Raw genomic sequence first — 243613 nt, 5'->3', positions numbered from 1 at the left:
CCTGGTGCGAATGGAAACTATGGAGCCTATATGGAGAAACAGGAGGGTCTAAATCGGTCATTGGGCTTGAGGTGGTGTATGGTGGGCTTTTCTGTACATTGGCACAATGAAAAGTAAGCAAAGGAGAGGAGTGCTGTGTTGTAGAATAGTATTCAGTATGACTTTACACACATACAATCACACACACAGACACACTGCCCCTCCCACCCCCTGACGAGGGCCCTCTTTAAAAATTCATTCAGTCAATAATGACCCTTCGCCCTCCCAGCCTCTCCTAGGAACTAGCATAGCTACCTCCTCCCACACAGCCTCTCTCATTCTCCTTCTCTCCATCCCTCGCTTTCTGAGCCACACATAACTCACAAACACACACACTCTTAACTCTGTCATAAGCCCATGCACACACAATCCTCCTCGTCCTCACAACCTTAAAGCCAGGGAATCCGCGCAACACTTTTGACGGTGCTGTGGCATCACCATTAGTTATGCTAGCACGACAGGCTAAAGCGCTACACTTGGTTCACAGTACCTGCATGCAGCAGTTACATATTTCATGATTAACTGTAGTGGTATTTTCTAGTCGGATGGATTTTCAAGTAGTTTCCCTTCAAACGACGGAAGTAAAGAGTCACCTTGTGACTTTGTCAGTGGCTCAACAAATTAGCAATGCTATCTGGTGGCAGGGCCAGCACAGATAAGCGTCATGGTGCTCAGACGATGGGACTTTGATCCAGTCAGCCATGTTGTCTGCTCTCCTCTGAGATAGCTCCCATTTATCTGATTACTCAAACCGCTGGATCACACATCTTGTACCAGAGAAAAACATTCAAATATATATTTTAGGAGTATTGGAGAGGCCCCAAGACCTGGTTGAAAAACAACAAATTGGATATAGCTGAAATCTGGGCTGAAAGCCAAGCTTCCCTTCATTGCAGTGTGTCACTGAGTTATTTTGTGTTCCTGCCATGTCTCAACTTCATTTGGTGGTTATGCAGACTAAAACTACTTATCTGGCTTTCTCATTCAAATCGGATGATAAAATGGACTTTTAATTGACTTAGCAAAGAATACACTCATGTGTACACACAGTAGAAACTAAATATTTACCTTTATGCCTTTAACATATTTAAAAGATCAGTCTGCTGATATTTTTTATGTATACTAAGTACTGTTTGTGTATCTGCCTGATATAGCATGTCATAGAGCTCAATTATTGTCCCAAAACTATTTAAAACACATTAATGGACTAAGCACTGAGCACAGCAAGATTAGTCACCTTATTATAGTTAACATCTTATGATATGGCTATAATATTCTTTCTTCTTTTTCTATGGTGTCTGACTTTTTTGCTGTGATAACGATGGATTAGCTGAATATATTTGATTATTCATATCTGTTCATTTATGTGCTCCTGGAACCTTGACAACATTTTTCACTTTTAATTTTTCTATATTTAAAAATCTGATTCTAATTATAAAAAGTTTTCTGGGAAGACCTTTGTTTTACTTAAGACCTAAACGGTAGATAATGCTACATTTACTACAGGATTACTATTAAGGCATTAAATAATAATAATAATAATAATAATAATAATACTGACACTACTACTACTACTACTACTAACAATAATAATAATAATAATAATAATAATAGATTACATTTATATAGCGCTTTATTTTGATACCCAAAGTGCTTCACATTGAAGGGGGGAAACTCACCTCAATCACCACCACTGTGTAGCACCCACCTGGGTGATGCACGGCAGCCATTTTGCACCAGAACACTCACCACACATCAGCTTGAGGTAGAGTTGGAGGGAATCATTGAGCCAGTTACACTGGGGGATGATTAGGTGGCCAGATGGAGAGAACCAGGTTGGGAATTTTTGCCAGCACACTGGGGAAAGCACTACTCTTTGTGATAAGTGCCATGGGATCTTGAATGACCACAGTGAGTCAGGACCTCAGTTTAACGTCTCATCCGAAGGACGGTATCTCCTACAGCACAGTGTCACCATCGCTGCACTGGGGCATTTGGATTTTTATGAGGCCCAGAGGGAAGACTGCCCCCTAATGGCCCACTGACATCACTTACAGTAGCAACAAAGTTTTCCCAGGAGATCTCCCATCCAAGTACTAACCAAGCACACACCTGCTTAGCTTCAATTATTCAGCAGAAACAGGGTACATGTTGGTATGGCTGCTGAAACAACCACATTTTCTACAGACTTTTAAATAGTAAACATTTTAAATATATATTCAAAATATTTCTCTATTTCTAAAACCTTACAGTCCATCCCCATTTGCCTTGACACAAAGCCTTCTACAAGTCCTGGATCCACACTAAGCCAACAAGCATATGGGAATGATGACCTAAAACACTGCATTCACCTTTGACTGCACCTGTGTCTGTTCCCATTACCACCCATTACCATCGTTCACATTTCCAAGAGGAGGTCCCTGGTGGCACCCTGTTCCCCATGTGCTCAGCAGGGCACCGCTCCTCCTCTCCATCCCTCCTGCCCTCCATTCATCCATCATGAGTAGGCTGCTAAATGGAGCAGAGCGCCTCGCCTCTGACCCCTTTCAATGAGCCATGGGGTCTTCCAGGGGTGCAACGCTCCCATGGTCCCGAGGGGAGCGATTTGGAGCGACCCGTTCGCATCAGTAATGTCCCAGAGCATTCAGGGTGCATTAAGCCTCTGGACATCCCCTCCATTTAGACCTCTCTTTCTCTCTCTCACTTTCCCTCTGCTTGTAGACATCCTTTTCTCTCTGTATTCATCTATTCTCTTCCTACACATTGGTTCACATGATAAGGTGGGCCTAAGCAGAGAAAATACATCAGGTAAAAATGAATTAAAACTTAAAACTTGTCATCCAAACCATTTATTTTTGTTTGTGTAAGCCAGAAGAAATTGCTTTAAAGATGTAATTGATGTCTTAAATTAATTTATAATAACCAAAAACATATGACATCTAAAAAGAGAAAGCAGAAGGATATGAAGGTTAATTAAACAGTTCACTGACATGGCATTCATTAAAACCAATTCTATTTCAAACTTTGTTGGTTTATTTATGTGTGATCCATGTACAATCTCAATATCTGCAATATCAAAGCAAAAAAGACCATACGGATTTAAATCTTATAACAAACTGAATACTTACCTGTAAAGTTTAATCAATACTAATTACATCACTGAATTTACAGACTTGGGATATTTCACTTTGAAAACCATCTAACAGTGTCACCTCCTAGTGCAATTTCAACAGTTTGATTTTAAGGTTGTTTTTTTATATTTAGTAGATATAATGTTTATTTTGGTCATAATCTTAGTTATGCTAACATTCGCTAATTAGTGCTAAAGACAAAGTACAGCTGAGGCTGATGGAAATGTCATTAGTTTTGTAGGTACAGTATTTGGTCAGAGAGCAAAGTATCGGACAAATTGAAAGTTTGACCTATGATGGCATTATATGAGGTGTTCACAGAAGTTGTTACAATTGGAGAGAGATATGAATGTTTGAATCAAATTTTGTGCCAGTAAATCTTGTAGATATTGACATAGTTCACTGGATAAGATAACTTTGACCTGCTGGTGGCACTAGATGTAAAGTCAGGGAAGACCAAAGCATTCATCCTCTGGGCACCATGGATATCTGTACCAAATTTCATGTCAATCCATACAATAGTTGTTTCACTCAAAACCACATATGTCAACATCATGGTGGTGCTAAAGGAAAATTCAGGGGCAAAGGAGTCAGTAGGTCTCAACCTCTGGGGACCATGCACGCCTGTAAAAAAAAAAGTCCATCCAGTAGTTGTGGAGACATTTCAGTCTGGACCAAAATGGTGGACATTCCATAGAGCCACACAACAAGCATGGCTAATAAAAACCAAACCACATAAAATTCAGAGATAAATGGTTTTCAAAGTAAAATATTTCACTGCAATAGATTCTGTGGTATTTAGATATTTGACAGTTAGGTATTCAGTTGCTTATACTGTACATATCAAATGATTTAGGCCTTTCTTTGCTTCCATACTGCAACACCATTTAAAAAGAGCACCCGATCTTAACATTTATATTTTATATTTCTGTTAGCCTATCTTGATGTTGACTTTGTCTATCTCCACCATCAGTAGACTGTAAAATCTCAGTCTTTACAGCATATCGTTCCATTACCCCTGAACCATCCCCTCGTCGCTGCTTACCCTCCCTTAAATACTCCACTCACCCTGTCTACCACCTGTCCATCCCATCAACACGTCCTCCTCCTTTACCATTCCTCCTGCCACCCATCCATCCGCTTGTCTTGATCTATCCATCAGTGCATTTATTCCTCCCTCTATGCCTTTAGCACTTCCGCACTCCCCCATCCATTATTCCATCCCTCCCTTCCTATTTCCCTCAGTCTATTCAACTCCTCCATCCATCTATGCTATCCTCCTTCCATCCCTCATTCCACCCATCCATCCTTTCCTCTTGTCGCTTTCTTCCTGGCTCCCTGAGAGGTCATTTCTGTCCAGCGGTGACAGAAATATGACAGTCAAAGCCCTCCAACCCTGACATTAAATCACTCAGGTCAGGGGAGAGGGAGAGTCAGACTCTGTGTATGGTCCAAATGGCTGAGAACTGATTCTACCATTAATTAAAGGAATCATTCCACATTTTGTAGAATACACTTATTTCTTTTTTTCTTGAGGGGGAGATGAGAAAATAGATCTGTGTCTTAATCACAGAAGGAAACAGTTAGCCTAGCTCTGTCCAAAGTGATAAAATCCACCTACCAACACCTGTAAAGCTCACTCACTTTTTTCAGTAATGATTAGTGTAAAGAATTACAATATGAAATTCAGTTATTACATTACAGTTAATAATCTCAATAAAGCTCTGTTACTTTGACATTTTGAGGTCAGTTAGTTTCCTGTCTTACCAGGAGTTTGATGGACAGCTGACGGGGCTGATGCCGGGGCTAGCTGTTGATGTTAAACCATAATGTCTTATTTTCTGCATCAACAAGTATATAAATACAGAGTTGTTTAAAGGCACATTGATGGAGATTAGTTGAGTAACAAAAGTAATGTAATGAGTAATGTAACAAATTACTTTTGCTATTGAGTGATTAGTGATTACTTTGATTCATAAGTAATAAGAAATTCCATTTTTCAAGTAACTTGTCTAGCACTGCTAATTAACACTTTGTATCTTGTTTAATTCGTACACAAACAGAAATGTAAAACCAACTGTTTGTGGATGTAGAGGGAGTTGTCTGGTGTAACTATTTCTTGGCAAACAGTTGGGCTATGTGCAACTTCTTGTCACAGTGAAGTTGCCAGGTTTACCATTGTGCCTGTACAGGGTCCTAGACCAAAACCTTTTCACACCAACCATGTCTGGCAACCCACGCTCGAGCTAAAGGAGATCCACTAAGTGCTGGGTAGATGGATAAACTCTTATTCACCATGAAATAGCTCCAGCACAAGACCTCAAATTGTTTTTTTACCTTTTCGTTTGTGTACACGTTAAAACAAACAAGATAAAACGTATAATGTTGAGAGCTTTAGAGGTGTTGGGTTTTTTTTTTTTTTTTTTAAATCTGGACACAGCCAGGCCAGCTGTTTCCATGTTTCTAGTCTTTATGCAAATCTAGACTAACCACAACTTGACTCCAGCTCCGTACTGAACACACAAATATGAGATTGTTTTCTCATCTAACTCACTGAAAAATAGCAAAAAAAGGTAAATGTTGATTCCTTTAAGTCTTTCATATATTTAAGATTGATTTCCATTACTTGATGGAGCAATTTTTTCTATTTATTCTATTTCTACTCTATCTTCTATTTCTATTCTATCTTTCTATTTATTTTTTTTATTTTGTCTTTTTCTAAAAGCTTGATTCAGCTGGCTGCTGTACTGTCCACAAATGATTTTTGTCAATTTTCCCATCACTCATCTGTGGATTCATGTATTTGTTACAGTCATCTGAAAAGCACACTGGCAAATATTAACATATCACACATACATACCAATCCACAGATAAAAATGCCTTGTGTCTCGCGGGTTTCGTAAAAATAATTCCCTCTGAAGAACAATCAGACCCACCCAAACACAATTATTTGACAAGCACACAATCAAGCCGTTTTAGATGCAGCACCTGGATTCTTCGCTGAATCCCTTGATGCATGGAGCAGTGAGAGAGCAAAACAAAGAGTCTGCGTCGTCAGCCTGCAATTGAATCCTCCATTGTAATCCCCTAGTTTTTAATCAAGGCATATAATTACTGCCTATAATAAAGCATTAGCACTCATACCCTAAATTATGATTGCACAGAGAAATTGTGATTATTTCCCTTTTCTGGATCTAACCCTTTCACTGCCAGGTTCAATGTAGCTACTTAAAGCTCTCAGTGACGGCATGATATCAGCCCTCAAGTTGGGTCATTCTGTACCTTGTTCCACAGGTGTCCAAGACAGTTCTTAACAAATGTACCTCTGCAGAACCTCACAGAGTGAGAATACTGCCGGATGAATGTGGCAATCAGTGCTTGGTAGGTACGAAAGAGTCATAGAGGCTGATTGCACGGTGGGAGCTGCAGAGCAGAGCTCCTCAGACTCTCTCCATGCTAGGAATAACAAGCTCCATCGCACACAGTGTGAAACAACAGACTGCTAATTGGAATCAGCACGCCTCTCCCTGAGCTTATTCTAATATCTGCTGGCTGCCTGGTTCATGCTATAGGTAAGGAATGGGGGTGTACTGTTGCAGCTGTTGTCCGTGTATGATGCAGATCTCTTCAGCAGTGTATTTATTAATGATGCATTGTGCTGGAATGCCCATCATGAAAGTAACAAGGAGAGTCTATCTAACCAATTGTGCAACATACTGAATTTGACCTCAGTATGCCTCAGCACCTACACCTCTGCAGTATTCACTGCAATTATTTACACTGTAGTTAATTCAAATGTAGCTCCATGGATACCAACAAGTCCTCCAAATGAATCTACAAAATACTCTGTTGGTCAATGCACTCCTGAACAACACATAAAAGCTTTTTTCTGATCTGATGCCCTTATCAGCAGTATGACATTATTTATCTGTGCCCTCAATAACCATTACAAATTACTGTTGAAAAATAATTTGTGGTTAAGGTTGGGTTGGTTTGGTTTGGTTTACACGCAATAAAACACTAATGTTATGATTAGGGAAACATGCTGGTTTGGGTTAAAATGACTTTCTTAAGGTTAGGGGATCTGCATCATCATGGTCACAATCACAACCATGTGGTTAAGGCACATATTGCCAAAAATATTTACACTTAGTCAAATTAGCACAAACTGACATATTGTAAACTTGGGGCTTTTGGGGCCCGTGGAGGTCTGGGGTCCCAGGGCAGTCTGCTTTGCCTTGTGGTGATCCAGCCACGTCTGTCACCTGACATAATTTTTATATTGGATGGTTCTTCAGAACCGCTCAAAGACAATGTTTTGGTAATGTTATTGCTGATATTTTTAGAATTATTTATTCTTACAGTATCTGCACATGGAAAATATATTATGGTTAATTTTAGGGACAAATGGTGATTATGGCAAATAAACTATGGCTAAAGTGTGAGGGGAGACTGTCCTCCCAAGGAAAATGACAGGATCAGTCATTTCATGACATGTCCCCAAAAAAACATATATTTACTGTATGTCCAAGTGACAGAATCCCTCTAGCAGCTGCAGTAATTATGATGGGAGCAAAGAAGGAAATCACATGACGTTATTATATAGTAACAAAGTCCGCATAGGGAGGAGGGTGGAGTGGATGGATGGGTCAACAAAACATTGGACTTTCTTCCCCTTTCCCTTTTAAAGGTGTTTTTTTAGGAAGTTTTTCCTTATTCAAATCAATGGTCTAAGGCCAGAGGATGTTGTATTGCTGTACAGACTGTAAAGCTCCCTGAGGCAAATCTGTGATTTATGATATTGGGCCATACAAATAAAATTGACTTGACTTGACTTGAATTTAATACAAGAGGTCACTAATCGTGTCCCATTTCTAATCACAAGTGAATATTAAAAAGAAAAACATGACCATGATCGTCCCCTGACCTGAACCACAGGGTTATTATTGTAACCATGGCAACGGAGGTCTCCTTCACACCAGGCTGAAAAGCAGTGTTTTACTGCCCTTTCTGATTGAAAGTTTCAAGCCTGTTTCACCTCTGACCACATCCAGCGTCACTGATGGGTGTGGTCAGAAATATGCTGTGTTGCACCTGTAACTACAATTCACAGTGATGTCACAGTGTCCTGAGGTACACCTGTACATCACTGCAGCAAGATGGGAAGTTAAGACAAGATTTTCTGTGGGTGTTAATTTGCTCTTTAAGGAAGTAGTCATTTTAACCCCAATAACAATGTTTCCCTAACCTTTTAACCCAAACCAAAATCTTTTCCTAAACCTAACCAAATCTTTTTTGTGCCTAAATCTAACCAAACATTAAGCATAGCATTGTTATATCATAAAATGCTGGAGTGTTTTAACGATTTCTGACTTCACTACTGTGGCTCTCATCTCCAAGCCCATTCATCCCTACTGAAGACATAGATCTGCTCACAGATATACAGTATAATTTCATTTTCTATACATTACTAAAACAGGTGTTAAAAGTACATTTGTTGGGCACTGATTTGAGCTGCAGATAATGCACATTTAATGTGCTAAATTATGCACTAAAGTATTTCATTTTCAGACAACAGTTAATCTCTTAAAATGTATCAGGTTTTGTCTACACAGACAATACTTGTTAGTAGTATCAAAGCATTGTTTGTTTTGGTCTTTTCATGGGATTTGTTGACAATAAGACATACATACATACATACATACAGAGTATCCCCAGAGTTACCCTTTAAAATTAGGGAAAGATTGTGGCTGCGATTGGGGTAAAAAACAAACAAACAAAAAAAACATTCTCTATACCCTAACTTTATGCTTAATAAATGGTGGCATGATGCTTTCTGCATTGGTACTAGAAGTTGGCATTGGACATGAACTTTCCAATATGATCATAATTCCTAGGCCTGACTGACTGTAGTAAAATTTCTCATTGATTATAGAATGACAGTTAGCCTTGCGGTCAAGGAATCTAATTTATTATGGTTGAGCAGGACCTTCAGCATAATCGTACAGATTCACCTTCCAGCATGGCACTCTGCTAGTCTGGTATAGTTTGTTGAATGAAGATTCCTATTATACATTCTTCTTCCATGTGCTCCAATTCAAGGGTTAACAGCATACAGCGGCGGTTAACATTTCATAGATATGCTATTCAGAGCCTACACTGAGCTTGATTTGCATGTTCAACACGGCAGCACTGAGAACGCAGTGTTCCTGCACTGCAAACACAAAGACTAATGTATTCTCTCTTAACTCATGCACACAGCCCACCACAAACTCACAACGGGGCACCACTTACATACTATTAACATGCAAGTGCAAGTTCATAGATTCATAGAGTATATATATATATTTACACGTATGATTGCACACACACACACACACACACACACACACACACACACAAAACACGCTGTGAATGTACAGATGTGTAAGCAGGCACATATCATACACTCACCTACACACACACAGTATATTGACTGACACCTCATGTTGTAGTTGCACAGGTTTCAATGATTTGGGAAGACTTTGCCTTGATGTGACTTGGAGTTGGACCTTGTCGAGTTATGTAACTTTACAGCTGGGAATACCACAGGCTTTCTTGGGATTCCAGAAATGTCTTCCAGCAATCAAATGTACATCGACAAGTCTGCACAAACACATATGTACAGCATTTATAGATAAACACAGATGTCCTCGTTATGCATGCACACCCGCCATCAACATCCGCTCAGCCACAAGATTCTCTTCCTGTCACAAAATCATATCTTCTGTAGGTGTGCGGGGAAATAAATAATGCAAAGCTGAATTGAGAAACAAAGGAATCAGGTGACAGTGTTGTTTGTAATACAGTATATCATATCACCAAAGAATTTCAATGACTGGCCGGTGGAGAGGGACATGTGAGATAGTGCGTGTCTTGCTTAAATTGTGTCTCACTGCTACATGCAGTGGATGAGGATGATAAATTACCCGATTTGACAATGGTGGGTGTAACCGCTATCATCCATATCTCAATAGCTTAACAAGGGTTATCATGTGCCGTTGTGGTGGGAATGATTGTAGGGGTGGGGGGTGGTGCTGTGTGCGTTTTGTGAGTTCATATCTGTATTTATGAGCGTGCGCGCGTGTGTGCTGTGAATTCTATTTGTTTTTGCACGTGCTGAAGTGTGTGTGAAATGTTTGTCGTGGGGTGCATTTGCATGTGCATGTGCGAATCACACTCCAGCTGCCAATGCAGAGGACGACAGATCAAAGCAGCGATGTGAGAGTGTGCGTGGAGTAGAGTGGTGACTGTAGCCCCCCTAACAAGCCATTACAATCCTATTGATTCCTCATTAAAGCCCCCGGCTAAAAATACAGCCTGATGTTGCCGTTAAGGGAGAAGAAACTGTACGTGTGTCATCCACTTGAGGAGTGAAGACGTGAACTCTGCACGTGTTGAGGCGCACGCCTACACAGCTAAATATACAAAAATACACGCGCACACACATACCTGCAGGCACACACCACAAACATGTTCACAACTGCTGCACTTTGCCGTCAACACACACAAACACACACACACACACATACAGACACGCACACAGTCCACCCTTTTGTATGATGTGTGACTGAGCGCATGTATCCCTCCTTGTTTTTTTCCCTCCCTCCCCCCCTCACCCCTTTTTAATTAAAGCATGCAGTAAGTGTGAAATTAACTCTCTCCTACACCAGGCCTGACAGCTCTGAGTGGGAGGAGGGAGAATCAGACGCCTTTGTCTCTGCACGTAATTAGAGAGATGGAGAGAACGAGAAGGGAAGAGGGAGAAAGAAAGAAGACCAGCCATTCCACCACAATGAGATACTAGCAGTGAGACGGAAAGATAAAAGAAAGGCAGGCCAGAGAGAAAGAGATGAGGAGAGGAGGGGAGGAGGGCTTGGAAGATGATAAAGTGGAGGGAAGAAGATAAAGCAAGATGGAGAGGGGGATCAAGGGAAGGAGAGATTTGGGGAGAGAGAAGGGGTTGGGTATGGATGGGGAGAGGAAGAAGGGAATAAATGGAAGAGATGGGGACAGTGGAGAAAGAAAGAAAGAAAGAAAGAAAGAAAGAAAGAAAGAAAGAAAGAAAGAAAGAAAGAAAGAAAGACAGGTGTGGGGGTATGTGGAGGGGTGCTGTAGTCATTACCACCTGTGAAAAAAACGTTCATCCTCTAATGCCTGGGGATAATTTGACGATCCGCCGCCGCACTGCCTTGTTCTGCAGTGAGAGTGAGAGCCATGCAGGAGAAAACCACAGAGCAAGAGAAGAACAGAGAGCAAGAGAGAGGGAGAGGTAGCAAGAGTAGCGGCAGGCTTGATAGATGGTACAATTTGGAAAAGGAGAGAGGCAGGGAGTCTTATGAGTTTAAGAATTGATGAAGACAAAATGGGCCCGGGTAGCAGGGGTAATAACTTGTGGGGCTTCATGCAGCTCCTTATGGGCCGTGTCCTGGCTCGGCCCGCCTCTGATGGACGGTTTCCCCATCTTCCTCCGTCCGGCTACACCTCCCCTCTGCAGCTGAAATGAGAAAGAGGAGGAGCATCATGCTAGTTTGAGGGGAGAAATGGCTGGCTGCGGGTACGGAGAAATGCAGTATCATGCACGCCCACCATCACCGATTTGTCTTCATGATTTGAGCTTAAACTTGGGTGCTGTTACTTCTGAACTTCTTCTAAACTGGTGTCATGTACTTCCAACATAGAGCTATAAACCAAGAGCTGAGACGCAAACACATATAATAAAAATGAAGAATAGTGAATGTGCTTTATTAGATCATGGAGATAATTATGTTCAAATAATTGGTGAGAAATTGTGGTCATTGGTAATCAATTTTACTGTAAGTGCTATTTTTCAAAGCATGAGACAACAACAACAACAAAAAAAAAGAAGTCCTCCAGTAAATCTGTTTACCGTCCAGTAAACGATGTGAAGTAACGTTTCTCTGTTTGTTTGCAAGAACTTAAAGAGCAACTAAACAGCAGCTGAAAATCTTGTTTTTGCTGACCTACAGTGGTTTAACTTATTGCAGTGATATAAAGAGTGCTGCAGGGTGTGGTCAGTACACTGTGACACTAGTGTTGGGTGTGCTTACAGGTCCAGCTGACAAATGATTGTACTACATTTATCACATTACTGCGGAGAATATGAATTGAAATATGAAAGACACAGTACTCGTATCATAAGCTTGTAAGCTTAAACAGTTTAAACCAAACAGTATGTCTGTGAAGTATGTGAAGTTGTTATGTATCACAACCACAAACACTTATTGTATGACATTAAAATATGACTAATAAATAATCATATCAAGTGTTCAACATGCTGAAAGGGACCGTTCTTTACAGTGACTACTTTCACTTTTGATAGTTAAAGCTGCTGCAATTTTTTTTTTTATTAACAATGGATCACATGACTACTTGTATGTGAAAGGTGGGGCTGCCTCAGCTCTATAGAGCCTTTTAGTATCTTTTAGCTCATTGTGTTGGTTATGATATTAATTTGATGAACCATACAATCTTCTCATCACTCCACACAGATCTGGAGATTTAATCTTCCAGCATTTTTCATCTTTTGAGTGGAAGCTTGAGTGACATTTAAGTCACATGCTTTATGTACGTCATGGTTTATTCATGATTTAGTCTGTTTCCATTGCACTTGTCACATTTTCTTTTAATCAATACACTAACTTTTTTCCAATATTTCAAGCTATTTTTTTCCCCAAATTTCCTGTGTTTCCACACACTTTTTTATGCACAAAGCTGGATACAGCTTGTACTTCCAGAATTTAAATAAAAGTTTCAGTGTGAGATATTTAATTTGAGTGTTTAATAAAGGATAGCACTAGGAAGTAGTGCGGATTGATAATCATTCAGCAATTACTGACCATGTCTGTCAGACATGCCTAATCCACAGACTGTACAAAGCCTTTGTGCTCTTCAGTGCAGTGTGCGCATCTTTCAATATCTCGTTACTGCGTAGGCTTTTATGAGGGAGGCAACATGTATCAAGACCTTGATGAGACCAATTGAGAGACACAATTCTGAGAGTAAGGCACCAATCAGCAGGATATTCCTCACATTTGTTCACACATTTCTATACGTGCAAACTCATACTCATCCACACACAGTATTCAGATATTAATGTTCCAGGCAAACAGGATCATTGAGGTTATTGCAGAGCCCCCATTGTTCACTGAGCCAACTAGATTCTCAGTGCAGGACTTGGTTCAGGTGTTGTGACTGTAACAGTGGTGTGTAAAGACTACCCGACAGATACAGAATAGGTCATGCAGTAACATGATTATTATAATCTAGACAGAAGACAGACACACCTTGTATTTAGTTGACACACACACACACACACACATACTGTCAGAAAGTATTTTGCCAATCACTCTCTGGGTAGACTGCAAGTTGGAAGCGTGAAGGACAAAAGTGGGAGGAATGGGTGTCATACAGTGGCAGAGAGAGAAACAGAGAGGGAAAGAGAAGATGTCAACAGTAATCCCAAGTGGATATCTCACCCCTGAGGGCATCCTGCCCTGCGGCTAGAGACAGAGAGAGAGAGAGAGAAAAGGACCCTCGCACTGCTGAGTAACCCTCCACCAACCAGCAGCTCTACTTTTCAACACAATATCCGCTACCTAAAGGTGGGAGCAGACCTTAAGATTAGCGGATCCAACAAAGTCTAGACACCACACACATGAAAACTGTTGCCACCAACACACAGATTTCTTGACTGAATCTATACAATAAAGTCAATACACTGAATGACAGACTGTGATTAAAGTCGTGTTGCTAGACAACCCCCAGAATTATTATGTGTTTTTGCACCAAAACAGAAATGAGCATCCATAAAAAAAGCTAATTTTGTTGTAAGTAAAGAAAAGAGAGTTGGAGAACTAAAGCCAGGTAGACACTGGACACATAAACCACATTTTAATAACAAATTGGTTTCCCTAATTTTGGAATCGGGCATAATGTCTGCCAGATCGGTTGCTGTGATTATTATAAAACAAAATCAATAACACTTAAATTAAATGTCTGAACAATCAACGATCTGCCTTCTTTGATTTCTGGCAAGACAGATATTTTGGTCGGCTGTCTTAAAGTTTGAGCAGTTCAAAGGTCCAATTTCCCACAACTGCTGTCAAAAGATCCGTTATCAACTGCAGAGAGCTTCCTTTAAAAGTTTATTCCTCTTATTTGAACAAACCTCATTGGAACTGTCACTGCTCAAAATTGACCCTTACACTCAGCGTTAGCACCCACGTCACACAACTTAAAAATGAGGTGAAGTTCAGGTGATCTGTGGCTCTGCACAAACTGGATTGTAAAATAATTCTCACTCACAACACACTCTTTTACCTCTTGCTCACCTTTTTGGACATTAAATGGACTCAAGTCTTTAAACTGAATTGGTTTGAAATATCTTTTTTTGTGTACATCTAGAAAAAGATTTAAATGGCATTAATTCACCACTCATTCCTGCTGATAGCTTCCTGTTAAAGAGCTGGTACTGTTGAAAACATGAAAAATGACCTTGGGGGTGGATCGGGGTGATGGTGGACCCTCCTGTGCTGTGAAATTATTCAATTCTATTCTCCTCTATCTTATTAAGTTATTTGAAATTTTGAAATTGGCAGCTCAAGAGTGGGCAGTGTTGAGGCTGAACTCGTTACTACGTCACACCCAACAGTCACATCAAATAAGCAGGAAGCTTTAGCACGAGGCCACCAGCACCCAGCGCTACACTGAATGCATAGATAACTTCTGTAGTGGGAGTTTGCATTTCAGCCAGATGACAAGCACAGCAGGACACTGGAGGTGTGCTAAAGCTAAGCTAGCGACCTCCAGCTACTTTGTTAGGAAGCTTAGACACGATCTTACTGTTCTGAAACATTCCCTTTGAAATCTCAACTATGCAACAGCAGCTTCTTCCCTTCATTCAGGATCAGACTCCGGTTCACAAACCACTACGTCTCCAGCAGAAAGCATTACTACAGATAAAGATGTGGTGTAAGGGAACTAGCATTATTCATGAGGTCATATTCCAATTGGCTGGGGGTGAAGGTGGGGGCCACACCTCAAGCCAATCAGAGTAGGTGGTCATTAATAATGCAAATTTTATGTAAATAGCTTCTGAAACAGCCTGCTGGAGGACAGAGGGGACTCTAGGCTGTAAGGAAAGATGGATTTAGAGCAGTGATTCTCAAAGTGGGGTCCTGGGACCCCTGTGGTGCTTGAGGGGGTTCCAGGGGTCCCCAGCAAAAAGGGGAATAATTAATTTTCACCATAATTCCATCCATAAGTAACACAGAATGTATGACTATTTTGATCATGACTTTGATACACTTTCTGTAATAAAACATCTAAAAGAAAAAAAATAAAGATGGGGTATGCTGGGACAAAATCTTATCAGATGGGGGTCTGTGATCTAATTTGTGTCAGTTAAGGGTCTTTGACATGAAAAAGTTTGAGAACCACAGATTTAGAGATATTGTAAACAACTTTTGGTGAATACAATGTGACAGATATGTTTAAAATAGACTCAGTATTTATAAAGACTTGTCAAAAAAGGCCATAATACCAGATCTTTGATGTTAGCTCACCCTTTTTATATTTGTCAGCCTGCTGCTCTGCATGTTTTGTTTGTCTTATTGTAAAGATCTTTGATGCTTTGATGCAGTGCCTAACATTCAGGAGCATATGATGAATGATTATGCTGATGCACAGAGGTTAAAGAATAAAACTGCATTAAAATAGAATGTAATACATTTTTCCATTCATACATCTTTCACATTTTGATTAATTTTTTTTTAAATGAAATTTGTTTTCGACGTTTACTATTGATTCATTTTTTAATGAAGGCTTGTTTTAAAAAATACTTTTTGTCATAGTTTTCATCTACAAAATGAACACTGTCGACAGTCCTGATCCCAGCTGTAAGAAAACATTGTAAATAACTAAATATAGGCAGCAACTTGAGAAGGCAGAGTATTAGAATCATTAAACACCACACACTTAATGTGTGGCCTAGACTGGAAAACACTCTGTCCAACCTGGTCTTATCAGTCATGACACTCAAATCATATTTATAGTCAGCTTAAGTACCAGTGTAGTAGTAAGTGCTACTTTGAATGTGGATCAATGTGTACAAAAACATTATTTTCACCAGCATCTGCAGAAAAGAGCAAACCATGCCATTCATATATTACAATGGTCCTCAACTATCGAGCAAAAATACGACAACAACTTATTTGCATGGAAATCATTTTGAACGTATGCAATTAAAAGCATTTAAGAACAGTTTCCATGAAACATTTTGTGTCTGCAGTTTATTTATTGATAAAGTTTGAGCCTATTATTTAAGCATCTGTCAGTGTTTTACACTAATGGGACTGCTGACAAACAAGAGTCATAAAGTGTTTTATGATGGAAACTGAGTAACAAAAGTCTCTAAATGATCTTCAACAAGGAGAAAAACAGAAATATTGAATCATTTACTACACAATGAATTCTGGCCAATTTGTCGATCAGCTCCAAATCAGCCACTTAAACTGTCTGAAGTGTGAAAGGAGGACTGTCAAAGTGTTGAGAGGAAAATCAACTGGTGACTTGGCTACACTCTCTGTCATTGATCCTGGTGTCTGTCTGTCCAGCCCCACACCGCTCTCTCTGTCATGTTTACAACATCCCAGCTTTCGGCGTCAACATTCTCCCAGCCCTGCCAATAGACGCCTGTCCAAGCCGTCCATCAAAACGCCCTTCTGGCCCCGCCCCTTTTCCCCTCCATTAGCTGCATACAAACCCCTGGCGGCTCCGTGGGACCAGACAGCCCGCCACGGCCCCTGGCTCCGGCTATCGATTGGTTCTTACGGTAATGGGCGTCTGTCTCCCTATTGTCTAATTGGCTAAGTGATGGGATTGATCCTCAGATTGTTCGCTAAGTTCATTTGCTGCGGCCACTGTCGAGACCAGCAAGTGGACTGCATCGCATGTTCAGAGCTGCTGGAAGCTGTGCAAGACATTCAGCGTAATGGCTCTGTAATTGATCAACTGCAAGCGATGGTGGGTGTGGCTGGATGCATTAGTGCTGGAGGATGTTAAGAGAATGTTGATTAAGGCTCATTTTGGCCATCATTATGTGATAATCGATCGAGGTGCATGTGTTCTATACGGGCCTGATGTGTTCTTTTTGGAAACAAACCTTTTATCTGACATCTTGTCTGCAGAAACGCTGATCTCCAGTCAGTTTTCTTTCCATCTGTCAAGTTGTAATGAAAGACGCTGTGGAGGAGGGCTGGGTAATGATCCCAGATCAGCTCTCTTATGCTGAGAGGGTTGAAAAAAGTAGCCATATATCTGCAAGAAAACATCAGACCTCCTAAATGAATAAAGATCAATGTAAGTCATTCAATATCTTGCACCCACAGGGAATTTTATCCAACTATACATTTCAACTCCATCAAGGAAAAATCTATTTATAGTCGAGCGTAAACAGGTAATTTCTCTTCTCAGTTACAAGCACACCTTCCAAGCTCTTTCTTAACTTTTTAAGTATTTATACAAATATTTAAGTGATACATCGGTGTACAAACAGCATTTTTCTTAATCTCAAGCCAAAACAGTGAGAACGGGCTGCCAACGGCCTGCAGCCTTCGAGTCCTGTCCCAGAAGTAATAACACATACTTAATTCCATATCTGAGTCTCACCTTGCTACTCCCACACTTCTCTTATTGTTTCTCTCTCCACTTAGTGGGCACGGAGAGAGTGAGGTAGACAGATAGTAAGACAGAGAGGGAGAGAGAGGGTTAGAAACACACAAACGTGAGCATCAATCTGCACCGCTGCCAGTATCCTCGGCACAACACACGCCATTGATTAACACAGGATTAACACCTCCCTGCACACACACACACACACACATATATGCATAGAGAATCAACACCCATCATCACACACGTACACTTGCCGGCAGCTTGTACAGCCCTCCACTGCCACCACTATGTGTTATCTTCCTCCCATATGTGTACCTCAGGGCCCTTCCCAGTCCCTGTAATAGACTGTCTCGCTCAGTGCCACAGAGTCTCTGTGCTGTGCTGGAGGGACTGGGGGGGCAGTGTGTGTGTGTGTGTGTGTGGAGGGGGTCAAGGCCACTTTTTTCCATGCCTGTCTGTCACTCTCCCATAAAACAATTAAATCCGAAATCCTACCCCACCCCACCCCACCCTACCCGACCCTACCCTACCGCAGTGGCCCGCAGTGGCTGCGACACACACACTCTGGCGGATTCATGTATGTGTTTTCGCTTATGTGTTTGTGCTTGTGAATATGCATGACGCCGTTTCCAATCTACACCAGCCATTGTGTGTTTGCTTGCGCCCGCACTCTCCACCATTAGCTTTCCCCTCCATCAGCCTCATTATGAGTCATGACTCAAAGACGTGATGTGAAACTCTCTCTGAATAAGCTTCATTCATATTCAAGTGAACGCCGCACATCTACAGTATGATCCCTCTCTGTCAAAAGCACGCAGATGGCAGCCACCTCGAAAAGAGTTCAACGCCCCTGACCACGTTAACCTGCTGGTCTCCTGTGTAGACGACAGCCGGGACGCTCAACAACAGACAGGCAACAACGCCGTGCCTATCAGTCGCATCTGAAATGTTAAGCCCGGAGGTTGAAGATTTCCATGCAGGGGAGGAGAGAGGGAGTGAAGAACACAGGGAAAGAGGGAGTGTGGCGGTAAAGGGAAAGAGAGATAGGAGAGGGATGGACCAGGAGATTGTGAAAGGAGGGAGGGAGAAAGAGAGGAATAAGCCAAAAGAGGAGACACAGTGATACACAGTGATATGTCGTCACAGAGGGAAAAAGGTTAATCCATTTAACGTGCTGCATATGATCCCATAAGCTGTGGAGCGATGATGCTATCTCCAGAATACTGCATATACCCTTTAGGCGATGTTGTTTATACCGCACACAATTACCCTCTCGAATGCACCGGCAAAGTCACGAGAGGCCTTCGACTGTCTCTACTCGTAATGAGTCGCATATTGACAATGTGTAGGCCACTGCTGAGGTCAGCACGTACAAGCAAGATCATGAGATCAGGACAATTAGACAATTGAATTAAAAGCCCCGCAATGCCCATTGTTTAGACTGCAATGAGTCCCATGATACTGACAAATAGCCACAGCATGGAATAAAAGGATGGTACAGTTAGAATACATATAATTTACCATGACAAGGAGGGATGATGAGTGTTAATGGTGACCTGCAGGGTGTTCTAGTGTGTGTGTTAGCTTGGTAAGAGGAGTTCATGACCATGAATGTGTGCGCTTGCTAGCCAGGACTCCAATTACAGACAGCAACAGGAGTAGCAGCGGTATCTATAGGTCATTACTGTGATACGGACCGTGGCTGGTTGCTATGTATTTAATGGACACCAGGGTGTTTGGACCATTAGGCTGCTTCTCTACAGCCATCTGGTCATCTGAAGAAACTCCTGTAACATCCGAACATAGCACATCATTATGGCCTTGGCTGGACTGAGCATGTGTGTGTGTGTGTGAGAGTGTGAGTGAGAGTGTGGAAGTGTGTGCTTTGAGAAACGGAGGTTAGCGCCCGGTCGATGATAGAATCTGCAAATGGACGCCACCTTTTGCAGCGGGAGGACAAGTCATTTTAGCAGCCTAATGGAATTTTACGGCATGGGAATACAGTGTATAGAAGGAGATATCATCTCATGCAATAGGAAGAGCTGTGCACTGTGGTGAATTCTGGTATTTCTATTTATTCCCTTATAGTGGAAGACAAAACTTATTTCCAGTTGAGGTTAACAGAGATGAGATTGCCAATACCTCACACACAGCCCAAGGGAAGACTTAACGTGGTCTTCACTCTCTCTAAAAGCAAAGGACCACCCAGGTTGCCATGTATGGAACACATTGACATAAAGATAAATTTCAATACTGTTTACAGCTCAGCATGCACTTCAGTATGGACGCCTGCCTAATTTATGGCCGCCTTTCGCTTCCAAGTCTGCCTTTTAATAAGCGAAGCTCCGAGTCGTAAATAACTAGGAGATTCTCTAAATCATTAGCCATTAGACGCTTTTCGTGTGTTGTTAACAAAAGGTTTGCCAGGTGAGGTTTATGTGTGTTTATTGGCCCTGTGAATTTTTAAGGAGGGCTTTAGAGAAAGTGCTGTAGATCAATAGCTTTTCTATATACAGGTTTGGCACTAAATCATTTCACATTTGGAGTCAGGTTACTACTTTCTGACAGTGTCGATGATGGAGGTTACAAGCAACAATATGGCTGCCAAAATAAAAACCTACCCCTACAGCCAAACACCATTATCAGAAAGGAAGGAAATATCACTTTGTTGTGATGAAAAGATGTGACTGACATGGAACTGGAATTTGGCATAGCAAAGAAACTTTTTTGGTACAGACTGAAACATGTCTGTAAACTGGCAGTGAATAATTGCTTCTTCTCTTCATCTAGTCTTTCATCAGACCATTCACTTGAATGAGAAAGTAAATGGTAAATGGACTGTACTTGTATAGCGCCTTTCTAGTCTTCCGACCACTCAAAGTGCTTTTTACACTACAAATCACTACAAATCACATTCACCCATTCACACACATTCATACGCTGAATGGGTATCATGCAAGGTCCCAACCTGCCCATCAGAGGAAGCTAACCATTCACACACATTCATACACTGATGGCACAGCCATCAGGAGCAATTTGGGGTTAAGTGTCTTGCCCAAGGACACATCGGCATGTGGACTGGAGAAGCCGGGAATCGAACCGCCGATCTTCCGATTAGTGGACGACCCGCTCTACCTCCTGAGCCACAACCGCCCCAGTGTGTTCAAACTATTGACTGGTACTGAATGTATTTATTTAGTTCTTGTCCAGCTGCTTGTGTTTAGACATTTAGAGAAAATCTGGTTTATTACAACAGAAAACTATGGACCCGTCTTATGAGCCATCACTTCTTTATCCTTTTAAAAGTCATCATGAAGAGATGACTAGTAACACTCTTCGTTTTTATATTTTTATGAATTAATCCAAATTTCATTTCTTTTATTCCATGCTTTTATCAATTCACATTTTGGTACTCATAATTATGTCTGTGTTTTTATTTGGTTATAATTCTCAGTCTCTGTAATGCCCTTTTGTCAGTATTTGTTGTCGATAAATAAATTGACTTGACTATTACAACTTGGGTCTTACTCTTGTTGCTCGGGTTATGATAATATTGTACTCATTACTAAAATAATGAGCTCTCTTAATGCAGCAACATCACTAAATAAAAGGTTGAATGGGGCATCAAGGACAAGCAGTCAGACAAACATACAGGTTGTAAACAAGCCAACAATTTTACCAGATTACCTACAGCTTTAATTGGAGGTTAAACCAAAAGTGAGCGCACCTGTGGTGCCACTAAAATCTCTCATCCTCTAAGCCACGAAAACAAAAGCAAAGTTGTAATAAACCATTTTTTTTTGCCACTTGGGAAGTTCAGAAACTTCTGTTAAGTAAAGAAAAGGTTTTGTGGAGAAACATGTTCATATTTCTTAAAGTGAAATATTGATAAAAGGTTTGGTATCGATACTGAAAATCACAAACCATTGACATTACCCTACATGTGGGGAATTGTTGGGTCTCTGTAAATTAAAGAGTACGGTCTAGACCTGCTCTATGTGAAAAGTGCCCTGAGATGACTTTTGTTGTGATTTGGTGCTATATAAATAAAACTGAATTGAAATGTGGGTAATCTGGTGGTTTGTGATTAGATGTGGAAATTTGGAATCCCTGCTGATTCAAACGGCTTCATTCAGTTCAGTTCAAATACATATAGTCACTGACTATCCAGTCCATTCACTATCTTTATGCTAAGCTGTCACATCACTATTCAAATGCACTTCAGTATGTACATCAGTAAGCAGTGGTATCATCATGGCATTCAGTCTGTTGCTGGTTCAAACTGCTACATTCATTTCATTACCAAACTAGGCCTGTTTATAGGGTTAATAACTCAGCAGCCAACTGCAGTATATGCAACAGATTTATCACTTCATGATTGTTTATGTGGCCACTTAGTCTTTTGATAACGGCTGAGCTGCTAAAAGATTAGAGATATTATTATTATTAGATTTATTCGTATGCGTACTTAACATTTCTATGACACTTTCAGAGCACACAGTGCAGACCAGTTGTCTGACATGGTTGCCAAAAACACAACACTTTAGTCGCACAACAAAAGGCTCTGTCCGCTGAAGTGTGCAAACCGCAGCACCACTTCAGGTGGCCAAGTGCTGATCCCAGGCTCGGTCCCTGAAGAGGACGAGGAAGCATAAGTCCTTATCTCCTTAGCAGCAAGCTGCTTTAGACAGGCTTCTGAAGAGGAGAAACAGGCTTTTGAGAAGCTGTGCGTACAAAATATTCAGCCACAGATAAAGAGGGGAGGAGGAGAGATTTCCCTGTCCTCCCATTCCCTCTGTCGCTTCTTATCCACAAGGCTGCAGGAGATGCAGGGTTGGAGCAGAAGGCATGTGCAATAAGCTGTGAGAAACACGACCGTCGCCATCCATTGCCTAATTGCTGCGGTACCAGCCTGATGACACACTTTGCATAGGAAAGACAGCAAATGGCTGAATGAGATTTTATTCCAATTTGTCTCCTCTGTGGCTGCGTCTATCAGCAGTGTAATGAAAGATATGTGTACACTGCAATCCTTACTGCAGCTACACAAAAGTACACCTGACCTCCATTTTGGGTCCATTTGCATCTGGTTGACACGTTTCACATAGAAACAATGCTTCATGCTTTCTCCCCACAGAGACTAGTTTTTAGCGCTAACCTACTCAGCCCTTTGCACTTCCAATTTCCAGTATTAACCAGATTTGAATAATCATTCTATTAAGCTGTCAGGTCCCAAAATCCCTGTGCTTGTTTGGGAGGGAAAGATATTTCCAGACCTGTAAACAAAAAAAATCTGATTTAGCTTTTTCCTATTTAAATATGGTCCAATCATAATGAAGACCTCTATCTGTGGTTGGGAAACCGAAATTGGCAAGCATGAATACGGTGCTGCTTTTTCATTTTAGCACTGCTATGAAATCCAGGAATATGTAGGCTTAATGCTGCATTGAATGCACACAGAGTAGCTGTGACTAAATTTAACATGGTTGCTGAAATGGAGTCGGAGAGGATTTTTTTCTTTTTCTGTTTTTTTCTCTCATTAAATTTATCATCAATAAACTAACAAACAAACAAGAAGCAAATATTACACCAATTCTTGATTAGTCACATTTGTACACATAAGAGAGAAGATTTAATATGCATGTAGAGAAAAGGAAATACAAATAAGTAAATAAATAATAAAACTATAATTAATCAGACATCTGAGACAAAATATGAAAATAGAAGACTAATATTTTTTATTATTTAAAAATATATAGTTATAATAAAACCTAAGATTTTGATGATATAAAGATAGATAAATAAAGAAAGTAAAAAAACGATGATCAGCAACCACAACTCTGCTCAACTAGACTGTAACTTTGTGTGGAGGTAGATGTGGTTTACAGCTTTTCAGCATAGGTTAAAAAAAAAAGGTTGCCAAGTCTTGTCAAATTTTGAGGAAGAGCGTTTCAATGTACATCATATCATACAGTGTCATGTAGTGAATCATATTTTGTAAATGATTTAATCCACAAAGAGTGGGTGAGGAGCTAGGTACCCTCCACTTCAACGCTATGAGTCTTGTGGCCCCAAAATCACAAATGCTAAGTCATAAGAAGGTTTGAAATTCCCTCTGTAGAGTGGAGGATGCTAAACAATGCCTTAATGGCTGCAAAAATACCACAAATTGAGCAATGACAGACAGGACCAGAGCAGTCACAGGTTATGTGTATTTCTGAGTAAATTTTTGTCAAGCCTGACTTTGGATCTGGTGCTGAATTTTACATGGCACAAATTTCATATCTTTCCACTTCAGTGAAAACATCTTAATCTTCCTCCAACAAAAATGTAATCCCTAACAAAGAAGTTTGATTGAATTACCTCATTGAGATGAAATATTAAACTCTTAAAGGGTGAAGGGAGTAAAACAGTGAAGGTTTGGTTTGGCAATTTAGGGTTTGGATCACAGGCAAAACTTTGTACCTGTGGGAATTGGGGGGGAAAAAAACAAGTGCTAGAAAGATGTGGAAGTGGAAGAGGGACAGATTATTTGTAGAGTGGGATAGACAAAGGAAGAGGCACAAAATTAAAATGTTTCTTGAAATCACTTCCAAATTTTTTATAAAGCATTGTACTGGTATTATGAACATGGCCTTGGATATGGTGTTTGAGAAGGGAGTGCAATGTAGCAGTCATGAGGTTGGGAGGCACAAAGGGTTTTTTAACTGCAACCATTCTGGAGGAGGCTGTAAAATAGTAGGACAGATCCAACACTGTAACGCATGCTAGCTGCCCAGAAGTAAGACTGACTGTTCAGTAATGCCATGCCACCAGGGAGGAATTGGGTATGAATTAAGAATGGTTATGTATTCTATACTATTATTTATTCATATGGAGCTGAATACAGTCGCCATTCAAGCAGCCTCCACTAAAAAACTAATGACTAAAGCCTATAAAAAATATATATACTGGTCGATATTTACAACCACATTTTTGACTCAAGCTTGATCCAAACTAGTTGGGATGAAACAGCTGTTTGTTATTAGCGGAGAAAGCGACAAAAGTAAGAGTTTTCAGATAAATGTCATTTTAAAAGATATTGTTACAGACCAAAACTATTTTTCATTGTGATCAACAACTCATCTGTGTGTTCTATCAATACCAGTTGCTATTTAGTACAAATGTGGAACAACTTCAATATAATTTGACTTTGAACAGAAGTTGTTTCTTTCAACCCTGTTAATCGGGAAGACAGTAACACATGGGTGGGTCAAAAGTAATGCAACGGTATGAACCCGAATCGTTTATTCTTGTTTCTATTAAAAATGCCTGACAATGTCCTTGTTAATATGTAATTGCAAACATATTATGTCCTTTATCATAATAAAATTTTGATTTTTTTTTTTCAGACCTATGTAGATCAGCCCATTAACAAATTGCATTTCCTTAAATTCCTGCTTCGAACTGCGATAGTTTGATGTATCCATGCAATTTTTTGTGGTTTTGGTAAGTGTTGTAACGTTGCTGACATATCAGACTTCTATGGGCTCAGAGAAAATCGCTGTTACTTTCTTCCCATGTTACTTTCGACCCGGTTCTCCCCTACTCTTATGTACTAGCCTTGTTATGAAACTCAGCAGTCCAGAAGTTGTGTGGGCTGGCGAGGGTAGCAAAACTTGTCCGAGTCATCCATCATTGCCAGGGAGACTACCCACCTCTGGTGGCACAGCTGTTTGGGCAGTGACACCAGCGTGCCAGCCGTGGCCCCTACATCTGCTGCTGGGTTGCTGTTGACAGGGTCATTTGTGGCTTTGTGGAATACAACAGCCAGCGTAGTGCCGTCTGCAGCAGATGGACTGAGAGACACAAAACACAGGGTCAGAGGGCTGGAAGTGAAATTTTGGGTGGAAATGAGTTAGAGATTGAAGTTGATTTGATATCAGCCTGCTGCTCTACTTATCTGGAAGAGAAGGGAATGGCCAGCAGACGAGAAAATGAAATGTAAACTGGGCATTATTGGGTTGATTTTCTTACTGTAAGTTATTGAAAGGAATGTTAACTTTGCTGATTCAATGCCCCAAATGTGGAGGAAGTTTGAGTTGATGGAGAATACATTCTAATTGAGTGAAGCTGGCAGATCAGGTTTTGTCTTTCTGTATCCAATATAAATTCAGTAAACATAGGACTTTGACAGAAAATCTTGGTGCCTCAAAGTGTGAACAAGTTTTCATTCTTTTTAATGAAGAGCAACTTCTCGGTTTGTTTGTCAGATGATACTGAAACCTGCCAAAAACCTGCCATTGCCTTGGACTCTTCATGATGCACGAGTCAAAGTGAACAGAATTAAGATGATGATTAAATGTCATAATCTATTGTTTGAATTAATAAACTAACAGCTTTTTCCAGAGCTTTCAACCACATTTCACGGTCTTCAACAGGAAATGGAGTTTGTTAAGTTACCATGGAGATGGCTCCATTGTCGTTGCATGTCTCAGGTGTGCAACTTCGGTCAGGTGATAACAGGTGGTCATATATAGAGGATGGGGAGATAATAACTTGTCTCTGTTCAAGGATGCCATCTCCATGACAACTCCACAAACTCAGCTGTCCTCGGTGGACCAATGTTCAGACTATTTTGTCACACAAGGTCAAGACAGCCTGTCCTCAAAAGAAAAACAACAGTATAGGTCAAATATTCAGCTGGCAAAAATGACCTATAGTTATGTTTGAGAGACAGACGCCATCTAGTGGCCATAATAATTATGACACAGTTCAGATGACGTCTGTATAAGGTGACATATTTCCATATTCGGGTGAGGCGGGTTGGGTGGATGGCGAAATAGTTAGATGGCAAAAAGTGGACTTAGCTGCAGGAGACCACTATTCGCTTCCTGTTTCCAAATTGCCTAATTGCCTAATTTTTAGGAAGTAGTACCTTTAACCTACACAGAGTTTCAAGTAGGGCTATCCTTATAATAACTGAAAAAACCAGAGGGTTCATTAGTTAAATTTGGCAGGGCAGCAGACATCTCAAATGTCTATGGAGGTGCAACCAAGACAAACAAGTAAACAAGTGGATCACAAAGGCCCTGGTACATTCATACACTCAACTAGGATCAAATAAATTAGTCAGATCAAATAAATTTAAAAAGATATTAATCATGTTCTGGTTTTACATCTCCCAAATGTTTAAGAGGTAGAAATCTGAGTAAAAAATGCAAAACTGTAATCCAGCTACATCTTTTATACAGTAGGATATATTCTGCTATAACCTCTTCATTTATCGTACTGATGTTACTTTCTGTGATTAGTTCACGTCACTAGATTCACTAGTTTTCTTTATGAAACAACATTAGTGCTAGCAGGTAACTAACTTTTCGTTGCTACTCTGTTTACTAGCTTCGAGCTTAGCTTAGTTTAGCAGTTAGCTTTGTGCATTTGCAGTCAAAGGACCCTTGTTGACATGATGGTGTGTGATAACTGGTGCAGTTGCAGACAGGATGTCTCTTCTAGAGAAACGTGTCCGTGAGTTAGAGCAGCTTCTTTTGGCTAACGTTACTTTAGACGAGACGGGCTCTACAGATAGTTGTAGCCTTGCTAGTGAAAGCGCTAGTGTAGCCTCGTCGGCTGCGGTAGGAAATGAGTGTGTATTTTGGCGTGCAAGCCAAAAACTACAGACTGACTGGCTGCTGTCATGTTTATTTCTGCTGTGTGACAGGCTGTTAGATATATCCATATCAAGTAAAAAACGTCCAAACTTTATCATTATTAAACATTTTTTTTATATTAACATTTCATTGCAATCCTGTATCGAGATCATTTTATCACCCAGCCCTAGTTTCAATTGATCATTTTAAGCAAAACCATAATTTTTCCCTAACCTTAACCAAGTGTTTTTTTAACCAGACTTTAACCACAGCATTGTCACATCATAAAACATCATTATTGTTTAACAGTGATTTGTAACGGTTTTGGAAAGCATCGATAGAGGCGCCATATTAGAAAAAGCTCCTATGGGTCATTCTGGAGTGCATGATACAATCAACCTATGTGGTTGTATAATCATGAGGATGTATTGGGTCAAGAATGAACTTCAAACCCACAGTGTATGGCAAAAACCTTACAAATAAAAGGATGAAGTTGATGTTTGATAAAAAAAAAAAAAAAAAAAAAAAGTTATCTTATTAACTCATCTCAAGGTTTTTACAGAGCTTTCAGCCATGTCTCATGGCCATCGCCTGTGAATGGAGCTTGCTCAGGTGTCATGCAGATGGTTTAGTTGTTATCATGTAATGTCCGTAATCCAAACACATCACACAGGCACTGTGAAAGTAAAAGCGCAGCCATAAAAACATGTTTCACTCAGTATAACCATGAAATATAATGAAGCACTGCAACAGGCACATACAAAACACATGTATTGTTATACTTTGTGGAAAACTGGACACGAACAAAAGATTAATACCAACACATATTTGACTTTACAAGCATATTCTTGAATGGAAAGGCCTTGTGCTACACTAGAAAACACCACAGACAATAGATATGTTTTCATCCTTGTGTCAATTCATATTAAAGTCATCTTTTTTAAAAAAGAGGATGTGAAATCTGTATTTTTTTTTCTTTCTATCACTTGGATTGAGTTGCAGACTTCCTTAAAATCAAAACCACATTTACAAAAGGAGCCATTACACTTGAGTAATCAATATAAAAGTCTCAGTTAAATGAAAAAAGATTGTATCTAGTTGAAATCTTCCGTTTCTATTCATTTTTTCCACAACAGTCACATCTTCTAAATTCATATAAATGCAACTGCTGGCTGATGTCAGAATTCCAAACCTACAAGACAACAATGAATAAAGGAGGGTTCTCTAGTCAGCGTGATAAAGCGGTCAAGGTGAAGAAAAAAAGAAAAGAGATGCTGTAAACACTTCGAGGAGGAGGAGGGAGGATGAAGTCATTTTGGAGTTCAAACCCACAAACAAGCCTGAAGAGCTGATGGGAGGGATGCATGCTGCTGCTCCTCTCCTCAGCTGCTCCACCCCAGCAAGCTTCTCCTCTCACCTCCCCTGCTGAGGAGTCAGCTTTCATGTTCTTTTCAAAGTCTCAGGTAGTATTACCCAGGGCAACCTTGACAGAGCCCGGGGCAAAGGCAGCACTCGGCTCTGTACCTGCTCAAAACACACACACACACACACACACACACACATACATACACACAGACACACACACACACACACAGAAACACACACAGGAGAGTGTGCGGTAGGTACGCTCACTGCAGCGCATGCACACACACACACACAATTGTTCGAGCACACACCAGCAGCCTGCATCGATGTTCCCTCTTCCTACCCACCCACGCTCTGCCTGCGCGCACACACACACACACACACACACACACACGCACACACACACCCTTTGATTGTCTCCACGCCGTCGCTGTCATTAAGACTCATTAAGGGGGATGGTTTTATTGAAGGCGGTCGTGTTGAGGCATCCGCTGAATTATTCATATGCGCCTTCCATTGCACACACTGTCTCTCTCTCTCTCTCTCTCACACACACACATACACACACACACACATACACGTAGCACACATCGTTGAAATGCAGGAAGCTGGAGCAGACGAGAGAGAGAGAGGGAGAGAGAGAGATGCAGCCTATATAGGTCACTTCCTCCTCCACCCGCATCGCTCAGAAAGTGGAACTGGAGGGAGGGAGGGATGGAGACAGAGAGCGAGGCTTATTATAGCAGGCAGGCAGGCAGACACACACACACACACACACACACACACACACACACAGAAACACAGAGGCCCCAGCAGATAAAGGAGCGTACACCTCAGAGAGTAGATTGTCACAGCTATGAATGAAGCTCAGAGTGGCTTTTGCTAGAAGGTAATACTAATTCATTGTTGAGAGACCTAAAGAGGAAGTCAGTGTTATGTGTGTGTGTGTGTGTGTGAGTGTGTGTGTGTGCATATGTGGTCTGTCATAAGCTACTTTTGGGGACAAATTTTAGACTTAGGACCAGTTAATTGGGGACAGCTTGTCCAATTGAGGACAAAAGCCGTGTCCCCAATTGGGAAAAAGCTGATTTTTGGGTCAGTGGTTAAGGTTAGGGTTAGGGTAAGTCTCCAGGAAATGAATGTAAGTCTATGTAACATCCCAAAAATGACCATGGTCTGATATATGTGTATGTGTGTGGGCTCAAAGGCCATTATCAACAGATCTAAAGGAATTGATCAGATGCCCACCACGAGCCCTCCCGTGATGAACATATGGCAAACAGTATGCACAGAAATGGATACACATTTACATTTACTTTGATCATATATTCCATCAAATATTCATTATATACAATCAGGGTTAAATATGCGCAGTCACGTGAGTCCTATAGAAAGCAAAGGAGAATGTTAAGTGCTGTGGGTAAATGCACACTGGAGGCTAAAATAATTAGACTGTTATGTTAATAAAGGATATTTCAGAATTATTACAAATGGGCTCTCCTTTTTTTTCTAGTTTTTGGCTGTTATCAGTTATGATAACAATGTAATCATTCAGTTTTTTGTGTAGATCCGGCAGCGTGGCAACATGGAGGTGGTGGAGAGTGCAGCGCCGCCTACTCAAAACAAACCTCAAACTTCACACACATCGAAACACATTATTAAACTTCATCAAAAAGATATATTTAGATAATGAAGATGTCGATACCAGCGCGCGCCGGCGGGAAAAGCATCACCAGAAGTATTTTTTTAGCTGTTATCCAGCAGTGGTTTGCATCGTCCAAGGTATTTTAGTGATCGCACAAGTGTCTACTGTCTGTCTGAGATGAGAACATCTGATCCCAGGGCAAAGCAAACGGTTAAACCCAGATTTTCAGAAACAGACAAACAAACTTGGCCCCACTGTGTCCACTGTGGAATTACTGGATTTAAAAGATGCAAACCGCTGCCAGATAACTAGGTTAAAAAGATAAGGGTAGTATTTCCTCCGTAAGATTTACACTGAGTATAACCTGTGTGAATGAGTCACATGAGTGCACAGAGAGCCGAATCTCCAGAAGGAGATGATGAGATGGACATATTGTTAGTTACCATTGTTACCTCAACAGGTGCTAAGATTTCAAGCTCTCTTAACAAGCAAACCACTTCATCTTCAGTGTTTTCAGGGGTGAAAACAGCATTTACTTACTTTCAAAATAGATGAATTCTGTACCTTGACACCACTGGACATTTAGTTTTCAAGTGGTTTAGATCATCTGGCTACATTCTTGTTGAATGACTGCTTTTGTTGTCATGTTGAGCTTTGTTGAAGCGATGACACGGTGCTCCCAGATTTCAGCAGTTACTACAATATTATCAGGCAGTAGTCTGATGATTGCATGTTGCTTTTCATTCTGCTTTCTGTTGATATTCCCGTCTTTTTCTTCTCTCATTCTGCAATTCAAGCTGTCCTGTCACCTCTTATCCGTCGGTATCCCACTGCTCACCTGGCCGGTAGCCCGTCCAATCATTTCATGCAGGCCGAATGAAATGATTGGACGGACTTATTACAGGCCTGCACCACAAAAATGCTTCTAAAACACATGACCTACCCTAGCCTTAAATGAAAGGTCGAGATCTTTGAGTCAAGCGCTGTGATGAGAGCTCTGGAAGGCCACTGTCTGAATAGCGAGGCCTTCACTGGCTTTCAGAGCGGAGAAACCAGCGCCACTATTCCTGCTCGCTTGACAGGCAAACACAGCGAGGTGACAAGTGTGTGTGTGTGTGTGTGTGTGTGTGTGTGTGTGTATTCTTGGACTCGCAGGGGCAATATCACAGCAAAGGTTCACTGCTTCTCCTTGTCACCTGGGTTCCTCTGTCCTCACCTGATGTCTTGTCAGTGACCCAAATGTCAAGTGCATCTGTGCCTGAGTGTGTGTGTGTGTGTGTGTGTGTGTGTGTGTGTGTGTGCGTGTGTGGTCAACTGGGCAGAGGAGAAGACAGATCTGGGTCAGGCAGTTCCCATGAGTGTGTCCAGGCGCTCCGCGGCGGATGACATGTCTGATGTGAGCGAGTGAGAAAGGAGGAGAGGGAGAAAGAGGGAGAGAGCGTGAGTGTGCAGCCAGACAGTGGAACAGCCAGGGGTCAGAGGAGGACATGTGACATGATCACGCACACACACTCCTGTAGCCTGGTAGCTAATCCGCATGCATCAGTACATCAATGCAATAGTAAAAACTGATAGGTCTCATCAGAAAGTGGCACAGCGAAATTCATTAGAGCGTCCTCATGAAAGGTGATGCTGGGAGCTCAGTGATGTAGTCACGACTAGTGAGTCGACGTTGGCTGTTGTTGGTTGTGACTAGTTTTGTTCGTGGCAAAATGGATATGAGGAAGCTTTAACAGCATTGTTTCGCATTTGACGGAGCTAGGGATGCACGATGTTGGATCTTTTGCCGATATTTCCAACTCACTGTGGCCGATTGCCGATACCGATATATGAACATATTTCTTTCCAGCTGGCTGAGGAGACTATTATGCATGCAAGCATAGATTGTACTGATGATCAAGAAAGACAATATATGAAGGAAGAACTTAGGAAGACTGGAGTTCAGAGGCTCAGCATTAAAACTTTAATGAACCTGCCAAGTGGGAGGAGCAGTAGAGTTTTCTTTGAGTTTATTAGACAGACAGGATTAATGTGCAAGATTTAACCTCTGGTCCAAACTGTACAGATTGTAAAACCCCTTGAGGCAAATTTGTAATTTGTGATATTGGGCTATACAAATAAAATTTCACTTGACCACTTCCTAGTTAAAAATGTATTGAAAGAACACCGAAACCACAGAGACAATCGAGATGTGATAACACTGTTGCTGACAGGTCGCTACTGAGCTGTTGCCTTATAATGTGTGATGTGTTTACTGTAGGTTTAGAGGCAGCGCCAAACGTCACAGCCTCATGAACAGGAAGCAATCACTTACCAATGTACGTACTGAATTGTATATGAACGGCGATGCACTTGCTTAGCTTAGAAAGAAAAATGTATCTACTACATAGCTGTGGACTATGAATCTTTGAACAGAACTGAACGAATAATTCAAATCAGCAACGTGACTTGTAATATCCACGTCTAATCTGACTTTCCAAAGGAAATTACTCAGTATTTATAGTGCTTTACTGTTAAAAATGATGGCTGGAAAACACAAAATCATAAATGCAGACCAGAAAACAAGGCTTAATCTTGGTGTGGCCTTCTTCAAGATGGATAGGTTTTAGGATGGACGGATAGACCTGAGTGCCTAACTCCAAAGTTGCTTGTTTTTTTGTAAAACGCCACAACATGCCACATTTTTAACTGACAGAGTACATTTATTTCATTAATCAAAGTGTCAGTGCAGTCCAAAAGCTGTGATACATTGATTCTTTTTAAAGCAGGAGAAGAACCTTTGGCCAAAATCACTTAGTGTTCCTTTAAGCAAACATTAATTAGTCACTTTCCTCACCAGCTTGCAGCAACAACAGAATCATTTGGAAAGTGCTGAGCAAATGAGAGCAAAATGAAAGATTAAAAAAAAAAAAAAAAAGCAGTTTTCTGAATCGGCTCTGACTGAACTTGGATAGGAATGATCCCTTGCTGAGAGCCCTTTTCACCACATAATAATGAATGACACACCAGGTTCTAGAAATAATACTCAGCAATCAACTCAAACCACCTAAGTTTTGAAAATCCATCATTAATGCACCATGGGCTGAGCGTTCATGGAGCTCTGAGCTGTGCGGCTGTGGCTAAATTGGTTTTAATGGATTTCATGGGGTGCCGTTCGTGGGCCGTTTGATTGACAAAGAGGTTTGAGAGTTGCCACAGCCCCCTGCTCCTGTTCTGTCCCTGAGCTATGCACCACTGATCAAACACATACAAACTGTCACTCTGTATTGCCAGAACGTCGGTGACGGACTCACCAGTCACTTCAATCATTAGTCAATCAGCCTCACATCCAAGAGCTGGAGTCACAAACTGAAGCAGGAGGATGACGCTGAATGCATTTTCAGTTGAGTAAAGGTAAAAAGGAAAAAGTCCTTGGATTGTATGATTGCACTTCAATAAATCAAATGTTTTTGGAGATAGTGAATTACTGCCTAAATGACTCAAAAGACAGAGCCCTAGTTATATTTTCATAGCAACAAAAATACAAATAAATCAATTACTTTCTCCATCTTTTATAGTCTCTGCTCAACATGAAAATAAGAACAGCCTTTATTGACAGGTATGTACAAGCAGCTCCATCCAAATTCCCCCTGTCCAACGCACAAACTACTACCGCACTCCAATGTACGACCTTCGACCTGTGATGTCCTTCAACGGCAATTGGCTCTCAATCTCCATGGAGACGCCACGAGGGCATGGGAGTGGATGTCCGCGCTGGACATGAGAAATGAGCACAATTACAGCTTTTGAGAGGTAATTATATGTGCGTTGTGGTGGCAAGGGCCCATAAATAATGCTGGATCCACCCCGTGTGCTTGTTCGGTAATTGAAGAACAATGAGGTGGGAGCAGGGAGCTGGGCACATGCCGCATCATGATAGCACCTGGTCCATTGTGGTCCCATTCACCCCGGAAGAAAGGAAGGTCGGCCAGCCAGACAAAGCTGAATGATATCAAGCACCAAGGCTACAAACTCTGCCAATGAGTATCTCTAATAGCATGGTTGGGGGGGGGGATGGGTGGAAAGAGCTTGTCAGCCTTTTTGTGAGGCTTTTGTAAAGACATTTAATAAGGTATAGAAATCTGTGAGCGCTAATACGTGTACTAACAAAGTCCCCGAGAGATTTAAAGCATTGGAACACCCATAGCATGGAGAGAACATATGCAAATCAATCAGAGGTTTTAAAAAAAAAAACCCCAACATATTGGACTGAGAGGGTTTCCTGCAAAACATACCCTTAATACAGACCCTTCCTGTAATTTCACCGATGGCTTAATAGTCTCTGTTTGCCCCTTCCCAAAGCAGTTTATCTTCTGCAGAAGCGATAGGATGGTAAATAAGTAGCTTACGGCACACAGGAGCTTTTCCCCCCCGACTACAGGGTGGTTGTCAGTGTTAAGTAGCTATCCTTGCACGCTCCGAGCTAACATCAAAAGTGATGGGAGCGTGTTTCATCGGGGCTTCCACCGATACGGAGCTAAGAGTCTGAGAAATTCACTAACAAAGAGCACACTGTGGCTCGGGTGCAAGTAGGTTAACATTTAACAGATATTTTGCCAGGCCTGTTCCCTTGTACAGTAAATCCTTGCACATTTCACATGGTTTGTTTATTTTTAGTCCTCCTCGGGCTCTGTGCACTGTAAATCTTGTCTCTGGATACTTATTTCATAACAGTGGGTGGAATAGCAGTCTTCTGGCCTATGTTGGCAACTTTCTGCCTTACAAGAGTGTTCTTGAGCAAGTCCTGAATCCCTTCCAGCTCAGGATTCATATTGTTAAGTAAGAGGTGTTTTGGAAACACATGCACTAAAGAACACAAACATAAATGCTGGATCTGCGTGATTCTGTAGGTCATTAAGCTCACCGTCAACTCCCTCGAGGACTGTAAACACTTGGCCAGGCTTCTCTCTTCTTCCACACACACACACACACACAATCTTCAACATACCTTTCTTGGTCATGCTGTTCTTCCCTCCCATGGGCTCCTGCGACAGACCTCTGAAGTCCCCCTTCTCCTGCTATCAGTCACTCTTTCTTTTCTTTTCCTTTCTCTCTCCTCTTCCCGCGGAGAGCGACGTGTTTGTGCATAATCTTCATTTCAAGGGGTCATATAAATTCTCCTCCATGCAAATGAGTCAAACTCTCCGAGGTAATAATCACCTGAAACCCCCGCTCACACACACAAACACACAAACACCCCAGGTGGCTCCATATTGCATCGCCGACATGAATAAATAATTAAATGAAATCTAATTTCTTTTATTTCATTTCCACAGCAGCTGAATCCAATTCCGCCTCCACCCTTTGAGGACGACACCCGTGTGACCCTCAGGTACGATTACCGCCATTCAAGATGTTACACAAACACTTGTGTGCTGCATTTCCTGTGTAAGACATGCGTCTGATGTGTGGTGATAGAGTAAAAAAATGAAGTAATATGTGAAACTGCTGGAAGCTTCAATGGCATTTATGGAGACAACTGAAAAAATAAATAAGTATAGACAATCCTGCCCACACATTTCTGAAATGATGAATTTTATTATACATCATGTTTCTATGGTGTTATCTTCATAAATTTCACTTTAGTCTGAAACAGGAGATGCGAATGGCTCCAGAATTTTTCCACATAGCACATCCAGGTAGTGAAAAGCATATGTCCCTCTCTTTGCTCAGGAAAACAACATCCTATTTCTCAGCTACATAAATATTTCAGTCATTTTCTTCCAGTTTCATGTGAGTGCCTTCCCAGACGAATTCACTAACTCCCGTGAGGCTGCCGGCAGCCGCAACAACACTGTCATCTCTTGTTCCAGGTCAAGAGGTTCATGACCTGAGGAAGCCCGGGAGGCTAGCACATATAGCTAGCCCTGGTCACATGACCTGCAGGTGACGCCATGCTGGATTTCTGGTGACGCAGCAGCACTTTGTTGCTATAGATCCCAGAGAGAAAGCTGAGGATGCTTCAAGATGGGAGGAGAGATGTGATGCCTGCAATGACTAACCCTTGACCATAATCACACAGACTGGCGTCAGAGTAGGGGGGTCATTACACGAAAAAACTAAAGTGCTAAAAGAATTATTATTCTGTATATTACAAATTATATCAAACATGATTCTGTCCTTTTATTTTTAAAGTTGTACTAATCAAAATTTATATATTAAAGTCCAAATGAAATCACATTCACTCATCCCATTTAGCAGTTGAAAATCATATGAACCTGTTTTTAAATTAATTTTTATTACAATTGTAAATTATTAAAAGGAAGAATAAAAGGTCTTTGGGGAGATATTAAATTTTTTTTGTCTCAGCCGGCTGGAGGGATGTGTCGGTGTCTGTGTTTGATTGACAGCAGCTGGCAGACTGAGCCTCACAGGGGAATGAAGGACAAAGTAAATAAACTTGCTCTGTAGCTTACAAACCATGGAGACAATGTGTTGTTAGCAGTGTCATTGAAGCGTAAGAACCACACCAGCATCTAACCGGACTCAAGTGACATCTGCAGGTACTGTTTAACATGCTGCAGCTGAGCAGCTAATTTGCTATGTAGCCTGTAAACTGACGTTAATGTTGCACTTTTCCTCATCGAATGCTTGTTGGTTCACTTGTTCAACAAGCTAAGGTGCAGGACAAGACGTGTATTTATATTTGTGAGTTAGATAGAAGGAGTTTGCTAACACATCCACCATTCAACTTCTTCAAGTTCATGATGATGTTGTGTTATGCTGCCCCCAAGTGACTGAAAACATCAGTAATTGCTCCTCCAAGGGATGTAGGCTAATAACAATTTCTGAAAAATTTTCATAATAGAACAATCTGATTTTTGGGGGGAGATTACAAACATGCAGCTAGTATTTGCACATTTTAACAGTCAATGCAGATACATACATTATGACTATGTGGTTAGATAGAAGGCTAGCATGAATTCTATTGCAAAATGGAAAATGCAAAAGTTAAATAGGGATCTGAAATATCTGATTTATTACAGAAACTTGAATTTCAGTAGGGGTTGAGAACTTTTTTTATTTAAAAAAGAGAATAAATGTGAAAATCTATTAATGTATGAACATGCAGAAATGTGATGTGGTTTTGCCACAACATATTAAACCAAAAGATAGAGGGGGTGGATGACGACGAGCATCTGCAAATATTGTGAGCTTAATGAGGTGGAAAATGACATTTATTCATTCTTTACCATCATGTATATATATCATGATTTACAACACATATATTATAAATAATAAAAAGTTATAGTTCCAGATTCAGATAGTTTTTAATAATGCTTTTGTGATCTTATACATAATAACTATTATTATTTAATATTTATTTCTAAAGCTTGGTACATGCTGACTAAAATAATGAAAATAAAACATATTAAATAATTATATGTTAAGTGGATTAAAAACCATATATTAGTTATTTATGTGTTATTAATGTGTGATTAACTGGTGTATATATATATATATATGTAGGATTTGTTCTGATTATGTTTGCTTGCGTATACAGTATGTAAATCTGCGTGTATGCATTCATTTATATATGTGGACTATGTATATGTTTAAACTTGCATGAAGCTAATATGTTTTGCTGCTGTAAGATGTTGATGTTTAATGTTTCCTCACACACTAAAGTCACCATCATGTATTATTATTGGCCAGGAAAATGCTGTAGCCTGTTTATGCATCAAAAACAATGTAGAGGTGAATGCTGGGTACTTACAATGTCATCAATAACATGTCTCAAAATCTCAGCATCGACTATCGATGCATCATACTTAGTGTAATTTGTCCTGGGAAAGCTATTCAGGAATACTAAAGAGGTGCCCTCATTGATTCCAATGCAAATACTCAGATGTTAGTAGAAGCTGGATTGACTGATCAGTAGTGGGATATTCTACACAAGATGGGGAAACATCTATCAGATTTTTTTAGTTAATCACTTGTCTGTTAATATGTCTTTCTATACAATGCACATAAATACACTAACACACACTGAAACACATCCTTTTAACCCTCACATTTCTTAAAACACTGGTTCCCTAGAGACACTAGAATCGTGACAATGAGTGTTACATGTGTGTACGTCTGCACGTGTCCGTCTGTGACAAGCATCGCAAGTTTCCAGATGGGCGAAATTCAACGATTACCTTTTCCGCGCTCACCATTCCTCTGTATTTCCACCCTGATCCCTCCTCTCAATAATTGACTGCAGGGTAACAAGGGCTCTATGTGTGTGTGCGGCTCTTTGTGTGTGTGTGTGTGTGTGTGAGCAGCTTCTCTGATTAGACAGCCGAATGTACTCTGTATTCAGCCATGGCACTGCCTGCCCCGACTGGCATGGCTAATGAAGTGCCTGCGCCCCTCCCCTGGCACTTCCGTGTGTGTGAATGTGTGATCCATAGAGTCAAGCTGCAATTAAAAGGCCTGTCAATGGTGTCTGACATAACAGAGGCTCGGACTGTCACTATCGACCAGCCTCAACGCACACTGTACAGAGCCAGAGAGAGAGAGGGGGGGGGGGGAAGCGTGGGCATGGGTGGGTGGGGGGGGGGGTGGGGACGAGAGAGGACAGAGGGAAGAGTGAGGGATGTGGATATGTGGGATATTTAAGATTATATAAAAATGAATCACAAAGGACACACAAAAAACGACCGTGCCCCGCTCTGAACACCCCAACCAGTGATGTAACAGCAGGGGTTTTCTGCCAGTGGCTCAGATGTGATGAGATGTATGTTTGCATTGTTTCTTGGTTTAAAAGCTAGCTTAGTTAGCTTTGGTAGGTAAGACTGTATTGAAGAGCAGCACTTCACACAATTTGTTGATTAATCAATCAGTTGATCAGCAGAAAAAAATTGATGACTGATTAATAATTCTAGTAAACTATCAAGCAAAGATACTAAAGATTCACTGGTTGCAGCCTCTTTGCTGTTTTTATCATTGGAAGAATATGTTTGTTTGCTTTTTGGACCAAACCAACTGGATGACAGAATCTTGAGCTCTGGGAAATTGTGATATAGGCTCTTTTTTTTTTTTTTTTTTTTTTCAATTTTCCAACATTTTCTTGTCTTTCTTGTCTGAGTATGTGTGATGTCAAAGAGGTCACTCGTTGTTTCAAACCCGCAGAGAATTAGAAGCACACACACATGTCCAACGCTCATCCAGGAATCATCTTTTTACTTTAATTTCCATAAGCAGCACAGATGTTTTGTTTACAGTGATCAGTGAAACATATGTACTATATTTACATTACACACACACACACACAGACATTCTTTGCCTTTTGCGAGCATCACATGTAGTTTGTCTTTTACATTGGACTTACCAGAGTATAATGGAATGTCTAATGGTTGTAGTACTGTAGTAGCAAAGAATGTGTACAGGTTTGTCTCTCTCTCACACACACACACACACACTCAGATCTGACCTGTCCCTCCCCACCCTCTCAGAGCAGGATGCGGTATTTGAGGGCGCGGGGGACCCTGTTGATGACGAGGCGGCCGTCGTAGCTGAGCGAGGCGAAGAGCCACGGGTCGGCCGACGACCACTCTGCCGCGTACACGCTGTCTTCATGCTCCTCGTAGGTGGACACCACGCTGTCCTTTAGGGGCTCCTTACCCCTGGACAACACACAAACACACACACACACACACACACACACACACAAACACACACACACACACACACACACAACAGCAGTGAGGTGAGCTGAATACATCGCAGACACAAAATCTATGCGGTGCGTCAACATGTGGTCTGGTCACAGAGATAAAAATGTGAACAATCCAATGCACGATGTGGATTTATATAATTCAATCATTCTGCAGATCAATCAGGTATCTCATGACAACCAATGGATGGATGATCTGGAGATGTTAGATAACACACAAGGAATGGCACAGTAGCTGCTGTCTTATTGTTTTCACTATACAGCCAATGTGCCATAAATAAATAATCAGATCAAGGATATGTTGGATTTTTTCAAAGTCAGCTAGAAAGTCCAACCGGACCATCAGTACAACAGGAAGTAGGAAGTGGACGATTGGTGTCATGTCATAATAAAAATATTTTGGCTTTATTTATTCAAAAGAGACCTATTTTAACTTTTAAATAAATAAAAATTAAAATAAAAGTTTAATTATGGTATACTTGTGATATTAACAATGTAACAATTATAATGTAACAGACCCACAAACAACTCATTTCCTCCAAAATGTATTATTATCGGGGGCTTTGCTGCTCATCTCATGAATACTATTTCAAGTTTCATGAGCATCAGGTGTCTGCTATTGGCTCATAAAGGCAGAGACACCTGCAAACAGAAGGACAAGGATAACCTCCATGTAGTTTTGGTGTTGCTGTCCAGTAACATCAAGCATTATGTTAACAAAAATGGTCTGCTAAATTAAAAAAAAATTACACTTCAACTAACTTGCAACATATATGATTTCATGTACTTTTGTCTATCTAGGACTGCAACTCATCATTATTTTCATTATTGATTGATTGATTGATTGATTGATCTCTTTATCTATCAATAAATATCAGTAAATCGTCATAAAGTTCATAAGTTCATCAGGTCCCAGATGACGTCTTCGGTTGTATCGTTTTGACTGACCAACAGTCCAAATAGATTCACTTTATTATCATAGAAGAACTTCATTCATTCATATTTGAGAAGCTGGAACCAATGAATTTTTGCCATTTTTGCATGAAAAATGACTTAAACGAATAATAAATTATGAAAATTCTTCCAAATTAATTTTCTGTCGATTGACTAATTGATCCAGCAACTAATTGTTGCATTTCTAATCGCATAATTACTGCATCACTTTTAAGCTAATTATAATAGTAGTGTAAATAAAATGCTAGAATAGACTAAAAATAAGAGAATTACATTTTTGTAATTAAATTAAATAAAATAAATGTACTAATTATTATTTCTTACACCTAGGCAACAAACTCATACAGACTGTGTATGAGTTTGTTTCCTCTGTGTGCAAACACATCTGATTTTCTTTTTATTCGTATTTTCCTTGTCCTCTCCTTTTGTTGTTGTTTTGTTTTGTTGTTGTGAAGCACTTTGGTTTCCGTGTGTTGTGTTTCAAGTGTGAGTTGAGTAATGTGAAAAACATGTAAAAAAAAAAAAAAATTCTTGATTCTTTTGATTTCTCTCCACATGCCCTCACACACACAAACACAACACCTCTAATGGTTTATCTCACTGGTGTTGTGGACAACGCACACACACACACACATTTTGTTTATTCAGTATTTTTCTCTGCATTCATACACAAACAGCAGCCTCCACAGTGCTGAAACATTTCTCCCACTGCTACAACAATGTGACAATCTCAAATAAAATTTTTAGAATTATGATCCAGCATTATTGCCACCCCAAATTCCTCCCAAACCCACTGCAGTAAGTACTCCTGAGGGGAAACCCTGACATACATATTTGGATTTATTTTACACATTAACTGTTTCACACAGACAGTAACTGCTCCCCCTTGGCTGCAGCCTAAAATAAAAACACTCTTAAGTGCTCTGCTCGTATAGATTCATTGGGGAAGAAAAGAACAAGAGGGTGTGTGTGTGAGAGCACTTGACAGATGCTAAAACGTGCCGGACTCTGCTTTGGTTAGCCTGAAGGATTACAAGCTCTTTAGGGATCAGGTCATTGGACAGTTTAACTGCTAAGAGACTGTATCACACACCACAATTAGGGGAAACGTTTTCAGCAGCCTTTCATTGAAAATATACTCTCAGTTCATTAAATACATCTAGCTACAATTCATACGGTCTCATAAATGCTACCTTGATGAATTTTCAAAGTTCAGTTTTGTGTTTTATAGAGGTAGTGATCCAGCTTTATGCTGGTTTTGGAGGTTGTAGTTTGTGGTGAATTGTATTGTGTTATACTGAGGGTGTTTCTAGTATTTTGTCCACCACATTTACATCAATGAGGGCTTATGAAGGTTTAATGTTCTGTTTTTGGTGTTAATTCAACTTTATAGTCATTTTTGAAGGGTGTTGAATTATAGTGTGCTATACTGATACCTTCATTGATATAAATGAGGTGGACAAAATATTGGAAACACTCCTCAGTATAACATAAGTCAATTCAAAAACCTCCAAAAATGACCAGAAGGTTGAATTAACACTTACATAAAACATTATAACCTTCATAAACCAGGAGATCCACTGATGTAATGAACACACACTGTATAATCAAACCACTCCTGATGATGGTTTATATGTAAAGATTTTTTTGGGGGGTAACCTTCCTCTTACTGTATATAATCTTCACAGTGGTGAGATTTATTGCAGAGCCGTGTATTATTTGACATTTGATATACAGGTGTATACTGTATAATTTATACACAGTAGTATACATGCAGAATGATGTGTTTGCAGAGCTTGTTGTTCACATTCATCTGCTGAAGAGAGAAAGTTTCTCTGTGCTCACATTAAATCTTGAAGCCTCCGGTGCACAAACACTGAGAATAGTGTTCACACACAGTGAAGTAGGAGACATCTGGTGTCCAGCAGGAAAACTTTTAAAATCAACAATATTTGTATTTTTCTATATTCAGGATTTTTCAGTGACACAGAAGGAGGAAATGTCATATTAAGAAACCAGGTAACTGAACTGTTTTTTATGGAAAAACCATGTCAGACAAAAAAATATCCAAAGCAGTGGTGCAGTGTTTTTATTAGTCATAAACATGTCTGGATGGAATATTTAATGATTGGTAGAGATTATATCTTAAAACTTAAAATGGAAAAATGTGAATTTAATTGAGATAAATTTATATCAGTAGAATAGTAGATCCTTCATGTCACTGAACACTGTGTATGCTGAGGCAGCCCTGAAGTGAAGGCTGAATGAATAATGAATAAAGACATGTATAATTTCGATACCTACACACAGGTGACAAAGGCAAAAAAAAACCCTGAATAAATGTGAAGAAAAGTTAAAGTGGAGAACTATAACGAATCCAGATGCTTCCATACAGGGCAAAGGGCTTGACTGAACGGTAGGATGACTATGAAAACGACATGAATCATACGCTACGGCCGTCACATTTGCCAGATCTCAACCTTATTGAACACATTTACAATAGGAGATGTTGGAACGGAGTTGAAAAAAAGGCCAAACATATGAAAAAAACAAAACAACACAAAAAAATATTCCTCTCCAGAACAAAAAAAAAAAAGCCTCCGCTGCTGTGATATCTCAAAAATAATCATTGTCATTTAAAAAAAAAAAAAGCAAGCATATAAAGTTAGAAAACAGTCTAAGCGGTGGAGGGTCTCTGCATGTAGTGTCCAGGCGGTGTGGAGTGGACACGTACTGTACGCACAAGAGGGGTCAATAACTATAGTGGAAGGGTTAAAACTAAAGCTGAGTGCTGGTGATTAGGAAGAAGAGTTGATAATTGTGGATGAGAGTCCATCATTGAGTCTAAGAGCAGGTAGTTATGGACAAGAGGGGGAATAGGAGCATAATGGATAGAGGACAGTGGCAGATTTGGAAAGCAGTGAATGGTAACCATTACAGATGATATCCCTGCAATTTGAAAATCAACTCTAAACGCTATACGGGAGAAAACTCCTGAAGTGTTTTGACAGTAACATATTTTTAATGTTTTACCTCTTCCACTTTTATCATTCTGAGTGTCAAAGAATATCAAAGTGAAGGTTCAGGCAGTCAGCTTTAATCTCAGGAGGACTAATATCAAACCAACAGTTCATCATATACAGTGTGTGTTTGTGCACGCTTTACTATCTCATGGTTGGTTTCATTAGGATCCTTGTGGCACTCCAGAAAGGTTTATTAAAAAAAAAACAAAAAAAAAACATCAGATATGATGTGATGAAAGCTGACTGTCTGTGGTTTAAAACTGTGTTATGATTCCACATCCCAATTATTAATCATTTCCTAACACTTTGAAAATGATTAAGGTCACTGGTAGATCAGGAGGTATGGGAGATGTTCAATGCAGCGAATCTCAGACATGAATGAAAGAATGAAAGCTGGTCCCTGTTAATGTTTAATAGCAGGAGGCAGTGAGGGATGGTTTATACATGGTTGTAAACATCAATAACTGGCAGTGGAGCTGATGATTTACCACTCAATTCCAAATGATTTGCCTCTGGTCTAGTCAGTATTTGTGAAAATGGACAACTCTCTTGAAGCAAAGTGCCCCCCCCAAAAAATAACAAAGACATCTGTGAGCTTCTGAAGGGTCACAGTGAAGTAAGATTATTCTCTGTCTTTACACTGTTGCATGAATTTTGGTTGACTGCCAGGACATTTACTCTGAACTTTACTCCAGTACCAGCACCAGGCCATCATGTCAAAATTTCACTCAACAGAAAATAAACAGTTTTGATAACTGTTTCATTATTTAAGTCACTTTTCAAAGAAAAATGCCAAGTATCTGTGGTTTCCAGTGTTTCATGTGTGATAATTTGCTGTTTTTCTCAGATTTATATGATTTGGGTTTAGGACTTTTGGTCAGTCAAAACAAGACATTTGAAGACATCATCTTGGGCTCCAGGAAACTGTCTATTTATCACTGTGTTTTGGTATTAAACACTTAATTGAAATAGAAAACATTGACAGATTAATTGATAACGAATATAATAATTGATTGTAGCCTTAAATATATCACATAAAGTTGAATCAGACTCAGCAGATTCATGCTTCCAAGGGGATGAACCCTTTTCATTTTAATGATGTCATGAATTTCCAGCAGCAGCTTCCTCAAGAAGAGACATTTCTGCTTTTAGGAACAACAAATAGTCAGCATGTTGTTTGTTTTTGTCCAACAAATGTTGGGTGGAATCTCAGGGCCTTTAGTTTAATATAGTTAATATAGACAGACATTATTGTGACTTGTCATAATAGTGAAAGCACACTAATAACATTAACGATGGCTCTGTTCTATTCAAGTGTCCCAGTAGACAGAACAGTGTGACAGAGAGCCAGCGTAAACAATACCAGCACCAATAAATAATTCTATTATTTATACCTGTGATTCTCCAGTCATGTCTTCTGTTAAAAGGCCTCTTCTCTTTATTACAAATAACTCTAAAAATAAAAAGTGTGCTAATAACAATCATTCTTTTTTCAGGTGAAATGTTATGGAACATTATTTGAGCTGTTTGCACTGCAGTATAGGAGAGGTTTTACGAGTGACAAGAAATCTCTCATTACAATAAAATTCTCTAACCGCAGTAAATTCAAATGTTCCTCATTTTACCTAAATGAAAACTTAAAATTATTAAAATTTTATTTATGTAGTTATGGCCACAACCAACGGAACAAATGAAGCAACAAAAATAAAACCCAAGTTGTATTAAACTCTAGTTTTTCTTTTCTTTCTGGCTTAAACCAAACTATCCTCAGATAAAGCAACTGCTACTGACGTGTATTTCTTTCTCTAACTAGCCTGAGTTGCTCTTACTTGTCGTCCTGGTGGTTGTCCTCGCCCTCGCTCAGCTCCTCGTCGTCCACCAAGTGTCCAAATGGCTCTGAGGAGATGGACACCATATTGGAGAGGATGAGGCGGCTGTCACTGCTGGCTGTCAACACCAGCTGGTCGTGGCTGTGGTTGTAGCGGACGCTCCATACCCTGGGACGAAACACATGCATTACCAGACTGGAAATCAGAACTTAACAAAGCAGCAATGTGTTGGAAGTACATGTTACATTCATTCATGGACGTATGGAAGAGTGTGGAGCCATGTATGTAACCTCACTGTTCTCAACAAAGCTCCAACCAGCAGTAACCAAGCACTGAGTACAGTGATACTACAGTACTACAGTGGGTGTCTAAAACACACACACACACACACACACACACACACACACACACACACACACACACACACACACACACACACACACACACACACACACACACAGGCGTGCAGAGAAACTGCCTGTCTCTATCTCTCTTTCACACACTCGTGCCCACACAAATCATGCAGAAAATGCTGCGTTCTCACAGTGGGATTCACAGCAAAATATGCCTATCTGGGTGTGTATTCAGATGCCAATAATGGGGATTTGGTACCTTGCAGTCTATATTTGGGCTTAGTTCACATGAGTTGATGATCATTATCATAAATTCCCTGATCCTGGTTTTATTCGTTGCTTCGTTTCACTTCTTTTTCTATCTCTTACAAATCCAATTCTTTCGCACCTTTCCTCCATCAGTTCTCGTCCCTCTCATTCTATTACTCCCGATTGTCAACACCGTCTCCCTCTCTTGCTCTTTTTCATCCTATTTCTCCCTCTCTTTTTTTGTTTGTCTATGTGCGTCTCTCTCTCTCTCTCTCTCTCTCTCTCTCTGAGCCTGGGGCACAGCTCAGAGTGCGGTCCCAGTTCCCTCACAGGGAGGGATTGAGGGATAACCGAGGCTGTTGACAGAAAATCAGCCTCGGCCACGCCATTCCCCGCGCTCCCCTAATCTGCTTCCCTACTAAAAAATAGTCCCTAATACCCCCAGCAGCCCTGAGGCCATATCCTGGCTGCGCTCCGAAAAAATGAGCATGCACGACACACACACACACACACACACACACACACACACACACACACACACACACACACACACACACACACACACACACACACACACACACACACACACACACACACACACACACACACACACACACACACACACACACACACACGCGTCACACTAAGTGTACACACAGACATATGCATATGCATTATAGAGACGCTTGAACACACAATTACGTGTAGTCACATAGAGATAAAAAGAAAGCCCTTGCAAAAACACAGACTAGATGGTGGCACATGAGCACACACACGCATGACACACACATGCACACACATATACACACACACACACACACCTATCTCCTATCAGAAGAGATCCCATCTGCAGCTATCTACAGTTATGGATATGTTTGCCAAGTCTATCTTTCTTTTGGAGATAACGCCTGTGAGTGTGTGTATTGTGTGTGTGTGTGTGTTTTGTGCACATGCACAAAGGCACACGTGTGTTGCACATGCCCGTGTATGCGCCTTTGTGTGTGTGTCTGCCTTTATCAGGTGAGGATTGGTGTGCTGCAGCAGTAGCCCAGTTTGGCTCGCAGACACACTGATCATCTATTCAGCTCACACAGGAGAGTGCGTCTCCCATGCACATACACACACACACTCCTACACACACACACCTACACACCTACACACCTACACACACACACACACACACCTACACACCTACACACACACACACAGCTTCTGCAGTACACTGTGTTCAGCTCTTAGCAGTGCCTGAAGCTTCACAGAGCAGAACAGAACCTGGAGCAGGACTGGAGTGTGTTGGAGCCACAGTGGTTAAATCCTCACTGACAAAACGAGTAGCAGCCTGTTTAATTTGTAATTAGTGTATTACTACCTTTTATTGCACCAGGAGTAGTTAGGGCATTTCATTAGTTAGGAGATAAAGTCATTAATAAAACCAGAAACCAATCAACAGTGGAGCCGAGGAGTTATCATCATGTTTATCATTATTGTTAGTGCATTTTCCTGAATAAAGTCTACCTGAATTATGCTCTAATGCTGTGTAAGAGGGTTTTTTTGCCTATTATGCAGATACAATTAAGATATGCACAGGAAATCCTTTTCCCCACATTAAAATGTTACATTTAATGACATGATGAATGGCATTTTCACCTGGTTTTGCATTATTTATTGTGAATAGCCTTTTCAGTAACAACATTTAAAGATAAAATGTTATGCTCTCAACAACAAGTGCACAAAGTTTGAGAACATCAGCGAGGAACTTTGGGATTTGGAGCACTATTTGGCACTACAGCACAATCCTGGAGTGTCTCTTGAAACAAACAAACAAAAACAAAATATTGACTTCCTGATAAATTTATATCAAATCCCTAACATCCAGTATCTCCACTTCATCATCATCATCATCATGTAAGACTTTAACCTCTTCCTCTCTCATGTCTGTAGTTTTAATAGTTGCTGCATATTTTCAGCATATTTTCTCACGTAGGTAGTTTTATTTGCTCAGATTTTGGGATACAAGTCTCTGAGATTTCTGCCTCCACACAAAGCAGGTGAATAGAATGAAATCATCTCTAACTATGAGTATTTGGCCATAACATTTCATTATAATGGCAGTGATGGTGGTGCCCCCAAAAACATAATCATGTAATGTGTTACTTAACGCTATAAAAACTATATGACAGTGGTAAATATCAGTCTAAATGGATTTCTATGGTTACAGATTCCCTCCAGACATGTTTGAAGATATTTAAAAATATTCTGCTTTGAATGATAATTTGTGTCTGATGTGGTTTTGGTTTATGGTTTCCACAAAAAAAGTTCAAGTTAAATTCCTTAAAATTACATCTCGTCCTTGTCCCTTATTGAAAGCCGTCTCTTTCATTGTATTGTAATTACCAAGAATTTGATTTCAATTACTGGGCAACAATTATTGGTATCCTCTTAATGTTCCTTCAAATGTAAGTATGTCCATATCCCTCATCATGGGGTCATTGTAGAATTAAAAAAAAAAAAAAAGGTCAAATGAAATTCCATCACCATTGTATAAGTTTGATGGCAGAAATGGATGTTTCAAAACGTGGGAAAATAGAACAAAAAAATATCTGCACTGCAAGACACCGCATGAGGTAAATGAGAATATATATGCGTTTTCAAAACTTGGATGAACCAGCCCACTCAAATGAGGATTAAACTTCCTGGAAAATCTGTAAAACAGTGCTGTTTCAAAGGTGATCTCATGCTGCACACACAGTTCAACCACTAAGGTCATCAAATATTTTTGAACAATCCTGCCTTTTTGCCAAATCAAACTTCTCTATGAGAGATATCTCATTGGGTTTACTCTTCAGATTGATCTATCATCTTTTGAATGACCCTTCCATGCATTATGTCAGACAGGGAAAAATGCATTAAATGTAGGAAGCAAGATCCTCTCAAAATGCCACTTCATTGCAACATATCCATATTATATTGTACATTAGCACATAATACCAGCTATTGGACTGACTGCTCACTGCAACTGGCCTTCAAAGACCTGCACTGGTCAAAGACTAATTGTGTGACACTCAGGGACACTTGAGAGGGATGGATACTTGCTGAAAGGGAACTTGAACCCATTTCCTGTGGTTCAAGGACAGTACCCTTTCACACACCCCTGCCTGAACCTCTCAGGACCCCCCCACCACCACCACCACCACCAATCCACTCACCAGTGCGAGTGCTCCTCCAGGGTCTTGACAGGTTCCTGGACGTTACGGACATCCCAGAACTTGACCTTGCAGTCGTCTCCGCAGCTGGCCAGGTAGTACTGTCGGTTGGGGTTGAAGTCCAGGTCACGCACCAGCTGGCCGTGAGCGTTCTCTATACAGTAAATTTGACTGAAGAGGAGAGAGAGAGAAGGATGGAGGAGAAAAAAAAGAGAGGTGATTAGAAAGGAGGAAGAAGACACAGGAGGCATGGAAGGAAAGACAGATGAGAGAAGAGGCAGAGAGAAAAGAATTAGGATGGAGGGATAAGAATGAGAAGGAACAGCCGCAGAGAGGAATGATAAAAGAGAGAGAGAGAGAGAGAGGTATGGAAGAGAAGGAGAGACAGAGAAGTGGATATGACAGAACAACAAAAGCAGATATGAGAAAAAGAGAGAATGATTCACAGGGTCCACACAAGCGAGAACATTCCCAAGCTAAATCAAAGCCTCCTCTGTGTCTGTGTGTCTCAGAGAAGGCCAGGCTCAATAAAGAAGCCCACACCGGCGGTGGTAAATTATAAAGGCAAGCCTCATAACCAGACAGCCTTGAGTTCCTGCTAGAGTGAAGCTAACAGAATGACATGACAGAGGAAGAGAGACACTCTGTGCATTGTGTCTCTTTTCCATCTTTTCTAGCCACCTCCTCCACCTCCACCTCTTTTTATCTCCTATATATTTTCCTTGGCTCACCTCAGCTTCTCTCTTTAAATATACTAAGATACTATCGCTTCTCTTTTATTTGCTTGCTCCACTGACCTTCACACCCAGACTTTTCTTTACATATCACCATGGTTTCAACAGTCAAATTTATCCACAAACTAAGCTTGAATAAATAGATTTTTCAGATCATTTAGGCCAGTGTAACAAGATGAAAACACAAAGCCGACATATTATCTCTGTATGTGTTAGTAAATAGTTGCTCATTCACAGATATGGCATTCATTTAAAGTTGTTTTGTGTCCACCTGACAACCAATATTCTCTATAACTACCTTTGTTAGTCTGTGTGGTGCTGAGTAAGAAGCACACAGTGGGTTTGAAGAGCTGCCTGCTGTGGCTGGAAACAACACCTGATGAGAGCCGTGAGAATCAACCAAAACAGAGAAGATGTGGGTCAAAAAAAACAAAATAATGAGCTAAAAGAGGCTCAAAGACTCCACAGAGCTAAAAGGAACTGCTGGGTTGGGGGTCATCATTGTTTATATATGAATATTGATTAGAGCAGCTTTAAGTTGTGATACAAAGTTTATATTACATTTGGGACTGTAAATAGCTTTCACAACATGGTTTATGAAAATACATATTTGCTGTATCAACAGCCCTTTCATATGTGAATCTGTAATATTACAAGCCATATAACGCTTCAGTTGCTAATTTTAGCTTATTGTCTTTGTAGCCTCCTGATACTGTTCTCTAAATAAAAGAAGAAAGCAGCAAATCAACTGGGGGTCGCAGAACGGGAACCCATTTGAATAAACTGGTAATTAATTGGCTCCACAGCTCTGCCTCCGCCATAAATGCAACATGAGATGTGTAGAAAATCTACACTTGTTTTCTTCAACACCATTTCCTCTCCAGGCTAGCCTAGCAAAGCTCAGCTTGGTTCGGTTTTGTTCAGCGGAGCGGAAAGCCTCAGTGTTATGGCCCAGATGGATGCCAACAGCAGCTAGCCAGCTAGCTAGTCACCCTGCTGATCACGTTAGGCAATTAACATGCTAATTAAAAATCTCATTAAAATAAGGGAGGTATAAGAGAATGACCTGGGGCAGACCGCTGGGCTTCAATTAGGTCAAGACAGCTCAGAGACTGTGTGTGTGACTCTGTGTGTGTGTGTGTGTGCGTGCGCATGCGTGCTTGTACATGCTGTCACTGCCACTGGACCGTAGCGTCAGTGTTAGCATACGGAGCTTGACAGAAAATGTCAAATAACAAGTAAGAGCTAAAAACACAAATTTTTCATGGAGCATAGAGTGAGCACACACATGCACCTTCCAAATGATGTGTTCTGTACAAATGAGTGTACATACATTCATAACTGATCTGCACATATTAGCATATATATGCACACACTCTGAGGCTTTTGCTTAACATGTTATTTGGATATGTCAAGAATTCCAAACATGAGTCGTGTTCCAGTTGTGTATGATATACTCATTTCTACCGCATGTGTTGAATATGAATCACTTGAATTCTTTAAGGATGGTGTTGATACAGATGTTTGTCCTGCTCTGCCATGCACAGTGGCAAAACGTTTGAGGACAGTGGTGCAATAGCTCAAAAAAACCAAAGTATTAAAACCCAAACATTTTAGCATGCTATCTGTTAAGTTCTCAGATTTGTAGTGTTCCAGAGTCCCTCTCCAGAGTCTGTTTTCTCAGCCGGGGTTCATTTAAGCCACACTAGCAGTCGCTCCATCCACCACTTTGGTCCAAACTGAAACATTCCAACAGCTATGAATGAATTACCATGAAATTTTGTCCAGACATTCATGGTCCCCGAAGGATGAATCCTAATGACCTTAATGATCCCTTCGCTTTTCCTCAAGCACCACCATGAATATGACATTTGTGACATTAGTGGAGAGAAATGTCTGGACATCTGTCATGCAGAGCCTCACAGAGCCTACTAGCGCTGCTGCAGAGTCTTATTTTGTTAAAAAGTGTTCCCGTGTGTGTTGCTGAATGGTTGCTGAACTTGAGCGAGGTTTACAAATGCATCTTTGCTCTGATTAAAGTTGAGGGATATGACGATACAGTACACAGATGATTTGTTTGCCCGTAATAAAGGGTTTTGTCCATATTTTCCACAAGGTATTTTAAGTTGCATTGACACAGGTTTGATTAAACATTTATTTATTTAAGGAACATGATTTTAAGGAGTGAAGGTCACACATAAGAATCAATACATCCATCTGAATATTTGAAACAAGTCCGACTCCACCGGCAGCTCTCGAATTTCACTTGACTTGGAACTTTTGGTGAACTTCAATTTCACTCGAAATAGCAATTTCATGTGTAATTTTGAGCTGAGGCACACGATTTATTTACAGTGCTCCCTCCCCCCCCCCCCTCCTGTGTGTGACTCTGAGGTAAAAGGCGTGACCCCGGGGCTGTAGGATGGCTGGTGTTCAACCCGGGCCGCCGTGGAATGGGACGCGCCTGCCGCGTGAAAGGGAAATGGAGCAGGAAATTGGGTTAGTTTCGCTGTTTCCCTCTCTGGTGTCTCTGAGCAATCCCCTCCACACACACACACACACATACGGAGACACACACACACACACACACACACTCACGCATACACTCCCTCGGCCCTGGCTAATAGTGGAGAGACCTGGGAATTTTTTTGTATGTGTGTGAGTGTGTTTGTGTTTGTATGAGTGTGGGGGGGATTATAGTTGTGGCTGGCCTAAGCCACCGAACACACTCAATCTAATGTCATCCAGCCAGCTAGTCTGAGTGTGTGTGATGGGGGGGTTGATGAGGGGACAAGGGACCAATTACACACACTGTTAGGCGCACACAGATAAAAACATAAAAATAGGAAAACACACTCTGGCAAATACTATGTGTGTAAATACAGAAGAAGACATAGGTGTGTAAGGGGGGGGGAGCAACAAAAGTAGACAGACAAGCACACGTTTGGCCATCACTCACTCACACACACACACACACACAACCTCGTGGCTTAGTCTGGGTGATAAATCTCTCTGCTGAGGGGATCGACTGGAACACAGACGCTCACAGTCACAAACACACATACACACACACACACACACACACACACACACACACACACACACACACACACACACGTCTCTGTTTCTATGACAACTGCTGGGGGAAGGGAGGGGGAGAAAAAGAAAAATCGAAAGAGGAGAGCAATCATTTCATCGCTGATCAAAATTAAAGCCTGGCTTTGAGATGGGGATGGCAGAGAAAGAAAGGTGGGAGGGAGAGAGGCAGGCAGGTAGGGAGGGAGGGAGGGAGGGAGGGAGGGAGGGAGAAAGAGAGGGGGGTGGGTGGGGGGGAGTCCGCCCATGCATAAAAGTAAGGGATCATTACATCAAGCAGCCTAAATGATTGGGGGAGATCTTCACGATTAGCGAGAAGCTTTCACAATAGTCGAGGAGAGGATCGGTGAGAGTCGGTCGGTGCAGCATGAGAATAATAAACTAGCTGAGAACTTCATCCCCTTCTGCTTCATTTTATTGTAATTAAACAATCATACACTTGACAATAATACTGAAGCAATCATATTACCACAAGTTATATCCATTAATCTCAAAACAATACATCTTGGCGTCGTAATAATGATACCGTTCACTAAACCTCTTAGTGAGAATGATATTCAGCATTTAAACAGTTTGGAGGGTGGTGTCTTTTTTGCCATTCCAAAAACACAAGAGCAAAAGTGTAAAGAAAATGATTACTCTTTGTGCTTATCTGTTTAAACATGAGCTTTAATTGTTTGTATGTCTGGCTAACTATGGCCAGGAGTTTGTTCAGGTTAGGTTAAAAAAAGCCCCTGGACACAGAGCTCAGGCTAATGCTAATGCTAATGCTAATGTTAGCGGCTCTTTCCTGCTCCTTTTTGGATTTGCTTTACACTCCACCAACACTGGAAACATAACCTGTAATTTCCATCTGCACGGATCATCAACCGGTGAGGATGTTGACTGATTACTTGGGACCTAAAAGTTTCAGCCTCAATCATTTAGCATGACATCATATTTGTAGCCATCAAGTGTATATTTAAGACCCTTTTACCGGCTTCTCCTCGTCATTTCAGCTGGAAAAATAGACTGTTGGCAGTTAGAAACCACAAGTCTGCTTTTGTCCATCTCTGAAATCAAGGACTTATTGTTTTAAAAAAACGTAATCTGCATAGGTGTGTTATGAGAATGGAAAGCTTGACGGGCGTAGTAACGGTAACTAAGGGGGATGGGGATTAGTGAACAGTCAACTGACTATAAAAATAATTACACTATCAAATAAAAGGTAACCGTCGATTTACTCCAGGTATCATAAATCTAAAGGTATTTTTGTGCCTCTCTGTTCTTTAATTCCAAGGTCTGCATAAGGTCATGAACACACCATTATGAAAGTTACAATATGATGTCTGGTTCATGTCTAATGGGGTGGGGAGGACTGGGAGCACATGAAAAGGTTACAGATGATCGATTTGACAGTAGCAGGGTTCAAAAGGTCGCCCTCAAATCAACAGCGGCATATGGAATACCACTATTTCAAAAACAGCTGACATCTTTTGCATAATGGCCCATATTTGAATGTGAAATATGATACTCCTAATAGGCAACGCTTTTTGCATAATGGTGCTATATTTGAATATGTGAATAAAATATGATGGAAAAGGCTTTTGAATAATGGTTTACCTTGGGTACCCTATCATTATGGCACGCAGGAGCAATGCCAAATCTGTTGAATAGGTTTAATGAAAAGGATGTTTTTGGTCAGGTGGTGTGAACAGGAGGCTGTGTTGACTGTCTGGATGAGGAGTTCTGGTGCTGTCTATTTCCTGTCTTTCTACCAACAGACTGCTGGCTTTTAACCCGGATTGTGAAGGAGCAAATAGCACCACTATCAATCATTTCACCTTCTTTTAAGCTCTCTCTCTCTCTGTCCATATCTGTTTATTGTGCTGCCTCTCTTGCTTGCTCTCTCTCTCTCTCGCTCACACACACACACACACGCATGCACGCACACGCACACACAAATACACACCACAGGGGAGGTGTAGAGAGTCCATGCTTCATTGCAGTACTGCACTGCTTTTCAGTATGCACCCTGCAGTGCATGGTATGGCCGCAGGCCTGACAGCTATTACACAGCTCAGTGTGTGTGTGTGTGTGTGTGTGTGTGTGTGTGTGTGTGTGTGTGTGTGTGTGTCTGCATGTGCGTGTGTGTGTGTGGCCCCTCACTGTGGACTGTCGGTCCAAGAGGGAATTCAGAGGAGATGCAGTGTAAGAACATCCCCAATGACAGGCATCTCTCTCTCTCTCTCTCTCTCTCTCTCTCTCTCTCTCTCTCTCTCTCCCTCTCCCTCACTCCCTCACACACACACACACACACACACACACACACTCTCACACACACACACACACACACACACACAGAGCTGTATGCCCAGTGGCTAGTACTACATGCCTGTTAGCTAGCCTAATATTATTCAAAGGCTCAAAGCACCCCAGTGTGCCAGGAATGACACACAGTTGGTTCTCCCCAAACTAACACAACACAGTTTTTCATCATTTCTCTATAAAGACATTTTGAAGTTACTAACAGAATTGCTACCACGGTACAAATATACATTTATGTAAGCATGCTTGCACATACAGTCTAAACTACCATCACTGCCTGGCGTGCACCGTTCAAAGAGCAGTACGTTGGTGAAATGGCAAGGAACCTGCGTAAAGAGGCTGAGAGATCACCAGCAACATCCAGCTGTCTATGAACATTACCGGTCACAGCATTGATCAGGAAGGGGTCAAAGTCAGACCAGGAGTCAGTGGACGACCGGAGGAGGATCAAGGATGACATTCACATCTGACACCAGAGACCATCTTTGAACAGCGACAGGGTTTACGACCTATGAAATTCTGAATATTGATATGACACATTTAAAAGTATAAGGCTGGCAGTATTCCAAGCATTACTCAAATAAGAAAAAAACTATTATTAGGGACTATTTTTCCCAATAATTAATCCACATTAGGTGCGGCAGCGGGATGGTGATTATAGGATTAACTGATGGTGAGGATGTGTGTTTATTTTCTGTTTAACTTTTATGATCAAACCCCTGAAATGCTCCTCTGTGACATGTTAAAGGTAGAAGAAGAGACACGTATACCAACAAACCCCAAAACACCACTCACCACCATAACCTACCAATCATACCAGAACAAAAAGGGAAAAACTCTAATATGCATTAAATTAATCAATAATCTGTTTTATTACTTATGGATTCAAGCTTTCGTTTGTAAACTAATATTGTTACATAGTCTTGATTTAATGTGTGAAAATGTGATCATAACTGTTATGAACATCAATCTCAATTGTTTACATTTCTCTACATTATCTCTGGTTTCCTCACTTATTGATCTGCTGTGTCTGTAATTAATATGCTGTAAAGTCATACTCGACACACGAACCATCAGTCTTTTAAAATAAACACTTTTTTGCACATTTCCTTCCTTCATCAAGGCGACTCTGCAAAGGCTGCCGAGCACTTTTTTGATGACCTATGGCAAAACTGAAATATGACCTTTCAAAAATGCATTAATGAAAAGGACCTTGCCTAAAAAAAAAAAAAAAAAAAAAAAAAAAAAAATCACAACAGCAGTCGTGTTCAGCAGGGACTGGGCTCTGAATAATGTAGAAGCAAAGGTGCGATGAAAAAGACAGGCTGAGAAGAAGTGAAAATGTGTCAGGATTTTCCATTAAACATCGCTTTTCTGTCCCCAATATTGGAGCGGAGTATTCCATAATTTACATAATGCTGCATATTACATCAGTACAAACTAGAACAGGATCCATATATGTTTTATAACTTTATAAGCAGTGTTATCTTTGTGTTTTTTTTGAAGCAGTGTGTGTCTGGGAGACGGGGTGCTGATACCGTGCTCCTCTCCAGGGTGTTAGATAACTAACTAGAGGCGCTGCTACTGCTGGGCTCTTCTCCCTGTCCTTATTTCTGAGCAGGGCAGCAGTGTTTGGGCTGGCAGAGTGGGTGACAAGCCCGGGGACTGTAGGAGGAGGAGGAGGAGGAGGAGGAAGGGGGAGAAGAGAAGAGTGTTTGCTATGTGTGTTTGTGTATTTTCATGTGTGTGTGTGTGTGTGTGCGGGTGTGTGGGGACACCTCAGAGGTCGTCTGAGGAGGCAGTGGAGCATGCTGAGAGGCTGCCATCACACAGCTGCCACACCAACTGGACACACACACACACACACACACACACAAGCAAGCCACATTTATGTACAGGCATGAAGACGCAACACCACACACACACACACACACATACACAAGGGCAGAAATATACACACATAGCAAGCAGCAAACACAGGCGAGAGCAGCGTCACTTGTCACATGCAAGTCACTTATTCAAGCAGACACACACACACACAAATGTGACTCACTGCTCATTCACACTTGCAAGCTTTCCACTCGCAACCACTTCACACTGGCGCACTGATGTGCATGCATGAACACACACACACACACACACACACACACACACACACACACACACACACACACACACACACACACACACACAGTGCCCTTGGTTGCTGTCTGTCTAAAACCTTGGATTGAAGGAGTAAAGGAGGATACAGATATTCATTCATTTACAGTAAGTAAGTTAAGTTTATTTAATATAACACTTTTCACACAGCGGGTCACAAAGTAAGATAAAAATAAATAATAACAAAAATCACTCCGATGAACAAATGACAGGAAACCATGGAAACCACAGACCTATTATTGACAGCACAAACATCACCTGAAGATATTAAGTTTCTTTTTTGTAAACTTTTCTTTTGTTAATATTTCATTGGTTTAATTTTAGACAACTAGATGTGGGCTGCTCAAACTAACAATAAAAAAGGAACTATTTTTTTTAACTAGTACATTTTTAGGGCTGCAACTAAAGATTATTTTCATTATACATTTATCAAAGATTATTATAAGATTATTTACTCAATGATTCTGTTAATAGTTTGATGTATAAAGTGTCCATTAATGCAAGTAAACATACTCAAATAGCTTGATTTGTCTGAATCCCAAAAAGATTCAGTTTATTATTATACAACACAAAGAATAATAGCAAATCTTCACATTTGAAAAGCTGAGAGAGAATTCTGTTTTATTTTGTTTTGCTCATTGTTTTTCTGTTGATTTTCTGTTGCCTTGTCTAATTATCAATTCTATACATTTTAATCTAGTAAACTATATCTTTCACACTTATTTGAGTATTATCTCCCAGTCCTTATTTTTTATTTTTGAAGAAAAAGTGATAAATAAAGGTTATCATTATTATTATTATTCCCTCATATTCCTCATCTCAGTGCTCAACTGTTTTCACTGAGTTTTTTCCTCTTTTAATAGATTTTAACTCTGCGTATTTTCTTTTTAACTCTGTATCTTGACATCATTGCAAATAAGGGAAACTTCAATGACTTTTGAGGCTTAAATCAGAATTTATTCCTCACATAAACATTAATATTCTCCCTATCCATATAAAAGTATCATCTGTGTTATAAATGTACTTCATAATCATTAATATCAGCCCTGTTGACACCTTGATGTTTATATTTGGCTCAATTAAAAGCTATTTTAACAAGCAGCAGCCCACAAATGTGCTAGTCAGTAAAAACACATAGTGTGCACCCAAATATTGTTCAAACCCGCAGATCTTTATTTCAAATTCTAGTGGAGGTCCCAAAGTTTCCAAAGATACTGAATATGACAGGCTGAATTTTGCGAAAATATGTCTATAATGACATATGATCAAATACAATGAATATTTCTATTTGATGACGTTTGACTATTTCAGCTGCAACAAGCTGATACAGAATATGTGATATATATATATATATATATATATATATGTGTGAATATATGTGAACATGTGATACAGTCAGACAGTGTGGAATAAGATGACTTTTCCAGTTTTAGGTGGAAAATTTGACGTTTTGTAAAAAGTACCAGCATGCTGCTCCCTCTACTGGCTGCAGCTGTCCCCTCCAATAATAATAGTGTGTTTTCACATATCAGAGATGAGACTGTGGTCTCTGCTAACAAGCCCTGTGCTGCCGCCCCCTCCTTCCCCTTGTGCCGACGGCCAAATCAGCACTGTTGCATCTTTCAAAATACACAGCGGGAGGAGAACGGCCAAAACGGAGCGTGCAGGAACTCTTTAATTTGTTATGGGGCTGACGGGGAGTGATATCAATGATTCAACCATCTTATCTGGGCCTGTGATACGCATCTTGTAAATATATTCTCTCCCTTCCCGTCTCTCTCTCTCTCTCTCCTTCACCCGTCACCTCTCTCAATCTCTCCGGCACTTTGCTGTTATCATGGCGATCGATAGCGAGGTGATTATTATTCCTCCGGCAGAGCCCACACGTACACGTGTGCTGACCTCACTCATCACGTACCTCGCAAAACACAGGGAGCGCAAACAAAAAAGCGCACACACACACACACACACACACACGCACAAATAGAGGTTGGAAGGTGCGTTGCTGATAACCTGCAGTTACAAGGTTAACGTGTGGTAGTACACATGCTCCATGTCAAGCAGGAGCATTAGTGTTCCGCCGCCTCGCACTTTATCATGCGCCGGAGAGAGAGAGACGCGTGCACTCCATTGGATTCATGAACAACCACAGGACTGCAAACAAAATGTGTCATAACAAGACAAGAGGAAATTCACAGAGATTCCCTCTCAGCCGCTCAGTCCGCTGTCACCGCCGCTGTCTCTGCTCCTCCACAGAGAACACTCTGCCTCCCATCACTGCTCACACACACACACACACACACACACACACACACACACACACACACACACACACACACACACACTCCTGGATGCTCATTTCACACGTGAACACAAAACGTGGAATGTGGATCAAAATTGTATTTTGGGAACACAAAAGTGCAGTTGCAGGCTTTTTCTGCTCTTTTTTCCTTGTGTTCATTCTTGCTACTTAGCACCAGCAAAACATCTCAGAACGTGAATGTGAGTGTTGATAACAGTATTCTTAGAGAAAGAGGAACTGTGGCAATTAATGTTTTCTTTCTTTTTTTTTTTTCCAAGGAGTTCAGGATATGACTTGATTGCAATACTGTGGGTTATCATTTGTTGACACCTGACTTTAAGAAATGATACCTCGCATTCATAACGAGCATGATGCAACAGGTGCAGCAGCCCCTCACAACATTTTAAATCATTCATCAATTGATGTACTCCTAAAAAATGCAAAATTTCAGTCGGTACCAAAACAGTATTGAGTAGCGATACCCAGCTCTAAGAAGATCTGATTAAATATCACTGAATGGATAACACAATATTGAAATAACATATAAACAAAGGTGCTTTGGATTAAATGAATAAAGAGTTTTTTTACATTTGAAACACAGTGCAGCACGTGCAGTGCTGATGTGGATTAGGGGGGAAAAGTGGCAAAACTCATCTGTAATATTTTCATTCAGCATGATGAGTCAAATTAAAGGCACATTTGTGTGTACAGCGCTGAAATATCTTGTAATGACATGTAAACACACGCTGGAATTGCTAAGCTATGAGAGTTGAACTAACATGGCTCTTACATGACTCACTACTGTCAGATTTAAACGCAGGCTGTTGGAAAACATCAGACTGGTTTAAAGTCAGGTGTGTGTGTGGAAAATTGCCATGTTAAAAAAAAAGTATCTTAATACTGAGTGGCAAAGCTTACAGACAACATGCCTCATGTTCAATCCTCAATGTGACCAAAGCACTGCGTCAAAACGCTTCTTCTTGGCACTGGATTAATGGCAACTAACGTTATTCAGCATATAATAGTAAATGTTTTATCAACGGTGGGGTTTTTAAAAAATTTTTTTGGAAAATGATAAATTCAGTAAAATAGGAGGAGAGGCCTTCATGACATAAAAAAGCCTTTTAAAGTATCAATACAAGGATTTGCAGAAAGGGCTCAGAATACAGAAAAAGTACATGTGTGCAGAATGTACTGGAATAATGTATTTTCAGACCTGTCATAGTGAGTAAAGCTCACCTCATGGTGCGAAGGTCCCAGCCTCTGATGGCTGTGTCGTTGGCTGTGGCGAGCTGGCTGCAGTTATGGTGTGGGCTCCACTTGCCGGAGGTGAACTTGAGCTGACCTTTGCCCTCCAGGGTGGCGGTGCTGGAGACCTGCAGAGAGCGGCAACATACCTCATTACCATCTCTGAGCAGGGACATCAATTTCATGCAAATATCTGTGATAGGTTCAGCCGGTACAGTGCATTCAATCAGCATAATGAGGCATTATTAAAAGTAATTTTCTCTGCAGGCCACACACTCAAAACTACGATCGTTCAGTATGACTCTGTACTAATATTTTGGGCATTATTGGCTAACTGCCTGCACATTTACACCAAACCTTCAGCTTGTACACCGTCTGCAAAACAACAAATGGCAGACAAAAAGTTAACGACAACGTGGCGACCATCAGGTTAATAATCAGACTATGCTATGTAGAAAGATGAGGCCGCCATTCTTAATCCTACCTACTAAATTCTGATTGGTTGATTGTTTCTCCAACTAGTGGAAACAGCCTGAGATGTAGGCAGCCACTCAGAGGTATGGAAGCCAGATAGTTAGCAGCTAAAGCTAAAGCTTATATTTAGCAGCTTTATTTTATGACATTTTTCTCAGGACTTGGTTGACACCAAAACAGAGCTAAAAAGAGAGTAAGTATTGGATTCACATTCCAAATGAATGCTAATGTTGCTCTGTGTCTGCTGGATGTGTAAATAAGCAACTGTTTGCTAGCTTGTTTGCCATATCAAGGTGATAATATGTTATTATTGTGTTTTTAGCTTGCTACACTGCCCCCTAGTGGCTAAAAAATATCAGTAAGTGCAGCTTTAAATGACCTGTTAAGCTTGAAAGTATTGCAGTGATGGGACTGAACAATAAAGTGAAATTAGATTCCATGTCTTTCCAAAAGTTACCATCACCAGGAGCGTTAATAATCTGCATTGCTCCTGTAGCTTTAAATACAAACTGGCAATGAAGGCATCTCTTCGTAATTTGTTCCACTCTCTCTTGCCTGTAGCATGCTCCTACATATGGATTAGTATGTGAGAAATGCTCACGTGCCAATGGGCATTGAAATGAGAACAACTACTCATACTCCTTGTGTAGCGGGAGGTCGCAGCTTGCGCCCGTCTCCTCTGTAACCTGCTGCTCAGTCAGCAGACCCTGCCGACCCCTGTCTCTCCTCGGTCCCATGGTGGGGATCTATCCACTACATCGCTCAGTTACTTATGGATCAACTGGTGAGTCGAACATGAGCCCTCGGAGCTTTTAATACCGATGAGTGTTGAAAGCCGGATCGAACGAGCCTTTCTAGGCTGTTTGAAACTCATTTAAATGTATTGTAGTGTCTCAGGGTTTTCAACAGAAAAACATTTAACTGACAAAATGTCACCGGATCCAAAAATAAGAGCAGTTCAGCTGAAAAGGCAGTCAGGTTAAATTGTAACATTTACGGCCTTTCAAACAACACGACATGATTGTCATTGAATATTTATCAAATCTGCTGGTATATTTTACAGGGCAACAATGAAGGCCAAATTAATAAAAGTCAAACACACTTTAAGGACTTTGAATTATAATGCGTATCACTTCATCAGGCTACTTTAAAAATGGAATCCAATTAATTCTGCAGGCTGGCTTTGGAAATGATTATCTTTCCCTTAAACTATGATGCATCTAACAATTGTAAAAAGCAGCATCACACTGCTCCATTTTTCTCTGCCCTCTCACCATCTGTGGATTTTTATCCTCATCTTTTTCCTTCTCCCATTTCTCTCTTTCTCTCTCTCTCTTTCTCTCTCTCTCTCTCTCTCTCTCCCCATCTCTGCTTGTTGGAGCAAGGATCATCGATCGCCCCGTCACCGCACAGCTCCCTGGTACACTCATTATTTCAGCTAGAGAGGACAGAGGGAGAGCAAACACGAGACAGAGAGAGAGAGAGTGAGAGAGAGAGAGGGAGAGAGAGGCCGACAGAGCAGGAGGGAGGGAGGAAGACTGAGAAAGAAAAGCAGACGGGATAAAAGAGAACAAAGAGGTTGAAGAAGAGAAGAAAGGAAAGGAGCCCAAAGAAAGGAACCGGTGAAAGGTGGCAGAGGAGGAGGGGGCAGATAAAAATCGGACATAGAGCGAAAAGTAGGGCTTCCGTTGTGGCCTTGATATAAAATTCCAGGACTTTTCCATGAATTTTCATGGCGAAATCAGAGCGGCTCCATTAAATAAAAATATTCTTGCATCTTGGTTTATCAAAGTGGTAATTTACAAGATTTGTTATGTTAAACTGGAGTTATTGAGCATACGAATCATGAGCAAAACAGATATGCTGCAACGTGTTACATTAAAGGCACAATGAAATGGCAGTAAGAGCATCTTTACTGTGTGTTCAGACAGAACATGAAGGGAATTTCAAGATGGCACGACTGCATACAAAATCAATGGAAAGACGCAATTAGGCGTGAATTCGCCCAGGGCGGCGCACGGTGACGCAAAATGTGTACACGTGAGTAGAAAATGTTCAACCTTAAAAAATTCTGGGGCTTTATGAATGTCCTTAAATGTACAGAGAGGAGAGGAAAAAATTAGAGAGACTGGAGAGAAATAACTGAAAGAACTGGAGCTTCTGGTGAGGATGTGAAGTAATGTCAACAGTCCAACTGCCCTAACCCTAACATTAACACTATAGTGACCTATAACCCTAACCCCTAACCCCTGACCCCTAACCCCTGACCCTTACACATGTTACGCAATACATGTTCTAAAATCAAAGTTCATATATGTAGTGGCTTTTTTCAGAGCTTTTGACCCAATCTCACACAGCTGTCAGTTAGTGGAATGGAAGTTCTGGGTTTCTGGAGCTATTTTAATATGTGACATGCGTGTCTGAAGGAGTATACCGACCCTTTCAGTCTAAAGATCTCAAAGATGATATTCCAGTATTGGCCAGGGATGATTACATTTTTGTCTTTAATGGATATATTTTATAATCCAGCAGGTCTGTATAAAGTACGTAGGTCACTATGTGAACAATGATGCTAACATTGGCCACAATGTCAGAGTGAAAAAATGTGCAATATGAGAGGAATTTGATCAAATCATTCAGGGATTTTATTTGATTGAGTAAAAAATGACAGTATTGGTTGTTTACTCATATGTAAATTTACAGTTTACCTGCGAAGGACCTTTTGTAGTCAAGCAAAGTCACTCAAAAAGCAAAGGCAGGTGTAGCACAACACTGTTATAGTGTCAGTTAGGGGAGAGTTCAGGGTGGATATATGAGTCAACATAGTGTGAGTCTAACACACGAGGCCACTGTTCATTTCCCATTTCCAGTAAATGACGGTTTCGTTTAACCATGACCGTGATCTTTCTCTACCTTAACCCAGACATTTTTGAGCCTTAAAGGTAAAGTCAGTAATTCTGGAGAAAGATAGTTGATATTTGAACTAAACATCCAAAGAAATACACCCCTCTCCTCATGCTCCTTCAGATGCTCCATCCTCCAAACTCATGAACGCACATTTCCAAGGTAACGACCAAAAGAGAAATATGGTAGAATCCAGAGCAATGTGTCAGCTGTAGAGTCACTTCTGTTCCTCTCACACATTATCATGAGCAGAAAAAAAAAATTGTCTCATGTGAGCACAACAGTCCATCCACACTCTCCACCTCTCTGCAGCCTCCCCACTTCTCACTCGACCTGCGTTCATCGTCTCTGTCCACAGAAGCAGCCGTCTGTCAGCTGCAGCTCCTGGAGAGCTGAGAGGACAGCGACCGCACAAACTACCTTCACCAGACTGACTGACAGCACAGATTTACTGAACCAAAAAAGTTTGCATGTCGTCTACAGGGGAAGAAATCACTGATACAGTTAATAAGTTGAAAACACACATACAGCAGGATATTTATGTGATTTAAACAGCTGCCTGCTCAGATTACACTTCACTAAACGTGACAGAAACAGACTCAGAGCGTAAAAAAAACACAAGAGGCCTCTGTGAGACTGTCTGGGATTCAGTGTGGATTGATACATTTAATAAAATGGAAGTTTATCTGTTCTGTGAGAAAACACCTTCTATGTGAATTGACCACTGCCTCTCTCTCTCTCTCCAGTTCACCAGTCACTTTGTTTGTTTCCCATTTACAGAGCCAGGGCTGTGTATGAACACAGAGAGGACAGCTAGCAGACCATGAGGAGACATTTGCTGAATTTGACAAAAAGTACATTGGATTAGAATCGCTGATTTTACCTTTAACCACATCTTAACCCTTGCTGTGTCTTGGAAGCCATTGACAAACAGTGTCATCCTGCCATTAGGGGCATCAGATAAGAAAATGCTCACATAGCAATGACTAACTACCTATTTTTTTTTTTTTAATTTTAAAATTGAGTTTGAAAGACTTGTTTCACATCACTAATCCAGCTACTACAACTCACAAGCGAATGATCTATGTATACAGTCCTTTTTTGGACATACACAACAAACACGGAAAGAAAGGATATATTTCGTCTTTAATATTTTTCTAAATTTTTCCACTTGAAACAAGCTGTCTTACATCCTCTGGTATCTTTCTGCAAAGTGACTCATTTGCCATATTTGCTGATATTCCCTTATTTCTTTTTATCAAGTTCACCTGACAGAATAAAAACTCTATGATCAGTGTGAAACCTGGAGTAGGACTCTCCTTCTCTGCAGATACTCTAGTGGTGCAACAGCAAAGCCTAAGATCCGTGCATCCCAGGTTCCCAGCTTTATTAGTGCACTAACCAAATTAAGGGCCCTAACAAGGCAGCACACACAACACTAGGGGACGCATTCATTTAGGACGCAAGCGGCACTAATGCAAAGCTATCTGTCAAATCGCCATGCATTTATGCTTCCTCCAGACTCCGGAAGACAGAGTGTGTGTGTGTGTGCGTGTGTGTGTGCTTGTGTACGTGTGTGTGAGCAGATGTGCAGGACAAGGTGTGTGGGTGTGCAGTGAGCCAGCGGAGATGTTCTCACTCAATCCCACCAGCGATTCTAATTGATGAGCCATGCATATGCACATGCAGACACGCACACGCACACGCACATGCACACACACACACACACAAATCTTCAAACAATGCACATTGGTACGCTTATGCTCATGATCCTCTCTTATATATGCATACACACACTCACGCAAACACACACACACACTAATCTAGGCCAGGTCCTTGAGAGAGAGACACACATCCATGCTGCAGCTGGACACGGCTTTAGATGAACACATCACCCTCTGACAGATAGAGGGAACGGGAGAGAGGAGAGTGGGATGGAAGGAGGGAGGAGGGACGGAGGTAAGGAGATTAGCATTCTCATCAGCACTGGAGGAATTTGTCTTGGCTGCCAAGCTCTTTCTCCTCTTTTTCCATTCCCTTTCTCCTCATCAAGCCCACTCTCTTTCCTCATCCATATCTCCCCCTCTTTCTCTCTCTCCTAACCTCCATCTTTCCAATCAGCCGGGCCCTCCATCGCTCCTTCTTTCTCTGTCCTCCCTTTCTCATTAAACTACTTCCCCCTATTACTTTCCACCTCTCCTCTTCTCCCTCGATACAGGAGTTAATAGCTGTGTTGTCCAATGTCGGCGGATGCCTCTGGTCTTACTCGACCTCACACACACACACACACACACACACGTACGCGCGCACACACACAAACAACCAGATACTGAATTGATCACAAGAAGTACAAATCCATGTATAATAGTTACAGGTGCTGAGATTTATACTGTAGGAAAATATAAATCCACTAATGTTTATTTATCAGATTTTCTTATTTATTTTAGGTCATGTGGTGTACGTACGCGGCAGGCTGACATATCCTATTGTAAATACTGCAGTGTGGTAGGCCGTGTTCCACGCCAAACTGAAGAATGTGATGTTTGTGTTTCATTCCTTCAAAACGTGTTCAAACTGAACTAAAAGTGAATTTTAGAGGCATGTTAAGCAAATGCAAAGACGTGACTCAACGTTACATTTGCTGTGGGGCGGTGCGAGAGCGCACTAGTGGCAAATAAACACAGATTGCTAAACAGATTACTAAATAAATTTACCAGTGCAAACCAAGTGAGATGAGTATTAGCTTTGGGTTCAGCCATTCCTCTCTACTTTGTCTATATGGACTTTACGTTCATGCTGATTCATTTATGTTGATGTTATTAAATCAAACTGCATGGTGAGTTGAATTTACAGATTTTGCTTTATTTGAGAATTTACAAGATGTTGTTTTTTTTGCTCTAAATTTAACAAACATATGAAGTTTAGCGCAAGTTCAAGCAGAAAGACTACTCATTCATTCTCACTCCTCTCTCTCTCTCTCTCTCTCTCTCTCTTTCTTCTCCTGCTTCCACCAGCTGATTAGGGGGCGTTAAACCAATCAGACTTTGCCGCGATCTCTATCAGCCAATCACGTCTTGGCTGTCAAACTTGAAATCTGTTCCTCTCTCTGTTGCCGTCAGCTGTCATTTCAGTGCGATTTGTTGCGACCCTCCTCCTCCACCCCCCCCGTTCACCTCCGGTTTCATCATTTCAGCTCCGAGGTCTGAGCTCACCAGAGGCCCGCTCCCCTTCTCATCACCCAGAACTCACCGTTCTCTTTATCCATCACCTCCACCAGTGTCTAGACTCTACTCACGGCTTCACTACCACCTTTTAAAAAAATACAATGACGTCACAATGGAGCCTAATCACCAAAGACTTTTTCACATTTCTCATTATTATTGTGCACGTGTCAATAAGATAATTGTTCACGCTAATGAAGTCTCTGCTGATTGGTCTTATAATGTCAGTGCTTCCTGCTTTCACACTGCGGTAGTTATTTTGGTTAAAGGATAGATTCCTTGCACTTTCTTTTGGTGCACTATATTTCAATTTTTCTTATACCTTATTTACTCCTTGTTTAATAAATGTTAACCAATCAGGAAATGTCTGCATAACATAATTACATACAGTATACACTTCCAGTCACCACATATATGAAGGAATGCAGAAACAAACAAAAAAAAACAATCAAACAATAACCATTAATGTAAATTCCAGTGAACTAAGAGGCAAGACTTGAGTCCAGACTTCCAGAATGAGTTTTCTCCCTCCAAAATATCAACCTCAGCATGAACATGACAGTACAGTTACGCTATGTGTAAACATGGTTGTAAAATGTATGAATAATGAAAATGTGCATCCCTTTAAGGGGATCTTAAATATGCACAGTATAAAGTATATAGGTAGCCCGGAGGATAAAGTCTATGCATGTAATAAAACAAGAAATACACTTGAGCAGAGTTACAAAACTTTATAGGCAACCAACTTTAATTTGCCAACAGAGTTGGAGAGTGTCAACACAGAGGGAACAACGCTGGCTTGAAGCTAATATTCATGAAGGCACAGTAGGGACAAATGTTGGTGTGAGGCCATGCAACATGAAGCAACATTCATGACTCCTCAGCCATCCTGGAACATGACCAACTTCTCTTCAATGCAATATTTACAACGCATCTCCTCCGACTGCCAGATAAACTAATTATTACTCTGATATGCACCGTGTGTTAGGCTGCTTCATCTGGCGGACGACTGTAATCACTACACCTCCTGAAAAAAACGGGGGGGAAAAGTTAAACACCCCCGCATGCCCTTGAGTGATGTGAATGTGAATTAAGAAGAATAATCAATAATCAATTAATCGAGTACATTCCCCGCAGACGTACATTGACAGAGCCAGAGATTGAGAGAGAGCGGGGGCGAGTGTGTGCATGCATTTATACAAATTCTGACCAGTGATTTTTCAAACGTCCAGATTACTGAGTGACCAAATGAACACACGTGCAGGCACACACACACACGCACATCTCTTAAGTGTGTGACCTGGCTGCCCTTTATGCGAGTCCCTCAACGAGTGCATGAATTACTAATGACTCATCTATATTCTTCATCGCTCGTGGCTTCTAATGGAACAACACACACACACACACACAGCTACTCTATTACTTCTTCCTCACACACATGTACACCTGACACACACCATTATCTTGAGTCTTTAAATACGTAATGGGCATTTTAATTGCAAAGCCGGTGGGTTGGAGACAGGGAATTTACAGTGAAGAGCCTCTTCACCTTGCATTAGGAAGGACACAACTACAAGTGAACTGACCAAAAGTACTTACACACACCAGTTACATAGTGATCCGTTTATTTTTAGTTTATTAAAAGCCATTATTGTGGAATTTGTGCGGGGTAGGGGATAGGACAGAGCTGAGTAGAAATGTCTTGAATGAGTTCATCTCCCTTCCAAATATGTGGCAACAGTTTAGGGAAACTCTTTCAACATGTAATGCACAAAGACAGCTCCATAAAGAAAAGCTTTTCTCAGTTTGGAGTGGAAGAACTTGACTGGTCTGCACAGAGCCCTGACCTCAACCCCATCAAACACCTTTGGGAGGAGCTGGAACGCCAACTGAGAGAGAGACCGCTTATCACTCAGCATCAGTGCTGGCAGGTTCCAAAATCTAGTGGAAAGCATCCTAGATGGGTGGAGGCTGTTACTGCTGTATATAAAAGCCCTTTTCCACCAAACACTTCCAGGAACTCTGGAACCACTGGAATTAACTGGGAACTAAAAAAAAATCCCATTTTCAATTCCGCCACACGTGAAGGAGCTGAAGATTAAGCGAAGTCATTTGATGAAGGATTAAGAAATGACGGCGTTCGAAACGCAATTTTCACACGTGTGGAAACAAGACAGGGTCGCACCGTCTTCTGAGTGTTTTATTACTTTACCAAATGAAGAATATTTCTCTCCTTCGCTGGCTTTGTTCTCTAATTGCCGCTCCCTCTCTCTCGTTCACTCACTATATCTCTCGACCTCTAGGCTCGTTGGGAGACACGCGGACTGTCTCCCTCTCTTTATCTTTTTTTAAACTACTCAGGAACCTGACAGCAAAACTTTGTTTTTCACATTAATAAACATTAATAATTAATCCACCCCACATCATAATATTGATACTAGAGCCACTCAAATACTTCTTTATCCTATGAATGAAGGTGTACACAGGTCTGTGTTTGACTGTTGAACAACATGCCCTGCAAACTGTGCTCCAATAGTCCCTGAGCAGTTGGAAAACACTACGCTCAGACCAGGGACTATTTCTGGCACTAGCAACTACCATACAGGAACTAAACTTAGTTCCTGGTTCCTCTGGTCAAAAAGCAGGTTTAGTTCCTGAGTTCCTTAAAAGGTTCTTGGTCCCCTGAGACACACTAATCGCAGAATAATAATGCCCACACCTTTGCAATGAGATGTTCCACTAACCCATATGGATGATTGTTGAACATCCACAGATGTATGTGGACTCACACATACGTAGCACAGCACAGTTTCTGTACGCTTCATGTGAAACACAATGTGTGACACTGCACCAGCACTATTTCAGTGAACTGTGAAAACAGATACAGTGAGTGACTTCTCTTACTTATTAAACAAGACTATCACTATCACAGAGGGAGAGATTGAAGAGAATAATATTAAAGTGGCCACAACTTAGAAACCTGCCCAGATACTGTGTGAGTATTCGTCTGTGTGTGTGTGTGTGTACGTGTGTGTGTACGTGTGTGTGTACGTGTGTGTGTGTTTGTGTGTGTGTGTGTGTTTGTGAGAGACAGAATGAATAGTGGACACTCTGCTGTTGTCGCAGAGAGAGGATGTGTGCGTCTGATAACACCAAGACGATATGGTGGTTATCAAATAATGAGTTAGCTATTGTGTGATATGGTGTGCGTGTCTGTATATGTACTGTGGTTTACAGTGTGTGTGTGTGTGTGTGTACGTGTGTGTAAGTGTGTGTCTTACCGTGGCCTGTGTGGAGCTCTCCTGCAGGTCCCAGAGTAGTGCGTGGTTATCGGCCAATGAAATCACATGCTTGCCATCCCCCATGGGCTCCCAGAGCACGCTGTAAATACACAAAGACACACACATAAAACCACAGAGTCACAGTCAATTAGAATACTTTTGTTGGTCAAACATGTGTACAGAAAGTTACAACAGTATTACACGTTATAAAAGTATCACATTTGTTAGGTTTGCATACTGATTGCCTGCTAGAGCAGTCCTGTGTTGATGAAGTACTTGGATGGAATAAAGCTGGTGATGTATTATGTTTGGACTGATCATACGTATTGTGAATGAGAAAAACTGACAAACCACAATAAGCAACATCTTCAAAAATAAGATTTGTGTTATTCTATATTTTTCTTATTTTCAACAGATCCATGAAAAAAACCAACAATGGTCTAGTCTGTCTGCATACCTTCTGACTTTAGCACTCAAACCCACTGGTTCCTACTGAGGACAAAAATCTTTCAAAACTGATCAGAAATACAGTGAATAGTTTCATTTTGAAGGCTCAGTGAATTCGTTTTTTGATTCAAATACTTGTTAGGGACTATTTTCAGTTGTAAATGAATATACATTTCATCAGTATGTAGTGTATGTGTGATTGACTCAAAATAACCCATGTTAACGACACCTACTAACACCTCTAAAGCTCACTAATTAACAGAATGTGTCCTGTTTGTTTAACCTGTACATAAACAGACCTAAACTCTTCCATTCTTTATGCTAAGCTAGGCTGCCTATACCCTGACTAACACATTGGATGTTGTTGGTTTAATCCATAAACAAACATTAATTTTAAGGTTTTATGGAAAGTTATATGCTAGAACTTTTTCCTGGCGGACAACAGCTGGGAATAGTGACTATACCCAGTTTTGTTGTTGTGTCTGTACAGAAACCAACACCAAAAATCTGTGGCCCACCCCCGAGACCATGCACAGAAGTAGTCAAAGATTTTCCGATATTTCTCAGTTTTTTTCCCCACATCCTTTGAAATCTCTAGTTTGATCAAATTCAAACCCCTTCTTTTTATTGATAACTACAACATATAGAATGCCTTAGCATTACGGGCTTCTATCAGAAGTTGCCTTGAACAGGTTTAATCTGCACAAACCGGGTTGTAGTAGCTGATCATTAACGGCCTGAGGAAGTGACAATTGCATACAACTGAGTTCTGCATGGATAGCACAGAATACTTATTGGCAAATCCAGCACCCCAATTCTGTCAATCTAGTGTTCAAACACAGCAGTGGGATAGAGTTGCCTCGCTGGTGTTAAAGGAGTGATAGCTTTTACTGCATACTTAGCTTTGATTCCTCCCTGCATACTACTTTCTGCAGAGTATTGATTCCTCACTGCATGCTTCTTGGACTTTTCATTCTCTACTGCGCTTTACTTAAAGTATGTATTCTGTGCACGAGCCTTAGGGACCTAACCAGACCTGACACACTGGAGCCCAAAATGTTGCTTTATAATTCCCTCGGTGTTGATTGGATCACTTGTATGGTTTTGTTGTTTGTTCTTCTTAGTTAGGAAGGGTTTAACACAGAAATAAAGGTAGAGACACGACTACATAGTGTAAGAAAGAGGACACAACCCAAGTGAGAAAGCAGTGCTTTTAACTCGGGAGTCCTGTCGACTTTAAAAGCAATATGTCAGTACAGTCAGAGACCAGGCAATAAGCTAAACATAACCTTGGCCTGGAAAAGCTGCTATATGCTTGTTAAGGTTTTGATTCAGTGTGACTTTTCTGCACGGGAGAAAAAAAAATAATCTGTGTCTAATCTGGGTTAAAGGATGTAAAATGTCACAGAGGTGCAGACGTGGTCTGGCTGAAGGTTTGGATGTCTTGAGTCTGTCAGAGCTTTAAAGCCTCTGTCATTAGAGGTTTACGAAATGATGCCATTTATTTAAAGAGTTCATCAATTAGACAACTCCATTTTCTTGGACTCATTTGTCAACTTGAAGCGGCAGCAACAATGCCAGTGCTTGAGAGAGAGCGTGTGTTATAGAAAGTGAGTGTGTTCGCCGGAGATAAAAGAAATGACAGGGGAAGGGAGGGAAGACAAAGTTAAAGTTTGCTTTTGGATTTAATCCCAGTTTCAAATATGCATAGTCCTATTAGAAAAGGTGGAGCGGGGGAGAGGGAGATGGAGAAGGAGAGGGAGGGGAGCGAGCGAGGGAATGTGGCAGGGAGGCAGGGGAGGAGGTGGAGGAGCTGTGTTTATAAGGGCTGTAAATTCCTGGCTGCTGAGAGACAGCTTTTACTGCCCTCCTGAGGAGCAGAAAGTCATGGACTTGGGATGTACAGAAACATGCACACACACAGACACGCACTAACTGCTTGTTGTCACTTAGGAGGACACTGTATTAACTTAAATTAAACCTTAAGGATAGCTTCTTTATTTCCTGTCTTAGTACAATCCTCACAAGCCATAAGCGACAGAGTTATTGGTCAGTGTAATAATTTCTCCATTCAACTTATAGATGAGAGACCTCCATTTGTGCTAAGATGCATTCAAGTTCAGCTGAAGCTAATATGCAAACAGATGAAGTGGGTATCTTCATTCTTAAATATACCTACAAACAAATACCAGGACCAATTTGAGGGAAATACTGTATGTAATTGCAATTTTTTAAAATATTTTCAGTAAAATAAACCAAAAAACAATATTTGTAACAACCTTAGCCTATGCTTTAGACATTAAATTAGTGGTATCCTGTACATAAACCTGCAATACCTGATTTTTTGCCACTTGAGCGCTGTGGAGACCAGCTGTAAACTCACTGACAGATCATCACCTTGTAAGTTGTAACGGCAAACTCGTTAGCAAAAAATATTCACTCTCTTTTAGCTCTGTTTTTGTCTCCACCAACTCCTGAGGGAAATATCTGTCTCTTAGCTTTTAAATAGCCCACTATGTTCCCCTGCTAGTCGCAACGTCAGCTGGTGAGGACTGAGAGAGGGAAACAAAATAGTGCAAAACAATTAGCTGAAGGACAGTTAAAGGAAGGGGAGGGGGTGAGGGTTAGGTTTCACATTACACATTTGATCCATTGTTAATATAAAAAATATTGATTAGAGCAGCTTTAAAGTTACTCACATCTTACAATGTTTTAATATCTGACTCATGACCCTTAATAATACAGTTGACAGATCTGCACTGTAACTGCTTCAGCTAGCGTCAGCTTCACAGACTGACAGGACAAGCTAACCTGGCACCTGAAGGTCCCAACTGATTTTTTAAGGTAATAAAAATTAAAAACAATGCAATTCTTTTCTTCTGAGAATAATATGATGCGACCAGCTAATGCTAGATCATTTATCTAGAGAAAGACTTCATCCTCTGTCATGCCATCATCTGTGGCCAAGAGTAAATAGTACAGATAACAACATTGAGCATATTAACCAGACAACAGCCAAGAAAAACATTTTTTATAGTTTCGACAACTCAAAATGAACATAAATTAGCTGTAGCTGAGTAAATTCCCCAGCAACAGCTCTCACTTTAGCTGTCAAACTCGCTGATTAATTTTACCACCTTTAAGCTTGTTAGGACATTGTTAATAACTTGAGTTTGAGCCAAATTAAAATAATGGCTCTAAGAATATGATAACTGTATTGCACTCTCCCAAATCATGATTTCTATTTTAAATTTAAATTTGAAAAACACTTTTTCAGCCCATCCTTGAAATATAACCACGACATACCTACCACCAACACTGAACTGGAAATCAAGTCTTAGCCCTAAAGTGTAATGCTTTACCTTTATAGTACCAGCTTTTTGTTGAGACCCAATAATGTGAACATATTTATGTCCCCACAATGTGATTAAGAACAGGAACACACACACACACACAAAGCTTGGTGGGGTACCTCAATGCAGCTCACAGACCTTATAGATGGAGACTGCAGCATGTCTCTTTCTTTCACACACACATTCCCAAACATCAGCACACCATAGGACCAATTAAAATATACTCCCACTTTAGGGTTTACACGCCGTATGCTTCCCTATAGTATCAATTAATTCATGCAATAGATGGGAGGGAGAGGCAGAGACAGTAAGTTGTACAGTATCTCATATTGCCTTGCCTCTCTTATTAGAGAATATAAGTTATGTGCCTTTGACCTTGAGCTCTGCAACAAGCTGGCACACTGGCTACTGGAATGGTATGTAAATACTGTCTGGGAGAGCTATGGAGGTTTTACAGCCCCATATATCTAAGTCTGGGACAGAATGCACTTCTCTCTCTCTCTTTGTCTCTCTCTATGTCTCTGGCTCATCAGATTGTTCCCCCGCTTTGCTGTGCTTTGCATCCATATGAGTTTAATTCCAGCCCCTCATATACAGAGCCAACACAAACACAGTGTGTGTATGTGTGTGTCTTGAGATTTTAGCATGGATACAGGGACACCAAGGGCAGTGTGTGTGTGTGTGTGTGTGTGTGTGTGTGTGTGTGTGTGTGTGTGTGTGTGTGTGTGTGTGTGTGTGTGTATAATGCTGTATGTGAAACCAGTTTGAGTTTTAGTTGCTCAAAAAGAGGACGTTTTTGCAAAGTGGTGTTAGGTTTTGTAGAGGTGATGGTTGGGGTTAAAGAATAATTACCATGGTTTCCAATCTTTCAGTCCAATCAGTCTTGTTTTTGTAGTTTTGGCCATCATTTCAAATGGATATGATATTGATGTACTCAAAAAAAAAATCATTTCTGAACATGTCCAACGGGACAAAAAGCACTAATTTTCAGATGATCAGACAGGATAAACATTAAAGTTTAGCCAGATTATCTGAACCGATTTACAACTGTACAACTGTATCTGTCCATGCCAGTAATAAACCCAGATTGCAAAAGAAAAATCAGTAAGTATTGTAGGTCAAAGTTTGTTGCAGCAACATCAGTGAGATCTCAGCAATTAACTTCATGAGTAGAACTCTATTTAGTCTTTGGTTCCAATTGTTGGTTCCATTTTGGATGCAGTGTTTTATCAGTCTGTTTCCCCATACCTTACCAAGAGCCACTGGTTAACCTCATACCAATCTTACCCTAACCCCTACCAATTATCTAAACCCTAACCCTAACCAATTATCTAAACCCTAACCCTAACCAATTATCTAAACCCTAACCCCAACCAATTATCTAAACCCTAACACCAATGATCTAAACCCTAACAACAACCAATGATCTAAACTCTAACCCCAACCAATGATCTAAACCCTAACCCCAACCAATGATCTAAACCCTAACCCCAACCAATGATCTAAACCCCAATCCCAACCAATTATCTAAACCCTAACCCTACCAATTATCTAAACCCTAACCCCAACCAATGATCTAAACCCTAACCCCAACCAATGATCTAAACCCCAATCCCAACCAATTATCTAAACCCTAACCCTACCAATTATCTAAACCCTAACCCCAACCAATGATCTAAACCCTAACCCCAACCAATGATCTAAACCCCAATCCCAACCAATTATCTAAACCCTAACCCCAACCAATTATCTAAACTCTTACCCCAACCAATGATCTAAACCCTAACCCCAACCAATGATCTAAACCCTAACGCCAACCACACCTGTCATGGTGTGGGAAACACTATTTGTAGAAATGGGAAAACCTTTTTGAAGGGCAAACAGACACAAGATGAGGCAAAACTTTGCCAACATATCACTTTACTAACATATCTCTTATCTATCCTTTTGTCACTCCATTTTTTTTTTTTTTTTAAATCAGCAAAGAGTAACTTCAGTAACGGCTAAAATAAAACATTTATCAGCTGTACTCACACTAGTTTGTGAGGAGAAAGATAAATCACTCTGTAACACCACTGACCGCGAGTCAGCTGTTTGTTTTTGTAATTCAACCAGACCAACAGAGTGGCGACTCTCTAGATAAATGATGTAGCTGATTGCATCACACCAATTTCAGGAGAGTCTTTCAGTCATAGAAATACTTTAAGCTTATCAACTTTTGAAGCAGGACCTACAGTATTTGGAGGAAGTAGGTCATTAAACAGCCATGCATGCAAAGTAAGTAGGCCACAACTTTTATTTCAATGTATGAGATACATAATTAATCAACATTTCATATGTTCTGCTGCTCATCTCCTTTTTAGGTTGTAGCTACAGGTTGTGAACATTAATTAGGCTGCCACTCAAAACGGTTATTGCCCTGTCAGACAACAAAGGGTGATAATAGATCTTGGAGCTTTAGTTAGCTATAACTTAAATTGCTTGCAACTGTTGAAATTTGAACCTAATTAGATTTGATAAGGGATTTAGCTTCTGTTAAAGAGGAACTCCACTGATTTTACACCTCAGTGTCAGTTAACAGGTCTTAGGAGTACTACTGCAAATGTGTAAAAAGTTGTATAAAGCCTTTCGTGGCTCCAGAGGGAGCTGTGTGAAATCTAATAAATTGCCTCAAGTGATGAGTGAGCGTCGGTTGGAGCTGAAGACTCCATGTTTGAAGGAGGAAAAAAAATCTGGGGGTGTGGAGCTAGAAAGAAGTGAGGGGCTGGAGGCTAGCAGCTCCAGACTACTAGCATAACACCCCCGAATCTCAGACTGAACTGTTAGCGGTTGAGCTGTATTTCGGGTAATGTAGCCTCCAAGTTTTGACAAAGAAGAATGCATAGAATAAAAAAAGATGATATCTCTGATGCAGCAGCAACAATTTTGATTCTTTTTTAAAAACTGATATCGTGAGTCCAACAATGTTATAGGAATGCAATGTAAACCGGTGGTTTTAAGCTGTTTTGATATTGGATTCTGATTCAATAAACTATGATCAAACCCCAACAGAAGTTATGGGCAAAAGTCTGAAAGTTGTAGTGATCGTAATTATCCTATAACGTACTTTAACGTTTTTGATTAGCACCTGCAAACTCTGGAGGAAAAACCACCAGACCCACAACCTTCAGTGCAGCGCCCGCCTCATGGTGTTTAATTTAAGATGTGGTTGAAGAGGCTGGATTGCAAAGGCACTGTAATCGACCGACAGCCCCCATCTCACACACACACACACACACACACACACAGGGCTGATAGTCTGCATGAGAGCCCACTACCGGGGTCCAATTGATTGGGACTAGGGGACCCTCACAGTGAAAATCACGCTCAGTGATCACCAAGATATCGGCTACACACATATACACACCACCTACACACACTCACACACACGTTTGCATGACCAGCCACATACACAGACAACAGAGACCCTCTCACGCACTACAGGATGAAAGGAGTTAGACATACAGTATATACTTTCGAGTGAAAGACTCAAAGCCTTTCACTCGAAATGATTGCACAATAATACACATGATTGCATTCATGTGTGTGTGCACAAACACACACAATCACACCCACAAACACCTCCTACCCCCCTCCTGTCACACCCCACTTTAGAAAATCAACCTCGTTGCCTTTTGCGCTTTACCATTCCCTCCTAGGGCCCTGATTGGCTCAAATGGCTCCATGGGAATCGATTCGCTCAACTGGCACAGCTCCCTATCGAAACCAAGTGCGAGAAGAATGAGAAGAAGAAAAAAAAAAAAAAAAAAAACGCCATGATGCACACACATACGCACCAAAAAAAACATGATTTTCCCCGAGCTTTGTTTAGCCCTGTTCTTTTTTTTGTGTGTGTATTTTGCCGATATTTCCATTCAGAGCACGCTTCACAACAGGGCAGAGGCTCAAATGTTTGCCCACCCAAACAATGAGGGGATTTGGAGGAAGGAGAAAGTGTTATTGTTAGTGGGAGTGGAGGGACACCAGCAAGCGAGCACGCTGACCGGAAAACACACGAATGGAGGATGTGGGCTACACACGGGCAGACACGCTACGGTGGACACAAACACACACAGGCAGGTGAACAAACACACGCACACACACATGAAACAGACAAAAAAACCTCATAAGAATACAAACTCCAATCTCTTTACTTTTTGTCTGCTTAAATACACAAACATGCACACACACACACACACACTAACAGTGGTGCAAGCTGCCAGCATTATCAGAGTGAGTGGGGATAAGCGTGCGCGTGTTTGTGTGTGTTTGTGTGTGTGTGTGTGTGTGACATGGAGAGATGGAGGAGGTGGGCAGCAGACCAAAGCCATCCATCTAGGGAAGCCAATAGTGCACAGCATAGGCTACAGGCTTCACAACACCAAATGCACGTTCCCTCACCACACACACACACACACACACACACACACACACACACAGAAACAGTGTGGTGCCCTTGTGAGGGTTACAGCTCTCAGGGTGTTAAGATGGTGGAGTCCACAGCCATCAATCTTTAGCCATCAGCCTTGCTTGACCTGCCCCCTGACGCACACACACACACACACACACACACACACACACACACACACACACACACACACACACACTGTACAAATGTACATGGGTGCACCCCCGCACATACAACCCCCCTCCTCTATACACACAAGCACAAAACATACACCCAGTTGCACTAATTCAATCATTCTTCTCCTATCTCGCGCTCTTCTTTGTGAGCCTCTCTCCATCTTTCTCTTTCCTTCTTCTTCTTCTTCTTCCTCATTCCCCTCCATCTTTATCTATCGCTCGCACACACCTGCTACAGTATGCATCACGCTAACTGATTGGCGCCTCTAAAAATGATAGCAATCATGAGGCAGCCGATGAACAGTGGACTAAAAAGGGGAATGACCATTGATTTTCATTCTCATAGGCGGTGAGTTATGGCGAGGCATTGTGCACAGGAGCTGCGACTGTAAGACAAAAGGATCGAGCCGTGACTACAATCTGAGATGTGGGCCAGTCAATAGTCTGAGCCAAAAAAATAAAAAAACATTCAGATGGAGGAGAGATACAGATAGAGAGGGTAATAAGAGTATAGATGGAGAGGAGGAGATTAGAAGAGAAGAGAGAAGAGAGGAGAGGGGAAGAGAGGATAGGAGAGGAGGAAACAAGAGAGAGGAGAGGAAACGAGAGAAGAGGAGAGAACGGCAGAGGAGGAAACTAGAGAGAAGAGGAGAGGAAGAAAAAAGAGAGAAGAGAGGAGGAAACAAGAGAGAGGAGAGGAAGAAAAAAGAGAAGAGAGGAGGAAACAAGAGAGAAGAGGAGAAGAGAGGAGAGGAGAGGAAGAAAAAAGAGAGAAGAGAGGAGGAAACAAGAGAGAAGAGGAGAAGAGAGGAGAGGAGAGGAAGAAAAAAGAGAGAGGAGAGGAAGAAAAAAGAGAGGAGAGGAGAGGAGAGGAGAGGAGAGGAGAAAAGAGGAGAGGAGAGGAGAGGAGAAAAGAGGAGAGGAGAGGAGAGGAGAGGAGAGGAGAGGAGAGGAGAGGAGAGGAGAGGAGAGGAGAGGAGAGGAGGAAACGAGAGAGAGGAAAGGAGAGGAGAGGAGGAAATGAGAGAAGAGGAGAGGTCGGCAGAGGAGGAAACAAGAGAGGAGAGGAGGAAACGAGAGAGGAGAGGAGAGGAGGAAACAAGAGAGAGGAGAGGAGGAAACGAGAGAAGAGGAAAGTACGGCAGGGGAGGAAACAAGAGAGAAGAGGAGAAGAGAGGAGAGGAGAGGAAGAAAAAAGAGAGGAGAGAAAGAAAAAAGAGGAGAGGTCGGCAGAGGAGGAAACAAGAGAGGAGAGGAGAGGAGAGGAGAGGAGAGGAGAGGAGAGGAGAGGAGAGGAGAGGAGAGGAGAGGAAGAAAAAAGAGAGAAGAGAGGAGAGAAGAGGAGAGGTCAGCAGAGGAGGAAACAGGAGAGGAGAGGAGAGGAGAGCCTACAACCTACCGGCTACAACCTGTATCTCTGCCACCTGCAGTGATTTCACTGCTCACTGTAGTTTCTAAATGATTCCAGTTGAATTTTGAACCTCTATCAGTATCAGAAAATATCCTTCCTGAATCTACCTGTTGAGTGTTTGCTTCTTCATTTGAGGAAAGCAAATCAGACAGCAAAGTGCCTACCAATGCTTTTCAGAGCACATATTGGTGATGTATAGAGGCATCATATACAAGCAAACTTCAAGCTATATAGTTGGTTTACATAGCGCCATAAAATCCAAGGATTTATTCTGTATGTATTACTTTTTCCTATTTATTACCATGATCAGCACAAAATCTATCATGTGGGTCACTAATTGTGCTTTAGGAAGCACGTTCAAAACAGCTGAGTGTCAAAGTTTTAATTATAGACATTGGAAAAAAAATAAGTTTGACGTCATAATTCAAACTCAAAGTCTACCTATGTGCTTTCTTTCCTCTGGTGGTTTCAACACATGGTTTCCTGATGAAGACTGTGAGATTCAGGTGAAAGCGCCAGTAAAATGCTAGTAAGTGCACTTTGAGTTATCATTACTATTTCAAACTTTCAAAATAAGTTGTAATGCGTAGTGTGCATCACTTGTACTATAACTCTCACAGCAGTTTACCCGAATGCAACTGTTCCCCAGCAACACCTACCAGGAAGTGTTGCCATGGGCGCTGTCGTCTAGGTGACAGAGCAGCTCCAGGGTTTGGGGGTTGTGGGCGGAGTCGTCAGGTGACTCGTGGCTTCCTGTCTCCCAATCGGAGGGCATCCGCCACACTGCCGCACAGGACACCACCCTGCTGTCACTAGCTGGAAGAGAACAACACACACACGCACAATCATTCACATACTGTTACACTGTTATTTTATGTGTGTGTGTGTGTGTGTGTGTGTGTGTGTGTGGCGGACAGGCGCTGACGCTGTGACGTGGACACACTTTCCTCCAAATCCACATCACAAATGAGTTATTTTGGCACAAGCGCACCAGAGCCAGAGCTGCTAATTGGAACCAGTGGACTAAATGTAGAATTGATACAGTAATTGGAGTAAAAGTTTGAGGCTGGAGGGCATAACCAATCACAGAGAGAGGGAGAGACAGAGCAGAAAGAGAGAGAGAAAGAAAGAAAAGTGAGAGCAAAATAGCCTAATTTCTTTTTGGTGTAGATATTGATATTGTGTGGGCAGGCGTTGGGCTATGAAAAACTGGCGTTAGGCCTATTTGTCAAATTAAAAAGCAACGTGGTGCGAGTCCACAGGCTCTTGAGTGGTTTTAGACAACCTTGCACTTGGAGTAAGTGGGCAAGCAATCATCTTGAACAAAAGCCTTTTCTTGCTCACATACTAAAGTGCCAGTGGGAGGCGGTATGGAAACGCTATATGAACTCACTTGTGTATGTGTGTTTGTGTTTATTACTCCTGTGTGTGTGTTTCTATGTACAGTATATATATGTGTGTGTGTGTGTGTGTGTGTGTGTGTGGTGTGTGCAGCAGTGCGTAGTGGGCTGTCTGGGTTTCAGCCCGGTCCAGAGTGGCTGTCATTCTGTGAACTCAAGCATGTAGAACTCAGCTGACAGAGAGCGAGAGACGGAGGGGGGGGGAAAAAAGAGGAGAAGGAGGAGAGGAAGAGGAGGGCAGTGGAGGTTGAGGGGAGACAGTGACTACACCCTGTCCCAGAAGTATCTACCCCTAAAGGCCTACAGCGCACTCTGCATCAACCTCTCCCTGCCCCATCTGACATGGTTGTCAGCTCCTGTATGACGTAACCTCAGACACACACACACACCTCTTCTACACCTGAGAGGACCCTCATCGCCATGATGTATTCCCTAGCCATAGCCATAACCTTAACCCAGTTGTAACCTCAATCATAAAACCGAGTGTTAAGTTTTAAACAACCCTTTGAAGAAGTGTCCTCACTCTCCAGGTCTAGCTCACTTTGGTCCTCACAGAGATTAAAAAACACTCTCTGACACACACACAGCACAAGTGGCACATCACCATTCTGACCTTAGGAAGCACTATAGCCTAGACTGCACATATTGTACATATACAGTGTTTAAGATTGACACTTGGCCAATAGGCAGGACATTGTAACTAAAATGAGATTGTAATAGGACTTCAACTAATGATTATTTTTCAAATTGATTAATAAATAATATTGATTAATCTGTTGATTATTTTTTCAATTAATCATTTGGTCTATCAATGTTTCCCAAAGCCCAAGGTCACATCCTCAAACAACCAACAGTCCATAACCCAGCCATATTTACTTTACTATCATAGAGAACTTAATAACCTGAACATTTGAGAAGATGGAACATGGATCATTTTTTTTAAATGACTCAAAACGATTAATTGGTCAACGATTAATTATCAAAATAGTTGGTGATTCATTTTCTGTCGATTGATTAATCAACTAATTGTTGCAGCTCTAGATTGTAATCTATAATTTAAGTGTCATTCCTGCATTGGTGTGGCATACAGTACAGTACAGTACAGCACACTGCGTACAACTGCGGTGTACAAATGCCGGTGTTGTTTTTCAATGTCACCATCACATAGTTTGTCCACCACAGAGCACTGATGAGATCATTTTCAACTGTACTGACTCGTTAAATACATATCATGGTTGAAATTCTTCAATATTTAAATTCAAGAAATCCTCAGAGGTCGAGAAAACCCACTTTCATCAGTTTCAGTAAGTGATGAGTCCAACATGAACCCAAAAACAGTCTTGATGAGGATTTCGCAACATTTGAGTCTAAATGTGATGAGAGTTATGTGTGATATGTCTCAGGAAACAGGAAATACCTGAGTTTCTGTGTTACTCAACAAGAAGACTTTTTGAGTTACTAGATAACTGCTTTACTGGCCATGTTCACAAAACGCTTCACGTGCAACGACTACATCAACAAAACAACCTGTTTCTTCAATCCTCACAGTAAGAGCTCCTACTTCCTCCCAATACAAGATAACATGTGCACTCTCATACAGGCAGTTATCTGAACAACTAAATATAATGCAACCTGTATGAACATACTGTAGGCATACGTATGTATAAATGCATATTAATACATAGAACGTCACATCTGAGTGTTAATAAAGAATAATATGTATATATAGATAAATAATACTAAAGCCACAGTGAAATAAAATATTCAATTCCCAGTTCTAATCCTGTGTCCAGTTATCTCTTGTTACATGCAACCTATAAAATATTTTCATAAGTTTAATGACTCATCTTGAGCTCAGGGGCGTATACAAAAATGTATCAAATCAAATGTGGCTTTGATTTTGTGTCTAGCTAACGGCATCCATCATATACAACTGCACTTGTTCGCTTGTGGATGATAGGAACTAACCAGTATCAGTCTCAGTATCAGTGCTGGTCAGGCTCTATTTTTAGTGATATCTCCAAAAAACTGTATTTGCATCTTGACATGTGTTAATGATTAGAATAACTCTATTACTCTATGATGTGTTAATGGGGAAGAAAACTACGGCCCTATCACCTGCAATTTGAAATAAAAATAGTGTTACTTATCAAAGCTACGGCAGTGTACTGTATCACACTGAGAGGGTTATGAGGGTGATAAAATATTATTGTTAATCTGGCCATGGGTGCTGGTTTTTGTGGTTGTAACCACTGCTGAAATATACGAGGTTCAGTTTCAACAAAATTGGACTGGCACGCTCTGACACCACTGATACAGTTTCTCCTGCGATCCCAAAGGACTTTTTTACTAAACAGGTTTTCTTTATTAGGATTGTTATATCATAGAAGCTTTTTTTTTTCTCTACTTCCAATTAAATACAATGCTGAAAGAAAAAAAAACAACGTAAATTTCACGAGAAAACTTCACATAAAAACACGGATGATCTACATGTGAGCTTCACAGATTTTCTCCAGCCATAGCGAGTTTGCAGCTGCCGCTATTATCCCTCATGTGGGTCATCATGTCCACACATTAGTATTGATTCTATCAGAGTCTGAACATGACTCCTAACACAGCTGCTGCTGTCGGACCTGCGAAGACAGACGAGCTGTTATTGATCACGTGTTAAAGAGCGACTCCACGTTATGATTCTCAACTAAACTGCATGAGGTAATCTGATGAAAAGAAACACGGAGAAAAAGAAAAAAAGAAGACAAAGGAAGAAAAAGAGAAACATGATGCATAAGGAGGCAGCGAATGGGGAAACAAGAGACAGAAGGAAACAGTAGGACTCACTTTTGTTATAGCAGGTGGTAAGCACAGCCTTATCTGCAGGACTGGCGCCAATGTGCCATATCTCCCCAGCTTGGTGCAGAAGGACATTCTTATTAATGATGTTATTCTCATCATCAAAGTCAATGATGTGGATCTGGAAGGAAAGCAGAAAAGGAGAGAGAGAGAGAGGAGATGTGTTGAGTATGAAGCTAGAGTTAAAAACACTGTGTGCTCCTCCCTCCACACACCAGGCACAGTTCAAAGCTCCACACGCTCCTCTGATTCCCCCCCCCCCCCCCCAAAAAAAAGAAGAAGAAGGTTCCTCTTTTTAATATGACAGTAAACGTAATTTCAAGGCAGTCGTCGCTTTGGTTCTTTTTTTTTCCTGTCGTCAACTTCATACGGCTGCAGACTTTTCATCTTGATTTGGCCTTTAAAGCGACGATTAAGACACTTTTTAGAAGTCATGCCGGATTCATGGGAGTTCTGCATATGAGGAGTCAGTGGAAAAGGTACAACAAAAAGGGAAATCGATAAAAGCTCGTTCCATCTTTTTTTTTTAGACAAATAGCCGTGCTAAAAGGGGCTGGGGATGAGGTGCATTATCCAAGAGAGCTTTCCTGTGAAAGAGCTTTAATTGTGTTGTTTTTCAAAGTCTTTTCTTGTAAGCAAGCCTTTGTCAGCAGATGGAAAATTTAGCTTTAGCTAAGAGTGCTCTAACTTCAAACGTCTGGTTCGTCTGTATGGTGAGTGTGTAACTTCAGCTGAGTATAGTGTGGCACTCATGAGTTGGGCAGAAACAATGCGGAATAATGTCCTTTCTGCAGTATTTACAGAATGTAACTTTATTTGCAGTCTAAATGTACCACTCAGACACTACTACTGATACTACTGAAAATCCCAAATGCCCTCAGGTGTTAACATGTGCTGTAGGTGAAGAATGCCATAGCGATAGTGTAGAAAATGTGAATTGCACCTTATGAAAGTGTTGAGTAGTTGCTCTCAGTGGAGAACGTAGTGTCTCTCTGGCTTTATGATCATTAAACGTCAGTATAAACTGCTGAGTTTATAGTACAACATTTAGGGAAAAATGCTTATCTGTTTTCATGAATCAAGCCCTTTCAGACCTCGTCTGTTAAACAACACACTGTGAATGAGCCAATTTTAAGTTGAAGAGATCCTTCTCATGTCAGATCGGTCCACCTGCCAGTATTAAAAATCATTTTCCCCTTGCAGTGTGACCACAAAGAAAGAGAGGTAGAAAAAAAACATAATAATAACATAATAATCCAACCAGCAGTTTTACCCATGTCAACAGCATGGATGAATAACAGAAAATCCAGCAAAACACTTCACATACAGCATGTTTGAAAATAGATCAAATGAGAGCCCCAACTTAACGTCTCAACATGCTTGTGTACTGTGGAGCATCATAAACTAGGCAGCAGAATTCCTTTTCTAATAGTGTAAGATGAAACTTTTTTATTATTTAATTTATTAGAGGATTCACTAGTGAGAAGAGGAGCTCATTAATGGTCATTAATTAAGGCTTCAACAGCAAAATATGTTTTAAAATCCACCAGTAACGCAGGCTGTAAAAGAACTGAGAACACTCTTTCCTTCTTCATATCATAAACTCATCACTATTTTTCAGTGATGCCACCAGATACTGTGCACGTATTGTGGCTCTTGCCGTAAATGAATCAAGCTCTAAGGAACATTAACGTAACAGACACCCATGTCTGAATGACAAAAAAATCCATCACTTGAGCAGATAGATAAAGCCAGCAGATTTCCATATTCCACGTCTAAAAAGGGGCTTTAGACTATAAGTCTGATACCACTCATGTCTGTGCCAGGAAGCAATAAACCTAGCTTAGACTGAAGACTGGAAGCAGGGATAAACTGCTAGCCTGGCTCTTTTCAAAATGAAAAAATATACCTATGCAACACCTGTAAAGCTTAATAATTAACACAACTTTAGAAGCGCTGGTGGACATGTTTAGGAACTGTGGACAGAGCAAGGCTAGCTGTTGTCCCATGTTTCCAGTTTTTATGCTAAGCTAGGCTAGACTTTGTACATAACACATAAACATGAGAGTGGTATTGATCTTCTCATCTAACTCTCAGAAAGAAAGGGAAGGTGTGTTTCCCAAAATGTTGAACAGTTCCTTTAGTATACTTTAATATCTATGAAAGCAGTGTTTCACAACCCTCTGTGAAGGTTTCCGGTTAAAGACAAGACAATCAGCAAATTCCTGTTTTCTTTGAATAACTGATGCTAAAACCTTAAATGGCAACAAAAAGTCTACCAGTACCAATATTATTTGGGATACTCAAGAGAAACCTCTTGTCTATGCCAAAATATAATGAGGCTGTACATAGGAAATCAAACCTCAAGACTTTATTAGTACCAAGTGTGTCCATAGCCCTGAGCATCAAAAACTGTAAAGCACCAAAAGTTGGCGTTGAATGCTTGCTGAAATTCTCAAAAGGGTATGACACAAATAATACTTCTCCCAATTTTAGACAGTATTTCTACAACAGATCTTAGACAGATGCCTTTGTAAAAACAACACTTAACATTTGAGAAGCCCGTCTTCATTTGTTATATAGAAAAATGCTTTTTGTAGAAAAACATCTTTATAGTTCTTAAAGTAAGGTATCAAAAAATAACTTTGGTATCAGGACCAGAATTCTTTGCTTAATCACTGCAGGTTTCAGCAATTCGCACAAGCTCAGTATCCATTTCCAGGGATCCATGATCAAGTATACAAAGATGCGTTCCTAAAACTTAACAATTACACCTAAACTACTATACGAGCCTCAACTATAAATACTTGGTGCATGATGGGCTTTAGCTCCTTGACCAGGTGTAATGCCGAGGCCTTGGCTGCACTTGAAAACACAATCAACTGCCGTCCAAACTTTACAGCACACAAGTTCAACAAACAAGCTAAACTTTTATCCATAAGACGTTAATAAGAAGTCCTCCTTACTGAACTCTTTTCATTAGATGGAAATCTATTCTATGAGGGCCCTCGATTGAATGCAGTTCAGGGCCCACAATGCAGTAAAACAGTGAGGGTCTCAAGGTTTGATCAGACAATTAATGGCGGTTTCTCCCATAAGAAAGACACTTACAGCACCTTGGGGGACCGTTAATGGGGTTGCACTGGACAATAACTCCTGCTAGGCACTTCCACTCCCCTTCCCTGTACTACTTTTACAGGCTGAACAAGAGGATGAAAGGAGGGGGCGTGAGGAGGAGGAGGAGAAGAGCATCGGAGCGGCAGCATCCTTCAGCCGCCTCAAAGTCAGCTAGGCGGCTATTAACCTTGGGTTGGACTGCATCGAGCAAAAAATTATTACGCAAAGTTATAATTTTATGGTGGTGGGGGAGCGGTACAAATAAATTCAAGCCGGCGGGACAGGGTAATTGGAGGGCCTAGTAATAGGGTCCCCCTGAATGAACCCAGGTGTGAGGGGAGAGAGAAGTTCCAGCCCTCCTCCCCCAGGTGATTTATCCCTCACTCTTCCAGGCCTGGGGAGTGACTCATAGCCTTCAGCCACTTGGGCACCCGGCCCAGCTCTTTTATTAATGTGCCGAAGGTGGGAGGAATTGAGGCAGGGAGGAGGAGAGGAGGGGGATTGGGAAGAGGGGGTAAGGGAGGGATAAAGCCAAGCTGGCTCATGGCCCCCACTTCAGGGGCCTCTACACTAAAGCTCTTTAGCCGCACAGATGACAGTAAGCGGGGCGGAGGAGTAGCGAGCGGGTGAGAGGTGCCAAGCTCGGGCGCTTTATCTCGTTAGCAGCCTTAAATGCCATGCCGACGTGCCCTCCGATCTGTCATTCCTGCTATTGGTCTCTGAGGGATTTGAGAGGTGCTCGGCGAGTTAAGAGAGACATTTCCACCCTGCATTATGCTTAATGGGAGGTGGAGAGGCCAGGAGGCTTATGGGTACAGCAGGAGCTATCACGGCTGAAATGCCAATCGAAAAAACATTTTTCATATTGCAAGTTCAAACTCAGACACAGTGAGCTAACCAATGTTGGCCAGAAAACTTATGCAGAGAGGAAAAGACAATGAGCTTCATGATTAAAACCGACTGCACTTACTCAACCACTGATTAAAATGTAGGGTCATGACCAAAAAAAATGAATAATGATCCTTTTTAGGATCTACAGCTTCGAACACTCTTCGACTTCATTACCAGAAAACAAAGAAACAAGTTAGTAAACTATGTTTACACTGAAAGATGCAATCAAATCTTGGTCTAAATCTTTGTCAGGGTATCAATTTTGATGAATAAAGGCCTGGTAAATCGTACAATGTATGAAAAAGAAAAAAATGTGCAAGGAGACACATCATAAACTGTCACATTTCATAAATGTGGCAAAACACAAAAAAAACAAGCATTGGTCACCACACTAGCAGGGTTTCTTTGATCAAAAAAGCTGTTTTTCAGTTAGTTGCTTTGTAGAAATGTTGTAGCAGCAATGACATTGTGAGATATGCTCCAAACAAACTAGCTCGTACAACATGTCTGATCACGTCTAAAGGAAATTGTGTTCTGTACTGCCACACTCGAAGGCCGGGCAAAGGGCCTGACATTATTGCCTCGTCCTGGCTACATCCCACTGCTTCCCCAACGTCTATGCAAGAACTCTGCACGTCTTTGCGGTCTCAATGCAAAAAAAAGGGGTATGACGGCACACCCTTTCAGACAGTCTCTCCTTGAAGACATTCATGGTGTTGCACTCAAAACGTTAACACTCTACCTTTATTTCACACACCTGGCCAATGCTTGTGCGAAGTGGGCGTGATTGTCAGATTGTCTGTTCCAAAAAGTTACAGGAACTGACAGACAAAGCCGCCCACTCTTTCCAACATCCAAAGAAGGGTTTCAGGGGCTGTTCAACAATCTAATAAGCGCTTTGTTTGAAGCATACTGAGGCCTTGACACTGTCAGAATTTTGACGGTCTGCATTTGGTTCTTCAAGCGCTGAATCACATTGAGATCTAGGACCACTGTTTAGGATTGACAACCAACTAATTCTCTTGTGATGGTCAACTTCAATCTGTGCAAGTATGTGCCATTAGCAGTGGCAGATCTAGAAAATTTTACATGGGGTGGCAAGAAGTTATGGCAGGGTGGCATGGAAGGGCATAATATGTGGGGGTCCCCAAATAGAAATACAATTCTACTTCTGTAGGTAAATGGATTCAACAAAAGATCCACAAATATATTTTTTACAATGTTTATTCTTACATTGCATTATGAACAAGATTATGAATAATACAAAAAAATGTGAGGTCTTACTGGCTCTGCACTACCTATCAGACCACAGTTTATGACAGCTTAAAGCCGTACTCCAGCCAGTGTTACTTCCTGTTTAACGCTCTTTCTCAAACAGAGAATAGGGGTGTGGTTAATAGTAGTAATCCATTACCATGGCAACCAGAATGCCATTCTAGCGCACTCACGATGTGTCTGAACGGTAGTGATGTTATAGCCTAACTGCTTACAACAGCATTAGCTATATAGACTAGCTTACATGTCAGTATCAGAGATATGTGAAATCTATAGGTGAAGTTAGACAATGGCTTTATTGATGGATCATCTAGTTAATACTACTGTGTGTAGAGGTGTGTGTGTGTAGTTATACTGTAGCAGCCTGGTGTTGTTTTAAGGCAGTTTAGTGAACAGCTGTGTGTAACAGCACTGCGCTCTGGCTGTGGTTTTATCAACATATCAGTCCTGCTGCCTTCAGATGCTGCAGGGATTTAATGAAATGAAAGAGAAGCTTCTCATACAGTATAAAGCAGCTGTGGACAGCAGATACTGTAAGAATCACACACATTCATTTATAGTTCATTGAAGACTGATTGACTGACTTTCCTGCTTTAACTACATTAAACGTTAATTTCTGTGCTGATTTTGGTTTGAGAGTGTTCAGTTGAAATTAATTATTTACATTTTAAGCATTTATCTGTTGTTGCAGCACATCTGCAGCAAGTATTTAGTTTGAAACACAGGTGCCTGATACTGTATCGGCAGCCTATGTGACGCTCTCATAAACAAAGGGATTTTATGAGGATGACGTATTACTGCAGTGTTCTACTATAGTCATACATCATTGTTCCATTTTAGCAACTGCTTACATTTTTGAACTTTGGGTGTAAAATTAAGTAATTTGTCAAAAAATATTAAGCAAACAGTGTGGCTAATCAACATTGTCAGGAAATGACTCAGAAAAATATGAAATATGTTAAAAATGCCAAAATACACTAGAGGGGGGGGTTTAAGGTGACAGTTGTTATGCTGTTCTCAATACTGAGAACAACTATATTTCTCTTCTCCTCTTTCCTCATCTCTTCTCTCTGTGACTTTTCATTTTCAGTCTGTACTGCACACCAGTCCAACTACTCTGACCTACACTAGTCAAGATGTAAACGGATCTCATGGTTAAAATCCATGTATTTCATTACACTGTAGGAGCATGTGGTTAATAAACTACAATAAAACAACAATCAGATTTAGCACTGAGTGATATTTAATCCCCTGTTGACTAATATATTCAGTCTGACAGTCAAGGATGCAGCAGCCTGTGTGTGTGTTGACTCTGTGCTGTACTATATTAGAAGAGCAGTTGTATATTTGCTAATCAAACAAAAATAGCACTGACGTGTAGTTGTTAGGCTACGGTCCCGACAACCCACATTCCCTAAACGTGATGGATTCAAACCTAACTTCACAGTGTTTAACACCACAACGCTGCAGCTTTTGATATCTACTAAAATTGAGGCTAACGTTATTACAGACATGCTTTGGTTATTGAATGAAGTTTAGCATAGAGTAATTACATTCATTGCTGACCTAACTTTGTTTGAGTTAAACTGGTTATGGTGGTTAAACTTCACACAGAGAACCTCTGACATGACTTCACCTCCAGATGCTGCAGCACTCAGTCACTCCGTGTGTTGTGTTGTTCTGACTGGCTGCCACTGTCTGTCTGTGTTTGGCACAATGCCATACCAACAGTTTGCAGGGGCCAAAGTGAGCATTATGAATTATGGATTTTCTTTCTAGTTCTTCCTTATTTCAGTGCTTTGGACACCTTAAGACCATAGTGGTGACTGAAAATTACATTTATTTTACAATTACAGTTTAAGGAGCAGGAAAATTAGGGGGGGCTTGGTGGGGGAATCTAGAGGGAGGACAGCTGCCCCCCACCCCCACCAGATCTGCCCCTGGCCATTAGCACCCTCATTAAAACAAAATCAAATCACTGTACTAAGATTTGATTTAGACTACAACAAAGAATTTACCTCTTTGGTTTTCTTGTGTTTCAGATCCGTGCTCATGCTACAGTGGAGGGAAGTGTTGGGAGAAGTAATAAGAAATCACACAGATCGACTGGGATGCATTGTCACCATTCCCAACAAGCTCTGTATTAGACTCGCAACACAAGACTTGGATTGAACTAGGTCTGCATTCAGTGCCAGACCATTTTCACACTAAAGTCTGCCAGAAAATAGGCTCGTTTTTTCCAGGCAGACATTTCTCTTTTTCTCTCTCTCGCTCTCAGAGAGCTAATTATTTCTCCCCCCGTTTAGAGCCAACTGTTTCTGTCATCTGTCTCTGTAATGACCTCTGCAAGACGTGCATGCATGCATGCATGCACGCACTCCTCTCTCTCACACTTCTCCTCCTTCACACACATACAGACACACAAACATACTCAAAGTAAAAAAACACACAAACACACACACAGACTTTTGCAGAGAAACCCTGGATGCACACACAACATGGATGTACATGCAACAGATTCAGATCTATTATTAAGGATGGCACTTGGCTTAAAGGAGCAGTGTGTAGGATTTAGTGGCATCTAGTGGGGAGGTTGCAGATTGCAGTCAACTGAATACCCCTCCCCCTCCAAGCATGAAGGAAAAGCTACGGTGGACATGAAACTCAAGAAAACACGACAGCCCCTCTCTAGAGCCAGTTTTGGTTTGTCCATTCTGGGCTACTGTAGAAACATGGTGGTGCAACATGGCAGCTTCTGTGGAAGAGGACCCACTGCCTATGTAGATATTAAGGGCTCATTCTAAGTAGAGCTTTCCATAAGCACCAGCTGCCAGCCAAACAGCCGACAACTCATTTAAGCCAGCTACTTTATTATATCCATTTTTGATTCTAATAAAACAGTTTTGATTAACAAGTTGTGATTTGCTACAGGTATATTTTATAACTAATTTAAATCAAAACCAATACACAGACTAGATAAGACATGGATTAGAAACATGTTCACCCTTAAAATAACCTTGTATATTTTTGTTGAACAAGAGTGCATTTATGTTTCTGGTAAAACAATACATTAACCATCATTGTGGCATGTCTTGATAAACTTCACAGTGAAGGTGTCAATAAATAAATAAAAAATAAATAAGGTCTAATGATTCTTGATTACAAAAGTTCTGATCAGTCAGGAATAGGTGTGGTTTTTAATATTAATAGATATTTACAGGCTGTGTGAGCTAAAACTCATTAAAATATACAATAATTGAGATCAGCGTATATGATGGAATAGTGATATTAAAATGTGCCAAAGGCCACCGAATTTGAGCTTTTACAGCTAAATCTCTCTCTGGGGGAGCATGTTCCTGGACCCCCCGAGCTGGCTACTTTTTCCCACCAGCTGGAAAGCCCCGTTTAAGGTAACAAAAACATAGTTCTTATTTTCATGGGATCACACACTAATTAAAACATACTTAAGAATATTATATTCTGTTTCTGCCAAGTCTGTTCCAATAGATGCCACTAAATTTACACACTGCACCTTTAAGTGCTGTTACTGGTGTTTGACGGCCAGACTGAGACTGTCTGTACTGAGCTACACCTGCGGTCCCAAGTGATGCTCAAACAGCCACCATACTTAACTGCAGTATTTTGATCATCATTATTAAAGCAAATGCAAATACCAAACATGTGCTGGTTCCAGATTCTCAAATGTTAATTAATTTAGGGCTGCAACTAACAATTATTTTGATTATTATTTTCCAGTTTATATATTTCCAACTACTCATTTGGTCTAATAATCTTTGTATATATAAAATCTTTGTATTGCTATATTAAATTAAGAATGATTTTTTTATAGAAACTGTTGGGATACATTTTCAAATAATGGTTTCTATGTCATTGTTGTAGAACTAAATTTAATAATCTAAACAAGTCTTGTATTCAGCACACACACACACACACGCACCACAATACCAAAGACCAAATCTTTACATTATATTTATCTAACAGACCAAACATACACACTCAGTAAAATACATGTAATTTTCTTACCTAAAGAAAAGGAACTACGCACACTCAAATAAATATGTATTTAGTAATAACCTTGGCTAGTGTTGCTTTGGAGCTGACAGTGAATAGCATGAATAAAGAGAGATTAACAAGCTACAGATTATCAGCAATACAAGGTTTGAAAAACTATCCAAATATTACACTTGTCAGTTATGTTCTTTAGTTTTCTGATAGCTTCTTCTTTTTAATAATATGTCAAGGTTATGATATCTTGAAATATTTAGACACTTATCTGACAATACAAATCCACTTCTTATGCCTTTTGTCTCTTTTTCATACTGAGGTAGCAAAAAAAAAAACATTCTTTGAAAAGAAAGTATCTTCATTATAAAAATAAAGGTGTGGACAGCCTGCTCGTGGGGCATGGGCAAAACAAAAGTGTCTTTACAGAATCCCGGTTTCTTTATATCTTGAGCTCTGCTTCTGTGCAGGTGTGTAGGACTAAGACCTTCTGCATGATTACTGTGTTACACCACCTTAACAAATATAGCTCACCCTCTCCGCTCTCAAGATTTGATTGCCTTAAAAAAAACTCTTGAACCTGACCACAAATAAATCTCCTGACCAAAATCAGAACTGCTTTTTCAGGTCTAACATCGAGGTCTTAGGTTTTAGGCTGAAATGAAATGATAAACTTTCTTCATGTCAGTGACAATCAGAATATTTTTTTAAATTGGCCCCTTCAACTTGACTCCAGACATTCATAAAGATTTTGGCATCGTGACAACTTGTATTATGTTCTCTTCCAGAAACTTAATGATTATCTTTGACTCTCATTTCAATTTTTCATTTCAGGTACATTTTGTGTGTGTGAGTGTATGTTATTTATGATAGATGTTTCCAGTTTACTACATGGTATAATATGGTCCATTATTATACTGACTGAGCCCAACAGGTGTAGCATCATGTATGTCTGGGAAAATAGATAGAATAGCTAAAATTTGCCTAAGAACAGGGGTGTGCCAGTTGCCTCCTGTAGTGGAAAACTTCCTTCCTAAATAGGAGACATCTTATGTCCAGCAGTTTTGAAATAAAATTGCATAGATTAGGAATCTTTCAGTGTGAATTTAAGAATACTTTACAAAGTAATTGTACGTTTTTGTGGAAAAACCTTATCAGACACAAAATATTATTCAAAGTATTATATGTAACTTTTTTTATATATCTGGTGGGATCTTAAAACATATCTACATCCAGTATGTTCTTGTCCACAGTTAAAATTTCTGAGTCCAGCAGATGCAGCATCATGTACCTCTGAGTGGTTATCAAATACAACCCTTTAACTACCTATTAAAAACTACTACAATACATATACATTGCAAAGGGACACAAAAACACCACTAAGAACTGAATGAGTGAGAATAGGAGAAATTGTCTGTTTTAAATGTTTTTCTCTCTCTCCTTACCTGGTTGTCAAACTTCAGAGACTGTGTGCCCACGAGGAAACGAATGGCATCAGTTTCAGCTGTCTGGGCAGTTAGTGCTCGTGCCTGTAAAGTGGATACAAGGGAACATGACTGTCCATTGTCAACACATTTTCAATTAACAGTAGGGATGCACGATATTGTCGACACGTCATCAGGCTAGCTGGCTGTGCTTCTCTCCGGTCATGCTGCGGCTAACGCTCCGCTAGCCTCCCGGCTAACGTTAGGCGGCTAACGCTCCGCTAGCCTCCCGGCTAACGTTAGCCGCGGCTCTCCAGGTGGATCCAACCGAAGCACCTAGTCCCGGTTAATTATTCAGTTTAAAGTGAGAAGAAGCAGCGGGTCTGTCGGGCAGCTGAGTTAAGTGGAGCCTGCGGATGAAACACCGGGACCGTCGGCATGAAATAGTCCGTGTTGAAACAGTCCGTGGGGGAGCTGCTGTGTTCAGCTGCACAGACAGGAAACACTTCAGCTGACGGGATGTACCACTCTGTTTGGGGGGGGGGGGGGGGGGGGGGGGTTGGTTTATACCGGCGGTTGGCAACCAGCATATTACGAGCATTACCGCCACCTTCTGCACCGGAGTGTGGACCAGAGATTAAATTCTACACATTAATCCTGTCTGTCTAATAAACTCAAAGAAAACTCTATTGCTCCACCAACTTGGCAGATTCATTAAAGTTTTAATGCTGAGCTACTGAACTCCATATTCCTTCATATATTGTCTTTCTGGATCATAGTTTAATCTATGCTCGCAAGCATAATAGTCTCCTCAGCCAGCTGGAAAAAATATGTGCATATATCGGTATCGGCATCTGCAATCGGCCACAATGAGTGGGAAATATCGGCATATCGGCAAAAAATCCAATATCGTGCATCCCTAATTTACAGACTAGAAAATAACACTTTCTGCAAATGGCACAGAGCTGATAAATAAATGCTGTGACATACATCTGCAACAACTTATTCAACAGACTAAACTAACAGTTAAGCCTACAGTTTTATAATATAATAGCAAAGAGGAGAGATAAATAGCAAAGAGTATAGAGGGTAAATAGTAATGACAGTGGAGCAGCATTCAATACCCCGAATCAGAATTATCTTTATTGGCCAAGTATGTTTACACATGCAAGGCATTTGACTCCGGTTTAGTGGCTCTCAATGTACTTACACATAACATAACAATCATCACAAATATACACAAGGAATACAGCCTGTTCATATATACAGTAGTGGGTGAAATGTATTCCACATTTTGTATTTTAGACTAAAATAAATATGTATAATTTGTAGGTGCAGTGAGTATTTTTGTGTTTCAGGGTTACTGCACAGTGTTAACTGTTCATCAGGGTAAACGTACCTGAAATTCAAGACCATAAATGACAGGAGCGTCGTCCTCCATTTTTGCAGTTTGGTGTCAGAGTTAGCGCTTTCTTATTCTTCCAAAAAAAGCGTCACCTCACGATGAAAACACTTAAAATATATACGTTGTATATATATATTGTAGACACGTACTGCTCAAAACACAAGTCAGTCGGTTCTGCACTTCCGCGATTTTAAAATTGTACTAGATCAAGTTAGTCAAGTCTAGAACGTAACCGTACTCGTACAACGTTGTGTGCGCTTTTAAAAGTACGTATAATCAATCCAGAATCCCGTAATCTTCGCTGGCGTGAAATTTGTCAGCTCTGGAGTGCCGTAGCTTTCTGGTGTAGCCGTGCATGCGCAGTAGAGTTGTAGCTGTTTCTACAGTAAGGTAAGGAAACATAACCGTGTGTTTGTGCTCCACTTTATCGCTTGTTGTCTGTCATTGCATAGTGGTGCAGATAGCTTGGTAGTCTTTTACGCCTTTTAAAGCCTGGGTAGCTATTAGTGAAGTATGAATTTGACACTTGCAATCAGCTGCTCGGTTAGCTTACAGTATCCAGCCCAGCTAACCTAGCGTTAGCAGGATAGCCGGTGTTTCGATTAACGAGTGACCGTGTTAACTGGTGACTTTTGGCCGAATGGTTTCTCAGAGTGACGACAGCTGTTGAAAACACGAACAGAACTCCTAATTTAGGTGTCCTCCTAAAAGCCATTATATTCAAATATGAAGTGACCCTTATTCTACCAGTTAACATGTGTAATAATGTCAATTTCCTCAGTAGACTCTAGGTGCTCTGCTAATCTATATTTTTCCCCACATTAAAAGTAACTTCAAGAAATGTGAATGCTTCTTGTTGGCGAACCAGTTTGATTTGCATAATGTAGGACAAAAAGGACCTGACAAATATATACTGCATTGAACATTCAATTTAGGATCATTTAAGGCTTTTAGGCTTCTCAACAGCTGCCGTCACCACGACAACCACGGACGCATTCGACTTACAGTCACCAGTTAACACGGTCACTTGTTAAAACTAAACATCGGTAGCAAGTGACCATCCTTCACTTTTCCCGAGTAACGGCTCTTGCCTTACCGTGACAGCAATTACAGCATGAGTAGTGATAGAAGAGGTTCATAAATTAATAAAATTAATAAAGTAGCGTTTGCTTACAATGACAAGAAGTGACCAGGAAAGCTGCTGTACAGTGTCCAACCATATATTCCACATTTAAATGAATGTTATCATTACATTGAAAAAGTAATACCATTTAACACAGTGTTTTAATTGTCCAGAGCAGTAAGATGGATAGTGAGGAGGCTCCTGCTCAACGGCCAGTCACCTTGGATATCACAGTAGAGGATGTAACCAAGGAAGCTCCATCTGCAGACCCTCCAGAGCCAACCACCAACCAGACCCCTTCCATAGACAACGTCCTGCCCCAGGAGGACAGCATCGATCTGGGTGGAGAGTTTGTCACGCCCCAGGAGGAAAGCAGCGCCACGCCCTCCGAGAGCCTGATGGACAAGCTCAATGACCAGATGATGGAGAGCGTCATGATCTCCGACTCGCCTAATAACAGTGAGGAGGATGATGTGGCTCCCATTGATTCCTTTCTGGATGCGGGAGAAGAAGAGGAGAATACAGGAGAGACCCCGGGTGACAAGGAGGAGCAAACTGAGATAGGACAGAATACAACTGAGATCAAAGTTTCATCCGAGGAGCAGAAGAAAGAAGATTCTGAGCCCAAAGTAGAGGAGGACACAAAGGAGGGGACAGACACACAAGAGGATGTTACGGCCTGTGTTACACCTCGAAGTGACACACAGAGCCCAAATGATCTTCAAAGTGAGGAACCAGCACCAACCAAAGAGGCGAGCCCAAAAGAGGAGCCTGTGCCGGTGTGCACCATATTCAGCCAGGGCACCCAACCGAAGTCTTTGGTGCCTGACGGCTTCCAGCCCACCCTCATCAAGTCCCCCAGCTTTAGTATGGGGAGCGGTGGGGGAAGCGATGAGGCAGTGACCCCCAGCAAGCTGACGGCTCCGCTCGTGTGCCAGCCCAGCCCCAGCCTCAGCAAGTTCTTCACTGACAATGGACAGACAAATCCAGCCTCTGACTTCTTTGATTCCTTTACTGTCCCCTCCTCCTTCATCTCCGTTTCTAACCCCAATGCAGAGATCCCTCCTGGCGCCAGCCCCGCACCCACAGCCACCACCCCTGAGCACCAGCTCTCCTCGACCTCTTCCTCCCTCTCCACCCCTGGAGGACCTCTGGACTCCGGTGTTCCCACATCTAGCTCAGTGTTTGCCCCCACCCCTACCGAATCAACTGCCAAGCCCCAGCCTCCTCCACCCCAAACAACCCCAGCTCCAACTCAACCTGCCGCCCCAGCCCTGGCCACTCAGCCGCAGCCCTTCAACCAGCTCCAGGCTGTGTTCTCAGGTAGCGACGACCCATTTGCAACAGCGCTGAGCCTGAGTGAGGTGGACCGGCGCCATGATGCCTGGCTGGCGTCTGAGGAGACCAGGAAGGTGTTGATCTCTGTGGCCACCCAGCAGTACAGCCCAGCCTACGTAGAGAGCAGCAGACTCACCATGCCTGGCCTCAAGTTTGACAACCTGCAGGTAGGACAGGCACTTCGGCAGCAAAATGCTTATTATACAACATGTGTCTTTAAAAAGCCCTGAGAACACTATGTCTCACTTGTTTCTGGTTTTCTTACTCTTCTGTGAAAGTAAATTGAATGTTTGGGATTGTGGACTGTACGATGTACAAAACAAATATTTTGAATGTGTCACCTTCAACTCTGGAAAATTGCAAGGGAAGACAGTAGTTAGAGCTGTGCGATATGATGATATATATCGTGTGACAATAGGAAAACATCTGTCATTTCATATTATCCTCTGTTGTTTATTTCGTTGTGTCACAAATCACACTCTTCACGGCAATATTTTTTGTCATTTGGAGTCTGTCCATCTTTTGCAAGGATTACACTGATAAATTACACTTATTGGATTTTAATCGTGAAGCTTTTATTGCACTTACAGTAATGAATGAGTGTAGTTGTCCTCAAATCAAGTACTTCACCAGGATCACTGTCTCTCCTCTGCTCCACTGTGTGTGCAGCACACGCACGGAGCGCTTAGCCCCACCTTCACTGAACCATAGAGAGCAGAGGAGAGTACAGTGACCATAAATGACAACAAAATGCAGTAGAGACTGTCTTTATTCATGTTATTTACCTAATTTAAGTGCACTCATTTCATTTCAGTTCAGAGTCTTTACTGTGTTTTGTTGTCATGCGTGGTTGCGCTACTCTCCTCTGTTCTCCGTGGTTCAGTAAGGGTGGGGCTGAGCCCTGAGAGGAGAGACAGTGAACCAGGTGAAGTACTCCAGTTGACAACAACTACACTCGTTATGATACTGTAAGTGCAATGCATGCTACCTGTATGCTACAGCTATGTGGTGCACTGCCAGAACCTTCCAGGTGAAACTTAAGCCCTAGAATTATTATTCTGCACGTCGGAGTAAGTGGATTACCATTAATGCAGTAACAAAAATTTAACAGCGCAAACGGACACAGAACAGAAAACAAAGAGGCTTCGTACTAAAATTTGAGCAAATATACTTATCAAAAGAGGGAATTAGAAATAAAGGCTCTCTCTAATATAAGGTTGCTTCCAATAAAGGCCTGGAACCCTCTGCGGTTGAGGTAAAGTAAGGCCCTGGCAACTATTTGAGGAAATGCGGTGAAAGATAAAATGAGAAAACAGGATTTCCAATAAATTTTTGTCAGTTAAAAGATTAAGATTTAAGCAGACTATTTGGCTGTTGTACAGTGGAAACCGCTTACAGTTGCAGTGATCAATCACTTATATGGATCAAAAAGCTCAAGACAGAATCATTCCTATACAAATGCTGTTTAAATCATTTGCAAAAAGTAATCAAGTAGTCTGTTTACAGTGTTCATTGTGGGTCTTTTCATATATGACAACATATGGAAAAAAACTACAGTAATTCTATTTTTTTTCCTTACTCCCATGATACACATCTGATATGCATTTAGCAGCTGCAGCATCATTATCAGGCTTTGCGGCACACCTCCACAGGGTTGTGTGGAGGTGCAGGGTGTGGGTGTTTATTTGTAACCGCTGTGAAACAAGCAGAAAATAACGTTTTATTCCTCTCATTCACCGGCTTTCTTGCTACCACTGCTCACTCTCATCATCCACTCTCTAGCTCGCTCGACCGCTGCTTCTCTCTCTCTCTCTCTCTTCCTCTCGTCTTTTTTAAAATGAGTTGGGAAGCAGTCAGCAAAGCCTAACTTTACTGTTAACGTTATCAAATGAAGAGAAATGTCCTCCCCTCTTTCTGGTAATGTTTTTGTCCTCCCTCATGGCAGGGTTACAGCTCTAATCAGTCTGATCACTGGCTGTGATTGGCTTCCAGAGAATTACAGGTTGCAATTCTCCAAAAGTTGATGGTTCAACTTTCTCGCTGCAGGGCGCTGCGGCCCCCACCCCCGCAGCCTAAACGCACATCCCATCTGCTTCCGGGGATTACCTGAGGCTGGTGGTGCATGCACATTGAAAACATAACTGGAAAAAGAAAGTCTCTCAATGAAAAGCTCCTTGAAGCTTATGACAAACTGCCAAAAACAAGCCAATGAGATGCAGCAGTGAAAGAACAAGCATTTGAAACAGCTGTACTTTATTTTGAAACAGTCAATAAAATTCAGTAAATACCAGAGCTGCCCGTTTCATCACTTTATATTCATGTAATAAATATAAAAATGTCAATTAGATGGTAATCTGCTTGAGAAATAAATAAAAAGAAAAAAAATAAGTTAAAATAATCATCCACTTATAGTGATCAGTTTGACCCGGACAGACATGATCACTATAAGCAGTTTCTTGAAATTTTGCAATTAATCTCTTACAACAAAAATCACAGTAAGAAACTGTGAAAACATGCAGTATACTCGCACAGTTCTGTGGTGTCCTTTTGCATGATTGGGAATTCATGTGCTTTGCTGCAGGGAGACGCTGTGAAAGACCTAATGCTTCGTTTCTTGGGAGAGCAGGCAGCCATGAAGCGTCAGGTCCTCAACGCCAACTCTGTGGAACAGTCCTTCACAGGCCTCAAACAGCTCATCGTAAGTCACTCAGTGTACTTTTTGTCTGTGACTAATTTGTAAATGTTCACTTCTGAGGGTCAGACCATTATTCACTGCTTAATGAAATCCTGACCCATAAAAATGAAAGGAATCTGTGCCTACACTGTGTACACATTCAAGTTGTATTCACTTGACTAAAACCCAAAGACTAGTTGGGTTATATTGAAGTATTGTGGCTTCTGATTCAGTCACTTTTGGATATGTGCATGTTGAGTATAGTAGTGCAGCTGCTTTCTGAAAACATCATCTCACTTTCTGAAGGTAAATGGAAGCGCACCGGTAGGTTACTACAGCTTAACATCCCGTTGTTTCGGCAGCTTGTCTGACCTTTTGACAGTCATCCTGTACAGTCAGTGATTCTAATGAAACTGTTGGGTGGTCAGGCCTCAGCTGACTTAAAGTAGTGAATCATATTCGTCTCCTTTCTCCTCACATTACATTTCTCCCTGATTCCTCCGCCAAGCATAAAAATGCGCGTCTTTCTTTGTGACCATGCGAGCCTCACCTCATTCCCTCTCCCGCTGCCATCTATCTATCCATCTCTCCAGCCCTCATGCGTTCCCTCCATCATAATTGCTGACCCACAAATGACCCTGAGAGACAGTTGTTATTTAAAACATATGCACAGCAGCAGCAGACAGTGTGATGGAGAGAGGGGAAAGTGGAGAGGAGGATGGGAGGGGTGGAGTGGAGAGATGGAGAGGTGGAGATCCACTTGGCTCACAAGTTCTTTTCTCCTGCTGTGCCCATGTATTATGCATGGGACTGCTGTGCATATTTCAAGGGCCTTCTGGACTCGCTGTATATATATATACACACACACACACACACACAAGATGGTACTTTCAGCTTGCAGTCAATTACACTATATGGTGTAGGTGAGTGTGTGTGTGTGTGTGTAAGAGGATCAGACGCTGTCTGCCAATTGGTGTGGGTGGCTCCCTGAAGCAAGAGGCAAAAGAAAGGAGAGGGACAGTGAGCTAGAAAGGTAATGTAGGCCTACAGCAGAGATGTCAAGAAATGACAAGCAAAGAAAGAGAAAGCAATGTTGTGTGAGTGAGATATGGAGGCTGAAGAGGGCTTCACTTGGCCCAAAACACACACACACAGGCACATGCTTAACTTTGGAATAGTGAGGGTTGCTATGGGTGGGAATCTCACTGTTAGATTTTCTGATAATTTGTAGCTAATTATCATGAAAGTCAACATTTTCTGAATCCCAAGGTAAAATAACACACAAAGCAGTGCCTGTTCACATATATTAAAATATTAAAACTTTCTCCTGACTAAATGCCCAGTCATCTTGTTACAAGTCAATTAAAATGAAACATAACAATACAAAATTCATGACTAAGGCAGGAGTCTGTGTCACTGGACAACCACGCTCCACATCTTAATGCTATTCTACTGGCTTTTCTCAGTGATTCATCCAGAAAAGTTCAATGTCATGTTTTTTTCTTGACTAACTATAGAGAGCAAATCTTTGGCAGTCAAACTTTCGATGAAGTTGTGCAGAGTTTCCCATTAATTACCTAGACTGTAGGTGTGTTCTCACTCAGCTGCCAACACCGGAGGCCTGCTGCGGCTGCATGCAGGTTAAATACAGGTAGCTTTAGCTGCTAGCAGCCGCCACTACCTACAGGCATGCTAAGCTGACCATCATGGCTCCAAGTTAACACAAAGCTGCAACTTCAGTATGTCATTTCACCGATAAAGAGAGGAATTTCTGAAAGATAGAACAACTTTATCTCAGTGCTGGCATTATAAGTTTACTTCATTCAATCTGGGAAAAAAAACTACAAATGGTTCAATATTGCCTGTTTTCAAGCGTCGGCTTGCAACACAGGACAACAGCATGACCGACTGTAAATGTTAAGGTCTTGTCTTAACGTTATCTAAGAGAAAAAGTAGCTGTATTGGAAACAAACGGCTCATTTCTCTTCCTGTGCTCCAGTGTTGAGCGCAGCAAAGTCGGCTGTACTCATTGTGAACCAGACGGCAGCTCCTCTCCCGCCGCCAGGTATGGTTGGTTCTTGGGCCACTCACGCTGGCTGCTGCCGGGGTATCTGGAGTGACTGACAGGCTTCACCGCCTCTCAGCTGAGCCCTTTTTAATTTTAGCTCAACTGATATCTCTGAGCACAGTGGCACAAAACATTCGACCTGCATTAACTCATGTTTTGTCCTCCTGTGAAACAAGCAGAAACAAGTAATAAACACAATATCAGAAAAGTTAGAGTTGGTTGTAATTAATGTGATGTCTTCAAATGTCACTTTTTGTCCAAATTCAAATATATTCAGTTCACCTTCATTTATGACCTTAGAATTATCAGTTGAGAAGCTGCAACCAGCAAATTTTGTCATTTTTCTTTTCAAAATGACTGTTTTATTATCCAGCAGAAATAAGTAGAGAACACAAAACAGTGTCAGTAAATAGTTATGATATTATTATAGTATTACCATTCATATCTATACAACCAATGTGTTTATGATAAAATTGTTTACAAGAGCACAAAGTTCTTCATAGATCTAGGTTCTTAATTTTGCTCTCAGAGTGCACCAGATTGATGCATTTAACTAATTGAAATGTACAAAATTTTCTTACGGGGGCGCACGGGGAAACACTGAGTCGTGATTTCATCTGCTCTACCTTTTGTAATAATGATTTTCCAAAGATATCTGCACAGCTAAGAATGGATCAGACGACACAGTTCACTTCTTCAGGTAGTTTAATACAAGCACTGGGATCATCCAGTGCACATGCAGGGAGTGAGCATGAGCCTGCTTTATACTGTATATGCTGAAATAAACAGCATCTGTTACTTTACTCCGTTCCTGAGTCCATACATGTGTCTTCTTTGGAGTCAAAACTTAAAGATAACATAAACTATCCCCAGGCAAAGAGAGTTCAACATGGAAAACTTCATGACCCCATGACCTCTGGAAACTCCTGTCTAAACTTGGACATAAATGATGTAAAAAGCATACTATAACTTTTTTATGTTGGGCAAAGTCTTTTGACGCTTGCTCAAGGGCTCTCCTGTGGGTTCTCCTCTAACTCCAGGTGGAAACTTGCAGTGTGAATATTGTAGGTCTACCAACTTTTTTATCGTCATCCTCAGAGAACATGCTACCTTCCATGTGCTTCCATAGCAGAAGGTCATAGGTCGTATTTGTCTTGCACATAGTGGTGTGGCTCTAGGGATGGAAATGTCAGTCCGTCCGCCACTTTGGTCCAGACTGAAATATCTCAAACTATTGTATAGATTGCCATGAGATTTGGTGCTGACACTCATGGTCTCCAGAGGATGAATCCTACCAACTTTGGTGATTCTCTGACTTTTCCTCAAGTGCCAATATGAAGCTGACGTTTGTGGTTTCTGATCTCCTGATTCAATTGGATTTCAATTAACAAAGTCCAGAATCAATTAATTTCATTTCGATTCAGATTCACTACAATTCAATTCTTGATTCATTGAGATAAATATGAATATTGTAGAAAGCTCTTTTTAATTCATCATAGGAACTTAAACTTGGTCTACACTCAACAAGTAAGCAACACTGTTATTTCCTTGGCTGAATTGAACACGAATAAGTAGAATCCAAACACAGTTCAGTCAACTTCCACAGCTTCACATCTTGTTGCCGGAGATAATATCTTATTCACAAACACAAACCAAGAGCTCAGATCAATCCGTCTCGTAGATGTGATCTCTAGATCCACTACATCCAGAGTCAGCTAACCATCCTGAGTCACATGTCCCTGTAAACCGCAGCAGATCGATTGACTGTCTCTATTCACGTCACGGTTTACAGGACTGTCGTGACTCTTAATTGCCACATTTACATCAATGATGCCCACTGTCTTATATTTCATTCTTAATGGCATTACAAATGTCTAGAAACATCTTAGATTTGCCTTGATGAATGTTCAGACACCATGACATGAATACATCTTATGCCTCTTATTGTAAATTAGCACATGATGTCATCAGGCCCTCACATAGTGGCATCACCAAGACCAGGGAAATCAGTATAATGTGATACTTGTGATCCTTGACAGAAAATTCTCTTTTCATTCACTTTTTTTTCTCTGGGAGTGCAAAAGTCAGCTACACAGCAGCGTTCTTGACGCTGATAGAGATTCAGTGTCTTGTTCAACAACACTTTAATAAAGTAGATGATTGCCGACTCACCCGGACCCTACAGCTGAAGGACAGCTTTTCTACTGACTCCATATCCTACTGTGGAGCCAACAAATCCCGCTCCCTAATAATAAGGGAGCACGGTATGGTCTTGATCAGAGCAGCCCACATGCAACGGCTCCGCTGACATAATAATCATTGACTGAGTCACTCCCACTGATGAATGGATCAGACACCATCTGCCTTCTCCATCTACTACCATCTACTTGCGTTCAGATGATTTACTTACCAATAAATTATGAAATCTCCAAACTTCTAAGATCAAACAAACTCGTAGATCAAAGCTGTCGTAGGTGATGTAGCTTGCTAAGCGGGGAGGGGAGGCTGAAATGGAGAAAATGGGACACACACACACACACACACTCTTATTCGTACACACACGCATACACAGGGAAGTGGAAATGTCAGTAAGCCAGTGGTCATTAAAAGCCTGCTGAAGCTCGATGCTCGTCGAGACATCTGATCAATCACTTAGAATCTGAAAGCTGATCCGTTTTCCTTTTATACATGTGAGTATGTGTGTGTCATTCTTCCTGTGTGTGATTGTAGTTACATGTCAGGGGTGTCAAGTACATGTATGTACACGTACGTATTCCCTATTTTGTACTTGTCGTCAGCTGTGATCATCCTTTGTGTGTAGCCTTTTGCATGGATGAAGTGAAGTGGTAGTCACCCCATAGAGCTTTATTCTACCGTGTGGCATCATTCTGTGTGTGTGTGTGTGTGTGTGTGTGTGTGTGTGTGTGTGTGTGTGTGTGTGTGTGTGTGTGTGTGTTGCGGAGCTCTGCTATGAGCTGGCAGAATGAGTCATGCTGCAGAGCCAGAGTGTGACTGCACCCACTGCCACCGCACACTATTCTCTGTTCATACACACATGTGCAACCGTGTACACGGACACTGAATACACTCAACACACAAGAGGCTTGAGAAGAAGAGTCTGCGTTTGCTCTCTCTCTCTCTCTCTCTCTCTCTCTCTCTCTCTCTCTCTCTCTCTCTCTCTCTCTCTCTCTCTCTCTCTCTCTCTCTCTCTCTCTCTCTCTCTCTCTCTCTCTCTCTCTCTTCGTCTCTTTGTATGTGTCTCTCTCATTATCTAGTATATGTGGACATCCACCAGCGAGTACCCATCAGGCACTCTGTAGGAGAGCTGCCATTATGGACATAGAAGCGCTCTCAGTACTGCTTTCTGATGAATCTTCATGTAGAGTAAGACCTCACATGTTTCCGTCAGGCTAGCTGTAGCACAGCAGTCCACTGATGAGGAGGACTGTGGAAATATCCTCCATCTTTTGGAAGTACCTTTATCGCAGCGCTATGACTTCTACTTTCATGTCTCTTTAAAGAATGAGTCAATAAGTCATTATGTATGTAAAAGGAAAAATAAAGGAAAAGGAACTAATCTGTTGGGTTTTGTTTGTTTTATTAAAAGTTTAAGCTATAAAATGTCAGCAATCAGAATTTCTCAGAGCTCAAGGTCTTCATATTGCTTGTTTAGCCTAAAGATAATCAATTTAGAATGATATAAAACAGATAGGAGCTGCACATTTTTGGCATTTTTGACGCAGCAAGCAGAGAATGTTTGGGTTTTTTCCTTGACAGATGACTTCAATAATTTATCGATTATCACAGTTTCTGTTCATACATTTTTTTCTCAGTTGACTTGCTAGAAATGTTTTCTTGCTATACACTCGTCTCTCTGATCCCGTCCAATCTGAACTACATATATAACAGTGTTCCTGCTGCACAGATCCTACTCACATCCCAGTTTGATTTTGGCCTCTGCAAACGATACCAGTGCGAGGGTTAGTGATAACACGGCAAACAAGAATGACTAGCAAGGAATGCGTTGGTTGTGCTGCATATAGTTTGGACGGCTCTTTTAAATAGTACATTTCAGAAAAAAATATGGATATACTGTGTTGGCCTCCCCTCTACTTCTCCCTTTGTCTTCCCAGTGACCTCTGTCTCCTCTCGTGTCCCCACTGTGGTGTGGTCAGCAGTGGGCTTAGTCTCTGGCTCAGCACCACCCTGGGCTTGCCTCATCTGTCTCTCTCATTACCCCCCTTCTCTCCTCCTCCTCTTCCCTCTTTCCCTCCTTCTCCTTCATCTCTGTCTCTCTCTCTCTCTCCCTTCCTTCCTTCTGTACTACCCACAAGAGACTCAAAACCTCTCTCTCTCCTCCCCACAGTGTGATGCCATCTGGGCCGGGGGCCAGTACGAGTGTGTGCGTGCAGGAGATAGAAAGAAAGAAAGAGAGAGAGAGAGAGAGAGAGAGAGAGACCCACCTTGGCTGGGTCAGACAGACACACCCCCATAATCACTGCAACGACCCAGCTGCCGCACCGCACTTTGATATCATTGCCGTAACCTTTACTTGTCATTATCGTAACCTTTTTACATAGCTGTCATTTCCGCCACCAGTTACACTTGCAAGCTGAGGTCCGGGTAATGCACTGTCAGCTTTTGTAGAGCTGAAGGGCATGTTTAAACCTTAGTGCTAGTTGTTTTCACCTTGCTCTGTTTGTGTTGGCTGCAGCCATATGCTCAGACCTACTGGAAAAGTGCAGATGGAGTTAAGACTGTTCTTTCTGCCTGCTTATTTATTACAAGGTGTTTTATTTTTGTACTTTTTTTAACCATCACACCTTGCACGGTGATTGGCCAGAGGGGGAGAAAGTAGGCGGGCTTTTCTTTTACATTCTTCACACAATAACATCCATCATTTTCGAACAAATGATTGCAACACGATCGCTGCCTTCCAGGAGAGACTGTCCCCGACGCGTGAGCGGTTATTCCCATTTGTGATATTATCGCCCCTCACCTCACGTTTTATTGTGACCGTTCTAAACAGGTATGAACACGTTGGCCTTCAGACATGTTCAGACCACGCGTCGTATGAGCTAGTTAGTTTCAAGCATGCCCCCACCTTAACCCCACTCGTCTGCTGGCTAATTGTTTCTCGCCTTATTCGCTTCACGCTAGCAATTTCACCACGTTCCCTTAGCAATTAGCTTTGTGAGAACAATGCTATCATAACCAATAGAAATGATGGCCAACTAATAACCTTCCCAAGTCAGTCAGCATCAACTTCAGGTCTCTCAGTGTTGGGAAAACTTACTGTGTTCGTGCTATACTTTAAGAGTCATTGGATGTGAAGTAAGAGCGAGACAGAACTTATCTTGAATATTGTCTTCAACAGCGCTCTCAGAGGAAAAGTGGAAGGGAAATGGGACATGCTGTTATTGTTGACAACCAAGCCATCAAAAGCTATCCAGTTGCCCACCAGTCACTCAGTGGTTGATATTACCCAGAGGAGCATCGCTTAGAACTTGGAAGCTGTATTGAACCATCTCAGGGAGTGTGTGGAGTTCTCTCGCAAGCCATCAGCTACCGCAGCGTCTTCACATAATATATTACGCCAGTTTGTGTCTCAGTGTGATTTTTTTTTTTTTTTTTTTTTTTTTTGAAGAGTCCAGCAATTGCCTGTGGGAGACAAAATGGCTGCTGTGTGAAGTTCATATCAGTACAGTAGCCAAGCAGGCTGTCCTCCAACTGGAGGGCAGCGTTCTGTCCCCTGTTTTCAAGTGTCTGTACATCAACTACAGAGGCATCAAAGTAAAGTTAGCCACTGTTACAGTGACTGGCATGCACTTTTAGCATATTACTTTTTTTTTTTTACCCCCCTCCCCACACCCTCTGTGTAATCCAAAATGCCGGAGCTTAATTGAAGTTGCAAGGGAGCTCTGTGTTAACCAAAGCTGGGTGGAGGAAGCCTTTTTAAGTCTGATTCGCCTGGAGGCTTCGGGTCTTGCGAGAGAACAAGTGGGCGTTCGTTTGTTCATCAAGCTTTGTTATGCAGGTTTTTTTTAAAAAAAAAAAAAAAAAAAAACTCACCAAAGGAAAGACACACTGAACTTGCGATCTTCAACACAATTAAGAAGCCTCACCCCTTTTAAACTTGCAACGAGACTAATTATACGTGTTTGTGGGTGTGAGTGAGAGAGATAGAGGATGGAAATGTGTGCACATTTGTATTGCGTTTGTCTGAGTGGGTGTGAGCATGTAGGAGTCTGTGTGAAGCATTGTAACACTATTGAAGTCACATTTGTTAATTATAATCAATGAATGTTGTTTTTTTTTCTGTTATGCTGAACGTGCTTTAGGCATGTGCTCACTGAATCACCGATTGTGTCTATACCTCCCTCATTTATCAAAGTGAAGATTTACAGTCTCTAAGTCTCTGTCTCCGTGTTTGTGCCGGATAGTTACCCGTGCTGTAGCTGGGCGAACGTCTGTCCTACAAGAGCTTCTCCAAGTGTGTTATTTTATTAACACAAATAGATAAAACATTTGGGTCCAAGCAACATACAATAAAGCCATTAATATTAAAAGGTAATACAGTTAACTACACAAAATCCCATCAGACAAACTATAGAAACGTGCTCCAATAGTGCAAGACAAGCATGTAACATAACTAACTCTTTTATCAGTGAACTTTATCTGTACATCTGTGAGGAATGCCAGTACACAGTCATGCTGTTTATAGTAGTCGGATTCATCAGCATTGAATCTTGAAGGGCTCGTGTGTTGTGTTTACTGCCGCAGAAGAGAAATAAAACTGGCTATTATGGGGTTTTTTTTCAATCCGAAATGAGTAATAAATAGAAGTTATTACTCCATAAAAAATAGTTGGATTTATTCTCTCTTTGGAAATTTTGAGCTGCTTCAGTGGCTTTTGGATTTGAGTATTTTCCTGGGGAAGCATCTTCAGCGCAGCAGCGTCGTCACCCTGTGGGGTCACATCTGGATTCTCCACTCTTTTTTTTTTTTTTTCTCTCCTCTCTTCCTTCGTCTGGTATCTCTATTGTGCCAGGAACAAAGGCAGGTTTACTACCGACCGGCCTCAAAAACCAGCAACAAGGAACAAAAGAAAATAGCCCTTCCCCATTATCTTGCTAGAGACACGCCTACGTACACGATGGCTTGCGTGTAGGCAGATGGCAAAGTAGATAGCACCGCCTACGACGGACGCCTGCGCTCTTGCCCCCCAGAACTTTGTGGAATTACTTTGTCGTATGTCTACTTCTCTGAACTTTCTTCGCACAAAATACCATATGACCTGGAAACTTTTCTAGCCTGTGAGACCAACTTTACTCACCATTTTTATGAGATTTTTCACCCCAGCTCGGACTGGCCCTCACAGCTCCTCAGGGGCCAGGAGAACAAAGGCCAGCTTTCCCCCAGGCAGTGGAGGAAACACCAAGGGAAGTGCACCGGCATACAGAACGAGCTGCAGGCCCGGGCACACATGGATACTGCTGCCCTGTATCCTCTTAGCAAACATCCAATCCTGGACCTCAGTGCCAGGATCAGGTTCCAGCGGGACTTCAGAGACTGCTGTCCTGTCGAGCAGAGAGCAGAGAGTCGTCTTCAGTGTTTGACAAATATTAGCAAAATAATTGATGAGAAAACACATAATTGCAGGGGACACCGGTGGCAGCATCTTGATGATTGTGCGGTACGTATTAAAAGTCCAATGAAAGCGCTGCATTTTCCATATACGCCACACAGACGTTTATGGGTTTGAATAAACAAATGAATGAATTATTTTTATTTACACTGTGCTTTTTACAGCAGAGCCATCTCTAAGAAGCATTGCAAGCACACTACAACAGGCAATGCTGTCAAAGTAACAGGCCTGTGTCATATGAAGGAAAATGAAGGCTGAACCTCAACCTCACACTGTAATTTTACAGTTTAAAATATCCTAGAACACTTTTGTAATTTTTGGCATTGATTAATTATAATGAAATCATATCTGCTTTACTGGCTGTAGGTGTGGAGTATATCAATAGAGAAGAGAAGGGAGAGGAAAGATACGACCCAAAAGGAAGCTAGAGTGTAGCTGGTAGAAATCAACAGACTGACAGGCTTCTTAAAGAAGACAATTGTCAGTCAGTTGATCAAATATATTAAAATCAATACATTGCTGTGTTGGAAGCACCAAGGAGCAGCTCAGCAGGACACTTTTTGAGATGCTCATGGACTCAGATGATAGTAAAGATGAAGATGACTTGAAGTTGAGTTGATTTAGTAGATTCACATGATTTGAGTCAAGTGATTCACATGATTTGTTATTTTGGACTTATTTCTGGCATAGGTTTATTTTATAAATAATTTAAAACTAATACATAGACTAGATAAGACATGAGATTAAAAACATGTTCCCCCTAAAAATAACTTTGTTTTGTTGAATAAAAGAACATTTATGTTTCTAGTAAAACAATACATTAACCATCATTGTGGCATGTCTTGATAAACTTCACAGTGAAGGTGTCAATGAATAAATAAAAAAATAATAAATAACGTCTAATGATTTTTAATATGCAGTAAATTCAAATCAGTGTATCTGATGGAATAATGGCATTAGAATGTGCCAAAGGCCACCAAAGTTGGGCTTTTACAGCCATATTTTTTCTCCAGGGGGGCTGGGCCTCGGACCCCCCAAGCTGGCTACTTTTTCCCCAATGGCTGGCTACTCCATATCCTTGTGGAAAGTCCTGCTCACCCAGCATGGAGTAACTGGCTCTGACGTGTCAGCCCCTTTATCTTCCAAGGGAATTCACCTCCTCTGTAATTGTCAATGTTTGTATTCCACCACAGGCCGACATCGATACAACACTCTCTATTCTATACAAGGACATCTGCTCATTTCAGTCAATACCAAAAGTTTTACCTTACTTTTTCCAACACATCAGGTGTAGCACCAGGAGTGAGAGAACCCTTAGATCCCTGCTATGTACAGCAGCCATCTCAGACTCTCCACACAGGCGCTCAGGATGTTTTACGTTTTACGCAGGCATCACCGAGAGCCTCCTGGCTGGGAATATCACGGCGTGGTTTGGCAACACCTCTGAGCAGGACCGCAGAGTGCTGTGGTGCATTCAGCCGAGCGTGTCACTAAGTGCCCCCTACCTGCCCTGCAGGGCATTTACACACGGCGGTGAAAAACCAGGGCAGTGAGGATAGTTAGGGACCCCAGTCAGCCGGACCACAGCCTGTTCTCAGTGCTGCGGTCAGGCTAAAGATACCACAGCCTGAGGACCAACAGCGAGAGGCTCAGGAGGAGCTTCTTTCCTCAGGCAGCCCAGGTATTAAATGAGAGGGGGGAAGGGGGGTGGACATATTTCACTGCCATTGTCTTGATAATGTGTATGTGACAAATAAAACTTGAGCTTGAGCACACTTCTTTCACCAAGCCTCTGTAGTCAATTGCTCATTTAATATCACTGGCAATAAATCACCATGGTAATGCCTCCTCATTTGATTTGGAGGGATCTGATTATGCCTTATTGTGGAGTCATTTGAGCTGAGCTAAATTATTAATCACCATTAAGCTATTGTTATTCTATTTTTTTTTTTTGTCCTCCCGCCGCCCTTCCCGTGTTAATTGAAATCACTCAAACCTGTATGCTTGATGGCGTTTATGGCAAGCTATCGTTAAACACTTTGTATGTTCTCGTGTGAGTGAGAAATAAGTTTACCTGAACTTTCTACGCATATCATAATAGAATGTATCTATTTTGTGTTAGCAAATGTATGACTGCCACATTGTTAAGTTCAGGAGAAAACATTTCTTAAACCCAACTAAAGCAATGGAAACAAACCCAGCAGCAGGTTTTGGTTCTTTCACCATTCTTTCCTGTAATATTGCAAACTGATTGTCTGATCAAGCAATGCTGAATATATTCATATTGTTGCGTAGACCAATTTATATTGAACAGTAGCGCTGCTAACAAATCAACGCTAATCTCTGTGACAAAAACAATGTATTTCCTGTACCTGCTTCACAATAAAATGGGCTAAAATGGCAAAGACGTCTGCCACGCCACCATCGCTACATCCCCAATACCAATCTGGTTGGTGACCTGTTGCATGTAATCCCCCTCTCTTTCTCCCCACATTTCCTATCTGCCTGTCAAATATATTAGGTGCTGCAGCTAACAATTACTACTGACTAATGATTATCGATTAATCTATTGATTATTTTCTCGATTAATTTATAGTTGTTGGGTCTATAAAATGTCTTCTTTTCTCCTGACCAACAGAGCACAGCCCAAAAATATTTAGTTTACTCTCATAGAGGACTAAAGACAGCAGAGAATATTCATATTTAAGAAGCTGGAGCCATACTATTTTAGCTTTTTTTCTGAAAAACAAGTTCAGTGTGGTTGTATGCCATGCCTACAGCGATGGCTAAAGTGGGCTATTCTGCTCCTGTGGAAAAGACATCATCAGAGTCTGACCTGGTGAAATTAAAAAGACAGAATAGGAAGTTCAATCAATGTAATATAATCTGACAGCTGAAGACAAGACCCCATACATTTCTTAATGTTAGATTAGCATCTTGAACAGAGTCTATCTTATGATTGTTCTCACATTTTTTTCATCAGCGGGGGTCAGAGCTCAGGTTCAATCATTTGAGATGACAGCGGAGCAGAGAGACATCCGTCGATATCTCTCCTTTAAAAAACATTCACAGCCTGGCGCTAGTATTAATGGAGACTGAACCCGTTGCCTTCAGGTCACAGAAGATCGCCTATCGAACCACAAATCCTGCCTGCTGTCCACTCAAATCACAGCTCCTCTATTATGCCTGTAATCTTTGCTTTGGATTGCTTTGGTTCAAGGCCTTAAATTATAGGCTAGTAGGAGATAATATCAGACCATAAAGCTATGCGTAGCAGCGATGCTTCATCATTACATAAGTCCTGAGCTGAAGTTGACTTTCTCAGCTTGGAGGGGGTTTTCACTATAGCTCCTCCCAGTGCCTCTCTGCAGCTGCCTTGGCCCTCAGCTCTCCTCTCTTCATCTCCTGCTCTCCACTCTGCTACCCACTGCTTCTTTCTTTTCTTCTTCCATCTCTTTTGGCCCAGAGTTTCAGTTTTTTCTTTCTTCCTTCCACTATGGCCAACATTGACTTCTGCACTCTTTCAATACATGTGGGCCAGATTTCTTCCATCCATATCCTGCTTAACCTCTGTTGAAACTCCTTATCCCTCTGTGCCCTGTCTTAACTCTCTGCATATGTATGTATGTGTGTGTGTGTGTGTGTGTGTGTAGGAATGCAGCGACTGTTCGCTACTGCTGGCTGTTCTCATTTCCCCCTACTCACCCCATATCCCAGTCTCACACAGACAACCTAGAAACACACACACACACTCACACCTGTCTTCTTATGCCCTGTGGCAGGGCAGCGGTGTACTGTAGCGTACTGTAGGATATGTGTGTGTGAGTGACTGCAGCTGCTTTTGGCCATCCTGGCTGCCTCCTCGTTTTCAGCTTCATTTCCCCCCCTAATGAAGATTCAGAGGCAGCGCAGCTACTGGCACAGGGCATGAGCGAGGGGAGGGATGAGGGAAGGAGCAATAGAGGAGGAAGCAATGACAGCGGGAGAAGAGGGGAGGCAGAAACCAGAGTTCGAAGAAAGGGAGAGGAAGGAGGCAACGGCAAGATGGAGGCAGGGGTGGAAGGAGGGGAGACTGTGGGAGAATTCACGAGGAGGAGAGATAGGCAGCGAGGCAGGCAAAAGAAAATAGTCTGGTGAGAGGAGGAAGAAGGGAAAGGCTGATGAGTTTTGTGATACAGATGACTAGAAAGAAAGTAGCCCTCTTTCCTCTCTGCTAATTAGCTCCCTGGCTGTGATGAATGGCACAGCACTTAGGACCCAATCGGCGAACCGACCTTGTCATGTGTGTTGATGGGGTGGGGTGACTCTACACCCCTCTCCCACCTCTGCACCCCCTCTTACCTATTGTGCCACCTCCTGTGGAAGCAGATGCTGCTAATATCTAGGAGTGTGCGTGTCTTTGTGTGTGTGTATACGTATGCACACACTCACCTGTCCACCATTTTTGTGTGTGTGTGTGTGTGTGTGTGTGTGTGTGTGTGGGCGCTTTGTCCTCAATGGCTGGCAGTTCTACACACTTGTGTAAAGGCTTTCAATTGTGCGCCTACATACAAACACACCTGGCTCATTCACTGTCCTTTGTTTCGCAGCATTAGACCTCACATTATTATCAGTTGAAATTGATGATTGATGATTAGTAATGATGGAACAACCCTTTATTGCATCTAGGCTGTCCCAAATATGAACTCCTGTACATTTAAGGCCTAAAAAGATCCTTGGCTTTGATTTTTTTCTTTTCTTTTTTTTAAACATTGTCTTCTAGAAGTCTTAAACGTCCTGTTTTTTTCTTACTGCACTACTTTTCCACTGAAAAATCTCACTGTTTGTTCAAATACCATCTGTGTTGTTGTTTTTCCCCATTGCAGATATTAGGTTTGACGTGATTAATTTGGCATTAAAAAGCTCTGTAAATGTATTCCATTCTATTACAACTTGGGTCTTATTTTCATTGGTTTTGCCATCATTTTTATGCGTAAATCTTGCACATACATTGATGGTCTGGGTCATGGTTTCCTAGAAATCCATCCAATAGTTGTCAAGAGATTTCACTAAAGCCAAAAATGTGAACATAATGGCAGCAATAAAGGTAAAAATCATGGGATTACCAATGTGTGTTGTATTGATTGTCTGGGAACCATGAATGAATGAAAATCTTTAACCTGTTGGTGGTGATAAAAAGTCAAAGGATCCCCAAAGACCATTAGGTCTTGTCTTCTGAGCACTATGAATGTCTGTACAAAATGTAGCCTAATGGAAATCCATCCAATATTTGTAAAGACTAAAAAACTCACTAAAAGACAAAAGCGTCGCCATGGTGGCACTAAAAGTAAAGTCAGAGGATTACCAAAGTAATCAGGATTCATCCTCTAGGGACCACGATTGTCTGATTTACAGACTGACATTGCCGTGCTGCTACCATGACTAAAATGTTCCTCATGAAACTGTTAATAGATGCATTTGAACACTCAAAACCAGGTGCCTGATAGTCATACCTTGTTCGTAATGTGTCCTCTTGAGTGTGTTCGTGAGTATGATAAGTAGAATCACATTGATATATTTTATCCCCAGGTCTTTTTCCATATTTTCATCCTTCAGTCATGTTGGTGTGTGTTTCAGATCCTGTATGTTGTGTTTCTTCTCCCCCTGCAGAGCAGTAAGAACTGGCGGGCTGCAGTGGATCTGACAGGCCGACTGCTGACAGCTCATGGTCAGGGATATGGAAAGGCTGGCCAGCCAACCTCCCACACCACCGACTCACTGCAGGTAGCACGCCAGTGACTTTCTCTCTGAATCCATCCATTCATCTGTCTGTCTATCTCTGGGTTTCTGTGGGTGTTGGACAGAGTTGAAGCCAGGACATGTCTCGTATGACACAATAATGTAATAATTTCCCAATCATAAGTGAAAATGAAATATATTTTGGACTTAACTTAGTTGAAGACAGACCTAAAAATATGCTTGTACTTGAATATTGTAATGAAATGCTCTCACTGATATTGTATAACCATTTCCCTGATTACTTAACACCCAATTTTTTGGTTTCCAACCTGATGATATGATGATAATTTTAGATTTCACTTCGAGAGGATAGATGTAGAATTTGTCTTCCTCCATAATATATCTGCACAGTAGGTTAGGTATCATCTAACACAGACATCTGTAAAAAGGACGCATAGTTTTCATTGCTTTTATACATTCAGTCAGTGTTGATGTGAGCACAGTTTTTGTTCCTCTTTATGGGGCTCTATCCAGAAGATGGATGGCTGCATAAGCTCATTAAGAAGCCCACCCCCATGGTTGGTTCTATGCATAAGATCTGAGATGAATCAACCATGAATTAACCATCTTAGCAATTTTAAAGTCCAGCTTTAAAGGATGTGTCTTTAATGTGTTTTGTGGGTATTTTTTCTTTATTTCCCTAAGCTGGATAGCCTGAACTGTAGCCGTAAAACAAAACATCATCCTCATTCCAAAGGGATATGCATCAGAACAAAATGATGAGTGCTGGGCAGCTCTGTTAACCTTTTACCACCCACTGTTCCACCCACAGGACCCAAGCAGTGGGTGGAACTGTCACGGACCGCTAGCACTATAAAAAGCTATACGCACATGAACTAAGGCTGCAACTAAATGTTACTTTTATTATCAATAAATCTGTAAATTATTTTCTCAATTACAAACCTAATATGAATATGTGATATATGTATTACTAATAAATGAGATTATTTCTCAAAAAAGGATGTCCTGCTGTATAAATAATCCAGGTAATGCAAGGCAGAGTATATACAACTATACACCATGAGAATATGCTGTCTCCCTGCATTGAGAGCAGTCTGGCAGTGAGAAGTGCTATTTGTCCAAATTCATTTCAAGCCTCTAACAACTAATTAAAAATAGTAAATAATTCATCACACACATATACATTCACATCAGCTCCCTTTTGTGCTCTGAAGTCTTCTCCAAATCCATCATAAAGATGTTCATCTGTTAACACTGAACTCCGCCAGGCTGTGTCGTCACTATTAGTTATGCAGCCCCTACTGACATCTGAGAGTCTGTGTTAACAGCAGGAGGCAGTGTTGTGGTGCTACAAAGTGACGACAGGGGTCGAGAGAACAGTTTCTCTGCGGGTTCACATGCTGTTTAGGAGCTTCTAGATCCTTCCATGTTGTTGTCTCTCAGAGACATAGTCCATCTCTGATTACTGATCAGATCAGGATACCGCTGCATGTGTCTGGGATTCTGTCCAAGTGCACTTGGCTCTGTGCTGTCAAAAGCTCTTGAATTTGCACAACATGGTCCTTGAACAGCCTGTGACCTCCAGATGTAGAGAAGGCCCACACAACAGTACAGCATCCTCCGTTGTCGGGTTTTGTTAAACGATTAAAACATTTGCAGTAACTCTACACTGCAGAGCTATAATCTTTAAGGATAGAAATACTATAAAGCCTAGTGGGTTATTTCCATGGTGGTCCTCCAACGTACAACAAACACAAACAGTAAGACACCAGACAAACACAGAGGACCATCAGCTGGCAGAGGAACAATAAAGGGAACGGTGCATGAACTGGGGTGGTATTGGCCTTTTTTAGCTAAATAACATATATTAGTCTGTTTATATGTCTGTTAACAAGAAATTGCAACACAGAAACACCAGAGAAATGTCAAAGATATATCTCAGTTTTGTTGTATTTGTGTTGTTGCTTATAGTTGTTATTAATACCTGATATTTATATTTTTATTTCCAGTGATTTTTGCTGTTTAAAATATATTTGGCCATTTTTATTAATTTTCCCTGTAACTTAACCTGTAATTATAAAGTGTCTCCACTCAGTAGTATATCTTGGTCAGAAGTCTTTAATAACTAAATTTAAGGAATACTTATATTAAAAATGTCATTATCGGCCTCAAAAATCCAGCATTGGTCAGGTCAGAATTGCAACCCCATAATGTAATTCCAAATAATGGACTCTATATATATAGATTAATGGATAATGACAATAATAGTAAGTCACAGCCCTAGAAAAATTAAAACTAGAGCCCAACGATATATCAGTCTCCTTCTGCACTCCAATATAAAAAAGGTTTATTTTTATGACGGATTATTTATTAAGCCATTTATATCATTTCTGTTTTTGTGAGTAGCATAAAGAGACTACAAACTACATTTCATTATACAACCTTATTTGTAAAATGATGATAATAAATGAATCTTGAATCTTGAACTACAGATTACTTAATAAATTCTCCACTAATGTAAGACCCAATAATGTAATAATGTATTACATTATAGATTAAGTTATTACTGTTGAAATGTTCTTACATTATTTACAGTTTCTATAGTACAATACAGCTGTGACCAGAGGACATTGGAGGATTTGCATGATGTATCTCTCCTCTGTGAACAAGAACTGTTTCACATCTTGTATTTGTACTTGGAACTATTTGACTCATGTTTTATACATTTTACAAACAGAAGGAGGTGTGTTTGTGTGTGTTCCAGCTCTGGTTTGTGCGGCTGGCCCTCCTCACCAAGCTGAACCTCTTCCAAAATGCTGAGCTGGAGTTTGAGCCCTTTGGCAACCTGGATCATCCAGACCTCTACTATGAGTATTACCCGGCTGTTTACCCTGGAAGGAGAGGTATATACATGCATACACAGCCTGTAATAAACCATACCATCCTCCATCCTCTAGGGTAATTATTTATTACCTTTATGTTGTTGAGCGCTTCAGATGTTGATCCCCAGGACTGTTATATAGATACTCTTGCATGGTAAAATCATATCGTTTTTCAGATTTCATATGTCCAAAAGCTGTTATATAAATTTTCTTGAAAGGCTGGCTTGAGGGTTGAAAAGTATTCACGACTGTGCTGAAAAGCATCTCTTAAACTGGTATCTGTGAGTTTTGAATGCGTTATTAGCCCGGTCTCTGAAAAGATTTAGCATTTTACCCACGTTTTTTTAGGATGCACAAGCACACCACCACTGTCCTATTAAATATTCAAAGGAAAGTTTCTGCCAGGAGCTTGATATTAGACTGTATCGTTGAGAAGCTCCAACAACTCTACTTGTCTCCAGCAGTTCTTTGGTTTTGTTTTTCCTCTTTTTACACTGCATGAATTGCTCTCTAATGTATTCCCATTACTTTGGATCTGCTTCGCCCCTCAGGCTACCACAGTGAAGGCAGTAGCAGAGACACAGCTGCACACACACACACACACACAAAAGCAGACTTGATGCTACACCGCACAGCCTTCTAAAGAGAGCACCGATTGACTTTCCACTGCTCAATATTAAACGCTTTGTGCCCTGCTAGGTGCTCGCAGACAAAACTGGCACGAGCTTTGTAGCCTGGCATCAGAAGTCGAACATTTCTCCGGCCCAACGCTTGCATCGACTATCTATTACCCATGATCACACTCTTAGAACGCCTTAAGAGACGGCTGCCCATGTATCACTCTCCGAAGAATTAGGATTGACCGAGCGCTCGAGAAAGAATCAATGTTTGTCAGTTATTAATTTGTTTGCCAAATGAAAAGTTGAGTCCAATTTCAACTCAGAAATATTAAGACCTGAATGCCACATGCCTGAAAAGTAGCATTCAATCATGTCCTTTTTAAAGCTGTATCTTTACACTGTCCTTTCAGTCTAGATTCCTTTCATGTATGAATCAATACATTAACAGAGAGAGAGAGAGAGAGATATATACCAGTCTTCTCAGGTAAAGTCTCAAGTAAAATGTGTTTGTGGTCAAACACTACTATTCCCTGCTTCTTCGAAAAGGGTCCCTGTGTTTTTTTTCCTCATCTGGATGGAAGAATATCAGCCTCTACACATGTGCTCGATAAAAAAAAAACACAGTCAACTGGTTACATGTCAGCCAAACAAAAAGATGGACACGCTGACAAGACTTGGAAAATGAATTAATATGCTGAGGCAGGCAGGTAGGCAGAAAGCAGGGGAGCTCCAAGTCTTGTTAGTGGTCAAATGTCTGAAGCTGAATCCACCATATTTCCTCAAATAATAGCCGGGGCCTTTATTTACCTCAAACTGCAGAGGATACCAGGCCTTTATTGGAAACAGGCTTATATTAGAGAGAGCCTTTATTTCTAATAAAATAAGTATATTTGCTCATATTTTAGTACGAAGCCTCCTTGTTTTCCTGATCTGCTTCCATTTGCTCTGTTAAATCGTTGTTACTACATTACCAGTAATCCACTTCCAACATGCGGAATCTAGCTGTACTGTAGCATGCGGGTATTCCCACCCACCTAAGAGATATTTGATTAGCCACCAACTAAATGCAACAAAAGAACACCAAAATTTTATCTATTAAATTTAGGGATCAGTTTCACTTTCTTTACATTTTATTTCCTTACATTATGGTCTAAATTGTATTTCAAGGCCTTCTTTATACTCCCACATATGTTATACATGCCACATATGTGCTTCTGGTGGAAAACCTTTTTATTTTGATTGATTTATTTTCTGCCTGAAAAAAAATCAAATTTAAGATACTGCACCTGAAAAATATCAAAATAGGCCTTAAAAACATTTGTAATATATGTGTGCTCGCATCCTCCAAAATACCCAGAAATAATTAGCTATGGTTGAAATGAAGTAATATTGCTCAGAAATCTGGCGTTTATAAAGTTTGCTCTGACTGTGCCCTGAAACCATTGGCAGGAATGCGTATCTCCTACAGGCTCTTGCACATACATGTGTGTACTTGTGTTGACAGAGCATGAGATGCAACAAAATAAGGACCAGCACATCAAAACATTGCTCCGTAGTGGTCAAAACCTCCTTAAAATATATTTTCCAGGGGCTACACAGTGTTGTGGTTTCATAGGTTGTTTTCCCTCTCAGTTACAAAGTTGCTCCAACTCTTCTAACAGACACTGTAAAGGCATTAAAAGTCTTAATTTTAAGCTGATGAAACTTGCTGACACCCCAAGAGAAACAGAATAAAGAATTAAGCCAAGAGAGAGCCATGTTCGGTCAGCAGAAAGATAAAATAATGTAACAGAGTAGGGTTGGGCCTCGTCCATCGCCAATGGCTGACAGTAATCAGCCACTGAGCCCTCCTCCATCGTCACATCATGATTTAAAAGCCCCTTCCCCTCGTCTTCTGTCCATCTTTTGCTGGGATTACATTATTAAATTACTCTTCTCTTGTTGGCTTTTTACTCACAAAGCTTTTATTGCACTCACAGTAACGACACCGGTGTAGTTGTCGTCGTCTCAAGTAAAACGTTATCTTCACTTCACCTGGTTCACTGTCTCCACCGCTGCTGAGCCCTGCCCTCAGTGAAACACGGAGAGCAGAGGAGAGAAACAACCATAAATGACAGCAAAACACAGTAGAGACTCTCACACTGAGCTGAAATTAAACACGTATTTTGTTTCTTTAAGGAGTGTTGGGGGTCCCACCAACGGCTTCTGAAAACAAAATATGTTTATTTATGTTATTTACCTAATTTATGTGCACTTGTTTCGTTTCAGCTCAGTGTGAGAGTCTCTACTGTGTTTTGCTGTCATTTACGGTCGCGCTAGTTTCTCTCCTCTGCTCTTTGTGTTTCACCGAGGGCGGGGCTCAGTCCCTCCACACACACACACACACACACAGAGCAAAGGAGAGACAGACAGTGGTGAAGACTGTGAACCAGGTGAATTGAAGATGGACAGACACCCCCAACAAGAATCATCCATCACAATGTTTCACTGTGGACATCGTCATATGCCAGTTCGGTAGACATTGCTCCCTGTAACAGAGGGCAGTAATGCAGACACTGGGGTAAATGGGAAAAAGGAGAGTGTATTCTGTACCATAGATAGGTAGATAGGAAGCACAAGCAGATAGATGAGAGAGATAGAAATTGAGATACATAGACGGGTAGAAGCAGCAGCCAAAGATGGACCAGTGAGCTGAGCTTCAGATCTGATGACAATATCAAAGAGACCCTGATCAAAGCCCGGGGACTCACCTGAATACAGGCTCTTCCTCAAGGATACGTGTGCCTGTGTGTGTCTGTGTGCGTGCGTGCGCCTGTGTGTGTGTGTGTGTGAGAGAGCGAGAGACAGACAGTGTGAATGATGTAGAGGCTGAGAGAGACAGAGGGATGAGGCAGAGAGATGAGTGATGGAGCTGTGCAGCACACACAGAGAGAGAGATGAGAGGGTTTAATAAGCAGCCATACGTAGCTCAATGCCATCTGTAGGTTCCTGCCTCCAGGGCTGTGTGCAGTCTGTGTGTGGGTGGATGGGTTTATATTCTCATCTAGCGCTCTGTGTCTTTCTGTCTCTCTCCGCCTTCCCTCTCTTTTTTTTTTTTTCCTCCCTCTCTCTCGCTATGGCCTCATCCCACCCTGTTTCTTACTTCCCCCCCTTTCCCTCGCACATTTTCTCCCTCCGTCTCTTGTTTTCTTCTTGTCCTCCCTCCGTCTCTCCCTTCCCACCAGGCTCCATGGTGCCATTCTCCATGCGGTTGCTGCATGCCGAGCTTCCCCAGTACCTGGCCAAGCCCCAGGAGGCTCTGGACCGCCTGCACAATCTCAAAACCGTCTGCCTCACCGTTAGTACACACACACACACACACACACACACAAAAACACAGCCTCTGGATGAACATAAAGATATGCATACTCTGTAGTATTCACACAATAAAACTACACACCCACAGAAAAGCACATTAGCCATACAAATCCTTGAGCCCACCTGTGTAAACAGCCAAATATGGTTGGATTTTAGCATTATTGAATATGCAGATTCTAATACACACATGAAAAGCCTTCAGTGCTGGCAGTGAAACAACTTCCCCCTTTGAAGTTTGAATTCTCCCCCCCCCCCCCCACCACCCGTAACAGATTCTGGAGAACTTGGAGAAAGGCTTGGCTGAGGATGGCAGCATGATCACCCTAACACAGGAGAACAGGCAAGGTAAGCACACACACACACACACACGCACCCACGCGCACAGACTTTTGGCTACAGACCTGGCCCCAGTCCCAGACTGCATCACACTGTGGGAGGAGAGTGAGGTCATGGGCCCCAGTGGGTAATACACACACACACACACACACGAAGCACTGAAGCAGAGGCACACCTGGTGCAGGACTGCAGCATACCTCGGCCACACATACACACACTTTGAACCACACAAACACACCAATGCGGTGCTCTAAAAGTGTTTAGCACCTCACTGCTTCGGTACTCGCCCTGAATATCAAATGGTCTCTCCAGCCCTTCATGCCAAGCAGATCAATACAGATCAATCCGATCCAATCCACTCACACCTGCACAAGTGTGGTGGGGAAATAGGCAGGCACCTTAATCTGAAATTCACCAGTTTTTAGGTAGACACACGTCCACACAACCTGATGTAAATGGACTTCTCTTCTCAAAGACACAGAATCACATCTTAATGCAGTCTTCTCTCATTCTTGTGTTTGCAGGTCTCGTGACTAAAAATTTTGCAACTTTTTCCAAAGCTGAGGGTCAATTTTTGAAAAAGAGACTAGAAGCCATTTAATCACCTAATTCAGGGCAATTAATAACAACAATATACGTGCTGAAGTTGATCTAAATGTACCACGTCGCTTACTTGTAATTGGGTAAATTGGCAGGGTGACACGCGTATGAATGTATGTGTGAGGGTGCGCTGGTTCCGCCAGTTTCTCCCCCTTCTAAAAGCAGTGTAATAGCTGTGCCCTCTGTCTCTCCTCTCCCTGCCCACGCAGACAGTCGGCAGTCAAGTCAATAACGCAGGGCCTTGCCTTCACACATCAGACCCCTACTGAGTGATTAGCTCTTCTCCCCCAACACACACGCAGAGACACACACGTGTGCAGCGATGAATACTAATAGGCCTGCACACAAGCTCTTCCACAGGGCGCACTGTCTGAGGGAAAGAGGAAAGTGGAGTGTGCCGCAGTGTCTTCCTCACCACCTCGCCTTAAAATAAACCCTGGTGTGGAGGGGGAGGAGGGGAGATGTAATGAGAGAGATAGAGGGATAAGGCGATGGAAGAGTGTGGGGGGGGGGGGGAAGGGTGACATTGCAGAGACGCCCAAAAAACCAGTTGAAAATAGGAAGTCACCCTAAAAAAAAATAATAAACCCTGTGTCTTCCTGTTTTTAGCGTCTCTTAAGCTGTGGAGGTCTCGTCTCAGCCGGGTCATGTACTCCATGGCCAACTGTCTGCTGCTGATGAAGGTATGTGTGTGTGTGTGTGTGTCTATGGTGTGTGTGTGTGTGTCGCACATACACACACAACCCAGTACAACCCAGTTGGGCTAACAAGCCACCTGTAGAGCAGAGCAGACACATTGAGTGAATGTGTCCCTGTATGCGTGTCTGAGTCTGCCTGTGTGTGTCTGCGGGAGAGAGTGTTTCTGTATGTGTGTGTGTGTAGGTGTGTGTGTGTGTGTGTGAGACTCAGAGATCTCTGATGCCAGGCTGGTGGAGGATTCACAGTGAAATCCCCCCAGACTGACCACTAATTGGATTCTTGGTCAGTGAGAGAGAGAGAGTGAGCGAATGAGAGAGTGAGAGGGAGAGAGAGAGAGAGGGGATGGGGTGTGGATCAGACTGTAGAGAGAACCACAGTGCCATCTACTGGTGAGAGACCAAATTACAGTATTTGGTTTTAAATTTTCAGTATGCAAAACTAAATTGTTAAGGACCATACCAGTGATTTTGCACATTGTAGGATGTAGGATATTACTGCATCATTTTTTGTCAGTGTTTTATTATCTCTGTAAGGTAATGCAGTGCAGGATTTTCAAAGCAATACTGCTGTATAGAACTGTGTAGAAGAAAAATAAAAAAGGCAGACATAACTGAAGCAAGTTTCAGGAGTCTGCTATTTTTTAAATTATATAAAAACAAGTGAGGAAAAACTCACATCTGGAATTCTCCAGTGTGCATGGGAAAATATTTAATTACAATATAGTGTGTGGATGATTTATAGTTCAAGGATATGTCTGGCATTATTCTGAATTTTTTCTTATTTTCGACAACTAAGACCAAAACCAACAGTGCAGCAGTCGCCTCACAGTTCTCTCTGACTTTCTCAATCTGTCTGTGGCCCAAGCCCATCGGTTCCCCACTGACATCTTTAAAAACAAGTCACAAATGTATAATTTCATTATTAAAAAAAAAGGCTCAGTAACTGTTGGGCACTGTAGTTTTTGGCAAAGTTACATAAACAGGAGGAAGGGGGACTATTTTCAGCAGCGGATTAATCCACATTTGGTGCTCTACTAAGTATTTCCAGCAGCATGATTATGTGTGTGTGTGAGATAAATTACAGTGTGTGTGTTAATGGTAATGAAGGAACATGTCATCCAGTGCAACAGTGTGACTCATTGATGTGTTTTTAATAGTTTTGGGGAAAATAAGATATATCAGGCTCTGGATACACACACACACAAACACAATACATGCTAATAACACCAAATCATTGTTGGTTTTGGTCTGCACATGGGATTTGTTGACAGTAAGAAAATGTATAATATCACCAGTGAACAGCCACCTCATATCAGCACCGTGTCCTGAATAAAACTCCAAATTTGTGGTGATGAAGTGTAGTGAAGTCCGACTCTAGACTACATCATCCATTTACTGTGACACAGTACAGTCAACAGTTAATAAAATAAGGTGCATTTGATAGTTGCATGCTGTATGAGATTTTAAGTCCAATGTCAAGAGTTTTGCACATTGAGTCAAATCAATCATAAACTACTGTATTTCACTACATACATATATGCAGTGCACACTCTCTCTCTATCCACACACACACACACACACCCTGCTGACCTCTCTCCCTCGCCCTGCTCAGCAGTCCAGTCACCATGTGAGCGATGTGTAGCAGTGCAGTGTGGGAGGTGGGAGGAGGGTCACATTGCCCCGCTAATACTCCATATGTTTGATTAATGCCCTCTCTCTCTCTCTCTCTCTCTCCACGCCTCAACTCTGCTCTTCTTTACCTCGCTCACCCTCCACCTGTTTCTGCCTCCCGCCGCTTACCTCACTTTACCTCACTCGTCTTTGACATCTCTTACCTTTACCTCTCTCGCCCTCCGTTCTTAACTCATGTTTTTCTTTACCTCTTTTTCTCTTCCATCTCTCTCTCATCAGGACTATGTTCTAGCTGTGGAGACTTATCATTCCATCATCCAGTATGAACCCCAGCAGAGAGTGCAGCTGCTCAGTGGCATAGGACGCATCTTCTTGCAGGTCCACCCATGTGCACACACACTTACACACACACGCTTTTACAGGTTAACCATACATGCTGTTGTTTTGTTGTGCTGTGAAACTGCATTATGTAGAGAAAAAGTAAAACTACAATGAAAATTAGGAGTGGATAGTATTGATTAAATCTCAGATGACAGTACATGTAATTTTATATCACGATTTTGTAAATTTCCTGCAAAAATAGGTAAAAGCAGGACAGGAATGTCAAGTAAATTAAATACTAATGACAAATCAACATATTTATTACATTGATGCAAAGGTTATATAAGAGCCCAGTAACCCAGTTAATGACTATTTATTGTTTCATGGTATATATCATCAGATCATCAATGTTAAAGGAAAGGTTTAACATTCAAAATACAGATATCTGCTTCTTTCCAGAGCAGGATAAGAAGATCAGTACCACTCTCATGTGTATGTGTTCAGTACAGAGTTGGAGTTAGCTTAGCTTAGCAAAACGACTGGAAGCAGGGGAAACAGCCATCTTGACTCTGTACAAAGTGTACAAAACTCTGTTTTTAAAATCTATACGTAAAAAGCCCAGCATTTGTGCAACATCCCCCTCTACAGCACGGGTTGCCTGGCAACCTCACGGTGACAGTAAATCTCTGGAAGTCACTGTATTTGGCTGTTGTTTGCTAAGAAATGGTTCCAACATGTAACTCCTCATTATTAGTATTTGAGCTTCTCATGTAACTCTAGAAAAAGAAAGTGGTTTCCCAAAATATAGAACTGTTTATTTAATTTCTCTGTTTGAGATCAGGAGAATAAAAGTGGATCAGGACATCCCGCTCTTTGTCTTTCTCACTAGAAATGTTGGTAAGAGTCACTAGGTCAGTTCAGTATTCCATCCATGATACACACAACTATTCCTCGCTATGCTGCTAAATACTATCTAGTCAATCTGTTTTCTTATGTGAGTTTATTATATCTTTTCTCAATGTTCCTCAACAAAGGATCACTGGAGTCTCCAGGAAAATTCAATGTCACATATATTTATGTTGCTACATACCCATGAGCCTCAGCCACCCGTGTGTGTATCCTTCGCTGATGCAATGAGTCAGTTTTCACTTGAGGATCATGAAATGTAATCTAATTTATTTGAATTGGTGCTTCCTCCATGTACAATACACAGTATACTCACACCTTAATACACACACAAAGAGCAGTGGTTAATGCATTGCTGCTGCTTTTTTCCAGATCGGAGACATTAAAACAGCAGAGAAGTATTTCCAGGATGTGGAGAAAGCCTGCCAGATGAAAGGGAGCCAGCCCAGTCACACCACATGTGTGCTGATGAACAGGTATGTGTGTGTGTGTCATGCGTTTATCGACTCTGTACAGTGTGTGTTACTTTATTCTGCTCAGGACCATTTTTGGCTCCACAGTAGCGGCACTTCCTTCAGGGCTTTTCGCAGGTTCGTGCTTCCTCCTGGCGTGTGATTTAGCACAAGAGGTCACACCTCTGTAGCTCTGGCCTTAGGAGATATAGAGTATGAGGCACAGCTCAGGTGACAGAACCCATCTCGCTCACACTGGGTGTGTTGATGCTCACTTTACAAAGGCAGGTGATTGATATCGTCATACACTCTTGTTATTTATAGTGTTTGGGTGTTTTTATTTATACTCTTTTAAATTGGTACTAACGTAGAGTTAGCTCTAAAAAGCAGGCTAATCACATGGGGAATAAAACTGGAATTAAAACAAAATGTCAGAGATTGACATAATCCTGCTCCTCAAGTACAAGGCAACATCACATCCACTCATATCATAACCATCAACTATCAAGACATGTAAATCTAGAAATATCAACATAGAATCCTGTCATTCTTTCTGACCACTAGACTATGGAAACCCTTTATATTCCATCAGTGGCTGTCATCCAGAACTCATAGAACCATAGCAACATACATAACTCTCATTTAGGGTTGTAATTTGACACAAGATTGCAAAATAGAGAGCTTGGAACCATCAGTTGTTGGGTTGCTGTTACCTGTGAGTGAAACACGAGCCATTATAGCGTCAATTAGTTGGTTGTACTGATTAAGAAGGCTGAAAAACATGGCTGAAACTCACGCAGTGTTGACAGTATTGACATCAAATTCTTAGTGATGATTACAAGAAAAACATGGGCATTTCTCCCCATAAATTTAGGAAATGGGGTAAACAAAATCAGAGTACCCAAGAAAAGTGGCAGTTCTAGATTTGAAAAGAAAAATATCAGCCTAAACACCAGTTCAATATGCTGTTCCGATACTTTTGTATAATAAAGTCACTATAAAAAAAGACAAATATCTGTATAAGCTGGAGGGAGGAATGCCAAGACTTGAATTGATAATATTGACTAGCCTGCACAGACCTCAACTGCATCCAACACGTTTGGGTTGAGCTATAAAACCAACTGCATGCCAGACCTTAACATCCAACATTAGTGACTAATCTCACTAATGCTCCTGTGGCTGTTGCATATTAATGCCTGTGATTTGGGAATGACATGTTCAACAATAACATGTAGGTGTGATGACTGGATGTCCACATATTTTGGCTGTGAATACATGTTCAGTCGCAGCTCCAGTATGAAAACACTTGTTCTTGTTTCTGCCGTGTTTGTGTTGTTGGGTCATATTTCATCATTATATGACTCTGTCGTTGTATATGTGTGTATGTCTTCCAGAGCGTTCGTCTACCTCAGTCAGAACAACTACGCTGAAGCACACGCATCCTTCATTGAAGTTTTAAAAATTGACCCAAAAAACCCTGTGGTAAGTGCTGCCACATCCACTACACTGTAATACACCACAAGTGTTTCACTCTACAGCAGCGTTAAATGCTGGAGACGAGCTCAAATTACAGAGCTGGTGAAATTATTAGCTTTATATTATATTAGTGGGATCTGCTTAAATTAATCTCCTGCTAAAAGCAAGCTGGAAGTTCCATATAGGAAGACACTCTCTGATATTGTTTGATATTCATAGGTCCTTAAAACATTTATATTTTTAAAATTGAAACCATTAAATAGTACTAAGATCTTTTTGTTTGGGTTTTTTTTGGATGGAATAGATTGGAACAATCAGCCTTCATCTTCAAGATTCATTTATTTTTATCATTTTACAACACAAGGTTGTATAATGAAATGTAGTTTGTAGTCCCTTTATGCTACTCACAAAAACAGATATTATATAAATGGATTAATAAATAATAAGTCATAAAAATAAAACTTTTTTTATATTGGAGTACAGAGGATGAATTGAGAAGTCTCACAACCTGAGGAAACTTTGATCCAGATATGATATTAGTTGATATTATATACAGATACTGTAATAACATTCTTTACATTTATATAAAATGTTGGACTATCATTCAGTATTTTAGGAAATAAGCTTAATTCCTTTATTTCTGAGAGTGAGATAAGAAGATCGATACCAATTTCATGTCTGCATTCAGTACGGAGCTGTAGACAGGTAGCTAGCTTAGCCTAGCTTAGCATAAAGACTATAAACGGGGAAACGGCCACCATGGCTCTGCCCAAAGTTCAAAAATACAACTACAAACACCTCAAACCAGTAGTTAGTGGTTTTAGGGGGAGTTATGTGCTGGAACTATTTATTGACAAACCATGTATCCATCCGCCCAGGACCTCTCTCCAGGAAGCTGCACACAGTCCCTGTGCCCTGCTGTTTATCACCAAGAAATAGTTCAACTCCCCTTGAAACTTATCTTTTTGTGTTTAAATTAAACAGATTAGATACAAGATGTTAATCGGGGAGCTTTAGAGGTTTTGGGAGGTGTTTTTTTTTCATCTTTGCACAGAGCCAGACTAGCTGTTTCCCTCTACGCTCAGTCTTCAGCTAGGCTAGGCTGAAGCTAAGCTAACCACATCCTGACTCCAACTCTGTAATTTTCTCATGTCACTCACGGAAAGAACGTGATTAAGTGTGTATCTTCCAAAAGTATTTAATTAATTAACATAATCATCCCTTTTTTCTTTATCCATTTTTAATTTTAGTCTCTACATTTTGGTTATTTTAAACATCATTTCAAATAAGCTTCAGGGGACAGTTCATGAAGTGCTATCGATTCATCCAGGTGATTATGGTTGTATGAAGCTCATCCCAGTACTATGTGCTGAAAGTAATCTCATTTGTGGAACTCAAGTGGCAAAAATTTAATTCAAAATTTTAAAGGAAAGCTTTAGAATTTTTCTACCTGGGTCCTATTTTCCCATCTTTTTGTGTGTAAGTGACTAATGGGGGCAACAGTTTTTGAAATTGGTCCTGGTCCAGATTGAAAAAGTTTTCCTTTCACAGCAGCATAGTTCCAAATAGAACAACACAGATGATGATGATGATGAGTTGACATTTAAACTCCTCTGTCTATGCCCATTCCCTCCCTCCCTCCCTCCCTCCCTCCCTCCGTCAACACATCCCAGGCCAATAACAACGCAGCAGTGTGCCTGCTCTACCTGGGCCGGCTGAAGGAGTCCCTGGGCCAGCTGGAGGGCCTGGTGCAGCAGGACCCTGCACACTACCTCCACGAGAGCGTCCTCTTTAACCTGACCACTATGTATGAGCTGGAGTCATCGCGCAGCACCCAGAAGAAACAGGCGCTGCTGGAGTCTGTGGCCTGCCGGGAGGGGGACAGCTTTAACACACAGTGCCTCAAACTGGTCTAAGAGGCAAGAGGATGGACTGGTAGAGGACATACACACTACTGCATTGTCCTCTGTGGGACAGGGAATAACACCTCAAGAGTAAAATATATAGAGGAGGAGAGAGAACTAGCTCCTGTAACAGAAAAGTAAATGTTTAATGCTTGGTTTGGTTTTCCAGAAGTATGTTGATTTTATCGATCTGTCAGCACTGCTTTTCTTCTATAAAATAGATTCAGGAAGCCAAACCCAGGTACACATTTCATCTCATGTGAGCCCGCAGGGGGGACTCCTGTCCTGTTGAGGGGGTGACCCAGTAATAACAAACAAAACAAAACAGCGGCCAGCTCACATCTGCTGCTGGAGTGACATTTTGGGAGGTGCAGGAGTCGATGTTAAATTTAATTTACAGATTAAAGGAATGGTTTCAAAAATTAGACGAAAAGATGGATACCACTCTTAAACGTCATCTGTCTCTCGGCAAGAAAACGCATTTCAAAATATGTCAAACTATTCCTTTAAACTCATGATCATTTTGATCAAAGAAATCCCGGTCCCATTACTACAGAGGAATCATGAAATGAAGTATTTGTGGTTTGAAGAAACCTCAGTATACAGATGTTCATTGCACTACAGACTGGTAGTGGTTTTAAGGGAGATGCAGACTCATAATGTGAGACTTGACACGGGCATTATCCAGAGCTTCAGCGTGCTTAAAAGACTAAAGTGTCCACAGAGGTCCTTTTCTAAAGCTTCTTCCTCCCCTTCTCTCAGCAGACACCTGTAACACTGGATTAACAGTCAAAGACCACTTGATTTCAGCTGTCTGCTTGTGCTAGGTTCATTAACTCACACAGGAAAACATAAATAAGCCCTTCAGATTGCAGCGTATCCTCTCCACTAAACAAAACATGTAAAATATTAAATATCCAAAATTGTACATATCAGAGTAGGTGATTTCTTTCTGTTAAATGATATCAAAATGATTTTCTTGCTAAATCTTTTATTGATTTATCCTGTTGGATCTTTAATCATCACTGTTTACAGATTGTGTTTATCATATTTATGTTTATTAAAAATGGAATTTTGTTTTATCCTAAATAAAATGCATCTTTTAAATTAACTTGTCTGGTTTAATGGAAAGAGTTCAGATGATATAAAAGACAAAAATCAGACTTAGGATAGCAGCAAGTTTATTTTCAGTTCAACAAAACAACAAATGCTCCGCTGCATCATCTCTAGCTACTGATTCAGAGAGATTCTGTATGAAAATAGAAACTGCATATTAGTTGCATAATTCAGATTCATAACATGAGGTAAGTTTAACAACACCTAACATAAAAAACAACCAATTTAAGGGAATAAGGCACTACAGATTGTCCAGTGGTGAGAAAAGTATTTAGACTTAAACAGCAATACTCCATTACAAGTCCTGCATTCAGACATCTGCTTAAGTACACTAATATTATACTTTTACTTTTTATGCAGAATGGGCCCCTTTTGAAATGTTACATACTATTCCATCTCTGAATCCATCGGCTATCAGTCTGATGACGATTTAGCTTCTGGGGCTGATATTTCAGAGGTTCCGGTGTAGCCAGCAGATATGAGAAGGATCTATCTGCAGTCCTACAGACGAACATGACACACCCACTTTACTACATGACACGCCCACTTTACTAGACAACTTGTTCCATTTCCTACAGATGCATTCATATGCAGATATCTGTTTATGGAGATTACATATTATCAAATTGTCATTAATGATGGATTAACCTGTAAGCAGCATTTAAATCTAGATAGTTGAGATGAAGCTATTTTTAACTTCTTTGTATGTGCATAATATTATCTAATCATGTGTTTTGTATGTAGAATCTAAATCTAACCAGTAATGATAGTTGTCAATTGTAGGAAAGAGAAAAGTAATTTTTCACTCTGAAATGTTAAAGTGTAGCATCAACTAGAAATACTCATACTTCACATCGTGTATTGTAAAGTAAAATACTTGAGTAAATGTACTTACTTTCAGTCTACATTTCATTTACCACTAAAAAGCATCTCAGTACATAACATGACATCTTTGCTACAGGAGATCTTTCTGAATATTCTGACTTAAAACCTTTTTAGTGGCCCAGCACGATCACATCAGAGGTTCTGCATCTAGTGTGAACAGTGATCATATGGAGTTGACTTTGTAGCTGCCGCAGTTTTCTCTCAGGACTCCTGCAGAGATGTCACGTACTTCTTACGGATGTCAAAGTCATCAGCGGGCCGGTTGTGAGCTTTCCACACCGGCTCCCCCACAAACAGCCTCATGGCTTTAGTGTAGTTCTGCAGAAACAAACACATAATTTCATTATCGATTAATCTGTCAATTATTTTCTCAATTAAACCATTAGTTGTTTGATTGTAAAATGTCAGAAAGTGGTGAAAAATGTCCGACACCGTTTCCTACTATACTATCATGCTACCAAAGACACCAGAAAATATTCACATTAAATTATTAATCGATTATCAAAGTAGGTGAAAATTAATTTTATAGTTGGCAACTATAAATTAACTGTTGCAGCTCTACATTCTTTTAATATGTTAATGTAACTGTCACTTTGTGCTGTCAATATTTGCTCTGGTCTTATTCAAATATTAGTCTTTTCTGCAGCAATGAAGCAGTTTCCCCTCAGGCATCATTTAAATTTCATCTCATCTAATCCAGTATGCTGAGGTGCACTGTGAGACTGTCAGTGTTGAGCATCCATGCTACCCAAGATTGCTAAAAAACATTTAACTACATGCAAGTTTTTCCAAAGGAATGTGCTGTCATATCAGTGAAAATCACCAACATGTATCCTGGTGAATTATTCAATCCAACTGACGTTTCTATCATTTATACCTCTCATCTAGTTGATTCTTGTATCTTTGGGGTCAGTAATATTCTGTCTATTTGTCTGCCTGTTTTCATGTAATTTAGCAGTCAGACGTACGGTCTCGTCCATGGTGAAGCGGTGGTAGATGCCGGCCGGCAGGGTGATCAGGTCGCCCTTGCTCATAGCGATTCTGATCCATCTGTCCTCCTTGTCCCTGACATCAAAGTAAGCCCGGCCGTCTAGGATGTACCGGATCTCATCGTCCAAGTGCAGGTGTTCCTCAAAGAACATCTTCAGCTGAGTGGACAAACAAGAATGGTATTTTCTTCAATGACTTATCAGACTTCATACCTAGTACATGTGGAAACTGTCTAATCAGACCCTCCAGGAAATTGTGATTTTGTGATCACAATAATAAAAAACCCCAGCATGAAATGACCAAATCAACAAACTGCTTATGACAACAAAAATGATGCCATAGACCAAGCAAACAATTCCCAAATGTAGTTTGCATTGAGTTAGTCAGAAGAATACAAGTTGATGTTGTATGGAACAGATGGAACTCATGTACTGTATTTTCTTTTATGTATAACTCATGGTTCTGATGTGCAGAAAATACATTTAAAAATTAGCACAGTAATACAGTTGTTTCTGTGATGTGCAGAATGCTTTTTATAGAAGGAACTGATAACATCATTGGTAGTAGTTTGTTTTTTTTGTTTTGTTTTTTTTTTTTTTTAAATCGCATTATTTTACTTTGCTTGCATTCTCAAAAAGAGCAAATAAAACATCACAGATTGTAAAGCAATTTTGAGAAAAGCTGCTGCAAAATCAAACATTTTTAGTCACAATAATCACAACAAAACTCTGAAATCCTGGAGGGACTGAATCATCGTCTTCACCACTGAGTGCATAAACCTCTGTGGAGCATAATGTTACTTCACTCTGTGAAACATCTTCTCCAACAAAGTGACAGTATCACAGTATAAAATGATTACTGTATTTGACTAAAAAAAAAAAAAAGATATGACCTGATTTGAACTGTGTAACAAGTGTAAAATGACCTTTTCCTCATAGTTGGGCAGTGTGTCCTTGTGAATAGTGATGATGTCCATATAGGAGTAGCCTTGGTCCTTTCGGATCTGCTGCAGCTCTGGGTCTGTTTCATAGATATCAGCATTCAGCTGCAACCACAGGACAACAATTCTGATCAGCAAACAAACTGTGGAAACTCAAGTCTGTTTTGTAATTTAATACATTTTTACACATCACAGCAGTTGGCCCCTGATAGCGCCTCTCATGTGCGGTCATGAGATTAGAGGCACAGACTGGGGCTTAACTAGCAGTAAGAAATCCGCTGAAAACTGAAACTCACTTTTTTTTTAATTTGTGTGTTTATTTCCACATGTCCTCAAGCTTAAACACAGGTTTTTATTCATAACATTTCCTTCCAACAGTTAAGTTGAACAACTTAAGAACTAACTTACACACCAAATGTTGACATATGTGTCGTCGTCTCTCAGTTCGGACGCTCTTCTCATTAGTTATGTAAGTTAACACAAAGCAGAGTTCAGCGAGGGTTTGCAACTTAATATTGTACATATACTAGACATAAAGCACAAACTTTATCTTTAGCTATTCAGATAATAAATGTTTAATTTACCGTAGTTAAGCTTTTACATAGAAACTTAAAGGCAGCAGCTAGCGTGGCTGTAACTTACCTTCCAGTGCAAAACGCCGATCTTTTTTAATTCCTCCAGAGAAACAGGCTGGTTCGGGTTCAGTCTGTGCGGCTTTCTCTGGTCTTCATCAGAGCTGTCGATGTACCAGGCTTCTATCCCCGACATGCTGAAGCTACAACCACAGGACTTCTTCACAGGTGGACCATGGATCTATCTGGACGCTTGCGCTTCTTCTTCGTCTTGTGTATTTCCCGCAGGCTAGATGCTTTGCGGCACATTGCTGCCCCCCGCAGGTCGGGATTAGGTTGCAGTCTGTTTCAAAATTGTAATCCTGTTGCGGCGATGAATTCAAACACTGTTTTGACAGTCTTTGACTGGTTCTCAGTGGGACTAAGAAAGCTCCTCATTGTGACCGACTGTATTCCCACATGTGATAATGTGGTATATAACTGTGCTCTTCATACAGGCTGTATGCCATAAGTAGATGTTTAACAGTTTGTTGTTTTCTGCAGGTTCCACACAGTCCATCCTCATGCTGCCCATCTTCACTATAGATCCCGTGCTAATCCACAGTGTCCTAGTCTTAGTGTGGTCATAACAGCAGTCTGCCTTCTCTCGTTGCCCATATAGCAATGCTCTGTCTTTACTTTTTCAATTTCCCACTTTTTCTGCCACACAGCTGTTATTTTTTCTATGATGATAGATCATCAACATTCAGGTATCCTGATACATACACCCACATCAATGTCTCATCAGTGCCCTTTTAAATCCTATGTCTGCTGCCTCATGCCCTTCCACCCCAACATGAGCTGGCACCCAAAGAAAACCCATCAAGTGTCTGACCTGTTCAGTTTTATACAACAGAACCAACAGCTCCATCACAAGGTCTGGTCGAGCCCCTAACTTGTTTTCTTTCAGTGTCATCAGAGCTGAGGCTGAGTCTGAGCATATAACTGCCCTCTTCAGCCTGACCTCCTCTACCCACTGTAGTGCCCACATTACAGCTATTAGCTCTGTCTCAGACAGTCATTTGAGCTTTACAGTTTCAAGGTCTGTTTGCTTGTGTTGTATCAGCTCTCAGATGTATATCGCTTTGGACAAAGGCATCTGCTAAATGAAAATGTAAATTGTAAACTGTCTGGGATTTAAAAGGCAAAGACTGATTTTCCAGTTTTGGGATCTTGGACCCCATCTGCATAAATCTGGAAATAATGTTCCCAGTTGTTTTTTAGCCTTTCTTTACCATGCACGGATATGCAGCACTGTCATATGTTCTTATGCTTGCTGATATACTGAAGTCTATTTCTGGTGTGGGTAGAATCCATGGTGGTATAACTGACCAGTGTATCTGAGAGGCCTCTAGCTTCTCCACCTCTTCACCCATACTGAAAATGAAACACTCTTTTTTTCTCTCCTTGATGTCCCCTTGGTGTAACTACTGCACTGCCAATTATACAACAGGTTGTTCCGACCAAGCAATCTGATTGGTCAACTAGACATTTAGAACGTGCTCAAATCAGCATGACAGCACACCTTGCCGTGCTCAAATGAAAAATGCCTCATCACTAAAACTATTACTCCGCCGTTCATTAGAACTACAGACCGTGACGTCGCGCTAACGGACGGTCAGGAACGAGGCGCTTCCTGACCACAACACTGTCATGCCAACTATGACGGTAAAGTACACCCTGTCGTGTAATATTGCTTAATTTTGCTCGCAGTGTTTTTTATATCTCTACAAGTAAAGCCGGGATTGAACAGATGGCCCCACAACATATTCTCAGTGCCCTAGCCTGTATTAGGCCTACATCCAACCTTTTTAGATTTAATTTGACTGCTGTTCCATAACATAAACAACCATAATATAGTTTTGACCTTATCATGTAGATCATTAGTCTTTCATCAAAGTGCACTCCCAAGAATTTGAATTCCTTTACTCTCTCAATTGCTTGTCCACACACAAATAAACCCTGACATTCGAAATATTTTGCTTTTTTCACTGAAATCTTGAGTCCCCACTTTTCACCGCAATTAGCTGTTTTGTTTAAGGCTTCCTGCAGTCGCTCAGTTGTTTGTTTAATGCCTCTTTTCCAGATTGCATCTTCATCTGCAAGCAGAGAAAGTCCAAAACCAGTCCCAACGTCTTGTAAGATATCATTTATCATTATAGCACTGGGCTGATTACACTTCACTGGGGTGTTCCATAATCAATATCTGTGCTGGACCCACATACAGTCTATGTGCTGGCTGCACAAAACTCACATCGCAAAAAAACTGCGTTGCACGTCACATGACTGTATACAGTAGTGACGCCTGCTGCACTCACGTACCCTGCTATCGCTGATGAAACTGGTGTGGGCTCCAACCTGTCTGCATGTTAACACTAATGTTTAATAATATCTGCATGAATACATCCTTAACTGTGGATGGACAGACTATCAGCCGTTTTATATGATAGGTTTAACTGAGAAGAATGCTTTATTAGTTACTATTGTGTCTTTACATCCATGCTTTACACTCGTGGAATTGACTGATTGTGTGTGTGTGTGTGTGTGTGTGTGTGTGTGTGTGTGTGTGTGTGTTGTGTGTGTGTGTGTGTGTGTGTGTGTGTGTGTGCGCGTGCGTGTTGACAATGATGAGTATTTGCTGCGCTCCAGTGGCCACAGTGAGGAACTACAATTCACATTCTTTGAGTGGAAATTATAGAAACATAATACTGAATATTACCATCATTCTCACAAGTATCAGTATTTATTGTCATGTCAGTATCTATATTCACAATACACACTTTCGTGGGGTGCAAACGATATCCATTTTGATTGTTTTATTTAGAAAATTGTCACGTGTGTTAGTGTTGACGGCGTTGGAGTGCATGTATGGTACATTTCGAGACGGAATGTCTTCCAAGTGAGTTTTATTTGGCGCGTGTTTATGCGGCTCGCGGAAATCAAGCGCATGAAAACAGATATTTATCGACGAGGATGGGATTCGAACCCACGCGTGCAGAGCACAATGGATTAGCAGTCCATCGCCTTAACCACTCGGCCACCTCGTCTGTATAGCCGTGCTCTCACAGTACTGATCTGTCAGAAATTGTACAACCCTGATTAGATAGGCCGTCATTATTGGGATAGTTTTGGGAGAAGTTTGGCATGAGAGGTGTGTGCTGTTGGTTCTCAGAGAATGTGGTTCATTAGTAGGCAAATCATTTATCACGGGTGTGATTTGCAGCATTGTCTTAAAACACAGCCATGTTTAGATTTTACAAATGGTCTAAAATGGACAGACTTGCTAGTTTACAGCAGTTTATATCTGAAGCTGCCCAACTAACATATTGTGTTAACTTTCTGTACCTTTAAATTGGGATTATGGCTGCTGCTAGCATGTCTCTGATGGCAGACTTTCCCTAGCTGTAGTGTTGAAGCACTGATTCCCCAAATGATATGTGGCAGGGGGCTTAACAGTCCCTTCCAGTTTGTAAATGTGATGTGATCAGTTGTAGTAATATGGTTTTGTTTTCAGTGAATTCATGTAAACCACCTATTCTCTCTTTCTGGTATGTAGACCAACTTTTAACACATCCCCACAACAATCGCTCTCAAGGACCAGTGGTGATGTATGATATATATATATAGCACCACCAACCCACAGATAAATAGATAGATATATATAGAAAATGTACACTTTTGGAGTATGTGTTATCATGTAATGTAGGCTACACATAACTGGGTCAAATGGTTATCAGTTACTGCACTTCACAGAGCATCAGTGAACATTGTGGTTAACAACAAAGTCACATTGGTTTTCACAGCTGCTCTAAACTGTCAGCAAACACTCTTCAGAATACTTTCATGTACCAAAACATCATATACAGTATACATCATACAGATATAATCTCTATAGCTAATCACATTGTCCATATATCAAATCTGAAACTGTGTGCAGCCTGTCTGATAACACATTCATGGGTAGATTGTACTGTAGTTTCTGTTATTCCAAAAATGGGCACAAATTCTGGGCCGCTCCATTTTCCCTGAGTAAATCCAAGTGTGAAGCATGGGTATGCCAGCTGCATGGTTACTAATTCCAGCCTTGGCCAGCCATGTGCCTACACCTTGTCATATCCCAATCAAATAAGGTCAGTTAACAGCCAACAGTCTCACCAAAACAGTACATTTTTTGGTGAGAACAGCCATAATCATTTAAACCACTCAAGCACATTAAAGCACATTAACATACTGCTCCACCTGCTGTCTAAAGCTAAATCAGCCACAGAATAGATATGACAGAGGAAAAAACAAAGAACTACACTAATACAAAAAGAATTGCATTCATAATTTTCTGTATAGTATTACTGAGGATGGCTTGATTTACAGTCTCTGCACTTGCCAAGGTGTGCCCACCAAGGCCTCAGAACATATACTGTATATCTCTTTAACACAATTTGCTTCTCAAATGCATGATGTCCAGGCAGGAGGCACAAAGAGCTGCACTCAAGGTCACCATTTAACAACTGATGAAGGCTGTACCATCTTTTTATCGTGAATGTTTCATTTTTAAACCAGCAAGAACTCTTTAAAGCTTTCACTTATGGAAACGTCTACACTTGAAAGCTCTAGGCTATGAGCTACAGCTGATAAAACCATTTCACATTAGTACTCTTGCTGATATTTAAACCTCTCATCTACTAATATTTTGCAGACAAACCTCTCTTATTCCTATAGTAACATGATTGATAGCGGAGACAAAGGTTATAATGAGCACCTGCAAGAAATGTAGAGTCAGATGGCCACAAGGCTAAATCATCCTCCTTGCTTCCAAATAACTGATGTAAAAAGTGCAATCAATGACAGCAACATAATAAAAATGTCACCAGCAGTAAGTCAAAATCAAGTCCAGCCAAAGGCAGAATCTAGGTGTATTGTGTAAAATAATACACCAGATGGCGCCACACTTCACCAAGAGACTGCCTACACTCCACCTGGCGTCACCTGGAGGGTGTTTAATAAAACTGGATTAGAGAGCTGTGGCCAGATAGCTGTGAAATGATGATGCTGTACCCTGATATGACTCATCTGAACTCAAGCAAACAAAACTGAACAGCAGGAGGAATATATCTATTTTAGTTTGACAATGGCGCTTAGTGTGTGTGAAATAACCAAGGGAGGCTCACTGTCCTTTATTTCAAGGTGAACCTAACACTTGCAGCATCAGCAGGAAGATCAGACGTCATGTGGATGTGTCATATCAGCTGGCACTACTTGCTGGTTTATAGAAGGAAACAGAACTGTGTGTGAAAGCTGGACACAGACCAGAAGAGACCTTTAAGCACAGTTGACTCACAGGAGCTGAGTGATGAAATTGATTCTTTGCCATAAAACAAATGATGAATGACGCAAGTTGCTGAACTTATGATTGTTTATACCTCACTTTAGTAGCAGCCAAATATTTCACTTGTATTAACATTTTGGATATATTTCTCCATATTCCACCTCTGCATTTACACTATCTGCCACTTTTACTCCCTTAAGGGGTTCAACATGTTTGTGATCCAGACATACAAACACTGTCAGACAAGAACCAGATGACATGTCAGGTAAATTGGATCCTTGCTGTTTACTTTTGTTTATGTTTCAGCTGATAATCATCAAGACCATGAGCGTTTTTCCTCATCTGAGCAGAGAAGTAAGTCCAGTCACAGTTAGACCATCAGGTTCTGATGTAATGACAGCTTCCCTTCGGGCCTCAACACTTCAAACATCATGAGATCAAAGAAATGACCCAGAATGTGGTAAAGATTAACTTCAGATTAATTTCAGAGATTCGACAGCTTGATCTGAATATGTTCCATATATTCCACCAGCAAAATGTGATGTGACAGCGTTCAAACAAAACAAACACGCCAAAAATTGGTCATGAAAACAGGATAGCAGCAAGTCAGTCTAGGGTGATCCCAGGTTCTACTTTAAAGAATAAGGATGATGATTTTCTATGTTTTTCTATATTTTTCTTACTGTCAACAAATCTCATGTGCAGACCCAAACCAATAATGAACTGATCTACTAACAAGTATTGTGTGTTTATCGAAAGCCTGATATATCTTATTCCTCTGAGTTGTAGCTGTTGTTAAAAACTCATCAATGAGTCACAATGTTGCGTTAGGTGACATGTTCCTTCACCACAACAAATTATGGACACGTTAGTTTGTTTAGAAATGGCTCCAAAAACTAATAACAGTGATCACGTTTCCAGTCTAGTTCCATTTAAGGCAGATGCCACTGAGCATGTGCGGGAACGCAGTTCTGTTGACAGAGCTTCACTAGCTTGTTGTGCTACATATCACAACCTCTTGACTTTTGTTATATTCTGTTTTGGTGTTTCCTTTTCACAACACCAGGTTGATCATTTGATTGGCAGGCACCTGTGGACTTGTGGGCTAAACCTACATAGGCAGGCCTTTTTGTTTAGCTCCCTCTCCCTGCTGCAGCCGCACCTTTGTGGTGCTTAGTATATGCTTTTCATTTATCTATTAATTTATTTCAATAAACCTTCATGCAGTAAACTTCTTTCCTGGTATTGTATCCATTATTGTGTTTGGCATCCAAGCCAACCTTAACATAATAATGGATACAATTTTCCTCTTCCCATATTGAAGACTGCATTGAAAGGATAGGAACTGCTTGCTATGTGATAAAGCTAGATTTGCTTCAAGGCCACTGGCAAGTACACAGAGCTTCTGATATCTCCATCTTTGCCACTCCTGACAACTTCATTTCTTCCTTTCTTTCAGTATGCTGTGATGGTGTTTGGCATGAGTAACGCCCATGCAATCTTTCAGCGACTCATGTGGAAAGTGTTGTATGGTGTGGCTAACTATGAGGTCTATTTAGATGAGGTAGTAATGTATTCACCTGACAGGGAGAGCCACATGAATACTGGCTGTTTTCCAAGGCCTTGAAAATGCCTCACCGACCCTGAACCTTAGTAAGTGTGAGTTTGGAAAGGCCACAATCACTTATCTTGGCAAGGAAGAAGGTCGAGGACAGGTTCGCCCCTTGCAGCCAAGATAAGTGCTGTTGCTGAGCACCCAGCTCCCACCACCAAACATCAGCTGTGCCGTTTCCAAGGGTTAGCAGGTTACTGTAGAGCATTTATTCATAACTTTGCTGCCATTGTTTCTCCCATGACTGACTTTGTCGTCCTGCTGGGAATTGGTGTGGGACTTCAGATGTGAGCAAGCCTTCTAAGCTGTAAAGCCATCCTTGTGCAGCTCACCAGTTATTGCTGCCCCCAGCTTTACTATTTGGTTCAAGTTATTGACCACCCTGCCTGCAATTTTTCCAGAAAGCTCTGGCAGACCCCAGAGAAACTACAGCACTGTTGAGAAAGAAGCCCTGGCTTTGCTGTAGGCCCTGCTTGAAACATGAGATTTGTTGAAAATATAGAAAATTCCAGCCGTATCCTTTACATTTATTTTTTACTGAGGATGAGAAACTGTCATTTTTATTCCAGGGGATATATACAGTATATTATCTGTAACATGTGGTTCTCTCACCGCGTACATGATCTTTTTCCCAACATGCTAATATCACCTACAGTTACGCTAATGTCAACCTGTGTAGCCTTGTATTTATTTAGCTTTAGAATTTCTTTGACACCTAACACTCTACAAAACAATGTTTAGCTAGCTTTTAGGATCGGATCTAGCCTGGTACATCATGATAAACAACATTACATGACACTACTTTAAATCTCTCAAATTGTGTTTAAGGAATAGTTTGATATTTGGGAAATATGTGGCTTATTTGCTTTCTTAGCAAGAGTTAGAGAACATTGATACCACTCTCCTCTCTGTACAGTAAATATGAAATATTTAGTAGTAGTATAAAGCCTTTTGTCTCTTCAGAGGGAACTGTGTGAAACTGATAAATTGCCTCAAGTGATGAGTCAGTGTTGGTTGGCGCTGAAGGCTACAAGATTTAAAATGAAAGACATCTGGAGTGCGGAGTTTGAAAGAAGTGAGGTTACCAGACCTCTGTAGCCCGCTCCTCATCTCTGCTGGAGGCTAGCAGCTCTAGGTTACATTAGCTAACGTGACACACCAATCTCCAACTGAACTGTTGGCTGTAGCGGTCAAGTTGCATTGTGGATGATGCAGGAGCCAGATTCTGACAAGGAATAAGAATGTGTGGACTAAAGAAAAGGATATCTCTGACTCTGAACATTGAACATCATTCTGAACATGTGTCTCACCTGCAGTTTTTACGCCAGTTTGCTACACACAGCCTCTTGCCTGTTTACGGTAAGCTCTGCATTGTAAACAAGCCAACCAGCCAACAGTTTGCAAGGCTGGGATAGAGATGCATGACGAGATGGTTGTGTAATGCACCCCTGAGCAGGCAAAATGACATATACTGGAGCAGGAAGGCAGACAGGACAGAGGAGAGGAATGAGAGGAGAGTGGAGAGCTGTTCAGGGCGGGCTGGAAAAACAGAGCGTGCCTTCTCCACAACAGCAACAGAGGGGATCAGTTATTTTCCTGACATGCAGCCATGGACTGATGGTGACGACTCGGTGTGATGGACCAAAAACACTCAGCAGTGTAGTAAACATCGTGGAACAACCTAGGTACTGGATGTGCCTCTAACTATAAATCTATAATATCAGTCATATCAATATCACTTATAATATCAGGCAGCAGCTCACTAACATTTTTCACCTTGGTGGTTTCTTGAGATCTTGTGATTCCCCTTCCCACTAGAGCAAAGGGAAACCCCGAAAACCCTCTGCATATAAACGGGAATATTAGTGGAATATTCATTTTCATTAGCCATGTAAATAGCTTAGTAGGAATATTGTCTTTTTTGGAATAAAGACAAAAACCACAATATTTTGTGCATGTAAACATAGTGAGACAAGAGGTGCCCAGCCCGTCATGCTGATCAACAACAAAGCTGTTCTAAGACTGAGCACAGACAGTAGTGGACACCTGTTTCCTACGGTGAAATAAGGAGTTGTGAGTTTACAGACAGGACTTTAAGATGGAATAATTATGATCTGGCAGCTGGAAGCCAAAGTCAGAGGCATAAATGTGTCGATTGGTAGGGATGAGGATTGGGTGCATAATGTCCAGGCCATGAGTGTTCTTGGCTCAGGGTTCAGGACAGGTGTCTAGCAGTACTCAGGTGAGGAACCCTCCCATCAGGAACCTTGAGAAGACATGTGGGAGGTGGAGGGCTTTGAGATACAGAGAATACTGTAAGAGACAGGTGCATAGCTTCCTGAACTTCTGACTAGATTCCACACAGTACAAACTACAACAAATAGTGTGATTCTTCTCAAGGTTATTCCTGACAGCACATATCTTCCCAGATACAGTTTCTTTAGACTGAATATCTTCACTTTGATCTAACGGTATGCAACTTTTAATAAAGCATTGAGGATAAAAGCTACTAAAAGATCATCTGGTCCTGATTTCTAGCTTAGACAGCTGGGAAAATATCACCTATTTATTGTTTGTGGAAATACAAAGCCATTTTAAACCATATCTGCTGCAGGCTGGTTAGAATTTTAATAAGCATACTGAAAAGAAACAGGACATAATGTGTATGTTCACAAATACTAATATGAAATTTCTGTTCATCTCTTGAAGGGATAGGTCTCCCATTTTACATGGTGAGGAGAAAATTATAGAAACAACATGACTTGAGGTCATTGAGCTACACCAAAGCAAATGACTCAACATGTAAAATCAATAAACATACAGTAAAGTAACACCATCAGTGACTGAGGGTGCAGTCACAGATGTTATTTTTATGCTCATTCTTTCCTGAGCCTTGTACCTTGCTGTACTATATTCAACAAGACAGTTATATAATTATGGTACTTAAGTATCATTTAATTCCCCCTCTCATTTAGTTAAATTAAGTCATTTACCAAAATGTTTTTTGCTCCAAAATCTTTTGCTGTTTTCTTTTTACTGATTTTCTACCAGGCAAGATGTAGCAGCCGAGTCATGATCAAAAATGGGTGCTTATATGTATGAAGTGGCAAAGTAATGCAAAACTCAGTAGCTGAAATTAAATTTTAAAAAATTGCATTGGTGTAATTTGAAATACATCCAAATATTATATTCAATATTTAATATTGATGCAGTTTAAAGCTGCACTAATCAATATTTTAAACATAGTGGATACATATTCAAATAACTATATATTGTGAAAGGTGGTTTGTCTCATGTCTAGATAACATCCAGATGTAATTGAATGCACTTTCATTTACACTTAGCAACTTAAATGCATGTGTCTCTGTTAGCCACATTACAAATAAGGGTTTTGGAGTCTTGATTTTCCTGGGCCACATGTAAATCAGGGTAAGCCTTCCTCCAGTGTAGAGTGATGGTAATGCAGACAAAGAATAACATATGCACTTTCGCTGTTTAGTTGACACAAAATCAGTTTAGCCAGCTAGTTAATGACTATCCGTAAACTTCAAAATTTCAATCCAACCCTTCATTTGCATTTTAGATGCATTTTTGGGTATCTGACAGCTAACTAACCCAAGACACATGTGTGGCTAAGTGTAAACAAGGTCTCAAATATTTCCTTTAGGAGTTGGTGGAGCAAAACAGAGCTAAAAAGAGAATAAAAATTGACTTACATTTGTCAAAAGGCCAGAAACACAACTTATAATGAATGCTAATATCACTGTCTGCTTGATGTTTAAATAGGCAACTGTCAACTTATAAGGTGATATGTCAATATGGTAATAACAGCTTGCTGCAGTGCCCCCAAGTGGCCAAGAAACATACTAATGCAACTTTAAATTTTACCATTGGGTCACACATATTGGGGTGAAGCTAATCAAAAACAAATATAAAACGATTTTATAATAAAGAAGTTAAAAATTTGGGGGCAGGGTGAAATTTAAGGTGGCTAAACTTACATCACATCTCCACCTTGCTTTTTATATGTACTGCTTCATATGAAGCTAGCTAACATAGTGAGGCAATGCATGTTGGCGACAACAATGCAGTTTTCAATTATGCTCTTCTGTCTGGAAGAAATTGCATCCACTTTATCTTTGAGTTAGTTCCATATTCAAATTCCTGCAGAAGGTGACTTTTTATTATCTGCTTCATCCAATAAAACATGTCTTTACCAGCATCTCATACATCCACCCTCTGTACAGTACATGTCTGTATAATCCTGGGCAGTTCAGTCTGAATTTGTTCAGCACTGTCCATTTCCTGCAAAATCCTGAAACAACAGTCAGGATTTTTTGGAATGATTTGACCAGGAGACAAATTTGGAGGTGCTTCACTGTGATAAAAGCTCCAGTCGGCATTATGTAACACATCTTTTAAAGTCCCAGTCCGCTATCTGCCAGGTTTCTGCAGGGAGGGGAACGCACGCTTTACACACACACAAGCACAGTTTGCTGTGATGGCCAACATATCAGCCCACACTGCTTCTTTCTCTGAGCTCTAGCCCAGGTTTAAAATAGCTCTGCTCCCTCTCAGGTCTTTACCATGATATTTGTGATGGTCTTATATAATCGGCACCTCCTGATCTTCTCTTCCTCTTCATCCTAGTGCTTGTATCCCATTCTGCCTGCCTATATCTGTTTCTCTCACTCTCCCCTCCATAGCTTTGACAGAGGGAGTAAGAGAAAATTGTCAGAGTAATTTTCATGGCAGATATTTTTTGTCTGCTCCAGCCCAGACAGGCTGGCAAACATAGAAATGCATTTTGTTGCTGCCTTTGTCATGTGGTGACTGAGGTTTAAAAATGCCTTAAATGTAAAAGATGTCAATATGCTAATGGGCCTGATTTGACTCATCTTACGTGTACCAAAGACCTTGTTTATTTTGTGACAACTTCATCTCTTGCTATCCCCAACAAAAGAAACATATTGTACATTGACATATAATATTTGATCTCAACTCAGCCTGGCAAATTCCATGATGCATGTAGGTGGCACAAGTAGGTAAATGTTCTCATATAGCTCATGATGATAATAAGAACCCTGAGTAAAAGCTGGCAAGTGTGAGTGTGTGTGTGCGTGTGTGTGTGTGTGCATGTGGTGTGTGGTGTGTGGTGTGTGGTGTGTGTGTGTGTTTGTATGTGTGTGCGTGCCTGCGTGTGGTGTGTGTGTGTTAGATTCTGAGATTCAGCAGCTCCTTTCGTCCTTCTCTCTTAACACATGCAGTGCATACAAACAGCTAGCACCCACACACATACACACATACACACACACACACAAACACACATGCATAGACAATGACCAAAACCAGCAGCCACCCACACACATACACACACACCCACACACTGTCAAACTCACAACAATTCAAAGGAGAAAGACACCTAACTGAGAGAGAGGCACAGAGAAACACTTATGGAATGAGTACTTTCATACTCAGCCAGTCCCTCTGTTAACATTAATATGTATGATAATCACTGAAAGAATGATGATGACAGGGCTAAACTTAATTATTTGCTGTCTCTCCCTGCAGCAGGCAAGTTTAAATGTAGGCACTTTGTTAATGGTCACTGCAGATACAGAAAGCCATCAATGCCTGGTCAATGGGAAGATAAAGGGCTGTGTTTTTATGACACTGCATGGTGGTGCTGTGGCATTTTCACTTGGCACATGCAGCTTTTATACTCATTTGTTCCCAGTTGATATTGTGGTAATTCACCGTGAATATGACTGCATATAAACAGAAAAAACAAGCTGTCATGCTCAGAAAACCTGCCCTGAATTATCAGGCAGTGTAGTGCAGCCACCCACCTGCTCAGACCAGCCAGAAGCACCTGGTGTAAAGCAAAGTGCTGTTCTGTACTGGTTAGATGAACAGAACATGAACAGATCCTCCCACCAGCTACAGTATTTCAGTGAGACGGTTCTCTCCAGAAAAACAACAGTATCATTTGCTCAAACACTGAACATGATCTATGACGAGGAAAAACTTGATCTCTTGTAGCTGTGCGAATAATAGAGTGTTGTGTCCTAAAAGCAAAGGTGCAAGTACTGTGATCAGTGTATGGTGGTGATGCATTAGGGTCATTATTGGTATTCAGTGCACAGCTTTTGAATTTCTTCTTGTATTATCATGAAAGGGACATGTAAAACATCTGAAAAGTTATTTTGGTCAAGCTCAGGCATATACAGTATATTTCAGCATTTATTAAACAAAGTGAATAAAATGGTGGATAAATAATGTTTACCCTGTTAGGGACAGTTTGAAATACTAATTTAAATTCATGTGCAATGTGTATATTATTTAAGAAAATATATGTCCATGTATCCTCTTAAAAGTGTATTAGTTGATCATTTATTTAAAAAAAATAATAAATATATATATATATATATATATATATAGTACTGATTTTCTCACCAGCACCTCATTTTACCTTTTCATTTTCAGCTACATACAGTAAATGCATACAAGTATTTATTTGTTTATTTTTAAAATCATTGACCTATCAATACTATTTCATTTGCATTGAAATATTGATTACATTTTCTAACGATATTCAATTATTGTAAAAAAAAACAAAAAAAAAAACCCTCCTTAACACAGGGGACAAAATACCAACATTATTTTAACTTGGACAAGGAATGTCACAAGGAATTATGTAAAATGTCATAGCATGTACCATTAAAACAATCAACAACATGGATTTATTTTGCAGAAAAATTCATCAAAGTCCCGACCACACACCGAAGCCATGATATCTCAGAACTCCTCCCCTCTGACAGACGCTACAGAGCCCCAGAACAACTAGGCATAAAACTGTTTTTCCACATCTTCCTGATGGACCGAAAATTAATTCATCAACAAGCTCATTTTGATAATATCATTAAAACATAAAACAGTGAAAAAAGTCAACAATATGGATATATGTCAATCAACAATCAACTTGTATTCCAACAGATACATAGCCTACCTATGTATACAGTAAATATATACAGTACACACCCTCCTCAGTGTTGAAGATGAGTTTAATTGATGTCTGACAGGCCCTCAGCTTTTCAAATAACAACGATGGGTCAGACCCATCCTCTCCCAGACTCACCATCTGGTCTCCTATGCCATGACTGGCCAGAAAAAGAGGTGCCAGCTGGCTTCTTTGAACCTTTGGTGGAATGGCTCTGTAGCCAACAGGTAGAAAACTGCCCTTTTGTTTGTAAGGGGTAGCCAGCCCATTGCTTAAAAAATGCAGCTGGTCCACATCTGGAAACTCTTTTTTCATAATTTTCAGCACAGGAACCAAGTGTGCCCAGATAACATGAGGGTCATGGCGCCTGAATGGGGAGACGGTGCAGAAGGTAATTGGTTCATTTTTTCTGGCTGTATAGAGTACGGTGTGTGGAGAGTAGCCTGTTGGTGAGACCCTTTTGAAATGCACCAACTGTATTTCCTGGTTGTGTTTGCATGTGTTATTCTCGCTGAAGTCCACATGTATTAAGCACTGGTTGGATGCCAGATTTTCTTTAAGATGTCGGTAGATTACATATTGTCATCTAATGTTGAATATGTGTTTTCAGAACTTGAAGAGTCATGAAGTTGACTGTTGTTCTGTTTCAGTGCTTGTCACCTCCTTTTTGACAGTTATGGTGATCCTCTTGTCATCATCTTGGTTTCTGTTTTCCATTATCCATTGCTTGAACACAATGTATGTATTACATGGCATCTTCAATGTTGCAGGGACATGGAGAAGGCATTCCTGGCAATCACCATAGGCACAGTCTTTGGATTTCAGGTCTCCCATAGTTGCATCTGACATATCCTCGATGTTTGCACTGGATGTAATTTCATAATGGTAGAGGGCATCTGCAGTGAATTGTAAACTTTCATACGTCTTTCATTGGCAGGTCTCATGATCTGCATTGATGGGGGCCCCAACCCAAAATGGCCTGAATGCATAATGTACAGTTCCACAAATTCAAGAGGAGTATATTTCAGAACATTTGGTTTACATGACAGAAATGTCCTGTTATGATGGATGAATGAAGTCTATTATTAGGATAGCTGAATATAATGTATACACTGTACTGATCAAGCTAATATCCTCTGTAGTTTTATTGAACTGTAGGGTCCACTTTTGCAGACTCAAGGATGGGTTTGATCATAGATTTATTCCACACAGATGGAATAATACCATTCTAAAAGCATGTTTGGTACAGACAATGTAAAATATTCATTAAATTAGGAATGACCTCGTTCAGGGTTTCCTACACACCTACAGCTTTATTTGCTTTAGCTTTATCTACCGCTTTCTGCACCTCCTCAAGTGATCTCATTATTCAGCATTTGATTTTGGCAAAGTGCTGTATTACTCATCCCGTTTTCAAGCTCACATTTTACTTTACAAATTTCATTAAAGAGTCAAACATCAAATAAAGATGAGCTATTACATGCATACACATACCTTTAATCTGTTTCCCACCTCTTCAATATCTGGCCAGTCTCAAAAGAAGATTCGCCATTTTCCATTAAGATCTGTGTTTGAATCAACTTGCTCTTTTATGGCCCCAATTTACTTATTTCCCTCCTTTCAGAATTGTAAATATTCTAACAGGAGAGTTTGTCCTCTTTTAAAACATCTCTTGAAAAACCTTAGCTTTCTATCAAAATTAGATTGACATTTATATTAATTTTTTTAGAATCCTTCACTTGCTCTGGCCCTTACACTAAAGAAACGTTTCTCCGCTAAGCACAAGTCAACCCATAACTTGTTTAATTTGTCCATCCAATATGGTTGCTTTATTCTGTAGTGCTTCTTTAACACATCCTGTTTTACTGCAGAGTATTTATCCATTTCTTTATACGTAAGGTCACAAAATTAGTCATAACATTGATCAACATTCTCCTGTGTTTCCAGCCATTTTCCAATTGATCTATGACCTCAAGAAGAGCTTTATGGCATATCTCTGAAGAAACAAAATAAACAGGAAAATTTCTATTTTGCCTTTTCACTTGTTGCTGAGAGCCTACCATAGTGCGGTTAGTAAATCATTTTCCTGTTTGGAAATGTTGACACAGCACTGACTGGTCACGAAGTCCACTATGATTATCAATCAAATTAAGTCTGCAATACAACTATTCATGTCACCACTAATATAGACAGAGTCTACATCATTGGAGTACATCAGTTTCAATAAAATGGCTAAAAAGTATATCTGTATTCCAACCCCATGTTGAGGTTTCTGGGGATTTCAGCAATTTTCAACTCAGTCATTTCCATTCTAGAGCTCAGATGCCCACTTCAAGCTCCAAATTCAATCACAATTCTTGGGCTGTTCTTTCTACCTCTTTCGAGATATCTTGGCTCAGCTTCTCCAGCAATCTATACAGACTGTCAGTTTTATTGTGGACTCTCTTTTCCACTGTGTTTTGCATTACGCAACTTCAGTCCATTCATTAATGCAGAGTTGCCACTTTTCTCAGAGTCAGAGTCTTTTGTCTTTCTCAAATGGGGACAATTCAAACCTCAAAATAGGCACTCAGGCTTTGCAAGACAGTTTGACAAATCTGACAAAAACAGTATTACACAAGTTATTTGTAAATTTGCAGACAATAGAGAGACAAAGAATGCTCATGCCGCCATCTGGCCATCCTATCCTATCCTCCTATGAATTTCATCCATTTCAAGTTGTGCGCTCAGTCACGACAAAGTTTTCTCTTTGTGTTTCTTGATTGGGCTTTAGCTTGAAGGCACTGCCTAAAATAAACAGAATGCAGCATATAGTTATTCTTCACACGGGGTTTTGCTGTAGGTACATTTTACTAATGGCATTAAGATTACATATATTAAATCCATTACAAAATCAGTTTGAGAATAGTCTAGCACTTTACTTTGAGACCTATGTTCACTGTGTGGGCTTGCAGGTGGAGTGTACTCTTGCTGCAATCTCACTTCAGGTCTCTTTTTCTCTGTTTGAATCTTTCTATTTCTTCCTTTCTTCCTTAGAGTGACAGCCTGCGTGTCAACAGTGTTGAACCTTGTTCCCGTTTCCGAAATTCTGAAAGATTCAAGATCCCATTTACATCATTTGAATAATTCAGCTCAGAAAGATGTTATTCGTTTGATTAAAAACATCCCTCTGTTTTCAGACACTCCATCCTGCACCACTCCCATGATATTAATGTTGGTGATCATCCCCCAATGAAACAGCACGCTTACTGGGTTAATCTTGCTAAACGTGCTCTGCTCCTGCTGGACCTCTGCTCACCTATATGCTGGAAAATGGTTTAGCTGTCCCCAGCTCCAGTGCATGCAGTTCTCCATGTCTGCTTGTACCCAAACCTGATGACACATTTTTGTTTTCCTCTGCCCCAAATGGAGAACATGTGGACAGGGTTGGTTCAGAACAAATTCATCACCAAATTTGACCTATTAAAGGGTTATTGGCAAGTCCCTTTATGTTACAAATGTGTTTGCGTGGCAGACAGGTGGAGGACCCAAATGCAGACTAGACAGACAGGCAGGTAGAATGAGAAGGTTCTAATGCCCAAAACACAGAAAAACAGCCTTACCAGGTCATAACGAGAAACGGCGTATAGCTGGTCAGTGCATTACCATCTAGGTTGGATTTCTTTAGTAAGGGTATTACAACAGCTCTTTTGAAGGTATCTGGAAAGATGCCTGTTTGAAGAGATGTATTTATAATGTTCATGACTTGAAACACTATTGAACACCCGCTTAAAAATGCTCTAGGTACAGGGTCAATACATGAGGTGGAGGAGTTACACTCATTGACAGTCATGCAAAGCTCAGTTAATGTAATACAGGTGAATTTTCCCATGGCTACATGAGCAGCTGGTCAATGGTGGAGAATAATATTCTAGATTTCCCAGTATTCTCTGTAATAATTTTGGAAAAGTAATTCTTTCTTGTTAGATGTACTACTTTGTTATATGCAGTCATGGCTTCTTTATTACAGTGAAATGTGAGCCTAGTTTTCCTGCATTTTCTTTCAGACGCCCGACAGATTCTCTTGATCTCATTAATACTGTTATTGTTTAACCATGGGGAGATTCTGTCAGTCGACCTCTTTTAACTTTTAGTGGAGCAGCAGTATTTAAAGCAGATGACAATGTATTGTTGAAATTTTCAACCATGTCATTTAAAGAGCAGTCACAACCGTACGGCTCAAATGATCTCATAATATTAAAAAACATTGTTTCAGCCTTGTCATTAAGGAAAATTCCCTTTTAGTCTTTGTTAAGATTAGGTTGGCATCAAAAAACACACAGTGATGGTCTGAAATAGCTCATTCAAATACTAAAACATTATCAATGTTTAACCCTTTTGTTATTACTAAATCTAGAGTGTTACATGCTGATGAGTGGCTTCATATACATGTAGGGTGAGTTCAAAACTGTTCAGTAGATTTACAAGCTCCACAGCTTTGGAGTCATTCTTTTTATTAATATGAATGTTTAAGTCCTCATTCAGGACTGACCATCATATCTAGTGACACCAGTGAGCTCTGAGAATTGTTGTAGGAGTAGTGATGAATATCCTTGTGGTCGACATAATGTAATGATAGATAATAATTCTGCTTTGAGTTCCAAAGCAAGATATTCAAACGATGTAAATTCACCCAAGTCAATGCCATTACACACAAACTGTGTAGGGAAGATGGCTGCAATCCCTCCTCCTTTCCTGTTTAGTCTGACGGACTGATAGAAATTATAGTTTGGAGGACAAGCCTCTATCAGTGTTGCTACACTAGTAGTGCTGTTTAGCCAGGTCTCAACTAAAAACATACAATGCATATTCTTTTCAGTTATCAGATCATTATTAAAGAAGGATTTGTTCGCCAATGATCTGACATTTAGAAGCTGTTGGGATTCTGTGACAGGAAAAGAGACTGGTTCTGGTTGAATATTAACAAATTTAAGATTATTGAAACACGTAACAGATGATCTGTGATTGCTACGATGTGTTTAGCCATGCCACCGGCTGTTTAAAGTTGAAATAAACAATATTTAGCCGTATTAGTTGTCAGGAAACAACTATTTACTATGTAGAGATATCACACAGTAATGGCGTCCTTACCACTGAATGAAGTCACACTCCCTCTGTGTGTGTTGTTATCCAAGCTTCCCTATTCTTTGTTTTGGTAGCCGTGCCATCTGCGCGTGCATGTTAGTGCATGTGAGTCCCTCTGTGTCCTTCGCGTCCCTTTCCAAGATGGCGGCTGCATCACAAACTTTCTCAAATTAACAACATTTGTTTTGGTCTGAGATGTTGGTGCTATAGTGCGACATCTAGTGGCTGAATGTCATGTATTGCAAGTTTAAGATCACCAGTATGTTTAATGAAGTGGCATGGGGTCATCTCTTGTGGACACCTGAGTGGTGATGAGTTTGGTTTTTGCTGTTTTCACTAACACCTTGATTGGTGAGTGTGGTGGAGGGGAGAGAGAGGGGGGTTGTTGGGTCCCTGATTGGAGGAGAGCATTCAGAGACATTCTCTGACCTTGATGCTTATCCACACATTCTTGTTTGTGTTTAGCATCCCAAGGGCATGACGTAGATTGTGCTAAGGAGTCTGGATCCAATGATGTTTGCATGAACCCCATCAAGTTTAAATAGGTCTTTACAGTTCCAAAAGACACTGAAGTTGTCAATAAACTTTATCCCAAGGGTGAGGCACGCTGATGTCAGCCATGTATTCAGGCCAAGGAGTCTGCTAAAAGATTCAATTCCTTTCCCAAAACTTGGTATTGATCCAGAAATGTATAAATGTTGCAGTTGACAGTCACTCAGTTTTTCCAGTGGCAGGGTAAAGTCTTTTTTCAAGATCTCAGAGTCAGTTTTCATTTGCAGAATGTCGATAGATCCAGAGTGTATGAAAATGTTCATATCACTTGGATGTGTAGAGAGGATAGTTGGCAACATCTCTGTTAGCTCCCTGACAGATGTGTTATCCACAGTTAGATTTGCAGTCTAGAGTCCTCAATCAGAATAGTGTCTGGATCAGGTGCAAAGTTAACAGCACTCTGGCCCTCAGCCTAGCACTGGTTTTTGGGCTATTTCTCAGGTTTTGGTTCGCCTTAATGCTAGTGATGTGATTAGCTTCCCTGTGTTCAGCATCGTTAGTATTAGTCAGAGGATAGTACCTGTTATGCAATGAAATTTCAGGTGGTGGAGTGAGTGATGAGTTTAGGATGGAAAGTAAGAAATCTAAGTAAACCCAATGTTGATTCTTATTGATTCTTTATAAAAAAAAATCTGAAACTAAAGAGCAAAATTTTTAACGTTAGTGGGTGTATTTTAACTCCCTGAACAAAACACAATATAACTCTAGGGCATCTATTCAGAATAGCTTTTTGTTTGGGAATTTTAAAAAACTGAGTAAGTGGAGAGAAAATAATGACCTCCATTTACAGCCTGTATTGATCAACAACCCCATGAGTCCCTGCAGACATATTATAGTTGCTTTGCAATAAAGAGTTATTGCTGCCTCTGTATGAGGAGACCAACAAAAAACATAAAATAGAAAGGCCCATACATTTATATTTAATCTGAAGACTTCTTTGAAATCTGACTGTCATCTTTCTCATAGTGCACTCATCCTGAAAAGTTTGTTCAAATTACTTTAAGAATTACAGTAAATCTGGTCTTATATTTTTACAGACTGTGTGACAAACAGACTGTGTCATCTGGCCCAATAAATCACCACAGTCCCCCTGGTGGCTGTGGAACTGGCACATGGATTAACTATTCATAATCGTAGTCTCTCTCTCTCTCTCTTTCTCTCTGGCCTTATTCAAAGTGCTCTAATTAATCAGCCTTAAATAGATGGACAGACCTACATTACTGACACAACTCCTCATACACCATGTACTATTCAATACACAGATGGCACCACAGGCTGTGTGTGTGTGTTTGTGTGTGTTTGTGTGTGTGTGTGTGTGTGTGTGTGTGTGTGTGTGTGTGTGTGAATGAAGAATGAGGAGTGTAATCATAAACAAAGATATAATAGTGGAATTCTTGTGACCGTAGTTGGGCAACAAAGTTGTGTGTCACTGATACATTACAACAATGTATTCCTAGTAATGAGTAATCAAATATACTGCTCCATTTGTGATATCAGTGAAATCACAATGGCCCTTAAAATATTACAGTACATAATAATAATAGTGTTTTTTATAATTAACCCTTCTAAGTATGAGATTGCAGTTGAAATTTCCAAATGACAAGGAAGTTTTAGGTTTCTTAGTTAAATCTAAATAAATGAACCTCTTACATTATCCTTTTGTGAAAGGTAAATGTCAGGTTATAATAATTTTGATCTTATTTTTATAGCCTTGGCCATCATCTCTATCAGTTATGATAACATTGTACTCACCAGAGTAATTACTGACATCTGGGAACATTTTGCTAACAAACTCCCACAGGTCAAGAAACTTAAGGAGTCAGTTAGGTTATCCAAACCCCTTTATTTGGATGTGAAACTGAAAGTGAGCATACTTGAAACGTTGCTAATAATCCCTCACTGCATCAGAATAATCTGTACATACATTTACGGTAAGTATGGTAGATTAAAGGATAGGTTTGGGTTTTTTCAATTCTGTCTTAATGCAATATTGGTGTGCCAATATGTACGTGGAAATGGGCCTTGGCCCATATAAAAATTCTTCTCTCCATACTGGCCTTGCAGCTATTCTCTCCGAATGTGACCACACTGCAACAAATGGAGGACAACATCTACAGCCCTCATTCTGTGCAAAAATGCATTCCTAAATTAAGCTGAAGCTGAACTGAGGCTTCAGCAGTCTGAGTTAGCTAGATCAAGTATATTCTAAGGTTACAGTCTGGTTAATACAAAATCTCATCTTTTTGTTTCCGTGGACTAAAGTTCCTTGCTGAGCTGTGGGAGTGGGATAAATTGTGGTAGTGTTGTTTAAGTCTGTTGCCGTTATCTGGCTTTTACTACTGAAGACAAGCTCAGACAAAACTTCAAAGTGATTATTGCAGATTTTAACAACCTGCTCTGACTCTTTGAGTGTTTTGGTGTATGTGTGACATCTCAAAGCTGAGTTCTTATTGTCCTCCAGACCTCGACTTGCTCCCGCCTCTGCGCCTAAGACATGGAATATGGTTTGCGTCTGTGTTTGAAAGAAACAAGTGATGGACAAATATGTTCCAGAGATGAGAGATCCTGAAAGGACCAAGTTGTGGCTACAGCTGTCAAATGAACATAAATACACTGAGTTCAATTAGAATCTGTTCTGAATACACACACGCTCGGTGTGCCCATTGCTAGCTAGCTTACAGCTAATGTACAGTTGATATTTTGGCTGTTTGGGGAGAATAAACACAAATAGTCCAGAGGTCAAATACATACAAATGAAGTGAGTTTGCAAATTTGCTTTGTGTTCTGTTTGAACACACCTTTATAGTGTAGTTGCATTCCAAGAGAATAGCTTCATGATCAGTATGGAGAGTGGGAATTGTTACAGCGACCAAGACCTATTTCCATGTACATAATGGCACATCAGTATTGTATTAAGACAACTTGAAAAAAAACCTGAACCTATCCTTTAATGTTGAATCAGGAAGTCAGTCTGTAAACCGTGATGGATTCACAACAGACAGTTTAATAATTGAACTGTTGAGCTTTTGTTTTCTCTGCCAAATACAGTAAGTTTGGTTAACCTGGGGGTTTTTCTTACAACCAATAGGAATGAATAATGTTATAGAAAAAATAAGTTGTGATGAGCTCTGTTAATCCTGTAAGGCTTCAAATGTGCCAGTGTGTAAAGATTAAAGCTGAAATAATTGATTTTTGTTGTTGTTGTTTGTGTGTATGTGCATGTGTGTTTTCTATTTTATTTATTTGGGGACGGGGCAACAGTAACTTTACTGAGACAACAGTAAACAGACCACAGTGCATCGCATTCCACCATCAAGTTTAGTCTTTATTTGTACATTAATGCATTTCAACAAGGCTTGGAAATACGGCACACAATAAGATTTCACATAAATCATCTTTTTCCACTGAGAATCCCTCTCAGGTCTTAGTTCTTAATCACCAATAAGCTTTAACAGTGATCAGCGTTTATATGAACAGCAAAATATTACGCATATGGCCTGATGTTACTGGATTTTAGAAAATTCAGTGAAGGATGTGTAGAGTAATTTATCCTTAATATATCACAGTGAAACTAGATGTCTTGCCACAGTTTAATGTGAGCAAAAACCAAAGATTGTTTTATTGATAAAAACAGTGCATCCCACTATCTGGCTCGTCCTCTCACTTGGTCCAATTTGTGTTCGAAGATTTTCTCAGACAAACATCCTTTCCAATTAGATAATATGTCAGTGCACCACCAAAAAGCAGGTTTTCAAATGCTACACAGCATACTGTAGGGCCAAATGTTAATATATTAGAATAAATCCCACACAGGTTACATTTAATGAACAGTGTCATGTAAACAGCCTTTTCAGAATGAGACGTCAGCCAGAAGGTAGGGTCAGTGTGACGAAAGTGTGTGTAAAAATAGGCAGTGTGGACCCACAGACAGTTCATCCAGGTAGTATATATAAATGCCATGTCCCTGTCCCATTTCTACCACAAGAAACACTCAGCTTCAAATAAAAAGCACAACATACATATCACATTGAGATGCTATAGCAGAGCTGGCAGAGAATCACCAAGAAAAACTGCCTGAAGCCCAACTGTGGAGCTGCAGGGGAAAACCGGCTCTGCTAAACTTGATTTATAGCCATATCCCAAATAAAGTCTTTCTTATGGAATAAAAAGGATGAAATATAAGATAGCATCAGTGAAAATGATGTCTCTCATAACACATACACCTGCTCTATGTCTTTATATTGCTCATATGTGAAACGTGGGTGGAATCCGTCCAAACCACGTATATTACCACAATGTGAGCTTGGCCACTTCCAAATAAGAGCTAATTCTGTCATGTTTTTAAAAGATATGCTCCCTGATTTTACTGCAATCCCAGATCCCGGAACACATGGCTGGATTACTAACAAAGCAAGCACCTGGCACGTGGCCCCAGACCCCCAGGGACCACAAAAGTTCCAAGTTCATTGTATGTCAAACATTTTTGGTAATTTTCTTTTGGTAATTGCAAATTTGTTGGAACCACTAAAGTAAGATATCAAATAAGGCATGTTCTGCTTTAGTACCTTATTTTGTGATCCACTAGTCCATATTAGTTTTAATACATCTGTTATTTTAGTTTGTACCATTGTCACAATTCTCCATTTAGATTGGCTAGTAGGTGCGGATTAACTTCTAGTAACTGGACAATATAACTGAAGACCTGACGCAAGTCTTTCTTTATAGTTCTTAAATTAATGTGCCAGTATTAACAAGTACAGTGAGGTTTAGCTAAAGAGGTTATTTGTGTCTAGCTCCTCAGTGAGAAAATTTGGTTTCAAAATGTGTTGTGTGTGTTATATTTGCATTCATTTGGACATTCTGATCAACTAATGGAAGAGGAAAAGTGAGGATTTTAAAATTCAGCTTTGTTAGCTGCAGTGAGGCCTGCAGGGTGTGAGGGACAGCTACAAGGCAAAAGAGGGAGGAAATGTGGAGATGTGAAAGTTTTGGTAAACGAGTGAGAGGGAAAGAGAGACAGCAAACAGCTAACCTGTCTATCTGTGTGTTTGTGTGACAGAGGGTGAAGGAGAGAGAAGCTACAGCCAGTGAATGTGTGTGTGAGAGAGAAAACTATGTATTCTCTATTCTTTTAGCTTGTGTATGTTAGAGGGGAACTCCACTGATTTGAAAAAGTTGTATAAAGCCTTGTGGGAGGTTCACAAAGTGTGATAAATTGCCTCCAGTGACATAACTTGAGTCAATGTCAGTTGGGGTTGAAGACTGCAAGTCTGAAAATGAAAACATTCTTGGGGTGTGGAGTTAAAGGAGCAGAACTTTTGCACACCTGTAGATCAACAGGTGCGTCGGAGAAGACCATGGGCCAAGTATAGTAGAACAGAGAACTCCCACACACTGTCTTCTGCACTTGCAGTTAGAGATTTATTGGGAACATTTCGGTACACAGACCTGCATCAGGTTATATTCTGGGGGTGTGGAGTTGGAGAGAAGTGAGTTTAACAGACAGATCTGTACAGTCAAGTAAATCGAGTCAAGTTGCATGATGGGAAATGAAAAAAAAAGGTTGATATCTTTGGTTCTGCTCCATCAATTTTGATTTTTTTTTTTACTGTCATGAGTCGTCGACGCGTCCAACAATGTTATAGGAGTGCAATGTTAATCTGTGGCTTTCTTTTTTAAAAAACTTTAAAGTCACAGTAAAACAAGTTACAGCATCTTTGTAGATATTTAATTCAAATCCTTCACATTTGATTGGACCACTAATGAGTGGGTGTGGCTTAGCAAATGCATTGCAATATGGAGCTGCAGGGGTAAATGGAGCTTCTCTTCCAATTTGAAATTTTTAACAAAATTTTAGAACAATATTTCATGATATTTAAAACAGAAAGTGGGATTAAACATTAGTCATTTAAGCACTGGTATGTTTGATTTGATTACATGTGGCATTTTGTTGTCAAGTGGCCATGGTATAAGTGGGACAGTACCATCTAAATTGTACTTTCGGTGATTGCATTATATTTGTGTTTATATGGTACATATTCCAAAATAAATTTGTGTTAAATCAAATTACCACAAAATAACTGACACACAAAAAACCTTGGGCCAGGTAGTATTATTCCAGCACAGGAGTATGGGTTTGCTTCTTAACATTCACTTCCCAAGACATTCAAACTGTCAAATACAAAGACCTGCGGCTTTAAAAATACAGTTGACTAATGAAGCACTTTATTCCTCTGTGGATGTGCTTGTACATCTGTGCTCAAAAGCATGAGACAGAAATCCATCACTGACCATCATCACCAAGAGTTAAGAGCATTTCAATGTTCATAATGGCAGTTAAAGCTGCACAAGGCAATCATTTTTATTATGATTTTTTTCATTTTTTTTATTTAGCTTTAAAAAAAAAACACCCATCTTAATCCATCAGTCTCAATCAAGAAATATGATTCCAGCATCCCCACAGTGGATTCATCCTCCAAATTAGATTCTAGTGTCATCACCTACACCTCTGAACACACGCTAATAACTAAGCTGACTTGGAAGTTGTCAGCATTCAAACAGTTACTTTTCGTTTCCCCAATTTAAGTGCAAATAGCACGACTAAATCTGGCAGCCCATTTGCCTGTCAGGACATGACTTCCCACACAGCCTTTCATAACCACATCATTCTTATAACAAAAAATATTGTTGTTCAACTGACAATAATTTCCCTTTGTCACATTTGTAGTAGAATACACAAATCTGATAGCACTGTGCTCTCTTTTAAAGGTGCTACCTGTATCATTTTTAACATCAGTAAGTTATTACCACACTCATTATGAGACATTGGTATAATTGACAACAAGACCACTGCTGGGATGATTGGCAGCACTACCTGCCTCCACACTGCATTTTACATGTGCCACCACATTGTGTGACTTGGATTTGGAGGGAAATCTTCTGGATTGCTTTACTCTCAGTGCAAACAGAGCTAAAGCTGTCAAATTTTCTCACTCTGACAAATGGTGGAGAGGAGTGAGAGGCAAATGGGAGAAAAAAAATGTTTCCAACATGTTTATCCTCTTCAGTAAAGCCAAAGATGCCAGGCCAGAAAGGGGATTATGGGAGATGAAGTCTTTATTTTGAGAAACACTATCACTAAAATACCACTTGTGTGACACAAAGGCTATCAATCATCTCAACCATGGTCTCATTGATTAGCCATTAGAAATTATTACCAAGCTACCTCTGGTGATAAAGTGATGCTTTAAAAATGTAACATATAGAACCTCTAAATGAGCATGAAACTGCATTTACAATTAGTATTTGACTGTATAAATAAAATTTAACTTAGTCATTATTATACACATCACTCAGGCAACACTTTCCACATGTGAAACATAGAATATAGCATTAATCTGTAAGCATATTGCTCAATTATTACATTCACAATTTCAAATCTAATTGATAAATAAAACATTTAAATTAAATGTTATTACTAAATCCTTCCATTATTTGTTCAGTTTTGCACATTCCTCACATAATATATATCACTCTATAATCATCTCAATGTTCCAAAATATATTATTAACACACTGGTAAATACACTGTAAAGTTGGATGTGATTATAAAATACATTGTACACTGTAAAGTTAAACCTCAGTCAGTTTTTAAAAGTCAATTTTTAAAGTACATACATAAGAACAAGAGTTAATGTGAGGCATAATATGGGGGAATGAAGTGTAATTTGATATATGAAAAGGCCTGAGAGACATTTACATTAGGATGTTAGTTGTTGGAGTCCTGCAGAAATTCTTTGCCTCCAACTATAATAATTTTTATTTGTTACAGTAATTGAATTCCAACATTGTAATGTTTGATGTAGGTGACCAAGCCAAATTATTGAGAATGCCTATTATGTGAATCCTGTTTTAGGGTGGATTTATCTTGCAGTTGTGTTTGTCCTGTACAGTACATTCAACAGAATAAAAAACTCACAGAACTATTAATTATTTAGATAGAGAATAATGTGAACATGTAACCAATAGACCAACCCTGTGTTCCAAAAGCTGACTGTTGATAAAACCTATTAGGAATGACACTGTGCATATCTTACCTAAATGTGGCTGTATTTCCACATAATCTCAACCTGAAGGTTTCTGTTAAGCCTGAGTCTCACACTGTCTCAAATTTTAACTGATTATATACGTTAAGCTAAGAAAACGTAACAATTAACTAGTCTTTTATGCAGCCTTTACAAGGTCATAAGAAGGCAATGGCAGCAGCTAGATGCAAATTTCAAAATTTACAGGAAAAAAGCTGTAGTTGTTCACACCATCAGTTTCTACAGAACAAGTTGAAGATCTTTTCTACCTTTCTGCAACCACCTCATCTTCAGATGTTGGAAAGCTCCTCCCAAAGGGTTGGACACCAACCATTTCACTTCAAATCAACCAGATGACGATGATGACGGTGATGATGATGAAGACGATGAAGATGAAGGGGAGGGTCTATGAGTCTCACCTCCTCCCAGTTCCGTGAACCTCACCAATGATGATGATGATGTCACTTCCTTCTCTTTCTCTTTTCTGCTTCCTGTGCAGACTGACCTCTGGGCCGGTTTAAACTGCCATGTAACCTTCTTTGTTGATGATGACTGCTCTACTGTTGACTGTTGCTTCACTGTCTTAGTGACAGGCTGAGTTGCCATGGGAATGGCTGGTGTCGCTGCCATACTAGTGGTAACCCCGGTAACATTCCTCGTTTTGCCATTGTTGTTTCTGTCCTGTTCCGTGAAGAGCTCGCTCAGCACTTCAGGTTCAGTGGTTTCTCCAAACAAGTCCCAGCCCTGTTCAGCAGGCAGCCGCCTGGGTCGCGCTATGCCAGCAGATTTGGTGCCAGCAGCAGAGATTCTAGAGCAGCGACTGGGATCAGAGTCAGAAAGATCTGAGTCCCAATCGCTGTCTCCTGCCACCGAGCCACAACCCAGTACTGACAGGTCAACAGGGCCAGAACCTGAACTCTCCGAGTCCGACTCCCTGGAAAACATGACAGACAAAAAAAGTAAAATATTGCACCACAATATTATTGTACTGCAGTCACCAAAGTTGGCATTTACAGCCTATCACACTATATTTTAAATATATATATTTCTGTATTTTCTACATAATATTTCTATAGTATCTTCACTCTGATATATATTGAAATAGTACTTTAACACTGTTTTTAAAAATGTTGCAGAAATCAGAAGTCTGAGACAATCAATCTTAATATTACCAGAAATTACGAAGTGATTATTGGTGCTGAATTTCAAACAAAGAAGAACACACACTTTCATTTAAAATATTCTATAATTTGTTTGTAATGGAAATTAGATTTAAAAATTGATGGCTATAAATCAATGTATGTCTCAGCATGGAAACCTAATTCCAAAAAAAACGTAATTCCTGAACCGGACACCTCCACCATCCAATATCCCCAGTCTGAGCCAGAAGTTCAGTCTACTTCTAATGAAGTGCTTACTGGATTGTTGAGCATCATCTGAAAGCCGCTTCCCCCTCACCTTTTGTGATATCAGAACTAGGGAGGCTGCATTTTTTGTAACTTTTTGAAATTGATAATCCAGTCCTAAAAGGTAGGCAGGATTTGAACTTCCCTCCCAAGCTCTTCTTATTATTCGTCTTCAAACAGCTCCTCCAGTTCTGTCACGTTTCATATGTCCACCAAATACCCCTCTTTATGGCCTCCTTGAAATCCTCCCACATCTTAGTTTTTGCTTCTGCAACCACAGAATCTACAGTCATTGTTGCATCCCTTCTTGTGTGTTCTTCTGCTTCCTTCACCACTGATGTCCACCAGCAGGTTCTTTGGTTGCCACCAAGACAGGCATCAGTGACCTTCTGGTCACAACCCGAGCACCTACCACCACAGTGCAGAACATTTGAACATTTTTCACTTGGATTCTATGTCGCTAAGTTCCTCCCATATGTAGGAACAATTCATCTGGAAGTGGGAACTGAAAACCTTGCTGTCAGGGGCATGAACCAGAATTTCTCAGCTCACCTAAGTAGAGGTAAAATGGAATGTGAGATTGACAGATGGATTGGTGCCGGGCCAGCAGTAATGCAGCTGCCGTACTAGACAATCCTGGTGAAGAGGGAGCTGAGCCTGAAGGCAAAGCTCTCAATTTACTGGTCAATATGCATTCCATCCCACACCTATAATCGTGAGCTTTGGGGAATGACTGAAAGAATAACAATGTAAATACAAGTAGCTGAAATTCTTTTTTTTTTTGAGATAGGATGAGGAGCTCAGAGAAGACCAGAAGAAGCTCAGAGTAGAGCCTCTGCTCTTTCACATTGAAAGGCGTCAGTTGAGGGGGTTTAGGCATCTGACTCAGATGCCTCCTGTATGCCTCCATGTTGAGGAGATCCAAGCAGACCCAGAACATACTCAACGGATTATATGTTCTATCTGGCCAGCAAATGCCTCAAGATTCCCCAAGGGGAGATGAAGGACATGGCTCTAGAGAAAGATGTCATAAATAAGTAGCAGATGAATACATTGATGGATCCAAATGGATGGCTGGATGAATGCATTGCTAAATTAACAAATTTACTCTGAAATTCTATTTTATCATAGGTATTTCTCTGATCCACCCTGAATTACAAACAATGAAACACAATGGGGCTACATTAAATACACAAAAATGAACATACCTGCCACTGTAGGGGGAAGTTCCCTCAGGGCCCAGGAGGAGGCAGTCTGGAGCAGCCAGGTAGACAAAGCTGTCAGTGCACAAAAAGTCTCCTTCTTCTGGTTTTTGGGGGGCAAGGTGAGTCAACTTGGCATCCTGATCCCTATTTGACTGTTCCAAGTGTGTTTTCCTGCTATCCAAGTGTTGCCATACACTGTCTTGTTTTGTATCATGGGTGGACATTTCCAAAACGGTGGGGTTTTCACCGTGGGAGCCAGGTCTTGCAGACACAGCAAGGTAAACAAAGCTGTCCGATTGGACAAAAGGATCTAAGTCACCACAGTCCAGTCCTGAGCTTCTGATTGGCTTCTGATTAGGATCTAGAAGATGTTTGATTGGCTGGTTAGAGGGAGACAGAGGAAGAGGGGAGTCAGTTCCCATTAGGGTTACTTTTTTCCTGGGTGGCATATCTTCACTTTGTGAGGCATTTGCAGTTGTATCTGTTTGGTCCAGTGGAGTCTTAATGATTGAAACCACTCCTACTGTTTTATCATCTTTCCTTCCATACCCATCTTTCCCTCTCACTTCTTCTAACCCCATCTTTCCACGCACGTCCACCTCTCTTTCGCCATCTCCATCGATGTCATCGTGCGAGGAGCTGTTGAGGAGCGAGGGGTAGCACCACTGTAGCTCTGCACTCTCTTCCCTCCCCCATTCCTTTAATGCCCCATCATCCCCATCCTTCTCCAATGATGTACTGCTGCTGCCTAGATCAGAACCACTGATTGGCTGGTCGCTGTCAGAGCCTGCCTCCTCCTGGCTCTGATTGGATAAGGAGAGGAAGACGCCACTGGAATCTGACTCCAGCGTTAGGTTGGAGTCTGGAGAGCTGTCCTCTTTAGTGGAGCTAGAAAAAAGACAAGACAGTCAAGTGACTACATCCCCATGTGTCTGCTTAGCTGTAACTTCTAATGCCCTCTGTATAATTGGGTACCACTAGCACCATCAAATTTGTCATAACCTACTTTTTCAGATCAAGGCCATTGATTTGTTTTGTTGTCTCACATTGCACTTTTATTTTTTTATGGTCCTAATTTGAAAGCTTGCACAGATGTCTTGGGTGATGGACACATCATTATGAATACATTAGCTCTTTAATTTGGCGAAGGCTATGGCAAGGATTAGTTTATGTCTTCATTCATTAGCCAGGAACAACACACATTCTCACCGCTATTTGATTGTTATAATGATTTGATACAGACAGATCCAGGAAAGGGCACTTTGATACTTTGGTTACTTTCACACCTACTTTATTTGGGATGTATCAAAAGAACCATGGTGTGGATTGTGAGTAACTTGAATAATATACAATACAGAAAACATATACAGCTCAATTTTAATAATGAGATCATTAGAAAGAGATTATGTGGTGAAAAGATAATCAGGTACCACTTTCTGATAAGGCATTGTATATAAATGTGTTATAAGATGTAACTAATAGATGTAGTAATGTTTAACACATCATTTACCAACACTTCATAGATCAGTTATTAATGAAAAACATTTTTGTTTTCCAGGTTGTGACAAACCATTTAGTTGGTGTTCATTTGGCTTTTTATTTAGAGATAATACAGCCATAAATGTTATAAGTTGTAAATAAATGGATTTTAGTCCTCTGAAGCCCTTTTCCAGAAAGTAAGTGGTCACCCAGTCCAACCAAAGGTTGTTCTTCTCTAAAGCTCATAACTGTTCTATAAAGAATTAGTAAATGATTTAACAGCCATTGATAAACCCATTAGATACAACTTATAAACATTATAAAGGATGGCTTTTTGGCAAGGAGTACTGATGTTAATTCTTGTTCTTGTCTTGTACTTACTAAAACCATAGATAATTATAATATAATAATATATAAACTTTATTTATATAGTTACAAAGTGCACAGTTACAAAGTGCTTTACATGGTTAAAATGTTTAAGTACCACAATTACGCAGTAAAATCAGACAATTAAAATAAAATAAAACAGAATAAAATAAACCTAGTATAAGATACAAAAATAATAAAAAATAAAAACAATAAAACAATAGTAGTAATAGAGCAGATAAGATATGTTGGAAATAAAACAGTGTGGTATCAATTAAATATAGGCCTTTTGATAAAAGGTAAGTTTTGAGAAGTGATTTAAAAGATGTCACTGATTCTGCAAGCCTCAGATCTTCAGGCAGGGAGTTCCAGAACTGAGGGACCTTGACTGCAAAAGTCTTGTCACCTTTAGTCTTGAGCTGTGAGTTAGGAACAGCCAGAAGTACCCTGACTAAAGATCTGAGGCTGCACTCTGGGTTGTAGGGGAGTAATAACTCAGCAATGTAGCTAGGCGCTAAGCCATGAAGTGCTTTAAAGGTAGTTGAAATAGGGTTCTCCATGCATCTTCCAGCAAAATGCAGCTGAATCACTTGCTTCTCAGCTCGAGGACAGTAAATTTCCAGAGGAAAAAAGGGGACTGGAGCACACCGATTAATTCACATCAGATCAGTGTTGAAACGTAAGTCTGTTTGCACAGTTAAAGTCTGTGAATTAATCAGTGTGCTCCAGTACCCTTTTGCCTCTGGGTGCTTAAAAGGTAATCAGTAAAATCTTAAAATCGATTCTAAAACTGACTGGTAACCAGTGAAGAGAGGCTAAAACATGAGTGATTTGTGGACGGGGAGCCAAGATGTTCCTGTAAAATTTGTTTTGATTTAGCTGGAGAAAGTTTTGGGACATCCAGCACTTAAGTTCTGACAGACAAGATAATAAATGATGAAAGTTGCCTTCTTAACTGGTAGATAGGGTTGGGAATAGAAAACGGTTCCAAATTAGAACCGAATCCAAAATGCCGGTTCTGCTTATCGGTTCCTGAACAAGGTAACCATTTATTATTGTAAACAAAGGCTTTTTCAGATACAAGCAAGCATGGCTAACGTCACAACAGTAGTGAAAGATGGACAGAGGTAAATGCTCAAAAGTCCGGCGTCACTTTATTAAAGAATACAACAAGGCAAAGTGCAATGCATGTGGGAAGCTATTTAGCTATAAGTCAGATTTGACCAAACATTTAAGGCAGCGTGGCGTCAGTCTGAAAGAATGTTCAGTGTTATGTGTTGTGGTCTCCTAACCTGAGTGTGTCATCAGGCAGCGCTAGCAGTCACACTAATACATGTTAACGCTTAAAAAAATACAGATAGGCCTATTTTTGTTATCTAAACATTTGACCTCTTTTTTTTCTTTTTTTTACCATATTGGAATTGAAACTGAGAATCGATAAGAACCGGAATTGATAAGAAGAATCGGAATCAATAAAAATCAAACGATACCCAACCATAATGGTAGATACTGCATACATTGTATGTCCTCTCAGTAAAAGTCCCAACCCACAATTGTTGCACAACATCATTTCAACCTGTCATTCTAATAACAGCCAATGTTATTAGAATATCTGTACTTGAATATTGGACTGTGTAGAGCAGAAATTCTCCTGTGCAACAGTTTGAGTCTTTCAATAATGCAACTGATTAGATTAGCAGGTTGGAATTACAATGCCAGTCAGCCTTTTTGGCTTGTTAGTACAAATCCAGTGTCTTATCTCTGAAGGAATACAACTTCTGTGTTTTTTCCCTCTTTTTTTTGGAAGGTCATCAACACTGTACTGCACACACATACCAAATATGCCTGTTCAAATCCCAAACTATGGGCAGAAGCTGTTTACCCATAAGAGATAATGATAATGTCACAATAATGATGCAACAAAATAGCCATATAAAGCATTAACCAGTCCACCATGACAACTCTATGAATGTGAATTTGGATCTATCTCAAATATTTGGTACAGTTAGCAAACACACACAAATCGCTTCATACACTCTAAAATGGTTGAAATTGGGAGTCAACTACACTAAAAAAATAACAGAATTTACAAAACAGCCAAATGTTGTGCATGACTGCAGCAAAATAACTTGTTTTGAAAATGACAATAGTAGGCAATGTTACTATTCATACTGAGTAATTTGTGAGATTTAAGACTTTGCCTTGATGTTGGGGACTGACCAGAATTCTTCATTGTATTCTTAGCTCATTACTACTATGTCACTGTTCAATCCAGTTACACAGCAGTTCATGAAATAGTAAAAATATTAAAATAGTAAAAAATATAAAACAAAATTAAATCTATAAATTTGTGTGCATGGACATGAATTTTCCAATTTTTTTGTGACACACTTATGACTTTTCAAACTGGAATTCAATTAATAATTAATTAATTTAAAATATCCAAATTTCCTAATAATAAATTAGGAAATGTATTATTGAGTTGTATTAAAAATGTAATAAAATCTAGTAAATAGTAATGTACAGTATTGTACAACATTATGGTTTCGAACTGAACTGAAGATCTAATGGTATTGTGACCCTGTGTATTTCTACCTCCCTCCAAATGTGACTTTGATCAGATCTTCATATCTTGGCTGAATTCACACCTGGATTTTGTCCTCTGCAAAGACCTTTTATTTACACAGGATGCATATCAATATCAAGTAGAGAAGAGTTTAGAGTTAGTGCCAATACCATCTTTGAGGACTTACCTTGTGCCAACAGTGGAAGTCCCAGCGGTAGATTTGGTTGACCAGTCCACAGGAGGTCTGTCTGTATCTGTAGATGGTAACCCCATAACGTTTAGCTCCAAACTGACCTGGGATCTGCTTCCTACTCCTGGAAAATAGAGCACACACTCAACTCAATTAAACAAGAGAAACAGGAGAAACAATCAATACATTATGCTGTTCATTCCCCTCATGGCCAAGCCTTTGTCAATGTTTGCAGTCATCTAGTGGCTGTTGTAAAATTTGTTCATTGCTGTAGCTGAGGCCTCTACAGGATTAGAAAGCTGATGTCACACATGCGTTTCCAAGAGGCTGTTTTTGTTAATTACAAGAGCTTTTACAAGAGATTTGCATTAGGCCATAAGAATTTTGAATATGAACACATTAGCCAGTCTCAGTCTTGACTCCAAGCTCATTACTCAACAGCATCTTAAGGCGAAGATGATTGTAGCATCTATATTGGGAAGCTGAGGTGTTATTGAAGAGTGTCTTTATGTAACCAATTAATATTATGAAGTTCATTTTCATCATCAGTATTTTATCTTTACTAGACTTATGTTATCCTTTTAATGATCTCAATCTAAAATAATGTGCATGTTTAAATTAGTTGTGTCCACTGAACTGAATGCTGAACTATAAATTATTTAAAAAGCCTGGCTTCTGAGGTAATAAACAAAGGTGAGACAAAACAAAACCTAGATTGCCTTGATATTGCCAAAAACCTCTTGAGTCTTGACATGTTTTCAAGGAAAACTCACATTGAAAGTGACTTGTTTTTCATAAATTCTTTTTTTTAAATGACTTTTTCTCAAAAAGAAAAAATTAACCATGTTTTAGAGATTCAGGTTCTGTGATCCCGTCAGAGGTTCTCCCTTACCTGCCTCATTATTCCTTTCTCAAGTTATAGTACAGCACTGTCCTGATATTAATGAGGAGAAAATACTGGAAAACAACATCTATGGCTGGCAACTGATTAATACATCCGTTCAGAACAATGAACAGTTGCACTTTACTGCTACTAACTCGCCACCTGTTATTTTGGTCCATGTGTAATGAAATAATTCACAGCCAACATCCAAGCCAAACTCTCAGACACAAACGATACAGAGCAACTGCTGTTCAGTGGATACAGTATAATAATGTTACTGGTTTAGTCACATGATGTAACAAGTATAAACAATGTTTGCAAAAATGTGAATGAATGGGTTTCACTGCACAATGTTACATCCATTAAGAAAGAAGGCTGTTCATTGTTACAAAGGGCAAAAATACATTATTACATTATCTAACATGTTAGTGGCTTAAAAGGCTTAGTTTTATTTTTACTTTATCTAGTAATATCAGTTATTTCTGATAGTGAACTTTTCATCCTTGCACCTTAAGTATAAATGCTAACATTTCTCAAATGTCAGAATACAGTCACTTCGGAACAGGGAAAAAAAGTACCCATTTATGATTATTATGATATAGTAATTGATATAAATAATAAGAGTATGCATATATTTGGGGGTAAGGTTGGATTCCCAATCAGGCACAGTGGGCAACTGCCCCAGGGTCCCAGACCTCCAGGGCCCCCCAAAACCTCAAATTCATCTTTCTATCAGTTGGTTTTTGGTAATTTGGGTAATTGCACATTTTTTAAAGACTGTACAAATTTGAATCACTAATGTCACTAAAGCAATATATCAATTAACATGAGTCCTGCAGAAGACATTTACTATTGTTGTGTAGCCAAACGTTTAAATTACAACAGCTAATGTACACATAGAAATATGGGGCATTATCATTATTTTAGCAAATTTATTCTAGTCTATGGGAAAGTAATTAAGCTGCAGTATATATGCTGTGTAGTCTGTACTTGGGAACTTGGTGAGGACAAGGAATACGCAATGTTCAGAGGGCACGAGGTGGGAGAAGTGGTAGGGGGGTTAATGGGGCCTAACAGCAAATTTCTTGCCCTGAGGGCCTCATTATCAGTTATTTTGGCCACAGATGGGGGATTGACAAGAGACAGATTAGAGAATAAAAAGAAAACAGAATGGTTTAAAAAATCGAAGCAGCAGAGGTCAAGATATTCTAACTTTTATTCCCCACTATGGGTTAAGCTCCAAAAACCATAGACCATACATTTCCTATAATGCAACCATCAGCTTTATAGGAAGGCTCTCCCTGAATGGTAAAATCCCACAGCTTTCTGTTATAAATTTGAAGTCTCCAAGCATAAGCCATGATTACCATGATGACATCACTATGCCATGACGTTATACAACCTATGTTTTCATAGGTTCAGTCACAGTCTCCATGACGTGTAAACTGACCTTAATGTGTAAAATCAATGGAGAGACTCTTAAACAAGTCGTTAATGTAACTTCCCAAGGATAGTATATTATTGCAGGTATATGAAGGAAAAAATTGGAAGAAAGAAAACAAAACAGGAAAGACAACTAATATCTACCTGTCAAGAGAGCAGCTTTCTCTCGCTGTGGCCCAGGGTGTGTTTGGTACATGTCAGCTCGTTCCCTCTGCGGCTCCAGCAGTGTTTGGTATAAATCCTGGGTGTCCCTGTGGGGCTGAGACAGGTCTAGGTGCTCCAGGTCAGAGTCCAGCTCCCTGGCTCTCCTCTCTAACTCTGTCAGGCTGAGCTCCGAGGCTGCCGAGGAGGGGGGGTGGGAGCCCCCAAAGCCCACTGGGGGGCGGAGGAGAGGCCAACGTTGTAGGGAGCCTGAAAAGGAATCTGTATCACCTCCACCTCCTGCTCCTGCTCCCCCTTTCTCCCAGCCATCATCCCACAATGTGTTGACCATCTCCAGCACAGCATCCCAACTCTCCATCCCCTGTTCCTCTCCAAATGTTCCTCCTTCTCCTCCCTCCACCTCACCTTCTTCTTTCTCTAATTTAACCACCACCTCCTCCAACTCTTGTGCATGCTGTTCTTGTATTCCATCCTTAATATTAATACCTCTGTTTTCCACCTTTTCACCCTCAATTTCCCCATCCTTTTCCGTTTTCACCTCCTTGATTTTGTTTCCGTTTTCTTGGACTTTTTCTTCAATCCGTCTCTCAAACTTTTCTTGTTTGGTTTCTTCCACCAGTCCCTCACCAACAGTAACCTTCTCTTTTTCCTTACCCACTATCTCCTCCATTTTGTCTTTCTCTATTTTCCTCTCCTTCTCTCTCTTCTCTTCCTTACGCTTCCTCTCCTCCCTTGCAGTCTTCTCCTTACTCTGCTCTCCTTGTTTCTCCCTGCTCCTGGATCTCCTGGGTTCTTCCTGATCTCTGCAGACCCTCCAGTGCTCCAAGTTCTGCTCCTTCAGGGAAGCTCTGCCCACCAAATTGGCTCCCTGTCCTGGATCATGATGGGAGGGCTCTTTAAGTGAGCATCGTCCCACGATACTTGTAGAGTCCATTGCGTTTGATAGCGGGTTCTCTGAGAAGTGGCCTTGACGGGGATGGAGGTGGGAATGTGGGCGCCTCTTCTCCAACGCTGAGAGGACAGAGGGGAGAGGGGGGAGGATGGGGAGGTTGTGGAGTGCCCCACCCTGCCGAACAGTCCTCTTTCTGACGATGATTCGACGAGGCCAGGTGGACTCGATACCCTCAGTGGGGCCTGCTGACTCAAGGTCTGCAAGCCCTCTGCTAAGCCGAGGGCTGACCATACCTGGTCCCAGCCCTGTGGCTGTGCCAGGTCGAGTCCTGGAGCTGGACTTGGATGATTTGGACTTCTGGGATCTGGAACCTTTATCTATGTGGCCAGACACAGTTTTATCAATGTCCAAAGGCTTTTTCTCAGCCTGATCTGCAGGGGCAGTTTCAGTTTTATCCTCAGTCCCAGTTCTTATCTGAGCTTTATCTGTAGTCTTGGTGCTGTTCTGGGCTTCACTGACAAGCCCAGTCTCAGTGTTACTCTTAGTCCCTGTCTCATTACTCACCCCACTGTCTAGTACTTCCTCAGGCTCAGATGTAGGAGCAATCTCAACTTCTGTCTCAATTTTAGCTTCTACTCTGGACTCTAATGCTGAACCAAGCTCATTATTAACTTTAGCTACACCTTCAGTTTCTGTTCCAGTCCTATTCTCTACCTGTCTTGAACTAGATCTAACCTCAATCCCTGCTTCAATTTCTGGCTTCATCCCTGGACCAGATCCCACTCCAATCACAACTTTATCGTCAGGCACCACCCTGTTCTCAATGTCAGTCACAGTTGATGATATAGCCTCAGCAATAGGTTCTGGTTTCGCCACACCTCTTGCAGTTTTTTCTCCACCCCTTGTCCCTCCCCTGTGTCCCTCCTTATTCACAGCAGGAGCCACATTTTCTATCTGCACCCCAGATTGCACTTTTCCTTCCAAATCCCGTCCTCCAGCTCTTGTTTTCACCTGGGAGCCCATTCTTGTTTCAGACCCATTTTTCATGCTAGCCCTGGTATTGTCATATTTGTTCCAACTATTTTGTTCTTCTATCCCAGCCCTAATTTCAGCCTCCAACATGTTTCCCATTCCAACTTCACTAACTAACCTTGGTCCACACCCAGTTTTGCTGTCAACTAACACCAAACCGACACTCCCATTGTCAAATTTAGAAACTATACCCCCACCAACAGATTCAGGTCCAACCTTTGACCCTGCTCTATTCCTACCCACAGCACCAGTGCCCATTCTTGGGGCAGCACTTGGGGAGGGTGAAGGTGAGGGCTGGGGGAGCAACAGGGGTGTTGTGTCTAGAACTTGGTCAGACTCTAAAAAGACAGAGTCTCTGTCTGAACGCAAAGGAACTGGTCGGCCATACCCGAAGGTCCCGAAAGTTGATGTTTCCCTCCTCTCCCTTTCTCTCGCTCTCTCTCTCTCCAGCCTCCCCCTCTCTCTCTCTCTTTCCCACTCTCGCTGTGCCCACCCTCTCTCCATCTCCCTCTCTCTTTCCCTCTCCCACTCCCTCTCTCTCTCACTCCGGCCCCATCCTCCTCGATCCCTCAGGTCCTGCTCAAGGTCATGAGCGGACAGTTGGACCAGCGGGGCTCGGTAGGGGGACCGTCTAAGCTCCTGGGGTGGGGACAGCCTGAGGCTCTGGGTTTGGGAGTAATGCCTCGGCTGGATGACATGCGGAGGGGAACAGCGCAAACTCTGACTCTGACTTGGACGAGGTTTGGCCGGTGAGAAAAAGACTGGAGTATGGTAACCTGAGGAGAGAGGTGAGCCAGAGAAAGGGGAAATGAGGGGGGAGGTAAGAGAGGGGGTCTGGCCCCCAGGGGGAGGGTAGTGCCCCGGATTCAGATATCCCCCTCCTCTGTCCATCATTTCAGTTGTAGTAAGCTCCAAACACTCCATGTGTTTTGGAGGTGTCAAAACTTTCCAGGAATGTCGGCCATCTCTGCTCTTCGTGCTGTCTCCATGGTGATGATGATGGTGGTGGTGGTGGTGTCTCTTCGATGATGATGAGGATACTCCTGGCGCTGAGAATGAGGAAACAGAGGGAGAAACTGATCGGGTGAAACGTCCTGGCGAATGGCATCCACCACCATCTGCATCCTGAGCCTCAAGTTTCAGTGAATCATAGATTGCCCTTTCATCCAGACGGCGCACAAATGAGGGGTTCGGTGTTAATGAGCGAGGCTGTGTATCAAACATGTCAGCTGGGGACCTGCTAACCCTGAGGGAGCCACTTGCAGAGTAGCTGAAACTCCCTTCGCCTCCATCATCTCGCCGTATGGACCCTCCGTGGTGGTGGTGGTGGTGATGGCTGTCTATTTGTTGATTAATGCACATAGTATCGTAGATGGACCGCTGGGGTACGTAGCCGTCTCCGTATCCCCCTTCCATTCCCCCATCACGCCGTCCCACTCCCCCATCCCCAGCTCCATGTTTCTCCAGGCAGCAGGAGCTCTTCCTGAAACACCCGGGACGGCTAAGAGGTTTGCCCATGACAGGTCGGATGGCTGACGGTGGGAGGGGTTGGTGGGAGGCACGTGTGAAGCTTGAAGCGTGAATTGTGAAGTCGTTAATTTAACTAAATCTGAAGAATGTTGCTTTTAGAAAATGCAAGACACACGGCAGCTGGCACTGGCAGAGCCATGGAAAAATAAAACAAATGGAGAAATGTCAAATTCAGAATTCCTGTTGAACCATAATCCCTATGTTTTAATGAGCAATGAGAACAATCTCATGATAAAAGTACTGCAGTGCTGCAAAACAATAATTTTGTCAAAAACTCCATGGCATAAAAACAACATATGTCCAAATGAACTTTAGAATTGGAATCCTACTTCAAGAAATATTCCAACCAGATTTTTAAGAGGAAAAAAAAATGAAAAGACAAAATACATCCAGTTTTTTGTGTCCACAGGGTTGCTGTTCTTAGCTCATCTTCTCTCCCACTCTCTTCCCTGGCATGACTGCATTTGTATTTATTCTGGTTGTTTATTGTTCTGTCTGTCTGTTCAGAGCCAATTAAGTCTTTATCCAGTGAAGCGTTTGTCAGTCAGACACAGAGTGACAGAAAGACCGAGCCAAGTAGATGGAGGATTGAATCCAGTCAAAGCTTCTCCTCTCCTTCTGGCTGTGTTTGTTGCTTACTGTCATCTGTCTGTGGAAACAAAGCAAACAAAAAAGATATGAACGGAAGACGGCTTGAAGAAATCTCTCCACAAATATAAAATTAAGACATCAGTTATAATAGTTATAATCTTTGCTATAGTTGCATGTCCAATTAAAGGGGCACTTCACTGTTTTTACACATAAAGTGCTCTTGCCAAAAAGAGTGTGAGTGTGGCGCTGAAGGGAGCTTTCTAAAGTCGGAGAAAATAAACTCGATGACGTCATTGGTTATTTCAGATTACACTTGAGATTTCAAATCTTTTAACGGAGAGCCTGTGTTAAAAACTCGAGATGTGGTGTTTGAAAGAGTTGTATTATGGGAATTGTAAGATCCAGTGTTTCATGAGCTTGACCCATACTGAGGACTAAACCTCAGGATATCGCAGCCCCTACTGCTTCAATTTTGACCATTCTTTTAAGTCCCCAAATTTAATGAAAGTACAATGCTAAATTGCTGAAGTGCCTCTTAAATTTCAATCCAACAATGCCCCCAGAGCATTTTACAAACAATTGAGAGAAAAAGTAGCCCACAGCTATTTCAATGATAGAGAACATTTCCTCAGTCAATTGATTAGAATATTAGAATCACTAATGTGAAATAATCCACCCAGGTCAAACAGCACCAACCCAAGGTATCCATCAATAAGTTATGAGTAATGATGAGAAGAGAACCATCTGCTGGCATAAGAGAACCATTCAAATTTGTTGTTTTTAAACCTTCTTTGACAGCGGTTTCTCAAAAGGTCTCCACTTTTTATAATTTAGAAGTCAAGATATTACTTCTAAACTCTGTCAGTACAAATGCACTGTGTGTAGAACTTTAAGTTTGAGGCTGAACACTGAGCTAAGAACTACAGCATAGTCCTAGATGGCTAATCCTTTGGTTAATATTGTATATAACTTATATCTTAGAACATACAACATACCAGCAGTCTTTACCACCTAGAAACTGAAAAAAATCATCACAGCCAAGGCAACAAAACATAAAATTCTCTAATGTAGGCTACTTCATCCCAAGAGTAGGCTAAACACTACATTAAATACTGAAGCCCTTTGGTGAATTTTGTGGAAATTATATCTTAGAACCATACAGTCTATGCTTAGAACATAATACATACCAACAGTCTTCATAACCTAAAGGGTTAAAAACTAGTCACAACAGGATAACAAAATATAAAAGCCTAAAATGTAGCATTACTTCAAATATGTAGAACCCTACGGTTTAAATAAACTAAATACTAAAGCTCTAGTAGCTAATCCCTTTTCGTCAGTTTTGTAGAAGTTATATCCTAGAACATACAACATACCAATAGTTCTCAGATGAAAACCTCCTCACAGCTGAAACAACAAAAGAAACTTCAAATGAACTTAATGTTTTTCTTGCTAGGAAAGACTAAACACTAAGCTAAAGGTTCCAGAACTTGTTGGCTAATCCCTCTGGTCAATTCTGTAGAAGTTATATCTTAGAACATTTAACATACCAACAGTTCTCAATACCAAAATGGTGAAAAACTCTTCACAGCCAAGACAACAAAAGATAAAAACCTCAAACAACCCAGCAAACATTATAAAGTTGGAAGGACGTTAATGCGACAGCCTGCAATAAGCAGCCTTAAAGTACCATGCAAATTTGGTTACAAAAATAAAGTTGAGATGACGTCAATATTCCCTCAAAGCTGTTCCCTCGATCAATATGAGAAATCACAAGCTGAATTGGTAATATGCCACAGAATGACTGTGAGTTCAGGTTTGATGTTGATGTTCCTGCCTTTACCAATTTACGGAATGGGTTCATCCACACCAGCACACCAATTAACTCCAGCTTTGTGGGAGATAACAACAGTACTTAGTGTGGAGATTAGCTCTAAACATTAGCTTACAGGAAGTCACCAACATCACCACAGAATTGACCACAGAAGTGTAGCACCCACCACACGCACTGAGAAATCTGCTAACCTCAAGACAACACTGGATAATTTCACCACACTTGAAGCAGTTCAGTGGGAAAAAAAAGTTAAGAGGAAATAAGAATCATTTGCTAATGCAAAAACTCTTTAGTCGCTCTCTTTCTCACAGAAAGAAAAGAACAGATTGATGTTTACATACTAACATCCTGTAAGTCCTGAAATATCCATACTAATATCTATCTACAATGTAATATTAAAGATTCTAACTGTCTAATTTGCATGTATTAGTGATGCCTTCCTCACAAATTAGTTAAGCTCCATCAAAGGAGCCTATTGATAGTTGAGAATCATTCCTAGTCTCTATTGCCCTTTCTCTATCTATTCAGTGTGCCTCCAAGCATCCCCTCTCCTTCTCTCTCTCTTTCTCTCTCCTTCATCACTGCCGCTGCCACCTGCTCTATTTTCCCTCGATCAATAGAAAAGCCAGAACCTTATCTACATAGTCACAGTCATTAAAAGGCATCAGTCAATCCAGTCCATCGATCTCAGTCCCATCCTGGTAATGTGTTGTCATTCTGCCTCAAATCAGCATCCTCATTTGTTTTCCTTACCGGCATCTCTGTCCCTGTCGTCTCTCTCTCTCTCTCACTCCCTCTCTCTCTCTCTCTCCCTCTTTCTTTATCTCTGCCGTTTTTCTCTTTTTCTGTCGCTTGTCTCCCTCTCTCCCTTCTCTCTCTCTCTCTCTCTGCTGTGAATCATGCCTTCTGTCAGAGCAAGGTTTTTTTGACAAGCGCTCTCTCTGCCAACCAACACACCAACGCAAACCCTCCTCCTCCTCCTCCTCCTCCTCTCCCTTTCACTCTCTCTCCCTTATAATTTTTCTTCTCCTCAATTCAGCCTCCCTCTACCTCTCACTCCCTCCCTCTCTCTCTCTCTCTCTCTCTCTCTCTCTGTCTCTCTCTCTCACTCTCTCTTTTTCTCTCTGTCCCTCCCATTTACACTCCACACAGCTTCGGGGCTTTAAGAGCTTTGGAGCTGCAAAGAGACCAACTTCTCCTCTCCATCTGCCTCTCTTTTTCTTTCTTCCTCCATCTCTCACCCGTCATCTCTCTATCTTATTGCTTTCTTTCTCTCTCCCCCATTCTCTCATTCCCCTCTAGATTTAGTTTGACCTGAGTGGGTTACCCTTGGGAAATCATCACCACCAGACGTTTTAGAAATGAGGTAACGAAGGAGAAGAAAAAGAAGGACACATCTCTATCTATCTATCTATCTATCTATCTATCTATCTATCTATCTATCTATCTATCTATCCCACATATCTATGTTTCAGTCTCCCACACACTCTTTTCTTCTCTGGCTCTCTCCATCCCTCTTGTAGCCCTCTCAGTTTGCCCTCTACCTCCCACTCTTCACCTCAACGTTAATGCAACACGCATCACTGTGGAGGCGGCAGCGAGAGTGAGAGAGACAGAGAAAGAAAGCGCAACAATGGATTCTCACATACTGTACAGTGCAGTTTGAAAGCATCAGCAGCAGCAACATCATTTGACTATATACAGCTGCGTGCACATGGAAAAACAGGATCTGTTTTTTAAATCATTAAAAGATGTTAAACCATGATCAGCGGCATCATAGTGTCTTTCTCTCTTTTTTTGCTCCTTTCTATCTGAGTGATATAACAGCTCTAGAATGATATAACAGCACATCACTGTCACTAGTGTACAGACAGTCATGTTTTTTATGTTTGTGTGGAAATCAATAGAAAAGGAAGAGCTGGGTAGTTCGCATGAGCAGCAGCAGCAGCAGCAGCAGCAGCAGCAGCCACCATGTTTGGACACAGAAATCAGTGCCACCTACAAGAAAGACAACTTCATTCAAGGAGGAAGATGTCACAGTGCTGCCCACATTGTTTGATTGACAATGTGTTATTCACCAAGCCTGCACAGTCCTCTAATTCATTTCAATTCATTATTCAGTCTTAATAATAGAATAAGATATTTAAAAATGTCTAATCTGATTGCTCTGTTTGGATCCAGATCTGCATCAAAATTAGAAACTACCCAGACCAGAACAGGATTTATGTTTATGTCAACATTTAAGAATTTAAAAAATATGATAATGATGTATCAGCCTGTACTGATTTTCTTCTACATAAACCCTTCAATTTGCATATTAAAGAATTGTGAGTGAGGCATGCACTGAGCAGGACATTTTATACTACTAAATGACAAACACGTCCTCTACACTGGAAATTAACATTTTTGCTACTTATTGGTCGACATACAGTATACTGATATACTGATCAGTATGAATGCATGCTGATTGGCTGTTGGTGGTCATCTAAGTCATAAGTGGGAATATAAGCTTCTTGTACAAACATAATACATAAACCATTACTCCTGACTCAAGACCACTTGAGTTGATTTCAATCATTTAAATGTGTCATATTGCATATTGGCAGGACTTTTGCATATTGACTGTAGGGGTGTTGCCATTCTTTTATTTTCATTTATTCATTTTTGCATGATTGCTCAGAGTTGATACATATGTGTTAAGACATTATCTGCCAAATGGCAATCAAAGCCTTCTTGTCCTGGTGCTCAGTCCAAGAAAAGATCATTTCTGCTTCCCAAGGACTTCCCAACATTGTAGAATGCTACCCCTTAAAAATATTAGAAATAGAAAAAGTTTCTAAATAGTGAAAATTTAGTTTCGTGGAAATAGATGTGAATTTTTGTTTCCATGCTTCACTGTTCAAGACTCAATCAAAACAGGCCAAAACATAAAGTGGCCACATGGTGGCATTATTGCATCCACTTCTGCACCTAAATCCATGTTCCATATCCCAACTTTCCAATATCAATGACATGTCCATGAAATCTCTAAGTTTTTAAGAAAATGATGACCAATTAGAATCCAAAGCAAAACCAAAACTGATGATGATGATAAGACATAAAGCTCAATTCATTTTGATCCTCTTGAATCAATTTTTCCAGCAAGACACATCAGACTTACTCAATATAATAGCAGTGGATATAGTTATACAGTTATATGACAATAAGCTAAGCTTGTAAGCCTGCACTATATTATATAAGTGGTTCACTATACACTAAGGCGGCTCAGTCAATATGCATTAAAATGAGTTAAAAAAAAATCTAAATAAACAATGAAAAACCATAAAAATGTGATGTTATTTCTGAAACTCCAGGGTTTCGATTGTAAGCTGTACCATTCACGACTATCTTGTTAAAATTGGGCCAATCGTTTCCAAGATATTTGGTGTGACTGACAGAGACAAAGACTGACTCACACTCCCCTTTCTTGTGCTTGTTCATATATATGAGCTCAAGTTGTGTTGACTCAGTGAGTGTGTGTGTGTGTGTGTTGGAAAGAAAGAGACAGGAGACGGAGCAAGGCAAGCAGAGACAGGAGAAAGATCTCACAGTCAACACAGTAAAAAAAAATATATTTTCCGAAAAACAGAGTGAATTTGCCTTGAAATGTGTGGCTCAATTTATTCAGACTGCTCCGCCTGGTGTGTCCATACTGAACAGCTGAGTGTGCTGTGTTTGATTAGACCAACAGCTGTGAGAGCATGAAGCCTGACAGTAGTTAAGTTTAAAATTGTGTTTATGTTCCTTCATGTTTCCCACAGTCTTACTTGCTAATGAGGGTAAAAGTTTGACCTAACAGTAGTCTAAGGCTATGAGCTTCAGCTTGTGATCCAAAGCTACAAACACTGGACAACAAGTTCCTCTGCAGGGTGGCTGGCCTCCGTCTGCAGGACAGGGTCAGGAGTTTAGGGATTTAACAAGACCTTGGTGCTGAGCTGCTGCAGTTGCACATCCAAACAAAGCTGACATGGCTGAACACGACTGCTTTAAAAAATTCACATTTTCCTTTCCTGGTCACTGGGAAAGTAGATAATGAATTTAAATGATCAAAAGCAATTTCCAGCAACAATATCCCTGTTACTTTTTTAACATGATTTTTCCAACAAGTCTCTCAGTCTAATGACACAATACAGTAATTATCTGACACTGCCTTACAAAATTACTTGAGTGTTTTCTGAACTGGCACCCCTATTAGCATGAAAGCATTGTTCATCAGTGCATTCAAAAAAGTAATATGAGCATTTTCTGCTCCACACCTCTATGGTCAAGGTTTGATTAAGTTTAGGTAAGTGAAACTATTTAGGGAAATATCATAGTCATGCATAAGACACAGGATGTCAACAGTAGCTTCAGGTGTTAAACTCCATTGCTTTGCATGCCCAACCGACCTCCTCCCTAGAGAAGCTTTGGAAATGACTAATGCTGCTGTTTTTCTGGTTTTGTGTGGACAGTTTCTCATTGCAACGTTAGCATTTAGTTCAGCACTACAAGCACCAGTTCACAAAGCTGCAAGCACATCTGTAGACTCTCAGTCTTGTTTAATATACATGATAACATTTCAGCATCAGGCTCCTAACTCACTGTAAAGATCTAGATATAAAAATGACGAAATAGATTCAATAAAGATGTATTTTAGTGGAAATGGTTACATTATATTCATGTGTATCATATGTCTGTGTGAGAGATAAATAACCTGCGGCGCCTCATAGCTTTAATATCTCCATCAGAAACTAACCTCATGCTGTACCAACAGACAGCCGCTCTGCTCATTCATCGCTCCTCATTTATTGTCATCAGTAAGAAATGTCGACAGTCAACTCCTGCAGCCAGCTCCTGGTAAACAAATGAATCACCTAAACCAAATGTTCAATCTCTATTTTAACAAAAACAGAAATTGACTGGCTGAGTCTGTGTTCAGAACTCATAAATGATAAAATACTGGTCGGAAACATTCAGAAGCACCGCAGTAGGCTTCTGGCACAGCATATGGTGGCCTGTAACTGACACAAATACCACAAATCAAATTATCATAGTAAGTGCAGTGAACTGGCCAAGTAGAGCAGAAATCCAATAGAAATGTCTAATGAAATATAGAACTTTAGCTACAATATGTGGTATGTGAACAGAATCACTCATTGTGATGAACCCACAGAGAATTATCACCAACTCTGCACTTCCCAACAGCTGTACAGACCATTTGAATCTCTTTTAGTTTGTTGGTTTTATTTTTTGGCCCACAAACTATGCTCTCTTCAACCTTGTTTCTGCAAAAAAAGCTCTGCTAAACACACAGTACAGAACCTACTCAGCACCAAGCAGCAGTCACACAGTCAGCAACTTGCTGGAGAACATCGTGGAACATTTAGCAGTTAAAGAGACAGATATTTTTCACAGGAATTGGTGGAGACTAAAAACAGAACTAAAAGGAGTGTAAATATTGAACTTACATTTGTCAGGTGGCCAGAAACAAACTAATACCAAAGTTTCTTGTCTGCCGGATGTGTAAATTAGCAATCCAGTTTGTTCCACTGCCACCAAGTGTCCAAAATGTAACAAATGCAGCTTTAATCATGAAAGTCAAGCTTTGGTTGGGTGATGAATGAGATCACATCTTTTAGCTGCAACACTAGAACCTACACAGGTGTTATGAGGCAGCCTAGGTGGGCATTTCTGCCTACAACTGTGACCACAGAGAATTCACATGCTGCATTTGTTCAACACACGCCTTCATCCACAGTGAGCAACCACCATTTGATCCGAGTTCTGACTCTCCATCCCTCCTTATGGCATGATTAGTGATGGCATAGTGTCTAGAAAGGCACTGATCATGTTCTATGGTGTGTAATGGTGTTTGTTCCTCTATAAAAGGCAACCAACATGTCCACCAACACTGTTACTATGCTGTGTGATGCTCTGTATCACAGCTCCCTCCAGTGGTGGCTCACTGCAGGTGAAACTGTGTGAACAAAACTTCACACTTAATCGTCACATTCGGTTGAGCAGGGAGGGTCTGCACATTGAATACTTGTATGATCACAAGTGTTTGCACAGGAAGCAGGTGCACAGTCATCACGCTTAGCTGCGTTTTGAATGCATGTGTGTGTGTGTTTTTGACCACATATGCATGTCCGTGTTCCACCATTTGTGGGTTTTAAAATAAATGTGACCTGAGAGCTCTGAGAGCAAGAGTTCACAGCAGAGTGGGAGTGAGTTTAAATTTGCTTGTTAACCTTAGTTTTGAAATAAAATGCATAAATTTAGTTGTGAATTATGAAATAGGCATATAAACTTGCCAAAAAGACACACTGACCTTTAGACACACTTGTGTAAACTATGTTAGACTTTAACTGTTGTGGGTTTGTAACGTATTTTGCGCCAACATACACATCGTCTTTACTTTGAACTATTTTCATGCCCTTAAACCTACAAATATTCAGTCTTTTCTCCAGACTGAAATTCTTTTCAGAGTGGGAAAGCCTCTGAACACGAAGACTTTACACTAAAAGCTGCACCCCGATATATCACCCCAACCCTAACTATGATCTATCTGGATGTAGACAGAACAAAATACCCTGTCAGAACAGAGAAATGGGGATATAAATGAGAGATGAGATAAGCAAAGGAGAGGAGGTGGTGAAGACTAGAACCGAAAACAGTGAGATTTAATGTAAAAGCAGAAGGGGGAGGTGGGAGGAGGCAAGAAGAGAAGAGAAGAGGAAAAAATAGGGGAGGGGGAAAGAAAAGCTTGCGGGAAACATGAAGTTGTACATTCCACAGTTTGAGAGGGGGAGCATCTGGAAATCTTTAAAGGAGAGAGGAGGGGACAAGGAGGGAGAGGAGGAGGAGGCTATAGGAGCATCTGCTGAATATTTAGGCCACACATACGGGATGTGAGCAGAGTCGTATTTCTATGAGATTTGAAGGCAGTTTGCATATGCAAAACATGAGCAAAAATAAGATTTATTCAAATCATTTGAAATATTTGTTGGCTTCACTGCTCATAAGTGCAACACTTCTAGACAGGAGCATCACCAGTTGAGTAAGAAAGCAGGATTTCATGAGACAGAATTTGTAAGACAGTATTTCACAGACAAAAAAAAAGACAGAGTGAGAGAGAGAGGGGGAAGTCTGACCAAAGTGTTCGGCCTCTTCCTGCCTGACGAACAGCTCAGGAAGTTAAGGCAGACACAGAGGGTAGGGCTGACACACAGAAAGATCTTTTCCCTTTGCCTTTAGGTTTTCCTTTTTCAGTCCTGCTCCGATCAACAAGAGGAAGAAAAGAGGGAGTGGGGGGGCAGAGAGGAGGTGGAGTTTTCGATGGATCTGAGACAGAGGCAGAGTGACAGAGCGCAGTCGAACACTCAATCTGTGGAAGTATGATGGAAGCAAGCGTTGTTTCCCAGGACGCAGGGTGAGTTTGGGACTGTGGAGCTGGGTGAAAATACAGTGCAGGAACTGTATTCTGTCGAGGCGGTGGGGTGTTGTAACTGTCATGGAGGGGAGGGGGAGCCAGGGGGTCGAAAGTCAGACAGCCAGCACAGGAAAAACAGATGTGATGACTCACTGACTAATATATAGGTCAGTGGCTACACAGAGTTTTTGAACCATCAGATGTCGATGTTTGTTTGAGCTGAGCGTTGCCACTGAGCACTTGAAAAAAGCTCATCAGACCTTTATAAGAGAGCTTTATAGAGAGTATGTTAACTTTTAAATGTACAAGTGTTTGAATGTCACATGAACATTTCAGTTTTTACAGTATAACTACCTCGACTTGAAACTTTCAGCTATGTTTTGGTGACGATGCTGAGCAAAATGTGATTTAGGATCCCTTTAGGAATGAGGTAGAGTCATTCTTACTTGCTGAACTTGGTTGAAGTCAGAGCCAGTTACTATGTCGAGGCTGATCCTAATCCTGATTGCTAATAGAATTATTTAAGCCCAGTTTGTTTGGGTTTTATTGCTCTGTATAGTTGAGCCTCACAAACATTTACTCCCTTAAAGACAAGATTATGAAAAGAAAACTAAATAAAGATCAGTTTTAAGCTGGTGCCATGAATATGTTGCTATTTCTTGTACTTGTGTTAGGCTTTGATTATCCTGAAGGTCATGTTGGGTTATGCAAATAGTTGGTGTGCTGTCTATCAGGCTGCTGAGAAATCTCACACCACACATTTAAAACTAAAAGACTTTGGAACTACATAAACATTACATGTTTTACTTCTTTAACTATTATAATATGAAGTAAATATAAGTGCATGATGTTTCCAAATGGCAAAAGCCAAATAGAGTATGTTCCAGCGTGTCTGTGCATGTCTGTGCTGACTGTTTTACTGACAACTGCATTTTCCTTCAACTTTAAAATCTAGCTGACCTAACAGTTATTCAACCCCTTTCCTGTGGGCAAGCATGACATATTTCACACAAACAGGAATTCTGGGGTGTGTGCTGTAGTCTTGTGATTTCCTCAATTTTGCAGGATATTTCTATTAAATACGAGTGACCTCATTCAACACTGGATTCTAAACGCTCAAACTACAGTGATTCAGCAATTTAAGTTACAACCGGTGTAAAGATGCATTTAAAAAAGGACAAATATGATGCTAACTTAGAATTTTAAAGGATCAATGGATTAGTGGAACTGTTTCTGGAAAGACACATTTTGAATATTTTTTTAAATATTGATTTTCACATTCCACTCACATTCATTGCATTAGGATGGAAGCAGAAATCTCTGACACAGATATATCAAAATGTGAACAAATAAAACCAGACTAGACTAGATTCCACTAGAGGTATGAGAAAAACATCTGTGTAATGGGAATTTGTGTGAACATACTTCTCATATGGTCCATTCCAAAAAAAGAAAGTAAAAAGCCACTAAAAATTCAAGTATTGCAAATGTGTCTGTACCGACTGCAAACATAGCATTTCAACTGCCACAGTATTAAACTCATTATCAACAGGCTGTAGTGTGCTGGTGGCATGTTTACTGGAAATGACGGAGAACAAACAGATACAGACCATGGTGTCATATCTCTGTGGTATTTGAAGTAAACCCCCCTGACCACAAGAGGAGTGTTCTCTGCCATCTGAAGTAGAATTAGCTCGTTGCTACGGCGGTTGGCTGTTTAACATGGAGCTTCTGAACCATCAATAGGACATCTCAGCCTCCGACTCCTGTCAATGTTGTTGTCAGTTAAGACCATCTGTTCCTATTGCTACATGACATCACTTCTTCTTTTTTACAATGCACTCTCTTTCCCCTTCCTGGTGTTAGATGATTGTTTTGCAGAGAAAACATCCAGATGAGAGACAAACAGCTAGCTATATTACTATATTAGCTAGCAGCTAAAATGCTTTCAGTTAATGCTAAGGATAAGGCTGTTTTTTTTCTTATTGTTAAATCTTATGAGAGGACCAAAACCAACAAAGAATTGATACAACTAACAAGTATTGTGTGTGTATATCTAAAACCTGACATATCTAAGTCGTCATAGATCTTTGTCCAAAAACTATTAAAAAACGCATCAATTAGCCACATTGTTGCCCTGGCTGACGTGTTCCTTTATCGCCTTGAACGCAGGCAATGAATTTTATTTTCAGTCGATCCCACACACTGTTCTGCTGCCATAAATAGCCTACTAGCTATTTATGGCCTGTTTGACTAATGTTAGCTAAACACTGCAGTGCCCAGCTGTTTTAGGAATTACCCAGCCTCTCTTAGAAATTAAATTATATATAGTATTTGTGACTTATTTTTAAAGCTACACAAATCAAATTTTTTGTGTTAACAATCTCTCACTTAATTTGTGTAATGTGAGAGGTGTTGCTTATAGTGACAAACCCACAGAATTACCACTAACTCTGCAGTTGTCCACAGCTCTATGCAGTGTTTTAGCATCTTTTAACTTGGTTTTGGTTTTACAGCCCACCACTTAACTGTTTTTGTTCAGTCTAATCTCTCTCATCATTTCCAGCAGCAGCATAAGGCTGTTTTTAGTGAAAAAGCTCTGTTAAACCCACTGTACACTACCTGTCCAGCACCAAATGGCAGACAGACAAAGTCAGTGACTAGCTAGTGAACATAGTAGATCATTTTGCTAAAGAGCCAGATATTTCCCTCAGAAGTTGGTGGAGACCAAAACAGAGCTAAAAGGATAGTGAATATTGAACTTACATTTGTTGATATGTAAACAGACAACTGTTAACACGTTCACCACAACAATTTTTTAAGGTGATGTATGTCAGTGTTGTGTTTACAGCTCAGTCTGCAGCTGTAAACACAACATTGACCAAGTGGCCAAAAAAGACAACTTTAAAGATTTCCTTCTTCCATAGGAAACAATTGGTTTGGAAATGAGCACCACAGACAGGGTAGAGAAGTTGGGAAGTACTGAGAGACGACCTAACTAATTTTTCATTTTGAATTTTTACCAGAATTAGTGACAATAAGAAAATATAGATTAACACCAACTTTAACCTTTAAGCTTCTGTCCAAGATTGTTCACTTCGAGAACAGACTCTCTTTCAGTTTTGCACCACAAAAGATCCTCTGTTTTTGCAAAACAGTCTTACAGACTCCTGAAAGCTAACTGGTGGCTGTTAATCTCAACTGAAACAATGATTCACAGTAATCATGCACATCGTGTGTTGCAAAATGCAAGCTTTGCACAGAGTCAACTAAACTTCAGTCAGCATCTCTGAAGTCACAGAAAATGAGTCAAGTTCTGGTGACCAGATGCTTTCTTGAGGCTGAAGTTGAAACAGATATAAACAAATTCGCTGCATGTTATTTCCATCTCTGACCCTTAGCCTTTTCTGTTTCCTTTACAGCCACACAACCCCTCTGACAGGAGCACTCGACACTTCAACCACCCCCTCTCCTGACTCCATCCCTCCATCTTCTCCCCTTTCACCACGTTCCCTGCCCTCCTCCCACCCTCCTACCCGACCACGCCGACCCAAACCACCACCTCCTAGCTTGAAGTCCTCCCAGCTACCCTCTCGACCTCCTCTTCCTCCATCCACACCTCCATCCCTCCCTCCTCCTCTCCCTCCTGTCTCCAAACCTCTCTCTTCCAACCCTCCTCCTGCTTCTGTTCCTCCCACTCTTCCCTTCAACCCTCCTCCCCCATCTCTTCCTCCCCCTATCTCCCCTACTCCCATCTCCCCTCCTCCCTTGCTTTCTCTCCAGTCAACTGTCTCCTCTGAGCTTACTCCCTCTTTTACTCCTCCTCCTCTTCCTCCACCTTTATCCCCAACAGTCCCATCCTCCTCCTGCTCCTCACCTCCTCCCCCACCTCTCATCCCTCCATCCTCTCCAACACCTTCACTGCTGAGCCCTATAGATCGGCTGGTGGGGAGCGCACCCATATGGCAGCCCAAAGGACTCAGCCAAGACCAAACCACAAGCATAATGGGAAAAGAGACGGCTGGGGTGAGAAATATACATATACCTTTAACATACATTTTTGAATTACACTTTATTTTATGGGTCTGTAAGTTGCTAATAATTTCCATACAAGTTTCCTGTAAAGAACTTAATTATTTGGTACAAACTATAGGTCAAATAGACACAAAGTTCTGAAACAGGTAAGTGAGTTTAGTTAAAAGTCCTGTCGTAAATACCTAAGGTGTAGGTTTTGATTTATGGTTCAGCGCTGGATTCCTCCCAGTGATATCACCAGTCAACCCAGTGCAACACTAGACGGATGTACTGTATCGCTCTTTAATTATATGGCACACGGTTACTGTATTCAAATTCTTTTAGTCACATGTCAGCTATGGATATAGCTTATGGCATAGCCTCGGAACCTACACACGTAGCTTCACAAGTTCACAAGTAAAAATTCATGTTAAAGCTCTCTATTCAACACGTAGTATCTTGTTTGTTTAATCTGATAAATAAAAATTGCAATACAAGAATAATTTGTAGTATTAGAGGTAGTTACATGCTGGAACTACTGACCTCCTAGCATTTTGTCATCACAGTGAGATTGCTAGGCACAGAAGTACTGGGCAGATAGATACTAAACTGTTGTTCATCAATTCAGTTTCAGTTCCCTTTAATGCTAAGGTGGTGAAATATGATTCAGATTTAGAACAGAACACTTCCATCCACATCATTACACAGACAAGGAGCACACAACCACAAATTCATCAGATGGGCCAATTCACACTTCACACATTTACACAGCACAAGTTACATACAGATTGACTAGGGGGGCAGGAGATACGTGTACCATGTAAGTACTTTTAAAACCATTTTTACATTTCTGTTTGTGTATTGATTAAACAAATTAAATATGTGATAAATAGTGGGCTTTAAAGGTTTTGGTAGACAGATTTTTAAACTTTGGACAGAACCAAGCTAGCAGTTCCTCCAGTTTTTATGCTATAGCATATATGCTAAGCTAATCACCTCCTGGCTTCAGCTCTGTACTTACAGGAGAGCTGTGCCCACTTTGTAAGTTATACTGTAGGTGTTAGGAAGTATGACTACATGTGTGACAAAGTCTTTTGTGGCTCCAGAGGGAGCTACACAAAGTCTATTAAATTGTCTGTTGGGACTGAAGATTACAAATTTGAAAATTTGAAGTCTTTCAGGCCACATTAGCCACTACTAGCATAATACGCTCTAATTTCCAGCCAAACTGTCAGTAATCACCAGGTGTGGACAAGGAAGAAGAATGCGTGGAATAAAAAAGTTGATACATTATCTCTGATTCAGCTGCATCAATTTTGATTTTTTTAAACTGTCCATTATGAGTCTGACAATGTTATAGAAGTGCAATGCTAAATCAGTAGAATATACTTTTAACACACAAACATGAATTTTCTCTTCTAACTCTGGGAAAGAAAGCCAATAAGCATATTTCCCAAAATATCTACTTCTACTATTCCTTTAATTATTCCAATATACTGTATATATATGATTTATGGGTGTGTGTATATATACATATATATACATATATACATATATATATGTGTGTGTGTGTGTGTGTGTGTGTGTGTGTGTGTGTGTGTGTGTGTGTATGTATGTATGTATGTATGTATGTATGTATATATATGTACCCAAGTAAATATTATCTCTTTAATTATTGTAAACATTAAAACATTATCATCCATATTTGAATGTTGAATCATGTGCTTGCCTTTAGACAAATGTTTTAACTTTTGCATGTTTAGCTGACCTGCTGTGCACAAATTAAAAGACCTTACATTAGCAATTAATTATAAGTCTGCCAACTCAACATTGTCTTTATTTTGTCTCTCCCAAATTACATAGTCCTCTCCACGAACTTTCCTATACAGTACATTTACAGTTAGATATCCTTTCCTTTATCGAAAATAATAGGATACTATGGAACCTGTAAAATAAAGTGTCACCAGATATACTGACAGAAGATGTATCTGTTGGTGTACAAACCTGATTTCTAAAACCTGATTCAGCATTTTACTGTACATGTTCTCCATACTGACCTCAGAGTCGTAACCTCTCATACTGACATTTGCAGGCGTTCCTGGTTCACAGCACAGAGGACAAGGGCATGATGCTGTCAGTACGGCTGCCTGAAGAACAGGGGAAGCCGCTTGTACACGACCTGGCGGTCAAACAGCACAAGACATGTATGTGCTACACTGACCAAAATACATGACTGTAATGCTGCTCCTGTTGCTATTATACCTGCACATAGCAGAAATACAAAATGCAAGATATCCATGGCTCCGCACAGATGACATGGCATATTAGTTAGTGATTCGTTTTGAAATTGTTTTCTGTCTCAGTTCTTCACTTAGACGGTTCCTCTCTGATTTTTGATGACATCTTCAAAATGATCTCCTTCTACTGTGTCAGCAGGTAACACACATATATATATACCTGTATATACATGTGTATGCACATATATGCACATATATACATATTCAGTATATATACAGTATGCACAGACACACACAGATTTATGTTATACAGTAACATGTGCTCACATCAACAAACATGACTGATACATACATAAGATATGCATAGTCACATGCACAAAAACACTAACACATATATGATACAGTACAAATAAACAAGTATACACACTGTACATGTACACACACACACATTTATTCATTCAGTCCACATCCCTAACATGCACTGTGCATTCGCGTATGAATTTACACCATAGAAATATCATTTGCATACTCACTTACTCACTTGTGTTTGCTCTCAATGCCGGCTTTTTATTGTTGAATCCACCAATCAGGGACATCCTGGCTGTCCCACTGAGGTTACCCCTGGCCATTACCACGGCAACTAAGAGAGAGGAGCTGGAGGTCATCTCTGCTATGGGCGCAGGTAGATAAATCTGCATACTATTAGTGCACTGATGTTGGGACATTGCTGTAGGAAAGGGCAGGATACAGTAATAAAAAATACACAGAAAACACAGAAAATGGACACATCAGTGACACTATTGGCACTATTAGCAGTAATGTATAAATGAATGTACCATGTAAAAACACAGACTATGAATATACTGTATAACAAAAAGGGAAACAGATATGCATATCACATTTAAGTGTCTTCATTGACATAAAAACCCTTCATTGTTCATTGTAAAAGATTTACTCTAAAGGTCCTTATAAACGCTGATGTATACTCAAAATGGACTAGTTTGTATGATGTGTCATAAGACTAGCCACTCTTGAAGGTTGAGGGAACATACTTATTCAAATGGGGATAAACAACATACATTTTCAGACAGTCTTCCTTACAGGTATTCCTGGGGTTGCACTTGTTTGTACCCACGAAAAATGACAGTTGTGTAGTTCAAATCCTTCTCACCTCCTCACATGTCTGTAATTGCTGTGTGAAGTGGGTGAGTTTGTCAGATTGCCAGTTTTAGAAATGTTACAGTCGGAAAGTGTTGTGACTTAAAGGCTGTTCGACAATCTGACAAGCGATTCATCTGAACCATACTGACCTCTTAATACTTAATAAGCCCCTTCCCGTCCATTAGAAGATATAGAATAGTTTAACATTGTTGGAAATTTGCTTAATTGCTTTCCTGTCAATAGTTAGATGAGAAGATGGATGCCAATCTCATGTGTGGAGCTAATGCCAGGAGGCAATTGGGGGAAGTAGTTATCCTGGCTGACCAGCGCCTTTAAAGCTCAGTAATTAACATGTTATGTCCCAAAGTCACTGTGCCTGGTTGTTCATAAAACCATGACCAGTCATTTTCCAATTCTTTTTGTGCATGGATTAACCAAACAAATTATAATGTAAGCTTTAGTGGCGTTGGTAGGTGTATTTTTGGAACTTTGGCGAGAACCATAATAGCTATTTCCTCTTTCTTTTAGTCTTTGCTAAGTCTTTGCTATGCTAAGTTAGGCTAATCGCCTGCTGGCTTCAGTTCCATGCCTTTCGACTCGCCAAGCAAACTGTCCCTCTCCCAGTAAGAAAACAAGTGTAATATCCAAAACATCAAACTGTTCCTTTAATTTCTACACATCCTTGATCATGTCTTTAAATAAGCAATAAGTAATTAAAGAATGTTGTCATGTGATCATATGATGTGAGACAGACGATTAAAGGAAAACCTGAAAATAATGAAAAATATATGAAAAGAAAACAAGGTGAGTACAATGCAACTTTTTCAACACTGACTGCATGTGTTGCAGATTTCTGGACATCTGATTTGAACCAGCAGGCAAAGAACCAGGACCCGGTTTCAGATCAGAACCACAGCAGTCTGTACCTGTATGTCAACCCAGTCACTGTGGACGAGAACCCCAACAAAGACCTGAAACCCTCCTCCATCTCCAAATCTGAAATCATCACCCCTCAAAACATCAGTTCCTCCTTGCAAAATGGAGGAACCCCACAGCAAGTCACCCCGGAGGTCAAAGGTCAGACTAAGATCATGTCCAACCAGGAAATTAAATACAAGAGACCCCCACCACGACCCCCAAGCCTGGGCTCAGGCTCCGGAATGGGCTTGCTCTTCTCATCACCCCCCTCTGTGCACAATTCATCCTCAGCTGACAAAAAAGAGGAAGGAAAAGGAGGAGTAGTTGGGGAGAGAGAAGAGAGGAAGTTACTATCAACATCACCTCCTCCATCAAGGCCTCCTGTCCCCCCGCAAAGCCGAGCCGCTCCCCCACTGCCTCCTGCTCCTCTCCATCGCACCTCCTCCAGGAAAAGCACTGACCAAGAGGGAGGAGAAGGGACAGAGAGAGAGAAGGGACAAAAACCTGCAAAGAAAACTGAGAAAGAGGGGGTAGGAGAGAGAGGAGAGGAAAAAACAGGAAGTAAACCAGCTCTGCTGGGTGAGGGTGCTGAAGTAGAGAACAGTAGCAAAAATGAAGAGGATGAGGGGAAAAAGGAGGGAGAAAAGGCAGAGGAAAAAGAGGAGGAGAGGGAGGAAAAAGAGGTGAGAGTGGATAAAGAGGAGGACAAACAAAAATCCAGCTCCCAGTGTCAGCCGTTGGCAAAGAAACCGTCCCGTCCAGTCCCTCCCCCAAGGAGGAAACCGAGCTCTCCAGGCACACCTGTGTGCCCCAACCAGGCTGGTTTAATCAATCAGAGTGCTGGAATGAGAGCAACCCCTCCCTCCCCAGCACGGCGTCCAGATGTGTCACTGTACTCTCCTCAGGGTGGCGCTGTGCTGGGAACAGACCCCGACTCCTGCTCAACCAGCAGCACAGAGGAAGAGGGAGAGCCGAACCAGGAGCAGGAGCAAAACCACAGGTAGGTCTGGAAGGATTGACTGAACCAGGTTTCTAATCATGACAAAACAGTGTGGTTATCTGTGTATCAGAGATAAGATCGTGTTTAGAAGTTCTAGCAGTAGATTTCATTCAGTTCAGTGGAGAAAAGATAGGTAGGCAAAATTAAAATATATCTTTTTACTGTCAGTCAGATATAGATAATTATTCTACATTCAGTGGTATATACTGCACATGCAACACTGAATAAAACCGGTCATATTTTTGACTGTGTAGATGCATGTCAGTATATTAAGAGGAAGAGGGGTCCCAGAATAGACACTTGTGGCACACCAAATATAGCAGAGGATGACACAGAAAGAGGAAGGCAGAACATAGTCTTAGATTGATGAGAGCTGAAACACTCAAGGCAGTGCAGCATTTACTTTTTTGACATTTACAACATTACTAAAAGTCAAATGCACACATTTGGCCCTGTAAAGCTGACAAAAAAATGTGATAAATGTCAATAATGGAAAGTTTGGCCTGAGGGTGACGTTAGAAAGAAAGTCAAAAAGGGTTTATCCTCTGGTAAGCAAGCAAGCAAGACTTTTATCTCACTCTAAGTCAGCCTCGGAATGATGTCAGAGGAAAGGTCATTATGATCATTTACTAATTAGCTTTTGAAAAGGAACTCACCAGACAAACTGCCTGCACCAAGTTTTTCAGCACAGTTGAGTGAATTGAGTGGAGTTGGATTATGGATAATACAGGTTTTGATAAGGAAGAGGAATGTGTGCAAAGTACACAGAGTCACACCCTTTTTTTTAACACATATATAACAAACATGTATTAAAATGATATGTTAAAAAAAATGTTACCAAAATATAAAAATATCACAAACTGACAGAAAGATGAACTAAGAGAGAGCAGTTTTCTTATTAAATACACCAGTTATTTAATATTAAGTCAATAAAAGTCACAACATTGATACAAGTGTATCAAGAATGTATCGTAGTATCAGCTTTTTGTCCAACTCCTGACCTTGTGTACAAGATAACAGTTTAAGTGTGGTGTTTGTTGAAAAGTCTGATAAAAATATTAAGTCTAAACAATTAGAGTTTAACAATACAACACTTCCTCTGAAAGTTCTACAGGGTCAACTGTATGTCCTTGATTTTTTTGGAAGCCCACTTACAAGTACAGTTCAATCAAAATATTTCAATACATGCTAGAACAGAAGGGCAACTGCATTCTCAGGCCAGATACCACAAGTACATTGTAGTAGCCTATAAGGAAGTACAAGGTTGCCTGTTGCTTATTGACAACACAAATATAGAGAGGAACTCTACAGAGATCATATCATCAAAACATTTTCAGCTATGCAGAAATTTCTCTCTATATGACGCCATGACTTGACCTCTTAATCAATTGGTACCACTATGTTAGTCAAAGGAGAAGTCACGAGTTTTGCTTTACAGAAAGTTTCTATCTTTGTTTCTTAAAGCATCACGTGTCTAAGGACAGCGTGTCATACACTGCAGGGAGCAGGTCAATAGTAGATGTAAAAAATAAAGACTTGGTGTTCATTTCTTTCCAGCCGCCCTGCAGAGAGCTGCAACCCCAAGGTACCAGTAAAGAGAACTCCCACTACGGTTATGCTGGACCGAGCCCGCTACCGCCTGTCCACTGTCCTCACTGGTCTCATCAGCCATGACCGTCGCCTCACGCAGCGCATTGTGGAGATGGCCAGGGACCCTCTGACCTATTTTGGTAACCTGGTGAGTACACTGACCTTTGAGAAATATCCTCATCTGTCTTGGTTTTGATCAGATAAGAACATCAACCACTCAGTTGATAAAAGTTAATAAAATATAAGTGGAGTCAAGTTTATTTTTCTTGTTTGGTATTTAGGTGAAAGAGCACCGTGCATTCACCCTGGAGACCATGTCGAAGCACTCCACCTCCACCGAGCTGTTACAGGAGATAAGACAAATGATGACACAATTGAAGAGTTACTTGCTGCAGAGTACTGAGCTGCAAGCCATGCTGGAGCCACAACATCAGTATGCACAAGACAAACTAGGTAACTTTACAGCTATCTTTAAACTGTGCAGCTTTCAGCTGAAATCTTGCTGTCTGAGATGATCTACTGTGGGTTATAAAAATGTAGTTTTCTTTGTACATTTTACTTTTTTATCCAATAGTTGAGTAAACTTTTTTATAAATAAGGTTTTTTTTCATTTAAAAGGTGGATGGTTAGGCTGTGTTTTGATGAAGCTTTTTGGTTTAATGTAATAGCTTCCACACAATTTTAATAAAATTCTGGGGGAAATACTGAATGCATGGAATTTCCCTTTACTTTTTACATTATAAAAGCTAAAAAATGTTACATTTAAAACTGCACTGCAAAATGTATGTAAGCAACGGATAAAATGATTATTCGTAATATGAAAAGTGTTGCCCATAGTTATGACCTTACAGAAGATTGTGCCAAAGTTCTTCAGTCCTCCTTAGTTCAACTGAGCTTTTAAGCCTCTTTCACCAAATATTTTTTGGTTTTATGGTACATTTACTTCACAGTTCAGTCTCACCCCTCTCATCATTCTCATTTCTTGCAGCACCAGGCAGCTTTCAGCAGAAAACCTCTGATAAACTCACTGTACCCTAGCTGCCCAGCACCAAATGACAGATAAAGTTAGCAACTGGGGTGGAAAACAAAGTTAAACAGCCAGTCATTTTTCTCAGGAGTTGGTGGAGACCAAAACAAAACAATGCATACTGGACTTACAGTACATTCCACAGGTGGCTGGAAACAAGACTCTAGGTGAATGCTAATGTTGCTCTGTGTCTGCTGGATGTGTAGTAAATAGTAAATTGTTTGCTAACGTGTTAGCTGTATATGTTAACAGCTTGTTCTGGTGCTAAACATTAATTTAGTGCTTTATACATGTGTTTGTCCATGCAGAGAGCATAGTAGAAGCAGCTCTATGTAAGAGTGTACTGAAGCCACTGAGGGAGCCAATTTACCAGAGTCTGGAGAAACTGCACGAGAACAACAACAGCCTGAAACAGCTGGCACAGAACCAGGTACAACAGGACATTTGTACTTTAGAAGTGATGATAGTAGTTGAAAGTATTAATAGGATTATTTTACCATTAGAAGTGTACTGCAGCTGTGAGAATCTTTCTACAGTAAAGTTATATTAATAGCAGTAGCATATGTGATGCTAATGGTATGTGTATTGTTTGTTGTGTGTGCCAGTCTGTTGTTCTAGGCAGCACCACCACAGCATTAGGAATAACCACTGCTGTCCCTGAGGCCTCTTCTATGGAGAGGATCAGCATCAAACTGAATAATCTCCATTTGGAGTATTCTCCTCAGAAAAAGATTGAGCTGCTGCTCAAGGCCTGCAAGATCATCTATGACTCCATGTCTGTCAGCTGTCCAGGTCAGGACCCATAATACTCTGTTAAATCCTGACACTGTTCCAAACAATTCAGGAATTTTTCATTTAAAGCCCGAGTGTGTAACTTTCGAATGAATAAATAATAACAATCTCGCTCTTACAAATAAAAATCTGAATTCATAAGCAATAAAACACACCCTCGCCCAATTCAATACACTTGGGTTTTGCTGCTACAGCCTCCCTTGGTCTGGTATGACCAGTAGCTTATTGTGGCTAATGTTAGCAAACTTTAGATAGATATTTCTATGTAATTGAACTTACTGAGTCGGTTTACTTTTTTTTGACCCTTGCCTCACAGATTAACTTCAATGGTTTTATCACAAAAGTAAAACAAAAAGTAAACACACTGTACCTCTCTAAGACACATGTTGTGGTCCATTGATGTATTAACTGATGTATAAACTGGATACAATGCATCCAGTTTATGAAAATTGCTCACCAGACGCATAAACCGAAAATGTTTCCACAGGCCTCTGCATTTTTGGAGGATGTGCATTAGAGTTCTTCTCTGCCTTAATTTCATTGGCCCTAACTAATGTTGTGACACTCAGAAAAATGTATTCCTGATTTTACAGCTGTTTCTTTTTGTCATTTTGATTCAGTGGACATCATGTGACCTGCAGTTCCAACTGTGGCCACTGTGCCAAAATTCGCTCTCTGCTCAGCACTGATCTTGGGGACCTCATTGTGGTCCCATTTAACTTGACCTCAGTCAGGTCGCCTTATCATGATGTCTTTAAAGCAACTGACTCCCGAGAATCTTGAGAAATGACGGAAAATTCAATGTGCAGTAATCCTGTGGTTACATAGAATTATGTAAAGTAGTAATTGGAAAACTTTAGACTGATTTCAAGACGGCTTTATCACAATTCAGAGATTAAAGAATAACTGCCCAACCTGAAAAAATACAGAGACAATTTTTTTTTGTTCCATTACTGAGGATTTTCTACCCTGAAATTCTGGGCGAAGCTATTTACTCCTAACATTTCTGCCTCCTCAAAACTCTAACATTAAAGCGGATACCATGTGAAGTACAAAGAGAGGCAGACGGACACAAATTTAAACAGATTACATAACACAACTAATTGTATAAACTCTGGAGTTTACCCTCAGAATGTTTGTGTGTGTTGTTGTGTTGATGTGTTTAGGGCGGACCCATGGTGCTGATGACTTCCTGCCTGTAATGATGTACGTCCTGGCTAGATCCAATCTGTCCAACTTGCAGCTGGATGTGGAATATATGATGGAGTTGATGGACCCAGCACTAACACTAGGAGAAGGTACAAGCACACATACACACCCAGGCATGCAGTTATAACCACAGAAAATACTTCAACTGTAGGAAACAGTATTTCCTGTTCATATATATATATGTGTGTGTGTGTGTGTTTAGGTTCCTATTATCTGACAACCACCTACGGGGCCCTAGAGCACATCAAGACTTTTGACCAGCAGAGGTCAGCAACACGGCAGCTCAGCAGAGAGGTTCAGGACTCCATCCACCGCTGGGAGAGACGACGCACGCTCAACCAGGAGCGCATGGCCCAAGGATCTATCCGGGTACACACACACACAGACATACAGAAGACATCATCAACAACCCGACTCCGCATGATATATAAAAGTCAGACTGACTCTCACATGATGGCAGTGATGATATGTCGTAGACGCTGCCAGTCCTCGTATGCATCATGGCTTGAAAGTGATCACAGTACAGCATTCATTTACAAATAATTAGACATTAAGAAATGAGAAAACACATTGAGAGTAGCAACAAAGTAGTAACAAACAAAAAATTTTGAAGTGGTCAGAAACACAAGTCCAATAGGATGTTGAGGACAGGCTCTTTGTCTGCTTGATGTGTAAATAGGCATTTTTTTCCTAAGGCATCCATTATAAAGTATACTGTAAAAAGTGATAATATGTCAATGTTGTATTTTCAGCCTCTAAGTGGTCCAAAAACTTATGGAAAATGGATTCAATCCGTAATCACAAAAATTCAAAAACGTATGCAAGCGCATACTTATATAATGTAAAGTTGTCATGTTCTTGCCACCAAAACAGAGAAGCATATTATCTTGGTTATCATGGTGTAATTCTTGTGTGTATGTGCTTTTTTTAGGACTTCCTGACAGTGTGCTGTCCTGAGATTGGAAAAAACCCCAAAACTCTGGGTGTTCTCCCCACCACCACAATCGAACAGCTATCTGAACAGTGTGCTGCACGCTTTGAACAAGGTCAGCCTGTCACATGTTATTGTCAGCACTGGGTTTTTAAACTCCAATTTGCTATTTTTGTATAAACTACAATTCACTTACATGTTTTGATCAAAACGAGCACATTTTTTATAGCTTTACTCTCACATTTAAAGTTCACATTTTAACTGTTTAAAGGGGTACTCCAGTGATTTAGTATTGCACCCCCTACTGGAGGACAAATATCTTTATTTATTACTCTTGTTTATTTATTTTTTGGTCATTCCTCTAACTCCTCTTATTTTAATTTGAAATGATTTGTGAAGCCTATATAATTAGAATAATTAAAAGTCACAATAATTTAATGTCTCAGTAATAATGGAGAGTAAAGGAATAGAAGTAAGTACACCTAAATAGGTTTTATTGAGTGAATATTGCTTTGTGCAGTTACTGTTTCCAGTACACTGTGATGCTTTACTACAGGTTTAAATCTCTCAGTTATTTACTAGTATACTGGATAAACATGCTGACCATTATTGGGTTTGCATTTTTTTAAATCACCCATGAATATGGTCTGCATGTCATATTCTGTCATTATATTGAATTTTAGTCCAGAGCAGTGCCACTCAAAGGCAGAACCAAAATACGTGAGTGAGTGATTCTTTATCAGTTCCAAAATTTGCACAGTGGAGACCTTGTATATTAAACCTTTTTTGTGTCTAGATTTCTGTATATTAACTCAAATTTATCTCTGCTAGGGTTTATGTTTGGTATCAAAATTACTGTTTACGGTTGATAATATTATTACACGTACCTAAGTTCTAGAAATAATTAGTATTTAAGTTTGCTGGTGTCAAAAGTGTCTTTCTACTAGGTGGTGATAGTGTGAGACCACCATTATTATATCATTACTACATTATTATAATTCTCTGGGTAAAATCATGTTTCTTTCCCCCAGACTCCTACATGCTCAGTGTGTATATGGATGACGTTCACCAGCCCCTGGCCCCTACAGAGCTGGCCCTCAGTGTTAAGAACAGCTTGCAACCAGGAGCCTACTGCTTTGTCTATCACCCTATCGACCAACCCATCAACCCGCCCGTCCGCAGCTGCCCCACTGACCCGCCTCCAGCTCCACCTACAGAAATCTGTTTTCAAGCTGACATAGCAGCTGCTGATACTGTGGAGCCAGAAGCGGAAGAGGAGAGCCTGATTAGCTTGTAACTGCTCCAGCAACACAGTGGCAGCTGCTGTATTGCTATGGTAACTACATCACTGTGGTGACAGTGTAACCACGGTGACTGCATCAGCAAAGCACTGATTCAAAAGAAGAGGGGGGAAAAAATTAGGAATGTGTTTTACTCTCAGGTCTCTTGAAATATTGATCTAATTGAGACTTAAATGAAGGCAGAAAAAAATATAGAACTGATCTGATCTTCAGCCTTTCTCCGTGCCTTTGGATAAAAAGTCCACATCAGTGTGATCAGGTTCATAATTCAGTAGACAAAATACAGTAGACTATAGTATGGCTCTCTTCTTTTGTATGAATTTAATACAAGCTTAAGTCTCAGATTGATATGATGTTATGCATATTACCAAAGAGAGAAATAATTAAATAAAACAAGACATAAAAGTATCATTTTGTATCTCAACACGGGGTCTGGTACCCCAGGAGTTGGAGGGGAATGTGGTTTTATAGAATGTAAAAGTACATATAATTCTACCATGCACATGTATGATCATGTTTATACTGTTTATACTCTTATGATCTGTCTCTGATTACTTGGGTTCAGGATTATCGTGACAGGATGAAACTGTAATATCTGTAATTCCACAGCATTTACATCAGTATTACTCTGAGAAGAATAGCTGCTACAACATGTTTTGAGGAGAAAGTCCATTGTGTGTGTGTGTGTGTGTGTGTGTGTGTGTGTGTGTTTTGTATTTAAAGCACAAGTAATAGTAGCAGCTATATGGACCAAAACTTTCACTCCAATATCCCAAGTAAGCATTAACAAGTTTCATTCCACATTTTGTCTTTTATATACTGGATCTGATCTGATCTGTATTGTAAATAAAGTTGCTTTTACAGTTTACCAATGCTGTTTCTATTTGTGTTGACATTTTTTAACTAAAGAGGTTGCGGTGCTTAACTGTTTTTTTTACAGTATACACAAAGGGTACCACTGTCTAATAAGGCATCCTTTGTAAAGGGATTAGAACTTGTAAGAAATGGCTTTATTAATGGTTACTAATGTTTTATAGATCAGTTATTATAATCCATTAAAGGATATGTTCATATTTTTCCAAGTCTGTCTTAAAACAATATTCACATTTGCCTTTCCTAAAGCAATGGTCACACCACAAAGTGACAATCACTTGTCCACCCGAAATAGGAATAGGAATGGGTTGGTGACGTAGTGATACTCGCACAGGGCTGATTGGTGAACTACTGTACCCAGGGTATGAACTATGCCATGGCTGTCAGGGGAGCTCACTTTTTTTTACTGGGGGAGGGTTGTTTTTTTCTTATCTTTGAGTTAAAGTGAGTTAAGCTTATGATATTTCACTGCCATGCTTCAATGGTGATGGCACGAATAGCAAGCATGGCGGTATCTTTATTACAGTGAATTAGTGATGAATCACCCTCATGCATGAATCATACATCAGTTATAGCCTAATTTTATACATGATCCATGATGATGAAGATATAGAAAAATAGAAATGCATGGCAAAAATAGTATATTGTCAATATTTTAGAGACCCCTCAAGTTTTTATAAATCATGTTTTTAGGGGCGCTCATGTCTTATTAAGAGGAGCCAAGCTCACCCTGACTCCCTTGTAGTTCACACCCTGGCTGTTCCTGGTGAGCTACAGTAACCATTAACTCCCTGTCCAGCCCAGCCTGGTTCACACTGGTCAGTCACAAAAGCTCCTGCAGCTTCTCTCTATTTTCTCTCTACTGCTCTGTTTACTTACCCTTTGCATTTATTTCACCATTACACATCATTTCATTCAATAAAAAGTTATTGAAGAGGGAAAATAAAGCTCTCTGAGCTATCAAGCTAGCTAACGATCAGTGAGCAAACATGTTAGCGTGTTAGCTTAGCTCAGTCACTAACAGTAATAACAATAACTTTGGAAGATATCCACTCTATTTGGCTAAATCAGACTGCTGAAGCCTCATATTAGCTTCAGTTGAACGTTAATATGTATTTTTGTGCAGACTGAGCACTGTGGATTTTGTTCCCCATCATTTATATTGGAACTCCATTTATTTGTATATTAGTAACAGTTATAACTATATTATTGCCATAAAAATCAATCAATTAAGCATTACCTAAGTGGTACCAAAAACAAACCAAGAAAAATCACAGAAGCAAAGTCATGAGACGGGTGCAAGAATACAGAGGAACAAAGAAGAAAGCAAGAAACAGGGGAAAGGATGACAGCTAATCAAGGAAAAAAGCTGCAACTGTAGGCTATTTTTTCCTGTCTGCAACAATGTGAGAAGACACAGCTTTTTCATCTACAGAGGACACTTTTGTCTGGAGGGAAGCTGTTAGACATGAGTCCTCAGTGCTATTCTCTTGCCAACATATTGATACAGAAGGAATAATTATGCTATTTACTGCACACATTTAGTTGAAATGTAAAAAAATACTAGCTGGCTGTGAGCTAACAAGAATGTGTGTCTCTTCAGTAGGATAATAAAAAATAAGAGTTTTAGCCATTATTTTTATCAGCTATAAACGGAAGCCCATTTCCGCCAATGTGATGAAAAGAAAAAGATCCTATAAGTCATTATAATGAGAAACTTTCTCAAACTAATGACTTAAGATCTCAAAATAATGAGAAGCTTTCTCAAAATATTGACTTTATATCTCATATCTTGGCACAATATCAGAGCTTATTCGCCTTGAAGAGTTATGCACATATGCCAGTTTTCAGACTTCTATGCCAAAGTGCACAATCTCTACTGGACTATTATGGAATTTCATCTATTTGTGTGTCTTCACACAGTGTCAGCTGTGGGCCGGGGAGGGGGAGGGGGGGTGTAGTGCAGTTTCAGCCCTTGGGTGCGACTACTGTTGATTTGAAGAGCGAAAGGCTAAAACTGGGGCAGGATTTGTGGAGCGCATCACTAGAGTTGGAGCGAGTGTCTCGGACCTCAACACCATAATAAGTGACTCACTTTTTATATAAGCTACATATACAGTATATAACCTGCATGTTTCAATGCCTTTCAGATTCATATCAACATCAAGCCGTGATGCATTGCAGAACACAGTATTACTAGATAACTAAATTACTAGATATAGATAACTAAATGTTATCAACAATTATTAGGTTATCTAATCAGGATTGCTCTTTTTTAAACAATTCAATTGTCCATGTTTAGATTGATGACAGCTGATGACAGATGAAGACTTTGCCATCATATGGTGATCACCTAGCAGTGTTAGGATTTTGTAGGTGGAAGAAAAACAGCCACAACAATACTCACAAATCAGGTTTTTGAGCGCCTAAAAACAAAACTGGCCTAAAGAAAACCTTGTGACGAAGGAGGCAGCAACACAAATCAACTCAGAAAAAAATGCTCTGAAAACAATGAGAACAACAGAAATAGGATAGATGCATTATAATAATGAAAAAGAGGCTTTCAAGCAAATGAGAGTCAAACGAGGAACAAGAGAAGTCGAGATTTCAAAGGATGCTGAGAAAAGGGATTTGATGCAGGAAGCAACTGGCCTGTTCTTTCCAGATGGGAGAAATAGTCAGAGGCCTTAACGGATTTTGAGTTAGATCTCAAAGATTATCAATAAGTGATGGTTAACACTGTAATCACAGTTGGATAATTGTAAACTGACACAAAACTCGCTCTTTTTAGGTTCTATTTGACCACACAAAAAAAAATTGATGGTCCACACAGTCACAGCGCAGTTTGGCTCCATCTTTAGAGAGACAAGAAAGCTCTCAGAATCAGTCTTGCACTTCTTCTCTCAGTGTTGCTACAGCCCCGCCATCTGCTGCATTTGAGACAGTCAGCCTGGAAGTGATTTTTCTTGGCAGCACTACAAATGATGACAATTTTGACTTTTCACTATCTTCCACAGAGGGTGGGAGTTAGGGTGTTTTTCAGAGCAGCAACATTGTTTTTATGGGAGACTTTTCTGAAAATAAGCAACAGAATTTGGATGATACACTGCATGTTTCACCACAAACCATACCATCCAATGAGACAGTGAAGAGAATATTGGTTGTTCACAGAGGGCAGGTACTGCCAGAGCTCACAGCACATTTCTGTGATGATGGACTTAAAGAGGTCATATACAAGCTAGGAGTAAGAGTGCAGGTGCTGGGCTGAAAGTGAGCAAATGTCAAAAAAAGCAGATAAACAGCTCACGCAATGCAGGGCTCTAATGTCCACTTATAATTTATTGCACCAAGGTGATGTTTCAAGCACTACTGCTCTTCATCAGACTCAAGTAACACTTGAGTGTCACTGCAATGTGCAAGCTGTTTATCTGTGTTTTTGGACTTGAAGAGGTTGACATCAAAATCCAGCTTGTGCTGCCAGATGGAACACCCGGGATGACGATGGAGGAGTTGTCAGAGACTCTCTCAGAATTCTGAAATGAATTCTATGACCAATACACAACGGGAAATGCTTTTAGAGTGCAGTTCCTAAGGCATGATTTTGGCCAGCAGCAGTGGGAGAGTGTAGGCCGAATAATTGCTTTTGGATGGGTGAGGGAGAAATATCTTCCTGTGAAAATCGCGCCTGTCATATTAGAGCAAGCTGCCTTAGGATATGTGAGGAGAGATGTAGTGGAAAATGTCCTCAAATACATGCCTGAATCTGAGCGTACAGTATATGAATCATGGCAATCAGATTTTAACAGTGTCGACCAAGAGGAATTAATTGTCACCCTAGATAACTACAGCTGCAGAAGGATACCAACATCCAGCAATGTCAATGAAATCCTCCAGGAGCTAGCCCACCAAAGGCTTTTCCAAGAGCCTGCCTACGTAATTGAACAATGGACAAAAATACTCAGCACCACTGGGCTTCAGGACCTGACAACAGTATACAAAACCCTGCAACCAACTGTGAGAAAAGTTGTGAAGTCCCTCACCTTCCCAGAGACAATGAATGTCCACCAGAAGGACATTCAGAAGTACCTAACCACAAACTTGAGGAATGCTGACACATCTGTGTTTGTTCCTCAGGTTCTGGGGAGGAAAATCAATATTGACTTTACCCAGATTCAAGGACTTCAGAGAAAACCTGTGGCCAATATGTGTGGCTGTGTGCTGGAGCTGTCAGTCCATTATGACAGCTACCCTGACTTCAGCTCCAAGATGAACAGGGTGTTGGAGTCTAATGTGTGAGTAATAAACGTAATCTAATCTAGTCCAAGGAGTAGGTGTGTGTGTATGCTATTCACACAGAATTTCGATATAAAATCTTGTTATTTCCTTGTATTTCCTTGCATTTCTACAATTGCTGAAGTGTTCTCTTGCTCTGGGAGAATGAAAACAACGTGTAACAAAAAGAGCACTATGGTACATATCACTTGCTTATCTGTTATAGAATGTTCAAGTCTCAGGGTTAGTCACTCAAAACAACCATCTCGTCCATGAATCTCTTAGTTAAATTGACATATCCATTTACACACAAAACCTACAGCATCATCATCATCATTTTCTTATTAGCATAAACAGTACATTTGTTCTTACACAGTTTAGATACCAAATAATCTTGTTTGTTGATACATAAAGGCATAAAGGGAAGATAGGAATATGTGTAAGAATCATTACAAAACAAAATTGGAAGCTGTCACAATTCCTGACTGAAATCTTTAAATGTATATCTTTTTTTGTTTGTTTTGTTGCCATGTTACCATGTTGTTGTTGTACCTGTTACCATCACAAATCACAATCACATCACAAATGAAAAATGTAGTACTGTTACTGTGTATATGGTGCAAACTTTTACAGATGCATCTATACATACAGGGCATGCACAAGGCAGTCTGGCACTCGAGGCAAGATAATGAAAGTGCACCCCTATATGTGCACCTCACCAAGCACAAAGATAATAGAACACCTCATGTTACTGTCACCCGTTTAAGACTAGGGTGTTACCAACACTAACATGTAGATTTATAACAACTGACCACCCACAAGGATGGCAAATAACCAGATAAAAAAGAAATATGTATTCATTAAAGGTACACTATGTAACTTTTTTTAGTAACAATTTTGGTTACATAGTCCTATATTCTTGAACTGTAGGACTTCTAGACGGGCAATGTGCTCCACCATAACTCAAAATAGAAGCCTGCTTTGCTCTAATATTTATACAAATGTAAACATATGGCTTTAAAGTACATCTAAAACTCATGTTAGCTCTTACAAACTGCTATTCCTTGTATCAAGAGCTCTGTCTCCTTGTTTGTTTATAGGCCGTAAAAAAAGTTGCATAGCACACTTTTAATAATGAACAATAGGATGTCTATATCAGCTTGCCAGGCACACTTCCACTCATGAACAGCGGTGACCAATGCTTTCCTGGAGCCCTGGGCAATTGCCCAGCCTGCCTATGCATGCACTGTCTACACAATCAGTGACACCAGGAACAGAGGACAGGTAAGGTAGTACAAATTTGGAGGAGCCATCAAAGTCTTGAGCTTCGATGACCGTCGTCATCTTGGATTTTTGGAGCTAGAAATGATGATAAGTGACTATATTTGAATGAGAGAGTGGAACTGACCCTAATGCTAGCTGCTAGCTTGGTTAGCATGTTGCATTTACAGTCTATGGTTAACTGAGATAATGCTAATGCTAATTTTCGCTGGTGAAAAACAGGTTTAAAACATTAAAACAAAACCGAACATCTGGCTCCTTAGAGGGTCTTTTAGTACAACCACAGGCTGGACATTTTTAGGCAACCATGTTATATTTAACTTTCATGAACTGAAAACACATTGGAATAGCGGCTGCTACCGCTATGCCTACACTCGGTGAATCTGGTGTTACATTACCTATCCAATGTTGTCGCTGTAGTAACGACTTGTTAATAACAACGTAGCCACGCCCTAAAGCATACTCTGCTTTGTTGTCAAATTTAAATTAAATGAGACCATAATTTACAAAATTTACATCATGCTGTATTGAAGAAGACTTGGAACTAGCGATTGAGACCATAAACTTATCAGGAAAGTATTTACGTCATTGCCATTGTCCTGGAAAGTGATTTTTTAAATCCTTTACTATTTTTATTATATTTTGATTTGCGGCTACGTATGTATGTATGTAATTTCTGACTGATTAACACATAAACCAATGATTCCGCTTGGAAGATGAGGGCAGAGATGGGAGTTGACGGTGTTTCCGATGAGCACAGTGGTAGTGTGAGGTGGTTCAAGCTTTGAACCTAATGCTTGTTATCCTCTGCAAAATCAGTATGTTGCAGAGCCATTGTTAAGGTCAGATGCTTCCTGTCTGCAGGTCATTATTTCCAAAAAGGTCCATAATGAGGTCCTTAAATGGTAACAAGCTTTCTGTATGCTAACACACTCTGCACAATCTCCACCATTTCACCCTTTGTCTTGTTTCCACTGCAGTGGTCACCCATGTGTAGAAATTGTCTCATGAGCCGGGGGTAAAATATCAAATACACACAGGTGGGGGTTTTTTTTATCATGTCTTGTAAAGCCTTTGGAGATGGAAGGTTTCTCGATACTGACATACTAACAAGGTGACTTCATACACAAGTGATGGCTTCCACTAAAACAAATCTCAACTCTAAATAATTTGAGATGTCAATGGGTGAAACAAATAAGCCAGAGAACATTTTTTTAAACTGATTTGACAGTGAGAGGTTTACTATGCAGCACTGTTGGGTGTCAGATCTAAGAATTTCTTGGGTCAATGCATGTTTAATCCAAGAGAATGGAAAGTAAATTGAAGTGGGAAAGGTGACATGATAGAAATGTTGTCTACTAGAGCTGCAATCAACAGTTTTGTAATGTGCATTAAGTCATGGACCACCAGCTGGTTCAACACTGAATCACTACAAACAGAGTTTTATCAATGATTCCAATAATGCTGGTGTTTAGCTTGTGGGTTAGATTAAGAATGGGGATGTCATCTTCCTGTGCCAAAGTTGGAAACATGGTGAGAGAAAAATGGCCACAAAAATGGCAACAAGTTGTTGTAACTTGACTTACAGAAGTGGAATATTTCTCACTAACACTGTCCTTAGCTTTTAAGCTGCAGTTACCAACACAAGACTGTTTACTTTGACTCTCTATGCCCCTGCTCCCAGAGGCGGAGAGAGTAAAGGAGCGTTTCTCATATTTCTCCAAAGACTTTTTTATTCCCTTCCATAATAAAACAAGACAAAGAGTGCGGCTGCAGCCTGGTGACTCCATAGTTCTGCTCATGTGGGCAATGGCAGAGAAACCTGGAGGGGGTTGATCAGGAGGTACAGCCTGCTTCATCTGTACCAGAGTGGTGCTTTGTTAATGGACTTCTGTGACCATGTTTGAGCATTAGGTGGTTCATAATTGTACCTGGTAGCAGAACACTTAAGGCCAAAGAACCAAAGAACAATGATCGACTTTGTAGTTGTGTAGTCAGATCTGCAGCCATATGTCTTGGACACTTGGGTAAAGAGAGGAGCAGAGCTGTCAACTGATCACCACATGGTGGTGAGTTGGATTAGGTGGCGTGGGAGTCTACAGGACAGAGCTAGTAAACTGAAACAGGTAGTGTGGGTGAACTGAGAACATCTGGCGGAAGCCCCTGTCTGTGACCTAAACTGTGGAGGTGGTTTCTCGGAGTTGTGGCCAAAATGTCTCCTACACACTTCCCTTTGGTGGTGTTCAGGGCACGTCCAACTAGTAGGAGACCCCAGGGAAGATTCAGTCCCAGATAAGTGGCAGAAAATGGAAGGATGGATAGATGGATGGATGGATAAATGGTAATAAACCAAAGTTTTAGACACATTCAAATTTTGATCTTCTTTTTAAGGTTATTCAGCTTTTGTCCTAAGGAGAACATAAATATGTGTACCAATTTCATGGCAAACCATCCAATAGTTGTTTAGACATTTCACTCAAAACCACAAATGAGAACTTCATGGTGGTGCTATGGGAAAAGTCACAAAATCACCAAAGGATCTTTACCAAATTTTGTGTGAGTTCACCCAGTAGATGTTTAGCTATTTCACAAGACAAGTGAAACTTTTGAGCTGCTGAGAGCTTTAGATATCTGTACCCAATTTCATGTCAACCTATCCAATAGTTGGTCAATTGTTGTCAAGACATACTGCTAGCTAAAAATATTACAAGTTAATTTAAAAATCACTTTAATATTATTTTGTGACAGCAAAAATATATGACTAATTGTGATTTCCATTGGACTTTAAAAGACAACAAGAGACATTGAGATGTTCTGCTTTTGTAAAAATGTGATGCCTACACTGACAACATGTTTGGTGGTGTGAAGATAAGACTAATTATTAAATATCTTAGAATTTACAGGCAATTTCACATCATTTTATTTTGTCTTAATATTCAATAGTAAACATCAGGTTCAATTATTTTTCCAAGTCCAAGTTTTTTCTTCTTTGTAGAGAAAGAGACAGTAATGCCTTTGTCTTGGAAACACCCCATGTTAGTTTATCTGCCACAGGATATGAATGAGCACATACAGACTCACATATATATAGGCACTATAATGATTTTCAGTAATAAGATGTCACACTCTCTACGACAGCGCCATGACTAAGTGTCTTTGAAACTGGACACTAACAAGCTAACAGCACTTCCTCTAGGGCCATCCTCTTGCACGCTGAACTCAAAGTTGGTTTGATCTGGAGAAGGGTGTGCATGCTTGTGTATATGTGTGGGTGGGATAGGGGGGTGGGGGGTTAAGCACTCCAGCCCAGGATATATAAATATGTCAGACAACAGACTGATAGTTTTCAACCACCATAGACCTGCACACAGCTACTTACAGAGGCAGCCAGCAGTCCAAACATAAAAAAGCAAAAGTGGAAATTCAAGTTTTTATCCAAACTTGCTTTTGTTTAGAGGAGACAGGAGTAGAGATAACGCAGCAACAAACAGAAAGTAGCTGACAGCAGAGAGTCACAGTTTCTGACGCTGTGGTTGGTGTCTTCCTTTGGTGGTGGTTTCGTTCTGCAACATTTCTCTGCTTGTGTGACGGCTGACCTTTGACCTACGCGAAGAGACTGAAGGGCAGGTAAATAAAATCAACCATTAGCCATACTAATAACTAAAATCTTGTAACCAAAATCTTTGCATGAGGCTAATTTTATTTTAAGCTAAGAAGCAAAAGATGGTTGAATTATGACATTGATTGTTTTTTGATTATATAGTTTTATGAGCTGAGTGTGTGGTCACAACTACAATCATTTGCAGCTTATGTTGATTATGTAGATTTTTTGGCTACATTTTGCTTGGTAATAGGTTCACTTTTAGTTGGAGCAAATTTAACATTTACAGGTGCCAACAATTGAATGATATTTTGCTAGGTTATGCACCAACATGGCAAAAATAAAAGAATGAGGTGATATAATCCATCATTTCACAGCAAAAATGTAAATGCTTACCATGTTGTGTTGTTTTAGGTTCACTTTGGATAGCCACCTGGTTATCTGAAATTCAGCATTCAAAAGTCATATCAAAAGAATATAATTATGGTTTACATTAATATTTAGTTAATAATTGTGTTTATTATAAAAGTATAAATTACAAAAGTTTTTATACATTATTGGTATTTATATACAGAATGATGATGAATTAGGTTTTCATAATAGTTCAATTCAGACTTAACATGTCAAAGTTATCAATAGCATAAAATAAAATAAAATGAAGTGCACAGGCACAAACAGAGTCTCAAATGCCATCACAGTAAAAGGCACGAGGAAAATAGATTACTCAAGGCACTGGATCACTGCATGCAAACTCATGCAGTGATCCAGTGCAGTTTCTTGATTATTGATTATTTATAATCATGAGGTTGCAACTGGAAGACCAAACTTGTAAGTGACACTGAGAAAATCAGAAAATTAAAGATTGACACCAGCAGTTTATGTACATATTCATAGTTGGTTTGAAGATTATAAAGCTTTGACTCAGCTAATACATGTTTGTACTGCTGTCACAGATGTCTCTGTTATAAAAATTATGATTGCACTGTGTATGAGTGTTATTATTTTATCTAGATCATGACGAATTGTTCCTGTTTTGTACTGGAACTCTGCAACATCAGCAGACTCATCAGCAGACTTATCAGATAAGGTTAAAGGGTATATTTGTAAAGAGGAAGATGTAGAAATTAAAATTCGTTGGAGACGGGGTGAGACATGTCATCTTGGAGCCAGTTGGGCAAGATGGCTCCTGAACAGGAGAACTGAAAACAGACATGATGTTATCTATAAGTCTGTATTTGATAGATTTAGAAAAGAACTCTAACACCCACTTAAGGTGTATAAAACCCTGCTATAAGCGCTCCATGAGGAGCCTTTTTCTTTGTAACCTAATCCTGCGTGTTGCATTGTGAAACGCTCCTTCTTGTACAAGAAAATAAATTCTTGTACAACTTTGATACTTCGGCTCTGGTCTCTGTTGTTTAATGGTCATTAAGAAGACATTTTTTTAACAGTCTCTTCTTTTGTTCTTAAAAAAAATCATTTCAGGATGTCTGGGCTGCCTGCTTTCCCCCGTACATCCTTCCTACTGCTTTGCATTCTGGGTATGACCTTGGTGACATCTGGCTTCCCTCAGCCTCGACTACCTCTCAGGTAGATTGATGAATTGACTACCTTAATTACCTAACTGAAAGACTAACACATTTTATTTATCTCTTCTTTCAATGCTTTACTTATTAAGATATTTTTACATGACTGTATCTAATATGGTAAATGTAGAATATATATTTACATATATTAAATTACATACATAATTATTTTGTAGCATCCCAGTTTCCCAGTGAATCATTAAGTGTCATCTTATCTGATTCCAATAGTTCTGATGATTCAGAGGCTAAACGAGATGACTGGGATGTTGTCTTCCCCTCCATCTCTCTACGTGATTGGAGCATCCAAATGATGTCAGCACCCAGCCTCAGAGCGGCAGCCAATAGCAAGACAGGGTTGATGAGGGAGGCGTGGCTCTTTGCCCCAGAGAGAGCAGAGGCAAGGTAACAACCTAGTAAAAATGCCACTGTAGTATGAAGTCCTAATCAGATGAAATAGTATTTGATTACGGTAAAAAAAAAAATAATAAAAGGCTGTGAAAAAGCAGCCACAATAATGGTTTTTCTAATAACATCTATTTTTTAGATATTTACAAAATCAAACTGTCAATTCTTTGTGCCAACATCTGTTAGAAAACCAAACCCTGCTTCATATCCTTTGGCAAAGGGTTGGAACTTTTTATGTAATTAATATTTCATTTGAAGGGTCAGTTAACAAAAAAACATATTTTAAACATATTCAGAGGCTGATATCTCAAAAACTTGGAACAAAAAAACAAAACTATCTGCATGGCTGCATGGTAGTGGTTCCCAAACTTTATAGAAACACCTTATAAAAATCTAAGATCTCTATTAGACCCTTGCCACATTTTGCGCACATCCGTAAGTCACATATAAGTATATGTATACTTTTATATACAAGTACAGGATAAAGGATAAGATTAGCAAAAGTCTGGAAAGAATAAACTGAATTTTTTATTGTTTCTCTTCATTTCTCATGACCTCCTCAGACTTGGGAACCACTGCTAAGGGTAAATGTACTGAATGTATTTGTAGTGATGCTAGTGGCATAGGTTGCTCTGGGGATGGTAGTGTTGGGTCTGTCAGGCGTTGAAATCTTGTACAGACAATCATGATCCCCAGAACATGAAGCCCACTAATCTGATCCTCTGACTTTTCCTCTAGCACCACCATGACATTGACATTTGTGGTTTTGACTAAAATATCTTAGAACTATTGGATGAACTGCCATCAAATATGGCAGAAATATCTATGATGCCAAGAGGCTGACTTTTCATTTGGCGCCACCAACAGGTCAAAATTTGTCAAATATTAAAAGAAAACCCTAATAGTTAAATCCGAGTTGTATGTTCTTCAAATCAAGGCATATGTGGTATAAGTGTTGAACTCTGGTACCCGGATAGTTTCCTGGTGAATCAGATTGAGTGATGTCATTGGTGTGTGTATCTCTAGCGTGGAGAGGGCGTGGCCTGCTGAGTGGTCCTCTCAGGATGCAGGCATGGTGAAGAGGAACATGGTGGTGGCTGATGATGCTGCTTTCAGAGAGAAGAGTAAGCTGCTCACCTCCATGGAGAGACAGAAGTGGCTCAACTCCTACATGCAGAAACTACTGGTGGTTAAATCTTCATGATAACTTAGTCTCACCAGAAAATCAAACCACTATCTGCACCTACACTGCCATAAAGCCTTTTAAAAGGGATACACCACGTCTCTGGGTGATTGCTAAGTCAGTTCAACTAATGACACAAGAAGATACTGTAGACATATAAAGTCATTGACACCTGCTGTATTTATAGTGCTTAAGTCTAGCCTCTGAAATAAAAACTCTATTTCTAGTTCTAATGTATTTATTGTTGTAATTTCATAATTTTATTCCTTTATACAGAGTAAAAAAATACCTGTCCTGCTCAAAACTGTAATTAAGTTTAGGTTTTTCGAAAGATGGTTAAATGAATAAATCAGAGATGTTTTTTGTGTGTTAAACATAGATAAATCTGGTCCTGCTGAAAATAATTTGGTGTTATTCGTTTTGATGAATAAATAAAGATGCAAATTATGTTTTTGACAACTGCAGCCTGTGTTTGACTTCATACAATTATTGTAATGATAGCTGACATAAATAGTATTGTTATGCACTTACATGTAATTCCATGAATTATAAACCCCCATCTGTATATTTTGCATAAATTAACTTCAGGCAAAAGCAGGGTAGTACAAGATGCTTTAGTGGACTTTTGTCCATATTTATTATATTTCTGAATAAATAAAATCAGCCTCCTAATATCAGAACACGTCCGTCACAAAACTATAGATATATTCTATACTGTGTGAGGACCAAAGAAAAACAAAGATATAGGTAATATTTTAATGAACCAGCTTCACATCATATGTTTATGTTTTGAACAATTGTAAAAAGTCATGTGGTTGAATGTCCAAGTCCTTATCATGTTGACAAAATCATCTCATTCATATCGCATAAGTTACTTATCAAGTGAAAAAAGGAAGGTCTACGGTGGTATCAACACCAGTTCGTCCAGCCTGCCAGTTATCTCCTGCAGCTGTATCTTGTTGGCCATTCTCTGCCTGTCCCTCCTCTCCAGCAGTCTGGCCTCTGCGTGAAGAAGCAGCTGTGTAGCGTGAGACGCCGACAGCTCGTCTGGATCCTCGGCCCTGCCGCAGAGCCCCCCCGCTGGGCGGCTGCTGTGTCTGACTGGCTTCTCAGCATGGAGCCTGGCTCGGTAGGACTGGGAGAGGAGGGGCAGGGAGGGCAGGGAGGGGAGAGAAGAGAGAAGGGGAGGGAGGGTGGAGGTGTCCAATCTACCCTGCAACCTCTCTCCTCCCTCTCCCCTGTGTTCAGCATCCCTTTTGCCTCTCCTCTGACCTTTCTGGGACATTAGATGAAAGGGATTTAGGCACAAAGATTCAACTATCACGACAAACAAGAATACCATTAGCACCGAACCCTCTTCACTTGTAACCAGCAGAGGCTTGTGGTATAATATTGTTGAGTCAAACAAAAATGCCAAATGAGAGTTTTGCTGCTTTTCTTGCCTTTTGTAATAATACACTGGTTATCTTTGGGTTTTGGACTGTTGGTCAGACAAGACAAGTAATCTGAAGATGTCACCTTTGGGTCTTTGAGATTCGATGGGGATTTGTCACTATTGTCTGACATTGTATCGACTACACAATTACTTGAGAAAATAATCTGCAGATTAATTGTTGATGAAAATAACTGTTAGTTGCAGCCCTACTTTACTGGTGACTGGCACATGTGCCATCTAATATCAAGTCTACTCAATTTTGTTTAGCCATTTATATAACCAAAAATCACAAAACACAAATAAATAGAACAGACTTTACAATCTGTACATTATACAACACCCTCTATCTTTAGACACTCTGATAGAGGGACCATACTATAGATATATCAAGTAAACAATGACTTGGTCTCATCTTTTCAGGCAGGCTATTGTTTCTATTAAAAGGAATAGCTCAACATGCTGGGCAAAAAAAGAGATGAGAGGATCAATACCACTGTCTGAGGATAGCCTAGCTTATAATGAAGACTGGAAACAGCTAGCATGGCTCTCCCCAAAGTGAAAAGGTACAAGACAGATCGTCAAACACAGCACATTACCCCCCAAAAACCATGGCGTGTTGTTTTTAAATGTTCATACACAAATGAAAGAAATGAGATGCAGAGTGTTATTTCGTGAGGTTGCGAGGGGTTGGTTCGTGCATGTTTGAATGTTAGGCAGAACCAGGCTAGCTGTTTCCCCCTGCTCCCTTTCTTTATGCTAAACTAGGCTGACCACGACCTGACTCCAGCTCCCTACTGAATATACTGAGTGGTCACGATCTTCTTATCTCACTCTTGGAAAGAAAGCAAAAAAAATGTATTTCCTAAAATACAGAGACAGAGCGCATTTAAGTCCTGTCCACCCCGGAGGGGAAAACAATTCATTGCTCTCCAATGACTTTGTATTGCATGAAGGTGCTTCTTTGTCACTTCTGTCTGCTAGCAAACAAGAGAAAAATGTCTGAGAAAAGCTGATGTGTGGTGGGTTGCACAACCAATAGGGTAAAGAACCCAGAACTAAGTTATTATAAGCTGCCGAACAGAAAAACTGACTCAACCTCAAAAACCTCTGTGAAAATGACACATATACCTGAAGACGCTGCTAGATGCTAAAAAGAGCCTGAACGGAAAATCATTGCATGTCTGTGTGTGTAATTTCCCCAACTATGTTAAAAAAACTGTACACATCATATCAGCTGTGAAAAGTGCCAGCTTGTTATGTAGTTACATTTGTTATTAGTTGTGCTATCTCTACTATAAACGTGATGTCAGCCCTTGCATTCATGTGTTGCATCTTAATGTAACAGGTGTTAGAAAATACCTTTTCCTCTGTGGTAGACAGGGTGCTAAAATAATCCTTTGACATGCTGAAATCTAATGTTTTTAGCTAGCTACAGGCATTTTGTTAGTGTTTCAGCCCTTGGTTGCACTTTATGGTGCCGGTTGTTTTCCCCTCCAGTGGGCATGGTTTTCAGGGTATCACGCATTGCGCTACATGTTTCATTTTCTTCAGACTGAATATTACTCAGTACATACAATATACAATATAGATATTTCAACTACATTTGTTCACATGAAACAATTGTGAAATAATCTGTGTGGGAGGAACACCTTGAGTGTGTCTGTGTGTGTTGCCAACCTGTGATGTGGGCAGTCTCAACAGCATGTCCTCCAATTTCTCTAAACCCCGGTTTCCGTGGTGACAAACTGCTGCTCTCCTATCAGTTGGATGTGTAGACCTCTCAACAACAGGATCTTTCAGATGGCAATCCACTACGCTATCCTACAAGTACACACACACACACACACACACACACACACACACACACACACAGTTGTATTAGATAGAGATGGTTGACTGACCTGAGAGTCAACAGCGGCTGAATTTATGAGAATCATTAATGAGAAGTGTTTGTAATCACTGCTGTGTTGAATAGTTTCCTGTGTGTGTGTGTGTGTGTGTGTGTGTGTGTGTGTGTGTGTGCGTGTGTGTATCTAACTCACCATCCAGGTCCAGAAAACTTTCTCCACCTGTTTCCACTTCAGATATGCTTCAAGGAGGTCACAGAGCTCCCGCATATGAGCACAATCCTAGAACACACACATGCTGTACTCACAGATGGAATATTGACACTTTGCATCCTTTATTTTTTTTAAAAATCTCTCAAACAACAATACAGAATTGCAACTAATAAAAAAAGAAACAGAATACCAAAATGAGTTTATGGCCTGAAAGCAAACTAAACAAATGTTTAACACTCAGTAGAAAACAGATGGTTCAACACACACACACACACACACACACACACTTACTTCTCTTAGCACTTTAGAGCTTTGATCAGAGGAGGAGGATGCAGAGGAGGGGAGGCTGGCAGAAAAAACCTGAGAAAAATATTTATTTGTTGGTTAGACTGAGTCAAAAAGTATTTTAATTATGGACTTAAATTGAATATTTTTGTGTTAAACATATCTGTGGTAGAGGAGCATAAACGTGCTCATTTCATCTTATGTATCTTATCTTATTTCATCTCATTTAACAAAAAAAGTCTCGTATGCACCTCATCTTAAACGTCAACTGCAATCACCCTGTACTTGAGTATGCTCCAAAACGTATCATTTGTTAAAATTTGAACATTCAAAGACTAACAAATATGGAATAGTAGTCTGTGTCTCATAGTTTGTAGAACTGTAAAATTTACTGTTAATTTCCACATTTCTTTCTGAAAAAAGAAAGGATCAAAATCGATGCAGCAGAACCACACATATCATCTTTTTTTAGTCCATGCACTCCTCTTCCTTGTCAAAACATTTCGCCTACATCACCCTCAATACATGCAGCAGCTCTCCCCACCACCTTTAAGCATACTGATGTGTAAAATCGGTGGAATTTCCCTTTAAGCAAGTTAGAAACAGTGGACTTCCTCACAGCATGAAGCAATGAAGTTCGCTCTTCCTGCATGGACAGCAGGGTCCGCCCCTGATGTCTCAGACAGCCAATGAGCCACTGAAGTCTCCTTAGAGAAGCCGAGTCTAAGTGGACCTCATGAGAAATCTGAGGCTTCACCTGAAACACAGAGACCAAGATCAGAGATAGGTACTGATTTAGGATTATCAGTAGTGTAGCAGCGTAGACATGCTTCCATTACACATAGCAGCATGGTGTCAATGGTACCAGCAGTCCTTACAGGTGTAGGTGTGAGTAGTGTTTTGTCCAGTTGCTGTACTCGCAGAGTCAGCAGTTTCTCCAGTGTTCCTGTAGCGAGCAGCCAGCCCAACGCCAGGAGCAGATCTCTGCTGGAGAATCTCCCCTCCTCCCTTCCTCCTCCTTCTCCTCCTCCACCTCCCCTCCTCACATACATCCAGTCAGCATGGTAGCCAGTCTGCCACAGTCCTGCAGCCACCAGCTTCCTGTGTTCAGAGGCTGCACACAGACAGAGGAAAAAACACTCAGCCTCAGTCTACATATCTATTTTTATCCCTGCAAAGGAGAGCATGGAGCTCTCAGTGTGTACAGTAATGTTGGTGAGTTGATTCACTTCGCTTAGCTTTGTTAAGTAATACTTCGTTATCACATATTGACTATCAGTGGAATCATGTATCGTGATAATATGTTTATATCATAGTATTGTTTCTGTTGTACAAATGTATGATAAGTAAATTCCGACTGAAAAATAATAAAAATGTGTTATTACAGGGTTTTAAGTTTGTTTTATGCAAGTGAAATAACAGTGAAACACAGTTCAGTACATTGAACATCAATTTCATTATTGTATATAAAATGATAAATACATTTACAATATACTCTCACATTAATATTGTAACATTAGTTTCTACCATAGCTTAGTCTTCTTTTAGCAACTTGCATTTGAAAATGATCACTTTAGTGTCAAACCGCTCCAAATAAGTGCTGAAACAAGCAGACATGTAGGTATGATGTTTTCAGATCGTTCAAAAAAAGCATCTTAAAGGGAAATCAGTAAAGTCCAAGACAAATAGCATTAGGAGCTCATAAGATAAAGGGATAGATCTAGAAAACAGTGATACTGACTCTCTGTTAGCTGTGTGCTGGCTTCAGAGGAAACGGTTCCAGTTGTCTGAAAGATGTTAGCGAGCAGCTGCCAGAACTGATCCTCCTGGAAAACAACAGAAAGATGACTAACATGATACAGTATGACAATATCTTTTTTTATAATTTACTACATTACTTATGCCATTACCGGCTTCATAACCCCCAAATCTTCACATTGTGATGGTTGTAGGTATAATAATGTGTGCATGCTTTTAGTTTGCCAGTTATTTCTGTTTGACTATAGCTGGGCTTCCTTTTTGCCTCCATTTTCCTGTAATTACTTTTAAAGAAGATATTCTGAACATTCAAAGTAAACATGCATATTTTTTTCATTATTTCAGAAGGAATTACACATAATGAGATGAATAAAATAAAATCTGTACCCATAGAAATTTCCATAATACATTCTATTTCTCACTCTAGTGATGTTTGAACAAGAGCTGCAAGGATTAGTCAATTAATGGATTAGTCAATCAACAGAAAATTAATTGCCAACTATTTTGATCATCAATTTAACTTTTTGGGTCATTTTTTTTTTAAGAGAAAGTGCCAAATTTCTCTGATTCCAATTTCCTAAATGTGAATATTTTATGGTTTCTTTAGTCCTCTGTGATAGTAAACTGAATATCTGTTGATCAGGACAAAACAAGACATTCGAGGACGTCATCTTGGGCTTTGGGAAACAGTGATCAACATTTTTCACTACTTTCTGACATTCTATAACCCAAACTAATCGATCAATTGAGGAAATAATCAACAGATTAATTGATAATGAAAATGATTGTTAGTTACAGCCCTATATTTCACATGACACAAGTATGTGTGAAATCTCTAGAATTCTCCATTTTCCCTCCAACACTTACATGATGCAAGCTGATCGTATGTAGTATATTTATTTGGGGTATAAAAAATAAATTCTGTATTATCCAAACATTATTATTCATATGAACTAGTTTCCAATTCTGTGTTCCACTTTAGTATGCCAGTGTTGAATATTAATTCTGCCATTGAAAGCAACAAACATAATGACACATTTCTTAATAAAACGACCACAATTCATATTTTTTCTCTATTTCTTTAATATGACGTAACTTTACTTTTAACTTTATTGCATAGTTGTTTTGCTCTGTCTTCCTGTTTTGTTTTCATAAACAGCTTTATTGAAACAAGTGTACTGCAAGTTCACAGCAGCTTGTCTATACAACTTGAGTCTATAATCTCAAACACGCCAGGGGGACTAAAGGTCTGTTGTCTGTTATAGTCAGTTTGACTATTATGTACCAACAAATCATTATATTAGCCAGTGCGGTCAAACTTTGAGGACAATGACGAGGAAAACAGTGAGAAGTGTTGAACCTACCACCTCGACTTCACCACCAAATTTAGCCCGTCTGAAGGTCTCCGGAGCGGGGACAGCGTGGAGGCCGGTGGCCGCTAGCAGTCTACACAGAGCTGCAATCACCTGCTTCACCTCCACACTCACAGCCGCTTTACTGCGCTGCATTACAACCACCGCACACTACACTCAGGAGAGTTTTATCTACTGCAAAACACTGGCACTGACATTTCTACTGCTCTGAAGTTGGAGCTGTTGATATTTCGCGGCGAAGACAACAACTTCCGGGTATCATGCTGTTGCCAAGGAAGCGAATGGAGGGAACAGCGATTGACATCTACATTGACCAATTATATCGTGCTTCTGCAAAACGCATTAAACGTATAAAAAGTATGTAAAGTAAAAGACAATGACGCAGGAAATTAATACATAATAGATGACCAAAATGTAATGAAAAGAAAACAATTCTTAAACTTTCAGAGGCAACTCCTGCAGACGAAATGTAATCTTAAGTGACCTGTGAATTACAAAAAATAGACAACTTCTGTCGGTATTAATTACTCATTTACCAATTATGCGTCACCAAATTAATAATATAACCAGTACGTTATAACTGATAAGACACTATGTTCCCATAATAGTATTTATTTCAATTATCAAAATCATTTAAAAAACATAAACATGTGACAACTGTATGTACAAACATTTCTAAAATAACTTAAAACTTCACTTCAAAAATCACGTTGACAGTGGTAATTAATTAAGACGTGCTACATGCATTAACCTTGGTATCAGATCTTTAAGAACAGGAACATTGTGGAAACCTTGGTTCCTAAATGAGCCTAAAACCCACAGGAAAATACAGTTGATTAATATCTGCCCTTCAAATAATGAACAGTATACCTTATTACAACGTAAATTCTTGTTAAGATATGAATGTAATAAAGTTAAGCAATATTCTACATGACCATATTGTCAGGAAAATTATAACCAACACAGTACCAAACAGAGGTGTGGATATACTTTGTTCAGTGACTCCACAGTCGTGCCACAGTGCTTTGCACAGTATATGGTTATGGTCCCTTCATGTTCCATTACAACAATGCTGGGTGCAAACTTTAAACATACTGCTGTTCCCTTACTACCTGAGAAGTCAGACCCTCATTTCAGCTATTTCCTGAATTCTGATAACAACTGGAAAAAAGAGTTTGCTGTCAATGTACCGTGGCAGGATGCAACTACTTGCTGGATTTTTCTTTTGTGGTTAACATTGAAATGTATCACTCATACAAATATACAATTGCATAAAGCTGACCAGGAGTAACCATAGAAATAAATTCACAACATCTACAGGGTTTCAAACAAGTTGTGAACACTTCTGAGTCGCTTTGTTTCAACAGTCAATTTGTCTCACTGCTTAGTTCAGTAAATACATCACAACCCAGCTAATCTTTAGCATGCTGGCCATCTCTCCATGGTGATGCTATGGAGGGAAGACAGTGTTAGGTATTTACAGCCAACTCCTATTTGGCTAGAGAAGGTCCAGCAGGGTGAAGCTAATAGTATTACCTTGTCAAACTCTGGTCCACACAAATGTTTCTGCTCACAAGTGAGTGCACTACACTGTGCTTAGGTTCTTGCTAGAAGACGGATGCATACACACTTAAAGATGTTCTGTAAGACACATTGTAAATTTACACACTGAGTGGTTTTGGCTCCTGAATGGTACAATACCACCAATTTCCACAGTCAATTTGTATTAGCTTCAATATTCTTCATAGTTTGACGGTAAAAAGAAAAACGTAATGCTGTAAATAGCATTAGGAAATGTGGTAATCACGTAGTAACACTTCTGGTCCTAAACCCACCAGGCCTGCAGTATTTAGTCAGTTTAACTGGCTTCTTCAATTCAGAAGGATACACACTATGTGTATTTTGTTATGTTGTGCTTGTCAATCTACAACACAGGGTTGTGTTGCTGTAAAAATATTTTATATAAAGAAAAGCCTCAGGCAAAAACTATAGAAAACTTTTTTTAAAAAAAAAAGAGGACTCTTGGGGAAAGGTGTTGCAGTTCTGCAGACAGTCCTGTTTCTCAGCTCTCTCTGTCTCCTTCATCCTCTTCCTGTTTGATGACTGGGGTTCCTGGAAACAATGGAAAAAACAGATCATCAATTATATCGACAAAACAAGGACTAAATGAACATTATCTGCCTTGGAAGTGAAAGATAGACTGAATGCTGATTTCAAAGAGGAAAAAACTTGAGGAAACATACGATAATCTGCAGAGACAGTCTTACCATCTAGTTTCTTCAGATTAGGTAGTCTTTTAGAGGCTTCATCCATCCACGTTCCCTCAGTGGAGTACTTCTCCTCCAGAGGATTTCCAACAAACACCAGGTCTGCCAGGCACGGCAGGTCAGCTAGCCTCACAAACTCTCCTGCACAACAAAAACATTATATAAAGGATTTCAGCACCAATTCATGTTCTATGAATAAACATAGAACATTGTGCTAATTAGCTGCCAGTGTTTCAGTTGTGTTGACTAGATGCATGACTGTGGCTCACCCCATTCTTTGACCAAGTTGTTGGACATGTAGAGGACTTTCAGGTTCCTCATGCACTGGATTCCCTTCAGCTTCTCTATCAGGTTATAAGAGATCCACAACTCTTCTAATGTGTCTCCTACTGCCTCCTGCATGACGCACACATGCAAAACAATATACATACAAAGCATGTGGTTAGCATGTGTTGACATTTCTGAAACTCCTATCATTTAGAAAGTGGTGAGCAGGAAAGATCACTGACATAGATTCTATCCCTCCCATGGACATTACACGTTATATAACATAAAACCCCATAATCTTATATTTGTACATGATCTAACAGTGCTTGTTACATTAATGCAACTTGTATTATTATTATTATTATTATTATTATATTATTAATTCCACACTGCATATATTGTTTACTCCTTCTCCTCCTATTTTGTATATATTTCATTTAATTCTCTTCAATTTAAAATTGAAACCTGTAGCAGCTCTTCTCACCAGAGAATATATTTTACATATTTTTTATTGTAAATTCTTTCTTTCTTATATTATATTATTTAGGATTACTTCATTTTGTGTATATTTTTGACTGTTACGCACAACAAGGCAAATACCTTGTATGTGCAAACCTACTTGGCAATAAACCTGCTTCTGATTCTGAAGTGTAATTAAAAACAGTACTTTGAAAGAAAGGAAGACAGAAAGAATGAAAGACTGTTTCATGTGTACACATGACTCACCAGCCCAGTGAGTGCCTTGATATTATTTCTCCCTAGTGACAGTATCCTCAGGTTCTCTACAAGGACACAATACAAAACCACATGACAAACCCTAAATAGTGTGTTTGTGTGTTGCTACTCTGTCTTCATGCAGTAAGTACTCACTCAGGCCATTAAGGTTGGTTATTTTCTCAATGCAGTTTGTGGACAGAGACAGTTTCCTGTGAGGGATACAGTATAATCACATATCAGGTATTTTAAGGGAAATATACTAATCTGGTTCAAAACATACAGTGAATCACTGAACACAATGTCTGTACTAGCTGCTAAGCTGCTTTAACATAATGCTCTTGACAGATGAGCAACTGAAAATTCTCTTAACATGCTGCTTAGACTGAACTGTTGGGTTTCTCTGGAGAATTATCTGCAGTTTTATACTTGGGCTGTAGCGTCTATTATGTTTATACTGTCAGCAATTATGCATATTAGAGACAGCTGGCTGAATACTAACTTATAATTAGATTTGACAGTGAAGAGTAAACCGATGTGTATGCAGTCATTTTGGTTAACTTCCTGTTACTAATAGATGAATGGATTTATTCGCAATTTAGGCAATTACGCTAATGCTGATTGTGTGATCATTTCTATGAAACAAAACACTGAAGTGTCATCACTCTGGAAACACAGACACAATACAGACTATGATGAAGAAATAATAAAAATATTTTTTTGTTAAATGTTAATTCTGTTTCTGTGGCATTTACCAAGGCTGAGAAAACGTCAGGAATCTTTTCCTGCCATTTCAGGGGAAAAAAGTAGCTCCTATGTTTCTCTACTATGGTGTATATAAACAGGACTTTTGATCAAATTAAGTCAGAAACAACTAGTTGATTATAAATAATTGGCACATTGATTGATAATGTAAATAAAGCTGAACCCCTGATATGTATGACATTATTTCTTTAGGAGAAAAATTGGCCTTATTCAGCTTACAAGTATGCAAGTTAATAAGTGCAAAAAAGGTTTTACCAGAAATCCATTTTAGGAGAAGTATAAAGCTATATCTCCCTAGACCCTCAAAAAAGTAGAAAAGAATTGCACACAGGAGGAAATGTGATCTATACAAACTTTAGTCGTTGTTTTTATGTTTCTATTTTGCAATAGATTAACAAAATATAATACAGTGCCAAATACTCATCTGTATTAGCTGGCCTTCTACTTTATCTGCTAGATGCTGGGAGATTCCTACTGGACTGCTTTTTTCATGCTGAATCAGTTCAAATTTGTGGCTTTTCCAAAAAATACTTCATAGCTTTATAGTGGATGAAACAGTATGTGTACATTCTAATCAAGACACATAATATTTGTCTATCTTGAAAAATGTATTTTTCAGTGGAAAAAATGTACCTTTGAACAACAACACATCCAATAGTGAGGTAAACAAGGCTAATCTCATGGATTAACATAACTTCAACAGTACTGTGCAAAAGTTTTAGGCATTTTAGATGTTTAGATTCTTATCCATTATGCAATACCATCAGGAAGGCACCTGATCAGTCCCAGATTTGTTCTGCAGCATGACAACACGCCTAAACATCCAGCCAGAGTTCTAAAGAACTATCTTGTGCAACAAGAACAAGAAGGAATGGTAAGGACTTTATGGGAAACCTAAACCCCCCCATCTTTATCTCAGGAGGAAGAAGACCATTTGGGGACTCATATTACATTAACTGAACTCAAGGAGGCCATCTTTGGTATGAAAAAAGGAAAGACTCTGGGTGAGATGGTATTGCGCATGATTTTACTCAACTTTCTCAATGTTCAACTTGGACAATACATATGATTCCTGCGATTAAAAAGAGTTCCTTTCTTGGTCAACATGGCTTTGCTTGCAGTCTTACCTAAACAAGTAACTTTATGTAGTAGCTAAATATATTTTATGTGCCGAAGTGAAGGCATATGCCTTTAAAGTGTTGGCCTCCAGGATCGAGAAACATATGACCAAACTTGTGCATCATGACCAAACTGGTATTATAATATAAGTATATATAAGTCTCGTCTGGCAGGAGACAACATTTGCAGATTACTTCATGAGTTATACTTTTCAAGAGATATTAAAACTCACTGTGCTGTATTGTCACTCGATGCAGAAAAAGCATTTGATCAGCTTGAGTGGCAGTACCTATGGGAGTTCCTTGAGAAGTTTGGCTTTGGTCAGGGCTTCATTAAGCTGGTTAAGGTACTTTATACAAATCCTTCAGCCATGGTGACAGCCAACAATATCTTATCTACCTCAATCTTCATCTCTAGAGGGTCCTGCCATGGCTGTCCTCTCTCTCCTCTTCTATTTTCTCTTTCTCTACTTTACATCTAGCCCAAAGTATAAGACAATATCCCCTTATTGAACCCAACGCTTTTGGCAACACACACCATTGTCTGTCCTTATTTGCAGATGATATACTACTGTATGCTAGTAACACCCCCTCCTCAATTCCTCACATTTTGGATGTCTTTGCCCGATTTAGTTCACTCTCTGGATATAAGATCAATTGGTCCAAGTCCCAACAAATGCCTCTTAATCTGTCCTCATATTCCAGTGGTTAAATATTTCAAGTATCTAGGCATTGATATCCATCCCTCTTTACTTCCAAAACATCCTAAAACAAGTAGAGGAAGACTTGGGTAGATGGACAAAATTACCTAACTCTTTGTCAGCTCGACTCTCCATAATAAAAATGGATATTATCCTCAGAGTAAACTTCTTTTCCAATATGATACCCCTCTTCCCCCAAATGGCTGTTGGGACAAATTAAACGAAGTAATTTCTAAGTTTGTGCAGGGTGGTAAACGACCAGATATTAAGTTGTCCACATTGCAAAGAATAGTGGCTTAGCTGTCCCAAATTTTAAATTGTATTTTTGGTCATATATGTTGCGTCCTGTGTCAACATGGCTTGACCCCAATGCTCAGGTCTTGTGAAGACCAACAGAAGAGAACCTTGCTCACCCTCATTGATTACAGGACCTTGTTTACTCTGCTTTGCCTCCTAAACTTGCTAAACATCAGCTTGGTCCAATTATGTCCTTATTACTGTCAACATGGTGGTTAGTAGAAAATCATACTCAGACCTCCTTAAAATGGTACACTCATAGTCCCATATTTAATAACTTGAATCTTGTTACAGGACGAGTCCCCTTTCAGTTTTCACAATAGTCTGCAAAAGGTGTTGATAATTTGTCAGTTTTATGGGATGATAAAGGAATTAGGTCATTTAATGATTTGTGCTCTGTGTATAATGTTCCTAAAAGCTAATTTTTCTTTTACCTTCATCTCAGGTTAGCAATGCGAATGTATGGGTTCCCAGGGGGTGTAGCTTTAACAACTTGAGAGGCTAGAGGCTTAGTATGTAGGATATAATTACTCTTCAATTCTGTCTGCAAGCCTCTGGCAGTCCATCAAATCTGGAGTAGGGATCTTGGTTAATCTGTTTGCTGGTCAACAGTCTGGGACAATCTAGATGGTACTTCCAAAAATCCCAACCACAAACTGATACACTTTAAATTTCTACATAGGATGTATCTCACTCCCAAGAAGCTCCTTCTGATGAAGCTCATATCCTCTTCTGACTGCAAGCTCTGCACTGATGGGGACTCAGGGTCTTTTCTGCACATGTATTGGAATTGTCCAGGAGTAGTGTATTTCTGGAAATGGTATCTACAACCTTATCTGACCTACTTGATATTAAAGTGCCATATTGTCCAAAGCTGCTCCTATTCAATGATACCTCCTCTCATCTCTCTCATTTCATCAGATGCTTGCACTTTTTGTTGGTCTGACAGCTGCAAAAAAAATGTTAGCCATACCCTGGCTGCCTCCTCATATTCTCTCCTGTAATCAATGGCTACAATATTTATTGGATATAGTATATATGGAGATGTCAGAAGTGAGAATGCATTTTTTTTGTTGCGTAATTGTTTGTATATGTTGTTTGTTTGACAAACAATGACAAAGTTGATAAAAAAAAGAACAAGGAGTCCTGCAACAGATGGTTTGGCCCCCACAGAGCCCTGATCTCAACATCATGGAGTCAGTCTGGGATTACATGAAGAGACAGAAGCAGCTGAGACGCCTAAATCCACAGAGGAACTGTGGCAACTTCTCCAAGATGCAGGAACAACCAACCTGCCAAGTATCTGAAAAACTGTGTGCAGGTATACCGAGGAGAACTGCTGCTGCTTTAAAGGCAAAGCTGCTCACAGCAAATACTGATTTCATTTAGGTTTCTTCTATTTACTGATGAACTTAATTGATTAATAAAAACTATTCATGTCACTATTTTTTTATCCTCACTTTATTTTAAATGCCAAAACTTTTGCACAGTACTGTATACCTTCAAATAACTTCTAAGTACACACTCAACATATCAACCTCTGTATAATAATAACTTTAAATAAGCAACTGAATCACTACAGGACTCACTCGCATTTGGTGAGTGTGGAGAGAGAAGCATCCATCTTCTCTATAGAAGGAACCTGACCGTACAATTTTATAGCTGTGGCCTCGCTCGCCTTCTCCCCTGACTTTTCCTCCTATACACACACACACACACACACACACACACACACACACACACACACAGATCAAAAGATGCAATTAATTATTGTGTAATTCATTTATGGATTGAACTTCAAGTCACAAAATTCTACATACTTATATGAACAGATAATACAGTTATTATCTTTCACAGAACTAGCTGCAACAAAGTTATTTTAATTATCAAAAACGCATTATTGTCTTGATTAATCATTTAGCCTATAAAATGTCAGATAAGAGTGAAAAATGCCTGTTGTAATTTTCCACAGACCACTGTGATGTCTTCAGATGTCTTGTTTTGTCCAACCAACAGTCCAAAACCCCAAAATATTCAATATGAAAACACTCAAAAGCAGCAAATCTACACATTTAAGAAGATGGAACCACAAATGTTGTCATTTTTACTTAAAGTATAACTAAATTTTGATTATCAAATCTTTTCCAATTAATTTTCTGTCAGTCAACTAATCAATTAATCGACTAATCGTTGCAGCTCTACACAGAACTTTATGTCCTGTCTGTTTTTTCCAGCTATGTCTGCATGACACTCACCCATTTGGCCAGTGCTTCTCTTACAGTCGTTGCTTTGGCCTGAAGACATAACAGGACATTCAGTAAGACAGGGAGAAGCCGAATTATGATGTGATGACAAAATAGCAGATAGGCAGACAACAGTCCAACATTAAACACACATTTTTACTACGCTACATATGTTGTGAACATTTAGTATATTTCTTATTTCAGGCATTTGGTTGGTATTCTTAACCAGAGTGACTTCATAGACAGTCGAATATATTTCTCTTTCACCCAATACAACATAGTTTTAGGAGAAACGGCATAACAGAAATGTCCAGACGCGTTTAGAACAGAGCAAATATTATCCAGTTATTCAGTAACGCTAACTGACATGTAGCTAATTAAAGTTAGCCCATGTTAGCTCACAGCTACAGCAACGTCGCATGTAACGTCAACTAAGCTACAAGACACGAAGTCAGCGCATGTTCTGATAGCTAGTTACAGTAAGGACCGTATAAATGAGCTGGAAAAAGCGGAAAAGAGCAACGAAAAAAAGAGCCGACAACACGAACACTCACCATGTTGATGGTCTGCTCCGGTTGCTATGGCATTGACAGGCAGCCTACAAGGTGCGCATGCGCGGTATCAGTGACGGGATTTGACCCAATAAAAAATACATTTTTAATTGCAGATGAAGAAGATAGCGGTACTTCTGTTACTAGGCTACTACATGTATAAGTCTATATCTGCTGTGGGAAAATCGTCACCCATAATGACAACTGGTGTGCTCACTCTCTGAGGGGTACCTAAAACCCACTAAGGTGGGGGTCTGCTTTGGGTTCTCCTGTCATGCATGCTGCACAATTATTTAAGATAGGTATTTTTCCTAAGTGTACCATTAGGCTGCCCCTTCAGATGAAAACAATAAGAGTCACATTCTATTAGTATGCACCCCTCCTATGTTTGTGTCTGACTTCATGAATAATGAATATAGATTTTATTAATTGGACGTATTAATTGGAATTAAACTGCTGCCATGGCTGTGTTACAGTATTTGTTATTTAGTGTTTCAGTGTTTTAAAATGTGGCTCCTTACTTTTTCATATCTGGATTTTCTCCTGCTATCCTGACAACTTGACAGCCAAGGTTTTAGTTACTTCTTTGACTTCCAGTACCTGTAAACTGATCATGATTAAATTTCATCTCAACACAATGTCAAGTGATTCTGAACAAATTTGTATTCAGATATAGACAAAAATTTGGTGTGTGTGTGTGTGTGTGTGTGTGTGTGTGTGTGCTTTGCTGCAGCTGATACCCCTTCATATAGTATTGCAATACTGCCCTCCAGTGATAAAAGTTTAGTATTGCATCAGTCATTGGACAGTAAGCCTTGACTCTGACCTTGAATCAACTGTGAAGATTTCATTCCATTTCATTAAAGTATTATTCCAATTAACTCTTGATGTACTTGAATGATAATAGAGAAAATGCAGTAATTAACTTCCTAGATACTAACATAATTATGGCAAAAATATAATACTATATAATCAATGAAATTATATAATATGTCCTAAAACATATCTCAGGATCTTTAAAGTCGCTGTGCAGAAATTGATAGTTTCTCAATTTGGTACCCCCCCTGAAGCAGTACCAAAAAAGACACTGTGGTAGATGTGGTAAACACCAATACACACAAATAACTCTCCACCCCACGGTTCCAACCCAGGGACACTGAGATGACAGTGCTGAAAATAAAACATGCACACCAGTTTTCACTGGGATTGTCTCAATTTTCTACAGATAGTCATCTATGTAATATATGTTAAATATGTGTGCCAGCAAGCATTTCACAATAGAATCTTTTGTGTTTCTATCTCTCCAATGCGACACTGAGGTTGAAGCAATGTTAAAGGTAGCTCACTACATGCATGTGATGAAGAGTCCCTACATCCAGATGATCGTTCTAAAAATAACTCTGACCTTTTAAATTACTATACATTCAACAAGAACCTATATTCTAATACTGAACCTTATCTAGCATAGAATCTATCTGCATTATGGCCTCCATTAAAGCAATAAATCTGACCTACTAGATCATGCCATTGTGTTCACAAAGGGAGCATCTTTGTTTTACATCTTGTTGCAGTTCCTCCACTACTGATAATCCTATATATTTGTGTGAGAGTGGCCTGCATGCCACTGTAAGCCCCAACAGGCTCATGAATCATGCTAAATGGTGGGAGTCATTGACCTTCAAAGACCTAAGAAGAGAAGGAAAGGAACAGTTTGAAGTCACAGTGACTCATGTAGTCTTTTATTTCATTTTTGTACATTATCTGTATATTATAAATGATATGGACAGTTGAAGGAATGAAGAAGGTGAATGGATATATGTTTTCTGATATACAATTGATATTAACCATTGACCCTTAATTCAGAATCACAATCAGTTGGCAAACAAAATGGTTCAATACACCGTCCAAAGTAAGACCTGAACCTAAATGGGTTCTTTCATTGCGGTCTGGTCTTATACATGTACAGTATGTGCTATGCCATATTATTTTAACAGTAGCAGTTGAATAAGATTATTGGTTCAAATTAAGAGTTTTAGTGTCTATATTTTTGTAAAAGTGATTTAGACATTTGTCTGACATACATTTTGGAAGAAAACCATGAATATTTGTAACACACACGTCAGTGGAAGAAGTGAGCTCACCATGGCCAGTCAGCCCGTGCAGGTGGTGTACAGTGTCACCAACCCAAACACGCAGCTCACAATACATCCACTGCAACTCTATAGCTGATGCCGGTCTCAGGCACATTGTTGTGTACAGCGCCAACATGTTTGGTGACGTACACTTCTAAACAAACTGTGGGGGAGAGATATTATCCTAACTGATTGGCAGTCATTTCAGGTGCACAGTAGGCCTACTTGTTGAGACTGATTACATTTGGTAGATTTTGTAGATTTTGGACACTCTGGGGTTTCTTGTCAAATTTATATTGGACTGTTTTTCCATTCACCCCAGTCAGTCACTGCAATAACTGTGCAGTGTCTGTCACAGCTGCTAAATAACACCCTCTTCCCTTTCCCCATTTGGATGGAGCCTTAATTAAATGACCAGGAAGTGGATTTAGATGGCGTCGCAGAGAGGCTCTTTAACCAGGAACGTGACTTGAAACTGAAACCTCAGGTTTAGGTTTGCAGTACACACCAGCCATTTCCTGCTCTGAAGATCTTGTCCCATATAGCCACTGTGGCAGATCGGATACCCTTTGTGGTGAATATTTCACAGGAGGATTCATGTGGGAGACATGTATGGGATAGGCCTATTGTTGGCCAGGCCTGCCACAGGTGAATGAAATGCAACAAAGCTTACAATCTATGACATTAAAAGAATAGCTCAACATTTTGGGAGAACACATATTTCCTTTCTTTACAAGAGCTAGATGAGAGGATTAATCTCATTAATTGCATGTTTGTATGTGAACTACAGAGTTGGATGTTTAGCCATGGTTAGCCTAGTTTGGTATAATGACTGGAAGCAGGGGAAACAGCTAGCCTGGTCTGATTATTTCGGGGGGAATTACAGCTTGGTACAGTGACTGTGTGCAGCCTCCTGGAGTCTTGCTGTCACAGTGAGGTTGCCAGGTTTGAAGATCAAAACCAAAACTTGGTCTGCAACCTGTGATAGAGTCATTGAAGTGACTATGGAAAAACTGTTGTAAAATTGTCATTTTTATATTTCTGTTCATGTACAGATTAAACAAGATGTTAATCAGTAAGCATGAGCGGTGTTGGTAGGTGCACTTTGGACAGACCCAGGCTAGCTATTATCCCCTGTCTCCCATCTTCATGGCCTGCACTCATATAGCTCTTTTCTGGTCTTATCGACCACTCAAAGCACTCTACAACATTTACCCATTCACATGCATTTCATACACTGATGGAAGACGCTGCCATGCAAGATGCCAACCTCCTCATCAGGAGTGATACAGTGCTTCCTATCCAAAGCACCCTACAATGTTTCTATGCTCACCCATTCACACACACACACACCAATGGCACAGCCATGGGCGTAATTTGGGGTTCAGTATCTTGCCCCACGACACTTCAAAATGCAGACTGCAGGAGCTGGGGATCAAATCACCGACCTTCTAATTAGTGGACGATCCACTCTACCTCCTGAGCAACAGCCACACCCCATGTGTCCTGACTCCACCTACGTATGTAATGCAGACATGAGACTACTATTGTTCTTCTCATCTCACTCACAGAGAGAGAACTGATAGCGTATTTCCCAAATTGTTGAACTGTCCCTTGAAGTGTTAGATTCATTTGAAAATCACAAAAATAGGGGAAAAGGATGGCTGTTAAAAGTGCTATTACTATGTGCTAAGGTGGGCATGTGCCCAGGGCCATGCAGCCAAGAAGGACTGTTTAAATATTTTGTAAGTGTAAAAATATGTGTAAAAGGATTCTGTTTACTTGGGAATCGGCCTACATGTAAATAAAAGTGTAATGTATAATTATATGCCTTTTATAGTACTTTTCACATATGGTTTCTGTTTTGATGCCAAATGAAAAATAATGTATGATGTGCATGATGTGCATAAGGCAAAATAGAACTAACATATGCCAAAACAATACAAAAACATAATATATGTTGTATGTAGATTAGTTAACACTGTGCTATTGTGTGCCCTTAGCAAATTGTGCCCAGGACAAGACCCACGGCCATTATTATCAGTTCATGCCAGCAAACAGTTGTCATGGGTGGGACCTCAAAGTCATCTAACCGTCAAGGACTGACCTCTACAAAGATCAGCATTTTAAACTGATATGAAAGACTTAAAAATGGTTTCAGTCCTTACAGGTAACCTACAAAGGGTAGTGTTACAGATCGAGTGACTGCTCAGGGTTTTGTGTGTGTGTGTGTGTGTGGAGTGGGCGGCGCCTTGAAGACACAGGCAGGCAGTATAAAAGAAAGTTGACAACCAAGCAGCTCCATGCATGTCAAAGATGGATGAGTTTGCTTGACAGAAGATGCAACAAGCTGCTGAAGATATGAAAAGTTCACACACAGCTGGTCACAACAAGCAGGATCGGTCAGATTTAAACAGGAGCAGAAGGTCCGGAAGATGGGGGTTGAATGTTACTGAAAGGAAAAGTCGAAGCTTGGAGATCAGTGTACAACGGATTGACAGGCCAACGCGATCATCCATTAATCTCCAAGCAACTGCAAAATCTGTCAACCTTGCAAACATCTTTACCAGGTCAAAACCTAGACAAACTCAGACTGCTACACCTCACAGCAACATCCCTCTGCCACCTATCAGGGGATCAAGAAGCATCTCTGGCAAAGTGGAACGCACTGCTGCTCCACCAATACACAGAAAGGAGTCAGCCAAACCAAAAGGATATAACACCCATTTACCAACTGGTAACATGATGAAAAACACTGTGTTTCACATGATAGTTACACCATGTGGGAAGGCAAATCAGGAGTCTAAGAAATATAATCAAATCAGTGTTGCTCTTGCAGGAGGAGACAAAGCAGCCATCCGGGATTCAGAGACTACCTGCAGACTGATTAAACAGACTTTTGATGCTCAGCCAGATGCATCATTGACTCAAGCACCAGTGGACCCTCTAGTGCAACAAAAGAAAAATGACGCTAGTGATCCCGGCGCCAATAACAGCAGCGTGATGATGCCAGTCAGGGTTAAACATGATGCCAGTCTCTGTAAAGCAAGGCAACAAAGAGATTTCTGCTCCGATGACTCAGCTATTGAAACAGAATCTGGGGCTTCTGAGGACAAAGGTCGTCCAGAGAGGCTGAAGGAAGACAGTGATGATGAGTACTACACAGATCAGAGGATCACAGAATGGGTCCTTAAAGTCAACTCCAGCCTCTTCGCAACAGGAAATGATGAGATGAAAAGCTCAAAACCCGCAGAGGAGCAAGATGTGGCAACCATAAAGATAATTTACACTGGAGACTGAACTGATATAATATAAGAGTCATAATTTCCACTTATAGCTTATGTTAGGTCTTTCAACCACATCTCACTGTCTTCATCATGGAGTTTGCTCACTTGTGTGACTGTGGTCACACAATTATCAAGTATATTGAAAAAAACTAGTAGGTGGACCTTGAGTTAAGATCTTTTTGTCAACTTTTTCCAAGGTCAAGAATGAACTTCCACCTTCAGGTATAATTATTGATGCATGCTTGCAATAGCACAGATATAATGAGAATAAAATCAGAATGTAAAAACTTCAACATACAGTATATGTAAATATTTTTAATAACTGTAAATCTATCTGTATATAACTTTCAGTTTGCATGTATCAAAAAGTCTTGCTATGAGCTTAATGGAAGACTCAAACCCACCACAAATGAAAGACTTTCAATGTGGTCCCTGCAATGTTATATATAAATATTAACTTCATGTCATCAAAGTGTTTTCAGAATGCAAAGCAAATTTTAGAGGTGGTTTAATTGCACATAAAGTCAATACAAAGACGTGAGTGGATGTGAATAGCTGCAAGTTTGCCTTGGATGAAGCATGTCTATGTGAGGTGAAAATAGTTTAACTTGAGCAAAAAAGATTGAGCTTTCCATAAACATACAGGAGACAAGAGGACAAAGGACAGAGATGGAAGGAGTCAAAGAGAACAAGAGTTCTAGTTTTTGGTGATTTGTGAGATCAGTCTGAACTGGAACCACACACAGTACTGACACACACCACATGCACCAGTCAGTGATTATGTTGTTAGTTTACAACAGCTGATGCCTGTACAGTCAATATATTGGCTGTTTTGGGAAAATAAACTGCAAAAACACTCGGTCAAATTCATGTGAGTAAAGTAAGGTGAAGATTTGCTTCACATTCTGTCTTTTTTACAGTCTATGGTCTGAACACACCTTTTGAGGGATGGGTCCACCAACACATTTTTCCTGAGGCCAGGAAATTGCCAGGAATTGTTTGCAATGGGAGTGCCGCTTGTTTACACTAAGCTACAAACGCCAGCAGAGTGACAAAGTCCTGAATCTTGTTTCTCCATGTTGACCAGATGCCCAGTCTGTAAGATGAAGACCTACTTAAACTGTAGCATTAATGCATCTGTCATCCAGATTGCATTTGGAGATCAAATAGTTAAATCAACTAATATTTTGTATTCACATGATTTGAAAAATCAATAATTTAATTGATAAACATAAGATATATTTTTGCCAGTGTATATATTACCTGTTACACCAAAGCTGGCTGCAGGGCTTGGGGCTTGGCAGGGACCTATGGGACTGTGGCCAATACTTGTCTTGTTTTTGCTGCCCTGTGTTAACTCTGGTGGGCACAGTGGGGGTAATGACTGTCAGTTCATTAACCTAAATGTTGCACACTACTCCCTCATGGACAGGTATCAAGTATATGACACAGAACACCTACTGGGATGTAGACTGGTTATTTTATTGTGTAGGCCTTAAAAAATCCCCATTAATACTGAGAACAACAGACATGTATCTGGTGGAGTGCTCTTCTGTTTTGACTTACTGAATTTTTCATTTGAAATTGTTCCATTAACAATAAAACTTTGTACATATTAAGAAGAGAGGGGCTCTTTGGACAACAAAAAGGGAACATTGGCAAAGCAGAGAGGATCTTGGGAGGCACTTGGGCTCACCACAGGAGCACATGGACTGACCAGAGAGACTTTCGGGCTGACCAGAAGGGAACATGGACAACCCAGAGTGACACTCAGGCAGACCAAAGAGTAATGGGCCAATGTGAGGAACACTTGGGCCAACAAGAGACACTTGGGCTGAGCAGAGGGGTGCTTGCAATGATGACAGGGGCACTTAACCCAACAAGAGGAACACTTGATACAAATCATAGGGGCACAGAGGCCAACCAGACCAGAGGGGACATGGCTAAGCAGACCAAAAAGGAACTAGGTGGACAACAGGGGCACTTAGTGAGCACAGACTGACCACAGGGGTACCAGAGAAACATTGGAACTGACAAAGGCACATAGTCTGTTAGTTAAATGGTAAAATATACAGTAGTCTTCAGTTTTAATATGGGGAGCCACAATGAATAATGATTCGCCGAGATTAAAACACTTTGTAGAGGCTCTTTAAGTAGATGTCATTATTTTAAGGCCTTTCAAACCCAATCAGATGTATTCAGTTAGAGGGCATGTAGCTAAGCGTCATTTACATATTGCTCCCATCCAGAACCATGATTAATAAAGAGAACAGGAAGGTTATTGACAGCAGAAACTAACAAAACACCCTTGTATAGGGAATGTAAGTTTGCTTGATTACTGATTCCCTTATATGAATTAATAATTTATCATTTTCATTCATTTATCCAATACTATACCACTGTCTAGAACTGTCTATTTTGCAATAATGTTACTTCTTATTGTGACCCTGGATGTTAGATGATGTGTATTCCAGTTTTATGAAACTGTGTAAATACACCTACGGACCCAAACAAGAGTAGCTATTGCGCTACTCTGGAATTGTCTAAGTTCACTTAGGTGGTAAACCCCCTCTTTGAGCTTCAACTAATTATTAACTTTTAATTATTTTTACCATTACAATTTATGTCATAAGGAGACATAAAATAGTAATTAAAATCCAGTACAAGATTCATTATCATATTGTCACAAATATCCTATCATTGCACTACAATATATCTACACACACACACACACACACACACACACACACACACATATATACATATATATATTATGTTTACGCATACAAGGAATTTCATATTTATTAATATAAAACAAGACACCATAAACACACATATCCAAAAACACTCTATTTATATATCCACTTTCATTATAATTCATTAGCACTACAGTTCAAATATTACTCTCTTCATGAAGTTCCAAAATTCAACCATAGATAATAAAACTTTGAATTACATTCGTTTCCCAAAAATACTCCACATTCATTCAGGACTGTGATTTGTATTTTCATATTTTTCACTCAAGTACCAACCTAATCATACATGTCACTTATAGTCTGTGTTTGATTTAGAAAAATCACATATTGAAGTCAGCTTCACTCAAAACATCATATTTGGCCTATAACAATCTTGTCATTCAGACCTTACAGGTCAAAAGGAGGATGAGTGTCAGAGAAAGGGTGTCCAGCCTCTTTACATGCTTGTTTAGCAATTATTTTTGGCAGTGGTGATGAAAGTATTTAGTGTTAAACTCAGCAGGCTGATTTTACAGCCAGAAACCATCATCTGTCACGCATCTATCATGTGACACATACTGTAGTTCCTCCTCTCAAGGCATGTGACACCACTCTGTCTCCCAGCTCCATCTCACCCCAGGGTGGGTTTTGGAGAGCAGATGACCCCTGTGTCCCCCTTTGTTTGTGATATTTCACTTGGGTAGAAAATACTGAATATTTTCATGAGGGCTCAATAAAATAGCTGAAGATTTTCAGACTAAGGCTTCAAATATGAAAAGAATAAAAGGTGGTGATGACTGACCATCTAACTAATAACCATAACCTCCTGTCACATGTTCATATGTGTGTGTGTCAGGGCCAGATTAACCTGCTGAACCAAGGAGCAAAAATTAGCTGTGGACCCCTACTGACCACCCCTCCCTCCCACTTTATCTATATTTTATCTTGTTACGTTAGCATAAAGTCAGCTGGAACATTACCTCCTGCTGGTTTGAGGTATGGTATGTCAGTTAATTTGTGATATTTTGATTAAACAGATGTGTATTAAAGCTGCTATAATCAATATTTTTATGTCAACAATGGATTTGGTGTGTTTGAATATGACTGTGTGGTATTAAAGGTACAAGGGGGACATATTTTTAGCAAGTGAAGTCATTCTGCAGCTGTTGTTGACCCAGCTTGTCCATGTTTCCTTCCTAAATTTACTCAAATAGACTAAATTTGGTAACCACTAACCCTAACACTACAAAATGGAGCACTGACCAGATCATTTTGGGCCAGTGTAATTTATATTTCACACATAGGTCACCTATCTGGGGCTGTCACGAGCACTGCTCTGTTTTTTTCTTTTGGGGGGGTGGGTGGGGGGCACCAAGTCTTAGTATTTGGGGGACATTTAC

General features: G+C 40.3%; 9 protein-coding genes and 1 non-coding gene across 13 annotated transcripts; 3 read left to right on the top strand and 7 right to left on the bottom strand.

Annotated features, from left to right (window-relative positions):
- Nucleotides 1-39735: 39735 nt before the first annotated feature.
- Nucleotides 39736-97995, bottom strand: eipr1 (EARP complex and GARP complex interacting protein 1). The gene is made up of 9 exons (XM_044374020.1): nt 97800-97995; nt 96422-96505; nt 85659-85791; nt 82080-82236; nt 71587-71686; nt 61698-61834; nt 49863-50030; nt 46055-46222; nt 39736-40198 (listed from the first exon to the last, which is right to left on the bottom strand). Exons 1-9 carry the CDS (start codon nt 97839-97841, stop codon nt 40024-40026), a joined length of 1164 nt encoding a protein of 387 aa, XP_044229955.1. The 5' UTR covers nt 97842-97995; the 3' UTR covers nt 39736-40023.
- A 103-nt stretch (nt 97996-98098) lies between these two features.
- On the top strand, nt 98099-134690 carry trappc12 (trafficking protein particle complex subunit 12). The gene is made up of 12 exons (XM_044374019.1): nt 98099-98195; nt 99102-100433; nt 102848-102964; nt 118306-118419; nt 121160-121298; nt 125122-125234; nt 125527-125599; nt 126800-126873; nt 128800-128898; nt 130120-130223; nt 131594-131681; nt 133349-134690. Exons 2-12 carry the CDS (start codon nt 99111-99113, stop codon nt 133589-133591), a joined length of 2487 nt encoding a protein of 828 aa, XP_044229954.1. The 5' UTR covers nt 98099-98195; nt 99102-99110; the 3' UTR covers nt 133592-134690.
- A 57-nt stretch (nt 134691-134747) lies between these two features.
- On the bottom strand, nt 134748-138355 carry adi1 (acireductone dioxygenase 1). Its single transcript, XM_044374021.1, has 4 exons — nt 138153-138355; nt 137496-137615; nt 136549-136728; nt 134748-135898 (listed from the first exon to the last, which is right to left on the bottom strand). The coding sequence occupies exons 1-4, from the start codon at nt 138276-138278 to the stop codon at nt 135782-135784; spliced, it is 543 nt and encodes a 180-aa protein (XP_044229956.1). The 5' UTR covers nt 138279-138355; the 3' UTR covers nt 134748-135781.
- Nucleotides 138356-141086: 2731 nt separating this feature from the next.
- Nucleotides 141087-141168, bottom strand: trnas-gcu. The gene has a single exon. It is a non-coding gene; the product is annotated as a tRNA-Ser (tRNA).
- Nucleotides 141169-161045: 19877 nt separating this feature from the next.
- Nucleotides 161046-177923, bottom strand: LOC122998352. Its single transcript, XM_044375196.1, has 4 exons — nt 175498-177923; nt 173025-173151; nt 168430-169314; nt 161046-166749 (listed from the first exon to the last, which is right to left on the bottom strand). Exons 1-4 carry the CDS (start codon nt 177695-177697, stop codon nt 166161-166163), a joined length of 3801 nt encoding a protein of 1266 aa, XP_044231131.1. The 5' UTR covers nt 177698-177923; the 3' UTR covers nt 161046-166160.
- LOC122998523 lies at nt 177771-195721 on the bottom strand. Its single transcript, XM_044375455.1, has 4 exons — nt 195637-195721; nt 194916-195037; nt 177933-179618; nt 177771-177777 (listed from the first exon to the last, which is right to left on the bottom strand). Exons 3-4 carry the CDS (start codon nt 178955-178957, stop codon nt 177771-177773), a joined length of 1032 nt encoding a protein of 343 aa, XP_044231390.1. The 5' UTR covers nt 178958-179618; nt 194916-195037; nt 195637-195721.
- rin3 (Ras and Rab interactor 3) lies at nt 188443-205892 on the top strand. Of its 3 annotated transcripts, none has more exons than XM_044375197.1 (14): nt 188443-188844; nt 192267-192870; nt 194951-195062; nt 195222-195294; nt 195686-195777; nt 197106-198174; nt 199732-199912; nt 200046-200217; nt 201100-201221; nt 201397-201583; nt 202750-202881; nt 202995-203161; nt 203724-203838; nt 204755-205892. In XM_044375197.1, the coding sequence occupies exons 1-14, from the start codon at nt 188810-188812 to the stop codon at nt 205018-205020; spliced, it is 3327 nt and encodes a 1108-aa protein (XP_044231132.1). In that variant the 5' UTR covers nt 188443-188809; the 3' UTR covers nt 205021-205892. The 3 variants fall into 3 exon arrangements, with proteins under 3 accessions (XP_044231132.1, XP_044231133.1, XP_044231134.1); XM_044375198.1 differs by lacking the exon at nt 188443-188844 and adding an exon at nt 190531-190624; XM_044375199.1 differs by lacking the exons at nt 188443-188844; nt 192267-192870 and adding an exon at nt 193457-193678.
- Nucleotides 205893-211376: 5484 nt separating this feature from the next.
- On the top strand, nt 211377-218672 carry pth2 (parathyroid hormone 2). Of its 2 annotated transcripts, none has more exons than XM_044375635.1 (4): nt 211377-211453; nt 216537-216641; nt 216866-217039; nt 218069-218672. In XM_044375635.1, exons 1-4 carry the CDS (start codon nt 211407-211409, stop codon nt 218244-218246), a joined length of 504 nt encoding a protein of 167 aa, XP_044231570.1. In that variant the 5' UTR covers nt 211377-211406; the 3' UTR covers nt 218247-218672. The 2 variants fall into 2 exon arrangements, with proteins under 2 accessions (XP_044231570.1, XP_044231571.1); XM_044375636.1 differs by lacking the exon at nt 211377-211453 and adding an exon at nt 212085-215077.
- A 298-nt stretch (nt 218673-218970) lies between these two features.
- tedc1 (tubulin epsilon and delta complex 1) lies at nt 218971-225432 on the bottom strand. The gene is made up of 8 exons (XM_044375633.1): nt 225128-225432; nt 223747-223831; nt 222884-223119; nt 222625-222762; nt 222012-222080; nt 221703-221789; nt 221338-221481; nt 218971-219501 (listed from the first exon to the last, which is right to left on the bottom strand). The coding sequence occupies exons 1-8, from the start codon at nt 225269-225271 to the stop codon at nt 219124-219126; spliced, it is 1281 nt and encodes a 426-aa protein (XP_044231568.1). The 5' UTR covers nt 225272-225432; the 3' UTR covers nt 218971-219123.
- Nucleotides 225433-225750: 318 nt separating this feature from the next.
- Nucleotides 225751-234140, bottom strand: dnal1 (dynein, axonemal, light chain 1). Its single transcript, XM_044375634.1, has 8 exons — nt 234063-234140; nt 233521-233559; nt 232855-232964; nt 228541-228596; nt 228397-228452; nt 227673-227799; nt 227404-227544; nt 225751-227248 (listed from the first exon to the last, which is right to left on the bottom strand). Exons 1-8 carry the CDS (start codon nt 234063-234065, stop codon nt 227199-227201), a joined length of 582 nt encoding a protein of 193 aa, XP_044231569.1. The 5' UTR covers nt 234066-234140; the 3' UTR covers nt 225751-227198.
- Between the last annotated feature and the right edge of the window lie 9473 nt (nt 234141-243613).

The sequence above is a fragment of the Thunnus albacares genome, chromosome 15 (genome assembly GCF_914725855.1).
Source record: "Thunnus albacares chromosome 15, fThuAlb1.1, whole genome shotgun sequence".
Taxonomy (NCBI): Eukaryota; Metazoa; Chordata; class Actinopteri; order Scombriformes; family Scombridae; genus Thunnus; species Thunnus albacares.
The sequence above is the reverse complement of the archived record's forward strand: the minus strand, read 5'-3'. Positions and strand labels throughout refer to the sequence as shown.

Coding starts and splice junctions, on each gene's coding strand:
- eipr1 (XM_044374020.1), bottom strand. CDS start 97,841: ATGGAGGACGACGCTCCTGTCATTTATGGTCTTGAATTTCAG. Junction 96,506..97,799: donor TTTATGGTCTTGAATTTCAG/GTACGTTTACCC, acceptor TCCACTTTACAG/GCACGAGCACTAACTGCCCA. Junction 82,237..85,658: donor TACCACCTGCTATAACAAAA/GTGAGTCCTACT, acceptor GTTCTCTTCCAG/CTAGTGACAGCAGGGTGGTG.
- trappc12 (XM_044374019.1), top strand. CDS start 99,111: ATGGATAGTGAGGAGGCTCCTGCTCAACGGCCAGTCACCTTGGATATC. Junction 125,600..126,799: donor AACACAGGAGAACAGGCAAG/GTAAGCACACAC, acceptor TCCTGTTTTTAG/CGTCTCTTAAGCTGTGGAGG. Junction 126,874..128,799: donor ACTGTCTGCTGCTGATGAAG/GTATGTGTGTGT, acceptor CTCTCTCATCAG/GACTATGTTCTAGCTGTGGA.
- adi1 (XM_044374021.1), bottom strand. CDS start 138,278: ATGTCGGGGATAGAAGCCTGGTACATCGACAGCTCTGATGAAGACCAG. Junction 137,616..138,152: donor TCGGCGTTTTGCACTGGAAG/GTAAGTTACAGC, acceptor CTGTGGTTGCAG/CTGAATGCTGATATCTATGA. Junction 136,729..137,495: donor TGCCCAACTATGAGGAAAAG/GTCATTTTACAC, acceptor TTGTCCACTCAG/CTGAAGATGTTCTTTGAGGA.
- LOC122998352 (XM_044375196.1), bottom strand. CDS start 177,697: ATGGGCACTGGTGCTGTGGGTAGGAATAGAGCAGGGTCAAAGGTTGGA. Junction 169,315..173,024: donor ACTTCCACTGTTGGCACAAG/GTAAGTCCTCAA, acceptor TCTTTTTTCTAG/CTCCACTAAAGAGGACAGCT. Junction 166,750..168,429: donor ACTTCCCCCTACAGTGGCAG/GTATGTTCATTT, acceptor CATGTTTTCCAG/GGAGTCGGACTCGGAGAGTT.
- LOC122998523 (XM_044375455.1), bottom strand. CDS start 178,957: ATGGGCAAACCTCTTAGCCGTCCCGGGTGTTTCAGGAAGAGCTCCTGC.
- rin3 (XM_044375197.1), top strand. CDS start 188,810: ATGATGGAAGCAAGCGTTGTTTCCCAGGACGCAGG. Junction 188,845..192,266: donor GTTGTTTCCCAGGACGCAGG/GTGAGTTTGGGA, acceptor TTTCCTTTACAG/CCACACAACCCCTCTGACAG. Junction 199,913..200,045: donor TGACCTATTTTGGTAACCTG/GTGAGTACACTG, acceptor TTTGGTATTTAG/GTGAAAGAGCACCGTGCATT.
- pth2 (XM_044375635.1), top strand. CDS start 211,407: ATGCATGCACTGTCTACACAATCAGTGACACCAGGAACAGAGGACAG. Junction 216,642..216,865: donor CAGCCTCGACTACCTCTCAG/GTAGATTGATGA, acceptor TGATTCCAATAG/TTCTGATGATTCAGAGGCTA. Junction 217,040..218,068: donor CCAGAGAGAGCAGAGGCAAG/GTAACAACCTAG, acceptor GTGTATCTCTAG/CGTGGAGAGGGCGTGGCCTG.
- tedc1 (XM_044375633.1), bottom strand. CDS start 225,271: ATGCAGCGCAGTAAAGCGGCTGTGAGTGTGGAGGTGAAGCAGGTGATT. Junction 223,832..225,127: donor TTGGTGGTGAAGTCGAGGTG/GTAGGTTCAACA, acceptor GTTGTTTTCCAG/GAGGATCAGTTCTGGCAGCT. Junction 222,081..222,624: donor GAACTTCATTGCTTCATGCT/GTGAGGAAGTCC, acceptor TATTTTTCTCAG/GTTTTTTCTGCCAGCCTCCC.
- dnal1 (XM_044375634.1), bottom strand. Junction 228,453..228,540: donor AACCAACCTTAATGGCCTGA/GTGAGTACTTAC, acceptor GTGTCCTTGTAG/AGAACCTGAGGATACTGTCA. Junction 227,545..227,672: donor CAACTTGGTCAAAGAATGGG/GTGAGCCACAGT, acceptor TTTGTTGTGCAG/GAGAGTTTGTGAGGCTAGCT.